At 41.9% G+C, this 262,626-nt stretch overlaps 2 protein-coding genes across 6 annotated transcripts; both read right to left on the bottom strand.

The window, feature by feature from the left end:
* Positions 1-42,494: 42,494 nt before the first annotated feature.
* Positions 42,495-181,181, bottom strand: Ids (iduronate 2-sulfatase). 5 transcript variants are annotated; one of them, XR_007830196.1, is made up of 13 exons: positions 181,049-181,181; positions 180,047-180,183; positions 179,200-179,377; positions 177,415-177,503; positions 176,243-176,443; positions 174,467-174,637; positions 169,830-169,956; positions 168,555-168,728; positions 165,090-165,272; positions 153,458-153,508; positions 100,909-100,989; positions 83,264-83,315; positions 42,495-42,550 (listed from the first exon to the last, which is right to left on the bottom strand). XR_007830196.1 is itself a non-coding variant. In XM_051142044.1 (12 exons), exons 1-11 carry the CDS (start codon positions 181,164-181,166, stop codon positions 100,940-100,942), a joined length of 1,479 nt encoding a protein of 492 aa, XP_050998001.1. In that variant the 5' UTR covers positions 181,167-181,181; the 3' UTR covers positions 83,009-83,315; positions 100,909-100,939. The 5 variants fall into 5 exon arrangements, 4 of the variants coding, with proteins under 4 accessions (XP_050998001.1, XP_050998003.1, XP_050998002.1 ...); XM_051142044.1 differs by lacking the exon at positions 42,495-42,550 and having other exon boundaries at positions 83,009-83,315; XM_051142045.1 differs by lacking the exons at positions 42,495-42,550; positions 153,458-153,508 and having other exon boundaries at positions 83,012-83,315.
* A 69,610-nt stretch (positions 181,182-250,791) lies between these two features.
* On the bottom strand, positions 250,792-251,706 carry LOC127185501 (melanoma-associated antigen 10-like). The gene has a single exon (XM_051141937.1). It carries the CDS (start codon positions 251,704-251,706, stop codon positions 250,792-250,794), a length of 915 nt encoding a protein of 304 aa, XP_050997894.1.
* Positions 251,707-262,626: the final 10,920 nt, after the last annotated feature.

Here is a 262,626-nt window from a genome sequence, read left to right on the forward strand (position 1 = left end):
GGCCTTTTAGGAGACAGAGGAGGCATCTCTACTTTCTTTGATAGTTCTTGCCTAAAGGCTCTTGATTTCAATATCCTTCTGTCTTTGGATTATCAAGGAAGAGGTTAGAAGAAATATAATTCCTGTCACTAAAGCATGGGTGAGTAGAGTTACTAAAGCAGCCAAGGTGAAACAGCACTGACTGCCTCCTGTGGCTCTTAACCCATCATCCCATGCACTCAGAGGCAGGCAGAACTGCATGCATCTGAACCTTCTTCAAAAATGCTGCATTTCCAACATTAAACAAGCCAATTTCCTTCTGATGAATTAGCAGAACATATGGCCCTGAGTTCCCATAGCTTTATGGTTCTCTGCAGAACAATGCAACTTACTCTTAAAAGATTATTGCAAGTCTTTTCAAACCTTTGTGGAGAATGACTTTCTAATGAGTAGGAAATTACCCAACCAAGGACATGCAGTGACCGGAAACAACCAGCATCTGATGAAACTTGTAGATCATTAGAATGTTCAAGTCCACTGTTTTTCCTCCGTTTGAACCTTCCATAAAGCATGCCCACCTGTTGATCTTGCTACAAAGATAGTAGAATGTTTGCTCAGCCTGCATGGTCCCTTGCTACTGTCAACAGGAGCCTCCTAAAAGGCATCGCTTTGATCCAAAGAAGGAACAACCAGTATCAACTTTGTACAAATTGTATATTCCCAACTATAATCATTTGCTATTGTTTGAAAAGTAAAGGAGAGAGGTCTTCAGAGGCCAGTGTACATGCTTAGTTGATTTACCTTGGGTACAGCAGAGTTGCAGAAGTTGTTTGTTACTCAGAAGGGTACTCATATATTTGGCTCCTGCTAATGGTCCCAAGAGATCATGAATTCTCAAAAATCATGTCCTCTATCCTGTCAGAACCAACTGACCCTTGTGCTGAGATGCTTGTCAGTTTTAGCCATTTGCTTAAAGATAACCTTCAAATGTTTCCTCTGAAAAACCTGTGACACACTACTTGTTTGGGGACACTTTCATTTTTCACCTTTCTAACTGCCAACTATTATTAAAGGCATTAGAATAGACATTAAGTAACTACTTCACCATTAGCATAGAGATGGCTTTTAAGTTGTCCTGGAATAAAAGAAATCATGAGACTGTTCAAATGTAAGAGGTCAGATGCCTAAGTGAGTAGCTGTTCCATTTTTTAAAAGCACCTAACAGTTTGTGTGTAAGACCTTCCAGGCAATGAGATGAATTTTAAAGTAAAATTGGAGTAATATTTGTCTTTTCTTTCCAAATGTCATATTAACTCAATGCATTTTATAAGCTACCCATTTTATGCTAGCATTTAAGTAATCCTCCTAAACCCATCAACAGAGATTCCTCAAGTATACCTTCATTTTAGAATCTAACAAAAAATAACATTGAGAACTGTTTTATTAGTATTCTTATCAACGTGCATAAAGCAAGTCACACAGTAGGTAAATAGATGGGACAACTGAACCCAGAAGCACAGCCAAGATTTAACCCTTAATTTTCTTATGTCTGATCACCAGTCAACCATGATAGACCATAGTAGATGTGTGTGTGTGTGTGTGTGTGTGTGAGAGAGAGAGAGAGAGAGAGAGAGAGAGAGAGAGAGAGAGAGATGCTCTAAAGAATCTCTAGGCAAGCATTCTCTCTATATGTATAGAAATTGAAAAACAAGTCCTCATCATTATATAAACCATCAAATACCTTTCATATATTATCTCATACTTGGTAGCACTGAAAAGACAGTCCAATGAAACATGATGGTTGGAAATACTCATTTTTGAGACTAAGTCTACTTTAAGGATACCTTAGTCTTCCAATGGGAGAGTAACATGCCCTGATAACTCTCTAACTTCATGGATTAACAACTCAGGTGTGGCTACACTGTATATATGTAATGAATGAAGAAATACATAAATAAAAAGCTTGGTTGATATTCCCTTGCCTCCTTTTTTTTTTAATTTTCAGAGCTTTCATTCTTCCATCTATAACTAACAACACAGATTTTTATCTTGTGTGCACAAAGAGCTGAGCCAAAGGAATCCTAGAAATAAATATAAGCCAGGAAGAGACAAGAAATAACTTTACAAGACAAGTGTAGCCTTTCAGTATAGACTACAAGCAAGGCATTTGACTAATGCTCTCAGAGTTCATGTTCTTATTTGCCAAGTGACTAATTACATAGTCTGTCCTCTATGTGTACAAAAATCGGCATAAATATTTCCTCAACTTTCATGCAGATAAACATCATTATGGAGGTGGAGGGGGTGCTGCAGTCTCTGTCAGTGAACTGGGTGATACCCAAGTGAGATAAAAAGAGGTTTGGGAATGAATCAGTTTGTTTGGGGAGCATCCAGGGCCCCAAAATCTTTATAGAAACAGACTTATGAAACACAGTTGCTTTGTTGATGAATACAATTATTATGACTTGGGTGACACAGGAAAGACAGCATGTTCTCCTGGCACAAATGCAGATCTTAGATTCTCATCTCTCCCTGTGGGTAGAGAAATGGGAAACATCTGGAGAAAGGCACAAGGCAGCAAGATGAACATCAGATGCCCTTCACCAGATGAGCTCCTCAAATGCATTTCCTAAGGAAGAACAATATAGTCTTAATACAAGTAAATAACAGTATGGGAAGCCAGGCAAAGCTCCCTAAGTTCTAAGTGGCTTTGTGTGCACCAGTTTAGCTTTCAACCAAGATTTTAGGAGTGTGACATTGGAGCCTATGAATTTAGATAGCTCATTGGTTGTGGGACACTAACCATGCACCAGCATAAAGTATGTATTTAGATCCCTCAAACATGAGGAGAATTCAGGTACAGAATCACATGTTACCATACTACCCGCTGCAGCCTCAGACACAGCTCTGAATTTCTATTATGGCTTTATTCATAATTGCAGTCTTCATTAATTCAGGTACGATTATGGTTCAGCTTTGGATTTTTATTAAGGTGGTGTATAACAAAATTTATGCTTTCAATTTATAAAGCCAAATACATACATAGGACCTGTCATGGCCAGACTAAACTGCAGACAGGCACATTGATGGGGTTAATTGCCATTTAAAAATAATTCACTGTCTCCAGATTGATTCTTCAGTTTTTTTTTTCTTTACACAACATTACTGTATCTCATTCTAATTATTCAATGCTAAGTTCATACTTCTGAAGCAGGAGACTGGAGTCAGAGGAAATGGTGTTTGATTTGTTGCCATGGTAACATCATTGCTGTAGATGGACTCTAATCCCATGACAACTCTCTCTCTTAAGAACCATTTTTTTTTCTGACATAATAAAAATCTGATCAAGGTCAGATTTAATAACCATCTCAACTCCCTGATTTTCTCCTGTACTTGTCGTCAGAGTCATTTTTTTGACAAAGCAAAGCTTAAAGGAACTTTTGCTTGATTTCTGTGTAAAATTATTATTTATGCCTCTGAACACATAAACCAGGCTCTATATCATATTAATTCACTGCCATACCTTTTGCTATTGTATAATTTTTACATGAAAAGAAAGTTACTTATAATCGTTTGTACTGTGTCGACAGATGTTAATACTGTGTGGTGCATTGTTCTGCTAATACATACATTTGGGCATCAGTAATGCTTATCATTTGCCAACAAATGATGTTTGTATTATTAACAAATGCCACAACCATTTATCTTTCAGTTTGCACCATAATAATTTCATCAACTGATTATCATGCATGTATATAGTACAGTGAGACAAGGACTATGCAATTCTGCACTGAAATGAAATATTTCATGTTGGAGATAGATAAATAAGCAATTCTCTTGTCTGTGAGCTTAAGCAAAGTCCTTCCTCTTTTTCTGGGTCCTGGTGACCTCTTGATCAATAAGGGCTGAGATCATAAGATCATATGGTCTCTAAGAGCCATTGCTGCTATCAACAGACTCTGAGCTACATCCTCCCTGAATGACTTCTGCTCCTATGCATTTTATGGGATCTTTGGCCTGGAATCATCTCTCCTACATGCCATGCAAACAGAACTTAACCAGCCTCAAAAGATTCCTTTCTTTTCTTTTCTTTTCTTTTTTTTTTTTTTTTTTTTTTTTTTGTAGTCGCATTCATTTTGAGAAGGAGAAGTGCAGGGATTTTGAACACCACTTTGTCAGTTAAAAACAAAAACACAATAACAACTACTGAAGATGCAGACTGCTGGAGACCCAGAGAGGCTAAACCACTTGCCAACATCACACAGCTTCTATTTAGTAGAACTAAGTCTCAAATTTTCATTCCTTGAAATGGTGTAGGAGGTCATATTAGTGAAATGTTGCCAAGATATGCAGATGGACTCAACTCCTTTCATACTGAAGGTTTTGAAGCTCAGTTTCATGTCTTATATATATATGTGTCCTAAGAAATAGTTCATCTCTCTCAACCTAGGCTTCCTTATCCATAAATTGAAACTTATGAGAACACATAGGTGATTTTCAGAATGAATTTATGAAAAGTACTCATGTACAGTGATCACCATGGAACCTAGTATACAGTAGGCACACGTAACAGTACATCATCATTATCTCTACTAGTAAGTCCAGATGGAGCCTGGCACACTGCCAGGGAGTGGACTGCTCTATGCTATATAGCCTCTGATGGCAACCTTTGCATGCTCCCAAGAGGTCCTGAATCTTTCTCTTCATTCCACAGGCTTTTCTGCACTCTTCATTTCCAGAGACTACAAATCTTTAAGAAAACACCAAGCATAAAATAAACCAGATGCCTGTGTGCTTAAATCCTCCCATTCATTCCCTGAGAGCCGTTCAGCAAGCCTGGTTCTGATCTCCATTTAAACAGAAAGGGTCTGTGATTTGTGTGACAAATGTAGCAGATGCAAATATTTTTCTGGTCTATTTTTCTGTTTGCCTTCCACCAGTCATCAAAGCTTGTTATACAGGAATCTGCGAAGGTGACCTTCTCTAGGGTAAAAGCCCTCATGGGGCCAACTAAGATTTGTTTTGGAATTCTACCAGTGTCTGAAAATTCTCGCCTGGTACAAGACATAGAGTTGTGCTAAGAGAAGAAGGTTGTTTTTGTTTTTGTTTTAAAACTGATGAAGATTCAGCTCCCAGGAAGGAAAACCCTGGTTTTGAGGACCTTCAGCTGTTTCTCATCCTTGTCTTTGTTTAGGGGTTACCAAGAGCCAAGCCACATAGGCCACCGTAATTCTGGCTAGTGAGCCCCCAATGAATCATTCATGCAACTCTCCTCTCTTGGTTTTCCATTCAATCTTATCCCCAGCACACAGGGACATGCTTGCGCATAAAGCCATACACATGCTCACATCACACTTCCCTTAAAATGCCTGGACTAAAGGACTGTCAGTGACCTATCCAGTGCCACAACTATAGAAGTAGACCATCTGTCCCATATCTCGTGATGGCAAATTATCTGGCTAGGAGCACTGTGGTCTACTGTTGGCAGGGCTATGGGCTCAAGGAGGAGCAAACATTGAACCACTCACTTTTGGCAACTGGCTTTGTAAAATTCACTGGTTTTCCTTTTAAAAAGAATCTCTCTCCCTTCTTCTCTCCCTCCCTCCCTCCATCCTCTACTCTGTCTCCCTCTCCCCTCTCCCTCTCTATCTTTCTCTCCTCTATTTCCCTTCCCCCTCTCTCTCCATCTCTGTGTATGTGTGCATGTCTGTCCAATGAGTTTAATTAGTTTGTTACAGGAATATGGCTGAGGAGTGAGTGGGGATCAAGGGAGGCTAATGGGGGAGGGTAAATATGAAAATGTCTATAATGAGATCCATTATCATACATAGTTAATTAACATGAATAAAAACTTTTTAAAAGAACCATTGATGAGATATGATTAACAAGGAGTAAAACACGGTATATGTATAGGCTTGGCTGTCTGAATGTGAGCCAAGAGGATAATGAATACAGGCAAGATAGCATGTGGATTGTGCTCTATTAAATGACCATAACAATACCATCCTTGTGGTTTAGAATTGACATGACTGAATGAATGGTATAACAGAAGGTTCAGGTAATAACAGTGCAAAACAGGACTCAAATTAAGAGGCCAGATTTCTATTGCTCTCAAGATGCCTGGCCAATTCTCCCTTGTGGATATGTGAGCTGCTTTGGGGCCAAGAGTCTGGCTATATGGCAAACCTATGTTTCCAAAACCACTTAAAGTAGCATCACTTCTACCTTGCAGATCATCTGCAAAAGTGCTTGCCAGCAAACTTTTCCCTTTCTGAAGGCATTGCTGCTTCTCCTATTGAGTAATACTTTGGGATATAAATCCACTGCCAGGCACAAAGCCAGGAGTTGGCATCAAGGATACATCAATGAATGCTCACAAATTCTCTTCTATGACAGAAATGACAAGGGCTATGATCAAAGTAGGAAATGGACTACAAAAATAGGTCATAGAAGTTATACCATGTACACCGTCTGTGTCACTTTGAACATAATAAACAACATCTTGTACCTCAGGCTCCTTGACTACCCAATGAATATAAAAGGCACAGTTTCATGGAACTGTGAGCTGTAGAAAGTCTCAAGGTGTACAGCAGTCCATGCTTCATGACGTATTACAGATAGATAATCTTTGTGCCTGTTAGCTCAGAAGACGACTGTGTAATCTGAGTAAGACCCCAAGAGATTGTGAAATAGTAGTCAAAGCTGAAGGGGACATCACAAAGTAAGCAGAAGTAATTATGGAGAATCTCTGGCTCGTAAGTTTCCATTATAACAAAAAGAAACAAGCCTATTCCTTGATTGCCAATATATCTATGATATATCTATAATAGATAGTGATGGCACTTTCTTCTTCATTTATACCAAATACCAATACAAAATCAAGAATAGGTTTGCAGACACCCAGTGATAAAATTATTATGAAAACTAATAATCAAATAGGTACATCATCCATTGAACTGTTATTAATGGTTTGGTGAACAGACCTATTGTTTTTCTCCCTCACTAGTCACTTTCCCTATATTCCAGTCTTGTCATTTTATAAGAAAACATGCCAAATAATTTACAGCAGGAGCCAAGAACTGAAAGGAAAGTTGCCACAGGCAAATCAGAGCCATCACTGTCAGAAAACACACACAAATTGGTTTTGAAAAATATTGGAAAATGTCTTCCAAGGTCCCAGTGAGCACTGAGAAATGTCCCAAAGAGACTTTGCTTACAGCAAATGGAAAGAGCAGGATAAGGGGCTCACTTTAATTCCACACAAAGTCCCAAAACTAAAGTTTCCCTTACCCTTAATGATTAATATTCTGTTTCGCCTGGTGAGATATCATGTTCTCTTTGAGGAAAGGATATTGGATCTGGGGATCATGACACTCATCTGGATTCTCTGGTTTGCCTCCTATGACCTGAATAATCCCAAGGCAGGACATTTGACCTGCCTAATTATGTTCACTTGTCTTTGGTGTTGGGTAGATCTCTGTCTACCCAACAATCTTATATAAGAGAAAGGAGAGCAAGGTAATTTGAAGGCTGCAAAGTGCTAGACAAATGGAAGTGACTTTTATCATTAAATCAAGCATTGGAATTTACAATTCACTGCCTGCTCTCCAGGTTGGAAATAGAGCTCAAAGGTCAAGTGCAATTCATTAAAAGCTAATTAGAAGACAAATTGTCTTTCATTTGAACATGTGATGCAGAATAAAGCAGCTTAAGGAATGAGGGTGGTTTATTTTAAAGTCTTTGTTTTAATTCAAAGCTTCCTGGATTTGTCAAGTAGCTGCTCTGTGCCTGTTGTCTGAAGACAATATAAAGAAGCAGAGGACACTACACTGTCCCTACCTTCCCAGAGCTCACTGACCAATGGAGATAAGAAAATGAGAGCTTCAAATGAACAAGAGATAGAACATGTGTGAGGACTTATAAAGATATAGAGACCTAGTGCCCTGGCCTAAGTTCCCTTGGGAGCAGCAGTCTAATATAATTGAGAAGAAGTCAAGATAATTCTCAAAGTAGGGCTTTATAGGTAAAAAAGGAAGCATATTCACTGGAGAAGACATTCAGAAGGCAGAAACAAAGTAGCAGAGGTAGAAGAAAATGGCATACTCTAGAAGCCCCTAAGGTCTGATTCAATTGTAGCAAATGTTCATCAATTGACCAGCCGATAAAATGAGGCTTACCCTGGAAGCTGGAGAGATTAAATCAACAATTGTGTCAATTCTTATTACAGAGTTGGGGAGAGACAGGAAGGAGGGATGGAGGGAGGGAGGGAGGGAAGGGGAGAGAGAGAGAGAGAGAGAGAGAGGAGTTATGAGAAGTGACTCTGTATTATGATTTTCTGCTCGCTCTCATGACTCCATAATATTGCTGTTTCATTGTTCTGTGTCAATGCAAAAGCATTCATACTCATTGCAGCAATAATGAATCTTTTTCTCACAGTTATCCATTTCACACTCCTTGCACCATCATGTATTGAGCACCAGGATGCTTTTTGACAAAACAGGCTTGTAAGGCGCTCCTGCAATACCCATTTACTTAACCAAACGGTAATCTAGGTACCACAGTGAAAGCGATTTTTAAGGTCTCATTAAATTCCCTAATCAGCTGACTTAAATTAACCCAAGAGAGAGTACCTTTGATGGGAATTACCTAGTGAAACGAGCTGTTTAAAATGGATTCTGGGACTTTCCAAGATGGTGTCACCAATTATCTGAGTAGCAGAAAATCAGAGATTGAGAACCAAAGTGACCTGGCTGCTGACTCCAAAATGCTAATTTCTGTGTCCCGGACAAGAGAAGACTTTTGGGAGCTAGGAACACACAGTTCCAGCCCAACCTCACAGCCCACCCCCCCCAGCACCATCCACCTACTCAAATATGACTCCTTAGTTCCAGAAGTACACAGCTCTAGCATCTGAACCCCAGACTCTTCCTGCTTCCCTGAGGGAGCAAAGCTCATGGATACGAAGAAAAAGGTCCCATCCTTTGGCCCATTAGTCCCCTCTGGAGATCAGGTGAGCAATGGGAGCATACAGGGTCCCCATTCCAACTTAGTCTGAGACCCAGGAACACATCATCTACTGAAAAGAATGCTGCTGACTCTGAAACACCATCAATCATTCAGGTTCCCCCGAAGAGAGGAGATAATCCTGGTGCCTGGTACAACCTCAGACCTCCTAGGTACCCCTCTGCCATCCTGAAGACGGCTCTGGATTCCAGATACAGGCAGATCTAGCCTATGGTTCATGGCTCTACTAGTTGTCTTGAGGAGACGTGCAGGACCTCACTGGGTCACATAGGCTATAAACTAACATCCTGGTTCCCTGCTGATTGCTTCAACTGGGTCACAACCAGCAAAGCAGAGCTGTAGGCTATGGGGAGGAGATTCAGTCCCCATCCCACTAACCAGGGCTCCTTCCACAAGATTGAGAAACCCAGAAGGTTCCAGAAACAACCAGCAAATACCAGGGACAACCAGATGGCTAAAGGCCATCATAGGAACACAATGAACAAAACCAAAACAATATTGCAACAAACTCTGGATATCCTAACACAGTTGAAACACAGGAAAACAACCTTAAAACTATGCTTATGAAGATGGTAGAGGCATTGAAAGAAGAAAGGAAGGCATTGAAAGAAGAAAGGAAGAAATTCCTCATATACAGAAAACTACAGTCAAACAAATAGATGCCTGTAAAGAGGAAAGGAATAAATTACTTAAAGAAATACAGGAACATAGAATCAAACAGAGGCTTTTTATATAAATCACTTAAAGTAATATAGGAAAACAAATTCAAACAGGAGAAGGAAATGAATACAATGGGTCAAGACCTGAAAATGAAAACAGAATCAGTAAAGAAAATACAAACCAAGGAATTCCTAAAGATAGAAAACTTAGGGAAGAAAACAGGAACTGCAGACATAAGCATCACCAACAGAAAACAAGAGATGGAGGAGATAGTCTCAGGCACAGAAAATACAACTGAAGAAATTGTTACATCTGTCAAAGAAAATTTTAAATAAAAAAAATCTTGACACAAAACGTCCAAGAAATCTGAAACACTATGAAAAGACCAAACGTAAGAAGAATAGGAATGGAAGAAGGAGAAGATTTCCAGCTCCAATGCCCAGGAAATATTTTTTAACAAAATCATAGAAAAAATTCCCCAGAGTTCGCGTGAACGTTTCCATGAACTCTGGTGCCCCATATTTGGCCATGTCCCCTGGATGGGGAGGCCCAATGGCACTTGGAGGAAGGAGAGCAGACTACCAAGAAGAAACTTGATATCCTAGCATCATATTCAGGGAGAGGAGGTCCCCCTCAGTCACAGTCATAGGGAAGGGGAATGGGGTGAAAGCGGGAGGGAGGGAGGAATGGGAGGATGCATGGGATAGGATAGCAAATGAGATGTAATATGAATGATTTTATTTTCAATAAAAAATGTGTTAAAAAAAAGAAAAGAAAAAAATTCCCCAACCTAAAGAAAGAAATGCCTATAAACATAAAAGAAGCTTACAGAATACCATATAGATTGGACCAGAAAAGAAAATACTCCCACCATATAATAATCAAATCACTAAATGTACAAAGCAAAGAAAGAATGTTAAGAGCTGCAAGGGGAAAAGGCCAAGTAGCATATAAAGCCACACTGATCAAAATAACCTGACTTCTCAATAAAGACTATGAAAGCCTGAAGGGTATTGGCAGATGTCATGAAAATCATAAGAGACCACAGATGTCAGCCAACACTATCACATCAAAGAAAACTTTCAATCACCATAGTGGGAGAATACAAGATATTCCATGACAAAACCAAATTTAAACAATATCTATGCACAAACCCAGCCCTATAAAAGGTACTAGAAGGATATAAATAACTTCACAATACCAAAACCAAAAGAAGACAAGCACACAAACATCCTACCACCACTAACAACATAATAAAATGAATTAACAATCATTGGTCATCTCTGCTCAGGTGTAGTAGCACAGTCCCCTTGTGGGTCCCACAATGTGTAGTGTAGGGATTACTTCAGACATACACTCTGTCCACTGAACTTTGATCACTTCCCCCCTGGCAGGGAGGCCATGCTAGGCTACAGAGGAAGAAGTCTAAGGTAGTAAGGATGAGACTTGATAGCTGAGGTCAGATGTTAGGGGAGGAGGGCTCCCCTTTCTGAGGACTAGGGTATGGAGGGAGATGGGATGAGGGAGGGGGATACAATCAGGATATGAAAAATTTAAACTGCAGAACAAGGAGGTAATTTATATTGCTAATCCCTTTATATGGGAACAGCTCTGAGACTGGCTGAGACATGAATGTCTAGGTATAGACAATGTTTCTTGATGGCTACAGAATCCATATGAATTATTAGGTGCCATTCTTCGTATGGCATGAATGAAGATTTACAGATGTACTTTTTTCTGCTCATACATAGAGCAGAGAACCAGGCTTAATTGTTCTGTGTATCACATACACCTTATACATTTATAATTTTAGGACTGTATAATGCTTGTGAGAAATTATAGGTTTTCAGAACAAAAGAACCAGACACAGACATTGGATCAGACCTGACAGGATTCATTCCTCTCAGCATGCTGGACACCGACATCGTGCATCCTTCATGTTTTAGCACCAAGTGCTTAAGTTGCTGTTTCTCATCATAACAAGACAGTTTCCAGGACACCTTCAAAGAATGCTTCCAATCCCAATTGGTCCAGCATTTCAGTCTGTCATGCACAGCACTCTAATTAAGCCTGGAATCTCTCAACATTTAGAAACTGGACCACAAATGTTATTCCTAGACTGTTTAACCATTTCTCCAATTTTATTTGAGACCACACAAAGGTATTATTCATGCCAAATCATCCAGAAGAAACCTTAAGAGAATGATGCCCCATTTCCTTTAAGAGGGATCGGGTAGGTTTTTGGTTGCGTTCTTGGGATATAGAAGGTTATTTTCAGTGAGAGTTGGTTATAATTATTTATTGGTCTTATTTAGAGAGAAAACAAGGTTGGACTCAGGGCTGTCTCTCTTTTCCTTTATCTTCCATTCTTAGGTTTGGAGATAGGGGTAGAAAGAAAAGAGAATGTAGAAATATATGGGGAAGATAGAACAAAAAGTAGATTAGTGAATCTACTCCTCAACTTAATGCCTTAATTGTCACTCATAAGGTTATTTTTCATACACTGGCATAGAATTTTGTATATAGATACAAAATAAGTTTAATTTTAGATACAGTAGTATAGAATTCAAATGTAAGATTATTCCTCACACACATTCTATATATTTCTATGCTAATATGAGGTATTGTACCCATATAACTCAATATATAGTACAAAGTTTACTTCTAATACTTTGAAAGTGCTATGGCAGGCTGTTCAGGATAAATAAGTTATACAAGTTAATTGTTGATCAAATCATGGTCATATCAATTACTAGTCTATTTTTATCACAAGAATATACATCTTAAGTACAAAAGATAGATATGATCTATAGAAAGATAAAGTCTTCAAAAACTTCAGAGACATACAGAATTTGGCACTTAAAAATGTTTTTATTATTTTAAAGATTCACTGACAATGACACAGGTTAATTCCTGGCATCACCCAGCCTACCTCAAAGAGGACAATGAGAATCAAAGAACCTCCTTATGGAGATGGCTTCAAATGTGGCAAACAAGCTACTGGGCAAAATGTCCTCATTTCTACCACAGACAGAATTCTGTCTTTAAAAAGGGCAAGCTTGGATGCAGGCTGACTTGATGGCCAAGCTCTGCCAAGCTAGGGTAAGTCTCAATAGTTCCTGCCTCACAAATATGTCTGTCAGATATATTGGGCCAGAAGGTTGAAGATGATGCTCCAACATTATAGAGAGTTTTGTGTAACTCTTCAGGAAGCAAACTGTCTCTGTCATCTTCTCATTTGGAAAGCTACTAACCGGCACTCCCAGCATACTCAGGTAATCAAGTTTATTCCTTCTCAAGTCTCTGATGTGGTTGAAGACCAGATAGTTTAGTTTTACAATTAAGCTAAATTGTTTAGGGGTTAAGATGTTTTTAGGTCTGGATAGATGTTTTAAGTTAATAATGACAAGAAATGAGAGATACTGAGTTACATTCAGAATTTTAGATGCACCAAGATAGGAAAGATGTTTTCTTCAAGGCTGCCAAATACAAATAGCCAAAACACTAAGAATGTAACATTTATATAATTCCTGATTGTGACATGGTTCTTCTTGCTGTAGGTACTTTAATGTATATATGTGTGATAATATAAATATATACGTAAAAATAAAAAAATATTTAATAATAAAAGAAAGAAAAAATCATTGGTCATTAATATCTCTCAACATCAATGGACTCAACTACCCAGTAAAAAGGTCTCAACTTTCCAATAAAAAGACAAAGGCTAACAGACTCAATGCAAAAACAGGTCCCAAGATTCTTTTGCATACAAGAAACACACCTCAGTAATAAAAATAAACTTTACCTAAGAGTAAAGAGCTGGAAAAATCAAAGAGACCCAAGAAGCAAGCTGTTGTAGCCATCGTTGTATCTAATAAAATAAACATTCAAACAAAATTAATCAAAAGAAATGAGGAAAGACACTTCATTCTCATCAAAGGAAAAATCTACCAAAAGGACTTCTCAATCCTGAACATCTATGCCCCAAAACAAGGGTGCCCTCATTTGTAATAAAAACATTATTAAAGCTTAAACCACACATGGAACCCCACACAATTGACAGGTTATTGAGAAATAATGAAACTAACAGATGTCATGAATCATATGAGCATAACAGATATCTACAGAACTTTTTACCCAGATACAAAAGAATATATTTTCTTCTCAACACTGCAAGTAAACTTCTCCAAAATTTACCATATAGTATTGTTTTAAAGAAAAGTAAATCCTAAATAATTTGAATTCACTAATGAAGTCCTGGGAGCCAAACACTGGGGTAAAAACCTGTCAGCTCATAGAGGAAGAGAAAGCACCCAGCTGACCTTCCTTCTCAGCTCATATCCCAGAAAGAAAAACCAAAAAGTCCAAAGCCCAAAGCCAAAAGGAAAAAAAGCCAAAAAAAAAAAAACAAAACAAAAAAAAAAACCAAAAAAAAAACCCTAAAAGTCAAAGCACTTGCTAGCTCAAAGATCAAAAGCCCCTTCTTATTCATGCTGTCTTAAATACCCTTCAACCCAAAGTCCTTCCTACTCTTTAATCACGATCATCTGGTTTTTTGCTCCACCTCTTGACCTAGGGTTAACTTTATTAAATCCTGTGTATAGAAAGCTCTTGGATTAAAGGTGTGTGCTAGGACTGGGTGAGCCACACCATAATCACCTGTTTATAATAAAAAGAAAGCTCTTGAATTAAATTGTGTTAGGGCTGAAAATCACCAAACAAGATACAGGGCTCTACAGTTCGCAATCTAAAGTGGGATCAAATATCCTTCAACAATATAGTTTATCACAAAGTACTCCACAAACGATAAAAAATATTGAATTAAGCCATTGCATTTTATCAGATCACCATGGAGGAAAGCTGAACTTCAACAACAACAACACAAATAACAAAATGCCTACACATTCACGGAAACTGAACAACTCCCTAATCAATAGCAACTGGATAAGGGAAGAAATTAATGACTTCCTAAAATTCAATGAAAATGAAGGCATAACATACCCAAACTTATGAGACAAAATGAAAGCAGTGCTAAGAGGAAAGTCTATGACACTAAGTGCCTATATAAAGAAATGAGAGAGATCCCATACTAATTTATCAGCTTACCTGAAAGCTTTAGAAACAAAAGAAGCAAACACACTCAAGAGGAGTAGATGGCAGGAAATAATCAAACTCAGGGCTGAAATCAATAAATTAAAAACAAAGAGAAAAATAAAAGGAACCAATGAAACCAAGAGATTGTTCTTTGAGAAAATAACAAGATAGACAAACCCTTAGCAAAACTAAATAAAAGGAAGAAAGACAGTATTTGAATTTAAAAAATGAGAAATAAAAAGGGAGCTGTAACAAAAGACACTGAAGAAACCCAAAGAATCACAGATCCTTCTTCAAAAGCCAGTATTCCACAAACTAGGAAAATATAAATGAAATGAACAATTTTCTTGACAGATTACACTTACCAAAGTTAAATCAAGATCAAGTAAACAAGTTAAATAGTCCTAAAGCCCCTAAGGAGATAGAACCAGTCATTATAAATTTCCCAACCAAAAACAAAAACAACAACAAAAAAACCCTCAAGGCCAGAAGGTTTCAGTGCAAAATTCTACCAGATATCCAAAGAAGATCTAATACCAGTACTCCTCAAACTTTTCCACAAAATAGAAACAAAAGGAATATTACCAAACTCATTCTATGAGGCCACAGTTAGTCAGATACCTAAACCACATAAAGACCCAGTAAAGAAAGAATTTCAGAGCAATTTCCCCTATAAGTATTGACACAAAAATACTCAATAAAATAAATACTCACAAATGGAATCCAAAAACAATCTCCACCATGATCAAGTAGCATTTATCCCAGACATGTAGGGATGGTTGAACATACAAAAATCCATCAAATAAACTAGCTGAAATTTAAAAAAAATCACAGGATCATCTCATTAGATGCTGAAAAAGCTTTTGACAAAACTCAACACCCATTCATGTTTAAAGCCTTGGAGAAATCAGGAATACAAGGTGAATATCTAAACACAATAAAGACAATATATAGCCAAAGTCAAGTTAAATAGAGAGAAACTTAAAGCAATTCCACTAAAATCAGGGACAAGACGAGGCTGCCCACTCTCTCCACATCTCTTCAATACAGTGTTTTAAGTAATAGCTAGAGCAATAAGACAACTATAGGAGATCAAGGGGATCCACATCAGAAAAGAAGTCAAAGTATTGCAATTCATAGATGATATGATAGTACATATAAGTGACTCCAAATATTCCACCATAGAACTCCTACAGCTGATAAACACCTTCAGTAAGTCACTGGCTATTAGATTAATTGTTAAAATAATCAATAGCCCATCTGTATATAAATGACAAATAGGCTGAGAAGGAAATTAGGGAAACAACATCTTTCACAAATGGCAACAAATACTATAAAGTACCTTGGTGAAACTCAACCAAACAAGTCAAAGACCTGAATGACAAGAACTGCTAGTCTTGGGAGAAAGAAATTGAAGATGTCCCATTTTCATGCATTGGTAAGATTGATAAGAGTAAAAAAAAAAATATTGATAAGAGTAAAAATAGTCACCTTACCAAAAGCAATATACAGATTCAATGAAATCCCGATCAGAATAGCAAAAGAATTATTTACAGGCCTTGAAAGAACAATTCTAAGTTTCATATGGGAAAAAAATCCCGGAATAACTAAAAAAAATCCTATACAGGGAATTTCCGTCCCTGAATTCAAACTAATACTACAGAGCAATAATAGTAGTAAAAACTGCATGGTACTGGCATAGAAATAGACTGGTTGACCATTGGAATCGAATTGAGAGACACAGAAATAACCCCCACACACACATACACATTTCATTTTTTACAAAGATGCCAACACCTTACAATGAAAGAAAGAAAGCATCTTCAACAAATGGTGTTGGTCTAACTGGATGTCTACGTGTATAAAAATGCAAATAGATCCATATTCATCACCTTGCAGAAAACTCATGTCCATGTGGATCAAACACTTCAAAATAAAACCATATACAATAAATCTATTAAAAGAGAAAGCAGGAAAGAACCTTGAACTCATTGTCAGAGGAGATAACTTCCTGAACAGAATACCAACAGCTCAAGCGCTATGACAACAATTAATACAAAGGACTTCTTAAAACTGAAAAGCTTCTATAAGGCAAAAGATACTGTCAACAGAACAAAATGGCACCTACAGTTTAAGAAAAAAATTCACTATCTCTACATCTGACAAAAGGCTAATATCCAAAATATATAAAGAACTCGAAAAATTAAGCACCAACAAACTAAGTAATTCAATTAAAAATGGGGTACAGAGCTAAACAGAGAATTCTCTACAGACGAATCTCGAAAGGCTGAGAAACGCTTAGAGAAATGCTCAACATCCTTAGCCATTGCCTAAATCAAAATCAAAATCTGAGGTGCCAGCCCATACTGGCAAGGAAGTGGAGCGAGGGGAACACTCCTCCATTCCTAGTGGGAGTGCAAACTTGAACAACCACTTTGGAAATCAGTCTGGTGCTTTCTCAGGAAATTGGGAATAACTCTACCTCAAGACACAGTTATACCACTCCAGAGCATATACCTGAAACATGCTCCACCATACAAGAAGGACAATTGCTCAATTATGTTCATATAAGATTTATGCCTAATACCAGAAGCTGGAAACAATCTAGATGGCCCTCAACTTAAGAATGGATAAACTAGTAAATTTACACAATGGAAAACTACTCAGCTAGTAAAAACAAGGAAATCATGAAATTTTCAGGCAAATGGATGGAACTAGAAAAGATCAGCCTAAGTGATGTGACCCAGACCCAGAAAGACACACATGATATGTACTCACTTATAAGATTTTAGATATTGTTGATAAACTGACTACAACTCGCAGACATAAAGATAAGTAACAAGGAGGATCTCAGGGAGGATGCTTAAATCTCACTTAGAAGGGGAAATAGAATAGATAATGGAAGTGGTTGAGGAGAGAGAACAAGGTAGGAGAGGGAATGCAGAGACAAATGAAGGTGGAAACAAGACCTAGGGAAAGTGAGAGTCGGGGGACAGAGGGCCGACAGAGAGAAGAGAAATCAACCATGGACAGAGACATCTCTATGACAAGCTGGAAACATAGGGCAGGGTAGGTTCCTGGGGTGATATGGAAGTGACTCTAGCTGAGATTTCCAGGAGTAAGGATCATGGAGATTGAAGAGGATACCATATAACCATATAAAACTCCTAGTAGAGGGGGAGGAACACCAACCCACCCACAAAATCTTTGACCTAATCTCTACCCTACCTACAAAATGTGCAGAGATAAAGATAGAGCAGAGATTGAATGTCCAACCAGTGCCTGGCCCAAACTGAGACCCACCCAATGTCAGAGAGCCAACCCCTGACACTATTAATGGTACTCAGCTATGCTCACAGACAGGATCCTAACATAGCTATCCTCTGAGAGGCTCCACCCAGCAACAGATCCAAACAGATGCAGAGATTCATAGCCAAACATTGAGTGAAGCATAAGGAATCTTGTGGAAAAGTAGGGGGTGGATAAAAGGACCTGCAGGTGACAGGAGTTCTACAAGAAGACCAAGAGAGCCGAATAACCAGGGCCTGGAAGGGGTTGTGGAGACTGAAGCACCAACTATGGACCATGTACCATGCATAGACTGGACATAAGCCCCCTACACAGATGCAGCAGATGGGCAGCTCAGGCATAATGTGGGTCTCCCAGTAAGAGGAGCAGGGGCTGTCTCTGACATGGACTCAGTTTCCTGCTTTTTGATCACACTGTCCTGGTAGGGCTGCCTCCCGAGGCCACAGAGGAAAAAGATGTGCTCAGTCTTGATGCAATTTTATGATCTGGTGTGGGTGGGTATAGATCCCCTTTACTGAGGAATAATGAAAGAGAGATAGGAGAAGAAGCAGGGAGGGTGGGACCTGGAGGAAATGAGGGAGGGGCTATGATTGAGATGTAAATTAAATAGATAGATATATAGACACATAGATAGAGAGATACATAGATTCACAGATATGTAGATATATAGATAGATAAAATAGATTCTTGGATTTTCTTTAGGAAGAAATCTCAAAGAACTCATACCACAGGGTTCCATATGCTGTTGACTACTTTACTTCTAAGTATTGTCCATGGCTACTAAGTTTCTGTCAGTGTCAGCAGCTTTAGACTGTTTCTGATCTTCCTTTCCAGACTGGTCTAAAGATTTTAGGCACATTTAGCTAATCCTGATACTTATAAAAGCCAATTTCTTGTAGATGAGTGGATGGATAGAAGAATGAATGGGTGGGTGAATGAATGGATGGATGGATTGGTATAGATGGATGTATAAAGAAAATATTTTGACATGTTTAGCTAACCTTGCTACTTACAAAAGCCAATTGAGATGGATAACTAGGCAGATGATTAATAGGCAAATAGATGTTAGTTATAGGATAAATGTCACATACTTTTCTATAGTGTATACAATAGTGACATTTTAGGAGACACAAACATTGTATGTCTGTATTTATACCTATAACTAAGGACCTTGCTTTTACTACTGCTTTTTGTGTAAAATCATATCTGATATAAGAAATCATCCCATAAAAACCTATATGCAGAATACCAAGGACATAGTTAGAAACAAGATAGATCACCTGTACATCAACATATATCTCCAGATATCAGAACAATGTTTTTAAAATGAGAACACAAACAAAGGATATATAGCCTATAATGAGGTGGGGCTAACCTGATGATAAAGTAGAAACCCACAGAATACAAAATTTGACAAGTGAATGGGGAGAAGAATTCCCAGTATTGACAAGATCTTATGTTTCATTCCAAAAACATCTTCATTTACTTAATCTGAGTTCATAGCCTGTAACATACCACAGACCTTGCTATACAATATATCACATGCCCAACAAATGTTTATACAATGAGTTTCCTAAGTGAAAAACAATACATTGCCTAGAAAGGAAGAAAAGCCAGGCCCAAGTATAAATTGTTTGTTGGAGGTTGGTCTGATGAATTTTGATGCTAATTACTGCTTGCTGTCTCTGTGGCCCACCTGTACCTTGCCTAAGGGCCTAATCTGTTTGATCAATAAAAGGCCATCACAGCTAGGCCAGGCAAATGGGATAGGTGTGGCTAAGGTTCCAGGGCTTGGGGAGTTATGGAGAATCTTGGGAAGGAAGAGAGGAGTGGAGAGGAAAAGAAAGCTACGTCATGGGTTAGGTGGAGGAGAAGCACATGGCTGGCATGGACAGAGGCTTTGGCCCAGATGAAGAACATTAGCAAATATTTGGGATTATGGATGGGAAGTAGCTTCATAGAAATTATTAAAGAAGATGGCATGGGATTAGGGCAGGTATCTCATACCTGCTCCACTGTGGGAATAGTTTAGGGGATTAATATCTGCCCTGGCCCAGGTTAACTACGGCTATTTTAAAATATCACACATGTCTGTGTCCTGATTGATTGCTAGCAGGTTGGAAAATACTGTCATAATAATAATTATAGGCCTAATAATAAACATTCTTAGGCCATACTGGTAAATTAACTGCAACAATTGATAATTAAGGAGCTAGGAATGAACAGTAAGCCACATAGTCTGCAGGAATCCTTTACCTAACAGTTATCCTTCAGCACAGTTTGTCCAAACGTCCCCAGGACATCCTACCACATACAAAATTATTTCACTTCAAGTTGTGAGAGACGTGTCTCATTCTGTCCTTCACAGAGATTTTGATGTAGCTATGAAATAAAAAAAAATCGTGAGGAAAAGGAGTGGCAACAAATACAGTCACAGCACTACCAAGATGAGATGGTAGAAAAAACATGTCTGGGAAAGGAGACATTGTCTATGGAGTCAAAATATCTTAAGTATATTTTTTAGATATAGCTGTTTTAAAAGTGCTGTTTGCTATTCAAAGTTTTAAAATCATCATATGCATTAAGTCAAGAATGAAAGAAAACAAATTTAAGAGTGAAAAAGCATGGTCGCCTTAATTTTAAGGGAAAGAATTGCAGCATTATCACACATATAGGGATATATAGACGTGTGTGTGTGTGTGTGTGTGAGAGAGAGAGAGAGAGAGAGAGAGAGAGAGAGAGAGAGAGAGAGAGAAACCTGAAAACATAGATGTGATAACAATGTTGGAAGCTGGGAGCTGTTTTAAAGTACCTGACACTGCTGGACACAGCAAAGTGATGAGCTATTGATCCCCAGAGGAAATTACCAAGTCCACCAAGCAGCAATCCCCAGGAGGTTTCTCTGAAAATAAGGGAAACCAACTAGTCTTTTTCTGGCAGGTCAATCCTGCTGATTCAAGTGACATTTAGCAGTGAGCTTTTTAGACTCTAAGACTACACTTAGCAAAAGAAAATTGCACTGACAAAAACTACTGGCATAATGATGGCAGTACAGCATGTGATGTGTCTTGTTTTCCTCTTAAAATCTCCAGGGTTGTACTTGTCCACTTATCAAGCCCTGTTCCAGGCCCCAGAGCACTGGAGGGGAATCAAGTATGATGTTTGTCCTTAACAAATATTACCATGAGAGACCTCCAATGACAAAAATGGAGGAGAGACCCAAAGAAATATGTATATAGCAATACAAGGTGATCAGTTCTATAGAATAGGAATGACTCTCTGGCAATTGGATAGCATTCCTAAAGAGAAGAGGATGTTTAGGCAGACACATTCAGACTGTTGCAATGTCTTAAACTAGGGCTGTCTTCTACTGGCTGGAACATTAGGTGAGAATGGAATAAAAAGACCACCCACATGTTTGCTCACCTGCCCTTTTCTGACCACTGCATTCACTTCATGCAATAGACACATTCAGGTGAACATTCATACGCATAAATTGTTTTAAAACTCTAAAAGAAAAAATTTAAATGTAGGTAGCAAACTACAAAGGCCCATCTTTGCTGTGGTTGAAAATGATCCTGTAACTAGTAGTTGTCACCTCAGCACAGGATAGGCAACTGGAAACTTGTAGAAAATGAGCACCTTTGACCACAGACCCAGCATCTGTGGCTTTTGATACAGAGAAGGGTAACAAATCAAGGCCGAAGATATTGAGAAAGACTTTTGATAATATATGCTAAGTCTTTCAGACACTGAACAACATTAATGACATTTTGAGTCTTAAAAGGCATTTTCCATTAAAACATTTAGATGTGCTACCTTTTATTAAATTTAAATGTTTAACTTTTCCACAAAACCCCAAAAATGAATCATGTGTAATGCTGACATTATAGGCCTACTCCCCTGTAGTTCATTTTAGCCATGAACTGAATGGGCATGTAATTCATTTCATTGTAAATTCAAAATCCCCTAATTTTCTAATTCACCTATTATTTTTTTGACATGGCACAGTTTTTCCACCTAATCTCCATTTAGAGCCAGCCTCCTCATTCAACATTTAGGGGTGTGGGAGGTGTGGGGAAGTGGGGGTAAAACAAAATTAAAGAGGCCATGAATTTGAAAGATAGCAAGGGGATAGATAATATGGAAGGGTTGGGAAGGAGGAAAGGGAGGGGAATGATACAATTATATAATAATCTCAATTCTTTTGAGTATTTAAATACACGAAGCTGGCCTTCATCACTCCTGGGAGGTATGGGGAAAATATGAGAAGTGAGAGAACATCAATTTCAGGAAGAAAGTGGAAGTGTTTCCATTTCAGACTCCCATTTCATGGGGGAAATGGCCTAATCCTTGCTTATGTACAGCTGAAACCCCCAGATCCCGAGTACTATCTGAAACAAATGTGAGAAGAATCTGAATGTTGAAAGATGAACACACGCTGAGAACTGAGACTGATGCTCTCCTTCCTATACAGTGCTGAGTTACGTATGAAGAAGCCGGCAATACAGCAAAGCCAACTGGTGTAGACATAAGGAAAGCCTTATCAAAGGCCTTCTCTTCTATAATGAAAGAACATAGAATGAGACATCAGGGAAAAGTCCAAAATGTTGAAAAAAAAAGGCATATCTATAATGTGAATTGTGAGTCTGGTTGGGGGCATATATAGTCACAGTTATACTCTATAAACACCAGCCACATGCTAGACATTACTCATGGCATGGGTAACCACAAAGCTCATCTTAGAAAGTGAATAGAATTTTATCTACTTTACAGAAAAAAATGCAGCAACTGAGGAAGTTAATATGTATTCCAACCAATATTACAAGTGAATGTCCTTCACACCAAAACTTCACTCAAAAATTAATAAAGGCTCAGCATAAAATAGACAAAAGACATAAGTAGACAATTACAAAATATATATCATATATGTTCAATAAATACTAAAATGCCACTACAAGTAGTAATAAAAGAAATACAAAGAAAAATAGGCAACATTAGTTAGTCATCAAGTTGGCAAAAATTTAAACATTAAAATACATACAATTGTCAAAAGGGGTAGAAATGAATATTTGTATTGTTATATTCAAGCATCAGCAAGTAAAAGATTTCTAAAATGTAATTTAACAAAATATAAAATATCTTTTAAAATCTATTTTCTTTGATTCAATATTTATATTTATAAAAATTTACCTACATAGCACTTAGAAAAACGCACCTACTTATACATAAGAGCATTCAATAATATTATACTAGAAGACCAGTCAATTAAAATCTGCATTATATATGAGGCAAAATATAACTTAACACTAAATTTATGTATATCAATATACATTGTGATATATTATCAAGAAAGAAAGAAAGAAAGAAAGAAACACTGTATACAGATGAGACTCAATCTTGCTGTCTGTCTGCTTGTCTTTGTCTCTGTCTCTCTTTTTCTGTCTCTGTCTCTCAAACACACACACACACACACACACACACACACACATACCGATAAGGACTACAATTTAAGACTGCTTGGATCATGGTGAACTACAGGTCAATTCTATTTAATGAGCCCATCTTTAACTAAAAATGAAAACAAGGTCTGGCAATATATTTCGGTGTTGTAGTATTTGCCCAGCATGTACAAGGTCATGGGTGCCATCTCAGTAATGAAATTTCTTTTAAAGAAGAAGGAAAAAATAATTAGGAAAAACATAAAAATTATTCTAATGTAGGGTTAGTGGTTTGACATTAGTCATAGAACACTTACCTAGTCTGTGCAAGGTGCTGATTTCAATTCCTGGCCTGAAAAGAAAGAAAAGAGAAGAGAAGGGAGAAACAGCTGAGGGGAGAAGAAGTATTAGTAGTGTACCCTGTAATCCCAGTTCTGGGGAGGTAGAGGCATCAGGTTCAAAAGTTCAAGGTCATCTTCAACCACATAGTAACTTTAAAGCTAACCTGGGAAAAGAATCTGTCTCAAAATACCCATGGATGTTATTAGGTCAACCATCTATGCAAATGTTCTAATAGTTTCTCAGTGTTCAGAGGAACTATAGTCCTCTCTTCTTTCATGTAAGCATTCTGGAAGTCAGCTGGTTTTTATGCCCACTCCCACTCCATGATTCTTCAGCTCAGGTCAAACAGGAATGCACATTCCTTCCCCCTACCCCCTTTCCCCTTTCCCCCACACCTATTTCTGGTTTATGCCTGCCTGGAAAGCCTTCTTGGCATGCCCTTTCCTTGTTACCTTAAACTGGTGTTCACCTCTCCTCACAGCCTAAGCTACCCAACAGAGGTCCAGCTTCTATCCTTGCTTAGGCAGCCAACCAAGAATACCAAACAGCATATGCCCTGCCAGTGAGGTTATAAATCCCTCCACTTTCTTTCCTGCAACTCGGCACAAATCCTGCTCAATAGATGTCTGGCAGGGAGGGCACAGATGTGGCAGTACAGACATGGAGATCTGGGAAGGTCATTATGTAGAATATCCCAAAAGGGTATGTATTCTGCTCTGTTCCCTATTACTCTGGCTGCTTGCACCTTTCAAGTCCTCGACAATTTATGGCACAGCAACAATTCCATTAGACTAGGGAAAAAGGTGTTCAAATGATGTCATTGTGCTAGAATGTGGGTGTTTTGAAGGTTGTTCTAAATGAAAGAACCACTGGTCAGAACTGGCAGTTTCCATTAGAATGGAATTTGCTTTGTAATTTCATTAACAGGAACAAGATTTGCCCAGTCTTCAGGTTGCTGGTAGAATGAAAAGATCAATACCTGCACCAAAATTGTACCTAGAATTTGTAAAGGCTAAATATAGCTTTTCCAGTGTATAATTAGAGTGTGTTTTATATAGTTGTAGGTGATCCGTGAATGGGAATTTGATGCCATAGAATGAAAGAAGCATCATGGCTATTACATGGCATAGCTTGTGATGCTAAGCAATGGATACATATTTGTATGTTGTATATAAATATGATGTCCTCTCTCTTGTTACCCTGAGGAATCTTGGATAACTCATATGTGAAATTAAAGGCATCTTATTCATTCAGTTATTTATTATTCTCTGTAAAATGAGTTAGGAATTTGTCCCCATGAATAATGTTAGCCATAATCGTTAATTTACTCCTATTCATTGGCAGTAATAAAAATGTACAAGGGGAGGCAAAAACATTATTATTTCTTGCTTGAAGTGCAATTTCATGTGGTGAGAAAAACATGTTAATATGCTGCAAAGTGCTACAGGAATTTAGTTCTCAAAGGAATGGCAGTATTAAATGTATTCTGACAAGAAGGAGCCTCAGAAGGGAAACATTTATCCTCATAAAGTCATTCAATTTACTGAGCAGTATCATATTCTTCCTGCAATCTGCTCACTCCATTAAAGGCGAAGCTGTGGCACAGGCTCTGTTGCATGAGAAGTCCCTGCATTTTTGAAATAAGGAAGAATGGGACTCATTCTCCCAAATAATGCCTTTATTTCTCAAAACCCACAGACGCAAACCCAGATGCACATTTTCCGATTCTGTTAACTCTTTCCAAGATAAATAAATGGGGTACTGGAAACTTCTTTCCTTTCCCACCATAAGATCTTGTCTAGTAAATTAGAAGAAAACAGATCTTCAAGCCATTCCATTGTACTGTTTCAGGAAGCTCTTGATTTGAGAGTAGTTGTCTACGATGGAGCCCAGGCAAGCCACAGCGCTCATGGGTATCACAATCTACAGAGAACTTTGGTCTGTGTGAATTTTTTCTTTTTTTTTTTTTTCTTTTTTCTTTTTTTTGGAGGGGTGTTTTTGTTTGTTTTTGTTTTTGTTTTGTTTTGTTTCTCAAGACAGGGTTTCTCTTTGTAGACTTGGCTGTCCTGGACTTGCTCTGTAGACCAGGCTGGCCTCAAACTCACAGAGATCTACCTGCCTCTTCCTCCTGAGTGCGGGGATTACAGGTCTGTGCCACCATGTCAGCTCTGTGGGAATTTCTTAATGAAGGTATTCATATGTAAAACACCATACAATGACTCATTCTTGGAAACTGCAGGCTGAGAGGGGGCTCTGGCTCTATGAAGTTAGGTGTTGTCTTGTGTTTTGCAATATGTAGGTGTTGAAATGAGCTAAAATCATGCAGAGATGCAAACAGATTCCAGAACCAAAGCTTTGATGCCAGCTTGGACACGTGGTGGTGAATAAAAAGAAATCAAATCATTTTCAAATAACACGATAACATGCCCCACTATCTGATTCTTTTCTTTTCAATGGTTTGTAAACAGCTACTATTCTGGGCATGTGGACAAATATCCTATCTGCATTCCTGTTACGAGAGAGAATGTAATTTCAAGTACATTGCAAGAGAAAATGGGATATAGATCATAAAATAAATACTAAATTTAAACAGGGTATTGTGGGTAGTGATTTAAAAATCACAGTGTAAGTTTATTTAGAAAAAAAGTATCATTAAATGATACCAAAAGCCATAGCTGGTGCTATCCAACATTGAGTATAGGAAGAGTAAGACATTTGCTTAATGACATGAAAATTAAATTATTGATGGGGACTGACCGTGAGTTTCAAGGGATCAGAAACAATACCTTCATTGGCCACTATTAAAATGTTATGTCATATAATATATTTGCTTCGTTTTGCTCTGGCAGTTTGCATGGCCAGTTAATGCCATTTCTAATCTTGTCTGTCAAGTTCTATTGACTTGTCAAAAGTGGACTGCGTTCTATTAGCAAGATGTATTTTGAAATATTTGGCCTGGTAGAAAGAGTCTTTAGTGATCAGTTCCCAGAATTCTAATCTCTGCTCTAAATGAAGAGTAATATTTGTTTAAGGTTCTTCAAGTGCTAATCTTTTGACCCATGTTTTCACTGAACCCTTAAAAAGAAAGGTCCATTTTATCAACAAAGATTCTCAGAATGCTAACTGTTAGAATAATATATAGACCTCATTCGTTCATACCAGGCTTTGTTCTAAGTTGTGCTTATTGCCCTGAAAAAGACAGAAGATCTTGCCTCTAGACCCAATGGTGAAAGTCTGGAAGTGTCATTAAATGAATGTCATCCATTGAAATACTATAATGATTATAAGCACTTCAAAGAAGCACACAGTGGTATGAAAATACGATTTTTGAGGAACACTTTCAAGGATCAATAAAAATTAAATAGGGAAGTATATTCCATACAAAAGAACCATATTCAAAGAAAGGCCCAGAGTCCAAAAGAAGCATACATCTTCTGAGAAACTGAAAGCCCGAGTACATGAAGAACAAAGAAAGAGAAAGGGGGGGATGAGTAGCCTCAGATGAGCCTGAGCTAGACTAAAAGGACATGTAGCTATTGTTAAGAATTTAGTCTAAGCCAGATGGTGGTGGTGCACGCCTTTAATCCCAGCACTTTGGAGGCAGAGGCAGGTGGATCTCTGTGAGTTCAAAGCCAGTCTGGTCTACATAGTGAGTTCCAGGACAGCCAGGGCTAACACAGAGAAGAAGCCCTGTCTCAAAAAAAAATATGGTTTTATAGATATATACTTGTTCTGCAGTTTGAATTCTTTACATGCCGATTGTAGTCCCCTGCCTCATCTCCTCCCAGTCCCACCCTCCCTCCCTCATCCCCCATCACTCCCTCTCCTAGTTATCAGAAAGGGGAGCCCTCTTCCCTTAATATCTGAACCTCAGCCTATCAAGTCACATCTGTACTACCTGTATCCTCTTCCTCTGTGGCCTGACAAAGCCACCCTGCCAGGGGCAAGTGATCGATGTTAGAGAGCAGAGTCCATGTCAGAAGTAGTCCCTACTCCCCATATTATGGGACCCACAAGGAGACTGTGCTGCCTATGGACTACATCTGAGCAGAGCATCTAGGTTGTTTAGCACATCAGTCTCTGCAGCACTCCCTCCTCCCCCCAGGTTTTTCAAATGCATATTTTATTATAATTTGCTCACATTGCATCCTCATTGTTATTCCCTCCCTCTTATCCTTCCATTCCCTCCCACTCTTCCTCTATTAGGTTTCATCAGGATAGCCTGCATCCCCTTCCTCTGTGTGCCCTCTAGGCTGCCTTGTCCTGGGGCAGTCAGTGCATGTCAGAGGTTCAGCAGCCATCCTCCTTCCCCCACGTGGAGAATCAGCAGTCCATCAGTTACATCTGAACAGGGGGTCTAGGTTCTCTGCATGCATTGTCCTTGGTTGGTGCATCAGTTTGTGCAGGCTCCTCTGTGCTCAGATCCACAGGCAGACTGGATGAGACATGAATGTCTATGCATAGACAATGTTTCTTGTTTGTTACAGAATCCATGTGACTTATTTTTAGATTCCATTTTTCATGTGGCATGAATGAAGATTTACAGAATGTCTTTCTTCTGCTTATACAAAGAGCAGAACCCAGCCTTAATGTTCTGAGCATCTCATACACTTCATACATATATAATTTTAGGACTGTATGATGCTTATGAGAAATTACATGTTTTCAGAACAAAAGAACCAGACAGTGTTGCTGGATCAGACCTGACAGGATCCATTCCTCTCAGCATGATGGACACTGACACCCTGCATCCTTCCTGTTCCAGCCCTAAGTGATTCAGTTGCTGTTCCTCATCAGAACAGGACAGCTCCCAGGACAGTTTTGAAGAAAGCTTCCCAATTGTTCCAGCATTTCAGACTGTCCCACATAGGACTTCTATTAAGCTTGGAATTTCTCAACATTTAGAAACTGGACCACAAATGATATTCCTAGCTTGTTTATCCATTTTCCCCAATTTTATTTGGACCCCTACAAAGGTATTATCCCATATCACTCAGAAGAAACCTTAAGAAAATGATGTCCCATTTTTCTTAAGGAGGGTTGGGTAGGGATTTTTGTTTTTTTGGGAGTTCTTTTGGTTTTTTACATATGCATTTATATTATTATACATATATACAACAAACTACCAACAGCAAGAAGAACCATGAAACAATTAGATTTTTTAAATGCTTTTTGGGGTCAGGTCACAAGGGTGGGGGCCAGACCTTGGAGGAATGGGAAGTAAGGATGATCAGGGTACATTACATTAAATTTTCACATAACCAATAAAAATATGTTTAAAAAATTGGTGTAAGAACAGTAAAGGCCAGAGACATTTGAAAGAAGAGAATAGGGAGCAGGTAAGATTTGGTTGTTAGAAGTTTCTTTTGTCAACATAATGAACATAGAGGTGACACTGGGAGACAAGGTGGTAAATCCATCTGGGTAGTCATCTAGATAAGAGATTATGGGAGTATAAATTAGCAGGAAGGGTAAGACAAAGATACAAAAGGGGTGCAATCTGCAAGGCTGGTGGTAAATTGGATTAGGTAACAATAGAGGAGGAGGTGACATGAATGAAACACATTAGTTAACTGAGGTATTTTGTATTTAAGTTGTACATGGTGGTGTACACCTTTAAGCCCAGTCCTGGGGAAGCAGAAGCAGTCAGATCTCTATGAGTTTGAGGCCATCATGATCCACATAATGAGTTTCAGTCCAGCCAATGCTACATAGAGTGTGTAAGTATGTCTATCTGTATGTGTATATGTATACATATACATGCATATATATGTATATAGGTATGTATATTTATGTATATATGTAGTGTAGTGGGAATTTAAAATTTCAAATGAGTGACTTGGTCTGCGCAACATGGCTATTGCTGTCTTACCACTTGCTCGACACTACTCCATACTAGGCTACAAGGCTCTGTTACTGTCTGACTCGAGTTGTGAGCTCCCTTCTTGTGGTCATTTTCAAGGAGAAATATGCCCTGTAGGCTCATGTATTTGACCACTTCGTCCCTGTTTAATGGTGTTCTTTTTGGAAACATTAGGAAATCAAATCAAATAATGTTGGGGTGTGTTTTAGGAATTTATAGGCTTGTCCCACTTCATGTGCTAGTTCATTCTATCTATCTATCTATCTATCTATCTATCCATCCATCTATTTCTCTCTCTCTCTCTCTCTCTCTCTCTCTCTCTCTCTCTCTCTCTCTCTCTCTCTCTCTCTCTCTCTCCTTCTCTGCCTTTGTGTGGGTAGAAACATGGCCAGTCAGTTTTTTGTTCCTACTGGTAGGCCATACCTTCCACACCACTATGAAAGAAAGAGTTTAGAGAAAGATAAAAGAAAGACTTAGGGGGGCTAACAGTGGGTACAAAGACGAAGAGAGGCAATTACAGCAAGCCCTAAACATTAGAGCAAACCCAGCAACTCAGTCTTCTATTACGTGTCTTAGCCCCTGGTTCCCAGCTTTCATGCACACTGAAGCTCAATTATGTACCAGGTTTATCAGATTCTGAATGAATGAGACATGGTGGCGGGGTCATCATTCCAAGGAGTTTCAAGACAATAATTTCAATTCCAAAGAGAACTGACTTGTCTGGGATGTCCATTTAAAATGCAATCTTCTCCCTCTCCCCTCCTGAGCTGGAGACCCTTCTCTGTGATTCCAATTCCTACTTCATATCATCTATATGTACCCCACTATTCCTTTCACAAATGTTTCCCTCATCCACATAGTCTTTTTATATTTTTCCTGGTTACTATGGTTATGGCATGTTGTATACTCACATCTGAGGATTTATATCTTGAAACCACAGATGAGGGAGAACATAAGGTATTTGTCATGGGTTTGGCTTACCTCACTCAATACAGTCTTTTCTAGGAACATAGATTTACCTGCAAATTGCATGATTTGATTTTTCTATCCAGCTGAATAGTATTCCATTGTGTATATGTACCATATTTTCATTATCCATTCATCTGTTGAATGACATTTAGGTTGTTTCCATTCTCTGACTATTGTGAACAGAGCAACAATGAACATTGCTGAGCAGACATCTGTGGAGAATAAAGAAAGATGTCAAGTCCTTTGAACATATGCTAAGGAATGGTATAACTGGGTCATATGGTAGATTTCATTTTACTTTTTAAATTATTCTCTATGCTTATTTCTAAAGTGACTGTACCAATTTCCATTCTTACAAAAATGAGTAAGACTTCCTCTGTCTCTACAATTTCATGAGCATTTGTCACTTATGGGTGAGATGAAACCTCATGTTTTTCTAATTTTCATTTTCCTAATTGCTAAGGCTGGTGAACACTTGTTGAGGAATTTCTCAGTCATTTTTATTTCATCTATTGTGAACTCTCTGTTTAGTCCCTGGCTTACTTTTTTAATTGGGTCTCAGAAGAGAAAGAAGAAAGAGAAAAAATGATGTTGTTTCATAATGCCTCAAGGAACCATGTTGCTTTATAGTTATTTAGAAGTATACACAATAACATAAGTGTGTACATGTATGCATGCACATGGACACACACTCACACACACATACATATATGAGAGGAAGTCACATCATTTGGGCGGGAAATACTCATTACAAGAACCATAGACAAATAAAACAACAGTATTAGACATAAAAAAAAAAAACCCTCCTTTTGAATGGCTGGTGAGAATAGTCTAAATGACTCACAAAACAATATAGTTTGTTGATGTAGCCCTTGGTTGCTTCTTAGGTTTTGAGGGTAGGCCTTCCTTGCTGAACACACCTCATAGTTAGGAGAAAGGATTCAGTTGATTCTAGCTGAATCTAGCATCTTCCATGTGATTCAGTGCCCATGGTTCCAGAACATATTATGCAACCTACCAATGGTGGGATGCAATTAAACAGACCTATACAGAAGCAACACCTATGAATCATCATAATTATCAGCATAACAGGATATGCATAAACGTACAATAAGTAGCACTCACATGTCAATGGGAACTAACAACTATCTAATTGTACTTAAACTCCACCCAACAGAAGGAAAAGCATGCCTGGAATTAGAAACCAGCTTCCCATGGCTAGTGAGGTTATGGACCATCAAAAATGACCTACTACCATCACTTTGCTAGACCATCATAATTTTGAACTATATTTCATATCTTATTCTCATACTCAAGATAAGTGAAACTACCTAAATAACAACCACCACAGAAAACTACAACGGGGCTGGAGAGATGGCTCAGTGGATAAGAGCATTGTCTGTTCTTCCAGATGTCCTGAGTTCAGTTCCCAACAACCACATGGTGGCTCAAAACCATCTGTACTAGAATTTGATGGCCTCTTCTGGCCTGCAGGCACATGTGCAGATAAAGCACTCATACTTAAAAATAAAATAAAATAAAATCTTTAAAAAAAAAAAAAGAAAAGGAAACCATAATGGTGAACAACGTAGAGAACAACAGACACATCTACATCGCAGCTCCTACACATACAGCTGAGGAAACATCATCAAAGAGGAGGCTCAAAGATTGTAAGAGCTAGAATACCAAAAAATCAGCTGTGAAAAAGTATCTTCTAGAGATACCTGTACAAACAAGACCAGACAATGGCAGTATCAATGAACATGATAATATGAAATAAGAAAAAATGTGTGGTGTCCCAACCTTAGACAAAGAATTGCAGGCAACTAATGACTTTGGGGAAAAGGAGAATTAGCCCATCCCAGTGATAATCCCCTTATTTGTTGTCCTATGCAGAAAGGTTACCCTTCAAACCATATACATACCAACAAGAAAAATGTAAAGATAAAGTTATATTATATATGCGTGTTCAGATTCACATATATTGGTATTTATCACAAAAATAATCAAAGAAAGATAGGCTGTGAACATATGAATTCAGAGCATGGGAGGGATTCAAGAGAGGATAGCTGGGAATGGCTGGGGAGAGGAAAGGGAGAAAGGAAGGTGATATAATTCTATTCCAATTAAAATAAATTCAAAAAATAAAGTAAAATGCAATGTTCTGTGTTATATAGGCACATTTTTAGTAAGTTAATCTTGAGCAGAGCCCCGGTAATTTTTAGTGTCAGGTAATTTTTAGGAAAGTCCTCCTTTAAACATGGATCTACAGGATGACTGCTGGACTTTTCCCATGTAAGTATGAACTATACCTTACATTTTAAGAGGCTCATCTTAACTGTAATACAGAATATACTTATGGGGGCAGTAGAATGAGGGCACTATCAAGAACTATAGCTTTGATAGGGAAGATGACAGTGGCCTAACAGGAAATAACTGACAGATGCAATAGAGAGAAAAGTGATAGCTATGTTATGGAGGGAAGCCAAGAGAGCTTGCTATTGATTTAAATGTGAGTAACAGAGAAGTGTATTGAGGATGCTATAAGTCATTATTATTATGATGATTATAAAATCACATGCCCATTACAACGGTAAAAATTTCACAGCATGATAATCATTAAAGGGAAAGAACAGGTATATCTAAATCAATTTTCTCATAAAAATAAATTAAGCCGACAATTTTAACTCATTGATTTCTTTAAATCAATGAGTATCCATTATCTTTATGAATCAATTGTTTAAATATCATTTTTCAGATAAAATGTAAAAGTAGCTGCTTGTTTATGAGATATATAACTTCTTCAAGAGATACCTATTTTATTCAGACTGTTTCAAAATGGTCACAAAAATCTTGCAGATAGGGATCATAAAGTTCTCAAATCTGAAAATGTGGATAAGAATTTGTTTTCTATATGGTCATCATAAAAACCTCAAAGAGTTAAACGTATATAACTATTTGTCAGAGAATGATTTCTACGGTGGAGCAGATAGGTTTTGAAAACAAAAACTTCTGTCTTCTCTCTCTCTCTCTCTCTCTCTCTCTCTCTCTCTCTCTCTCTCCCTCCCTCCCTCCCCCCACCTCTTCCCTCCTTCTCCTCCCTGTGTGTAAGGTACAGATAACTTTAGTTCTTACTCTCAACTGAGTATTTTATTTTGTAAAGGTTGGAGAATGTCCATATTTTAAATTAAAGCTCAAACATACAGAATTAGAAATATAAACAACTGATAAAATTTGCAATGATCAACCATCTCAGTAATTTAAAAACTTGAACTTTCAACATAATTTTATAGCTACTGAGTTTTAAAATAAGAATATTTCATCACAGTTTCACGCAATTGGTACATATTTATGAAAACACTCATCCACATCATTGATAAAAGTGGAAACTGATTTAGTCATTCAGAAAAATCAATTGAGAAGCAGCAGTCACCCACAAATGCTCATGTCCTTGAGCTATTGTTCTGAATTCTAAGCATCCAATCTAAAGAAAAGAAATATTCACATACATGAGAATCTATTGCATCACCTTTTCCAGATTAAAGATTGCCTCTGCAGTCTACCTTTCTCACAGCATTATTGTCTTCCAAGATCCTATTAGGGTGACTAATTAAGCACTACTTACAGTGCTCAACTGCTTTCCTAGAGCAAGGACCCAAGATCTTTCACATTCCTCCAAAAAAAACCTACATGGTCAGACCTGTTGCAGTAAAAGCCCACTCCCTGGTACTAATATCTGTCTTAGTTAACTTTCCTACTGCTATGATGAGGCACCATGACAAAACAACTTGTAGACAAAAGAGTTTAGGGACTTAGAGTTTAAGAGGGTGAATCTATGACATCATGGCAGGAAGCACGGCAGCAAGTAGATAGACATGTAATTAGAATAGTAGCTGAAAGCTCACATCTTGATTTAAAAGTAGGAGATAGACCTAGCTTAATGAGAATGGCTCGGATTTGTAAAACCTCAAAGCCCACACTCAGTAGAACATCTCGGCCAATAAAGCCACAGCTCCTAATCCTTTCCAAGTAGTTTCACCAATGGGGGACAAAGTATTCAAATAGAAGAGCCTATGGGTCCATTCTCATACAAACCACTACAAGTATCCTCTGTAGAAATGGCTTAGTGGTCATAAATTCCTCTAATCTGTTCTTCATCATGGGATGTTTTTCTCTTTCATTTTTAGTAACTATCTATACTGAGTATAGCACTCTGGGTTGACAGTTGTGGTCTTTCCGAACTTGACATACCTATTTCGAGGCTCTTCTAGCTTTAAATGTGTCTGCAAAATAATCAGATGTTACTCTGATAGACTTGCCTTTTAAGTGAGTTGACATTTCTCTCTTGTATCTTTTAATTCCCTTTGTTCATATTGTACTTTTAATGTTTTAACTATAATGTGTCAGGAGGAGTTTATTTTCTGGTCCTGTATATTTGGCAAGGTTCTGTGGGCCTCTTGTAACTTTCTCTAGGTTTATAAAATTGTCTTCTACTGACAATATTCATGTACTCATTATGGTATTCTTCTCGTTCTTCTTTCCCTATACTTGAAAGATTAGGCCTTTACACCAGCCAAGGAGAATATAGGCAGTAAACTTCGAACCCCTACCAAGACCTAGCCAACGAACAGGATATTCTCCACCATTGAGTGGAGAGTGAGATCTGACTCTCACACGAACTCTGGTGCCCCTTTTCTGTCCATGTCCCCTGGATGAGGAGGCCCTGGCGGGCACTCAGAGGAAGGATAGCAAGTGTAACAAAAAGAGACCGATATTCTAACAGCATATATAGGGGAGGAGGTCTCCCTCAATCACAGACATAGGGGAGGGGAGAAGGGGAGAAGTGGGAGGGAGGGAGGGAGAAAGGAATGGGAGGAAACAGGGGAAGGGCTAACAATCGAGATGTGATATGAATAAATTAATAAAAACAGCTTAATTAAAAAAAGATTAGGCCTTTAATATTTTCTCAAAGATCTCTCATGTTAATTTCATTTTCAAAAGTTACGCATTGACCTTTTACTGAACGATCCAATTCCTCTACTTTGTCTTCCATCCCTGAGTCAGTTTTCCACACAATGCATTCTATTGGTGAGGCTTTGCATTCAGGTTTTGATTTGGCTTTTTTTTTTTTTTTTTTTTTTTTTTTTTTTTTTTTTTTTCATTTCCAGCATCATTTCACTTTTGGCTTTTATTCAGCAATTCTATTTCTTCATTGAATTCTATTTTTGTATCTTGGATTTGACTTCCTTATTTCATTCAGCTCTTTGTTTTTGTCTGCTTTGAACACAGTTATACTAATTCTTTTTGAATTCTTTGTCTGGAAGCTTTTCCAGGCCATTCTCATTTAGGTCCATTACTTGTAGGACTCTTCACTGTGGAGGGAAGCATGCTGTCTTGCTTTTTCACGTTACTTCTGTTTCTGTGCTTAGAGTTGTGAATATGAAATAGTTTGTTGCTATATCTTTTTAATTTTTGCTCAAATCACCTTTCCCATTGCAGTGTAGTCATGTATAATCTTCAGAAGAGTATTGAGTTAGAGGATTAAGACATTGTTTTCTTTCAGGGAAGTAGTTTTGAGGGATACAGTATCTATCTCTAGTCTTCCTTTGACAGCCCTCTGCTCTCTGAATGAATAGAGACTCTCCAAGAGTTGGCACAATCCTTGTTGGTCCTTTTCTCTGTTATCTTTTTGTATGGATATTCAAGTCTTGCTATACCTTGAGTAAGCTCAAGTAAACTTGGCAATTGGGGACAGGAGATCTTGGTAAAAACAGGTGTGTAGTCAGAAGGCCTGTGGGGTCAGGAGAGACAAGGTCTACCTATAAATCCTAATCATCAAGACACCACAGAAACAAGCCTCTTATAGTATAGGAAGGAATATATATGGTCTGCAGTCTGGGGATGAGATTCCAGAGAATCATGGTAATGAGATCGCACTTGGAAGTGAGATGTTAGAATTTTGGGAAGTCCTATATGGTAATGTAGAGACATACCTACCCAGAGGCTCAGAGAAGGAAGATCATGGAAGAGATAGGATTCCTGCACGCTGGGGGGATCTAAGCATACATGATTAGTAGGAAAGAGGGGTCCTAGAGGTTCTGGTGGGAAGGAACAGACCTAGATGGAGGCAGGAGGAATGCAAGTCTCAGTAGAGTTGAGCAGGTCTTTGTGGTGGGAAGGAACACACATAATTTTGAATTTATAATTTTATGCCTTTTTAAAAAGGATCACATATATTGGTAACTTTAAGGTCATACAAGTTTAAATCTTGTTACAAAATAAAAGATTATAAAAATTTTGTTATAATAATTTTAAGTGCTTTGTTTGTTTAATCACTTTACCACCTTATCCAAGTCCCCCATGCCCCTCTCCCCATACCCACCATTCCTTTCCCCAAGGGTACAAACTCACCCTGGCACTTCAAGTTACAGCAGGACTAAGCACATCCTCTCCCACTGAGGCCTGACAAGGCAGCCCAGCTATGGAAAGGGATCCAAAGGCAGGCAACAGAGTCAGAGACAGCCCCTACTGCCACTGTTAGAGGACATATATGTTAACCAAGCTGCACATCTGCTACATACATGCTCATTGGTTGGTGGTTCAATCTGTGTGTTCTCTTGTGCCCAGGTTAGTTACTCTGTAGATCTTCTGATTAACTCACTTAGGATGATCTTTTCTAGTTGCATCCATGTGCCTGCACATTTCAAGATTTCCTTATTTTTGATAGCTTAATAGTATTCCATTGTGTAGATGTACCACAGTTTCTTTATCCATTCTTCAGTAGAGGGAAATATAGGTTGTTTCCAGATTCTGGCTTTTACAAATAATGCTGCTGTGAACATAGTTGAGCAAATGTTCTTGTGGTTTGGTGAAGGAACTTTTGGCTACATAAATAATTTATAACAAAAATGAATTATGTATTAACTTTCCTTGTCCCAGTAGTCAATATCTGGAAGAGGTCTGGTTGTTGAGATGTCCATGTGAAGACAACAGACCAGGAGATCAAGAACCAAGGGAAAAAACTCTGCTAGGAAGCAGAAAATGTCCTGGAACTCAGATAATTGTTATTTAGCTTACACATAGAAAATCTCAACCACCTACTCATTCTTGTCTCTGCATCCAAATGAAGCTGAGTAGGAGGATGAAAAGAAAAGTGCAGGTGACAAGCAGGGAGAAGATCAAGCCTAGAATAAATGTGTGGTGCAAAAACAAGACAATGGAAAGTAATTGGAATCTGGACTATGCTTAATTACCTCTCTCCAGCTCATCCAACACCATCTCTATAGAGAATGTCTATACTAGGCCCATTCCTGCTAATAGCATAGCATTTGGAGGCAGATAGTCATTCTGGCTGCATCTAGTAAAAATTATTTTAATCTCTCTATGAATCTGTTTTTTTACCTAGACTCTGTTTAATGATAGCATCCACTTCAAAGAGTTCTGACAGTAATAGGTTAAAATAATACTATCTATAACTAACATTTATTCAGTGTATGCTATGTCCTAGGCACAGTGCGCATGCACACGTGCGCGCACACACACACACACACACGCACACACACACACACACACACACACACGTTTAACTTATTGTTTTTGTCATGTTTAATCCTCAGAAGAGGCTGCTTGGGTATTTTAGTAACATCCTCTACTTTACAGTCAGTACACTTCTCACTATCAATGATTCCTATTGGCTTTCAATTGCAGATGAAGACAGAAAACCATAAAAAAAAAATAAATAGAATGTTATCAAGTCTTCTGTGGAGATAGAAAATACAACTCTTCTAATGAAGATTTGACAATATTAGCAAAATAAAACTTTACTTTTTTGCTCTGAAACTATCATCTCTTAGGAACCTATCTCACAGATACAATGTCAAAAACACAGAAATTCATACATATATACATACATACACACTTACATACAGTTATATCATTCTTGATTATGTAGCCCAAGAACTCTAAATTAACATTTGTAGGTATAGTTATAATTTTGTAGGTAATTTATAATATACAGAAATACTTGTTTATGTTTATTACTACCCTGTTCACAATAGCAAGGAAATAGAATCAACCTAGATGTTCATCAATAGACGAATAGATAATGAAAATGTGGTAATTATGACACAATCAAAATTGGGCCTTACTCATCCATTAAAATGAAATTGTCATTTTAAGGAAATTTGATAAAACTCGAGATTACCATGCTGAAATAATCCAGAATCAAGGACAAAAATTGTATATTTTCCCTCAGATACAAAGTATAGATATGTATGTATGTATGACAAAAAAATAGAAAACTATTTGGAGAGAACAAAGGATATAAAGCCAGGAGAAACTGAGAACAAGAATGAGTGATGGGAGAGAAAACATTTATATCACAGAATCTCTCTGACATAGAATCTAGATAAATATTCATATATAAACAATTGGGGGTATTTAAGGTAAAGAAAATTTAGTGTGATTGAGGTAAATATAATCAAATCAAAATCATATACTTTCATTAAGATGTCATAAATACATTATTTTGGACTTAGTAGAATACTAAAATAAATAAAAATAGTTACATAATCACCTATCAAAGAATAATTTGTATAAGTAGTTGGTATCGGGGAGAAATTCTTCCACGTGAATTCAAAGCACAGTAATTTGATAATGCATCTCTGGAGAGATTTACTTTAAGAACAGAAAAAGCTATTCAAATTATGAATTGTTAGCAGTAGTCATTGGTGGTGATAGCATTTGTATTCTTATTCTGAAACAATTGTTATAAGACTAGATAAATTGAATAGGAAATTGTATGATTTATTTTGCCATCCTCTGTAGCTTTGAAAATTGTGATTCATAGTGTGGGAGTAAAGAGTTATAGATGCAAGACAGAAGTTACATAAGCACTCTGTATTCCTGAATTAAAATTGGTACAAAAATAAATTTCCTGGCTCTCCTTTTGAAAATTTCCAGAAATAATGACTAATCCAGTCAATGACCATCTTTAAAATGCAGGTGGTAGTTTTGAAATACTGTGTCTCATCAAGAAACAAAGGCTTCCTAGAGAATGGCTGATTCCTGGCCTAGGGAAGGCAGTGTACAAGCCACTTCTGGAACATGTTGTCCAAACGCATAGTAAGGATACTATCAAAGAAATGTGAACATAGCAAATGACTCAATGACCAACATACTGGCCATACATGAAGCAAGCAACTAGACTATATGAAATTCTATGACAGTAATAGAGGATATGCATCATACATATTTAAATCTATCATTTCATTATTTGAAAAAAAACTGGTCAGTTCCATGATGATGCAGAAACAATTTATTTTTTTTTATTTTATAATTAAAGGGACTCAACCATTGCTCTGACTTTATATATGGATGATAACAATAGAATAATAGAAAGAAATTTATCTTTATTGAAGTTGTAATTAGAATTAGACTATTTCCATATTATAACTATTGAAGAAGTAATAGATTTAATTTTTGAGCAATAATTATTGCTACTGTAAAAATATCTAGACATGATTTGACTCTGAAAGGGTTAATCAAAACCACCTACCACATAATAATCTCGTCTCCAGCCAAATCTAATTTGAACCAGACCCAGGCTGACCATCAACTCATAAATACAAAGGGCAAGTTAACATCTTAGCCTACATCATGGGAATTTGAACACAAAATTCCATATTTTGAGAATGTCTAAAGGAAACACATTTGGTTTCTACAGCAAATAAATTATGAATGGAAAAAGATGGACAGGGTTCTTACAGTTTTTAAAAAAATCTGTAAGAAAAATAATGCACTAAACTCAATTGGAGCAAACTGCAGAGAGTATCTGTGTGTGTTTCTGTGTGCAAGTATGTGTGCAGGGCACATGGTTGAAAAATTTGAATATTAGCCAAATATTTTATAACAATATATTAAGAAATTACTGGTAATTTTATGTTTAATTTAATTCAATATATAGCATTGTGGTTATGCTATGAAATATGTCATGATACTTAGCAATATATATCAAGTACTTAAAGGCCACATGATACAATGTCCCAATGTTTGTTTTAAAGTAACACATGAGAGAAGTATATGTAACCAAAGATACAACAAAATTGTTTGATTATCAAAACAGATTAGTGGATATGTAGGGATTTGTCATACTGTTCTCTCTAGATGTGTGCATCATAAATTGCAAATATTTTTTAAAATAGAGGTCTTCCTAGAACAAGTGGCAGAAAGGTTAGAGGAAGAAACAAGGAAAAGGAAAGCATTCTGCATTATTCTCATCCTATATAATGGAATGTCAAATTAAAAAAAAAAAAAAGGAAAACCAAGAACCTCTCTATAGAGCAGTGGTTCTCAACTCTATTAGTGGGGTCACCTCAGACCACTGGAAAACACAGATATTTACACTGCAATTCATAAAAGTAGCAGAATTACAGTTATGAAGTAATAATGGAAATAATTTTATGGCTGGGGTTACCACAACATGAGGAAATGGATTAAAGGGTTGCACCATTAGGAAGGTTGAGAACCATTGATCTAGAGAATCCTGATTAGCAGGCTGTTCAGCAAGTGTTTGGGTGTACCCACATAAATCTAATAGGACCAGGCAAGGTAAAATGGATCCATGATGCCATGATAATAATTTGGAAGTTTTTAGAATATAGAGACAGATTTGATCTTTTAGAAACTCTACCACCTTGGCTCATTTACTCATAACAGTATTTAGTATCTCCCTTGCCAAAATATATAGTCCCTTTTTACTTTGCTAAGCTAAAAGAAAATCTTTGAAGTGGTGGATATGTTAATTAGTTTCTTTATTCTATTAGTATTTTTAAATCATAACATCACTTTGTATCACATAAATATATGCAGCTCTATAATTTGCCAATTTGTATTCCAAATTAAAAATGAAAAAATAGTTAATAAAAATTAAGCATGATTTCTTCCTTTGCATAGCTTATAATCTAGAAGTAGCAACAAGAACAAATTATAGGTGGAGTTTTAAATTGTCATAAATACTGTGGACCAAACAAATGACTATAGTTATCAAGAATACTAGAAGATAGAAATGGGAACTTCATGGAATACCCATTGGAAGGACATTCCTAGACAAAGAAATAGACTAAATCAGTGGTTCTCAAGCTGTGGGCCATGACTCCTTTGGAGGGATGCCAAATGACCCTTTCATAAGAGTTACTTATCAAATATCCTACATTTCCGATATTTACATTATGATTTATAACAGTAGCAAAATTGTAGTTATTAAGTAACAATGAAATAGTTTTGTAGTTGGAGGTCAGCACAACATGATAAACTTTATTAAAGGTCATACCATGAAAAAGGTTAAGAACCACTGCTGTGGGCTTGAGAGATGACTCAGCCATTAAAAGCACTGGCTGTTCTTCCAGATCCTGAGTTCAATTCCCAGCAACCACATGATGGCTCACAATCATCTATATTGTTACCTGATGCCCTCTTCTGGCATACAGGAGTACATGAAGATAGAGCACTCATACATTAAATAACTAAATAAATCTTTAAAAAAGATAAAGGAGGAGGAGATGGAGGAGAGGGAAGAAGAAGAAGGAGGAGGAGGAGGAGGAGGAGGAGGATGGAAGGAAGGAAGGAAGGAAGGAAGGAAGGAAGGAAGGAAGGAAGGAAGCACTGCTGTAAGGTGTTAGTCTTAGAAGTCCCAGATAACCCATGTCATCATTCTTGATCACCCATGAGAACTTGATGGTAAGACTCTATTGCTAAATACACTACACACTTTGTTCATGAGGCATGAGGAATTGACAAATCATGTTGGAACTAACCTGGAAGATTTCTCCCTTCTGATTGTCCGTAGTACCAGATAGTGCTGTTCATGCTCCTAAAGAAGAAAAGCCATGAATAATCTTACCCAGCTGTGAATTGAAAGGTATAATAATGACTGGTCTGCCAAGATATGACCATGGGTGCAATAGTACCATAACTGCCATGAGGCTAATCAACAGACTTTTGATTGGATTTAAGGCCTGCTCCACAGGCGGAAATTCATTTCTAAAATACTATAAACCCGGCCACAAACCTGTGGCTGTGGAGGCCAAACATCATAGCAAAGAACTTACTACTCTTATTTTAATAAATGGGCATAGCATAAAACTGCCTTCTACATGTTTATTGTTAGATCCATAGATTAATACAGCTTTCACCCTTCATCAAAGGAATGCCTTGTAGTTGGTAGTAGTTAGCTTAGAGAGTCATAACTGGTCCAAGTGCAGAGAATAGTTGGCTGTGGTTTATACAGTCACAAGTGGGACATCTATATCACCCTCTCATCCCAAAGCTCAGGGAATATTTTGTCAGAAGAGGCAGAAAGATTATAAGAAGAGGTCAGGGAAGACTTCTGTGAAATAGGACTTTGGACATGACAGGGCTGTTGCACTCATGAATTCCCAGTAGCTATGGTTGCCTGTACAAGATCAAGCCAGTCAACTCTCCAAAATGATGGTGAAGACCTCTCCACCCCTAACTAAGAGCTATTGGCAGTTGGTAGCTGCTGAGGAAGGAAGAATCACTTTTCTTCAAAGAAGTGACATCTCATACATTGCCTATATTCTAGGGGTAACACCATAATCATGTTCATTTGGGAAGTAATAATTGGATTTGGTAGGTTATAAATAGAAAAAAATCAAAATATAAATTTGGGGAGATACGTCTGAGAGAAACTGAGAAATGACGAATAGGAATAAATATGACCAAAATACACTGTATACACACATGTATGGAATTCTCAATGAATAGATCGATAAAACAAAATTAAAAAAAAAAACAAGAAGACGAAGGTTAAAATGTAACTAATAGAACTACACAATACCAGAATCAGTTGTTACCTATTATTACATAATACACTACAAAAAACCTTGCTTACAAAACCAACATTTATTTTGGTCATCAATCTGGAAGAGGTTTAGACAGGAGATTCTACTTCAGGGTCTCTTGTAAGGGTATGGCAAATTGGTCAGAACCACATTCACCTTAAGGCTTGACTGGTTGTTGAGGATTCACTTGTATAATAATGTAGTTATTTCACATGACTGTTTGTGGAAATCTTAGTCCCTTGAAGACTGTTGACAAAAAAAAAAAAAAAAAAAAAAAAAAAAAAAATCTTAGTTTCTTCTTATATTTGTCTTAGAGTCAAGACCTGACATCTGATTTCCCACAAAGGCTAAAATGAGATATCACAGTGGAATCTAAAGTATATTTAATAAATTAACTTCAGAAGTGGCATAGTGTCACTTAAAGTATATGTTACTAGTACATAGTCCATCCTTGGCATGCTGGTACAACGTGTGGGGCAGGGGAGGAAGGAATTACACAGAAATACGAATCTCAGAAAGCAGGGATAATTAAGGGGTCACCTAGGAAGCTGACTATCCCCAGGGGGGAGAGGTAATATCCGTAATTGTCTTGCTCTTTCATTGTATTGAGTAAATAGACAATGGCTAAAATAGAAAACCATACTACAGTAATTCCTGATGTCTACTTCTAGGGCATCAGGATATTATTGGAATGGCTATGACATAGAAATACTGTATTTTTACTTTAAGACCTTTCATGTTACATGCTTTTGATCATATTTATTACTAAAATGAAATGATAAAAATCAATGTAATTTCAGAAGTACTGTCTTACTAGGAAAGGAGATACATGTGCTTCCATGAGCTGATAGTATCACTCAGCTTTTCATCATTGTGAAAATATCTGAACCAAGTCACTTAAAGAAGCATATTTATTTTGGCTGATTGTTTCAGTGTTTTCATTCCGCAGCCCCACAGTTCCATTATTTTGGGCATAAAGTGAGGTATAAACTCATAGTGGAAGGAGTGTGATATAAAACTATTCACTTTGTGGTATTCAGGTAGTAAAAGGAATGTCAGAAGGGAGTCAGAAATAAGGCATATCTTTCAAGAGTGTTTTTCTTCATACCACCAGGGCCTGCTTTCTATAGTTTTATATCAATAAGCTATTCACATTGTGAATTCATCAATGACTTAATCCACTGAAGAAGACAGGACTCTCATAATACAATCACATCCTCAAATTCCCACCTCCGAATACTGTCTGCATCAGGGACCAAACCTTCAATAAGTGATCCTTTTTAGAGAATATTTCATGTCCAAACAATAACAAGGTTATACTTAAAACTAAATACATGATACAGGAGTCAAAAATCTAGAGTAGGGCTCAACATGAGGTCTCAGACTTTGTGTCAACATCTTCTAGGTGTGAGGCACTCTCAATTACATGCTCAAATTAATAATCTTTCAGAGACCAATGTAACTTGTCAAAAAGTCAACAAGGCCTTGAGTTGCATCTCTCCCTCTCAGTATCCTCTCTAGGATAGAAATGTGTTCTCTTTAGCACCAGTGTGGGACAAGCTATGACTCAGGGAGAAAAGAAATGTTTGAAAGCTTCCCCCATCCTTTTGATACTTACTTGCCTTGCAGCCCTTCAGTGTCTCAAAATCAAAAACATCACTACAAGTAAAGAAGCAATCATCATTAAAATGATTTGTCTCCTGGTACCTCATAATTTTGATCCTCAGGGGAGTGGGAACCCAGCCCTGACAGTCCTTCAACATCCTCCCCACTGCTCTGCCTCCTGTCCTCAATGCTCTACAGCTGTTCAACAGAAATTCTTTTCCTAAAAGAAGGGAGATAATCTTTTCTAAAAGAACCTTGGTACTCATAGTAATCTAAAATGCATCTTAATACAGTTAACAAGTGTTTAATTAGTGCTACTGTTAGTCAATCTAAATATTTTAATGAATTTTTTATTATTATTCTGTTGCAGCATTTTAAGTGTGAACCCGATGCTTTTGTATCAATATTTCTTAGCATTTTAAAGATTCATGGAGAATGCTCCAAACAAGGTTATTTGTTATGGCTCACAATGAGAGATGACAGCAGTGGTGATTTTATAGAGAGAATATTGAAATGAATATTACAGGGCCTAAGTTTAAACTACAAAGTGAAATTTTGCAATGTGAAGATCCAGTATTTTATTTGTCATTTATATATCAAGAACGCTGGGGGAATAAGTAAGCAAATGATTCAATAGAAAACTAACACATTGAAGAGAAATTGTGTTAGTAACTAAAAAATGGGTGAAAGTAAGCTGTGCCACTTTAGGCAAGGTTACCATAGGCAAACATGTTAACCAATGTTTCCCTATCTATAAAAGAAGGAGAATGAGCCTGGACAAAGCAGTAGTGTTGAAATGCCTATGAATGAAATGCAAACACATTGTGTACTGTGAAATGCACGACACATATAACAACTTATTTGCTGTGTGAACACTAAACTACTAGGCATATAATTACAGACAAGAAGAAACCCTGAGCTTGCATCATCTACCTAGGAAAAATGCTCCTCCCATCTTTCTTACAAGCTGTTGATGTCAGCTACGTCTGTAAGCAATCCTTGTGATGGGTCTCATACCCTGCAGTCACACACACAGAAAGGTACACACACACACACACGGAAAGGTACATATGTCAATACACTGGAATGAACTCCACAACACTTTTTCCCATCCAAGTTATGTTAAGCCTCCAGTTACTAGTATCAGAGAATGCTTCTGCATCCCGTAGTCTGAACAGAACACCTGATTTGGAGCCTAGCCTCTTGCAGCTGGCCTCTTTCTAGAATATGAGCATAGGTAAAGTCTTCTGAAGGAAATTCCCTCAGGTTGAACGGTGGTGGGATTACTCACACTTCTTAACCACATCCCCTTCGAGAGTTGAGATTCCTTCTCTTGAAATAAAACTTAACCTTAGCTTACATCATAGTCATTTTCTCCTTTTTTCAGAAAGAACAGTTATTGTATTACAAATTATGGACATTCTACGGTCCTTACCTGTCAGTTTTATCCAGAACTTGGATACTATCATAAAAATAAAAGCCTGTGTATGAGTCATAGCCAGAGACAGTGGCATATAGAACTCTAGGTATATTGAACTGGAATCAGTTTGGGACGACAGGGAAATAAAGTACCCAAAATGTAACAAAGATCATTTAATTGAATCTAGATACCAGAAGCATCAGCTGCAGTCAAAGCAAAAAGTTCTGTTTACCTGTTAAGACAGGACTAGAGGCTCCCCAAGCTCATCCCCAGTGCTACAACAGAACACCTGTGGCACCCTTCCCTGCTGCTGCTACCCTGTTCTCAAATCCAGTGAATATCACAGATTTTCTGCTTCTGACCTCCCTCCATCACTTGCTTTATCCCAGCCCATAAATCCAGTAGTCATGTGCAGGAAAAACAAGAAGGCTACCCACAGACTTTCTTTTCTCTCTGTGTCTTCCCAGTACCAATCCCCTCGTCTCACTCTGAGCTCTGCTGCAAGAAACATCCATAGCAGTCTTCCCTCCTTAACACCACCCCACAGAGCTCCCATTCCCTGGGGATCCCTCAGAACTTACCACTTCTAATATTCCTCCTCTCCCAGCTGTTGCTTTGTCTGAGACCCCCAACCCCAGCAGACACCCCATGTAACCAGGTTTTTTGGCTACTTTATTGGGTTCCTTTATTTACCACCCTTCTCCACCACAATCCCTTCCACCACCCCAATGCTAGGTAGGCTAGAAAGAGTAGCAGGGGAGGGGGGTCTAGGACCTCTTCAGACTTAAACTACTTCCTGCTGAACAGGTATGTCGGTTCCTTGGGAAAAGTTTGACCTTTGTTTTCAGGATAATCAATTACTTCTCTTTGCACAGGACTACTTGACAAACCACAACCAACAACAAACTGCAAACATCCAACTGTAGCAACAGAAATAATAGCCGCCGCCACCCCTTCAGGGCCCTGGCATTTATATATCCTCTGAAAAGTTCTCAGAAATCCAAATGTCACACACTCACAGAAATTATCTGCAGCTGGCCAAACCATACTCCTGCACAAGAGCACAAGTCAAATCATACTCACCTGCAGTGAAGCAGCTGCAAACAACCTGAAGCAGACCATATCCCACACCTGGGATTAAAACAAAAACGTATTCACATAACATAACTGGGTTTCTAAAGAAAACAAAATTCTCATTACAACCCCCTGCTAACTCAACACCACATCTTTCCAGGGCAACAAGTAGGCTGAAGGCAGCCCCACATATCCCCTACTGCTCCATATCCCCTACTGCTGCGGAGATGCAGGCCTCTAGTCTCATTCCCAGATCTATAGCAGGAAACCTGCCATGGTCTCTACTTCCTCACGGACCCCATCCCCAACAGATCACAAAGACCTTCTCCTCCAGCCTTCCTTCCCTACTCAACTCATCCCATTGTCACAGCCCCCATAACCTGTGAATGCAGCAGGTGACGAGGCCAGGGAAACAGGTGATACACAGCAACAACACTTTCTGAAAATCAAGAGAGGAAACAGAAACCAAGAAAAGAAAAAGCATACACCCAACAAAGAGAAATACAGAAATGAGCACCTACAACTATAATCATCCAAAACCCAGATGCCTAGACACAGCTGTAAAACACAGTAATAGCCAGGGCAGTATGTGTTCTCTAGAGCCAAGCTATCCCACTGCAGCAAACCCTGAATATTGCAAGCATAGCTGAAACACAAGAAACAGACTTTAAAATTAACGCTATGAAGATGGTAGGGGTCCTTAAAGATGAAATGAACAAATACCTGAAAGAAATCTAGGAAATCACTGAAAAGCTTTCTCGGCCTAAGCCTGGGAACATGACCCAGACCAGCCTGGGAACGTGACCCAGAAAAGAATTTGTTCCCAGAGTCAGATTGACTAACTTTGGTAAACAATTCTCAGAAAAACCCATCTGGAAATTCCCTAAATTCCCCAACACCCTTCCTTGCCAAGAAAAGCCCGCCCAGACCTCTGGCCCCTGCAGTAACCAATAACATTTAAACAAGCACCCCTAGCAACTGCCAAGAGCCAATCCTCACACGGGGCACTCAGCCCCTCCTCCTAACCTTGCGGTTTTAGCCTTTAAAACTAGCCTGTGACAGTAACTCGGGTTCCTCCGCCTCTCGAGTGCTGACGTTCCCTGACGCGTCAGCAATAAATCTTGTGCTTTTGCATCAATGCTATGGTACTCGAGTGGTCTCTCGCAACGACCACCCACCCGAGTGGACTCTAGGGTCCAACATCACAACCAAAAAATTGGAGGAAATGCATAAATTTATTAAAGTAATCTAAGAAAACAGAAAAGTTGAAAAAAAGAAAACTGTTCAAGACTTGAAAATGGAAATAAAATCAATAAAGAAAACCCAAACTGAGGGAATTTGGGAAAAGACAAAATTAGGAATTTGAACAGGAACTACAGATGCAAGCATTACCAGTAGACTACAGAAGATGGAAAAGAGAATTTTTGGTGTGGAAGACATGATAAAAAAAAATGGCTACATCAATGAAAGAAATGTTCAATCTAAAACAAACAAAACTCCGGACAGAAAACATTGAGAAAATCTGATACACTACGTAAAGCCCAAAACTGAGAATAATAGGAATAAAGGAAAAAGAAGAATCCCAGAAAAAAGAGGCCCAGAAAGTATTTTCAACATATTCATAGAAGATAAATTTCCTAACCTAAAGGAGATGCCTATAAAGATCCAAGAAGCATACAGAATGTTGAGGAATGGTGTTATGCACTGTGTATTCAGATGCTGATTTCTGTGCCTCAAGATCAGGTTGCAGTAGGACATGGGCATTGTCATGATTATTGAAAAATCTCTTGTATTAAATTGTGTAAAGAATGCTCTCCAGTCATCTCTGATTGGTTAATAAAAAAGCTAATCAGACAATAGCTGGGCAGAGAGGACAGGAGGCAAGACTTCTGTTCTTAGTCAGGGGGATTCAGAGGGACAAGAGAAAGAGAGTTGGGGGTGAGAAGAAGAAAGAGGAGGAGCAGGAGGAGGAGGAAGAAGAAGGAGAAGGGGGAGGAAGAGGAGGAGGATGAGGTGGTGGCCATGGAAGACATCAGAAGTTCACCATGAGGACAGAGAGATACAGGGGAAGAAGCCTGGGTGAGACTAGAGGACAGGTAATAGGCACATGGCTGGGAAGTAGCCAGAGTATGATGTTGGTTGCTGTTTGTTTATTAAATAGTTATGGGTAAAGAAGAAAAACAACAAGGAGAAATTAGAAATCCTGATGGTGAAACTCAAACTTACTCCTGAGGAGCTGGACTCCCTTAATCAGAAGGAAGTAGTCTAATAATAACATTACCCTCTTTGAAGCCCCTGACTTTATTCAGGGATCTCGTTCCTTTCCTCTCATCCTTTTTTTTTTCACTCATATCTGGTGTTAGGAGGTTGAAAAGGAAGAAAAAAAGGTGTGGCTAAGGGAGGAAGAGAAAAGAACCCACGAAGTAGCAAAGTCTGGTTACAACTCAGCTGTTTAAAAAAAAGATAATACCATAAAATTCAAGGGCAAATGAGTGGACCTAGAAAAAAATCACCCTGAGTAAGGTAATCCAGACTCAGAAAGATAAATATGGCACATATTCACTTATAAGCAAGTGGGGATATGGATCTTCCTAGGATGAGGAAATAGGTTTTATGGGTGGACTGAGATCTGGAGGGGATGGGAGCATGGGGGCTGCCAGATAGGAGGGAGATGAGGCTGAAGCTAAAAGCGTAGGCCAAGCTGGCTGAAATTGGGGTGGGGGGGTGCTTTGGAAGGTTGCTGTGGAACCCTAGTGTAGAAGAAACTTTCTAACGAGGACTCCTAGTAATTAGAGCTATAGAAGCACAACTGCCCAACTCCTGGAGCCAGGAAAGGCTTCAGTGGCAGGACTAGTTTGCATTCAATTGAGTTGTTGTCTAAGGGGTCTCAAGGAAACTCCCAAACAATCTTGGCTGATACCAATATAAAAGGTTGTTCTCAGCAAACTGGCAATAGTCGCCCCATTGCCAAGGGCATTATCCACAGAACTCGAGCATGGAAAAATCAAGTTGATGCCTACATGGAGTCTTCAAACTTCTGGTCTAGTCTCCTTGGTGCAGGAAGGTACTCTTCAGGACACCAAGCCAGGAACAAAACCTTTCACCTGCAATCTATCCTATCCGCAAAATATGCAAGGGCAATGATGACACAGAACTTGTAGGAGTACCCTACCCCTGTCTGATTTGACTTAAGGCCCACTCCATAAGAAGGAATCCATCCCCAACACTGTTGTGGTAACCAAGAGCCGGAGACTACATAGCTCAAAGGCCTAGGGTAAAACAGAACACCACTAGGCAAAAAATAAATGAATAAAAATAAAATTATTCTTAATGATATTCTACTATACTCCTAGATCATTCATCTGACACCACAACATGCATAAATATGTAATATCTGTTCCTCAACCCTACTTATCAATGAGCATTCACACAGGGTTCCTAACATTTGCTTGATGATCCAATGAAAGCCAATTTTGTCTACTCCTACACAGATGGGAACCAAACATTTCTCTAAGAGACCTATCAAAAGAGAAATTCTCCTTCCTGCCAGCCAGACCTGGAACCTAGATCTTATTTTCATGCTGATTAATATTAGTTAAGAAAAATATACGACCATGAACCTTGTAAGTGAGCTGGCTGCCCCTTGTCAGGGAGGAAAGTTTCAATGTGCAGCAGAAGTGAAATCTTCCAGCGAACTCCACATGTTTTATCCTTAAGGGACAACTGAATGAGGTGCTAGAATTTTGCTAAGATCTTGCTATCAGCAGGAGATTTCCCTTTCAAGGATTAGAAGACTTAGTGAACCCCTAGGTTTTGTTTACAATGCTTTCCAATTTCTAAGGCACTTTCAGAACCATTACTGAGTTCAGTTTTCAATATAATACTGTGAGGTAGATATAAATAAAGTCATGCGGGCACGTGCATGCGTGTGTGTGTGTGTGTGTGTGTGTGTGTGTGTGTGTGTGTGTGTGTGTGTGTGTGTGTTCCTCTCTTGACAAAAAGGTATATAAATTATTTTGTTGTTGTTGGGAGAAGAATGGGGTCTGACTATGCTGCCTAGGCTGGTCTGCAGCTCCTGGGTTCAAACAACCATTCTACCACGTCATATGAATTTAGCTGAGGCTACATGCATGGCCTAGCTTACAAAGCACAGGGGAATGTAGATACAGAACAGTTTGGTGCATAATTTAAAGATACAAAAATAAGCGTACATGCAACATGTGAGTGTATACACACACACCTAAATTTGTAACTCGAATTCAAACATGAGTGTGTAGACTGCCAATATCACACTAACCTCCAACCCAGTGCCTCTTATCTTCTTTCCATCTTTACTACCTATCATGCCCAAAATATCTTTCAAGATGCCTTCTGCTCACCTAGGCGTTTTATAGCTACAGAGTCTAGCCAAGCCTTCAGGCTAGAAAGATGTCTACAAAAAGTGACCCAGCAGCTTCTGTTTTTTAACAGTTTAATTTCAGAGGAAATGAACATCACTTAACTAAATTTCTTTTTCTATTTTTTCTAGCTATTAAAGAACTTGCATATCTAATAAATATTTAATAGGAATTCCCCTCCAGCTGAATTCAGGCCCCTCAGCATCTCATTACAATGTCTTAGAATAGTATCCTCATTGTCACTTGCTTAATTATGCTAAGAAAGAGTTGAATTGTGTGGCTGTTGGGATCAGAAAGTGATTAAATTCACTTGGCAAGACTTTGGATATCTCATTATGATCCTCATTTAGCACTTCTAATGGAGTTATTTTCCCCAATACTGACTTGGGAAAGGCTTGTTCAGGGTAGCTAACTATTTCTCCAGCCTTGTGCAATTCTGCACTGTAACAGAAAAAAATCAGAACCTACTTCACACATCATTTGCACTACCAAAATCAATGATTATGTCTCAGAGAAAAGGCTGGGACAACTGAACTTCTAGACACAGGCAGTCTAGCCTTCTGTGCTGAGAGAACCCACTGCAGCAGCTAGTACAGGACCTGCTTTAATCCTTCCAATGTCAGGTAAGTCCTTCATATACCATTACTTGGGGTGGTTTGCAAGCTATCTGGTAGTGGGTAGATTACGTTAAAGTGCTTTAATCGTAAGAGTACCAACATTGTGTCGTTATTTGAATAGACATTCAGGATATCTATTTGCCTTCTCTGCATGTAATGTTTCTGACAAAATTTTCATCATATGAACTGATAAAATGACTAGCTGGCGAAAAGGCTCAGTGATTAAGAGCACTGGCTGCTCTTCCAAAGGTCCTGAGTTCAATTCCCAGCAACTACATGGTGGCTCACAACTATCTATAATGAGATCTGATGCCCTCTTCTGGCCTGCAGGTATACATGCAGACAAAGAACTCTTACATTTTAAAATATACATAAATAAATACATGTTTTAAAATGGCTTCAATGGGGCTGGAGAAATGGTTCAGAGATTAAGAGCACTGGCTGCTCTTCCAAAGCTCATGAGTTCAATTCTCAGCAACCACATAATGGCTCACAACCATCTATGAGATCTGGTGCCCTTTTCTGGTGTGCAAGCCAGAATACTGTATACTAAATAAATAAATACATACATAAATAAATAAATAAATCTTTAAAACAGCTTCTATTGGTTATGTCTCTTAAAAAAATAACTGACCTATCATCATGATGGCATACACAATACTTCTTATAATGAAGAAAAAAAAATAATAGCAACAAAAGTGTAAAAGTCTGTGTCTCTGGACTGGGTAAGTTTTAGCATGTTATGAGCCATGCAGAAGCACTATCAATAAAATAGTGGAGTGGCCTTTTGAATCTTCAGATATAATGACAGAAAGATGACAATGCTTTGTAGGACTGAGTTAGGTTCTGTAGAAGTATACATACATATAACATATACATATATGCACATACACATACACATATACACATACATAGATGTGTGTATATATGTACTATATAGATATATATACATATGCGTGTGCAAACATTTTACTTTTCTGTTCTTAAAGCTATATTCTGATGGCCTAGAGGTCTTAGTTCCAGAGGAAGAAGGACTCCCCTAGGAGATACAGTTAAAATTCAATTAAACGAGGAGTTATATCACCCCTAGACCACTTTGGGGCCCCATGGGCTTACTGATCCAAAATATGGGATACAGGACTTACTATTACACTTGACAGAGGGAACAAGGGAGTGTGGGTCCTGAGTGCAAAGGATCCCTAAGGACATCTTTAATTATGATCACTGGATAATCACATGGCAAGCCAGACAGGATGACAAATAATCCAGAGCCATAAGACTGAAAATTTGGGTCACTGCACCAGGCAAAACCCACACATGCTAAAATGGTTTCTATAGGCAATGGAAACATAAAATGCATAGAAAGAAAAAATAATATAAATACCAGGTGCACCTACAGTTACAGAATGGGGACTGTGACGGTCATGAGCATTTCTTCTTTAGTTTTCCATGAATGATTCTGAGTGTATGAGTAAATATACTAAAAAAATATCTTTGTTTCATTTATTCATTCTCTTATTCCATTATCAGTTAACATAAGGTGCACTGACTTTATATCACAAATTAAGAATGTTAAGTTTTAAGTCACAATATATTTGTTAAGGGAAAACACTACTTAAGACTCTTCTGGAGAAGAGACTGATGTTTTCAGCTGGATATAAGATAGGTGCATGATGTAGATAGGAACTATCAGCTTGTTATTGTTTAATTGAGGGTCAAGGAAATGCATTTAATGCTTAATTGAAAATTATTGGTAATAGTTGTATGTGTGAATTTGGCTTAGTAAGGGGTGTTCAGATAGTGAATAAAACATTATTTCTAGTGTGTTTAAAAGTCTGTTATTTGGAAGAGTAGGCCATTTGCATTTGTGAACTAAATAAAGTAGATGACCTCTTTCAATCTGGGTGGGTATCAACGAATTCTTTTTAGTTCTAGTAGAAAATAGAAATAATGGGGAAGGTTCTGTAGGGATTGGTTTAATGTCAGTAGAGCTATCCTAAATATCTACTGTTCATAGACATTATAATTCTTGGTTCTCAGGGTTTTGAACTCCAACTGAAACTTAGCAACCTTGGCTGGCCTGGTTCTCAAGCTTTGGGGCCTGAACTTCAGCGATGCTTTCCTGGGCTTTCAGCTTACAGACAAAAGACCATGGCCCTTCTCAGTCTCTATAATCATATGAGCCAGTCCCCTCTTAGTAAATATATTGATTCTTTACTCTATTGAACCCGACAAGCACATAATCTGTAGCTGTAGCATGGTAAGAACTGACAGTAAAAAATAAGAAAACAGTCAAAAATTAACTGCCAAATATTACAGATGATATGCTAAACATTGTCTTAGAGGATGTACAAGCATTAGCTCATTTAATCTTCATCACAAATCTTTCAGTTGGATGTCATTGCTAACTAAGACACAGAGAGAGGATGTGCTGGCTTATCCCGAGTCACATACCTCATAAGCAGCGTAGCTGGAAGGTTGGACCCAACTAATCTATCTCTGGAATCTACACTTGTCTCCAAGATGCTATGATGAGAGTGGAGGCAGTTTTTACCCTCCCTGAGGTATGGATCACTAATCAGACTGGACTCCACATGCAGTGCTCTCTTTCCTAGATTTCCCTGCCTCTCATACACCAGTGTTTTCACTGAAGAGCCAATGCAGAGATAGACTTGGGATAACCCGAAAACCTTCAGAGCCTTGTTCAGAATACAGATCTTGTCTAATTACATATTTGATGTCCCTGTGAGATTTCCAAGAAAGCTTGCTTCTGAGGTCCGTACCATCGATCTTATTCACAGTCATGTTCTTATTCATCATGACTCTAAATCAAGAACTAGTTCATCAACTGAAACTGTGGGACATCAATTTTAAAAGTGTCAATTGGTTCTGGCTAACCTTTTTCAAGAAGCCATGGCAACTCCCTTACCGGGAAGTGGTACAAGACTCCAGTAGTTTCCAATCTCTGAGCAATTTGTTCTTCATGAAACCATGGTTCAGAACTGCCACTCAATCTGCATATAAGGAATCTGTGTTGGGGATGAATGGGTTTCATTTCCTTTTCCTTCATCTTATGTGGTTCACCTGTCTCACAGACAGCTTGAATAGCAAGAAAAGAAGATAGAAACGCCTTGTTGAAAGTAATACAGAGTTTTGTGAGTCCTCTGCAGGATGTTTTTCCAAAGACTCACTTATCCTCCCCTTTCCATTTCAATGATCAGGGTAATAAGAGGCAGAGTGCCTTCTGTCGGAATCTACAGCTTGTAAAATAATTCTCCTGAGAGACACTTCTGCTAAGCATCTAAGTATTATCCTACCACTGAAGCCTTGGTGTATATTTCCAAGCTTTCTCTGAATTATCATATATAAATACTCACAGGTAATAAAACTATAAAATGACATAGTTAAACAAAAAGTAGTCAATGGTTTCATTCTTGCATTATCCTTCATCACTGAGAAGTATTATGCAGACTTACTTCCTCAAAAACAGATGAATTAACATGCTAAAGCTTGCATCTCGTTCCTACATTTCAAGACATGTGATTTTAATCCACAAAATCCTCAAAGCCTCCATCACTTTACCGAGATCACTCCAGGTACAAGGAGTACGAATGAATATTGTGACGTGGCCTTTGCCTGTCTCAACTGAATTCACACATAAGCAGAAGTTCTTCATCATGATAAATGGCAATAAAACAATACCAGAGAAGGCAGAAATGATTACAAATAGGACAGCTGAGAAAAGATGGCTAATACATGATTCAATTTTGAAATGAGCCTCTATGGATAAATAGCTCCGCTCCATCAAGAGCTCTTAAGGAAGCATCTGTATAAGTTCCTTCATGGCATTCAACAAAAGAAAGAACATGCAGAAGACAATCAATTCTCATTTTTCCACAGAGCAGGGGTGTGATTCTATGCACTTTATGTATACCAATTCATTTAAAATGTGCAGTGCCCCTAGGGTACTTTTGTTGCTCTCAGTCACTTGACAGAGGAAAAAACCAAGGATCAAACGATATTTTACCTGATGTCAAATGATGAAGATGCAACATATTTGAGATTGAAACACAATGTCATAACATTTTTCTGAGGAAATTATAGAAAGGCACCAAAAGAATTATAACTCAGTAATTTGACTTGAAAGATCTTTAACCCACTTGGACTTTAGTTTTGTGTACGGTGATAAATAAGGGTCTAATTGCATTTTTCTACAAGTAGACATCCAGTTAAACCAGTACCATTTGTTGAAGGTGCTATCCTCTTTGCATTGTATGGTTTTGGCTTCTTTGTCAAAAGTCAAGTGTCCATAGGTGTGTGGCTTTATTTCTGGGTCTTCAATTCCATTCCATTGATCTACCTGTTTATTTCTATGCCAGTACCATATCCTTTTTATTACTACTGCTCTGTAGTATAGCTTGAAGTCAGGGTTGGAGATTCCTCCAGAAGATCTTTTATTGTATAGGATTGTCTTAGCTATTTGGGTTTTGTTTGCTTGTTTGTTTGTTTTTCTAAATGAAGTTGAGAATTGTTCTTTCAAGGTCTGTAAAGAATTGTGTTGGCATTTTGATGTGAATTTCATTGAATCTGTAGATTGCTTTTGCTAAGATTACTATGTTAATCCTACCAATCCATGAGCATGGAAGATCTTTCCAACTTCTGATATCTTCTTCAATTTCTTTCTTCGGAGATTTGAAGTTTTTTTCATATAGGTCTTTCACTTGCTTGGTTAGAGTTTTATCAAGATATTTTATCGGGTTTTTTGTGACTATTATGACAGGTGTTGGTTCCCTAATTTCTTCCTCAGTCTGTCTTTTGTATAAAAGAAAGCTACTGATTTCTTTAATTGATTTTGTATACAGCCACTTTGTTGAAGGTGTTTATCAGCTGTAGGAGTTCCTTGGTAAAATTCTTGGGGTCACTTATGTATACTGTCATATTATCTGCAGATACAAGGACCTCTTCCTTTCCAATTTGTATCCCTTTGATCTCCTTTAGTTGTCTTATTGCTCTAGCTAAAACTTCAAGTAATATATTGAAGAGATACAGAGAGAGTGGACATTCTTGTCTTGTCCCTGATTTCAATGGAATTGACTTAAGTTTCTCTCCATTTATTTTGATGTTTGCTGTAGGCTTGCTGTATATTGTGTTTAGTATGCTTGTATATGTGCCTTTTATCTCCAACTTCTCCAAGACATTTAACATGAATGGGTGTTGGATTTTGACAAATGTTCAGCATCTAAGGAAATGACAGTTTCTTTCAGTTTGTTTCTATGATGGACTATATTGATGGATTTTCATATATTGAACCACCCCTGCATGCCTTAGATGAAGCCTATTTGGTCATGGTGAAGGATATTTTTGATATGTTCTTGTACTCAGTTTTCAAATATTTTTGCATCAGTATTTATAAGGGAAACTGGTCTGAAATTCTCTTCATTTGTTCAGTTTTTGTGTGGTTTAGGTATCAAGGTCAGTGCATATTGTTAATCCACGTAATGCCTTTACTTAAGTAAAAATAAATTGATGCCCAAAGTTTATGATACTCTGGATCAGTTAGTATTCTTTGTATATATCCGTGGCATTACAGCTATTTAGATACTTTCAAAATTATTTCTTTAGATATTTTTCTAAATGTTCAGAAACAGATGACTGGCTATCAGCTTTATCCAGGAATTATAATTAGGAATTACAGAAACAAAAATTAGCATAGTCTTCAGTTTTCCAAAAATAAATAAATAAATAAATAACAACAGAGCCGGGCATCATGGTGCATACCATAACACTGAAAGTGAAGACGGGCAAAACAGGAGTTCGAGCCCAGAGTTGGCTGCATTAACACCACATTCATGATACCAATAATTTCCTAAAGTAATAACTTATATAAAGAATTTAAGGAGTATTAAAAAAGGACTAAGAAGCTAAAAAGTGACTTCTTATGAAAACCTCGAAATGTCAGAAAAAGAAAGCAAGTACATTAAGGGTAGAGGTATGTCAAGTGAGTATTCACCTCTACAAAAAAATAGGTCATGACTTTTCAAAGTTTCTTTATCTAGTCCAAATAAAAGTAGGCATCAAATTTTTCTTTTTATGTTTGTGTGAGTGCATGTACACACACAAGCATGTATGTGTGCATGCGAGCATGTGCTTGCATTTGAATGCTGCATGTGTCCAGGTGCCTACAGAGGCCAGAAGAAGACGTTGGATTCCTCGGAGCTGGAATTAAAGGTGCGTTCTGGAAACTAAATTCACTCACTCTGGAAGAGAAGTAGTCATCTCGCCAGTCCCCTAAATATTTCTTTAGAATGTCTATAACTAACTTCTACAGGTCACCTTTCAAACTGGAAATTTAACATTAAGACTCATGCATCTCTTCAAACATTTTTCTTTTTCTTTAGAAATCATAAGAGAACCATCGGAATATTCCAGAAAATTAAAACAAATGATGGTTTTCCATTTCTTGTCTATCCCATCATACAAATAATATGTGGTAGATAAGGGCACCCAACTTTAAAATCTTAATAAAGACATTGCCACTAGCAGAAATGTGTGTGGAAAAGTTTGAGTAGACTGATAATTAGAAGTATTCAATTTCTTCCAAAAATTTTGCTGTGGTCAAGTTTTAAAAGATGAAATCAACAACCTGCCTGAATCTTCTTAGTTGCATAAGGCCTATGAATTGACAACTAGCAATTAATTAACAATGAACAGCATCTTCCTGCCAATCACAGTGACTGGCACTCTTGTCTCTGAGAAGAATAAGATGTATTAATGTGGCAAGCTCCCTAATCTTCACAGCTATCATATCTGTTCAGCATCCTGAAATGTTGGCCAGATGTCTTGTCAGGGAAATTTGATGAGTGAGGGTTGGAGGAATAGGTGAAAGCTCCATACAAGTCACGACAGCAAGGTAGAGGTTTAGGATTCAATAGCTCAGGATCATGCACTTTTCATTCAATAATGTCATCATCTTTTTCAAAATGCTCTTTTTGACAACTTGTTTCATCTTCCTACAATTCATGAGCATTAGTTTTACACAAAGTCCCAGGAATTGGGCGCATTATCTACATCAAATATAGCCTTTTATGGAGCTTCTATTTATGAGAGTATAGAAAATTAGTCTTAGGAACCATTACCAAGATATATTTCCCTAGTCTTGGCAGATTTTACCCAAGTTTCTACTCTTAAGATACTACCCACCTATTTCAGAATCTACCAACTTGAATACAGACACATATGATGGCAGACCAAATACACACCCTTCAGGTGATGAAATCCCACAAACACCTCCCTATTTGTCTGTCATGAATTAGTTTTATTCAGAATGAAAATAGGTAAAGTGAAACTACTTCCTGATGACAACTGTAAAAATCTCTCTTCTCAGGGCTTAACATAATCAAAGCTAGAAGTAGAGTTTAGATATTAAAGTTAGCTGTCTAGGTGTCAGGCGTCTGGGCAGAATAGGTTCTAGCAATCCCAATATTGTCTCTGGAGATATTAAAATGCCTATCTTCTTAGAGAGGAAATTGAATTAGATGATGTTTGCTCCATACCATACTCCAAGACTCAGCTAATACTTGGAAACATCTATTGCTTGATTTCCCATGGGCCTTCCACCATGGATGTTCCAGAACTCTGGAATTAATCTCCTTTTGTATTCTGAATCTGTCTTTACATCTAGCCTTTACAATGACAGAATCTTAACTTGAATAGGGATTTTTTTTAAAAAGTCAAGTAATGTACATTTATGCTTATCTTTTATTTTTTAAATCATTCTATAGCTCACAGTTGTTTCCTCCCATCACTAAGAAGACAGAGATATACACCAATTATGTTCCCTCACTGACATACAACATAAACTGATGCTATCCATGAGCATCAGAAAAACACTGGGGAAGAAAAACAAAGCGAGTCCCTCAATCCTCCATCCAGGAAGCACAGCACAATAACATAGAGACCATTAATACAAGGAAACAAGTATGTTAGTATTGTCCATACAAAATTCTGGGTTTAAGGTTAGCAAAGGGAAAATATGTACATAATAACTCAGATATTATCAGTGATCGTTTTGCATGTTTCAGCCAAACACTTAAAATTCTTTGTATCCAAAATGACCACTGTCAAAAATAGTGCTAGATTCAATCTTTAGTAAACCTGAAATACTCAGCAATAAAAGCTCAGTTTAAAACACAAATTTAGTGAGTGATTCTAGATAATTACATTCAGTTATTACCAGAGGATGTGGGATTTCCTGAAAAGTGTGATTGGTTTAAAACAAAGATAGGCAGACAATCTCAAAATCTCTCTCTCTCTCTCTCTCTCTCTCTCTCTCTCTCTCTCTCTCTCTCTCTCTCTCTCTCTGTGTGTGTGTGTGTGTGTGTGTGTGTGTGTGTGTGTGTGTGTGTGTGTGTGTGATGCTAATATATTTGTGAGATTATGAGAACTCTTGAAACCCCTCCACTTCTGTTCTCAAAATCTGTAACAGGAAGCTGGCATAAAACAGCAAGAGAGAAACGGCCTCAGATGGACATCTTCATCCTATGTCCTAATCCTGCTGGGAGAGAAATGAAATGGCTAGAGGAGCCAAAGAAGGCATGAGCAAGGCAGGCAAAAGATTATGCATCATGCTGGGAACTGGTGATGGTGACCAGGGAGTCAGGAAGAAGAGGATATTCTTAGAGTTCATAGGGCCTCTACCTACCATCCCTAATGAAATATTGTTGGATAAAGAAAAGTTTAAATGGAGTCAAAGCACTTATCCTCATCAGTAGTCGAAGCATGGTAGGACGGCTAGGAAGAAAATAATGATACTGGCCATCAGGGAGCTATCACACAAGTACTCACATTCATGAAATCACACAAATACATGTGTCATGTGTTCAGTATGAACATCTAGAACAGAAAAAAAAATGAGATGGCATTGTCTAACCTCTACTATGGACCTGTGACATTTTCCCCAGGGAAAAACACTAGAGTTGCTATACAGATTCAATGTCTTCATTTAGGGGGTTAATGGCAAAATATCTCATAGACATCATCCAGATGAGCAATGCAAAAGACTAAAACCAAGCTCTGCTGCTGGGGAACAGCAGTAAAAGCCAAGAAATGTAGAGTTTAGACACCTGAAGAGAAGTCCCTGAAAGAATCCTACACAGTTGACCTGCAAATGTACCGAGCAGCATATAAACCTAGTCTTGGCTTTAGAAACACTTGACTATTTCTAAGAAAATATTCTTTGAAGAAGTGATCCAAAGAACCTCCTGCATCCATCTTAGCTTTGAGGTCCTACCTGATGCAGGCCAAGTGTTATCCACACAGCCTTACCAGCTTCTCATAATTAGGAGAAGGTGCTTCAGCCATTGGCAGTGGAACTCTCAGTCCTGCTTCTGTTGTACATTTATTTTGCTCTGAGCTAGTACACTATCATTGACATAGCATAGAAAGCCATGTCCACACTGTGAGACTTATAGCCAGAGCCCCTTGGCCACCAGCAACTAGGCCTTGATATGGAAACTGAAGACATAGGAAGGGAATATATATGATCATTCTTTTTAAGATGACAAACATGACTTAAAGAGTCATGACCCTTTTGGCAAGCCTCTATCTCCTAAAATATTTATATTAAGCTTCATAACAGTGACAAAATTACAGTTATGAAGTATCAACAAAATAATTTTATGGCTGGGGGTCACCACAACATAAGGAATTGTTGTAAAGAGCTACAACATTTAAAAGGTTGAAAAACACTGCTTTTAAGGGTTGCTCCTTGCACGTCTCTATGCATAGCCATCTTGAAAAGAACATCCTAACATTATAGGGAGGGCGCTAGAAGCTGTGGATCATCAATGGACCATTCATATGTAAAATTAGATAATCTTCCCCTCAATCATGCACACTTGTACTTATCTCCCTTACAAATACATTCCTTACTAAACACAACTTCTCATAATCAAGAGATGAAAAGGTTTGTGAAACAAAACATTAACTATGCTGATTCTATCCCATAAACCAACAATCCTACCTGGTCCACAATTCAGCCAATCTAAGCTATGTTCATCTAATACCTGACAAGGATCTTCAGACAGAGACAATAGAAACAAAGTCAAGTCAAGGCCCAGGTTTCCTGAGCATATACAGGGGGAGGAAATCCCCCTCAGGAACAGTCATAGGGGAGGGGAATAAGGGGAAAATGGGAGGGAGGGAAGAATGGGAGGATACAAGGGATGGGATAAACATTGAGATGTAACAAGAATAAATTAATTTTAAAAAAGAAAATTAAGACTATAAACAATAAAAAAAATTAAAGTATAGGTAAAGACCTCTGGCATTAGATGTGGGATATTGTGACTCAGTAGATCTGATTAAAGATCCCGTCTAATAATTTATAAAGAATACTCAAGGTCAGTGACAACCTCACATCAATGCACATAAATTAAAATTAAATAAAATACTTAAAAAAAAGATAACTGAGCTTTCTATGTGATTCACCATGCCCATGTTGCTACAACACTAGTGTTTCCACTTTCTGTTATAGTCAGTAAATCTTAGTCACTCCACTTCACTTTATAAAGACCATGTTCTCATTAGTTCTCCATGTACAAAAAACAGTGGACCCAAACAATCATTCATCTACATAACTCAGTCCCAAATTCTACCTGTTGACTTCATTATTCCTTATTTCCAGGAATTCAGAGGGTAATTATTTGCTGGACAGGTTAAAAATGACAGTGAGATTCCGTAGCACCCAAGGCAGAACAGCAATCATTAAGGAAACAAATAACAGTGCTCATCGGGATGTGGACAAAAGGGAACATTTCTACGTTGTTTCTGGGGCTGGAAAATAGTACAGCCACACTGAAAATCAGTGTGGAAGTTCCCAAGGAAAACTAATAATAGACCATTACCATAAGACCTAGTTATGCTACTCTGGGCATTTACCCAAAGGACTCCAAGTAAGCATATCACGAGAGATTCTTGCTGGTGCTTACCACACAACCATTTTCAATAGCTAGTTATAGAATCAATCTAGAGCCCAACAGCAGAGGGATGGATAAAGAAAATGTCCAAATACACAATGGAATCATTTCTTCCATAAAAAAGAACAAAATTTATGTCATTTCACGGAAATTATGTGCAACTAGAGGTAATAACATTAAATAAATTAATCCATGCTCAGAAAGACAAATATCATGTTTCTTTAATATATGGTCCCTATATGTAGATAAATAAATAGCATACATTTTTAAGATGAAAATAAAAGCAAAACTGTCTAAGGAGGCAAAAGAGACTAGTGGTAGAGGGAAGAAAAACAGGAATGATAAGAAAAAGCATACAATATATACATGTATAAAAATGTCCATATGTAACACAATACCATTTACAATGACTACACAATGGAAATTTTTAAAGTAATAACAAAAAGTGCTCTGTTCACACATAAGGTATTTGGCTTAATGATCAGTATCTAACAAGACAAGTCTTGATAATTTCTAGGACAACTGTTTCGTAATATAGCCAATAAAGCAAACTAAGAAAGTAGATATGTCCAGTGGAGAGCAATACTTCCAGAATTACTGCTCTAAACTATTTGTAACATATTATGTTACTTGTAGTATCTAAAATAACCTGTTTAACCAAGAAAAACAGTTCTTACATATCTATATGTACTTTATACACACCAATTCATTGACATGCTAACAATACATGTAGCAATAATCTTAAGGAAAGAGACCCACTATGTTGCTTCAAAATAAGCTGCTAAATAACAATGATGAGGAACGTATAGTCCCCACTGAAGATTACACCTAGAGAGAAAAAAATGTGAATGTTTGGTTTGACTACCTTTTCTCTAAGAAAGGCATGTTAAACAAGCTGACCCAATCGTCTCAGAATCTGTACTTGGTCCCATTGAGCCTTGTAGAGAGAGAACTTAAAATAAGTAGATGCTGTTTTTTAAATTGTTCTGGATCGGGACTCATACTTCATGAAATTGTCAGCATCAAATGATAGGGTCTTTAATAGACTGCTTTGTTCTAAGAATTATCCATTGTATTGTTGATTCTGTGCTGCCAAAGTTGGCTCTATATTAGTTTCGTCTCTGTCTCTGTGATAAAATAACCTGTCAAAAACAACCTACTGGCTAAAAAGTTTCTTTTGGCTCACAGTTCTTGAGAGACAGGATCCATCATGGTGTGAAAGACATGGCACCAAGCAGGGAAATCATGATGGCAGCAGTAGAGAACTGTCTGGTCACACTGTACCTTCAGTCAACAAAAAGAAGAAAAGTAGGGCCAAGCCATAAAACCTCAAAGCCTCTCCACACCCAATGACATATTTCCTTCAGCAACGCCCTAGCTCCCAAAGGTTACATAACTTTCCAAAAATGGTGCCACAAGCTTAGGACCAAGTGTGCAAACACCTCCGTCTACAGGGTACATTTTATATACATACTATAACAGACACCGATTTAGTTAGGGATTTGCAAAACCAAATTCACACAGAGGACTTTTGACACTATATGTTGGGATTTACTATACACATGAAATACAAGTTATGGCTCTTTGCTCTGGAAGATGGTGAGCCCTTTCAACTAACTGATATACTTACGGCAAACATCTGCCCTAATATTAAGTATCCTACTGAATCTTAAAGCAATAAATATCCCACAGGTTTTAGAAATGGCAACATTATGGTAAAAATTACAACTTCAACAAGTCACAGAGATTACATCTCAAATCCTATGTCCTGGCTAGTTTATAGGTAAATTTGACAGAGACCAGAGTCATTTGGAAAGAGGGAACCTCAATTGGAAAAAAAATGGTGCAACCATTTAGTCCTGTGCCCAAGGCAGTGGGGCATTTTCTTTATTGATGACAGATGTCGTCCAAACTAAAAAAAGTATGAAAAGGATACATGGAAGCCCACCTGATTACCAATAGATAGGTCATCTAAACAAAAAGAAAAACAACAATAACAAGACATCAGTCAAACGATCTACAAACCAAAGGGACTTAACAAATATATCCAGAATATGACATCTGAACACCACATATTCTTTTCAGAGGCCATGAAACATCTACAAAACACATCATTCTTAGAACATTCAGCAAGCCTGAAGAACAGTAACTTAAAATAACTTCTTGTAAATTATCAGATTACAATGGACTAAGAGTAGAAATGAACAGCAAAAGAATTTACAGAAAATGCATAAATGTGCAGTGTTTAAACAATAAATATTTTTAAAAGTAGCATGTCATTGACAAAGCTGTGGGGATTCAAAACCATTCTAGAGTTAAATGAAAATGAAGACACAACATGCCAAAACTAGGGAAATACAAATAAAGTAATTCTAAGAAGGAAGCTTCTTAGACTTTTAAAAATCATAGGAATATGACCAGCAATGTCAATGAATGGCAGTAGGCCTAGCATCTAGATGGTAGAAGCAGGGGACCTATGAATTCCAAGCCAGGCTAGGCTACAGAGCAAGATTATGTAAACTAACTTCCCACAAAAACCCTATGTTAAAGATTCTATAAAGCTGATTGATTGTGAAATGTTGGCATTATGTTACAAGTTGGGAGCCAAAAGTACCTTGTAAGCTCCTTTAACGTGTATTATTTTGTTTTATATATAAGTGTGTGTTTCCTGCATGTATGTATGCACCACATGCATGTCTAGTGCCCTCAGAGCTCTAAAGAGAACACTGAATCCCCTAGAACTGAAGTCATGAGTGTTTATGAGTTCATTGGGAAGTTTTAGGAGGGTCAGAGAACCTGCTTAAATCATAAACTGCAAAGCCAGTTGTGACCAAACAAAGTAACATGGTACACAGAAAAGGGAGCTACTAAAATGAAGATAGCTCTGAAGGATGTGGTGTACTTCTCCAATACACATTGAAAAGCAACAACAGCCATAGAAAAGTCGAGTCAAGAAGCACAACAAACCATCCCTCTCAGTTTCGAGAAACAAGAAAGTAAATATTGACGTATAATATCAGCAATTAATAAATGGGACCTCGTGAGGCTGAGAAGCTTCTGTAAGGCAGGAGACACTGTCAAGAGAACAAAGCGACAGCCTACAGACTGGGAAAAGTTCTTCACCAACCCTTCATCTGACAAAGGTTTAATATCCAAAATATATAAAGAACTCAAGAAATTAAACACCACAAAACCAAACAACCCAATTGCGAAATGGGGCTTGGAACTTAACAGAGAATTCTAAGCAGAGGAATATCAAATGGCCGAGAAACACATAAAGAAATGCTCGTCCTCGTTAGTCATCAGAGAAATGCAAATCAAAACGACACTGAGATTCCATCTTACACCCATCAGAATGGCTAAGATCAAAAACTCAAATGACACCACATGTTGGCGAGGATGTGGAGAGAGAAAAACAGTCATTCATTGCTGGTGGGAATGCAAACTAGTACAACCACTTTAGAAAGCTATCTGGCGCTTTCTCAGAAAAATGGGAATAGGGCTTCCTCAAGACCCAGCTATCCCACTCCTTGCAATATAACCAGAAAATGCCCTATCACACAACAGGGACATATGCTCAACCATGTTCATAGCTGCTTTATACATAATAGCCAGAACATGGAAACAGCCTAAGTGTCCCTCAGTAGAAGAATGGACTAAGAAACTGTGGTACATTTACACGATGGAATACTACTCAGCTATTAAAAACAAGGAATTCCCGAAATTTGTGGACAAATGAATTGATCTAGAAATTATTATAATGAGTGAGTTTACCCAGAAGCAAAAAGAGACAAATGGTATATACTCACTTATATCAAAACACTAGTCCAAGTGATACGTACCAGGAAAAACTTTATTTACCAAGAAAGTGGGTCAGAGGAGATGACATCCGATTGAGACTTTAGGCAAGAGTAGCATGGAAGAATGGGGAAATAGTAGGACCCACAGGGTCCTGGAAACCTACAAGAAGAACTTTATGACAGGCAGATCTGGGTCCTGGGGTCCTCCTCAAACTAAGGCACCAGCCAAGGAGAATATAGGCATTAAACTTCGAACCCCTACCAAGACCTAGCCGACGATCATGACATTCTCCACCGTTGAGTGGAGAGTGAGATCTGACTCTCACACGAACTCTGGTGCCCCTTTTCTGACCATGTCCCCTGTATGGGGAGGCCTGGCGGCACTCAGAGGAAGGATAGCAAGTTACCAAGAAGAGACTCGATATTCTAAGAGCATATATAGGGGGAGGAGGTCTCCCTCAATCACAGACATAGGGGAGAGGAGAAGGGGGTAAGTGGGATGGAGGGAAGAATGGGAGGAAACAGGGGAAGGGCTAACAATCGAGATGTAATATGAATAAAATAATAAAATGGAAAAAAAGAATTTAAAAAATGCATGCACCTTAGGGAAGCACTTCAAAAAAAAAAAAAAAAAAGAAAGTAAATATTTCAGAACTTATTTTGTTACTTTTTTCTTTATCTCTCTACGTTTCCCCCTTCAATCTTCTTACAACACTTTGTTAGTATAAACATCGTGGCAGGGAATCTGGACAACAGAGGCCTGAGGCAACTGTCACACTCTATCTTCAGACAGGAAGCAAAGTACAATGAATGACAGTGTTCAGTGCCCTTTTTCCTTTTTTGCCCCCAGTCCATGATATCCAAAGTTAAATTAGGTCTTCTCATTGTAATTAACCTAATTCAGGTATATCTCATAGGCATGCCTAGAAGCTTCTGTCCTAAATGATTCTAAACTGTGTTAAGAATAAAATTAATATTAACCATCATGCCTATTATGCTCATAGATTGGCTGAATTAAAAGTATAAAAACTGGTTCCATTCCTCAGTGGATTTCCCATCAAAATTTATAATGTGTTTTATCAAAGAACTAGAAAAAATCCTGAATTTCATGCATGTGCACGAAATGTCTGAATAGCCACAAAAATCTGAGTCAGAAAGATTTGGAAGTTATCCTAATACCTATTTCAAACTTCACTACATAACTATAGTAACAAAAGCTGCATGCCATTGGGAGAAAAACAGACATATATACTAATGAAATATAATAGAAGCTAAGAAGTAAACCCATAAAGCTACAGTAATCTAATTTTCAATGAAAGTGAAAAACATACATTGGAAAAGAAAAACTGGATATCTACATATAGACAAATAAAACTAGATTCATTTCTCTCACCCTATACAAAGTTCAATTCGAGATAGGTTAGGAACTTTGTTTTTTTTTTTTTTATTAATTTATTCTTGTTACATCTCAATGTTTATCCCATCCCTTGTATCCTCTCATTCTTCCCTCCATCCCATTTTCCCCTTACTCCCTTCCCCTATGACTGGGCCTGAGGGGGACTTCCTCCCCCTTTATATGCTCATAGGGTATCAAGTCTCTTCTTGGTAGCCTGATATCCTTCCTCTGAGTGCCACCAGGTCTCCCACTCCAGGGGACATGGTCAAATATGAGGCACCAGAGTACGTGTGAAAGTCATACCCCACTCTCCACTCAACTGTGGAGAATGTCTTGTCCATTGGCTAGATCTGGGTAGGGGTTTAAAGTTTACTGCCTGTATTGTCCTTGGATGGTGCCATAGTTTGAGCGGGACCCCTAGGCCCAAATCTGCCTATCATAATGTTCTTCTTATAGGTTTCTAGAACCCTCTGGATCCTTCTACTTTGCTATTCTCCCATGCTTTTCTCATCTAGAGTCCCAATAGGATGTCCTCCCCTCTGTCCCAGGTTCCTGGTAAGTGAAGACTTTTATGGGACAATTCCCTTGGGCTAGTATGCAGATATAAGTGAGTATATACCATTTGAGTCTTTCTGCTTCTGGGTTAACCCACTCATTATGATCATTTCTAGCTCAATCCATTTATCCACAAATTTCAGGAATTCCTAGTTTTTAATAGCTGAGTAGTATTCCATAGTGTATATGTACCACAGTTTCTTCATCCATTCTTCTACTGAGGGACACTTAGGCTGTTTCCATGATCTGGCTATTATGAATAAGGCTGCTATGAACATGGTTGAGCAAATTTTCTTGTTGTGTGCTGGAGCATCTTCTGGGTATATTCCAAGGAGTGGAATAGCTGGGTCTTGAGGAAGCCCTATTCTCAGTTTTCTGAAATAGCACTAGATAGATTTCCAAAGTGGCTGTATTAGTTTGCATTCTCACCAGCAATGAAGGAGTGTTCCTCTCCCTCCACATCCTCGCCAGCATGTGGTGTTGCTTGAATTTTTGATCTTAGCCATTCTGATGGGTGTAAGATGGAATCTGAGATGGTTTGGCTTGCATTTCCCTGATGACTAAGGAGGTTAAGCATTTCTTTTAAGTGTTTCTCAGCCATTTGATATTCCTCTGTTGAGAATTCTCTGTTCAGTTCCAAGCCCGATTTCTCAATTGGGTTATTTGGCTTGGTGGCATTTACTTTCTTGAGTTCTTTATATATTTTGGATATTAGACCTTTGTCAGATGTAGAGTTGGTGAAGATCTTTTCCCAGTCTGTAGGCTGCGCTTTGTTCTCTTGACAGTGTCACCTGCCTTACAGAAGCTTCTCAGCCTCATGAGTTCCCATTTATTAATTGTTGACATTAAGGCCTGGGCTGTTGGTGTTCTGTTCATGAAGTTGTCTCCTGTGCCAATATGTTCCAGGCTCTTCCCCACTTTTTCTTCTAAGTGACTTAGTGTCTCTGGTTGTATGCTGAGGTCTTTGATCCACTCGGATTTGAGTTTTGTGCAAGGTGACAAATATGGGTCCAGTTGCATTTTTTCACACATAGATATCCAGTTAGACCAGCACCATTTGTTGAAGATGCTATCCTTTTTCCATTGAATGGATTTGGCTTCTTTGTCAAAAATCAAGTGACCATATGTGTGTGGATTCATATCTGGGTCTTCGATTCGATTCCACTGATCAACCAGCCTGTTGCTGTGCCAGTACCATGCTGTTTTAATTACTATTGCTTTATAGTACAGTTTGAGATCAGGTATGGAGATTCCTCCGGAGGATCTTTTATTGTACAAGATTGTTTTAGTCATTCTGGGTTTTTTGTTTTTCCATATGAAGTTGAGAATTGAACTGTCAATGTCTTTAAAAAATTATGTAGGTATTTTGATAGGGATTGCATTGAATCTAGTTAAGAACTTTGATATCAAACTTGAAACTTTGAAGCAGATAAAAGAAAATGCTTTAAGATATAGGCATTATCAGGTATATCTTTCAAAAAACTACAATAGCAAAGAAAGTAATCCTAAGAACATAAAAATGGGATCCCATGAGGTTTAAAAAAAGTTCTTTACAAAAGAAAACCATTACAAGAATGCAGAGATGGTCTATGGATTGGAAAAATATTTTTACCCACTAAACATCCAACAGAGTATTAATTTTTAGAATATGTAAAGGGCTGAAATTTTTAAAGAGACCATTTAATCAATAAGTGGCATATTGGTCTAAATAGACCATCTTAAAAAGAAGTAAAAATATCCAATAAATACTTTAACATTGTTCAATATCTTGTTTTTCTTCTCTCATACAATTCATGCCAGCTGCAGTTTTACCTCCCTGCACTCCTTCTAATAGGAAAATTCAAATTAAAACTGCATTGAGACTATCTCACTCAAGTTATTGTGGCTATGACCAAGGAAAGATAGGCAATGGTGTGGTGAGTAAAGAGGAAGTCATATATTACTTGTAGGGGTGTAAATTGTATAGCCACTATTGAATCCATTGTGGGGATGTCTGACAAATCTAAACTAGAACTCTCATATGATCCAATTGTACCACTCCTGGGAATGGTATATACCTAAAGGAATCTAAATCAACATACTATAGATATAGCAGCACATTTATTGCTATACTATTCATCATAGTCAGCAAATGGAATCAGCCTATGTATGTCCATCAGCAAAAGACTAGAAAAGGAAATATAGTGCATACATAGTGTCTCTTTCAGGCATAAGTAAAAAATAACACCCTGATATTTTCAGAAAATAGATATAAATGGAAATTATGTGAGAATATGAAAGAGAGGAACACTCCTTCATTGCTGGTGGGAATACAAACTAGTACAGCCACTTTGGAAATCTATCTGGTGCTATCTCAAAAAACTGGGAATAGGGCTTCCTCAAGACCCAGCTATTCCACTCCTTGGAATACACCCAGAAGATGCTCCACCACACAGCAAGGACATATGCTCAACCACATTCATAGCAGCCTTATTCATAATAGCCAGATCATGGAAATAGCCTAAGTGTACCTCAGTAGAAGAATGGATGAAGAAACTGTGGACAAATGGATTGAACTAGAAATGATCATAATGAGTGAATTAACCCAGAAGCAGAAAGATTCAAATATATACTCACTTATATCTGCATACTAGCCCAAGGGGCATGTCCCATGAAAGTCTTCACTTACCAGGAACCTGGGACAGAGGGGAGGACATCCTATTGAGACTCTAGATGAGAAAAGCATGGGAGAATAGCAAAGTAGAAGGACCAGAGGGTCCTAGAAACCTACAAGAAGAACATTATGATAGGCAGATTTGGGCCCAGGGGTCCCGCTCAAACTATGGCACCATCCAAGGACAATACAGGCAGTAAACTTCAAACTCCTACCCAGATCTAGCCAATGGACAAGACATTCTCCACAGTTGAGTGGAGAGTGGGGTATGACTTTCACACGAACTCTGGTGCCCCATGTTTGACCACGTCCCCTGCATGGGGAGGCCTGGTGGCACTCAGAGGAAGGATATCAGGCTACCAAGAAGAGACTTGATACCCTATGACCATATACAGGGGGAGGAGGTCCCTCTCGGTCACAGACATAGGAGAGGGGAGTAGGGGAAAAGCAGGGGGGAGTGAGAAATGGGAGGATACAAGGGATAGGATAACCATTGAGATGTAATATGAATAAATTAATAAAAAATAAAATAAAATATACTAAACATTAAAATTTAAAAATAAAGAAATGGAAATTATTATGTTAACTAAAATAAGCTAGAAAGACACCTACTACATTTTTTCCTTCATGTGCTGAGTCTACACTTATGCATGCGCATGTACACACAATGGTATTGAAAGTTAAAGGACCAAAGAATGAATGGAAAGATATGAAAGGAGAAATGAGAGAAAAGTATGATGATGAAATATATGTGACATTAAAGCAAACAGACAGACTAATTAAAAAACAATTAGAACCCCTAAGAAAGGTCAAACCCTACTGGCATGGACAATGGGACCTTAATGAAAATAATAAATTGTAATAGCATATATGTTTGAAAATGTCATTAAAACCCATGTCTTTGTTTTTTGACATTAAATTTTAATTTAAGAGGACAAAACTGATACTACTGAAATGCAGATGATCACTGAGACATGTTTTGAAAATATGTATTCCCATATATTAGGAAATGTAGACGAAATGTATACGTGTGTGCATATAGGCCCTGTAAATTGAACGAAGAATATATTTTTAAAACCTAAACATATAAAAAACAAGCAAAATGTTTGAAAGGATAAAAACAAATTTCCCAACAGTTCAGAACTGAATGAACCCAACAATCTGAATTCTATCCAATCTTTAAAGACATATTCGACTTCCAAGATGGTGACAGCCAGGATATACTGTATCTGAGTGGTAGAAGATCAGAGACTGCAGTTACGGTGAATAACCTAGCAGCTGACCTCAAAACAGCAACATCAGTGTCTCCTGGATAGGAGAGGACATCCCTAGGAGCTGGGCAAGCACAGTTTCAGCACTTCCATCCCTGTGCAGCCATCTCTAGTGTCCAGGAGTCTTACAAGGCTCCAGACTCTGAGCCTCCACATCATTCTGCCTATAAGAACATGGGTCCCTATTTCCAGGGGTGCTATGCTCTAGTAACCAGACCTCAGAGTCCTCCTGCTCCCCCAAGGACAGTGCCTAGATACCAGGGTCAGGATCCCAACCCCAAACCACAGTTCTGTAGAGGCCATCTGAAAAATATGGCATACATAGCCCAGAGCAAGATGGTAGAGTCCAGCTGAATCTGAGTGCTGGGAGCACAGTAACTGATTGGCTAGCAAGCTTCTGTGTGGCTGAATCCAAATCTGTAAAGCCAGCACCCATTTGCTGTGCCTCTGATTCCATAAAGCCAACACTCACTCTTGATCTACCTGATCTGCCTGACCTACATAGGACACAAGCAACAGAAGGTGAGCTGTAGGCAGGAGCAAATCCCCATTGTCCACCATCCAGAGGAAGCCAGTGGGGGAACCCTGAAATAGGCTTAGAGCTCTCTTTCTGCTGACTCCTGATCTTCCTGACTCATATGGGACAAACCCAGCAGAAGTGAGCTGAACTCAGGCTCCACTCACATTGTCCATCTGCCATCTCAAGGAGGCCTGTGCAGGCAAGAAACATTCGGCTTTGAGCCCTCTCCACCTACCACCAAACTGCCTGACCATTAGGGATCACCAGGCATGCTAACACCAGAGACAACCAGATGGCTACTAGAGGTCACCATAAGCACACAAGCAAGAAAACACAGGGCCATATGACACCACTGGAAACCAGCTATCCTATTACAACAAGCCCTGAAGATACTATCATGCCTGAAGAGCAATAAAGCAATCTTAAATCTGAGGTTACGGAAAAGAGGGAAGCTTTAAGGGGGAAAATTAAATTCCTCAAAGAAATACAGGAAAATGTAATCAAACAGGTGAAGGAATTGAATATATCCTATAAAGAATCACAGGAAAATACAATCAAACTGGAGAAGGTAATGAATAAAACTGTTTGAGACCTAAAAATGGAATTAGAAGCAATAAATAAAATACAATCTGAGGCAATCCTGGAGATAGAAAACCTAGGGAAGAGAACGGGAACTGCAGACACAAGCAACACCAAGAGAACACAAGAGATGGAAGAGAGAATCTCAAGTGTAGAAGATAAAATTGAAGAAAGCTATACATAAGTCAAAGGAAATGTTAAACTTAAAAAATTCCTGTCACAAAACATCCATGAAATCTGAATAAAACCAAACCTAAGAATAATAGTAATAGAAGACTGGAGAAGACTTCCAGCTACAAGGGCCAGAAAATATTTTCAACAAAAGTATGGAAGAAAACTTCCCGAGCTAAAGAACTAAATTCTTATAAACATAAAAGAAGCTTTTAGAACTCCAAATAGATTGGACCAGAAAAGAAAAATCCTCCTGCCAAATAATAATCAAAACATTAAACGTACAGAACAAAGAAAGAATATTAAAAGCTGCAAGGGGCAAAGGTCAAGTGACATATAAATGCAAACCTATCAGAATTACACCCAACTTCTCAACAGAGACTCTAAAATCCAGAAGGACTGGGCAGAAAATAAGAGATCATAGATGTCAGCACTGACTGCAAACCAAAATGACTTTGAGATTCCATCTTACATCGACAAAAATGGCTAATATCAAAAACTCAAGTGTCAGCACATGCTGGCAAGGATATTGAGAAAGGGGAGTACTAGTAAAAATGTAAACTTGTACAACCATTTTGGAAATCAATCTGGAGCTTTCTTTAAAAATGAGAATAGCTCTACGTCAAGATCCAGCTATACCACTCCTGGACATATACCCAAAAAATGCTCTAGCATACAACAAGGACACTTGCTCACTTATGTTCATAGCAGCTTTATTAGTAATACTCAGAATATAGAAACAACCTATATGTCTCTCAATGGAAGAATGGATAAAGAAACTGTGGTACATTTACACAATGGAATACTACTCAGCTATTCAAAACAAAGAAATCATGAAATTCCATGGCCCCTGCTAGAACCCCTCTCAAAACCTCCCAGAAGACTACCCTGACTTAGGTCTCCAGCTTGTCACAGAGATGCCCCCACCAACACTTTCACTTTTCTGTGCAGGCTTTATGTCCTCCTGTCCTCACTCAATTATTTGTGTGATATCCAAGTTAAGAGAGAAACTAAGAAAAACAAATACAGTTTCATTTGAAGGAAAATGGGTGAAATTAATATCTCTTTGTTGTGATTAAACCAGTTAACTGAAACAAAACCACTGCATGTTTTCTCTCATATTTGCAAGCTAGGGAACAAAATCAGACATAAAAATAAACAGAGAGATTGCTAAGAATGTTGAAGAAAAAAGGAGAGAAAGGCATCCGGAAGATAAGAAAGACTAAGATGATATGAATCTAAACTAAATTCACTAAGTGCATGGATGGAAATATCATAATGAAACTCTTTACTTTATACAATCAGTATATGTTCATACTGAAGGAAATAAAATTTTTAAGTAAATGATTACTGATCCATACAATAAAATGAATGAATTGCCAAAACCTTAGCTGCATGTTAAAAGAAAAAAGAAAACATGCCACACCACAATTTCATTGTTATAAAGCTTTACAAAACAAATTCAACATTCTGCCCAGAGTCCAGCTTCAAGTTCCAGTATCTGTCTTGATCAATCCCCCCCCACTGGGTGGAGTCTCTCAAAGGACATGTATGTTGGGCTAATATTCACTTATAAGTGAGTATATACTATGCATGTTTTTCTGGCTCTATGTTAAGTTACTATTATTGAGAGAGAAAACAAGGCTGGACTCAGGGATGTCTCACTTTTCCTTTATCTTTCTTTCTTAGGTTTGTAGATAATGGTTAGAAAGAAAGAAGGGGGAATATAGAAATATATAGGGATGATAGGACAAAAAGTAGATTTAATCCATTCCTCAAAATAAGGCCTTGTAGTTCACAAGTTTTTTTTTAATTCATTGGTATTGAATTTTGTATATTGATACAAAATACATTTAATTTTCATACAGTGGTATAGAAGTCAAAGATTATTCTTCTCACACATTATATATATATATATATATTTCTACTCTAATATAAGGCATTGTACCCATACAATTCAAGTAGAATATAAGGTTCACTTCCAATACTTTGAAACTGTTATTGCAGGCTGTTTAGGATAGTAAGTTATACAAGTAAATTGTTAGTTGATCAAATCATGGTTGTTTCAGTTACTAGTCTATTTTTATCACAAGAATATACATACTAGGTGTAACAAATAGATATGATTCTACAGATAAATAAGGTAAAATAGTTAGATAAGGTCTTTAAAACCTCAGAGTCCTACAGAATATGGCATTTAAAGATGTTTATATTATTTCAAAGAATCATTTACAGTGAGACAAGTTAACTCCTGGCAACACCCAGCCTACCTCAAAGAAGATGATGAGCATCAAAGAACCTCCTTATGGAGATAGATTCAAATGTGGCAAACAAGCCACTGGGCAAAATGTCCTCATTTATGCAACAGACAGAATTCTGCCTAAAAATGGGCAAGCTTGGATGCAGGCAGAGTCGATGGCCAAACTTTGCCAAGGCAGGGTAAGCAACTCCTCAATAGTTCCTGCCTCACAATTATGTCTGTCAGATATATTGGGCCAGAAGGCTGAAGATGATGCTCCAATGTTATAGAGACTTTTGAGTGACTGTTCAGGCAGCAAACTGTCTCTGTCTTTTTTTTTTTAACTTTGAAAAGACTTACTGTTTACTCAGATAATTAATTTTATTCCTTCTCAAGTCTCTGATGTGGTTGAAGACCAAATAGTTTAGTTTTATAATTAAGCTTAGTTGTATAGGTTTTAAGATGTTTTTAGGTCTAGAGAGATGTTTTAAGTTGATAGAGATAAGATATAATAGATATTGGTTTTCATTCATAATTTTAGACTCACCAACATAGGAAAGATGCTTTCTTCAAAGTTGCCAAATACAAATAGCCAAAACATTATGAATGTAACATTAATATAATTCCTGATTTTTTTGTGGTTCTTCTTGCTATATATAGTCTATTTTTATATGTGTAATGTTATAAATATGTATGTAAAAATTAAAAATTAAAAAATAAAGAAAAAATTCAACATATGGTGTTGGAGGACAGAATAAAATGTTTATGTTATCATTGTGGTTACATAGATATATACATAACCTTATTGAAAGTTATTTAATTATACAACAAAATATAAAACCAAACTTCATGAAAATTATATCAAAAGAATTAAGATTTCAAAAAAAAGCACAAGCTTCAGAATGAGTAAAATCAAAACACCAAAAATTTATCACTGACGAGAACTGACATTCAAACTATGAATGTTGGAACACAGTGTATCAGAACACAGGAGGCTGTGGCAGAAAAATCACCATGAGTTTAAGGCCAGGCACAGTGCTATTCTCTCTCAAGGAAAAAAAAAATCCGCCAGTGGTGGTAGAAATTCGAAATGTTACAACCTCTTCAAAGTTTGATAGTTCCCTACAATGCTGTACACAACTTTCCCATAGAATCTGGTAATTGAGCTCCTAGCTACTCATCCAACAGATATGAAAATGCATGCCCAGAGAAAATCTAGTCTGTGAATGTTTACATCAGCTTTATTCCGAATCACCAGAAAACAGCTGACATACCCTTATGTAATTTACTACTCAGTAGTAAATGTAAATGAGCTCTGAAAACATGGGAATATATGTGTGAATATTAAATATATTTTCTAAGAGAAAGAAGTACATCTAAAGGAGTTATCTATTTATTAAATTTAACTATACAAAATTCTGGAAAAGATAAAACTAGAGATAGGAAAATAATGGTTTTCAAATATTTAGGATAAAAAAGGGTGAGTATAAGGGATCCTTTAGGACAGGAAAGCTATCAACAAAAATACTGTAAGGATGGATACATAATGCTAGTTGTTTTCCAAAACCCACAGAACTTTGAGAAAATGAATCTTATGTAAATTTAAAAAATAATTTGAGTTCAAATATATTAAAATGAAATTGCACGTGAAAAATGACTGTATTTCAAATAAGGAAAACAAGCTTCTAAAAGGAGGTCAGGATAAAGTGGTTGACATAAGTAACTTTGGAAAAAGCACTTAGAATATATTGGTAAGACCAAACATAGTGGGAATAGTGTGTATGCACTATACTCTAGTTGATGCATGTGTTTGCCACAGGGACATGGGCTAACAACTCTAATACCATTGTACACATACTGTTATAAGTATGCCGATATGTGGAGGTATGTGGTAGAAGCCAGTTGACTCGTTGCTGATGTGAGGGTATACAATGTAGATGACAAAGAGGAGTTTCATTGTAATGCAGAATTGGAAACATCAGTAGAACTCATGCTCAGCTCAGTACATAAAAAAAAAATGCTTGTGTATATATGTGTTAGATGTGGAGTTATTATATACTCATATGCTTCTTTTTTCTGTCAGCTAAGGTATCTAATCTAGAAGCAATGACACTGTAGCAGATCATGGGTTCAAAGACTATCCTCCAATTGAGAAAACTGGGGCTCCTTGATGAAATTGGTCTGGATATGATCATTTGACGCACCATAATATATTGAAGAATTCAAAATCCCCATATTACATTGATGAGGTATTCATAAAGGATAATCTGTTGAAATAATTCATAACACCCAGAAGTCGAGAATTTGAGTTATAAAAAGTAATTTATTATGAGAATATATTTCAACATGTTAAAACAAATTTCCAATGAGTCTGAATTTACAAATGAAATGGTTTAATAAATGAATGAGATAGGAGACAAGTCTCTCACATAGGAAATTCAAGTTATTTGTGTAGATATTTTCTCCACAAGTAAATTGATAATAATTCTCACTGTTTATCTTCTGAACATAGTGACTTTCTTCCAAGAAGTCAGCATGAGAAGGGAAGAAATACAGTGACTCGAGGTAGAGAATGCTTAAAAAAACTCATTGTTGGATGAACAGAGCTGAGTCATAGTGACTTATGTTCCTTTGAATGATGTGTTTAAGTGGCACTTTGGAGCATTTATCCCAACCCACAACTCCACACTAATCACAAAAATATCCACAGTTGAAGGCCATCCTACAAAATACCATCAGTCCTCAAAACTCTTAAGATTATTAAAAACAAGAAAACTTAGAAACTGTCTTATCTAAGAGAAGCCAAAAGAGGTATGCTGGACAAAGATAGTGAGGTGTCTATCCTAGGAGAGGAAAATCCTAATGGGTAAAAATTAAGAAAATATTGGGTACATATGGTAGTAATAATAAGTTATTGGAATTAGTTTACTAAGTGTGACAATGCGCCAAAATGCCAGATGTTAACAATAAGGGTAAACTGAGGATGGGATTTTTTGGAAATCCCTATTGGGTTTTCAATTATTTTTCTATATAGTTAAGATTATTCTAAACTAAAAGTAAAGTCTTTTCTAAAGCAAATAAAATAAACAAAGGAAAGCCTGATGCCTTGCATCCCAAACCACCAAAATTCTGATTTAATTGCTCAGTTTGCTTACTGGACATTGGAAAATTTAAAAGCTCCCAATGCAGCCAAGTTTGAAAAGTGCTAGGTCCTGGGAGTGCAGTCTGGGCAAGGCCTAGAAGCTACATCCTAATAACAATTTTAGGCCAAATTCAATCCCACAAATGCATATTTTTCATCAAATACAGTTCCCCTGCTTAAAGTATTAAAAGGGTCAAAACCAAAAAACAAAAACAAAAACAAACATTCTTCAGTGTCCAAGGTGAAAGGGCACTGTGCAGAGAAGAGTGAAAGAGCTTGCAGAGCTAACGACACTTTCTGCCCACACTGCTCACAATAACCAAGTCTTCCATCTAGACTATTCATAATGATAGCCACTAAGGTCATGTGGCCACTGAGCACTCTAAATGTGGCTAATGTGACATGGAAAGTAAAGTTTTCATTTTATTTTCTTTTAATGAATTCTCATCTGAAATGCAACATGTGACTACAGGCTAACTCACTGAGCAGCAGAGTTCTAGCAAAACAGCAAGCAGCCCATAAAGGCCCCTTGATTTTCAGATTAGAGTATGTGCTAATTTTCCTCAGGCCAATGTTTTCCTTCCTACCACTAAGTCTTCTATTTCCTAGGAGGGATTTTTACTAGAAAGCAGCAGTACCAGTGATATTCTGCACTCTCTGCACTGACAACAGAAAGGCCTGGCACCTTCTCTGGGCCTCCTGCACCTGCAATGCCTGCTGCTGGCTGGAGAAAGCACCCATTTTGTAATTAAAGAGTACTGCCACTTCACCCCAGCTTCCCTCACCCTTACCTTCTGGAATATTTTGGTTCATTCCAATGTAAATTTTTGAAATGTTCTCTCTGGAGCGAATTCCAAACTCCTAATGAATAAAAGCAAACAGGTTCTCCTGGTAAAAGGCTGCAGATGTTCTGTTATTTGTCTATGCTTAAAAAATAGCTTCTCCCCAGCCTTCTGCCATAAACACAAATTTCAACTATGTTGAATACTTAGTGGCTACAGTAAACATTGTTTTGCAGATAGCTCTGTGACAGAACAAAATTATATTATTGAGCTTTATCACATTACAGCTCCCCAGATTGCAAGATTTCCATACTGAAGACTGGAGAAGTAAAAACCAAAAATGCCATTGAACAGACACTGCTGCCATCCCTTATGTTTTTGCAGTTCAGTTGGTAGAGGGGTTTAATGACACAGAGGTGGGAAGATGGGGGGTTTGTTTAATATATAGCTTTGTCAGTAAAAGGCTCTTGCAAGATTATTTCAGTTATCACGCTGGGTGTCAGGGGGTACAATCTAAGTTATAATGAGAAAACTAGTAGAGAATAAAAACTAGGTATTAGCAGTAAATTTGGGCATTGTAAATTGTGAACTCTCTTGATTTTGCCATATTTCTAGAAACTGGCTCAAGGCCTATAGCTTCAGAATGCTTTTTCTTTGTTTAATAGCTGCATTGAAATGTAATTTGCACACTAAAATTGATCCATTTTATTTTAATCTTTAAAGATCTTACTTAATAGTTATTTGTGGGCTACTCAACATGGGTACTGGGCACCAAACTGGAGTCCTCTGAAAAAGCAGTGCATGCTCATAACCTTAAGTTGTCTCTCTAGCCCCAAGTTCGCCCATTTTATAAATAACTTTACAGATTTTTAGTAAATTCACATTTATTCAAGTATTGCTATAGTTTATATTTTTTCTTTAACCACAACTTTAGAATGTTTCTTTTACCACAAGAAATCCCCAGTGGCCGCTCATAGTTACTATAATCCCCTTAATCTTCTCCCAAGACTATGCAGCCACTAATCTGCTTTCTATTTTGATGAATTTACCTGTTCTGGGGACTAAGTGTCAACAAAATCATACAATAAATAGTCTTTGTGAAGCTTCATCCAAGATATAACATATATTGGTGCTGTGATTCGTCTAGTAAACAAATGATATCCTATTGTTAGTGTAAACCACATTTTGTTTATCCATCACTTGATAAACATTTGGGCTGTTTCTATTCTTTATCCATTTTAAATAGTAATGTTGTAAACATTTGTGATAGAATTTATTTTCGGGATTATGTTGAATAATCAATCAATTTTGAGAGAACTGTTACCTTAACAATACATGGATGAAAATATTAGTTGTGGCCATGTATGGTGATAGCTGTTTGTTACTAGACGTATGCCAAGCACAAGGCTAGGCTAAGCTACATAGCAGGAGCCTGCCTGGAAAAAAGTGCACCACTTACTTCTACATGCTAGTACAAACAATCCAAAAATTAAATTAAATTAACAATTTCATTCATAGTAGAATCAAGGGGTTAGAGATTTAGCTTAGGGGTAGAGCACTTGTCCAGCAGGCACAAAGCCCTGGGTTTGGCCCTCAGCTCTGAGAAGAATTACAACAAAAGAGAAAAAAAGATAAAGAAAAGCAGCATTAAAGCATCAAAAAAATAATCTTTTAGGAATACATTAACAATAGAACAAGAGCTGTATTCTGTAGAATTCAAAATACCCCCAAAAAGTTTTAAAAGAACATGAAACAGATAGAGAAAGATTCTATGTTCACGTATTGTTAAGGTAAGAGTTCTCTCAAAAATTGATGTATAGATTCAACATAATCCCTATCTAAATCCTAGCACAAATTTCTACAGCATTATTATTCATAATAGTAAAAAACCAAATAATGCATTCATGGTTGAAATTATCAAGAAACTAAGAATAGATACATAGCTAGCATGGTATTTAAAGACAAGATTAGAAGTTTTTTTGTTTGTTTTTTGCCTTTTTGTTTTTGTTGGGGGGTTATGCAAGAGTGTCTATTAATTTTTATCATCTTTATGTAACATTGCTTTGGAAGTTCTAGAAAGCCCAACTGGGCAAGAAAAAAGCATAAATAACATTGTAAAGGAAAGAATAAAAATATACTTATTTATAAACAGCATGATTTATTTTTTTAGTTAGAAACCTACCCATATAGAAGGATAGCGGGACAGCATACTGGAAGAAACAACTGAAATCTAGGGTATTTCTGGGATGAGCTAGAAGCCTAGGGCAATGGGAAACTCCCAGGAATCTATGCAGGTGAACCTAGCTAAGACTCCTAGCAAGGGGGAAGCTAAGTATATGGCCATTTCCTATAACCAGACAAGAGTTTCAAAGGAGAGACTAGAACACCAAACCAACCTCAAAACTTTCTATGTACAATTTGTCCTGCTTACAAAATGTGCAGGGGTAAAGGTGGCACAGAAATTGTGGGAATGGCCAACCAATGACTTGTCCAGCTTGAGACCCATTCCAGGAGAGGGAACTCACCCCTAACGCTGCCTGGAGGGCCAGGAACCAAAGGCTGGGTAAATCCAGAGACCTGGGATAGAACCAAAAACAAATGGCAAAAAAAAGTCAGTGAAATGATTCTTAATGATATCCTGCTGTACTAATAGATTGGTGCCTAGCCCAATTGTCATCAGAGAGGTTTCACACATCAGCTAATGGAAACAGATGTGAAGACCCACAGCCAAACATTAGGCAGAGCTTAGGGAATCTTATGGAGAGGGGAGGAAGGATCGTAGGAGCCAGAGGAGTGAAGGACACAAGAAAACACACAGAAACAACTAAGTGGGCTCATAGGGGCTCATAGAGACCAAACCACCAACCAGGGAGCCTGCATGGGATGGACCTAGGCCCTCTGCATGTATGTAACAGTCATTTAGCTTGGTACTCTTGTGGGACTCCTAATAGCAGGAGCAGGGGCTGTCTCTGATTCTGTTGCTTGCCTCTGGGACCCTTTTCCCTTACTGAACTGCCTACTCCAGCCTCAATAGGAGAAGCTGCAACTTGATATGCCAAAACAGATTGATATCCACAGGAGGCCTCCCATATTTTGAGGAAGAGTGGATTGGGAATGGGGAGATCTGGAAGGATAGGAGGGAGGGGAATCTGCAGTGAGGATATTAAATGAATGAATGAATGAATGAAGAATCTATCCATAAAGTCACAAACTGTTGTAACTAATGAGTTCAGAAGATTAAAGACAGACGTCACTATAAATGTTCTGTTTTATTCCTAGTGTGTTGATAATTTCAACCATGAATGAGTATTTCAGCGTGTTTACTTTTGCTGCTAGTAATTATATGAGTTTTAGCCTTAATTCTATTACTATCATGTTGCATTGACTGACTTCCTAGTATATGCTTTTAAAGCTATAAATGGCCTTCTAACAACCACGTTACCCAATCCTGCTACATTTTGCTGTGCTACACTTGATCACAACTGATTCCCTAACCTTCTTTGTGGTCTCTACTTTCAGTTGAGAATTGTTTTTGAAGCATATAGTTTAATATCTAAAGAGCTGAGGTTTTCCAAGCTATCCAAAAAATAGAAAGATCACAGAGGCACCCGGGTTGTCTAGTGAGCCAGAATAGTAGAGACTGATATAAATATCATGCCTTGACTAGTAACAAGCTTTGTTATAGGAAATAAAGATTCTTTATTAATCTTCTCTTCATGATTTCTAACCAACCATGATATATCCAATCTTACCATGATTTACCCAACCTTGCATTCCTGGGAATAATCTCACTTGTTCTTGGTGTTATAATTCTTTTATACATGTTGTGGTATTAATTTCCTAATATCATGTTTAATATTTAGTATTTACATTTATGAGGTATATTGGTTTATACTTGTTCTTTTATTGTTTAGCAAGTATTAACATAGGACAACACAACATTTGGGGAACAAATATTTGGTAAATCTTTCCTCTTCAATTTTTTTTATTGTTTTAGCACTTTATTTTTAAATAAATCACAGGCAATTCAAAGTCACCATCATTGGAGCTTCTGTTAAAGATCTTCTGGGAGAACTGATTTGGTTCTAAAATTAAATAATATTCTACTTTAAGATGAACTAACTTTTAGGTTCTTTATCAAAGGAATGTATTGCTCCATTTGTGCTTTCCTTATACTAAAAGAATATTGCATAAACTCTTCTTTAAAAGTCAACACTACAGAGTATATCATAGTAAAAAAAATACCTGCATATTTCAGAATCTTAAAAGAAATTTCAAGTGTAATTAATTCTTTAATTCACAATTAGCACAAAGTATCTGAAAGAATTTGTTTCAGTGGTACAGATATAAAAATTTCTAGATGTAACCTTGTTCTCTGACACTGGTCTAGGCCAATGCTAATTCTGTCACAATGATTCGCAGTAATGATAACTGTTCACTTTAATGATATTTTTTTCCCAAATGTCACAGATTCTAAAATCATGAGGTGGTACAATTGCAGCATATGTGGTGTAGAGCAGAGGCAGGAGGAGCTGTGTGAATCTGAGGCCAGCCTCTTCTACAAAGTGAGTCCAGGATAGCCTAAAAAAACAAAAACAAACAAACAAAAGCAAAACCAAAAAATAAAAAACAAAAAACGGAAAAAGAAAAGAAAAAAAAGAAATAAATAAATTTTCTTAGGCAATCTTAAAAAAAGAACTTAAAAAAAAAAAAAAAAACTTCCCATTTTAACCAAAAGTAGAATAGGATATTCTCACTTTTCACTCATGGTTAAAGATTTCACACTAAAGCTACAGAGCTTTGACATCACAATCAAAAGAGCTCATGCAGTCTTGACATGCAGAAAACAGCTCCTTGAACCATTAAAACTTAAAGAATTCTCCAAACTTTTATTTTCAGCTCCAATTTAAATTTTAACTGAATTAAATTTGAGCCTCCACCCGAAGTCTTTGGTTTCATAATGATTTCCATGTCAATAGTGTTCTGTTTCTGTAGCCTTTTAACTGTGGTAAAAGAAATCCAGAGAGTATTTGTGACTTTGTGTTAAGACTATAAAGATCAGGTTATAGGTGTTAGACCCAAAAATGTACTCGTTGCCTTTGTCTAAATGGTGTCAAGCAAGCCAGAGTTGTAGACGCTGATACAGACATCACCATGGTTGGAGGGTACCAATCTTAGTTACAGAAGTAAAGATTCTTTATTAATTCTTCAGTACCTGCTTTGATTGAAGGTATAGATTTTCCCATGATAGTGAATGCATTGAATGTAAAATTACCTCATATGAATGTATGTATTTATGTATCTATATCCTCATTCATATTAAGAGAGGTCATTAAAACAAAATAAACATCTGCATTGTAGGTCTTGTTCAAATGTTCTATTTGTTGAACAGCCAAATCAAAAAAAAAAAAAAAAAAAAAAAAAAAAAAAAAAAAAAAAAAAAAAAAGAAGCATTCTCATTTCTTACCTTAGTCAAATATTTAGGGTTTTTGCAGCCTATGCCAATTCCAAAACCACCATTAAGTTTCACCACTGACAGTTTGCTCAACACAGAAGATATATTATCAGGCAAGCACCTGGCCTTTTTCTTTACATAAGACTGAACTGAATCTTCTGAACTCCTCAGGATAAACCCCAGTCCACAGAAGGTCGCTTTTCTTGCAACATCTGTGAAGTAGTTTCTAAAATCCATAAAGATCATTTTTAGTACACTCAAACTCACATGAGAGTGCTATGGTATTTTTTCTAATTCCTTACTCTAGTTCTTGGCAAATGACTTCATAGAACTGAGAAGTGCCATCTTGAGACATACCTTTACTAAAGTCTTTCTCTTCCTTCAATGGCTGTGAAGCTGGAAAACAAAAGCAATGTGGTAACGTAGCTGAGAGGACCTCCTCCCCCTCCCTTCCCCTGGCATTCACAGTTGCTGGATCAACCAGTGGCTGGCTCTGCTAGTAGCCGACCAACTTACTGCCTCCTGATATCCAGAGGCCCAACTTTTTCCCTTTTTAAAAATTTTATCTAAAATATAATTACATCATTTCTTCCCTTCCCTTTTCTCCATCCACCCCCTTCCATGCCTCCCACTCCCTCTCAAGTCTATTTAGTGTTTCTTCTATGTATGTATATGGTTTCAGGATGACCACTAGGTACTGAGACTGAGTAACCCTTTCTCAGCAGTCACTAAGTGCCTGTAGTTCTATGTCTAGGACTGGGGCCCCATGAGATCCCCCCTCTTCCATCTTTAGCATTCCTATTGATACTAACAACAATCAGATCTTCCTTAAATAGCCACAGTTTGACTGTGCATATATTTGGTTTAGAATTATTTTTTGTTTTATATTCAGAAACACTTCATCATTTCCAAATGTTTTGCTATAACTCCACATTCAGTTACACATCACCAAAAACTAATGTTTTTACACATTTTGTATGCTTTATTTTAGTCAGTTTTTATGTATCCCATTCCTCATTTTAATCTGAGTTTTATCATTTTTTTAAAATATTTTTGAAAGTTTTTGTATCTTTTGTTATTTTTAATGTGTTCCCATATTCAAAAGCTTTCCAATAGCATTAATCTTTCAAAGACATTTAGATTTATTGATCTTTAGATTTATTGTCTATTGTTGGTTTACATTCTTATTAAATTATACTTAACCTTTATTGTTTCCTGTGAGTTTTGAATTAATGATTACTCTTTTTTCCAGGTTTGAAAAAATCTTGTACATTTCTTTAGTTATTTAGGGAGTGTATATGTCATGTCACACATGTGAAGGTCAGAGGACAACTTGTAGGAATTGGTTCTCCTTCCATCATGTGAATTCTAGGCTCTAACTCAGGTTGCTAGGCTTGTTAGTAAGTGCCTTTATCTGCCAACCATATTACCACTACCCCTTTTCATTAATTTTAAATTTTTTGAGATGTTCTCTCACTAATGTACTCAGGATAACCCTGAACCCACATGACCCTTAAACTTGAGAACCTCCTGTCCCAGTCTCCCACATAACTGAGACTGCAGGTCTATACGACCCAGCCTAGCTTAACCTAGGCTTCTAACTTCCATCCATACTCCCTACAGAGAAGAGACAACTATATTGTATACACCCCTTGTGAATCCAGGATTCATTACAACTGTGTATGTGTTCCCAGAGAGAAACTTAGGAATGCTCTGGAGACAGGCTTTCCATGTATATACTGTGTGGACTGGAAGGGGTTGGAAGATAACTGTCTCCTCTTCAAGCTAAGGCCTTGCACTTCCAAAGTCTATTCTCCAACCCAGAAAACATAAATGGGAAGTCTTGGTAACTTGAACTAAGAAAAATAACAATTAAAACATTTCCAATCAAATAAAAAAAGTGGAAAAAACTCAGAGGCAATTATTCAATTTGTGGTCTAAATCTGAACTATTAGTTATCCCTCCTTCTTGTCTTTTGATCCCCACTGATATTTTAATCTGTATTCTTATATATTTCATCCCCATCCCTGTAGTTTAGCAGAGATATATAAATATAAGACTCCAAGGCCTTGAGGCTTGGAGAGTAAGAAACCTGTCCTGAGTCAAGTACTTCCTGCTTCAAAGCCCTCCTCACTGTTTACGGCTAATGATAATTCCCAATTAAATAGCTAATGACCATCAAGGTTACTGCTTGGTAACTGCTGCCCTAACTGTATAGATGAATAGAAGGCCTTCCCAGAATAGTACATTGCCATCTTCATAATGAGCTGCCAGGTTTGAGCAGAGCCAACACTGTTTATTCATGTATGGATAGGCAACTAGTAGAGAGCTAGGGCAATGTGTGGAGGCATTCAACTCCAGACCTCCTATGAATGGTTTTACTTATGTGGTGCAATTCCCTTGATGCAGTTGGGACACATGACAGTCATTGACATAGGACCAGAGCTCAGAGTCAGCTCAATAGCAGTACTCTGTCATCTGTCACACATCTTCTTGTGTTGCCAATCTGGAGTTGGCTGAAGCCTTCAGCCATGCCTGAATAAATATTTCCAAGATTGTCATTGACACTAGAAGTCTGTTGCATTGGAAGCTGCAAGAAAACAAATGTCCCTAGGAACAGGATATAAACGTTCTTTGGAGCATGCTTGTACAAAGTAACACAGTATAAACAAACATAAACTATAAAGACTTTGGAAGGATAAAAAAACAAAATTAACTAAGTGTGCAGTGTTGTGGGCAGGCAGTTTCAGAGGCAAATATATATTTTCTAGCATCTCAATTATATCCTTCTTATATTAAAGTATATTATAGAAACAGAGACAGATGGGAAAATGATTGATCCCAAGATTGTAAAAATGAAGGGGTAAAAAAATCTGTGAAACATAATCACAAACACATTTTCTGCTCTTTAATATATTGTTAGGATTTCTACTGGTACTACTTAATAGCATGATAGTTATGCTCTGAGTTGTCTATATGTTCTTCAATTTTCTACTCACTGTCCATCTTCTTTTCCACTGATCCATATTAAAGTGTATGTTTGTGTTTGTGTGTGTGTATGTGTGTGTGTGTGTGTGTAGATTTGTCTCAGTGGGTAAAAAGCTTCTTATGCAGGCATGCGGAACTGAATTCAAATCCCCAGACCTCATATAAAAGCCACAGTTTGTAATCCCAGTGGTCCCAGGAAGTGTAATCCCAGGAAGACATGAGGCAGACAGGATAAATTTGTAAATGGCCTGCCCTGGCACATGCAGCAGTTAACAACAAAGAAACCAGTCTGCTACAAACTAGGTGAAAAATACCAGACACCAAAGGTTACTTTATGACTTCCACATACAGGTCTGCACTTACACACACACACACACACACACACACACACACACACACACACACACACACACACGATGTAGTTATTTCCAGGAAATTGAAGTTTAAAACCTTTATTAACTTAATGAACACTTCCTGAAGTTCTACTTTGTGTTAATCACTAGGCTAGACATTGAAATTGGTCTGAGGGGTTCCTGATCCCATAGATCTCCATTGTATCATTTAGGAGGTTGTAAACACATAAATATAACAGAATTATTGTCCAAATATAATGACAACGAACAAAAGGCAATGCAAATGCCAATCAATTGGGGAAAGAGTAGTAAAAGAAAACGTCTTTCAAGAGATAACCATTGGTCTGAGAATGGAATGGGAAGAAACTACGTAATCTTCACCCCAGAATAAGCTCTCCAGGCAGAAAGGGCAGTAGATCAAAGTACACTGAAATAGAGGTAAGATTGAGATAGTCTAAGGAGCAACAAGGAAAAGGAGGAATGGTGAAAACAAAATAAAGCTGGACAGGTGGTGTTAGCAAGTCAGAAAAGAAATGGTAATGCATATTAATATGCTAGGATTTTATTGCAAGCAAAATTATAAAATTCGCCACAGACGTTTAAACATTCCATGTTCATTTTCAATAATAGCACCCCATCTTCCTTATGAGAAATGTCTACTTTTCCCATTGAAAACAGGTCTGGGCTGAAGAGATGGCTCAGTAGTTAAGAGCACCACCTGCTGTTCCAGAGCTCCTGAGTTCAATTCCCAGCAAACACATGGTGGCTGACAACCATCTATAATGGAATCTGATGCCCTCTTCAGCAGATAAAGCACTCATATACAATAAACAAATCTTTTTTAAAAAAGAAAACAGGTCTATCAATTTAAAAGAACTGGCAGAATATAGGCAAGGCATAATAAACTTAGTCAATAAATCAAAAAGATTTACTATTCCTGAAAATATTTTCCTTTTGGCTTATGATAGCTTTACTGAAATAAATTGCCACAGTATAACAAATTCTTTCAATTAATGTGGACAATTCTGTATGTTTGGACATTCAAAACATGTTCAACAACCATGCCAATTTTAGGACATTTGAATCACCTTAGGAAACTGTGCCCTTTAACTATCACCCCTCTACTCTCTTCTATGCACTTGTCCAAATTCTAATCAACCACCAATATACTTTCTGTCTGTACAGGTTCCCCTTTTCTGGGATGCCATAGGAATGGAATGTTATATTATGTGTTATCTTCTGGCCGCCTTCTTACACATAGAATGTTTTCATGAGCACACATATTTTAGCATGAATCATATCATTGTTTTGATGAATGAGTTATATCTCATTACTTTTAATTGATGGGTTTGAAGGTTATTTCTATCTTTGGGGCATTATGAGTATTAATGCTATGAACATTTTTTGCAAGTCTTTGTTAAACATGTTTTCAATTCTCTTTAGTGAATACGGATACCTGTATTTACTTGTTCCTCAGGCCACCCAAGCTATAACCTTTTGAGGAACTTCCAAACTGCCATTCACAGCACCTATGCCAATTCCATTCCTGACAATACATGAGGGGTCAAAGTGCTCTATATCCTCTCTAACACTTGTGCCATGGTCTGATTGTCTATGCCTCTCCAAATTTCATATGCTCAAATTTCTGAGCAAAGTGAGTATTCCAATCTTTGGTTTTAGTAGAAAGTTCATACCATGAATGGCAAGCATCCCAATACCTCAGTCTAGCTCAACCCTTAGCTACAATGAAATTCCTTTGTCACCCATTGTACTTTATTCTTAACTCAGTCCATATTGAATCTGAGGTCTCCTTTTCCCTGCTCCTTTACTCTTTAATTTTTGACAAATATATCATTTTTCTGCGGCTGTTCCATATTACCATAAAATTGGTAGCTTAAACAAAAGAAATTGATATAGAGAATGTGATACACTTACACAATAGAATATTACTCAGCTTTTTAAAAAATTAATTTGCAGGTAAATCCATATACTTACATAGACTAGGTATAGAGTAAAGTAGTAGGGAGTAAGGATGAATCTCCCCTAGAAAGAGGAACTAAAATATAGTTATGGATAGGAGAGTACAGGAAACTGAAATGGAGGATCAAAAGAAAGGCAGGGAGGAGGGGGACAACAGGGAATACAGGGAGGGACAGCTAAAATTAAGAGCCAGTTGAAGGATCATATAAAAAATTAATACAGTAGAAGGTTACACACACACACACACACACACACACACACACACACACACACACACACACACGAAGGCAATCTAAATGAAATCACCAATCACAGGGTAAATGGAGCCCAAACTAGACTGGACACATGCTCCCATCCCTAATCCACAAGTTATTGCCAAATGATAACCATTTGCAAATAAAAAATTGGTTTTCTCCAAGGGATACTTCCTGGGGAAACAAACGACTCTTAAGGGTAGGCCTCATGCCAAGAAGTAGGTGGCCAACAGAAAACAAATGTGATGGCATCTTTAGAGGTCCTTCTCTCTTAAAATGTTGTGTCAGAACAGTTTTTAGCTTTACAGGTCCTTTGCATATATGTTATGGCTTCCAATTTTGTGTTTTTTAAATGGGATTCCTCTGTGCAAAAGTGTGGGTGTATTATGTCCATATATATTTGTTATGGTTTTTCTTTGGTTCTTTTCCTTCCGTTTATTTTGGTTTTATCTTCTTTTTTTTTTTTTGTTTTTGTTTTTTGTTTTATCTTCTTTTACTTTATTTTATTACTATTCTTTAGGTGCCTGTTTGTTTTCTAAGGAAAGACAGAAAGAGGGTGAATCCAGGTTTGAGTGTAGGTGGTGAGGAATTGAGGACAGTTGGGAGAAGGGAAACTGTAATCAGAATAAATAGTAGGATATATTTCAATTAAAAAAAATAGGGGGAATAAAATATATTTCTTTCCTCACTGTTCTGGATACCAGGAATCCAAAACCAGTTCAACTTTTCTAAAGGACAACATTCAAATCTAGACATTCTAATAGAAAACCCATTCCTTGCTTTTGACAGTCTGTGATAGATACCAATATTCCTTGGCTTTTGGCTAGATCAGTCCTTTGCTCCAAACCAGTTATCTGTTCATCTTTAACGCCCCCCCTCCTCTCTATTCCTTTCCCTCTTGTCTTCCTTTAGGTCACTGTTCCTCAACTTGTGGATCACAACCCCCAAAAGACCATTGGAAAACACAGATATTTACATGATGATTCATAACAGTAACAAAATTACACTTATGAATTAGGAACAAATAATTGTGTTAGGAAAAATAATTTTATGAGGGACTGTATTAAAGGGTTGCAGCATTATGAAAGTTGAGGTCCACTGCTTTAGCCAAATATGCTTATATGTATTGCCTAAGCAGATAATCCAGGATAATCTGCCCATTCCAAGGTTTCAACTTACGTCTTCGTTTTTCAGTAATTAGAGGCTAATGTATATATGTATATGTATATATATGGCTCATATTTCAATCAAACACAGTATTCATTGGTCCATTGGTGGCTATGTGTTCCTTGTCACAGCATGAATACATTTGGGAGGTGGGCTGACTTCAGAGAATTCTAAACACACAAATAAAACAATAATATCATTATCAGCTCATGTAAAATAAAATTCAAGGTCATCGGGGTACAGTGTGTTCACTTTGTTTTCTTTCGACCAGATCACCTCCTCATTACCTGACATATTCCCAGGTCCTTAACAGAAAATGGTAAAGAAGTAAAAAGACTACAGTGTAATGAGCTTGCTTGAAATTCTTGAGAGTGATGTAAATATCAGCATCCAAAAAAGCATGCCAATTCCAAAGTCTAGGATTAGCCGATTATACCACAAAACAGGTAAATGCTCTGAATACACCCAGCTAGCTAGAAAATGGCTACAAAGCTACAGTGGATCTGCAGCTCTGTAAGGTAAGTTAAAGCTATGGCTGTTCTACATCATTTTCATATCAGGAAGCAGCATATATTCACCTCACACCAGAAGTTAGTTGCTCTGAAGTTGTTTTACCTAATTTTTAGGCTTGCTCTGACATTTGTTCTTTATAATTCCTTATCAGTAGCTCCTCCAGTCCCCACTGACAGTTTATCTAGCAGAATTGATTAATCATATCCTTCAACATTTCTCAGTAAGGTTAGCTGAAGTTCAGTTTTCCCACAGCAGTTACAAGACTGGGTTCATGGCCCAGTTCTGCCACTAACATGATGTGTGACTTGGTTTTACCTATTAAAATCAAGAGAGGTGTATCTCCCTGCAAAAGCACAGTCCCCTACAGGGGCTGAAACATGCAAATATACATGTGGGTACAGTATAACATGCAGAAAGGATAACAGGAAAGAGGTGACAATGAAGGATGGAATTCAAGAAAAGGACACACTAGTCTTGAAAAAAGATAAAGGCTACATGTTTCTTTTTCTTTTCTTTTCTTTTTTTTTTTTTCCTAGCATTAACTCTGTTGTGGATTTTTCACCTTTTTTAGTGGTTCAGTACATGAACTACAATTGATAGTGAAAGTATATGTTGAAATTAAAGCGTCACAGCTTCAGAATGGCTATTCTATCTGTTCATCAAAATATGAGGCTTTGGATCTGCACAAGTGTTAGTTTGAGTTGCTATATTTATCTAGTTTCATGTTTTAACTTGAAAATTCCTTAACAGAAAATGATTTGTATAAAAATAAATCTAACTTCGGGGCACAGGTCCACAAGGCAGGATTGTGTTCCAGAGCTACACAGAAATGTTCACCCCCGCCCCCCACCAGAGTGGCCAGATTGGGAGAAAACACTTAGCGTAATGTATTAGAAGAAATACCCAAGCTGAGATTACCCAAGATGGCGTCTATCACACACTGTGTCTGATCTAAGGAACAACAGTGACTGCACAGCCACCAAAGGTCCATACTGAGAGCTCCAAAACACAGTGCTTGTGTTTCCCAGAAAGATGGATGTGTATCATCCATGCCCTCCCACCACAGGACCATGGGATCATGCTCAAGTAAATACCCAGGGACCCAGGGACACAGGGACCCAGGGACCCAGGGACCCAGGGACCCAGGGACCCAGGGACCCAGGGACCCAGGGACCCAGGGACCCAGGGACCCAGGGACCCAGGGTCACTGCCACTGCCACCACTGCTAATCGGGTTGCAGTCCATGGCAGTGCGAGCCAAGGAGATAGCGTTGGAGGAGGGGGTGCTGTTTGAGTTGAGCCAGAGAGAGGACTGCACCACCTACACCACAGGCCTCATGGACCTCCACGCATGGGCCGGGGCCATGCTCAGTGCTGAGAGCTGGATCGTACAGAGGTGGATACTAGGGGCAGCACCGAGGCAGGGGCCCATGGCGGATGGAGCATGCAATGGAAGCAGAGACTCGTGAGGTGTGAATCAACAGAGCCACAAGTTCCCTGGGACAAGAAGTTGAGCTGGGCCAACATCAACGGTTTCTGCGAGCTACTCAATGAAGACTTTGAGGGGCCTCTACTTGCACCTGCTTGATGGCCCACAAGATCCAGTACCCACAGGACTAGGAGGCCATCCAGGCCTTGACAGCCAGCAACAATCTGGCGAATTGAAAGGGAGCAGGAGAGCTGGCCCTGAGGACATGGAAGCAGGAGAGCTGGCCCTGAGGACACAAGAACAGGAGGGCTGGCCCTTAGGACATGGGAGCAGGTGATCTGGCCCTCAGGACACGGAAGCAGGAGAGCTGGCCCTGGAGACATGGGATCCTGAGAGCTGGCCCTGCCCTAAGGACACGGGAGCAATTGAGCTGGCCCTGCCATGATAACACAAGAGTAGGCCCTGGTCCAGGGCTCTGGGTGAACCACACCCCAACATCTAGCCCATGTATGACCTGCTGGAACACATGAAGGGGCTGGACATGCAGATTCAAAGATCAAGAATCTCCTTGACACACAGCAACAACGGGATATCTGACGGCAGTCCCAGTGAGGATCCAGTAACGACAGTGTAGGCCTTCAAGCCAACCCATGACTCCTAACAATGAACATTTGAAAGTAAACATATGTGGACAAAAGGCTATGCTGGGTCATACACTACAGCTTCTGTGACAAGATTATTTGTTTGTCTGTTTTCTTTTACTGGGAGGAGGAGAGAGATTTTGGTGCATGACATGTAAATAATAGACATTCAATAAAAGTAAAAAGAAATTTTTAAAAATAGATCTATCTTCAACAAATTAAAAGCACAAAGATCCCTATGGTGCCTGAGATACCCTAAACTCTCCATGAACATAGACAATTCTAAACCATTATTATGTTCTAAAAGGAAGTCCAAGTATGCCTTTTAAATCCCACATAGGAGGAGAACCACTGACCCACACAGGAGGCTGGAGCCTCTTCAGCATCTCACGTTAGTCTGAATTCTACCGTATGGAATTAGGCAAAGACAGGCAATCATTCCTTGGAATCATTTTAACAGAGCTCATTCTTGGCAGTTAGAGTAAATGGGAATGGAAAATATTCCTTCATGAGGAACAAAGCTCTTTACATATTTTCTTAGTGGCAACTGCCCAGACGGATACACCAAAGCACTCCAATGAAAAAATTTAGAATGTCTAATTTGAAAAACAGGCACATGATAATACAATAACATCTTGGCCACCTCACTTCTCAATTTCCTTTCCTCCACCCTGCTTGCTCGAATACTTTCCCTATAATTTAACAATAATCACTTTTATTGGATTTGAGTATGTACCATATTAATTAAAAAAAAAAAAGGAGCCAACTAAGGAGCTTAGTGCCTTTGTGGTGTGAACAACCTTTAAAGGGGTTTCTTTATTGCACACAGGTGTGCTCACCTCCCTGCAGCATGGGACAGTGGAGACAGCATGGGCTCTGAACCTAATCAAATCCACCTGAAATCTCAGCTCTATTACCTGCCCAAGTGACTTCTGTTAAGTTCTTTGCCTTTTTTGCCCTCTATTTCTTCATGTATAAAATTGGTCTCATAATAGCTATTCACTATGTTAAGTGGCTTATGCAAATTCTTTAAATTAATCCTCAGTGTAGCATCTGAAGTGGGTGTTGTACTGGCTGGTTCTGTGTCAACTTGACATAAGTTAGAGTCATCAGAGAGAAAGGAGTCTCAGTTGAGAAAATGCTTCCATAAGATCCAGCTGTAAGACATTTTCTTAATTAATGATCATTGGGGAAGAGCCCAGGCCATTGTGAATGGGGCCATCCCTGGGCTGGTGGTCCCGGATTCTATAAGAAAGCAGGTTGAGCAAGCCATGAATAACAAACCAACAAACAGCACCCCTCCATGGCCTCTGCATCAGCTGCTGCCTACCTCTCCGAGTTCCTGTCCCAACTTCCTTCAATAACAACCAGCAATGTGGACATGTGAGCCAAATAGACCCTTTTCTCCCCAACTCACATTTTGGTCATGGTCGTTTTGCTAAGACAAGTGTCATTTGCTTTTCCATGAGGATTATAAACTAGGTGATAAAGAAACTGTAGCTGTTTATTATTGTGTGTTCAGTTTTATGAGAGGTACTAAAGAGGACATCATGAAATATTTGCTTATTCTGAGGATTGGGGTCCTAATAAGTAGTAAAAGCTCATATTCAGAACTTGGTCTCCAAAGTATGGAAACTCTAAGAGGCAGGACCAAGTTACAAAAATTAGATTCCTAAAGGCATACCTTTAAATACTCCCCCCCCTTTGACCCTCCCCCTCTCTCTCTTTCTAGCTGCTATGAGACGAACATCTTTGCTGATCAGGTCCTCCCAGCACACGGCCAGAAACAATGGAGCCAGAAAATCATGGATTGAAATCATGAGCCAAAGTAAGTCTCCTTGCTTGAAGTTGTTTTTCTTAGATATGTGCTCATAACAATATTAAACTTGACTAGCATATAAATTAAGTATAAATTATGCAGCTCATATTGGGAAACAGGATCGGCTGCATTATAAGTTCAATGTCAATTAGGAGTGGAATAGCAATTTTGAGGCTAGCCAGACTTTTAGAAGGAGGCCTTTTCTCAACAAAAACAAGAAAAGATATTTTCTAAATAAATAGTGAAAGAGAAATGTTCAAAGGCTGTACATATCTCAGTTTCTTGATCTTGACTGGCTCTCTTCTGTTTGGGTGAGTTTGGAATAAACATTGTTGCTTCAAGGCCAGATGAACCTCCAAGAATTGTCCAGCTTTATATAAATCAAATTAAAAGCAGATAAGATTTGAGAGCGTCAAGCAGTCTCTCTGAGGGAAGGCAAGGGCTTGCATTCTCCTGTTTGACCTTCATAAATCTGCCGATCTCCAAGTTGGCTTTGATCTAGCGATCCCTTCTTCCCAACTCCCTGTCAGTCACACATGCTCCTTGCAGAGTTTACTAAACCCCTGCTCTGTCTTGGCCTTCATCAGGTTATTTCCAAGTTATGTCCTTTGAAATTCAGCTCATTGTACAAGTTGAAATAACCTCTCTGCAGAAGACAGTAGGACCGGAAGGTAAGGCTAATGCTCTACAATAGGTGGTAAAATGAGCAGCTCATGAAGATGATAAGAGCTTATTAATGTAGCTTAGACTCTACCAAGGGTATCGGAAATGTATAATTATTTTAAGAACAAAATAAAGGTATTTGTATAATATGAGTATTCTATTAAAATGTTGGTACTACGTACCAAGTGTCTGGTTTTCTATAATTTCTTGAAATTATAATATAATTATATCATTTCTTTCTTTCCTTTTCTTCCTTCAACCTCACCTATAGAACCCTCCCCTCTCAAACTCATGGCTTCTTTTTTATTAACTGTTACATATACACATACATATTCCTAAATATCTAAATACAATCTGCTCAGATGTTTATTGCCAGATACCAATATTTATGATATACACGGCATAATTAAACGATTACATATGATATAAATGTACATATGGGAAAAGACAATGCCAAAGACAAAATAACAATATTATACTAATACATTTTCTATAGATATAGGAACGTACCTGAAAAATCCCTAAAGAAAATAGTTTACTTAGCTCATGGTTTTGAAAGCTGAAAATCATACATTGAGTGGCCCCATCAATTCAGTAAGGGCCTCCTTGCTTATATAGTACCTAGGTTATTTATTGCCTCAATCATCTTTGTTGATTTTAACTAAATAAAGTAAATGGGGAGAACAAGAAAGATCTCTCAATTAATAAACATACAAAGGAAGATGGCAAAAACATTATTCATCAAATACTTTGCTTATTGTTTTAAAAAACAAAAACCAAAATTTAGTGAATAAAAGAATGATTAAAAAGATGTTTGAGTGCCCTAAAATATATATCTCCATAAAACATTTATAGTTAACAAATAAAAATAGTCCCTTTGCAGTGGAGAAAGCTGGCAACCCTGTGTACTTCATAATATAATGATCTGTGATGGGCTCAGTGTCTCTGAGGTTACTGGAAGAAACATAAACTCAGAATTCCATCAAAATGAAACCTCAAACTCAATTTGAACACTTTACAAAATAAATGGCAAATACACACACATAAACTGAAGCTCAAGAAAAAAAATAATATTCAGGTCATAGCCATCACTCAAAAGAAAAAGATAGAAGAGAATAAAAAGGGAAAGTTATGTACTTATAAACCTCAAAAAAGTGGGCAGACTCAAAAGAAGTAACTGCCTAATTTTTAAAATTACTAAAACTAAAGATTAAATAAACTCTGTCAACTCCCAGATATTTAAGGAGCTATTACATATGAATGCAATGTAAGAACATGGGCTTGAATTACAAGACTAAACAATACACATTCTTAGATAACAAAATCTGTATTACATTTATGTCTTAGTCGCTATTCTGTTGCTGTGAAGAGATACTCTTTTTTTCTTTTCTTTTTTTCTTTCCTTCTTTCTTTCTTTTACATTGCAACAGCCAAATGTATTCACCCAGAAAGTGAATTTGATTCAGTTTAACAAGGAATTGCACAAAATTGTGGTATTTCCTATGTGACCTCTCAAGGTACACTGGGCTAGACTTTTGTATATGTATTTCCCATAATAATGAATTAAACTCTCTATAAAAATAAGTTAGCCCATCTCTGAGTATTGTAAGAATCTATGGATACCCACATTCCATATTCCAAACAACATAGCCAATTCCCAGACATGGGAAGCATAAAACCCTCTGGTTGGTTTGTGGGGGGTAAAGAGCAATGCTTTGGGAAAGCTGAAGGATAATTTCCCCTACCTCAACTACATAGCACACTCATACACGTGCTCTCACACATACATCCATTTATAAAGGAAGGTTTTCCTCCAAATCACTAGGGGATGCAACCTCCATCAGGCTGAAAATCTGCCCATTTAGTGCACGGGAATAAGGAGTAAACATGCTCTGCAAGGCTCCTGTGTTCTCGTAAACAGACAGCGGGGACAAGCAAGTAGACTCTTGCGAGTGGAGGGCCTGCTGCTGCTGCTGCTGCTGCTGCTGCTGCTGCTGCTGCTGCTGCTGCTGCTGCTGCTTCGTCTCCTTCTCTTCCTCCTCCTCCCCTTCCTCCTCTTCTTCCTCCTCCTCCTTCTCCTTCTTCTCCTTCTCCCTCTTCTCTTTCTCTTCTTCTTCTTCTTCTCTTTTCTTTTCTTCTCTCTCTCTCTCTCTCTCTTCTCTCTCTCTCTCTCTCTCTCTCTCTCTCTCTCTCTCTCTCTCCCGAAATCCATTCTACTCCACAGCACACTCAGGTCCAGGGGCTGGGAGAGACCATGGTGTGTGACCTGATGGTCCCACCCAACTGTGGTAACAAAAGAGTGACTGAGTGGAAATCATGTGTCATCTTTCACAGAGTCTCTGTGGGCTTAACCTCTAAACACCTCAGAAAGTCTTTTTTTAATATATTTTATTAATTTATTTGTATTACATCTCAATGGTTATCCCATCCCTTGTATCCTTCCCATTCCTCCCTCCCTCCCATTTTCCCCTTACTCCCCTTTCCTATGACTGTGACTGAGGGGGATTTCCTCGCCCTGTATATGATCATAGGGTATCAAGTCTCTTCTTGGTGGCCTGCTATCCTTCCTCTGAGTGCCACCAGGCCTCCCCATCCAGGGGACGTGGTCAAATATGGGGCACCAGGGTTTGTGTGAAAGCCAGACCCCACTCTCCACTCAACTGTGGAGAATGTCCTGTCCGTTGGCTAGATCTGGGTAGGGGTTCGAAGTTTACTCTATGCATTGTCCTTGGCTGGTGCCATAGTTTGAGCAGGACCCCTGGGCCCAGATCTGCCCATCATAATGTTCTTCTTGTAGGTTTCTAGGATCCTCTGGATCCTTCTATTTCCCCATTCTCCCATGCTTCTCTCACATAGAGTCCCAATAGGATGTCCCCCAAGAGGCATGTCCCATGAAAGTCTTCACTTACCAGCAAAGTGGGACCTCAGAAAGTCTTGAATTCAGCACAGCAAGTGAGCAATCTTCATTGAGAGAGGCCAGGAAGGGAACACTGTATGGAAAGAACACCAGTCTAGTGACATATTTGGAATGTTCCAGCTGAACTGAGGGTACAGCTTGCATTCTTATTGTCCCCAAGGGAGACAGATCCATTCTCGTCACCAAAGACAAAGACTTCAGTCTGCTGAGGATGCCAAGCTAAGGAGCTAAGGAAGTAGCCAGAGGCACTGAAGCCTATTTGTGATGCAGACTTGGGGCAGTAGGTATCCCAGAACAAAATTCAGCTGTCCTCACTGCATGAAAGAAACAGGGTCTTTGTGGGGAGAGGTAGCAACACAGATGACCTGTCCCACACGAGCTTGGTATGAATTCAGTGACATCTGCTGAGACAGCTCCCAAAGTTTGATGCAGACGTCTTTGCTACCACTGACAGCTTGTGTGCCAGAGCTTCTGACACAGTGTGACAGTAGACACATCATGCTCAGACTTGAAGAACTTGCTGACAGTAAGTGCCTCATTCTCATCTAGCTCCCACAATTCAACAGCACATAAATCAGAAGCCACCAGGATATCTTTGTCCCCCACTCAAGTGAGGTCAGCTACTCCAGCCTCGGTCTGGACACCAGCAGAGCAGAAACCTCCATTGGGGACCACACTCAGATCCTTGAAAAACCACTGAGAGCCATCTCAGCAGTGACCACTCAGGCTGGAGGCCCCAAACCAGACCAGGACCATGCAGTCACCAACTGTCATTCCAAGCAGGCTGGCACATTGCGGGGGGAGGCGGCACAGCAGGATCCACTTCATGGATCTAGGTTGCACTTGGAGAGGCAGAGGACACCACCTGCTCATCTCCCTGTTCATGGCCCCACATAGTGCGTCTCTGGGCCTCCGCCCCTCTCCAAGGAAAGATACCAACTCTTACATAAGAAAATACTTAACTGGGGCTAGCTTAGAGTTTCAGGGTTTAGTCCATTAGCATCATGGCAGGAAGTATGGCAGTACGCAGGCAGACATGGTGCTAAAATGTATCTGAGAGCTAGATCCTGATCTACATGCAGAGAGAGGACAGACAGACTCGGCTTGACAGAGATTTCTGAAACCTTAAAGCCCACCTCCAGAGACATGCCTCCTCCAACAAGGCCACACACATCCTAATCCTTCTCAAATAAGGTCATTCCCTGGTGGCTAAGCATTTAAACATATGAGCCTATGGGGGCTATTCTTATTCAAACCACCATAGCTTAAAAAAATAATTAACAGTATTGTATCAATGTAAATTTCCTGATTTTGATACTTACTACAGTTATATAAAATCTTAATATTTAAGTTCAGGTATTATGGCACATACAACTCTTAGGATGGGACAGGAGGATTAGAAATTCAAAGACAGCATGGATTACAAAGCAACACACACACAAATATTAACATTTGGAAAAGATGAATGGCTTCTGAGAACTCTTGGCAATATTTTGTGGATTATTCAAAAGCTGCAATTATTTGAAAATCAGAAGATGTATAGAAAATATAAAGAACACACAAATCACAGATATTTTTAACTATAAACTTTATGCAAGTAAAAAAGTAGGGCTTTCTTAAAGCAATATTGTGCTAAAGAAGAAATTCTTATAATGGTGCATTTTTATACAGTCAATAATATTGTATCTCATATATATTCTATCATATATGAATAAGGGTAAATTATATGTTCTGTATGATCCCAACTTTGTATAATCCATCCATAGTATTTAAAAGTGAAGAAAAATTAGGTAGTAGTAGTAATTTTGGGTTCTTTTTGTTGGAGTATACATATTATAAAATGATGGATGGTTCTATTGTAATATTTCCATGCATGCATATAATGTAGTTTGGTCATATTCACACCTATTACCTTCTTTTGTCTCGCTTCCCTGTTCCCACTAGACCTCTTCTGCTTTCATACTACTTTTTAAATCAAATGTGTACATATAAGAAAAAGGTGTGATAATTGTCTTTCTGACTGTAGCTTTTACTTAACATCATGATGTTCAATTCAAATCATTTTCCTGAAAATTATATGGTTTCACTTTCTCTAGAGATAAATAAGATAGTATTGTATTTGTTTTACATCATATTTTTGTTATCCATTCATTTATTGATGGGAACTAGGCTTATTTGATAACTTGGCTATTATGAATAGTGCCACAGTAAACATATACATTTCTGTTATATTTTAACTTAAGTTCCTTGGGAACAAGTGACATAGTAGTAATATATGTTAGATTCTATTTTTGGTTTTTTAAAGTGTTCCTATACATATTTCCATAGTGACTACATTGAATTTACATTCCTCCTATCAATGTATTTCTCCTATGATGGACAAGTATGTTGAACACTTTTCCTGTATTTGCTGGTTATTTGTTTTTCTTTTGAAAGCTGTCTGATCTTTCCATTTCTTGATTGGCTGATTTGTTTTTGTGTGGGTGTGTGTTTGTTTTTCTGAATCAATAATAATTTTGAAAAGTTTCAGTATTATCATATTTGGGATCATCATCATGTTCTGCTTTCACATTGGCTAGAGACTCTCCCTTTGCCTATCAGACTACTAAAAAGATAGACAACAGGAAAAGGTAATTTTCCTAGGAATCTCATAATGAGAAAAGAGAACACCTACAGTTTGGTGCCAGTCAGAGGGAAATACGTCTCCTAGAAACAGTGCTGACAACCTTATAAGACCACCTTGCCGGAAAGACTTAGAGTCCAGACAATGACTAGGATCATACCTTGACCTGGAGACTGTCTAGATATGGATAACTTTTACACACTTCTTCACTTCCAAATCCTGAAGTTGGACTGGGGGCATGAGAGGAGTGTTCCTTGGATCTCTTTGTCTCTTCCCAATGTAGCCACATTGAATAAATGTGGTTTTCTGCTTTTCACTATTAATTTTTTTTTTTTTGTTTTAAGTGGTTTATGGAGAACATCTTGCCAAACTTGTTATCTTAGGGCACAGATTGTGACCCCAAGTCTAGTAACAAAACAAATACAAGAACTGCTAAGATAATTCAATTAAGTGGTTGTAAAATAAATGTATTGTTCATTTAGTTAGAATTGCATTTTAAGACTCACAAACAAAATCTATAGAATAGTATAACTGAACTTTTATTTTATTGAGAAAGATCTGAAATTAGAGCTATTTGAAGGAGTTTGTATGGATATAATTAGGATTGGCTAATTATGGAATCAATATGTACCACCATATTCCAGTATAAACAGCCTATAGAGTCAACAACTAAATATGAAATATTTGTATGAAAGTCAGACCTTCCTCTCCACTCAATGGTGGAGAATGTCCTGTCCATCAGCTAGGCCTGGTAGGGGTTCGAAGTTTACTGCTTATATTTTCCTTAGCTGGTGCCACAGTTTGAGCAGGAAGGACACTAGGACCCAGATCCGCCCATCATAACGTTCTTCTTGCAGGTTTCCTGGACCCTCTGGATCCTTCTATTTCCCCATTCTCCCATGCTTCATACAAACTCTGACCACGTCCCCTTGATGGGGAGGCCTGGTGGCACTCAGAGGAAGGATAGCAGGTCACCAAGAAGAGACTTGATACCCTATGGGCATACACAGGGGAAGGAGGTCCCCCTCAGTCAAAGTCATAGGGGAGGGGAGTAAGGGGGAAGCGGGAGGGCGGATACAAGGGATGGGCTAACAATTTAGATGTAATATGAATAAATTAATAAATTTAAATTAAAAAAGAAATATTTACAACTTTACTAAAATAAGCTATAACTCATATTGATTAATAGTCTATCTACTAAAAGGTAATTTTTTCTTCACAAAAGCTATTCTCTAAGGTTTTTTAAAAATGTGTGTGTATTTGTGTGAGAGAAGAAGGGGGAAGCGCAAGCATTCCACCTGTGCACTGTTGCTACAGAGGCCAAAAGAAGGTGAAGTGTCCAACTTAGGTCTTAGGAACCAAACTCAGTTAGAACAGCAGAGAATTATCTTCCCCTCTGAGCCACCCTAATCATTCTTGATTAGTTACATCCAGTCATCTGAAGGACACAGCAGAGTACTTCCTAAGAAAGTATGCAGTGTACAAACACTCAACAGAACTTCATGAATAAACTACTGAAAGTATCATAAACAGACAATGTCAACAAAATGGCTAAGTTCAGCTATTTTTAAGTTACTAATAAAAATTTATGACATGACATAGTTGTTGCATTCACAAACTCATAACAGCAAAGGTGAACAAGATCTGCACAAGACTGAACCCAAGGAGAGAGAGAATCATGAGGCCCTAACCCTCACAGGGGAGATAAGGGCTGTTAATGATTACTAAGGATTGCTAATGATTGTGGTACCCACTAGTAAGTTGCCCTTTCTCATGAAAATAAGTTCCAAAAACTATGTTGGGTCCTTCTATCCCCCTACTCTTCCATAAGACTCCCTGAGCTCTGCCTAAAGTTTGGCTGTGAGACTCATCTTCTGCCTCAGTCCCCTGCTGGGTGGAATCTTTCAGAGGACAACTATGGTAGGCTCCTTTCCTGTTCCCCCTCTGCAAGAGCCACCAGTGACTATTCTATTTGCCCTTCTGAATGAAAATTAAGCATCCTCCCTAGGGACCCAGACTGGACTGGAGCACCACAAGAATACCAACAGAGGCAACAAATCTGGGCTGGGGGCAAGGGGCAGCAGAAACTGATGCACCAACCAAGGACCATCCATTGAGAGGACCTAGGTACCCTGCTTAGTTGTAATGCATAGGCAGTTCAGTCTCCATAGGGGTCCCCTAGTAAGGGGAGCAGGGGCTGTCCCTGTTACAGACTCTGTTGCCTGCTCTTTGATCACTTTCCCCTGGTAGGGTGCCCTACCAGGCCACAGAGGAAGAGGATGCAGGCAGTTCTGATGCGACTCAGTAGACTGGGGTCAGTTGATAAGGGAGAAGGTCTCCCCCTCTCCAGAGGCCTGGGGGAGGAGCATAGGGGGAAGAGGAAGGGAGGGTGGGACTAGGAGGATATGAAGGAGAGGGCAATGTTTGGTATGCAAAGTGAATAAAATTTTTAAAAGATATTTAAATGTAAAAGAGATATGTTTGGAAGAAGAAGGGGTTCAGTGGAATGAGGAACAGAAGAAGAGAAGATGATCGGTAGAATGTCAAAGAATAAAACATTTAAAACTTATGTCAGACTCAACAACAAAGTACAGCAAAATAGTAAAATACATTATACTGTAATATAGTAAAATCTTGCTATTAAGTACAATTACAGTTCTTACTTTTGAAAAGACACACATGTGCTCAACTTATTTCAAATGCACCAAGGAAATCTATTTGGAAAGGGGAGTTGAGATAGGGTCTCATGTAGCCCAGCTGAACTTAAACGTGCTATAATCTTGAATTTTGATTGTTCTCCTATCTCTGCCTCCCATGTGTTGGAATGTTAGGCGTGTGCTACTACAACTAGGAAAGAAAGTCTGTTTTAGTGTGCTGGGAACTTGCTAAAATAAAATATTAAAACCATTTAAACTGAAATACTGTAGTATTTTAAGAAAAGAAAATCAAGTTGAGTGATTTGAAACTCTCTCTCTCTCTCTCTCTCTCTCTCTCTCTCTCTCTCTCTCTCTCTGTGTGTGTGTGTGTGTGTGTGTGTGTGTGTGTGTGTGTGTGTTTCATTCAATTATTAAATAAACATTTATGGGGGATTCATTATGTCAAGCAATAGGTTCTAGGGATACAACTGTGAACAAGAACCCAAACCTCTTTTCATGCTGTTTACACTCCTGGGTGGCATATGTATTAAGTATTAACTAGACAAATATATTATAGATTTTAATAAGTACCTTGTAGAAACTATTACTGGTTGCCACTGTAGCATATAATGGCCCACTGATTGGATGAATGAAATGTGCAAAACACAGAAGAATTAAAAGTTGTTTACAATATGTTGTATGTTATTGTTATTTTTAAAAAGCTCACTGATTATTATTAGTAATTTTTTCTTTTGATTGATTTTGCTATATTTACCAAATTCTCAGCAATAATTATATGCTATGGTTTAAATGCATCTCTCCACTCTCTGAAAGAAATAATGTGTTGGATAATGACTCTCCAGTGCAAGTGTTAAAATATGAAGCACGGTGGGAAGTACCTGAGCCATGAGAACTCTGCCATTGTGAGCATATTAACGCTAGTGAAGAGGACGAGGTTGGCTTTCTTTTACTTCTTTGCCCTCCTGCTATTTGAGGGCAAATTGTTCTTCCCCTCTTAAGAACACAAGATGCTGGTGTCATGCATGTATGAGTGTGTGAGTGGTTTGAATGTGTTCATGCATATGTGGGATGTGTTTTCCTGAATATGCAAACATAGAGGCCAAAAGTCACCTTCAGGTGTCTTCTATCATTTTCTACCATTTAATATAACTCACTGAACCTAGAGTATCTGTTTTACCTAGAATGGTGGGCCAGCAAGGCCCAGCATCCTCTTGTCCCTGTGCTCCCCATTGCTGGAGTCATACACAGGCACTGCCACACCCAGCTTTTATGTGGGTGCTTGGGATCCAAACTCAGATCCTCATGCTTCCACTGCAGCACTTGACCTACTGAGTCACATCCCCCCCAGTAAGATGCTGACATCTTGATCATGGATTTCCTAACTCCCTAACTGTTAGAAAATAAATGCCTACTTTTTTTTTTTTTTTTTTTTTTAATGTAAACTTGATTTATTTTCTCATATTAATAGAGGATAGAAGAATCCAATTGTCGGACAATAGCTATGTGCTGTTTAAGCCATGCTGTTTAATGCTGTTTTTTAAATGACATCTTTTTTCTTTTTTTATTATTAATTTATTCATATTACATCTCAGTTGTTATCCCATCGCTTGTATCCTCCTGTTCCTCCCTCCCTCCCATTTTCCCCCTACTCCCCTCCCCTATGACTGTGGCTGAGGGGGACCTCCTCCCCCTGTATATGCTCATAGGGTATCAAGTCTCTTCTTGGTAGCCTGCTATCCTTCCTCTGAGTGCCACCAGGCGTCCCCATCCAAGGGACATGGTCAAATATGGGGCACCAGAGTTCGTGTGAAAGTCAGATCTCCTTCTCCACTTAACGGTGGAGAATGTCCTGCCCATTGGCTAGGTCTGGGTAGGGGTTCGAAGTTTACTGCCTATATTTTCCTTGGCTGGTGCCACAGTTTGAGGAGGACCCCAGGGCCCCGCCCCGCCTGTAGTTTTCCAGGACCATCTGGATCCTTCTATTTCCTCATTCTCCCAGGCTTCTCACACCTAAAGTCTCAATAGGATGTCCTCCCCTCTGACCCACTTTCCTGGTAGGTAAAGTTTTTCATGGGGACGTACCCGTTGGACTAGTGTCTCGATATAAGTGAGTATATACCATTTAACTCTTTTTGCTTCTGGGTGGACTCACTCATTATGATAATTTCTAGTTCAATTCATTTGTCCACAAATTTCAGGAATTCCTTGTTTTTAATAGCTGAGTAGTATTCCATAGTGTAAATGTACCACAGTTTCTTTTTTTAAATAATTTTATTAATTTATTCATATTACATCTCGATTGTTAGCCCTTCCCCTATTTCCTCCCATTCTTCCCTCCCTCCCATTTCTCTCCTTCTCCCCTCCCCTATGTCTGTGACTGAGGGAGATCTCCTCCCCCTATATATGCTCTTAGAATATCAAGTCTCTTCTTGGTAACTTGCTATCCTTCCTCTGAGTGCCGCCAGGTCTCCCCATCCAGAGGACATGGACAGAAAAGGGGCACCAGAGTTCGTGTGAGAGTCAGATCTCACTCTCCACTCAACGGTGGAGAATATCCTGTTCGTTGGCTAGGTTTTTGTAGGGGTTCAAAGCTTACTGCCTATATTCTCCTTGGCTGGTGCCTTAGTTTGAGGAGGACCCCAGGACCCAGATCTGCCTGTCATAAAGTTCTTCTTGTAGGTTTCCAGGACTCTGTGGGTCCTACTATTTCCCCTTTCTTCCATGCTACTCTTGCCTAAAGTCTCAATCGGATGTCCTCTCCTCTGACCCATTTTCTTGGTAAGTAAAGTTTTTCATGGTACGTATCCCTTGGACTAGTGTTTTGATATAAGTGAGTATATACCATTTGTCTCTTTTTGCTTCTGGGTGAAGTCACTCATTATGATAATTTCTAGATCAATCCATTTGTCCACAAATTTTGGGAATTCCTCGTTTTTAATAGCTGAGTAGTATTCCATCGTGTAAATATACCACAGTTCCTTAGTCCATTCTTCTACTGAGGGACACTTAGGCTGTTTCCATGTTCTGGCTATTATGTATAAAGCAGCTATGAACATGGTTGAGCATATGTCCCTGTTGTGTGGTAGTGCATTTTCTGGGTATATTCCAAGGAGTGGGAGAGCTGGGTCTTGAGGAAGCCCTATTCCCATTTTTCTGAGAAAGCACCAGAGAGCTTTCCAAAGTGGTTGTACTAGTTTGCATTCCCACCAGCAATGAAGGAGTGTTCCTCTCTCTCCACATCCTCGCCAACATGTACCACAGTTTCTTTATCCATTCTTCTACTGAGGGACACTTAGGCTGTTTCCATGTTCTGGTTATTATGAATAAGGCTGCTATGAACATGGTTGAGCATATGTCCCTGTTGTGTGGTAGTGCATCTTCTGGGTATATTTCAAGGAGTGGAATAGCTGGGTCTACCTTGTTTGTGGATTGGGAGAATTAACATAGTAAAAATGCCTACTTTTCATAAATTATACAGCATATAGTATTCTGTTAGAAAAGCACATACATAGTAAGACAATATGTATTATTTTAACAGGTAATCATAGAAACAGTAAATGTAAAAGAAAACAAATAAAAATAATGTAAAGAAAAATAAACACATATTGCTTAGTTTACTGACCCTCCAACACTCATACGGTTTGTCAAGAATGTTGTGTATAGATCGGAGAGTACTGAAGAGGCAGGCAGATCTCTGTGAGTTCGAGGCCAGCCTTGTCTACAAAGTGAGTCCAGGACAGCCAAGGCTACACAGAGAGACCCTGTCTCAAAAAACCAAAAAAGAGGAAGAGGAGGAGGAGGAGGAGGAGGAGGAGGAGGAGGAGGAAGAAGAAGAAGAAGAAGAAGAAGAAGAAGAAGAAGAAGAAGAAGAAGAAGAGTACTCTGTGATAGCCACATTTTTTTAAAAAAATTCCAAATGAGTGAGTTTATTAAGTATGCATTGAGCAAAAGAACAATTACTAAGTATCAGACGGATGGAAGTAGAAATAAATAGTAAATATCATCAAATCAGAAATTATAACACCCAGCATAGATGAGGGTACAAAAGTGACATCATCAAATCAGGACTTAAAATATGCAGCACAAAATGACTATAGAAGCAGGGTTCCAAACTAAGAGTTTTTCATCAATGAGCTTGTGGCTCCAAGTTCCAGTTCCAGGCACCTTTATAGCATGAGATAAACAATAGCAATGTCTTATGGAAATAAACGATTTTCTAGCGATTCTCAATAATGCAATGTTTTTTAATATGCCTGTATGTGTGTTACTTTTCTTTCTCTCTCATGGGGTTAGTGGACCAACTAATTCCCAACCTAGACTACTGTACTCATCAAAATTATCTGTCATAGTTGAAAGAAAGAAAACCAACCTCTCTATAATATAAACAGTCTAAAAGAACTCATGTCCACCAAAGCAGCTGTAAAGAAAACAATGAAAGCAATACTTTAAATTGAAGAGAGGACTATGCACAGCCACAAGACAATAAAAATAAAGCAAACTAAGCTATAATAAAATACAAAAAAGGAGTAAGAAAACAAACAGCAATTAACAGCAGTCAACACACACCTGTCAATAATGTTCAATATTAATGTCCTCATCTCCTCAATCAAAAGGCACAGGTTAGCTGAATAGATTTTTTAAAAATCTGTCTGTTTTCTAATAGAAAATCATGTGCTGTACAGAAAATGGATGGAAAATATCATTCCAAGTGACTGCAACCAGCAAACAAGCAAATGTTGCAATCCTAACGTGAGAAAATAAGGCTTCAAATTAAAATAATAGGAGATAAAGAAGGAAAATCCATTCTAATCAAAGTAACAATTAACCAAGAAGAAGAAGGTGTCTGGTGCTTGCTATTTGTTCTTTTGCTCACTGCATGCTTAATAAACTCACTCATTTGAAATTTTTAAAAATGACAATCATCAAGCACTCTCCTGTCCATACAGAAGACCTTTTAAACAGTATGACTGCTGTGCATTTTACATTACCAAACTCTGGTACATAAAAAGTAGACTACCGACTTGAAAGACAGATATTAACAGTAATCCATTAATAGTAGGTGAATTCAACACCCCGCTTTTTCCAATAGACAGGTCATCTGGGCAAAAGATATACAGAAAAACTTCAGAATTAAATTACATCATATACCAAATGGGCTTAACAGATATCTAGAAAATATTCCACCCAAACACCAAAGGGTATACTCAGCAGCCCATGAAAGACAGATGTCTGAAACTGAAATCAAAGAAATACAGACTGTATTTTATCTAACTTTTAAATTATAATTTATTCATCTACATCCTGATTGTTATCCCTTGCTTCTATCTTCCCATTCCCACCCTCCTTCCCTCGTCCGCCATATTCCCCTTCCCTAGACCTCTGACAAGGAGGGGGCTCCTCCCACACAGCCTGTCGGGTCTCATAAGAGAATACTGTAAAAACCTGTACTACACTAAGTTGGAAAATATAAAAGAAATGGACAAATTTCTAGATTCATCCAAACCACCAAAATTAAATAAAAAAGAGATTAACAATTTTTAAAGTCCAATAACAAAGAAGAAGACAGGAAAAAGTAATAAAAGTCCTTCTGACCAAACAAAACAAAACAAAGCAAAAAGGCTCAGGCACAAATGGATTGACAGAATTCTACCATACCTTTTCCTAGTTATTGACCTAAAATCATTATTTCTTTTTATTTTTCTTCTTTTTTGAGATTATAATTTAATTACAACATTCTTCCTTCTCTTTGCTCCCTTTAAACCCTCTCCTATAACTCTCCCTGCTCTCCTTCAAATTTATAGCCTTTTTTTTTTTTACTAATTGTTATCATAGCCAATTCTTCTTAAATTATTCAAAAAGAAAGAAAGAAAGAAACAGAAGATGCATGGTGAAACTCCTTCTAGAAAGCCAGCATTACTCTAATCTCAAAAGCAGGAAAAGACACAACAACAAAAAAAGGGATGAGGATAGTTGACAGCTCTGTGTAATAATAAAAAAATATAAATACAAAAATCCCCATAAAATATTTACAAACCAAATACAGGTATATACCATGATCAAGTTAATTTTATTCCATTAATTCAGGGTTGGTTTAATATAAGTAACCCAAAAAAATATACATTTATATTATTGCACATATATACACATAAAATACCTATAGCAAGAAGAACCATGATGCTATCAGGAATTATATAAATATTACATTCTTAGTGTTTCCCCATTCCTTTTCAATAGAGTGCTTGAAGTATTATCTAGAGGCATAAGATAAGGAAATTAAAGGGAAACAAACAGGAAAAGAAGTCAAAATATCTCTATTTACAGATGATATTATACATAAACGATGCTAAAATTCCCACTAGAAACCTTCTAGAAATGATCAATACTTTGAGCAAAGTGACAAGATACAAAAATTAACTTACAAAGTCAGTAGCCTTTCTATACACCGATAACAAACCTGCTGTGAAAGAGATCAGAGAAACACTTCCATTCACAGTGTCCTAAAAAAAAAAAAATTAAACACAAAATATATAGGAATATCCTCTCAAATAGGTTAAAGACGTCTACAATGTAATCACTGTTTTACCAAAACCTGCCACTGAATCTGAGGGTTGTGAAGGGTGTAGGCTTGTCCCAACAGTAAAAGCTGCTTGGTTTGAGCTTTCACCGTGCAAAAAGATATGCACACGTGAACACAGATGACACTGTGCCTGTGTTCTGAGAAATGGAGTGACCAGGTGCCCTGCATCTCTGCCTCTGTGCCTTCCACTCCACCATTAGCTGTACCCTAGAACTGTAAGTGAAAACAAACCCTTCCTCGAGTTGCTCCTTTTGCAGATATTTGGTCACCGTAACAAAAAGTGAACTAATATACTTCCTTTATTTCAGTCATTTACAATTTCTGTACTTTCTATGGTAGTTTTGCTATTTATTTACAATGGTATGTTCATCTATGGTATATTAATAATATAGATGCCATTTTAAATGCATATTATTTTTTCTTTTTCTTAATATATATATATATTTTATTAATTTATTTGTATTACATCTCAATTGTTAGCCCATCCCTTGTATCCTCCCATTCCTCCCTCCCTCCCATTTTCCCCTACTCCCCTCCCCTATGACTGTGACTGAGGAGGACCTCCTCCCCCTGTATATGCTCATAGGGTATCAAGTCTCTTCTTGAATAAAAGCAAAGACTAATGCTGGATATGAAGTACACTGAGAAACAATAAGTAATAGACTCAACCAAACAGAAGAAAAATATCATGGATGGAGAACAAAGCAGCTCAGATATAATATTTGAACATCAATAAAGAAAACAAATAAATTAACATAACCACAGCGTACAAGAACTCTGCAACCAAACTCCAAGAACCTGCTGACCCAAATACTAAATAATCTATTTGATGAAATATAGCAGAAAATTTCCCAAATCTAAAGAAAGAAATAGCCATCAAAGATGAAACATTTAGAATCTCAAATACATATGACCAGAGAGGAACCTCGCCATGATATATTATTGTCCAAATGCCAAAAATACAAAGAAGCAATATTAAAAGCTATAAGGAAAAATTGTTATCCTCCAAAACTTGATGTTAACCTCACTGCTGAAAAAATTACATACTTGAGTCATAGAATATGGAGAAAGGAAGCTGGTACTGGCCTAGGAGCTCCATCCCTACTATGCAAATTTCATGGTGCTAGAAGGTGCGACATAGATTGCCAGAGGAGCCAAGTAATGATCAATCTTACCCATCTGTCGACTCTGAAAACTAATGACTTACCTGGCAGGACCTGCCCACAGGTACAATAATCGCATGCACATCATGGGAGTAACCAACTACATTTTTAGTTAGATGTAAGGCTCACTACACAAGATTAAATCCATATATAGCACCAATATTTGAGACAAGAACCTTTTGGAGACAAATCATAGGCCCTAAAGAAGAAAGTACTACTATCATTCTGCTAAATGGACATATAGTATTAAACCAAGGCCTAACATTCATTACACATATAGATTAGTGCATCTTTTTATGTAATATTTTTAATGAGGAATAATCAGGAAGAGTGATTTTTCACATTTTAAGTGATTAGGTATAAAAATAATCTTGTCCATAAAAATCCACATGATGAATATAGTACCTATATTTATTTTTACTGTATTTAGGATTCACTTTGCCTTATATAATTGACATTTAAAAATATGCAATGATTAGTTACACACAATGTCTTCAGTACTGTTAATCCAAAGTAGCATTTGCTAAAAGTATAGTCTTAATGGTTTTTTCTTTTATTGATTAATCACTTTACATCGTGCTCATAGCCCCCTCCTTCCTCTCCTCCCGATCCCATCCTCCCTCTTAGTTTCCCCTATTCCCTTCCCCTACTCCTCAGAGAAGGGGAGTGGCCCCCTGCTACCCACCCACCCCAGCATATCAAGTCTAATCAGGACTGAGTTCATCCTCTTCCTCTGTAGCATGGCGAGGTAGCCCTGCAAGGAGAAAGTGATTGAAAAGCAGGCAACGGAGTCCAGCATCTTTCAAACCTAATCAGGTAAGCTTCTTTTTACAGTAAATGGCAATTACCACAACTGTCAACGTGCAGAGAATAATACACTAAAGAAAATTTAGCCCTAAGTGTAATATCAATATTACACCCTCTCCTCCCAAGGATCAAGGATCTTTGTGGAAGAAGTGGAAAGAGGGTATATCTAAAGGGAAATGAAGAAGGAGTGTATTGGGGGGGAGGGAGATGGGGGGCTTAGAGGAGTGGAGGAGGTAGAAACTGTGGACAGGATGTAATGCATACACACACACACACACACACACACACACACACACACACAAAGAAACAAATAAATAAAAGAGTGTGTAAGAGCCAGTAGTAGTGGGTGACTAGTAGGAAATAGAATTTTGGGAAACAACAGGACAGTTGCACACATGCACTCATGGTGTTTGTAACAGCATGCAAAAGACCTATGAAACCTTAAGCCAGTCTAAATCTCAGCACAGAGGGGAAAGGTGAGCACTAAATCCAATTACTAGCTGAAAAGCTACTAAAAATTGATAATTGCTAGGAGAGGGAAAATTGGTTTTCTTTAAACGTATATTCCCTGGCAGCCTGACCAGTCTCCAATGAAAGGCCACATACCCAAGATTATGTGAGCACCATAAATTGGAGTCAGTGGGTCTAGGAAGCTAATGAAGTCCTGAGTAAGTGTACATTGATTGACAAGACCTCAATGCTTCAGACCCATAGGAGTGGTAAAGCCTTCCCTGGGTGAGGCTCAGAGGAGTGGCAAAGCCTTTCTCTGGTCTGAGTGCAAATGTTAATAGTTTATACAGAAAATGTGGACCAAAGCTTTCTCTCTCCCAGATATTTGTAACATAAAGACTACTCCCCTATGCAGACTGCTGCTACTGAAATTAGCTAAACCCATTCAGCTGTTTATGATAACCCTGCTTCCTTGTTTGCCCGTATGTAATAACCCCACCTCCTTGTTCAGCTATATGCAATAACTCCACCCCCCTTCTCAATTACTGCGAATTTCTCAGCTCCAGCTGACCAGCATGCCGTATCCCAGTAAAGTAAAGGCTTCCCTTCAGTAGTCCCGGTCTCTTGTTAATTGTAGCTGACTCTTCAGCCCCAGCTGACCAGAACCACAGTCTCTTAATTCAAAATGACAAATAGCCCCAATAGAGTCTTTAAACTTCCTTCTAAAACTTCACAAACCAGGCCTCCATCATTGTCCTGAACATTATCCAAGCTCCCACTGAACAGCTCACCAAGCATTGAACACTCAATGGCTTTATTTGCACAAAGCTTCAAAGTCTGCCCACAATCCTCCCCAAAACAACACTGTCAGGTCTCTCACAGCAATTCCCCATACCCTGGCAACAACTTGTCTTAGTTAGGGTTGCTATCACGGTGGTGAAAGACTATGACCAAAGAACCTTGGGGAAGAAAGTGTTTCTTCAGCTTCATCAAAGGAAGTCAGGAGAAGAACTCAAGCAAGGCAGAAACCTGGAGGCAGGAGCTGATGACGAGGTCATGGAGGAGTGCTGCTTACTGCCTTGCTCTCTATAACTTGCTCAGCCTGCTTTCTTATAGAAGTCAGAACCACCAGGCCAGGGAAGGCCTCACCCACAATAGGTTGGGCCCTCCCCCATCAATCACTAAGAAAATGATTTTACAGGCTTGCCTACAACCTGATCTTATGAAGGCACTTTCTGCCCACCCCCAGAATTTATGTATTTATTTAATCACTTTATAGCCTGATCCCAGTTCTCTCCCTCCTCTACTCCTAGTTCCATTTTCATGCCTCCTTCCTCCATTTCCCTGATCTTTCTTCCCACAGAAGGGGAGGCTTCTAAGGAGTACCAACTCACCTGGCACCTGAAGTCACAGCAGGACTTAGTACATACCCTCCCACTGAGGCCAGACAAGGCAGCCCAGTATGGGAAAGGTATCCAAAGGCAGGCAACAGAGTAAGAGACAGCCTCTACTCCCATTGTTAGGGGACTCACATGCTGACTACATTGCACATCTGCTACATACATGTAGGGGGTCTAGGTAAAATGTATGCATGTTCTTTGGTTGGTGGTTCAGTCTGTGACCCACTCCCCGACATGGGCCTAGGCTAGTTGACTCTGTAGGTCTTCTGTGGTGTCCTTGATCCCTCTGGCTCCCTCAATCCTTCTTCCCACGATTCCTCAAAACTCCATGAGCTCAGCCTATTGTTTGGCTATGGTCTCTGCATTTGTTTGCATCAGCTGTTGGATGAAGCCCCTCAAGGACAGTTATAATAGGCTTCTGCCTGCGTGCAAAGCAGAGTATCATTAATAGTGTCAAGGATTGGCTCTCTCCCATGGGGTGGGTCTCAAGGAGGCATTTTCTTAGTTGAGGTTCCCTCCTCTCAAATGACTTTAGCTTATGTCAAAATGGCATAAAGCTATCCAACATATTGCAAAAATATCTATATTACTAAAAGTGATTAACATATTCAATGTAATTCCCATCAAAATCCCAATGACAGGACAACAAGATGATTAATCAGGGAAAGGGACTTGCCACCAAGCCTGATGACTTGAGTCCCATCTCCGGGACTTACATGATGAAGAGACTCAAGTCCCATGAGTAGTCCTTCAACCTCTATATTCACTGCATGGCATACTCCCCACGTCCCACTCCCAACACACAAAATAAATAAATGTTAACTTCTTTCTAAAATGCCAATGGTAGTCTTCATAGAGCTAACAGTCTTAAATACAAAATACTCCAATTAGCCAAAGCAATCCTCAGAAGAAAGAACAATGCTGGAGGTATCACAGTACTTGATCTCAAACTATATTACAGAATCATATTAACAAAACAGCATAGTACTGATAAAATGAAGACCTGTAGACCAACAAAGTAAAATAAAGATCCTAGATATAGTCTCACACACCTGCAGCTACCTTGGTTAAAACGTACAATGAAGTAAAGATAGCCTCTTTAACAAATAGTTCTGGGAAAATTATATTTCCATATGTTGAATAATGGAACTAGATCCTTATCACTCACCTCATACAAAAATCAACTCAAAATGGATCAACAATCCCAATGTAAATCTGGGTGGTGACAGGAAACACACTTTGAGACTCATAGTTTGCTACATTGGTTTCAGTAGTACAGGAAATAATCCCAAGAGCTGACCAATAGGATTACATTAACTTTTCATCTATTGTATGTATATATTTGTGTATATATACATGTGTGTCTTGAAACTAGAAAATGGATCATAGAAGTGAGGAAGAGATTTTAGGGAAGGAAGGAGACAAAGAAATAATGTAGTACACGGACTAACTGAGAGAAGACAGAATCAGCAGGAGAGGGCCACAGAAGAGGATAATGTAGGATGGGAAAAACGAGAAAAAAGTGATGTATAAATGAAGATGCCGTGATGAAAGTGATTACTCTATTCTAACCTTAAAACATCTGCAAGTAACTTTTAACATAGAGGATGTCATGTATATTCTGGGTCTTCCCCTTTATGAGCATACATTGGGTACTGTTGAAATCTCCCAAACAATACAAAGTTAACTTTAACTTTCCCTCTTAGTGGGCCGATTCTTTGCTTTGGCTAATGAGACATGTGAGGAAGTGGGGAGGAGACACTGACATTGTGGTGATGGTAGTGTGAGAAAGGACAAAGGACCCAACATTATGAGGGATCACTGGGAACAGAATTCTTGTGACTTGACTCAAGCATGCAGGAGGCTTGATAAATGGGCTTTTCTGCTAAGCCACTGGGATTTAGGGGTTATTTCTAACCTAGCCCATATTAACCCAACCTCTGTGTGTGTCTTTATTTTTATATGTGTGTTGTAGGCCATAAAAGTAGAAAGGGGATCATAATAGGGAGGAAAGTTTCACAAGGAAGGTGAGAAATGAACAGGTAATAGAATGAGTGTAATCAAAACCATCCTCTGTCCTTGATCAAATTTCTCTGAACTGTTACATTTGGCAATAGAATGTCTCATTGTTTATATCTAGCCAAATTCAAAAGGGTAACTGTTCTTTTTCTTAAGAAAGTGAGAGTAGCATGAGCTTGGGAGTCAGAAACAAAATTTTTTAAAAGTCAAATTGTTGAAGTGATGGCTACTACTTGCTATGTCATAAGCAAGTTATTAACCTGCCTGAGCCCTATTTTGTTTTTCTTTTCTAGCTCATAAATTGTATAATATCAGCATCTATTTATAAGTATTAGTGGAAGGGGAAATAACACAGTGCATATAAGGCATTAGGCATTGAAGTTGAAAGGCAGTAAATATTCCATGACTGTCAATATTATCATAATTATTTCTCAGTGTGTGTTTACAATTTTTTTAAAAAATACCATGAGGCCCAAAACTTAATGGCTGTTCACATGTTAGAGAGGAGCTTTTGTGCATAGAAATATTTCTTGATTCCTCTATCCCTTCAATGGAAAAACATTATGTATATAGAAATAAAATACTAGCCTCGACTTGTATGTATATCCAAGATCATGTAAGTCGTTACAATGTGTTTTTGAGAGTTGCCACTTCACTGAACTATAAAAAGCTTCCTGGAAAAAGTATTAACAGATGGCCTCTTACTCTCTGAGACTGTTAGTAGCACACCAGATGGCAATCCAAATGAGAAGATTCAACTTCAATTCTCTAAACGGAAGGAAATGTGACACTGGATATTTAATAGGCGTGCAACATTAGAGGTAGCGAAGAAATAATCAGTTAAGATAAAACCTCATCACCATGCCTTATTTCAATGTGAATTTCAGTCTTCATTGTCTTAACGCTTGCCAAATAGCTCATACCAAATGCTGCAAATGGTTTGCCCAATACAAACAGAAATTTTATTTGAAATGACTGACAGATTTATGAGGTGTAAGGCCAGTCTAAGGAATAAATGTACAAGTCAGTGCCCCAGGGACTATGCTCTGTGCCATGGACACTCCTTTCTCTCCAAGACCACTCATTAGTTTGCAACATTTGCTCTTATTGTTGGAAATATTCGACCTCAGATCAACTGTCAAACTTTTGACAGGAAAATAATAACTGTTCTAAGATCCTTATCATCTTTCCAGATGTCCCACTCACCTACTGGTCAATGAAAGCATGAGTACAGTTCCCTTCCCAGACATTGCTGGGGTACAGATTTTGCCAGGTGCCCCTGCATTCCAAAACAACCTTTTCCCATTAGGGTTTAGAAGAGGCTACTTGTGTTTTTATATCCTGGTAGAAAGGTGTCCTTTTACCAGCTTCAGTTATGTGAGTGAATGATAACAGTTGAAGACATCAGATAACCTTCACATCCCAATGTTTGAAAATATTTTTAAACTATCTGTGAAATAGGTAGTTAGCTATCCCATTGTGTAAGCCACCTTAAATCTTCAAATATGGACCCCCTATGGCACACTGTACACATGAGTTTTTAGTAAGTAGCTAGAAACATGGTCTGAAATACAAACACACACTTTTAAAAAATATTTGTATTACTCATTTGGGAGAACTGGTGAATCACATCCTCCTTGACTGTAAGACTTGAACAGGGACTTATACCTGATTTGTTAACCTTGACTACTTTTCCTACTCTTTTCCACATACGGTTCTAGTACAGGGGTAGGAGACACATAAAAACAAACATGACTTCTACATAGTAAATCAAATGTGGCTGGGGAGATGGCTCAGTTGGCAAATGAATCATCATGCAAGCATGAGGCCCTAAGTTCAGATTCCTTACACCCATGTAAAAAGCTGGGTGTGGAAGCATGAGTTTGTAGATCCAATGCTGGGGAAACAGAATGAGAAGACTCCCTGAAATTTACTAGCCAGAAAATCTAGCTAAAAAGAAAAGAAGAATATGTTGATGGGATGGGAAGCTAATCAGAATAGAATAAAGTTCAAAGATGTCTAAGTTACTGTGTATGTCCAGTACTCTCTAGGTCTAGGGGAAAGAGACATTGAGCTAGGAAAGACAAAATATTTGCTGAGGGACAAGGACAGGCACTAATCTTCCTCAGTATTGAAATAAAATATGGCCATGAACTAATCAGAGTGACATTTGGAAATGATGCGATTTCCCCAGAGCTTGAGATAGTGAGAATTAGTACATGTATATTCTGCTCCTAGAAAGAAGGAAGCCCTTCAGTAAATATTGCCTTGTACATCACTGTCTGGTGTCTCCATTAGCTTGAATATACCCCTAATTCTGGCATCTTCAAACAAGTAAATGCTATGAACATGACCCTATAAATGGAGTTCTTAACATGGCAGCCATTTTCTTTTAAGGATAAGGCCTTTATAAATTGTGAATCCCTGAAACTATATGTATAAAAGTACATACAATATTTGTGAGTACATAACATTGTAAAGTTAAACACGGGATCCCTTAGATTCCACCCCCCCAAAAAAAAAACATGGCTCAAAAACAGTTAAAATTGTTTCTTAGCTTGATATTGTATTGATTATCCTAACATTTGTGACGCAGAAAACCTGACATAAGTTTAATGATGTCCTGAGCCACAAAACAAGTATCAGGCAAGCTAAATTTATTGAATGAGAGATTGCCTTAAAACAATAGTTTTTTTAATCACTTCTTTAAAATGTGGTAACCTAACCAAGAAACTGTCTCTGATAAATACTACCTGCTAATGGTCATCACCCCTAGATGGTACTTAGTGACTTTGGTTGACATCATTTCACCTCCCTCCATTTGCAACAAAGCTTACATCATGCTAACTAGCATCACTTCTGAAGTCTCTCAAAATCCTCAGAAGAGCTTCTACTACTTATCAAAGCCAAATAATCACTTTTTTTGTCAGCTACCAATCCCTCATCCCACAGACAGCTTTGTGGGTTTTGTACTGGTAATTCTTACTGAATTTATTTCATCATTCTGATATCAAAGGATTTCTGGTGTAAAGCTAGCCCTGCACAACACAAAAATACCTGAATTTCTTTCTTCTACCTTAGCACCCAAAAAGAAGTCACACAAATCTCATAATAATTAAATGAAAACATGATTGACTATTAAGAGCATAGGACAACTATGATTTTGAAAACAACACTACCATACCCTCAAAGAAAGCATTTTTGTAAAGGAGAATAGGCTGATAAAACATTGCATATTTATCATGGTGCTGTTTGCAGGAGAAAGCCCACTGAGAAAGCATTCCTCTTGGCTACAGCATTGGCTGTCATCCAAAATTCACAGACTATAAACAATGAAAACCTTTCCATGTAGAAAACTTAGGGATAGAACTCACTTGGGTCCCTGGCTTTCTGAGGAAGTGCTCAAGCCATAATTCAAAGTAACATTTTCATCAGCCCAAGGTGGCAGGCAGGATAAATGACCTGGCCATGAATGCACATGTTGAGAGGGGCTTGAGAGAGAGGCCCTCAGGAAATACTTGTGGAATGCTGCCTCCTAACCCAACATGCCTGTGCTAGAGAGAAAGGCCTCATGGAAGGTGTTAGACCACAGTGGGAAGCTAAGATTCTGGCCAGTGAAACAGTGAAACACTGTTGACTGTCTGTTGAAACAAGTTTCTACCTTTACCAGCCCCCTAATTCAGGGTATGAACTGCCAGGATTTTATAATATAGAGAGTTAGGAAGACTCAAGATGCCCTAAGTTGGACCTGAACCCTGAAGCCTGATGCTGAGCTATACCACAGATGACAATTTTCTCTGACAACTACTCTAGGCAGGCAGATGTCGATAGATTTTTCTCAAGTGTGGATGTTTTCCAGCTTTTGAAGATACAAATTTGTGATGTGTGAAATGAAAAGTATAGTACCAACTTCTTTGAAAAAAATGAAAGAAAAAATCCATTAAAAAATTATTTCCACCTAGGGTCACTGGGTTGAATCTACCTTGAGCTGGCAGTTACTTAAGCACATCACTAAGGCTTAATTTCTAAGTATCCAACTTTGTGGTTGTTAGAGAAAAAGGAGGAGAGAATTGCCGAATCGAGACAATGAGAAAGGTTAGCTAAACAGGACTTGAAACAACTGGTCAGCTGGGGTCCATGCCCCTAAAAAGAAGGAACATTCTCATTAGGAGGCCATGAAAATGGTTTTAAATCCCCTATCTCTAAGAAGGAATCTTCCTTACTCCTTTCTCAAGATATGAAATACTGTAGGTTTTTTTTTTTATAAAGAAGTGGAAACAGAGTTAAGGGAGAAATGTCAGTCAGTAAAAGTTCTTGTTACACAAGCAAAAGGACCTTAGTTTAATCTCCGGTACCTACAGTTTGTAAAATGCCAGGCCTGGTGGTATATCATCGGAATCCCATCATTGTGAAGGCAGGGCTAAGCAGATCTCTGAGCTTGCTGAAAAGCATGTTTAATATACTTGGTAAGCTCCAGGACAGTGAGAGACTGTCTCAAACTCCTGTAAGCAACTCCTGAGGAATTCTAACACTCTTTTATGGCTTCTGCACACACATGTATACATGCATGCATACACATGCAAGTGCAAATATATACACATGTATGGAAAAATAGGAAAGGAAAGAGAGCACTTTCTTGTGCCCAAGGAATCATGACAATGGCCTGAACAAGTGATTTTTCAGGAATCTGGAGTCTGATTCCAAAAGAAATCATGGGACTGTGGGGGTGATGATTAAAAAAAAAAACAATGAGGTTCAATATATCTGTAATGGTATAGTTAGGATCAAAGAGGACTCTAACACGTAGATCACTGCATGCAAGAAATATCACTGAGATATTTCATGGGAACTTTGGAATTTTATTTTGAGATTGTCTATGGGTACAAGAGAACTGAATTATATGGACGTGCAATTGTCCAGCAGTGATCTAGGCTCCTTACCACACAATAATATCCCAGTGCCTCCATCAGAGTTACACATGGCTACATTCTATGAAACAATTAATGAAGCTACTTGTTCAACAAATATATATAAAAAGTCCAAAGAGCTCTTAAATATATGAAGTGAGTCCAGGACAGCCAAGGATACACAGAGAAATCTTGCCTCAAAAAGAAAAGAAAGAAAAATCACACCCCCAAATTAACCATAACCAAATTCTATACATCATAACTCAAAGTGTAAAATCGAATGTAAAGCACACCAATTCTCTTCAAAATGGGTATTCTAACTGTATAGAAGTTCACAAAACCACATTGATTCAGAATCCATGTTATTTTTCACAAATAGATGCTCAGTAACAATTAGTTGGTTACTTTTGTTGCATTGATGAATTATAGATGAGCGATGCTGTTCTTAGAGAACAGAAGAACAAGTATCAATAGTAATGATCTAATCTAAGCAAAGCTGCCTATAGGTGTCCCATAGGAGCTAACCAGCCTTTTCAAGTACACAGCACTCTGCAGTTTATATGCCGCTGTCCCATCCATTACTTCATTTCACTTGATTTAGCCTCACTGGATTTCTTATCTTCCAGATAAAAATAATACAAGTTACCTAAGAGATAAGCATAATGATCTAAAACTGGTATAAGAATAAAGTAACATGATGCAAATTAACATGGTTTCTCAGACACCTCAAAGCCAGTGTCTAAAATATTATCTTTTAATGCACAGAATCCTCGTGTGTGTGTGTGTGTGTGTGTGTGTGTGTGTGTGTGTGTATTGGCCCTATCATGTTACCCAATAACTATAAAATATGCTACTGAATTTCCCTCTTCCCTCTTCTCCCTCTCTCTCTCCCTTCTCCTTTCCTTCTCTCCTTCTCCTTGCTCCTCTGTTGACTCTGTTTCTTAGCAATTAAACTTTATTATGCAACCCAACTAGCTTATAAAAGAAGGAAAAAGGTTAAAGGGACGAAAGAGTGAACCTTCCGGTAGCCGTTCCACGGGACGGATCCTTAGGTGTCTCTCTGGCCGGCGTGCTGATCCAGCTTGTCCGCTGCTCCTGCACCCTCTCACTGCACCCGACTTTGTTTTTCTCTCTTCCCCAACTCCCTCAGTCACGTGGGGAGGACCGGCTCCTTCTCCCAGTGAGGGTCCATTAGAAAGACAATAGACCAGGTGGGGTTCCCAGGTCTGCTTCCAGAATTCCAAACCCAGGATGGCTCCACTCAGTCTGTCACAAGGTATTCATGGGGTGCCCAAGGGTAAAGCCCACCAAGACTGCTCCCACCTGTGACAAAGCTTACTCCTTCCCACACATCCCCCTTCTCTTTAAAAAAATTAAGAACTATAAACACACATATACATATATACAAAATCATCAGGTATCAAGTACATAACCAAGTCCTTTATACTAGTTACCTGAGAAAAATATTCCACTATTCTACCAAAGAGAGTCCCTTTTTTTTTTTTTTTTTTCATGAGAAATTTCAATTATCCATCTATAAAGGTGTTTTTAATTCTTAAACTAAAGCTTCTAGTAACACTGTGGCTATCTAGTCTTCAATCCCATCAGAGATCCAAGAAGGAAAATCTATCTAATAAAGATGTGCTGGCAGGCAACTTTCAAGTTGCATAGGACAGAGAAGAGCAGACTGCCCCTGGATATTCACTGAAGTCTCTCCTTCATTGGGGCAATCAGTCTTCAGCCTTATCGGCCCAAAACATCAACAAACGGCTTTTTGAAGCAGGAAATCCGACGGTCCGGTCCATCTAGTCTCTTCAAGCTGGACAGTCAAACTTTCCAGCATCACTGTTGATCATTGCAGCCAGTCAGCCTGTCATCAGCAGTAGAGATAAGAGCATTTTCTCTGTCCAGTGACCATTCTGTCACCTGCGTCTCTTGAAGCCCCCATCTTCAGTGATGCAAATGGAGAAGCGGCCAGGAGTGGATGTCCCTCTCTGTCAGGAAAGCCCTCATCTTTAAATGCCATATTCTGTGGATCTCTGAAGAGTTTGAAAACCAACTCTATCTATTCCTACAGTTAGCTACTATTCCTATGGAGACATATACAAGAAATTAAACAAACCTGCTCTATGACAAAGTAAGTTAGTATCTAGTAGGATTTCTTCGTAACTAAATATCAACTCTTATCCCAATCTTCCTGAACATTTTTTCCTAAGACATTAGTGGTACATGAATAATACATTAAATAAACATTGAATAAAATGAACTTAAGTTTCTAACATACAATATATAATATTTTGTCAACATATAACATACAATACATAAGGCAAAAATGAAAGACAATATACAATTTAAATTTTTATCAATGAAGCAAAAGTTGAAGTCTTAAATTTCCATCAATCAAAAGTCTTAAATTTTCTTCAATCTACAATATCAATGTAAGATTTTTGAAGTTAGTAGATTCAATAATCTACTTTAGTCTACAAACATGTGTCCTCCCTTCCTTCCCCCTTCCCTTAATATTAAAAGGGATAGAAAGTAAGAGAGAAAGAAAGATAGAAGAAAGAAACCCCCAAATGAACGTTTATTAATTGTAACTAACCCCGTTAGGCAAAGATGAGCATTGGTAACCCACCAAAAACACCCACTCCACTTACTGGGAATGGGGGCGTCGTGTTCTCAAAATTACTTATGCTGTTTCGGAGAAAAATCTTTTTCGGGTACCCTAGAAAAATAATATATTGGCCAAGTGCTGGAAAAGCTAGCTGTTTTTGTCCAGTCCTTTGGGATCGATCCTTTGGCTAGCCGATTTATTGTTAATATGCATGCAAATTCGGGAAGAAGCAGTAGTGCCAGTGGCAGAAGTTCGATCTTTCATAATTGTCCTGTTTTTTGCTCTGAAAGTAAACAGACTTTTGAAATCATTAATATGGATGTTAGTACATGTATAATTTTTCAAGGAAACATCAGTTGAGGCACCTTGCTCAGGATGCCAGAGGCATGCTTTTGAGGTTAAATCACCCATGCTGCCTGCTTTGCCTACAGGCTTGTCCTGCTTTTTGCAAATACAGGGCTCTACCTGCATATACACCAACAGGACAGAAGAGGGCATTAGTTCTCCAAACTGTAAGAAACAATGTCAAGTTGTTAAGGACCAGGTAGCTCTTAAGACTCACTTGCTATATGGTCAGATCTAATCTTTATAAGTTTAGTGGTAGCCATATTTTTTCATTTCCTGTGGAAACATATGCATACCCACGACCCCATCTCAAAACTACCGCAGGTTTCCATTTCATACTTGACAAGTCCTTGTAGAATATTGGTTGACCCAATTCCTCAGTTCTTTCTATCACCCAATGTCTCTCCGCAGCTGACGTCCCTTCATCATTCACATTAAGAAAATTTAGAGTCAACAAAGCATTATTTAATCGGTCCCGGGGTGTCTTTACCCTTCCCTTTTGTTTAATAAGCATTTCTTTAAGGTACGATTAGCTCTTTCCACAACTGCTTGTCCTGTGGGGTTGTGAGGTATACCAGAGTAACATGTTTTATATTATAATACATAAAGAAGTTTTTCATCTTAAGGGACACATATGCAGGAGCATTGTCAGTCTTAATTTGTGCAGGTATTCCCATAAATGCCATTATTTCCAGCAAATGAGTAATCACACAGTCAGCCCTTTCAGAACTTAAGGCAGTTGCCCATTGAAAACCTGAATATGTATCGATGGTATGATGCACATACCTCATTTTCCCAAATTCTGCAAAATGAAACACATCCATCTGCCAAATTTCGTTCCTTTTGTTACCTCTAGGGTTAATTCCCACAGGTAATGGTAGTTGACTATATAAGGAACATGTAGGACACTTATTAATTATTTCTCTGGCTTGTTGCCAAGTGATAGAGAATCTTTTCTTCAACCCCTTACCATGACATGATGTTTTTCATGAAATTTTGAGGCTTCGAATACATTACCTATTAATAATTTGTCGATCTCTTCATTTCCTTGTGCCAATGGGCCTGGTAAACCTGTATGGGATCGAATATGAGTAATATACAAGGGATAATTTCTGCTTCTGATGACCTGTTGTAGTTCTATAAATAAGGTAGTCAATTCTGTGTTATCAGGGGTAAATTCAGCAGTTTCTATATGCCAAAACAACTCTTTCAGCATATTGAGAGTCAGTAATTATATTAAGAGATCAGGAAAATCTAACAATACCATAAGGATTGCATATAATTCTGATTTTTGAACTGAGGTAAATGGGCTTTTAATCACCTTGGTCATTTTCTCAGACTTATAACCAACCATACCTGATTTATTTGCGTCAGTGAAAAAGGTGGGTGCCCCTGAGATTGGTGACCTCTTTACAATACGTGAAGGATCCAATTAGTTCTTTTATAAACTGTATACGTTTGCTTTTGGGTATCTATTGTTAATGTCTCCCAAATAGTTACTACAAGCTCTTTGCCAATCTTCATTAATTACCCATAAAGACATAATCTCAGAATCAGTAAGAGGCACTACAATTTCCGTCGGGTCCATCCCTGACAGTTGGCGCAATCTTATTCTTCCCTTTGTAATCAATTCAGAAATTTTCTCTATGTATGTTTTCAATTTTTTGCTCTGTTTATTTGCCAGAAATATCATTCTATGATCCTGTCTTCCCTTTGCATAAGAAGCCCAGTGGGAGAATGTTTCGAAGGCAAAATAACCAGAATGCAACCAAGTTCAGGATCGATTCTATCCACATATGCCTTTTGAAGTTTTTGCTCCACCAGAATTAACTCCTTTTCTGCCTCAGCGGTCAGACATCTAGGACTGTTTAAATCGAATCCCCTTGTAAAGTTTGGAACAGTTACTTAGCTCATAGGTAGCTAACCCAATTGTAGGCCTTAACCAGTTAATATCTCCCAATAATCTTTGAAAGTCATTAAGAGTTTGCAATTGATCTCTACGGATCTGTACCTTTTGTGGTCGAATTTTTTGTTCACTTATTTTATAGCCTAATAGGTAATTGAAATCTCCTCTTTGTATTTTTTTCACAGCAATCTGTAATCCCCAGCATGGTAGAATTTTTTGTGCTTCCTGAAACATTTTTTCTACAACACTAGGATCAGAATCAGCTAGCAGAATATCATCCATGTAATGGTATATGATAGATTGAGGAAATTGCTTACGAATTATTTCTAAAGGTTGTTGCACAAAATACTGGCATAAAGTTGGGCTATTCAACATTCCCTGTGGAAGTACCTTCCAATGATATCTCTTCATTGGAGAATTACTGTTCAGAGTAGGTACTGAGAAAGCAAACCTTTCCCTGTCCTTCTCATGTAAAGGTATGGTGAAAAAACAATCTTTTAAATCAATTGTAATTATATGCCAAGACCTAGGTAGCAAGGAAGGCAAAGGAATTCCAGGTTGAAGTGAGCCCATGGGTTGAATCACCTTGTTTATGGCCCTCAAATCTGTTATCATTCTCCATCCACCTGATTTCTTTCTTACCACAAACACAGGGGAATTCCAGGGACTGGATGATTCTTCGATGTGTTGAGCCTCCAGCTGCTCTTTCACTAACCCGTGAAGCGCCTGTAACTTTTCTTTTGTTAAGGGCCACTGCTCCTGCCATACAGGTCTGTTTGAAATCCATTTTAGAGGCAAGGCGGTTGGTATCTCAGCAGTGGCCCCTCTTGAAAATTTTGACACTCTAAACCTGAAGAGTTCTGAGGTTGGACAATGGGCATAGCTTGTGGTCGCCCCTGATCACTTACATGAATCTCTTCCCCAGAAGCATGTGCCAGTTCACCCATAGTTTCAACCTTGTTTATCTCAGTATTTGCAGGAATAATAATCTGAGTACCCCATTGCTGTAAGAGGTCTCTTCCCCATAGATTTATGGGAATGTCAGCCACATAGGGTTTCAGCCTCCCTATCTGCCCATCGGGTCCCACACACTCAAGCCACTGTACACTTTGTTTTATTTGAGATAGCTTACCAATTCCTACAATTTCTGTACAAACCTTCTTAAGTGGCCAATTTTGGTTCCAAGACTTCTGGCAAATGATGGAGACATCGGCTCCGCTGTCCACCAAGCCTTCTATTTTAACACCATTCAATTGTACAATTAACTTAGGTCTCTGATCATTAATTATTGTTTGCCAGAACACCCGGGTCCCTGTGCTTCCGAATGCACCAGTCCTTTCCACTGGAGCGGCTTTGCCCTTAATGTAAGGAAACAGTAGGAGTTGAGCAATTCTATCCCCGGCATTGATTTTCATCTCCTTTTTCACACATGCCATGATTTTTATTTCCTCTTTAGAATCTCCGTCTATAATACCGGGATGCACAATAAAACCATGAGAAGTCAGCCCACTTCTTCCCAGAACCATTCCTACTGTGCCTGAAGGCAAAGGTCCGAAAACACCAGTATTAATTTGTAACATTCAACCTGGGGAGATAGGGTAAGAGACATATTTGAAGCCAGATCCAAGGCTGCACTGCCTTCAGTAGCATGCATTAGATCACTAACACTCAGTTCCCGTTTTCCTGTGGGTTTGTCACTTCCTGACTGGCCAAAGGAATTCGGCTGGCATTGTTTATGGGGGCCCGAGCCGATGGCCCCCTCCTGCCGTTTCCCGTCGGCAAGATATTGCCTTGCACATCTCTCTTAGACTGACAATCCCGAGACCAATGTTTCCCTTTCCCACAGCGACTACAGTACCCTGGGAGTCTTGGCACCTCATTACCATCATAACCAGAACCTCCTTGTTCTCTCCTACGAGTTACGTTTTCTCCTGGGTTATTGCGCCTTCTATCTCTACAGTTTCTTTGCACATGACCAATTTTACCACAATTGAAGCACCGAGTATTAGGATATCTGGGCTCTCTGGCTAAAGCTTGTCCCACAATATTATTTGATACTCCTGAGAGTTGATATTAACTGTCTCCTTTACCCAGTCATCTAGTGGAGCGCCTCTTTCCTTTAATGGTCTAAGCACCCTCTTACAGTCAGCATTTGCATTCTCATAAGCCATGATAAGTTTTAATGCCTGTTTGTTGTCAGAATCTGGCATCACCTTATCCATTGCAGATCCTAACCTCTGCAAGAATTCTGTAAAGGGCTCCAAGGGTCCTTGGAACACTTTAGTAAAGGGAATAGTGGTTTTCCCAGGTTCCTCTACCAGCTCCCAAGCTCTCAAGGCTGCCTTACGACATTGTTCAATCACCCTATCTTCAGCTTGAATTTGTTCTCTAATATTAGTATATTGTCCTTCACCAAGCAATTGATCTCTATTAATATTTATTCCCTGTGTCGTATTTTCCTGTTCTATTTTTATAGCCTCTGTTCGCCACCATGATAACCACTGTAACTGTTGTGCTGCTTCCAATACCGCTGAAACTAAATTTTTCCAATCTTGGGGAACAAGTCTATTTTGTGTGGCCCAGCTATTTAACATTTGTTTAACAAATGTAGAGTGCATACCATATTTGACGACGGATTCCTTAAAATGTTTTAAATCCATCATGTCTACAGGACGCCAGGCCATTTCATAACCCTCAGCACCATTTTGCTCAGGCACATGTCTTACAGTGACTGGAAAAGCTGAAGGTGTCTGGGCGACTGTGGAGGTATCCTCCACTGGGACATTTACTTCCAAAGACCTTTTGGTCGGTCTAGCTTCCTTTGCCTCTGGTTTCTGACCTTCTCCATCCTTTTTAACCACAGGTGCCTTCTGCTTTTCCAGCCCTTCCAGTTTTTTCTGCATTTTGCCCATTTGTTCAGTCAAGTCAGTAATTCTTTCCAAAAGGATAGAGCTTATTGACTCTTCTGGTTTTTTCTGGCTTTCCGGTCTCTCTATTTCCTGTCCTTCATCACTACCAATTACCAAAAATTCTTTCTGCTTTCCCATCCCTTCATTTTCTTTCCTCAGCCTTTCCATCTGTCCAGTCAAATCTGCAATCTTTTCCAAAAGGATAGAACTTACTGCCCCTTCCGGCTTTTCTATGTCATTAGCCTTTCTTTTAATCCTTCTAAACATGAAATATTGTAATAAAAGGACAATGAAAAAACAGAGAATTCCCTCTAAGTATAATGCAGGAAAAAGTTTTGCAACAGCAGTTGCAACTTTGCTGATACCCTGAAACAGCATTTCTATACCTTCGAATACTGACTCTTCCTCCGTACCCTTAGGGACTGTGGAACCCATCGGGCCCCACGTCGTGCGCCAGATGTTGACTCTGTTTCTTAGCAATTAAACTTTATTATGCAACCCAACTAGCTTATAAAAGAAGGAAAAAGGTTAAAGGGACGAAAGAGTGAACCTTCCGGTAGCCGTTCCACGGGACGGATCCTTAGGTGTCTCTCTGGCCGGCGTGCTGATCCAGCTTGTCCGCTGCTCCTGCACCCTCTCACTGCACCCGACTTTGTTTTTCTCTCTTCCCCAACTCCCTCAGTCACGTGGGGAGGACCGGCTCCTTCTCCCAGTGAGGGTCCATTAGAAAGACAATAGACCAGGTGGGGTTCCCAGGTCTGCTTCCAGAATTCCAAACCCAGGATGGCTCCACTCAGTCTGTCACAAGGTATTCATGGGGTGCCCAAGGGTAAAGCCCACCAAGACTGCTCCCACCTGTGACAAAGCTTACTCCTTCCCACACTCCTCTCTCTCTCTCTCTCTCTCTCTCTCTCTCTCTCTCTCTCTCTCTCTCTCTCTCTCTCTCCCTCTCTGCCTCCATGCAAACATCTTATCTAAGACTGATAGCTTTATTGTGTTAGACACTTAAAGAAAATTGACTATAGAGATTCATACAGTTTAAAGTCTTCCAGACCAAGATTTTTTTCTATCTCTTGAGAAAATTCTAGCTAGCAAGTGGTCCTTACTGAAGACTCAGGAATTATCAACCCTCAATATTATGCCTATGAAGACTTTATAAGATTAGCTAGTGTAGCTCTTTCTCTGCTTTATACATGGTAACTAAAAGCCACACCATAACTTAAAAGTCAGTGGTTTCCAATCAAATGACTTTCTTCCCATGGTCCTAATATTAAGATGGTTGTATTTAACTATCATGTTAACTGCGTAAAATTGGGTCTAGCCAAAAAAGAAAAGAAAAACATGCAACTAACTCAAACAGGATAAAAACAAAGCAATCAAAGGATACGAGGGGTAATCTGAAATGTTATTATGTAATCTCTTGCACTTTAAAAGAGGACTAGGTGTTCATCTATGCTGTGGAGACACTGGCCTGAATCCTGAAGCATACTAAATCAGCACTGCCCTCTCTTCTAGCTCTGTGGTTTTAATGACGGCTTACTATGCTTCAAGATGGGCACAGGCATATATTTCCTTTATTAGATGACTAATGACTAATATGTACAAATGCAAAGCCATTCTAGATAAGTTCATCATATTCTATGTCCATATTTGGATACAAAAAAATATTAGAAAGTAAAATCACTCAGTGCATTATTTGCTACTGTGGTGAAGGATTCACCAGTAGAACTGATGTTTCTGGCCAGGTCATGTGTTCAATGCTAGGGCCAGTCAATATATAATATGAGATGAGAGGTATATACTGCACATGATGACAAAGTCACTGAACCTAGAGGAGAGAACAATAACCACTGTAGACAGCAACAGCCTGAAGGCTGTCTCCACCCAGTTACAAAAGAGAGAGTAACTTCTGAAGAATAATACCTACTAGAAGAGGAGAGAGAAAACCTGATAATCAAGAGCAGAGAACCATCCTCCTTAATACATGCATCTCTGTCCTTGTACCGTGAGCACATGATGGCCTTGCTTCTTGTTTTTGAGGCGCTGAGTCATTATATTTAATGCATTCAAAATACTAAACTCCTATTGAAGAGAAAGGGAGGATCCTGTGTATAGCAGGAAGTAGGTGGATACTAGGAGGACATTGGTAACCAAATTAGACTATTGATCTACATTAACGGGAATTCCTTGCTGTTCTCATGAATTCGAATATCAAACTTTATTCTCATGCGTCACTGTGCACTGATACAACCACTTTGTCGCTTGTAAATTTCTGGTTTCTCTCAAAAGCTGATGAAAGAACAGTTCAAATTAGTGTTTGACTGGCCAGTTTCAGTAGCACTGTCTTTTTTGTCTTAACATGTTTGTGAAATTATTTAGATGTTTTATTGCTTTATATCATTATTGTGGAAAACAACCTCAAAAAACCTAAAGTGCTGATTCATGTGCTAAGAAACATAGGTCTCACCAGAACACATTGGCACAGGAGACAACTTCCAGAACGGAACACCAACAGCCCAGGCCTTAAGGTCAACAATTAATAAATGGGACCTCATGAGGCTGAGAAGCTTCTGTAAGGCAGGAAACACTGTCAACAGAACAAAGCGACAGCCTGCAGATGGGAGAAGATCTTCACCAGCCCTACATCTGGCAAAAATCTAATATCCAAATATATAAAGAACTCAAGAAATTAAACACCACCAAACCAAATAACCCAATTGAGAAATGGGGCTCAGAACTAAACAGAGAATTCTCAACAGAGGAATATCAAATGGCTGAGACACACTTAAAGAAATGCTCAACCTCCTTAGTCATCAGAGAAATGCAAATCAAAACAACTCTGAGATTCCATCTTACACCCATCAGAATGGCTAAGATCAAAAACTCAAGCGACACCACATGCTGGCGAGGATGTGGGGAGAGAGGAACACTCCTTCATTGCTGGTGGGAATGCAAACTAGTACAGCCTCTTTGGAAATCTATCTGGTGCTATCTCAGAAAAATGGGAATAGGGCTTCCTAAAGACCCAGCTATTCCACTCCTTGGAACATAACCAGAAGATGCACTACCACACAGCAAGGACATATGCTCAGCCATGTTCATAGCAGCCTTATTCATAATAGCCAGAACCTAGAAACAGCCTAAGTGTCCCTCAGTGGAAGAATGGATAAAGAAACTGTGGTACATTTACACCATGGAATACTACTCAGCTATTAAAAACAAGGAATTCCCGAAATGTGTGGACAAATGGATGGAACTAGAAATGATCATACTGAGTGAGTTAGCCCAGAAGCAGAAAGACTCACATGGTATATACTCACTTATAATTGGGCACTAGCCCAAAAGGCATGTCCAATGAAAGTCTTCACATACCAGGAGATTGGGATGGATGTGAGAACATCCTATTGTGACTCTAAATAAGAGAAATATAGGAGATAGGGAAATAGAAGGAATCAGAGGGTCCTAGAAAACTACAAGAAGAACATCGTGATGGATTTATTGGGGCCCAGGGGGTCTGCTCAAACTACTGCACTAACCAAGGACAATACAAGTAGTTAACACCGAACCCCTACTCTGACCTAGCCAATGGACAGGACATTCTCCACAGTTATGTGGAGAGCAGGGACTGACTCTGACATGAACTCTGGTGCCCCATATTTGACCACCTCCCCTTGGTGGGGAGGCCTGGTGGCACTCAAAGAAAGAATAAGCAGGGTACCAAGATGAGACTTGATAGCCTGTTACCCATAAAGTGGGGAACAAGGTCCCCCTCGGTCACGGAATAGGGTGAAAGAGGGAGAGAGGAAGGAATGGGAGGATACAAGGGATAGGATAACAATTTAGTTGATGGGAGGGAGGGAGGAATGGGAAGATAGAAAGGATGGGATAACAATTTAGATATAATATAAATAAATTAATAAAATATATTAAAAACAATTTAATTGAAACCTGAATAAGTTAATTACATTTAAAAAACTTTAAAAAAGAAACATAAGTCTCACAATCTCAGGAAATTTGAGATATAAATGGAAATCATTAGCCATTGAAAGCAGCAAGTATTTGTCTTTAATTGGACACTCACTGGACTCATGTAAATGGATTGTACAATTATAAAAAAAAGGAATCTTTTAAATTATGTTTGAAATATTCAACATTATAACCTAACAATACATCGCAATTACATAAAAGAAATAGAAATGTTTTCATACTTTTCAGATGATTACAAAAGTACATTATAATGCAACAAAAAGGTAGCCATCATATTTTATTAAATCTTCACAATCAACTGCAACCAACCTTGGCCAGGGACTATGAATTTAGAGATGAATCATATGGACTCTCTTCTAATTCTCAGGTTAATTAGAAAAGCCTGCACAGGAGTATAACAATATAATACCTAGGGGAATGTGAACTCTTAAGATGGAAAAGAAAAGACTGAGAGATGCAAAGATAGGTTGGTTGCAGAGGGCTAGATGGGCCTTATACAAATGATAGGGAGCCCCTGATATGATTAGAGAGCTCCTCAGTTTCAAAAGCACCAGTAAAGTGCTTCTAAGAATATTACTTGTCTTAGTCCCTATTCTACTGCTGTGAAGAGACATTCTGACCAAGCCAAGGCAACTCTTATTTTAAAAAAAAAAACATTTAATTGGGGGCTTGCTTATAGTGTCATAGTCTAGTTCATTATCATCATGGCAGGGAGCATGGTGGCATGCATGGTGATGGAGAAGCAAGGAACTGAGAGCTTCATTCTGATACACAGGCTGAGACAGAGATAACTAGGCATAGCATGAGCTTCTGAAACCTCAAAGCCCACCCTCAGTGACACACTTCCTCCGACGAGGCCACACCTCCTACTCATTCTAATCCTTTTAAATAGTGCTACACCCTGGTGACTAAGCATTCAAATATATGAGCCCATAGGAATCATTCTTATTTAAACCACCACAGTACTGCTACCTTTTAGAGATGAAAGGTTGAGATTGTCAAGTAAAATGCTAGTGTAAGAACTGGATGGATATAAAAATATGTTAGTAATAAAATTTATCAAGACTTGGTGCCTGAAGTCTATGGTCAAGGAACTAGAATGTGTGTTAGATGTTCAGGCAGGTCACAGACTAGAAACAGAGAGGTGTCCATCGCACGGAATAACAGAGACACTGAATTTAGAGTGGAGTACAATAATGAGAGCGAATAGCAACAACTCAAGGGCTGGGTCCAGCCTCTGGGGCATGGGAGGGACTGACTTCTGAAGAATAACAAGACCTCTGTGAGAGGAAGAGACCCAGCCATCAGCCGCCAAAGCACAATTTCACAAGTCTTGTGACTAAGGCTGAGGAGAATAAGGAACCAGAATTAACGTTCGGTTTAACTTTTTTTGAATTTAAGGAATCTATGCTTTGGACTTATAAGGAGATAAGGTTTCAATTTTGGACCTTAACTTCTTTAGGCCTTACCTTCTAAAATCAAAAGGATTCAATCTTTCACTTTTATTTCTCACCATAAATTATACCACAGAGGAATGTTACATTCAAAATCAAGGCATCTTAATGGTGCCAGTATCATATTGTTAAAGAGTCTTTAATTTGTCATTCAATTTGACTACAGAATCCCTGAAGATCTCTACTAAACAAGATGGGGGGCATTAGCCTTGAATATAGAGCAGTCTTCAAATAAAGCTAATTAGGCCTTTGTTTTGACCATTCTAGCACCTTCTGGAAGGCAGATTATATATCCTCAAAGGAACACTGGAGTATAAGCTAGGGATGGCTAGGGTAGTTACTCCCCAATAGCCTCCATCACAAGGCACACATTCAGAGAAAACCAGTAATTGAACTACAGTGAGGGTCAGGCTTCAGTTTCCAAGATGACTTTCTCAGGAATGACTGTAACTTTTTAAGCTTTACTTTTTCCCTCTCACATATGCATACCTTGCATAATGACCACCCTTTCCTGTTCCCCACCCCCACCCCCCCCACCCCTCCACATCACAAATCTCTGTCACATTTGTGTCAAATCACCTTTTGTTTTGTAACCCTCCAAGATTTCCCGGGGTCACCATCTGTGTGACCATGGATTTGAAGCTATGTGTTCAGCAGAGGATCCACAACTAAACACAGTGACTCCCCTCTCCCATAATCTACTAGCCAACATTTGAGAGGGAAAATGGAGAGCCCCATGATCCCTCCCCGTTCCTTGACCAGTTGCTGATAGGGCTGCTGCTCTTGTGTGGACCCACTGCTGGTAACTACAGCTGACTTAACAATTGCAGTGGTTGTTTTGAGATTAGGGAACGGAGTTTCATAGCTCTTTACTCTATCTTCTGTTTCTTACGTATTTCCTGCCCTTTCCTCCTCAGTGTTCCCTGTGCCTTAGAGGAGATGGTATAATTGGCTTAGGCTCACATCCATCACTTATTTTCTGAATCTTCAGCAACCAATATGATGATATTTTAACTCCATCAGCCTCATTCCTCTATCTGTTTCCCATGTGGACTGGGACTGAGACACTAAGAGAAAACAAAAATAATGGGATCAATTTATCCCTAAGGCTCCAACACATTCTAATATTATACAAATGATTACAAGTCATAACAGCTTCTGGATTCATAATTTCTTCAGAAGTCTAAAACGATTCAAGTTCACGTTCTATACAGTGAAACATACAGATTCATCTGCGATGGTTAATCATGACTGGTAATTTGGTGGAATTTAGAATCACCATGGGCATTGTCAGCAAGGGATTTCTAGGCTAGGTTAGATAAGGTTGAGTAGATTTACCCTAAATGTGAGTGACGTTAGAACTGCACAAAAAGGAGAAAGAGAACAGAGGGCCAGCACCTGTCCTAGGTTATGCCTGTGGACATAGTAACCATGCAGCTTCGGGGTCTTGCCACCATATCCCTCCCCATCACAATGGTCTATATGCCCTGGACCTGGAAGCCAAATGAAAGTTTCTTTCCTTAAGTTGCTTTTGTCAGGTATTTGTTTCAGCAATGAGACAGGTAACTAATAAAGCATCTTCATAGTTTTCAGGATTTTTAGTAAAGGGCTTCTAATTCCTGACACCTTCCTCTCCAAATTTCTTGTTCCCACAGATTACCTTCTCCTTTCCTGTTTCATTGTATTTACAATAGAACCTCTCTTCTCGATTTCTCCAAGCACTCATGAACTAGGTTATTCTGTATAGCAAACTTTCGCTTAAGCCTGGAAATACCAGGAAGGAACACAGAGCAGGATGAAAGTCGCAACTGGAGATTAGACAATTAAAATCCTGTGGTTGCCATGCCGCAGGGTCTGTCTTCAGAGGCCTTTCTTCTTACCCCTCACTCTTCACTCACTGCTGGTGTTGATCCCTATAGAAACCCTTATTCTCCCTCCCACTTCCACAAATCCTGTGCACCCTCTAGGATGGAAGTTGGCAAATATTTGATAAAGGACAGAAATGAGTAAATGCTTTATGATTTTAAAGCCATATAATTTCTAAGATCATTGTTCAGGTCTGCCTCTATAGAGCAAAAGGAGCTACAGACAGCATATAAATGGGTTGGTAGAGCCACATTCCAACCAAATATTACAAAAGCAGACAAGGGGGGCATGTTTGGCTCCTGGGTCACAGTCTATCAATTCCTGCTCTAGAAAAAAATGCTGGAAATTTTCCTCCAAGTCTTTTCATTCCTTTGGGGTATGGGACCATTGAAGTTTTCCTTACCACAATTCTCCCACTACAAATTTCATTCTGAAGCCTCCACTGACTTGGATTCCTGAGTGATTTATGAGGTATGATTCTACCTGCTGCTCTTCAATTGGGGAAGTCCTCTTTAGAATGGCAAGCTATGCTTTGTCATGCCATATCATTAAGCTATGGTGGCAAAGAAAAGGGTACCACAGCATATGTTTATTAAAACATTATCTTCTCTTTATTTAGACAGGATCCTAAGGATATTTCTAATACTTATTTGAGTTCTTATACAGTTATTTTACAGTATTTACTAATTTGTAATAGGTTCCAAGAAAGGTTTTCTGTCACATTTTGTTAACTTTAAGATTACATATTTAGTAAGTATACACTCCAATGACACTGCTTGGCTGGAAAGTCAGAAATAAACAGAAACAACTGGCTCCTTTCCTAGGGAGAAGTATTAACAAGGAAAAGAGCAGGATGCTTTGAGAGGGTGTAACATGGGACCCAAGCAGAAGGAACAGAGACAGAAAGGTTCCAGGGAAATGCCACATCTTCACCAATGCTAAGAAGATGAATAGTAATGCGCCTGGCATGACATCTATCAGCATTGATTAAATTGAATTCAAGAAAGATTGTATTTATTTTAATGTAAAATTCTTGGTTCTTAGCTAAATAATTAACACCTCATTTATAAGGACTAGAATCCCAATCCCTTCACATCTATTTCCTCATATTATGTTACAACTTCTCAGTACAGAAGATTTGGGATAGCTCTGTTTCTTTGTTGTATACATACTCTGTCACTCACTCATATCCCATAGCCCTCGTAACATGTGTGCATCTTCCACAAGGCTGCGAGTACCTTTGCCTGGGTGTTATCTCTAACCACTAAGTCCATGACTCACACAGCAGCCTCAAAGAATGATGAGGTTACCTACATACAGAGAGAAGCTTTGAATCCACAACTAATCAACACTATTAGTGGATGAATGACCCAAGTCTTCACCCCTGAGTGATGTGCTCTACTGGGATAGCCAGAGATCTCCAGAAGGATGCAACTCCAGTCACCCACAGCACTCATTTACTTGGCAGCATACATTTCATTGATTACATTACCTTTCCTGTATCATATTTCATATAAGCCCTGGCTGTCCTGGAACTTACTATGTAATCCAGGCTGACCTTAAACTCACAGAGATCTACTTCCTTCTGTCTCCTGAGTGCTGAGATGAAGAGTGTTATGCCACCACACCCAGCCTCTACTTGTATTTTAGAGCCCAGTTCTGTAATAACCCATCATGTGTGTCATCTTGGCTAGTTGATAGACTCTTGAACTTTTGCTCAAATATCTACTTATATGTTTGTGAAGGCACATTGCATATTTACATAACTATTTAAATCATTCTATTTTTGAGTAAAGCAGAGCACTATTCATAGTGTGATTGGGAAGCAATCATCCAATGAGTTCAAAATCTTAAGACAAAAGACTGAGATATCTGAAGGAGGAGGTCCTGCCTCCAAGATGCCTTTGGACTGAAACTGCAATAACAACTCTTCCTGGTGATCTCCCCTAAAGAGGGAGGGATTGTCAGCCCAGGCATTACATAAGTAAATCCCTTAATATACATGAATTTTGATGGACAGAAATGTATGCCTAGCTAAGGTCATAGTATTATTTATATCTAAGCTCAGACTACTCATTTTAACACATATATTCATTCAATCTTACTGCGTTTCCTCATCTAATATATGCAACATTCCATCTCCCTCCATCAAAGTAGCCAAGTGACCAGAACCGAAAATGAGTGTCACTCCAAGGGCCCAGATATTATGATAGTCGATCCACAGCTCAGCCATCTTTCCCCAGGTTACTCTTAAACTTCTAGGCCTATCATGGCCATGGCAAGTGGAGGTGGTACCCTACACTGACAGATTTTTTAAAGGAGTGAATGAATACCTCTAGGCAAGACAAAATACCTAAACATCTCTTAGTCAGTTGGCTCTGGGGATAACTGACAAAAAATAGTCACAAAGCTGATCCTCTTACTCCTGAGACCCCACACATCAGCTCATTCAAATATTTGCTAAAGTGCTTACAGATGCTGCAACCTCTCTAGTTACAATTTAATAGAGGCTATTGATTTGGGGAGGTGGATTTACAAGATAAACTTGACTGTGATGGGAAGCTGGTTAATAGCAGCCAAAGGAGCTGCTGCAGCTCCTCAGCCCAACGACTTCTTCAGAGTATCTCTGTGGACAACGTAATCTGCACTGTTCTGGGCAGCTCTTAATAGATGGTGCCTTGGACAGGGTCTGCCTTCAGCCTTAGCAAATTCAATCCAACCCCATGCAAGGCACAGTCTTACATGGGAAAAGCTATAGCCTAGAAAGAAAGGAAGACATAGAAAACTGCCTAGGTGGCAGGCTCAGTGGGAAACAATGACAGACCTTTGTTCTGGCTTTATTTCTCTGGCTGTGGTAAAATACCCTGATGAAAACAACTTAGGAGAGAAAGGGTGTGTTCTAGCTGACACTTCCATGCTGCAGCGCATCACTGCAGTAAAGCCAAGGTAAAAATGTAAAGCATAGAGTCACATCACACCCAGGAGTGAAGAAAATAAATGTGTGCATGTTTAATCCTCAGCGCCTTTCTCTGCTTTGACAGAGAGGTGACACGCCACCCACTTTCAGTCAGAGTCTCCCATAGCAATTAAAGTAACCAAGGCAATGACACACAGAGGCACACTGACAGGCCAACCTGATCCAGACAATCCCCTAGAGAGACTCACATCACCAGAGATCCCAGGTTGTGTCAAGTTGACAGATAAAACGAAGAAGCCCTCCTGCTCCATCATGCCCATCTTCAGTCGGCCACCCTTTTAGAAGGGTACCGTTGGTCCACGTAGGCAAGCAAAGAAGCCTCAGACTAGTACTCCAAGTTGAGTCTTTCTCCAACAAAGTACAAACTCTTCACCACGGTTTCTTTGATAAGGCATGAATACCAAAAATCATCTAGGGATGAGGAGAACAAACTCCTAACGCCAGCATCACTACTCATTGCCAAAGGCAGGGTGATAATACAGCAGTATAGTCATTCTGACGTTCAGGTTAGCGCCAGTCTGACAGTTCCCATACTCTGATATACCCTAAGGACACGCTGAGATAGACAGAACTATTATACTCTTTACACATAAGGACATTGGCTAGAACTCAGAGAGACTAATGTGCTTGTCTACAGCTACACTGCTAGTCAAGAACAGAGTCCAAATTCACACTCCAAATTCTAGGTGTTTCCAGGTTTTCTCTTACAAGTTCATAGACACAGGCCCACAAAGGATCCGAGAATGATCATGCCCGGGTCAGCCTTGTGCATGTGTATACACAAAGTCTCAGAGCCAATGCATCATGGTCACTGCTTAAACTTGAACCCTGCCTTTCAATGGGACTTACCAATAAAGTCACCTGAAGTTGGCATACCTATGTAAAGATTAATGCAAGAGCATAACTAAAAAGAAAGAAAAAAGTGGCAAGATGGTTCAGTGGGCAAAGGTGCTTGCTACCAAGCCTAACAACCTGAATTTGATCTCCAGACCCTGTAGTAGAAGAAGAAAACAGACTCCAAACTCCTCTGACCTCCACACATGCACCATACACCAACACATATACGCATACACAGATACATAAACACACACACCACAGACACACATACACCACAGACACACACACCACAGACACACACATACACACACACAAATGCACACACACATACACACACACCACAGACACACAAACACACCAGACCCACACACACAGACACACTCACACATATACCACAGACACACAAAACACCAGACACACACACACACGCACAGACACATACACACCACACACACACATACACACACACCACAGACACACAAACACACCAGACCCACACACACAGACACACTCACACATATACCACAGACACACAAAACACCAGACACACACACACACACGCACAGACACATACACACCACACACACACATACACACACACCACAGACACACAAACACACCAGACACACACACACAGACACACTCACACATATACCACAGACACACAAAACACCAGACACACACACACACACGCACAGACACATACACACCACACACACATACACACACACCACAGACACACAAACACACCAGACCCACACACACAGACACACTCACACATATACCACAGACACACAAAACACCAGACACACACACACACGCAAAGACACATACACACCACACACACACATACACACACACCACAGACACACAAACACACCAGACACACACACACAGACACACTCACACATACACCACAGACACACACACATACCACAGACACACATATACACACACACCACAGACAGAAACACACCAGACACACACACAGACACACTCACACATACACCACAGACACACACATACACCACAGACACACACACACCACAGACTCACACAGACACACACACACCACAGACACACACACACCAGACATACACACAACACAGACACACACACACCAGATACACACACACACGTGCACAAATAAGTAAGTGGGAAAAAAGGGGAAAGTGGAACATTACTCATTTGACTACTGGCAGCAAATCCCTTGCCCTGAACAGCCTTCACATAATGTAGGTGTGAGCCTGTTTGCTCTTGCTGCTGAACATGTGGCACTTCTTCCCACATATGTTAGAACAGAACTCTTAAAGCCCAACTTAAGCTCTAATGGTCCTGACTCCAAGTTCCCCCAGGACAACTTTCAATAGCCACATCTGAGTTAATTACTCTCCCTGTGTAAAAAGAGCAGGTTTTGCCAATAAGAACACTAGCCATCTAGACAAATTTGAATCAGGGATAAATAACTGTACAGTGTATGACTCATTCAACATTTAGGATGTATTATATCAATAAAATCTTCGTTGTTTGTCTGAAATACATATAAACAAGTTCTCTAACACTTAATCAGGCTATCTTGTTTCTTTGCTCCACATGATGGCTGGTACTTGTTGCCAATAACGCCTAATGGAGATGACAGCATAATATCCTTTTTTGTAAAAATATTTGAGGATAAATACTACAGGCTGCAGCAGCAACCTTTGTGTCATTTTGGGAGGACGTTTTTTGGCATAGATAAAGCTTATGCCTCTGGCTGTAAAAAGGACCCAGTCCCAGAGAGGTAAAATGAGTTAGAAAGCAGTTAGAAAACAACCCCAGGGAGCCAGCTTCATCTACAGAATATTTTGTTCACATTAATTCATAACAGTGTTTTTGAAATCCTGGACTAGAATTCAAGAACAGTCAGTATGTGTCAGTCATTACTCTTTCTAGATACCCTGCTTTACCAGCTGGGCAGCCTTCCTGCGTTCTTGGAGCCACAGCGGCCTCCAGTGGTTTCTTTGAGAAACCACATGCTGTCTCTGCCTCTGGACTGGAGCTAAGCCCAGAAAGCCAGGGTGGAAGGCAGTGGAGCTCCTTGGCTGCGTTGGAACCTGGGTTGTGTGGCAGGTCAGAGGCAGCAGAGCCAAAAGGCACCAATCCAAGTGCGCGCCCTGGAAACAAAGCTCGTCCCTGTTGCTGTGAAACACAGACCAGACAGGGTTGTATTTCATCTTTCATTCCATCATGTAACATATCTGCTGACCCAATTTTACAGATGTTCTCTTCAAAACAGACTGGGCTGTATGAATATTTTTCTAGCTATCAAGCTGTGGCAATAGAAATGTCGAAAAAAAAAATAAGCCCTTTAAATAGGGCATGTTTGGTCCTGTTTGGTCCAAAATTGATTCGTAATCAACCAATTGGTTGTACATAAATGAATCGTGGGAAGGGGGTAAATTCACTAGAATTAGTAGCCCTTCTACCCCACCCCACCCCAGTTCCTCAGCTTCAGCTTAACACCAGCTTCACTTCATTTCTTATGAAAGGCCATTATTGAAAACATTCCCGTCCCATAACCTCCTTCATTTTCATATATGTAGCTAAGGGCAAGAGGTTCTCTGCCATGGCTTCCCTTTGATTTAAAAGCAATACAAAGGAAAAAAGGAAATGAAAAATCTAGGCACAGAAAGGAGAGTGGCTTGAGCCTTACGCACATGTGCATGCCCTCCAGTTACATACAAAGGCAATTTTCCAAACGGGTGGTCGCCAGCCTGCCTCCTTTCCCAGGCTGATTTTCTGGCAGCTCCACAGCTTTGAGCCAATTGTTCTGCACATCATTCCAGCTAAAATCTACCCTTGGTTATAAAGCCTAGGACAAAAACCTTGTGAAAGCTGTAGCAGTCCTTACAAGCTCCCACACACAGCACTTGGAGGTGGGCTCCTAACAGATCTGGCAAAAACTAGTCTGATAGCTGCTTCAACCTGGCCAACTATAAATTCTTAGTCTAGTCACTTATCTCCACTGGGTACTGGCTCCCACTTCAGAATACGGAGTTGAGTAGACATCCTCCCAACTCCCAGTCACTAATTCTGACTATACTGCCTTTGGTCTGCCTCAAGCACTTTAAAGACAATTCCTTTCATTCGTTAATTTAGCAGACATAAATGACTTCATGTGTCAGGCTCTTAATAAAGGAAAACGGGGTAAGAAATGCCTCCTAGATCACTGCAAGGCAACATAAGTTGTACTAGAGGAAAGACACAAAAATCTGAGTTTGTAGACCCTGCTGGCTGGAATGGGCATCTGGACTGCCTTTTTGAAGGTCAATTTGGCACTGAAGTCCACATTTTTAAAGGCATATGCTCTATTGGTCAGGAGCTCCAATGGCTTGATGGCTCTAATTAGTTTAAAAGGAAAAGCTGTTTTGTTGTTGCTGTTATTGTTTGGGGCTCTTTGCTTTGCTTTATTTTATTTTTACTCAATGCCTTACAAAATCCCAGGGAAGGCCACAGTTTTAGACCTCAATAATTGGAAAGAACAAAAGTGGACAGGAAGCTGCCAACAACTACCCTCAAAGTCACAGATACACATACCCAAAAAAGTATTTAGCAGCAATGCTCACTTATTTTACTGCTGCTAAACAACGGTAACCTCCATTACTACAGAGCCACGCCACCACTGCTTCCTCAAGGAGAGCTGAGGCTACAAGTCACATGCCTGTCTTCTGGTCACAAAATACCTCCTTCACTGTCGTGTCCAACCTGTGGTCCCAGGATAACTATGAATGTGGTCCAACACAAAATCATAACTTGAGTTGAAACATAAGCTTTTTGTGCTATTCAAAAAACTGGATTGCATGGTTCTCTAGCATGAACTTTGTAGATAGCATAGTCTCATTACAATGTCAAAGGAACATGAGCATCTGGCATTTTGTGTCTCCACTCTGGAAAACAGGTTCTGCCTCCTGCCCAAAATGACAGTGCCAGGAGTTTCCCAAGTAGAGGAAAGCATTTACAACGTTAGTTGCCAAAATACTGACTCATGTCTCAACACATGCCTTGGACCATTGAATTACACTCTATAATTTTATCCTTTAGAGATATGTTAATATAAAGGCATGCATAGATGAACACACAATGAAACTCTCCGTGTCATAATTTACAGTAGAAATGGCACTGCAAGGAACCTAAAGAGTCAGCAACAGGAGCTTAGGGAACTTACGGAAAATAAGGCCTGCATTATAAATATGGGCCTGGAAGTCAACAGCACACAGACAGGTTGGGCCCCCACCACACTAGCCAGGGAAACAGATGCAAATGAAGTCACTGAACAAATGAATATAAAAGTACAGTTGCCTGAGACCTAACAAGTGGCATGCAAATGCTGCCAGTTGTAGTGCAGTTTAGTCAAAAAGTGCCCTCTGAGAAGATAAAGCTGGCCCCAATCGAGGTCTTTAAGAATATGTGATTGAGGGAGACCTTCTCCCCCTATATATGCTCTTAGAATATCGAGTCTCTTCTTGGTAACTAGCTATCCTTCCTCTGAGTGCCGCCAGGTCTCCCCATCCACGGGACGTGGTCAGAAAAGGGGCACCAGAGTTCGTGTGAGAGTCAGATCTCACTCTCCACTCAACGGTGGAGAATATCATGATCGTCGGCTACATAGGGGAGGGGAGAAGGGGGAAGTGGGAGGGAGGGAAGAATGGGAGGAAACAGGGGAAGGGCTAACAATCAAGATGTAATATGAATAAAATAATAAAATGGAAAAAAAAGAATATTTGGGAAGTGCAAAAAAAAAAAATATGTGGCAGGTTGGTACAGGCCAAAAAAAGGTCTGCCGCAAGGACAGATTAAAGAACTTTCTATTTGTCCTCACAGAAATAAAAAGTCATTGAACTATCCAGGGATGGCAAGAAGAAAGTACAAGTACAGCAACAGAAAGTACAGCAACAGGGGCTGGAGAGATGGCTCGGAGACCTCTGCTCTTCCAGAGGTCCTGAGTTCAATTCCCAGCAACCACATGGTGGCTCACGACCATCTATAATGACATCTGGTGACCTCTTCTGGCCTGTTGGCTCATATGCAGGCAGAGCACTGTATAAATAATAAATAATTTCATATTTTTTTTTAAAAAAAGAAGGTACAGCAACAGATAATGTTGCTGCAAGAGTGGGAGACCAGTAAGGAAGTAGTTCTCTGTTCAAATGCTCAAGTATGGTAACACAGAATGGAAGTGGGCCAATATGGAAACTTGAATGAAATACCTAGAGGCAAAAATCAACATGGCTCCTTGATGGATATCTATGCCTCACAGAATTTTCTGGGCTACTCACCTATTCCCCACTAGGAACAAACATCCATGAAGCTCAAAGATGTGAAAAACAGTAGCCTCCATGTTAAGCCCTGCAAATATAGTCACATGAAACAGATGTCATGGGATAGGAAGGAGAGTCAGCAACTCCTGGTTTTGTTCTCCAGGTAAGGAGCCACAGGGAAATTTTCTTGATTGGTGTGCCTTAGAAACTGTAATTGGGGAAGTCCTTATAAGAATGTATCATGAATTAGTCACTCTCTACAAACTGACCGTATGATGGCCCTATTGGTGACAAACTTATGTATCTCATTGAACATGGAGAGGCTGAGCTGGTGCCTAGCAATAGCCTTTACCTCTACTGACTAGTGTTCAAGGTACTAAAAGGTACTCAGTACGCTACCAGAAGAGAAAGCCAAATACCAATACAGCTACAAATCCTGTGACCTACAATGGTGGCCCGCCTATGAGATATGAGGGTATGATAGTGGTACAAATATTGCAGGAGTAACCAACCACTATGATTGAACTTAAGGCCTACTCAATCAGATGGAATGCGAGCCGGACACTACTGGGGTGGACAATAACCTGAGAGTGAAAATGCCATGGGCTTAGGAAACAGCCAAATACCATTGTTGTGCTAAAGGAACATAGTAATAAAGCTCATCCTAATGACATTTTGCTCTACCCATAGATCAGTGCCTCACTTAGTCATTGTCAGAGATGCTTTCTCTTGCAGTAGATGGGAACTACCACAGAGACCCATACCTGGACAACATACAGAGTGAGAGACTTTGGAACAGTCATTCTTAAATGGGACATCCTCACAAAGTCCTCCCCTCAGGGCTCAGGAATCTATGAGGAAAAGGAGGCAGAGAGAATATAAAAGCCAGAAGGGAAACAGTACTTTCCGGCCACACCAGGCGTGACACACCAATGAACTCAGGAATGTGGCAGCATGCCCAGGGGCTGCACACACCCAAGTCTGATAGGATCCCAGTGCTGAGTGGTTAGTGGACATAGGCTCCCGCCTTTAACCGAGAGGCTATTTGCAATTGATACCTGCTTGCAAAAGGAAAAACTAGTTTCCTCCAGCGGCATTTCGTTGGATATATTAACCACACTTAATAGTAGGCATGCCGAGAAGTAGCTGGCCAATACAAAACAAGCTCAGTGATATTTTTGTAGACTTTTTATCTTTTATTGTTTTGTTTGGGCATTTTTGCCTCACTGGTCTTTTGCCTGTATATTATGGTTTCAGATTTTGTGTTTTTGTGGTGTGTGCATGAATGTGTGTGTGTGTGTGTGTGTGTGTGTGTGTGTGTGTGTGTGTGTGTGTGTGTTGTGGTTTTTCTTTAATTCTAATGTTTTTGGTTTTGTTTGTTTGTTTGCCTGTTTGCTCTCTAAAGAGAGAAAGGGCATGGAGTTGGGTGGGTGGGAAGGTGAGAAAGATCTGGGAGGAGTCAGAGAAGGGGAAAGCATAATCAGAATGTATTTATGAAAAAGGTTTTGATAAAATATGTATGAGAAAGTCTGCAGCATGAGAAAGCAAGGGAGGAGTAAGGAAAGGGAATTTTCTTTGCCCTTGTAAATTTTCCCAAACTTTCTATGATAGCTGAGTAATATTTTCTCATAAATAAGGAATGTATTATTGTTTATTTAAAGGAAATAACCTGCTATAACTTATCTTTTATGAGAAAGGAAACCTGATGGGAGAGGGTACCTGTAAAATAGAAAGAAATTCAACTGACTACCAATAGAGGAAAAACTTTAAATTTGTATTTGTATTTGAACTCTTTTGCCTTCTTTAAAGATATTTTCAAAGCATTATGAGAAGTTCCCCTCACTTTCTATAGTTAAACATATTATTTTAATAATTGCCCAATCAAAATTCTAAAAGACAGAAGTCTTAGGAGTTAATTCTTGGTGCAATAACAGCCTGGAATAGGGTTACTTGATGCAAAACTGTACTTTAGTGGGCCAGATAGTCTTATGTTGTCTGGATCTGATTAATGCATTCCTCCTATAATCCCTGACCTTTTTTCATTAGGTACCAGCCATGACAAAAATATATCCAGTTATGGAAAAATGTCCCCTGACAATACCACTTGTTCTTCTATTTGTGAATACTATCTTAAAAATTTAACCTGGAGCAACTGCAGAAACAAGAGAGGTAAAGGGGCAGGGCATAGGGAAGGGGCTCAAGAAGGGAATTACAAAATACTGGTGCTATGATGGGGAGATGGGGGAGGGGAGTGGAAGACTTTTCTGACAAGGGAGGAATGGCAGCTTAGAGGAAGAGGAAAGAAAAGAGGATATCTGAAAAAGCCATAGGGAAGCCATATCATCTTTTGTTTACTTGCTATGTTATATATACTACATATGTGCATAAATTTATCACATATATTTTAAATAAAGTTACATCACTTAGGATGACAATGCTCCCCTTTCAAAGCTATACACTATCTAACAAATTCCAGTGTGAGGCACTGGAAAACTCCTTTTGAATTGCTGAGCAGAGGAGTTCAAACAATTCCCAAAAAAATACCATTAATTAAATGTAAGACATTATATTGTTGAAGACACCACATACTTCAGACAGAACTTGGAAGAATTGAGCTGTAACTGAGCTAGAAACCTAAAAGAGACAACGCAAGCTTCCAATGGCGAAAAGCAATCAGCACTCCTACAAATTTATGTAACCTAGGAATCACATTAACCAGAATGGCAAGAGGTTCTGAAAGGTGCAATAGTGGCATATATATCCTAAAGGTAACCAATAGTCAGCTAGTAGGATTTGCAGCCCACTCAATAGGTGAAATTAGTGGCTAATGAGTTTTCAACAGGAGGGAATTCATGGCTAATGTGGGAAGTCCAGTCTACTCTCTGTGGCTGGTGAGGCAAGGACCCTAGAGAAAACCCTGCTATTGTCACTTTCCTAAACCAGTATAATAACTACCAGTGTTCTAAAACGTATCCTTATACCCAGCAATAAGTGTAGCTCTCACTCCTCATTAAATAAGCTTCTTTCTTGCAACATATGGAGACCATTACAGAAGCCATTAAATGGTCATAGTGCAGAAAACAACTGATTGTGGGTTGCCAACACTAGTGCTACATACATAACACAACCCACACACTTAAGGTTCAGGGAACATCGCAAAAGAGGAGGAAAGAGTGTAAGAGCTATGATGCCAGGACATCTGCTATGAGTTAGTGTCTTCTATATATGACAGGGAAGCTGAACCCATGAAATCTCAACAGTATGATTGCGTAAACAAGACACGAAATTGGAAATACCATTGGCCTGCCAGCATGGATGAAAGATCATAAGGCTTAATTTTTTAATGAAGAGCTACAGGCCATTAATGACTGCTGAGAAAGAATCAGTCTGCTCCTGAGAAGTGATCCAACCCTAAAGATATAAGCAACACTAAAGGAAACCCACAAGTTATAGTGTGTGTGTGTGTGTGTGTGTGTGTGTGTGTGTGTAACAATAAGAATAAAGAATAATAAGCCATTAACTTAAGGAGTATGTTGGGGTTTAAGGAAGGAGAGGAAGTGGAAAAATTATGCAAATATAGTACACATATATGAAATTCTCAAAAGGAAATTAAATATATTTTTAAAAGAAAGAGAAATGTCCCAATGTTGGAATATGGTCTGAGTGCTTGTGAAGAAGTCAAGATAATGAGACCTCAATTTCTTAACCACAGAACTGTTCTTGGATTTTGCTTTTGTGCCTCTCCCAAGTATAGCAATAGAGGTGAGTTTACTTCAGATTATTCAGTGTAACTGGATACTGTTATTTGTTTATACCCCTCTATAGAAAAGCATGTTTTTTGCCATATGTGGCTTGCTCACCATGTGTCGTTGGCTCTTGTGAATGGACACTTTAATCATGAGACTCTTTTTAACCCTCAGAGTATAATTGTCTGATTAGCTGTTGCATGAGACTTTAGTCTACTATATTCATCAGCTCCATTCTCCCATGTCTCGCTGCCTCTAGAGTGGTGATACCCTAAGAAACACAGGCCTAGGAAATGTTTTCATGCCTCAGGAGACAAGAGTATACCACACCTAGGAAGAGTCTCTTCCAAAGTTGAACCGTAATGTTTTTCCCTTTAACTAGTTGCAATTTCATAGCTAGATTTCCAAGAGAAGTCTACTAAATGAGCCTGTTTCCTCTGTGTAATGTAACTGCAAAGCAAACTGAGAAGCATGCCATTGTCCCAGAGGTATTCAAATGCAATCACTACCAATCCTCAAGAAGTGCATTCTTGTAGGTTTTTAGGACCTTCTGGATCCTTCTATTTCCCCATCTCCTATATTTCTGTTACCTAGAGTCCCAGCAGGATGTCCTCACATCTGTCCCAGTTTCCTGGTAAGTGAAGGCTTTCATGGGACATGCCCCTTGGGCTAGTATGCAGATATAAGTGAGTATATACCATTTGATTCTTTCTGCTTCTGGGTTAACTCACTCATTATGATCATTTCTAGCTCAATCCATTCATCCACAAATTTCGGGAATTCCTTGTTTTTAATAGCTGAGTAGTATTCCATAGTGTATATGTACCACAGTTTCTTTATCCACTCTTCTACTGAGGGACACTTAGGCTGTTTCCAGGTTCTGGCTATTATGAATAAGGCTGCTATGAACATGGTTGAGCATATGTCCTTGCTGTGTGGTGGAGCATCTTCTGGGTATATTCCAAGGAGTGGAATAGCTGGGTCTTGAGGAAGCCCTATTCCCAGTTTCCTGAGATAGCACCAGATAGATTTCCAAAGTGGCTGTACTAGTTTGCATTCCCAGCAGCAATGAAGGAGTGTTCCTCTCTCTCCACATCCTCGCCAGCATGTGGTGTCACTTGAATTTTTGATCTTAGCCATTCTGATGGGTGGAAGATGGAATCTTACAGTCGTTTTGATTTGCATTTCTCTGATGACTAAAGACGCTGAGCATTTCTTTAAGTGTTTCCCAGCCATTCATATTCCTCTGTTGAGAATTCTCTTTTTAGTTCTGAGCCCCATTTCTCAATTGGGTTATTTGGTTTGCTGGTGTTTAATTTCTTGAGTTCTCCAGGGGGGTCTGCTCAAACTATTACACTAACCAAGGACAATACAAGTAGTGAACATTGAACCCCTACTCTGATCTAGCCAATGGACAGGACATTCTCCACAGTTATGTAGAGAGTGGGGACTGACTCTGACATGAACTCCCCATATTTGACCATCTCCCCTTGGTGGGGAGGGCTGGTGGCACTCAAAGAAAGAATAAGCAGGCTACCAAGATGAGACTTGATAGCCTGTTACCATAAAGTGGGTGAGGAGGTCCCCCTTGGTCATAGACCTAGGGGAGGGGAATAGGGTGAAAGTGGGAGGGAGGGAGGAACGGGAGGATACAAGTGATGGTATAACAATTGAGTTGTAATCTGAATAAATTAATTAAAAATTTAAAATCCTTGTATGAGGGGAGAAAGAAGATCAAAGGAAGAAGAAAAGGAAGACAAGAGGTAATTGAGGGAGACAACTATCATGTTTTCTGTCATATACGAAATCTATAAAACACACACACACACACACACACACACATAAGAAGGGGGAGGGTGGAAGGGAGGGGGGGAGAGAGAGAGAGAGAGAGAGAGAGAGAGAGAGAGAGAGAGAGAGAGAGAGAGAGAATTTGTTTCTCTGCTGATGTGATGAACACTGATCAAAAACAACTTGTGGAGGACAGAATGTATGTAACTTACAGCTCACAGTCCACCAGCAGCGGAAGCCAGGGCAAGAACTCAAGGCAGGTACTAAAACAGAAACCATAGAGAAGCAGAGCTTACTGGCCTGTTCTCCATGGCTTTCTCAGCTATCTTCCTATAAAATATAGGCCCACATGCTGCCCACACTTCCCTCCATCCATTAGCCATCAAGAAAATGCCAGCACAGATATGGTCACTGGCCAATCTGATGGAGACAATGCCTCAAATGAGAGTCATTCTTCCAAAGTATGTCTTGTTTTGTATCAAGTTCACAAAAATTGTGGCAGTGGGTATTTGGCTGGAGGAAGGAGACCAACAAAGGGGCAAAAGACAAAAGAAGACAATAGGGGAACAAATGAGCAAAACACAAATACATATAGATATAAAATATCAAATAAAACACACATTTATACCCCCCAAAAATTAAGTGACAAAAGCAGTCTTAGCCTCGCACAGTGAGAGGACAATCATGGACAGTGGTATGAAGATCTGGCCGATGGTGCCATTCATTTTAAGGAAGCCCTGAGAAGCCCTGAGACAGCAAGAGCTGAACACATAATAACGATGGCAAATTTATCTTGATTTATTCATATGAAATCTCAGGCTGCTCTTAACAAAATACGAGAGCATGCTTTTCAATAGTGTGAAAAGGATGAATTCATAAAATGTGTTAAGTAAATAATGAGCTTTGAATAAAAATAACCTGCAAAATGTTTCTTCCAAAACATACCACAAAGAGTAGTAAATTAGGGTAAGAGTTTTATATATGCCAGCATAGCCTTCTCCAAAACCTCTTACCCACACAAATCACAGGCTCTGGATTTTTGAAAATGAAAACTCAAAGTGAGTAATCCCAGACTTGTCTTAACTCTTGTTTCCTTAGCATGTGATGATATTCCACTTAGGCCTTCTTAGCAGCGAGACTCCTGAGTGGGCCCTACCACACAGTCCAGTACCTGATTGCTGAGGTTAGCCTCAATGATCCCCTATCTGGAGCCAAGCTTAAGTATCTTCATTTCCTCTAACTGGGACTTTTCTCCTACCAGAGAATAAGAACCTGTACCTAGAGTCCAAAATATAAAATCAGCATCTTTGTCAGGCATGGTAATCACAGCACTCAGGATGCTGAGCCATGAAGATTATCATGAATGTGAGGCCAGCCTGAGCTACATAGTAAAACTTATCTCACGAAAAGCAAGATCATCTTTTTCTTATATTATGAATAAGAGTGGTCTCAGGCAAGATTTGAAGTTATATCTGGAAACTCAGAACCCCTAAGAAAACTCTTTAGAGTGGACTCCTTGCCACATCATACTGATACGCACTTTACCAAAAACTCAAGTAATACATGGCATCTGCTACATCTAGTGCATGACAGAACAAGGAAGGTATTTGGAGCTTTCAGTGGCATGTGGAAAGGCAAGACCCAAGAGCAGTGAGAGCTCTGACCCATAGTACTCACACAGGTGACCTAAAGGTACCAACTGATGCTATCGCTCTGTTTCCATACACATATGGAGCAGAGAAAAACTTCCCGGGAAAATCAAGGGGTTCTCACAGACTGCTGAGTGAGCTATGTTGATAGGAGTTTCTACTACAATAGGCAAAAAGAGGCAAAGGACAGACGACCAAGGGTAATCTTAGTTACACTCTGATCCCAGAACTCAGGAGACGCTCCTCCCAAGAACTGGAGCCCAAATGATGGACTTTGGGGAAAGGACCCAAACTCCTCAAACTATTCCACAAAATAGAAACAGAAGGAACATTACCAAACTCATTCTATGAGGCCAGTCACCCTGAAAGCTAAACCACACAAAGACACAACAAAAAAATAAGAATTTCAGACCAATTTCCCTTATGAACATTGATGTGAAAATACTCAGTAAGATACTCATAAGCGGAATCCAAGAATACATAAAAAACATCATCCCAGGGATGCAAGGGTGGTTCAATATATGAAAATCTATCAATGTAATCCATCATATAAACAAACTGAAAGAAAAAGATCACATGATCATCTCATTAGATGCCAAAAAAAAAAAAAAAAAGCCTTTGACAAAATCCAACACCCCTCCATGTTAAAAGTTTTGGAGAGATCAGGGATACAAGGCACATACCTAAACACAATAAAGGGCAATATATAACAATCTAATAGCTAACACCAAATTAAATGGAAAGAAACTTAAAGCAATGCCACCAAAATCAGAGACCAGACAAGGCTGTCCACTCTCTCCGTATCTATTCAATATATTCCTTAAAATTCTAGCTAGAGCAATAAGACAACTAAGGGACACCAAGGGGTACAAAAGGAAGAAGTCAAAGTATCCCTATTAGCATATGAGATGATAGTGTACATAAGTGACCCTCAAAATTCCACCAGAGAACTCCTACAGCTGATAAACTCCTTCAGCAAATGGCTGGATACAAAATTAACTCAAAATAAATCAGTAGCCCTACTGTATACCAAAGGCAAACTGGTTGAGAAATTAGGGAAATAACACCCTTCACAATAGCCACAAATAATATAAAATATCTTGGTGTAATTCTAACCAAGCAACCTATATGACAAGAACTGCAAGTTTCTAAAGAAGATATCAGAAGACAGAAAGATTCCCCATGCTCATGGATCAGTAAGATTAACAGAATAAAAATGGCCATCTTACCAAAAGCAATGCAATTACCATCAAAATTCTCACACAATTCTCTACAGTCCTTGAAACAACAATTCTAAACTTCATATGGTAAAAACAAACCAAACAAATTAACAAAAACCCTGAATAGCTAAAACAATCCTGTACAATAAAAGAAATTCTGGAAGTATCACCGTCCCTGATTTCAAGCTGTACTATAGAGCAATAGTAATTAAAAACTGCATGGTACTGGCATAAAAACAGGCAGGTTGATCAATAGAATCGAATTTAAGACCCAGAAATAAACCCACACACTTATGACACTTGATTTTTGACAAAGGAGCCAAAACCATACAATGCGAAAAAAAATATCCTCTTCAACAAATGGTGCTGGCCTAACTGGAGGTCTATGTGTAAAATAATACAAATAGATTCATATTTCTCACCCTGCACAAAGCTGAAGTTCAAATGGATTAAAGACCTCAATATAAACCCAGGCACACTAAATCCTTTAGAAGAAAATGTAGGGAAGAGCCTTGAACACATTGGCACAGGAGTCAACTTCCTGAACAGAACTCCAACAGCTCAAGCACTAAGATCAACAATTAATACATGGAACGTCAGAAAACTGAAAAGCAAAAGACACTGTCAATATGACAAAACAGCAGCCAACAGAATGGGAAGAGATATTCACCAACCTTGCATCCCACAGACGGATATAAAGAACTCAAAAAATTAGACACCAAGAAAACAAATAGCCAAATGTAAAAATAGGGTACAGAGACAAAGAATTCTCAACAGAGGAATCTCAGATGGCAGAGGAACACTTAAAGAAATGCACAAAGTCCTTAGTCATCAAGGAAAGGCAAATCAAAACAACCCTGAGATTCCATCCTACACGTGTCAGGACGGCTAAGATCAAAAATTCAAGCACATGCTGGAGAGAATATAGAGCAAAGGGAACACTCCTCCATTGCTCCATTGCACTCATCCAAGTGCAAACTTGCACAACCACTTTGGAAATCAATGGAGGTTTCTCAGAAAATTGGGAATAGTTCTACCTCAAGACCCAGCTATACTACTCCTCTGCATATAACCAAAAGAAGCTCCACCATACGACACGGACACACGCTCAACTATGTTTATAGCAGCTTAATTCATAATAGCCAGAAACTGGAAAAGACCTAGCTGTCCCTCAACTGAAGAATGGATAAAGAAAATACGGTACATTTACACATTGAATAGTACTCAGCTATTAAAAACAAGGACATCTTGAAATTTGCATGGAAGTGGATGTAACTTTCCTGAAACTTTAGGAAAAAAATCATGCTGAATGAGGTAACCCAAATTCAAAAAGACACACATAATAGGTATTATAAGTGGACAATAAATATATAGTACAGGAGAACCATGCTAGAATGCACAGACCCAAAGAAGCTAAGTTATAAGGAGGACCCAAGGAAGGATGCTTGAATCTCACTCTGAAAGGGAAATAAAATAGGCATTGGAGATGGATGGAAGGAGGGATTTGGGTAAGATAGAGGATGGAGAGGGGAGCAGGAGTGGGGATTAGGAGTAGGGAGAGCTAGTTAGAGAGGGCCCGGTGAGAGAATGGAAATCAGAGGTAGGGAAAATCTCTGGGACTTATCCAGAAACCTGTGATAGGGGAGGCCCCAGGGGGACTTATGGGGGTAACCCTAGATGATCCTCCTAGAAACAGAGGATATGAACCCAAAGCGGCCACCTTCTGTAGTCAGGCAGAACTTCCTGTGCAAGGATAAGGACACCAACTCATCCACAAAACCTTTGACCCGAATTTGTCCTGCCTACAAGATGTGCAGGGACACAAAGATTGAGAGAATGACCAACTGAAGACTGTCCCAACTTGAGATCTACCCCATGGGAGAGAACCAATCTCTGGCACTATTAATGACACTCTGCTATGCTATGCATATAGATAGGAGCCTAGCATAACTCCTCTGAGAGGCTTCACCCAGCAGCTGATGGAAACAGATGCAAAGACCCACAGGCAAACATTGGACAGAGCTCAGGGAGTCCTATGGAAGAGTTGGGGGAATGATTGAGAAAGCCAGAAGGGCCAAGGACTCCACAAGAAGACCTACAGACTCAACTAAGCTGGGCCCATGGGAGGGGGGGTCACAGAGACTGAACCACCAACCAAACAGCATGCATGGACTGGTTCTAGGCCCCCTGCACATATATAGCAGATGCCCAGCTTGGTTTTCATGTAGGTCCCCAACAACTGGAGTAGGGGCCCCCTCTGACTCTGAGGCCTCTCTTTGTATCCCATCCACTTAACTGGGCTGCCTTGTCTGGCCTCATTGGGAGACGATATACCTAGTCCTGCAGTGACTTAATGTGCGAAGGTGGGTTGGTACCCATGGGGAACCTCCCTCTTCTCTGAGGAAAACGAAAGGGGAGAATGGGAGAGGGATGTTTGGAGAGGAGGACTGGGGGACTGCAATCAGGATGTAAAGTGAATAAATAAATGTTAAAAATCAGAGCTAAAAAAAAAAGACAAGAGACTATGTGGTAGACTCTGGCTATGAGAAGATAAAATGTCCTTATCTACACATATGTATGTGGACACAAAACGGAGTAGAAATATATAAAGATGTCAAAATTAGCTATATTCTGAAGGGTTGGTATGGCTTTTGGTGTTGCCACATTGATAAACTACAGAATCACCTGGGAGATGGAGTTGTGGGCATGCTTGTGAGGGGTTATCTTCATTACATTAACTGACATGGAGAAGATCCATCTTAACTGTGAGCAGAACCATTCTTTCAGGATCCTGGACTACACACAGCAAGCAGAGCACTAGCACACATGTATTCACTGCTCTCCTCTGACTGCCAGTGGAATGTGACCAGGGCTCCATGATCTTTGTCTTAGTTGGGGATTCATTGCTCTGAAGGAAGAACATGACTGAGGCAATTATTATGAAAGAAAACATGTAAGTGCAACTTGCTTACAGTTCAGAGATTTAGTCCATCATCATCATGGCGGGCATGGCAGCACACAGGTAGACATGGCACTGGGGAGGTAGTTGAAAGTTCTACCTTGGGTTGGCAGGTAGCAAGAAGAGTGACACTGGGTCTGGCTTGAGAATCTGAAACCTCAAAGCCCCGTCCCCAGTGACATATTTCTTCCAACAAGGCCATACCTATTCCAACACAGCAATGCCTCCACTATGAGCCTACAGAGGCCATTTTCATTCAAACCACCACACACCACTCACTGATCTCCATAGCCAGGTAGCCATATCATAATGCAGAAATACATTCAGTCTAACTTCAAAAGTCCCCATAGTCTCTAATAGTCTCAACAATGTTAAGTCTCCATAGGCTATTAGTCTCAACATTGCTTAGATGTCTAAAGTCCAAAGTCTCTTCTGATATTCACTGCAATCTCTTTACTGTAACTCCCATAAAATCATAACCAAAAAGCAGATAACATACTTCCAACGTACAATGACACAGGATAGACATTATCATTCCAAAAGGGAGGAAAGGGAGCATGGTGAGGAAATACTGTACCACAGCAAGACCAAAACCAGCTAGGCAAATTCCAAACTCTGCATCTCCATGTCAAATGTCAAAACGCTCTTCAGACCTCCAAATCCTTTCAGCTCTGTTGACTGCAACACGCTTCTCTCTCCTGGACTGGCTCCACACCCTGTTAGCAGCTTTCCTTGGCAGGTATCGCATCGCTCTGGCATCCCCAGCATTTTGGGGTATCCAACACAATCCAGACTTCACCTTCACAGCTTCACACAATGGCCTCTCTAGGCCTCCATGCAGGGACACCCCTGATACACAGCCGGCCTCAGCAGCTTTCCATAACCCCTTTCTTGTATCCTTGCCTCGAAAGCCAGAACCATGTGGCAGAAGCTGCCAAATTCTGCTGCTTGCTGGGGATGGAACATGGCCCCCTTGTTCAATTACATCTTTACCAGCTTTGGTTTTGATAGTTTCCTTCATGCCTAAGCTTGGCAGTCCTGAAACTCAATCTGTAGACCAGGCTGACCTCAAACTCAAAGGCCTGCCTGCCTTTGCCTCTGGAGTGCCTGGCCCTAAACTTCTATTTAATTCCTTTTCACAAGTTGGAAGATTAGCTGGGTAAGATCTTGTCACCACTCCCTTTATCCCATTTAATATCAGGCTTTGCTTTAATTTATTTATCTTCATAAACATAGGACTTCACTTCATTCCATTTCCTGATGCCCCCTTTCTCCTCAAATTGTGCACTTTGTATTTTCCTTGCTCAGCTTGCTCCTTTTAGTTATAGATCTGCATTAGAATGGACACTAATAACTACACAGCAGAGTCAATACTAGGCTGTTTTGAGATTCCCTCAGCCAACACAAGTAATCCAAAGCTTTTCAATTTAGTCTCAGGCAGATTTTTTTTTCACAAAGGCAAAAGAAGCCACATTTAGTCAAAATATCACAAGAATTTTTAGGCTACATACAAATATTCTTCTCCGAAACCTCTTGAGCCAGGCACCCACAGTTCAAATCACCCTCAGTACCACTGTGTTCCATGTTCCTACTAGTATGGCCCAGTAAAGCATTCTGCTGGGTTTTTTTTTTTAATCAAAAGTCCCAAAGCTGACATTACTCCAAATAAAAGCATAGGACAGCCACAACAATACCCCACTCCCTGGTAACAACTTCTGTCTCAGTAAGAGTTTTATTGCTGCCGGGCGGTGGTGGTGCACGCCTTTAATCTCAGCACTCAGGAGGCAGAGGCAGGTGGATTGCTGTGAGTTCGAGGCCAGCCTGGTCTACATAAGCGAGTCCAGGACAGTCAAGGCTACATAGAGAAACCCTGTCTCGAAAAAAAAAAAACAAAGAGTTTTATTGCTCTGAATAGACACTGTGACCATGGCAACTCCTATAAAGGAAAGCATTTGATTGTGACTGGCTTACATAGTCCATTATTGTCACAGTGGGAAACAGAACATACAGGCAGACATGGTGCTAGAGGTAGCTAAAAATTCTACAGCCGGATTGACAGGAAGCAGGAAGAGAGGGTGACACTGGGCCTGGATTGAGCACTCAAAACCTCAAAGCCCACCCCCAATAACACACTTCCTCCAACAAGGCCACACCTCCCTATAGTGCCACTTCCTGTGTCTATGAGGACCATTTTCACTCAAACCCTGTTACCTCTGCTTGCACCTCATGATGGACTGGGAACTAAAATAAGCATTCCTCCCTTTCATTGTTTTGTCTGTGTATGTTGTCACAACTGAAAAAAACAACTCAGGGAGCTAAAGAGATGGCTCATCAGTTAAGAGCAATAACTGCTCTTCTGGAGGAGCTGGGCTCAATTCCCAGAACACACATCACAACTAATGACAGTGTGTAACTGCAGTTCCAGGGGATCCAACTCTGTTCTGGCTTTTGAGGGCATCATGCACATACATGGTATACAGATATATACACAGGCAAAACACTCATACACATAAAATAAAAATAATTTCAAAAAAGTAAGAAAGTGAGTTTCTTTCTAGCTTTGTCTTTTTTTTTTTTTTCACTTTTTTTAAAAAACATTTCATACAATTAGGTGGAAAGACAATTAACACCAAGGCCCCAAAAAAATTTTTTTTCAAAGGAAACCACGTATTTATTCACTTCCCAAATGCAGTTGCTCTATGCTTAGTACAAATATACAGGGAAAACTATCACATCAGATAAGAGCAATTTATTTTATTACATTAAAAGGTAAGACCCATACCATGACCACACAAAGTCACACAACTGCAAACTGCAAATGCAAATACCCAACTATTATACAGAGAGAATAATGGTTCATGTCAGTAATAATCAAAGAATCCGAAGTCAAAGCAGGATATAACCTTCACCAATTACTGTAGGACTACAGGCTTTCCTTCTTGGTATTGTGGTTTTTATTTATAGGCTTATTTTGTTCTCTAACTTTAATATGCTATAGTAGCAAGAGTGAAGAGAAAACAGAGCTGGCTTTGATGATTTGGCACTGCGAGACTATCCTAAGGGAATATTTTGAAATACATAAAAACATTGTATTCACAAGATTGATCACGGCATTATTTATAATACTGAAAATTTGGAAATAAACTAAATTTCTAACAATTGAAGAAGATTGAGAAAATTACAATAAAACTATGCTATAATATATATTATCAGCAATATAACATATCTGCAAAATTCACGAGTAATCATATATAACATTTAGGGGGGAAAAGTAAGAGCCGAAATTGTATTATAAAGAACATAGAGGATCAAGAAATGTAAAACATTCATACCCCCAAAAGGACAAGCTATTAAGTGACAATCTCAGTATAAAGCACTCAGATATTTTCTTGCCTTTTTATTGCATTTCACTTTCCAAGGTTTCAAATTCATAATGAGAAGAAATGCCTTTCTAAAAGTGGAGTAAGTAGCAGACCGTTTCCCCCAATAACACAGTCTAGAGCATCCTGACAGCCTCAGCCTCTGAGCAGGGGGCAGGGGGGCAGGGGGGCTAGGCTATGGATAATGGACATGAGGGGTTGGAGCTCAGAAGAGAGGGCACAGGTTAAGAGGGCCAGGGAGGCAGGGGTTGGCCAGGGAGAGTCAGCCAAGGGAAAGGGTATGTGGAGCCAGGGAAGACTCTGACTGCTCAGCGAGGTCTTTGTAGACCCTTAGTAGGCACTGACGGTGTTCTCAAAGGGCAGGGGCCAAGAGGGACTTTAGGAAGACACATGGATTCCTTAAGGATCAGGGGAGGCAAGAGGAGGGGAGGTAAACTACTTCGGAAAGAGAGGGAGAAGGACAGAAGCAATGGCGATGAGTGGAAGGAAGAGGCTGATGGCCACAGCAAACTCTCTATGCCTAAACCAAAGATAGTTTGTTCATTGTGGGCAAATACAGGACAGACGAAGCCTGCCATCAGGGCCAGCACACAGCTCAAATCCAGGGCGGCTCTGGCAGGCTGCTATGATGGAAAGGTTCTAAGTTTGTGTACTAAGTACTTGAATTATGATATACCAGAAATCTTTATGTTATTTCATGTCAGTTAATTTATATTTAGATAGCCACATACGCCTTCTGGCTACCACCGGGTTTATGACTTCTTTGGAAACAGAATTCAGAAGAGTTTAACACTAAAACGCTTTAAGAGGTAATTTTTTTAAAAAGCGTATATACTGTGGTCAAACAGGTACAATAAATGGATTTAAAATAAAAAACTATGTCAAAATATGTCCCTATAACTGTGAAGTACATGAAGCTAAGCAAAAAAAAAAATTAATGCTGTGAAAGATTTCTAAACTAACATGCAAACTGAAACTGAGTTAATATAATTAGAGCAATAAAGATAAAGAATAACAAAAGACTGAAGCAAGCCATCTACCAAAGACAGTTTACAGACGAGAGACAAATTTGGGATCAGGAGTGATGCATGGGACTATCAATCCCAAGCTAGCAATACAAATTGCTGTTGCCAATACAGTCACTTAATTGCTCAGGAAACCATTGTTCTATCAGCTACCCCTCTACTATAGGCCAATTAGTACAAAATGATCTGTCTTTGACATTTTACAGACTTAAAATTAATATCATGGCTTTTTGGTTATAATTTAATACATGACAGTAATTTAATCTAATTAGCTATTTGACATATTTTGTTTTACAAACATTTACCTTGAGACATTGAGGCATTTTTAAGAAAATTACTGAAATTACTCATTTTAATACAAAACCAAGTACATGGTATATTTATTTAGAAAGCTGCTGACCACTGATAATTGAGCAGTTTTCATAACATTATAGACATGACTTTTCCTTGATGACAGTAATGAAATAACCTTATTTTATTACATGCCTTTCTAGTTATTTTCATAGGAAATACAGACCTCCATTCTGAAAATCACTCATACTCCATTAATGAAAAATTTCCACAAGCCTCAAGAAAATTTACACTTCATAAATCCATGTTTTCTTTACCAAAAAAGTAGCAGGAGAATATCTCCTGCCTCCAAGATAAATGGATGTCTGCAACTCTCCACATACAAATATGAATATGATTTTGAATGATTCAAATCATGGCAGTAGTTCCATTTTAAATGCTTTTCACTGTGAATAACAGAGTTCAAGAGTATTTACTAAGAAATTATTATTTGGGCCAGAGACTGTTGAAATAATTAGCTGAATTTCTTACCTTTACTATACTTGACTAAGTACTATTTATTATTTAGTGAAGAAATACCACATCAGTCATCCCATGTATATTTTACCTTTGATTTTTGAAATCTGTAGTCTTAGAAATAAAAATTAAACATGGACCACATAGTAGTTGATTCTAGAATTATCACTTAATTTCACATTTGAGAAAGAAAGTACTCCCATGCTAACATGTCTTGACTACACTAGGCTACCTAAAATATATATGGTTACTTTTTGAAATGCACTAAATTCAACATGTAAATTATTTCTTGTGTACAGTATTATATTTGGCTAGCCCAATTCCAATAAGGACTATAATCAAAGGTTCATCTGCCACCTAGTCCTCGGCCGGATTGCTGATACATGTTTAGATTGTTTCCCAGTAAGATTATGTCTAATACAATGGTAGTGAAAGATAACCACCTCTAACACCTCCTTTCACCAGACAGAAGCAGGGAAGGGGACACATATGTGCCCTCTGAGGCTGGTAGAACTCAAGGTTTCAACGAGTGGGGAAGAGCTCCATGTTGGGAGTCATTATATACATTGTGATCCTGCAGTGGGTCAGAATCCACAAAATATAGTTCCCCTGCATGGATGTCAGAAAAGTTAGCCTGAAATTCTCCAGGATTGAAGCCAACCCACACAGTATACCTATAGTCTATGGTGCGTATGGAGTAGCCCATGATCTTTATATCTTTTAAACTTGGCTTGTCAGAATTCCACTGAGGGGAATCTGCAGGCCTAGGGTACTGGCTATAGGCAATCGACTCCCGGGGATTACCAAGGAAGTATGGGTCCTCTTCCAAGCCGTGGAGCTGCAAATGCCTCTGGAGATTCTGGCCTTCTCTGCACAGCTCAACATGAAAAGAAGGGATGGGGCAGCGAGGAGGAACTTGCAGTCCTGCAAGTCCAGTAAGCGTGGGGAAGAGAGATACAAGTTCCACGAGATCCGTGACGTGCCTGCCTGAAACAGGAAGCAGCAAGGTTGGATCTAGTACACTGCAGCAGCCAGTCAAAGCAGAAGCTTCTCTGAGCACTGCCTGGTCCCCATTTCATCTTCATATATTTTCATTTTCATCCATTTTTAGCAAAAGCTTAGAATACTATTTCAGGACTTCATTCTTTAATTACATCCATCCGATGGAATAGCAGGAGGGAAAATTAAGGTGCTGCCAGCTGGTTAGAAGTACCTTTAAACTCCTTCAATTTTGGAGCCAAACGATTGAGTCAGACAACTTTAATCAATTAAAGCTATGTAAAATCTGTTGAAGATTACTCATTTCTAAATATTTGCATTTTATCTATATTTTCCTTTTCATATGGTAAAATACACAAAACATGAAATTCAGAACCTTACCTACTTTTTAATAGCATACATGTATTCACCCGTGTCAGCATCACCATCACTTCGACAATTCCTTTTACAGCTCTGTCCCCACTACCTCAGCACTCCACCCTTCACTAAAACCAAATTGGTTTCCATTTTTTTCTACCACCATCAGGTAGTAACATTGATTCTACTTTCTAATACTATGTATGAATTTGACTACTAAAGATAACTCTTATGAGTGCTCTAAGATGGCATTTGATCCTTTGTGTGTGGCTTATTTCAGTTAACATAATACCCTCAAGGCTCATCCACTCTAGAGCATACACTAGAACTTCCTTCTTTTTTAAGGATAAATAATATTCTACTGTATGTATACAGTACACTGTGTCTATCTACTCTATGTACATACCATATTGTATATCTCTCCATGGATTGACAACAATAAACAACCGCTGAAGAAGGGGACCCTGGCCAGCACAGCTGTTCACAGGCCATCTCTTAGAACTGTCGAGCTCCCTGCAACGTGTGTACAGGACTCTAGGGACACAGCTTTTATGAGTCATCGCCCATGCTGATGCGGTGCTTCTGAGTCATCAGTGCTCCTGTGAATAGCCTCACTCCTACACCTGTTAGGAGCTCTAAGAAAATTCATTGATTTACCAAGTTGGACTTTGGTGTAATTATGACTTTGGTCTGTCATGGGTTCCTTTTCTTGGGGTGAGTAGATGTATGTGCAGCTCCCTAGGAAAAGTCTCTCACATAGAAAACACCACTATGAAAGTAGAAGGTAATATGACCACATGTGTGCATCATAGAAAAAAAAAGTGTTTGCCGTCAACCTAGTCTAGAAGAACTAAGACTGGGGGACACTGCACAGAAAGACTAGTCTGGATACTGGCCGAGAAGAATTCCAAGACATGAGGAGGCAATGGGCATACATAAGACCTTGGTGGCCATTACGAAGGCATCTACTCAGTGGGAGCACAGGAGGCTTCTGAGTAGGAGTGTAATTTGGAGGTTTTGGTTTTGGTTTTGGCTTTCATCTTTTCAGTGTTAGGGATATAAGTCAGGGCTTCAGTATATCCCAGACATGGACTCTACCACTGAGCTTTATCCCTACCTCTGCTTTAAGTTTAAAAATGGTTATTTGCAATACTATGAGAAGGAAACACTCTAGAGAACCAAGGGTGAAGCAAAGGGACTTCTAAAAGCTGCTCCAGCAGAAGGCTGGTGGCAGTGGACTTGATGAGAATGGGCAGAGACAGATTCTGAATGGAGAAGAGCATGCTTGCTGGTGGACTGCATAGCACATATAGAATAAAGAAAAGACAGGGTAAAAAGGCTCTGACCCTCAGTACGGGGAACTGAGCCCAGGCATTGAATTTGCATACTATGCAAACACTCTACCTAGGAATCGAAACTGCATGATAGGCAAAGGCGCTACAATTGCGTTAGATCCTGGGCATGAGTGTTGCGTTCATGAGATGAGTTCTCGGTAAATTGCAGAGGCTGGCCTCACTGTGGAGCTCAACTTGGGAGTAGCCATCATTCTGGCTGCTTGAGGTTTTGGTTTGCGGCCATTACTAAGGAGAAGAGTGCCAAAGGCAAGGGTGAAGGTGAAGCAGTGTAAGTTCAGCTCTAGAGAAGTGGGACAACCTGTCGGAAATACAAATTGATGTTCAGGGAAAAGATAAAAACTAGAGCATACACTTGGATAAAAGTGGATGACACTACAATATAGGGATCTCTAATTCTCTTCCAACAAGTCTCAAAAAGGACTCTTACCTACCAGATTTATCTCAGCAATAAATAACTAAAATCATGTCTTGAAACTGCTTAACTTTTCTCTTGTTGTTTGGAAAGAAACAGAGCATGCAACATACAAAATTAAATGTGCAAAAAGAAAACTGAGTGATATAAGCAAACTCAAAAATCCAGGAAGGCCAGAATGATTTTCTAAAACCAAGATCAATTTACCCAGCAATGAATATAAAGTGCAAGACTTAAGTGTAAAAGATGGAGTCAGGGTCAAGCTGGTTTAGCACAGCTCACAGAAAAGCACTCTGAAAGAGGAATGTCAGGGCTGGAGAGCTGACTCAGAGGTTAAGAACACTGTCTACTCTTCCAGAGGTCCTGAGTTCAATTGCCAGCAACCACTTGGTGGTTCATGACCATCTATAATGTGATCTGATGCCCTCTTCTGGCCTGGAAGTGCACATGCAGGCAGAACACTGTATACATCATAATAAATAAATAATCTTTTTTTAAAAAAAGGAATGTCATTGGAAGTATACAATTGGTGTCTGAAAGGACACTAGTCAGATAAATTCAGGGAACAACTCTGAGAACCTACACTGGCCACACAAGCAGGAATAACACCTGTGTTTTAAAGCTCTGAATGAGGAACAAATAGAAGTCAAAGTGAATGCCTTTCACTGCTGGGGAGCGGAGAGCACCTTAACCTGGCATCTTTCAGTAGCTCAATGAGCTCCAAAGTGAAAAACACCTCCCCAAAATGGAAAAGTCCCCCTAAAAAGGGGGGCATGTGAAACATTCCACTCATCTGTTGGGGAGACTTTGTTCCTGCAGTCTAGAGCCATGTCCTCTAAGGTATGACATGCTGTTGTCCTCTCCAATCAGGCTCCCTCACAACCTTGGGAATGTCACATGCTCCGTTGGCCCTCAAGACTTCCTAAGAGCCCTCATGTACAATGGCCATTCTCATCAGCTCTGGTTCTGCCATATATTCCCAACCTAGAGTATGGGAGATGCTAAGAAATATATGCATATGAAACAGTACTGAGAATGAATTTCAACACACAACAAAGAGTGGTAGCTTGTTGTCTGAGGAGGCAATTCACATAAAAACCAAAGGGACTCTCATTGCTAGGCATGATCACTTCTATGCATTTATACCTGGCTCCATCAATTGCAAGGTGGGATCAAAAGGGTCCCGGTAAGGGAAGAGCTTCTCGCCTGCTCCAGGAAGTGGGGCTGTCCTTCCAGGAACATAGAACATCAGGGGTACACGGGTAGTGACATCAAAGTTGCTGTATTTGGCCCACTCTCCATGTTCACCTAAGGCCCATCCTGGGCCACCGCAAGCACACAACAAAAGAAAATGAATAATTATATTATGCTTTGTCTACTTTAGGCACCACTTCATTTCTCAGTGCAAAGACCAGAGGACACCAGGCTCATAACTTAAGGAAATCCCTCTAGAATTATAAAAGGTGATTATAAAAGCACATAAATGCTGCTTTATTCAAAGGCAGACATCTGTCCACAAAAAAAAAAAAAAAAACCTTCAGCAGAAACAACTTTAAATTCCCAAACCATAGTATCTTCTTTTTAACAGTAATGAGAAATTCACACACACATTGAATTTTATGTTTCAAGAGGCTCCAAATAAACATGCCTCTGCTACCAAGACAGGAATCTGTCCAGACTTTAGTGCCTATTAAATACATACTCTACCACTCAGCTGCACAGAGGGTAGGGTGTAGAATGGCTAGCTTTCAAGTCCTTATCATCCAGGAAGAGCTGCTCAGTGCAGCTGAGTGGTACCCTATGATGCTCTTCCAGAGGACTAGAGTTCGGTTCCCAGTACCTATATGAGGTGAATCCCAACTGCCTGCAATTCCAGCTGGTTGCCAAGGGTACTTGCATACAGAGCATACACTTATACAGACATTCACACAGAAATAAAGATAAAATAAATTGGGGCTTGGAGAGACAGCTCAGCAGTTCAGACCACATCCTGCTCTTCCAGAGAAGCCAAGTTAAATTCCTAGCAACATGTCAGGCAATTTACAACAGTCTATGGCTCCAGCAGCAGAGGCTCTGGAGCCTCTACTGTCATTGGTAGGCACTGTACTCACATGCACACACAAACACACAAATATATACATGATTTAAAAATAATAAAACCTTTTAAAAATATTAAGAAACATTAAAAACAAATCCTTTCTCACAAACAACTAAGATAAAAGATGTATCACTTGCCTCCATTCTCACATAGCAAAGATGGAGGCCCAAGAACAACTATGTTGCCCTTAACTCTCTTGATCCTAGACTCAGAGCACTGCTGTTTTACACAAGAGTGCACCCCTATGTACATGGAAATATTTCAAAGTGTGCTTCACAGGAAACTGAGATGCTCGATTCATCAGTGCACTGCAAAATGCTTACCATGATCAGATGTGAAAGCAATAATTGTGCTGTTGGCTAGATAAAGATCATCCAAAGCACTCAAAAGACGCCCAACCTGAGTATCCAAATAGGACACAGAAGCAAAGTAGCTCTGGCGAATTTTCCGCTGAAAATGAAACAAATTACAATGAAAGCATTTTTACTCTCCTTGGCATACAAAGAGACTAGCTACCTGAATGAGCTTCTTCCCCCATCCTCTCGCCCCCCCCCCCAACCTCTCCATTGACTGATGATGTTCTTAGCCTAACCCTACCATTCCCCTTCCTAGCCTCTGCAGCCCTTTCCTATAGAGGCCAGACTAACAATCTGCAGGACCAAACTGCCATGCTTGAAGTTTAGTCAGCTTTTATTTAGGATACAGACCATGACAAATGGATGCCACTTACTGTTCCTTTCTGTCTACTCTGCATATTCTGGACAGTCCCTAGAAATGAAAATGATCTTTTAATCCTTGTATGCCCAGAGCCACTCATTCTCTGATGAGGGGTATGCCAAAGAAACCACTCAGCTCAATTCAAGCCACCAGGTGACTTGAAAAACTAGAAATGGAGTGTCTCCCAGCCATAGATACCAGAAATCCAAAATCAGGGCTTGGGGATGGCCATCTCTGAAAGTTGTGGAGCTACTGCATTCCTTGGCTTGTGGCAGTCATTAAACTGTCTCAGTCTTCACATGCGGCTCTTCCTGCATTTGTTTCTGTCACTATCCTCCCTACTTGACTCCTTTCTTATCAAGACAAAAGTCTACATTCTGAGGTATGAAGAGGTAAACAGTTCAATATCTTTTGCAGGGGACACAAACTGACCCCAATAATGATGCTGAGTGGGCCTTTCCTCTGAATACTTTCTTACCTACCAAGAAGTGGGAATTGATTAGCTTCATGAACCAAGCTGTAAAGTATAGCTCATTTCTAACAAATTCTCATTGGACAAAAGGACAATGAAGGGCAAGAGTGGTCAAAGTCCCTAAACCCAAGAGGGACCATTGGGACGAGGTCTATGCCCACAAGTAAGGATCCAAAAGTCGTTCCTGGACTGACTCCTCTATTTTCATTCATAAGTCTTAAGGCTAAAGATTATTCTCCCTCTCCCACTAGCCCCTCCAAGTAGTAGTAAGCAAGATAACCACTGAACATCAGCCCCATCTTCTGCCATCTTCAGGGCCACTGCCTTATCAGATGGACCTGTCAGCTGCAACTTGTCACTGCTAGGGTAAGGACAGTCATGAGACTTGTCCCTTCATCTGCGCACAGTGACAAACATCTATGCTTATAGAACATTCACATTATCAGAATGAGAAAGGAAGGCAAACAGGAAACAGCAGGTTAGGGCCAGATACCATAGACTTGGGAGTTCTTCAAGTGAGTGAAAGTCTAAGGCGGTAGGCAAGGAAGCTTTTTCAAGTCATAGAGGTAATACAATATAGGTTGCAGGTTAGCAAACGTCCTGTGGCAACAGCAGGGCAGAGTCTAGAGGCTTTAGATCAAATAGCAGCAGACCACTACCGGCACCTAAGAAGAATTCAGCACACTCACTGAAAGAAAAACAGAAAGGCATAGCATCTTTCCAAGGCACTTGGAAAGCTGGAGCAGAAGGATCACCATGTATTTTTGTTTATCTGGGGCTACAGAGTGAGACCCTGTCTCAAAAAAAAATGGAAAAAAATTAAAAAGCAAAATATGCTCCAGTGTTCCAGATGAAGTGTTTAAAGAACAGAGCAAACCTAGGAGGAACTGGGGGGAGAGGATCAATCAGATGTGGAGCTAGGCAAGGAAGCTGGTGCCGGACGAAGAAGAGAAAGGCATGGGTGATTAAATTTCACATTCAGCAAGAACATTACTTGCTACCATGTGACAGGAAGGGACATAGTGGAGGAGGAAGGAGAAAAGGCAGTGGTGACGGCCTAACCACATGGAACAAGAGAATCAGGGTCTCCACAATCATCTGCCTGGGAGTAGCTCACAGGAAGGTAGTAGTGTGTGTCTGGAGGAGTAGTTTTTAGAGGAATCTAACAACAGGACTCAGATGAGGCTAACTAGGGAGAGTGGGAAGAGAGGCCAAGATGGGGGACTGAAATTGAGCAGGGAACAGTACCTCAGTGGGAGACAGGAGGACCCTGTTATGTATACTGCAATAGAGGGAGGGCAGAAAGGTTGGCAAAGCAGCCCAGGAGTCAGACATCTTTGATGACATTGGTGAAGAATAAAAAAGTAGCAGCAAGCTTGGGGAAGGTAGAGGCTTACAAGATAGATTTTGCTAACAAGGTCAGTGTCTGCCACAGTGAGAACTCTTAGTGATTGAGGGAGGCAGAAGCCCATTCAGAGAAAGATCTAGAACAGACCAGGAAGATCATGGATGCAGCCAGAATGGGCCACTATTCACTGCCCTCCAACAGTAGCTGAGGGAGCAGAGCAGCAAAGAAAAGAGAATTGGGCGTAGGTGAGAGACATGGTCCAGAGCGACATGAGCTGACAAAGAAGCTACAGAGAACATCAGTAGGAACAGACCTCACAAAACAAGCAAAGAGCTCACGTGGGCAGCTGAGGACCTCTGCTTAGTAGCAATAGAGGTTGTCTCATGGCTGGACTGTCTCATGATTAGGATACTGCAAATGGGACAATTGTGCTGAGGAGAATACAGGAATAAGGAGAGCCATGCCACAGGGCCTCCCGCCCCAAGACAGAGTGGGAATAGGGGCAAAAAGACTGTCAGGCACGGGAGCTGCAAGGGGAAGGCGTGACAGCCAGGCTTGTGAGCAAGCAGCTGTAGGCCTAAGCCTAAAACTGGGAGGCTGAAGGAAGGAGAGCTAAGTTTAGAGATGACATCCAAAGCTACAACAGGCCACCAGAGAGCATGGCTCAAGTCCACAGATCATGAGAGGCGTGGTACCACACACAAGATCATTCAAGTGACAGTATGAGCCATGCTATCTGCTGTGTACAATAGCTAGGAGTAAAAGGAAGGCGAACAGAACTTGCAGGGGGTCCTCTCCATGCAGCTGGCACTGACCCTATGTACTTCCACAGATTTTCTACACTCTTTTGTAAAAACCACAGCTCAATGCTCTCACACCAACCTTTTACCCATCCTGCTTCTGTGTGATTAAGGAAGTAAGGCCCAGCAACTTGGCAGGGGTCATGCTGTTGGCATCGGGTGGAGAATGAATTCAAAACTAAAGTTTTATGAAGGGATAAAAGCAACCAGGGGATTTAAAGTTATATGTCCATGAGGCTGAAGCAGCTACACTTGGGACTGCCTCCGTTTCCTCGGCTGATAACAGTGAGGTTATCATCCAGCCCCAACACTCACGTGCTTGGGGCCCTTCCTGGACATTTTAACTGACTCTCTAATAAAACATTCAGGTACAGACCTAAAGCTATCCAAACCATCTTGTCATCAGACTTGACAATGCAGAACTAAGAAACTAGTGGCAAGTTGACACATGTGTTGATTTCCAAACTCTCTCTACTTGCCATTTGTAACTCAGGAATCACAGCTGGGAGGAATGCACACACCTCACCTCTGAACTCTGGCTGTGCAAACTCAGGGCCCAAATAGCTCTGGACAACAAAAGATACCTTTATGTGTTGGGCTTGCTTCATTTTAAAATCTATTCTCCTGCAGTGGTTTTCAAACCACTGAGTGCATCGCAGCCACCTGATACACTTTCTGGGGAACTGTGGTTTCTTTGGCCCCATCTTGAGCTCTAGGGCTGGGAATATAGTTTAGTACTATGGTACTCGCCTAGCACATATGAAGGCCTCAGTTCAATCACTAGTACTGCAAAAACTAAAAAAGGAAAATAGGAAAAGAGAGAGAGACAGAGGATGTGCATATACACAGGTGGGCCAGAACTCTGTACTTTTAACAAGTCTGCAGAGCAAATTTGATACATACAGTTCAAGGAACATACTTTGAAAATGCTATCCTCTTTTATCCACTACCACCTGGTTCAGCATTTCTGTCCTAAGACTTCAAAAAGAATATGTCTCTGCATGTCTTTTTCACTCACAGTAGGGAGAGGCTGAGGGATGATGAGGGGATGACTCAACATCATTAAATGACTAACGTGGAGGCTGCTCAACCTCCATACCAGAGCAAAGAGAGACCACACATTACAGCTGACAGCACTGGCCATGATCCCCCACCTACGTCTGTACCAAGGCTCAGCTTAGTCAGTCACCCCAAGAGTGGCAGGCACCAGTTTAGGCTTTCCCACAGAGGAACACAGCTGACAACCTATAATTAATGAATTGTGACCTATTAATTAATCTCCCATGGCTAGGGAAGTTCACCCAAACTCCATCTGTTCCCTGTACCTGCCTCCAGCAAGTCTGGACGCTACCTTCTTTGGAAGCGAACGTAGTTATAAGGAGCTTTGATCTGCACAGCACTGCTCGTGTTGATACCAACAGAAATCCACTGCCCCCGCACGCCCCCCCCCCAATGATAAGGAAGGGTTTTGTTTGGGATTTCTGAAATAAGATCTTAGTATTTATCCCAGGCTGACCTTGAAGTCATTATGTAAACAGGTTGGCCTTGAACTCAAAAGTAGCCTCACCAATGGTAATACACCATTATTAGTGCCTGGTACATCCCCAAATACACCACTGGTACCTGAAAATCCACAGGAATTGGGCCATAGGGCACACTGATATTTAAGGCTTGGACATCTTCCCGCTCCCTGATGTCCATCCAGGGGTTGTAGGCTACAGGTGGTAGGCTATCAGGGACATGGGGATCAGGAGCCAAGGTGATGTTTTCCAAGGGATACAGCTTCTTAAACTCCTAGGAGAAAAACATGCAAAGCCACAAGTTTGCTACTCATTTGGCAAAAGCACACGAGTGTATTTTCTGAAAGCCTCTGATACACTCACTCAGTGCTAATGCTCCCCAGGTACTCACCCGCCCTCACCCGCTCTCATAAGATCTAAACAGCAACAAAATCCTAAAACATGTCTCCAACAATGACAGCAGCAACTATTCTGTCCTTTCATTGACAGGTGCCTCCCTGCTCCTGTCCCCACCTTACTCCTACCATATAAAGGTGTGGTGAAGCACAGTGGGTTTCCAAAACCTCCCTCAGCTTCGGTGAGTCATGACGAGAGCTCACAGAAGGTCCCATTTACAGAGTGAGAAGATTTCAAACCCAATCAGCAAAGGAAAAACAAACAGGAAGGTCTATCTGGAGGAAACCAATGCTGAGCTTCAGAGTCCTTTCTCAGCAATTTCACATAGGAGGCATATATACTACCCCAGCTGGGTAAAATGCTGCCAACCAGTGAGGCTCATTAAAACTGCAGCACCCAGTTCTGACATGGTGCTCATCACGGAGACACTCTGCCTGGACCATAAAATCTCAGGCAGAAGGAGAGCAGTGATTCAGCATATACCATGTCTGCCAAAACCACTTAGGCGCTGCCAAATCAAAGGTCCCAGTTGCCAGACAAGGGCCAGCCTTATAAGCACACCTCTGAAAGGCTTGCAGCGAGGTAGCTTCGAGAACTCTTTTCTGCAGTGAAGCAGAACAGGCTCAATGGCACAAATGTCTTCGCAAGGGCCTGCGAGCTCCTGCTATGAGAGGCAGATCCTCAAGGCTCATCAAACAAGCTGCCCAGAACAAAGAACATACTTCTCAGTCTATACTCTCATGTATAACTAAGGTACATTCTTTGTAAACTGAAAAGGCTGGGCTGCTCAAGCCCAGGGGAAAAAAAGCAGAGAAAACCTGGGAAAATTATTTAAAAGGACTACACATTCTAAATGACATAAAGAAGCACAGGGTTTGAAGTGCCAATGAAAATTCTATCTTCTGTGCCCACAGAGTGTGATGTGGACTGAGGAAGCAGACTTCATGTTTCCTGGGATTATCACCCAAAGACAATCCCTTTTACTTTCTCATAGCTTTGCCTCACCTCTGTACAACATCATTCTACAATCCCACCCACATAATGAGTTCAAAAAGAAGAAATCAAACCTCAAGTGGAAGAAAGTAGAAAGCTAAGCATATTTTACAAGGTTCTTTTCTGTTTGTTTTGCTTTGTTGTTTTTTGTTGTTGTTGTTGTTGTTTGGTTTTGTTTTATTTTTGTTTTTGTTTTTTGAGATAGGGTTTCTCTCTGTGTAGCACTGGTTGTCTTGGAACTCTCTAAGTAGACCAGGCTGGCCTTAAACTCACAGAGATCTGCTGCCACCACCCAGCTTTTTACAAGATTCATACATGTTCTAAGATGATTTCTTGTCCTTGAACTTTCACTACCATCATTCCAGTACACCTAGTACCCATTAAGAACCCTGGTAGGTTATGACACCTTCAATGCACAAATGCTTCTTTGTAAGTAACACAGATATCACAGATACAATGGTGTTGGATCGGCCCTCAGGCAGCTCTTCACCTTGGGGTATCTGAAGGGGATGTGTGGCTTGTGATATCCAACTGCCAGAAAGAATGGACTGACTGATGTTTTCAACTTTTTCAACAATCGAATGGCTTCCTCTGTGCTCTGTTTGTCAGGCAAGGTACCCTCAGGCACATCTGCCACATCCACAGGACAAAGCAGGTTGGCGTGGAGTTTTCCATCTTGTCCCCTACATGTCTTTCGAAACAAAATATGTAACATCAGCCTATTAAATTCAATATATAGAAATCCTGACAGTTATACGTCACCTTCACCAGCCCTCAAGTTGTTAGGCCTCTGAGAGTGAACAGGAACATTAAGAGCAGAACTGACCCAACAAAGTATTTGTCCTTTCTCTAGACAGGGACAAAAACCACATAACATTCAGTTTATTGCTGTGAATCTTGTCTCCAGATCATAACTAATTAAAGGGTACCCAAGTAAACCATCAAAAGGATACCATCCTCAGCTCAAAACTTCATCCAGAGCATCAAAAACCCATTAAACGAACTGATCACACTATTGCTTGAAGTTAAGGATTTAATTTATTATTTGTATTATGTGGACACATGTGTTTGTATATGTGCCAGTGCATATTTGGAGGAATACACTGAAAAGTAGGCGTCAACCTCAATTTTTCCTCAGAAGCTATTCACACCTTGTTTTTTGAGACAGGGTCTCTCACTGAGACATTAGGCTTGGCTAGCTGGGCAGGAAGCTCCAGGGACCTGCTTATGTCCCCAATACTGGCTTCTTGATGGGTGCTAGGGATTGAGCTTGGGTCCTCATGTATCCAGAGCAAGTACTTTACTGAGCTGTGACCTTGACCCAACTTAAGGTTTTAGAATGAGAAAAAAAAATAGTCCAAACAGCCAGGTGTGGTATAACATGGCTCTAATTCCAGCAGCATGAGGGAAGATGAGGCAGGAGGATTCCAAGTCTGAGGCCAGCCTGGGCTTCAGAGCAAGTTCCAAACCAGCCTCCCTGGACTATATAGTAATATACTGTAGAAAAAAAATTTTAATCCCACAAAAAAGCCCAATTGCTAATGATCCTAATGCTTGTTTCTATAAGACATTACAACAAGCAAATGTTACAAACAACATAGTATAACAGCTTAATAGAAAAAGCAAGAGGACAGTGCTTCCTCGGCCCACACACAGACTTACCTTAGTGTTTTCATACTTCTCTGTGGATGGATGATAAGGTGGAAAAGACCAGCTGTATGGAGAATCATCACTGTGATTTGAAGATATGCCTTAAATGGGGGGAAAGAATGTTGTTGAATAAAATGCGAAAGGTCTTTCAATACCCCACTGCCAAATTAAAACTGAACAATTATGCAAGTAGCTCCTCCCCTCTTTGGTCCTCAGTTTCCTCACCTATAAAATCAGGGGCTCAAGATAGATGATATGTTCCTATTAAGAGCAACTGTCCAGGTAATCATTTTAGTAATGAGCATTGAACCTCCCAATTCCCAAGCCTTGTGAATTTATACTATTCTCTGTCTATGAAAGAAACTCAAAATGACAAGCTCAGTCAGCCTATCAGTGCAGTTCCTTAGCGCCCGAGCTAGAGAATCTTGCCCACCCTAAGGAAGCAACAAGCCCCTAAGGAGAAAGCAAAAGAGACAGATGAACATAGGAGGTTCAGAGAGGGCCCATGCCTTGCACAGTACCAATCCCATCGATAAATCAGCCAAGACTCAAACCCATGCTTTCAGCTCCAAGATCACAGGTACTCAGCCCAAAGCTTAGTAGTTTATTGTCTACCAAGCAAAAGAAATAGCATATGAAGCCAAGAAAGAACTGCCAGCTGTCAAGAGTATGGAAGTGCCTTGGAACTGGGAGGTCTGTACCTTACCCCTAGATCTCCTCACCAGAAAGGAGAACAAGGAACCACACATAGGCTTTGTTTGGTTTCCCTTCCTAAAGTATAATCTCCTCTAGAAAATACTTCCCTCCAGGTGTCCTCAGGCAAGCAACGTAAATACCAAACTAGGAAGTTCAATTGATACTCAGCTCCGGCGCACACAATATGATTTCTGATACACTGTTTTCAAATCTGAGCCTGTTATTTCCAACCTGTGCTGAAAGCTACGTTCCAGAGGAAAGCTCCTGAGCCTGTCAGGAATAATACTATGCTAAGGGCTCTTGGAGACACTCAAGCTGTCTCCTTTGGTCCTAAGTAGTATCATCTAGATGGATCTAGCACTTTGAACACAGCTCACATTCACAGATGCCCACTCTGGCATGCTCCCTTGGTTGGGTAGCAAGACACCTGCAGCAGCTTTCCTCTGTGTGGTGCAATTACACATTTATATTCTTTGGTTTCTTTTCACTCTTGAAATCGAGTAATCATGTGATCCTCCTATCTGCTTTAAAGTGTTGTTTATGCTTCATTTTAGAAGTAAATAACCAGTTTATCAGGCAGTATTCAAAGTCAAAACCTGACGCCTGACTGACTTCCTCTTTCTGACATGACCCACAGAAAAAGCAGTAGCTTCCAACTGCAGCCCATACCTAGTCATCAAGTACACACAGTACCCCTGGACATTAACGGTCTTCAGATGAGGTTGCCTCACCCCCAAATTTACAGACAGACACCCTGTAAGGCACAGGGTCAGGTCCAGAGCTGAACTGACCCCAGAACTGCCTCTCCAACAGCCAGTGTACCTCCACAACCCAGGCAGCTGCATGATTCCGGTAGCATCACCTCCAACTTGTAAAAGGAAACCAATTTCTTTCTTCATTTCCATTTAGAATATGAATAAGAAACTAGGTTAAAGAAGTATTTTGTTTTGTTTTGTTTTGTTTTTTTAATAGAAGGGCTGCAATGAACAAGTCACCCAGTCTGCAGGGGAAAGACCACTACAAGGCTAGTCTCAACCCAGCAAGGGAGTCTAGGATTCAGGCACAGAAAGAGAACCCAGACTTTGGTAAACTGAACAGTACCAGGGTGAAAGACTTTCCCAACCGACATGGTCACGTAGCCATTCTCCTTGAAGTATTGAGGGATGGTGGAAAAATTTCCAGAGTGTACCCTCCAGTAGGAATTGAAGTCATACAGGCGGGTGGTATCAGGCCTCCTCCCGGTGAGGAAAGACACTCGACTTGGTGCGCACACTGCTTGCTGTTAGGGAGCAGAAGCAAATGTCAACATCATCCCAGGCAAATGTGTCTGCAGGGTTCAAGGTAACTAAGCAACCTCTCTGGATCCTCAGCAACAGCCTGGCAGCTGAGTCATGCAGATCTCAAAGCCATCCAGTGGGATTTGAGCATTGCTCAGATACCAGCAAAGGAAGAGAGCAACCAGGCTCTCAAAGCAGAGTGAGTGTGTGTGTGTGTGTGTGTGTGTGTGTGTGTGTGTGTGTGTGTTTTCCTGTGCAATGGCACCCCTAGGTACCCAGAAAGGGTAATGCTCTCAGAGGGCAGCCCTGAAAGGGGATTCAGGGGAGGCCAACTGCCAGGAATAGATGACTGACTCTTAGCCATCCAAAAATCAGCTGGCAAACCGGCATGTTGGATTTTTCAACCCCGAGCAGTTCCTGTTTCTAGCTGAAAGCTGGCCAAGCCTGTCCTAAGCATGTTAGGGCCAGGACACAGTCTCCACCCAAGGAGGAGGGCAAAGAAGCCTTGTAAGTTCAAGCTTCCTCATCAGTGGAGAACAGGTTTACCTAGACCTCCATTTTCTAAGCTCTGTTTACCCCTTTCAAGGAGGTCTCTAGAACAACAACACACAACTCTCTATTGTATAAACACAAAAAGGCATATACCCACACGTCAAGGTCCCTGAACATACCTGGGCAAAGGCATTCTGAAAGAGAACGCTATGGGATGCCAGCTGGTCAATGTTCGGGGACCTCACTAGCTTATCTCCATAACAGCCCAGGGAGGGGCGAAGATCATCCACGATGATCAGAAGAACATTCGGAGCATCTGCACAGAAGGGAGGGACTCTGGTTACATCACATGCACTAACACTGAAAGGCCCCCTCCCTGGGGTAGTGAGAGGGGCAAGACTAGCCCCTGCTCTTTAACAGGTCATATAGAAAAGGGGCAAGCAGGGCTCTGCTTTAGCAAGGCTGGGAGCGGGAGTGCCCAGCAGCCCTAATCCAGGGTGAGAGTGTCACATCAGTCATGGCCTCACACCTAGGTGAAGAAGAGACAAAGGTGGGAGAGGGGGAAGGGGGATGAAAGAATGAAGAGCAGGAAGGACTAGAGAAGATAGATGAAACGATGTAAAGATGATAAACTGAAGGAAGGACGGATAGAAGGCAGGAAAAAGGAAGGGAGGGAGGGTGGAAGGAGGAAGAAAGGAAAGAAAATGGATAGATGGAAAGGATGGGCCGTTGAGACGTAATGTGTGCCAATGGATGGCGCCACACTAATATGTATATGGGCAGCACAAATTGGACTCAGTGGATTATAAGAACAAAAAGAGGGACTGGAGTTGGGATTGCGGTAGATAAGGAGCGGGGGGGGGGGGTGGTGAGTGTTATAAAAATACGTTGTATGCAGTTACGAATTTCTCAAAAATAATGAAAAACAAAGATGAGGTGGTGATGGAGGAAAAACATGAAGGGTTGGAAAGTAGGGGGAGAGGGAAGAAGGAAGGATGGCTACATGCATAGAGGCTGAAGAGATGGAAGGAACGATGGATAGAGGGTGGGGGAATGAAAATGTGGAAGGAAACTGAAGTAAGAGAAAAAGAGAAGGGCGGATGGATGAAAAAAAAAAAAGAAAGAAACATTAGCAGGGACAGACGCAAGGTTGAATAGAGCAGGGAATGAGGAATTGGCACCTGTAGCCGAGTTGCCTTGCGCTGCGGACTCCAGGGAGATGCAGAAGAACCCTAGTAACAAACTGAAGCTAAGCAGGCGCCGGCCAGGCGGCGGTGGCAGCGGCGGCGGCGGCGACATTCCCGCTTCGGTGCAGCCCTGAGGAAAGCTATCTTCAGACTACAGTGAGACCATGGGGTAGCCTTAGCTGCCGCCACCGCCACTGCCTCCACCGCCACCGCCACTGCCTCCACCGCCACCGCCTCCACCGCCACCGCCGCCACCGCCACCACAGTTAAAACGGAGAAAGCTATGCGACGCAGCCGCCTAGGGCCCAAAGGCCCGGGCGCTGGCCTGAGCGCGAGTGCGCCTGCGCAACTTCCACCCACCACCACCACCACCACCCCTACTCCCCGCCCCTCCTTGTAAGGAGAGGAGCTTGTTGGCCCAGGAGGTCCGTGCTTGATCCGTCACAGTGGGCGGAGCCTTAGCCGGAAACACTGCTGCTGTGGCTTTCCCTGAGTCAGTGGGAAAAGCAGTCTAGAAGTTCCTAAGGTTTTCCAATTGAGCTAGTTTCTTGCCTCTTTGCCTTTGCTAGTTCTGTCTTTTACCAGGAACTCCATCTCTGCCCTTATCTCTCTATACATGTTAACTTTCCTTCAGCCCATTCTCCAAAGAAGCCCTTTGCAAACTTGAATTTTATACCTAAAAGAACCTATTTTTCCTTTTTATTGGTTCAATAAATCCTTATTTAGCACTGCACACACACACACACACACACACACACACACACACACATCGGGGAGTGTTAGCAGTGTCGGAGTTCTCAGTTCTTGCTCTGATTGAGCTTAAAATAAACTTGTAGACTGTGCCTGGGATGTAACTGGTCTGAACCAAATAATACTGAGTGGGAAGGTCTTATTATTTTCTATGAGGTGATTTAGTCAGAACCTCACTGGTAAAGCAATAGATGAACGAATGTGGGAAGGATAGGAACAAGTCAACGGATGTCTGTAAAAAGAGGGCCCAGCAATTATGGAGCAGATAGTTGAGGATGATGATGGCTAGAGCCAGGCAGGAAGACAACTCTGGAAAGGGGAGAAGAGAGAGGCACAGTGAGTGGGAGTCAGACTCCTGTGGCAACCATTATTTCTTGCTCAATTTGGACCGAAGACCAAGAAGGATTCCATGTCCTCTTTCTACCAAATGGAGCTCTGAAAAACTAGACCTCTATCTATGAGTCACGCCTAATCCTCTGTCCATAAAATAATCTAGCACAAGGTCAGGAATAATGATGAAATTTTTGCATTTACTTTTGCAAAAAACGTTGAGACTGTGGCCTGTTATCCTACAGGCAGCATGCTAAACTAAACATGAGTTAAACTCATATCAAAACTATGTAGTATAAGCTACTAATATTTCCATTACAATTCAAAAATCACATTTTTGAGGGAGTAAATCTCTTGAACAAAGCCATTTATCCAGAAAATGTAGGATAGTGTGGCTCTTGCTGAGGGTAATGTCTCTTCACGGGGTAAATAGAGCATGGCAATCAGATGACATACAGTCTGAGTGACCCTATGGTCAAGTAAAGAAGGAGAAGAGGCAAAGTCAAATGTGGTTCCTACTTCTAAAATGTCTGGAGTTCTTTGGTAGACTCTTTTCAAGTTCACAAAGAAGGGTTGTGAACACCCTTATATTCAGGGTTAAGAAATTTGAACAGTAAAGGGTCTTCAGCCTTTTCCCTGATTATGGCCATGGTTCGTTCCAAACAGAAGCATAGCCAAGGCTGACCGTGCATTGCAACCAGAGAAACTTGGAAGCCAAAGTACAGAAATGGATGGCAATGATGACACAAAAGGAATGATCATCAAAGCTAAGGGATGACACATAGTCCAGTTTAAGGAAAACAGAGTGCCTCCCTTTGTTGTAGACTCTCTAGCCTTGAAAAGTCAAAGTTTATGTTTTCTAAGTCCTGAAATACTCATTTCAACAGACAAGGTGGCCCAGCTACGGGAAAGGGAGCCAAAGGCAGGCTCCAATTGTTAGGGGACCCACATGAAGAGCAAGCTGCACATCTGTTACATATGTGTAGGGGCCTATGGTCCAGCCCACACATGCTCTTTGCTTGGTGGTTCAGTCTCTGTGAGCCGCCATGGGTCCAGGTTAGTTTATTCTATAGGTCTTCTTGTGGTGTCCTTGACCCTTCCAGCTCCCTCTATCCTTCCTCATACTCTTCCATAGCACTCTTTGAGCTTGGCCAACTGCTTGGCTGTAGGTCTCTGCATCAACTGCTGGATGAAGCATCTTAGAAAATAGTTATATGAAGCTCTTGTCTGCAAGCATAGCAGAGTATCATTAATAGTGTCAGGGGTTGTCTCTCTCCCGTGGGATGGGTCTCAAGTTGGTCCAGTCATTGGTTTGCCATTCCCTCATTCTCTGTTCCATCTTTATCATTATACTTCTTGTAGTCAAGACAAATTTGGGGTGGAATGTTTTGTGGGTGGGTTTGTGTCCCCTTATTTCCAGTGGAAGTCCCACCTGCCTACAGGAGGTGGCTGCTTCGGGATCCACAGGCTAGAGTCACCCTCATAGACTCTCTGGACCCTCTGCTATCCCAGAGATGCCCCCCACTGATTTCCATTCCCTCTCCCAGTCCTTGTCCCACCCTGCTTTTTCCACACCTGAGCCCCACCCCTGCTCCCCTTCCTACCCCCTGCCACACTCACTTCCCTTACTTTACCTACTTCAGATGTCTATTGAATTTCCCCTTCTGAGTGAGATCCAAGCATCATCCCTTGGGCCCTCTTTGTAACTTAGCTTTTTTGGGTCTGTGGATTGTACATACCACAGGAGGTCTTTCTGGGTCTGGGTTACCTCATTCACAATGTTCCTTTCTAGTTCCATCCATTTGTCTGCAAATTTCATCATGTCCTTGTTTTTAATAGCTGAGTAGTATTCCATTGTGTAAATTAATCACACTTTCTTTGTCCCTTCTTCAGTTGACAGATATCTAGATTGTTTCTAGCTTCCAGATATTATGAATAAAACTCCTATGAACATGGTTGAGCAAGTGTCCTTGTGGTATGAAAAAACTACCTTGCTGACACCTCTTGAGAGGGAGAGTGCCATCTGAACTCATAGTTCAGAGAATACAGTTCATCATGAAAGGAAGACGTGGCAGATGGCACAGTACCACATGTGCCAATCGGATCTGGTGATGCGTTCTCATTCCTATCTTAGCAAAAGAGGAAGTAGAGATTTTAGACCAGATCGAGAAGAGGATGGTATCTTCAAGGCTCCCATGGTGTTCTATAGTCAGTCATCTAGGACCCATTTCCTATGGTTCCACTGTTTCCTAAAGCAATGCCAACATCTATGCACCAAATTTTTAAACACATAAGTATGCAGGGGATGCTTTATTTTCACACCATGACTCTAGTTTATGAATTTCCATAAAATAAGCAATGATGGTTTTTTAACTTAAAGACAAAATATTATGAAGAAATTTTAGTCATCATTTTCTAGATATTACTATTCTATTTCACTTCTCTGAACAGAAAATTCCATAAGCTTAATTCCCTGTTGTATCCTGCATTATAGAACTCTTCATCTACATGTATATTTACTAGAAGTCTAGTCAAAGATAGGTTATTTTTTTATTAATTAACTTAGAGAGCGGGCAGAGACAGTAGCATCATTGGGGATTGCTGGCTTCCAGCCTAGCTGAAAAAAAAAAAAAAGGAGCTCCACTTTCAGTGAGAGACTTCATATCAAAGAAACACGGACACATAAGACCTCTGGCCTCAGTACAGGCACACATGCATGAATATTCACATGTGCATACACTTCTCTCTCTCTCTCTCTCTCTCTCACACACACACACACACACACACCCACCCACACACACACACACACACACACACACACACACAAATGAGAAACAAAAGACTCTAAAGTTGAACATGCAAGATGTTTGTCATGGAGTGCCTTCAGAAGAAGCATTTGTGGAAAGAAAGGAGAACAGCAAAAGTTGATATCAAGATCAGTTAAGCTGTGATAAAGGATCAGTATAACTCTGATCATTTTCCATAATCAAGGGTTTAAAATACGCACAAAGACATAAATGAACTGTGATCTTATCTGTCACAACAGAAAGTCAGCAGACAATGCCTAGAGTTGAATAAAACACAAGACAACATATAAATATGGACATAGGATTAACATAGAAATAAAATCTCAATAATGATGTGAGAAACATTTAAAATATAGACAGGAAGACCTTCATTTTCTACTATGTGCCAAATGTTTTACCTTTGATTATGTGTTAAATTATTGACCCTGAAAAAATACACTGAAGTCCCAACACTCAACATCTCAAAGCATATTATTTGGAAACAAGAGCTTTACAGAGGTAGCCTTTCTACAGTGGGTCCTGATCCAGTGCAATTACTGTCCTTATAAAATAGAAAAAATTAGGAAGTTACAGAGATAGCTCAGTCATGAAAGTGCTTGCTGAACAACTGGACCTGAGTTCAACCCCCAGCACCCATGTAAATGATCAGGCACAGCGGAGCACACCTGTGGTCCCAGTGCTGGGGAGGTAGAGACAGGAGGATTCCTGAGATTCTCTGGCCAGTTATTTGTGGCCAGCTGGTGTGCTCCAGTCAACCCTAACCCAGAAAATAAGATGGAGAGATACAAGATGTCAATCCATTGGCTCCACGTGCACACATGCAGGCACATCCACACAAAAACATACAATATACACATAAACATACACATATATGTGATATATACATTAAGTATGTATTTATGTGTGTACACAAAAATATAGGAGGGGAATGAAACACAAATACACATAAACAGATGTACATGTAAAGAGAGAAAAACGAATGGATATACCAAAGAACATCAGAGACTGTTGGAGAACACAAGAAGCTAGGAGCATGCAAGGAATGGTCCCTCCACCAAGAGTTTCAGAGAGTGTATGGTGTGCTGACAGCTTCATTTCAGATTTCTCCCCTCCAGAACTGTGAGACACAATAGTCTAAGCCACATAATTTGTAACACAAGAGCCCTAAAAAACAAACACAGTTTTAAAATAATTTGAACTTAAAACAATCGATGGTAGCTAGGCCTAGAGTTAGGGGCCTGTGATCCTAGTTACTCAGATGGGTGAGGCAGGAGAAGTGCAAGTACAAGGCAGCTGAGTGGTTGATCATTGGCCTAGCATGTACAAGGCCCAGGGTTCAATCAGTAATACTAAAAAGCAAACAAACAAAACCCACATAGTAGAATTTCAGCCAGCCCTTAAAGACATGTATATGCTACCTTCCAAACAAATTACCTTACCTGGATCCGAGCTTCAGGGGCCATGCTATATTATCTTATACTAACATGTTCACACAATTCTTGGAGGTATAGAAAAATGTAGCAGCCTTCATGTGCTTTAGTATTGTCAAGGATGCTCAGGCCCTCTCCATGGAACAGATGCATCAGAGCTATGCTCACCTACTGCAGAAGTCAGTTCTGGGGCTCTGACCAGACAGGGAAGCACAAATCCTCTTGCCCTTAGACTACACCTCTCTCTCTCTCTCTCTCTCTCTCTCTCTCTCTCTCTCTCTCTCTCTCTCTCTCTCTCTCTCTCCCTATGACACTGTCTCAAGGGGAAATCAGAAACAGAACACAACCGCAAATTGATTAATGTTCTGCCACCCTTCCACTGTGGCAGGATGAGGACTTGAAAAGAATTTATGTCTTCCATTTATTTGTGTTCCAGGGCTCCTTGGGTGGGCTCTTCTTTGTGGTAGGCACTGTTCTTTCCACTCACTGCTGTGTCCCCATGGCTGGAATTGCATTTTAGACTTCAAGGGCTCATTGGACCAAGAGAATGGCCACAGTGTATGCAGACTGATGCCTGTGAGCACACTCACCGTGTAATAAGAAGGACAGGTTTGGACTCTGTGGCACATGAAGTTCTGTTCCCTACTAGACTACAGCGTGCACTGCACCTGCTGCCAAATGTGCCAAACACACAGATCGGTGTTCTCAGGAGCAGCTGTGCCCAGATGCACCAGGCAGCCATGGGACTCTGCTCTCTGGCTGTCTGGAAACTGTGGGTGGACACAGCCAGGCCTGAGTGGCCACAAACTCACGCTGCCCTTTGCTTCAGAAGATGAAAGTGAATCGCACCTCAACCAGAGTCTGACTGCCTTGCTTCCTTAGAGGTGCATGTGGAACCCCAATGGCACACTAGGAGGCAGGCTGGGGGCTGTGCCTCTCACCACTCCTGACCTTTGCAGAGCTAGTGCTCTGGCTGACACATGGGGTCACATAGAGTGTGAGATGAGCAGCTCATGGAAAAGGCCACACACACCCTTGCCTGCTTCTAGTGTCCCACATCACCTTCTCAACGGTCCTGGTTTTCACTCCCCTCGCGTTCTGTCCAGGTCTCCCCAGTTTCTTCTCTGCTACTTTCTGAGCTCAGACCTTTCTTTCCCCCAGGCTATTCACTGGTGATCCAACTCAGCAAAAGGTTTGGCGCAGGCAAACCCAGGGCTGCTAACTAGCAGTGCACTAAAGCAGAGATTCCCAAAGTAACCACCAGGGGACGCCAACGCGCCAATGTTCGAGTCAACAGATTTCCCCACTTCTTAAAACATAAGCTTAAAACCAAATGTTTAAAACGCAAATGCCTAATCAGATCTTTTGAAGTACATCACTGTCGCTAAGTGAGCAGGCTCCCTCCCTCTGTCACCCTTAAACTCTATTTGTCGGGGGCGAGGGACAGGGAAGGGAGGGCTGGGCACCTCCCTTTGCTCTCTACCACTAACCCAGGAAGGGTTTCTGTTTCCAACCTGACCTATCCCTATAAAGCCTGTCAGGGAAGAGCAAGGATGGAGAGGGCTCTCGTGAATGCTGTGCTCTGGCCACCATAGCAGGGCTGTTAGCACCTTGGCCAGCACAGCTGTGCTTGTTTGTCTGAAGCACACTCTCCAAATGCTGGCCTCATTAGCATTCATTCACAGGGCTGGGGTCACCTGATCCTCACCTCAGACTAGAGCCACTCACCCCCTCTTGTCACCAGCTGCATGTGGTCTCAGGAGGTACTGGAGCATGGAGAAGGGGAGCAGACTCCATCCTTAAAGCTTTGGGGGGAAGTGGCCATCTTGTTGGGGTGGGACTCTTACTGGTGAGGCTGTTTGAAGTCACCCACACTCCTGTAAGGAGATCTTTCTCCTCAAGGCAACTGCAAACTGGTGAAGTGCCCAGATCCCAATCGCCAGGTGTGCCAGAATCTAGACTCCCAGAATACCTTTTCCCAGGTGTATCTAGGGGTTGCTAGGCCTGGATGTGTGCCTCCTCCAGCAAATAAGAATCTGGGGCTCCGGCTAATTGGAGGTGGTGCTCACTGCTCTAGACACCTCTATGAACAGGGAACAAGGCGAGCATAATACACAGGGAACTGTAGCCTGGGAAAGCCTCTTGTCCACTCACAAGAAAGCTTGGACCTAGAGCTCTCCATGTGGCGCAACTGTTGAGAGCTTCCTGCTCTTCCAAAGGACCTGGGTTCAGTCCTCAGCGCCCACATCTGACAGCTCACAACTACCTGCACATCCAACTGCAGGCAGTCTCCACCCCTCTGCTGGCCCCCAGGGCTCCAGCACACGGGTGACATACACTCACAAAACCACATACGCTCAGGTAGAATAAACCTTTAAAAAAGAAAGAACGCTTGTGTCTGTGAGCTTTCTGCTCTTCCTCCAGTGGAGGCTGTGCCCAGGCCCCAAGGACATGCTCAAGATGGGCCTGCTCCCTCAGGTTTCTCTCAGAAACAGGAACTGCCTTGAGCTTCTGAAGGCCACCTGTGGCTCTGCTGACTGACCTGTGGAGGGATGGGAGTGAGTCAGTGGCCATGGTCGCTTCCCTCGCTGAGCCTCCGCCCAGGGCTGTGTCCCTGAACACACCTTGGCATGGCAACACTTAAGAGGGTTCGGCAGGTGCTGGTTCGAGGGGCTGATTTCTGCCTCCCTTTGCAATATCCGGCACGTGCAGGAAGCCCATGTCCCTCTGTTTGGCTTTACTGTCTGTGTGGCTCGGCTGCCAGGCTGTTGCTAAGGACCTGTGAAGGTTGCTTGGTTGCGCTCCAGGCTGCAGGTGTATTTATCTGTGGTGACCTTCACCTCTGCTTCTGTTCCTTAACAACAAGCCTGTGTACACTAAGCCATGTTTTCCCTCCTTGCCCAGAGGCAGCCTGATGCCACCTGCCTGGAACTCCATCACCTCCTCCCAGAGGGGCAAGCAGGAAACTTCTCTACCAGCAGTTCAGGCTGAATTGCTCAGGGACCGTGTGGGTTGAAAAATCCTACCTGGTACTGACTGCTCCATGCCCAGAGCCTCCATTTCTTCTGCTTTCTGTGCCTGAGCACTGGAGTCCCTCGCTGGTTGGAACTGTTTTCAGCAACCTCTTCTGGCCAGCTCAGAGCCTTCCTGTTCACTGATGACTTTCTATGAAAACATTTTTCAACCTGGCTCTGTATTCACACTCAAAGTGCCAGCAGGGAGGAAGGGCTTCTTTTCCTTTAGAAGCTACTGGTAGCTGTTTAGGGTCCTTTGGCTCCTGGCTTGGAAGGGAGGAGACTAGCTGTGGGAAGCAATGCTGGGTATAAGTCCAGTTTGGGGGCCTGGCTCTTTGCCGTGTTGATGCCCTCTCTGGCAAGAATGGGTGGCCTGGACACGTCTGACCTCACGTGGGGGCCAGAGATGTTGTGTGGACTTGGTGTCCAGTGAAAGGCCTCAGTTTGGAGTGCAACTGTCCACTCTGTGAACAAGATCAGAAAGTGGAGTGTGTGTGTGTGTGTGTGTGTGTGTGTGTGTGTGTGTGTGTGTGTGTACACGCGCATGCACACTCAGGTGGTCACGAATCGAGGAACAAGGTGTGTGCCCTTTAGCTACTGCCTCTGGTGGCTCTAACTCCCTCCTCTCCAGCTCTCTGGCTTATACTTCCTCGGCCATCCCGGGCTGCCTGGTCCTTATTCCAGGCCTCTCAAGCAGGGGCTGTCAAACTCGTGAGCCTCCTGCCAAGGGCTTCCAGCTCCCTTGCCTCCTGCTGTCAAGACAGCCCCCTCAGGATCTCAGAGGCCTGGGGTCTTCCTCTCGAGTCTGCTCCTAGCTCCAGCAGCCTACAGCGGTGAATGGGTGAATGTGTCTCTGCAGCCGGAAGCCATGAAAACCAGCTCTCTTCTAAACATTTCTTCCGTGCCAGAATTGGTGCTGGGCCCAGGATTTTGCTGTGCATGGTGCCAGGCAGCCCAGCAGGACTGGCCAAGTCATGCAGGCTCAGAACAGAGAGGAAGAGAAAGCTTGGCTGCTGCACTTTATGGACCTGTCCGTGAACCTCACTCATGCATTCCAGTACTGACTCCCTTGGGCCCGGTGCTGGGTCCCATTGCGTTCCTGTTCCCTGGGTTTCTCTACCCACAACCTCTTAGCTTCCTGCTAAGTGGGGGTAAATGAATCTGCTGCTAATGCCCCAGGAGATCACTCACAGGCCTCCCCAACTTTTCAGTGCTGCCTTGTTCTCCTGGATAGGGCTACAGGTTCAGGACTGCCCTCAGCTAGCCCACTAGATCTGTAGAAACTGCCTGCACTGCTCAACGCTCTTTCCAAACACAGCTCACAAGAACTCTCAAAGATCCACGATGTCATGAACTCCATTCTGACCACTGGCTGTTCAGAAGGTCATTTCCGTTTGGTGTCTGCAGAGGAGAGCTGTGTCAACCGTGATGCAGTTCTAGCCCTGTTTTGAGATCATCATGCTTTGCCCCTGACCCATCTCTACAGTGCCTAGAAGCCTTAGCAGACAGCTGGCATTTGACCAGTCCGCCAAGATGTTGTAGCAGGCTACGTGGGAGAGGGTAGCAATGAGGCATCACCAACTTTCCTAGGCCAGAAGGCAACAATGAAGTCCTGCTCAGGACCCCAAATACCATCCTTGACCAAAAATCACACAAAGTTTCCCTGGAGACTGAGGGATTCACGGAAGCCAAGTAGGAAGAGGGCTGAAGATACAGACCCACCATCCACTCATGTAGTAATGCCTCTCCTCCTTCCTCTGATGTGGTGATACCACAGGGTTCCAGCTACAACAAAGTTCAAGTCTGATCCTGAGACAAGCAACATGAGCATGTGCAGATTTCAGCAGAAAGTCACCTTCACCACCCAAAATACTGCAGTGTCTGTGCTGAAGATGCTTATTGGCATTACCTGTCATAAATGGCTTCACTAAACAATTAAAAAAAACTTGCTGTAAAGAAAGTAAGACTTGGGCAGGAGAGATGGCTCCATGGTTAACAGTGTCCCCTGCTCTTCCAGAGGGCCCACGCTTGCTTCCCAGCAGCCACCTGGCTGCTCACAACAGCCTGTAGCTCCAGTTACAAGGAATCTGACACCCTCTTTCTTGCTCTTGTGGGTACTGCATGCATGTAGTGAGTATACATATATGCAAGCAAAACATTCATACACAAAAAGATAAAATCTTTTTTGTAGAAAAAATAAGCTAAATTTACAATGTCTCATGAAGTAATAGGATATGCAAAGAACCCAATGAAAAAAATTTAAATTAAAGGTCTGATTGCTGAAATGCAAAGAAGTCATCGAAGTCATCAGTAGCAGAAGTAGATGAGCAGAGTAAAAAGCCAGAGATAATATACAGTGAAAACAAGTAGTAGTTTGTATTTGTATATTATGCATTTTTGTACATTTGTGTATTATGCATATTATGCATATGACAATATATGCATAATAACAATGACAATCAAGGAGAAAGAGGCCACAAACTTGAGAGGAAACAATGAGATTACATAGAAGAGGTTGGAGGACATAAAGGCAATGGAGAAATTATGTTATTTCATAAAAATAAAAATTATTGTCATGGCCTATGAGATTGGTTTTTATAGGGAAGAAATTGACATGAGTGGCAAATCTGTTTTGGTCCACAGAACAAAGAGATATGGTAGCAAGGTAAAGTGTACATGGAAATTCAAAGCACCACTGAAGATGTGACCATTTCATCATAAAACAGTGCTTAAAGTAAATCTGCCATCAAGTAACCAGAGAATTGTATCCATCTCATCCTAATGGGCACAGTACTCCTCAGTGGCCAACCTGATTATATGGAAACATATTCCTTATTAGCATCTATATGAGGAGACACAGTCATCCAGAGGAGCAATTGGAAGAAACCAATGCAAGACTGAGATAGGGGTAGGGGGATAAGGAGAAGGTAAATGTAAGGGTAGACTGCTATGCCTAAGAAGTCCTATGATCTAGCAATCTAAATATCTAGAGGACTCATGCTATTATCCAAGCTTGCACTAAGATAGGGCTGGTCCTTGAGCTCAGGATTAGGAGAGAGTAGCAATAGCCACCCCTCCATCTTGTGGAGTGAGAGAGGCAAAAGTGCCTGTATGTCTCAACTTATACAGGACTTCTGTATAATAAGACATGAGACTTTTCTGAGAATTTTCTGCATATCTTTGCATAGTAAAGAGAAGAGTTGGGGCCTTCCCACCTACCTATCCACTGACCACATATGCTGGGCCTGTTCTCCCTCTTCAAACTAGCTGTACGCCATCTTCGTGACATCACACGACAAACAAAGAGAATGATGACTTCAACAGATGGATACAGGGAATCTAGAACTTTATAGTCACTATCCATTGGATATTCCTACTGGAACCGAGGCACTTTGACCTGCTAGGACAGTGGTCTGCTGTCCTAACACTCCTGATGCTAGCATAGTATCATGGCTACTCAGAACGAGAATGAGAGTTCTGAAGCCAACATGAGGCCAGGTGCTGATCAAGACCCTGAAAGTAAGGTCCTCCCTAGTTTTTTACCTTATTCAAAGGAGGATTCAAGAGAGGGTCTGGTGAGGCAAGATGGCCAAGATATAGTACAAATTCCACTCTTCGAAGAGAGCCCTGCAGCTGAGGACCAAAGGCAACCTACAGGCAATGAAGAAAGTTACACGGATCTCTTCAATCTACCCTTTCCCAGGAAACTCTGGGCCATTGTGCAGAGTGAAGAATTCAAGTCTGTGAATTGGACCGAGAAAGGTGACACCATCAAGATTGAAGTAGACCTTTTCCAGAAAGAGGTCCTTCACCACAAGGGAGCAAAGAAGATTTTCGAAACAGACAGCTTGAAGAGCTTTATTCGCCAGCTCAACTTGTATGGATTCAGGAAGATATGCCCTGAGACCTCTGTGGTTTCCTCTGAAGAAAACAGAAGAATAATGGTAAAGTACAAAGTATTTTTGCATCCACTTTTTTGTCTGTTTTTTTTGAGAGAGGGTCTGTCTGGGTTAGCCTTGGCTGTCCTGGAATCACTTTGTAGATCAGGCTGGCCTCGAACTCACAGCAATCCACCTACCTCTGCCTCCTGAGTGCTGGGATTAAAGGCGTGTGCTACCACATCCAGCCAGAAGCATATGTATACCTCCCCACCCCATGACACAAATGATGTAAATTCTTTACTTCCAAGAATACTATTTAGCAGGTGATGTTAACTGAAGGGTCAAAATGTAGACTTTGAGTGTAATGACTTTGTTCTTAAATTACATAGGGCCCAAGTCTGCAGACAAGAAGAATGGCTGAGAGGCTTGTTAATAGTGTGTGTCCCCGTGTGTGTGTGTGTGTGTGTGTGTGTGTGTGTGTGTGTGTGTGTGATAACTTTAACTTAAAATTTTTAATGAAGTCATGCCACAAGACACAAGACTCCTTGCCAACTCAAATTATTTTCTTCATCACAACTTAAGACAGTGATTGGTGTGGGGGAAAGATGTTGGGCATCAATGCATGTTTCATCTCAGGATAGCTAAAATATTCATTTTGTTTCAGATGTACTGCAATTTCAACTTTCAGAGGGATAATCCTGCACTCCTTGACTATATCTGGGGGAAAAAAGACCTGGGAAGTCTTGCCCACCAAGGGATCTGTGTACCCATTCCACTTAAGTCTTATCAACCAGCTTCAAAAAGAAAGAAGTTACCTACCAGATTTTCTCCACGATTCTATCGTAAGCCGGAGGGAGAAGACAGTGAAGAGGCCAAGAATGTTTCTTCCAATGATCAGGGACCCACAGAAAATCCGCGTTTTGTGTTTTCTTCTGTATGGGCTATGAAAAGTGTGCCTAGGTGTTTCCTAGAAAAACCATCTCCTGGGGAGTCTCCTGGGGAGTCTCCTGGGAGTAGCCTAGCTGGGGAAGGCACCTCAGGCAATACTAAATGTGTGCCTCCAGCTGCTCCTAGAATCCAGGGCACAGAAGAAATGCCCAGTTCTAGCTCATCAGGGTACCCTATTTTGGGCTCTATGATGTCTCTGTATAACACCTGCTGTTCTGTCACATTGTCTTCCCTTTCAGAAAGGCACACAAATGAATCCCCTGATGAAGAAGAGCAGGAAGGCTCCTCAGAGTATAAATATGTACTTCATGAATCCGTAAAGGATAGTCCTCCTCATGAATTTGCAGACGTTTAAGGATCAGTTAATATTCTTGCTAATGATAAATCTATTTTGGTATTAAAATAAATAAGCTCCACAATGGTGAATAAATTATCTAAACTAGAATCTAGACTCTCTGTCTTATCCTACCCTCTATACCACTCTGTGTCCTTGGCTTCTACAATCTTGTATTCGCTTTGCCCTTTCAAAGAAGGAACAGAATTATCACACCTTCAGCAAAGGATTCTGGCTAGTAAAGTGGAAAGCAAGCCTGACAATATCTGCTCTCCTGACACTTGCCTATTGGCTACAACCTAGTGGTGTCACCTCACACTAGTCAGGTACCTGGAAGTAGGAGATTCCATTCTCCTGGGTCCCTGCCCTCCGCAGATGTGGCCAGGAAGTTTCTGAGCAGCAGCCAAGAGAGGGTCACAGCCAAGCATCCCTTAGCCCTGTATAAGTAGACCTGAAACTACTGCCTGTCTGCTAAGATATGGACACTACTGTGCCCTGCCCTGGGAGATGCAGGCCTTTCCTCTCAGTGCCATGGGGTAGGAAATTGCCTGACACATGAGGAAGACAGACACTAGAAACTTGGCAAAAGAACCTGCAAAGGCTTGCTACAAAATATCCTCCACTTAACACTTTTTTTTTTTTTTTTTTTTTTTTTTTTGCTTTTTGAGACAGGTTTCTCTGTGTATCCTTGGCTGTCCTGGACTCTCTTTGTAGACCAGGCTGGCCTGGAACTCACAAAGATCTGCTTTCCTTTGTCTCCCAGGAGCTGGGATGCAGCCGTGAGCCACCTCACCTGGTCACCTAATACTTGTTCATCAACCTCAAGGAATTAGAACTATATTTAGGATTTGTAGGATAAGAAATAGCTGGGTGGGAGCCAGCCTTCCTTGCTGGGGAAATCTCTCCACAGAGCTCTTGCACTGCAGAAGGACTGGGGGCTTTCCCTGTTCATCACACAATTGCCAGGGCATCAGTGTCTACTCAGTGCCTGGCCCTGGACTTGGCACCTGGTCTCCTGGATGCTGTTCATACACTACATGGGTCTGGGCTGAAATAACGTCATGAGGAAGCACATATGATGTGGGGGGGCACATACACTAAGTGTTGTTTATCTGTGCAATCCACACTGCAGCAGGAGATCCTTAGCACAGAGGGCAATGCCTCGCAGTTCTCCATTTCCCTAAACACTGAGATAATTGGGGCCATGTCAGGAAGGTCAGGGGTGGCACAGCAAGAGGGAGGTCCTATTTGCCATCCCCTTCATGAGGGCATGGAAGTCTGGATGGGTCTGGGAACAGCGAGGAGTGGGCCATGTTCTGCAAGCCGATGGTGGCTCAATGTTGCCTTACCTTTAGAGTCTGCACTGTGAGAGTGAGCTGACAGGGCCTTTACTTAGCTGCCTTCACAGCACCATTGCACCCCGGCTCCTCTGAGCCCACAGTGGTCCCACCGTCCTCCCCAAGGGAGCAACTCTAAAAGCCACTCTAGTCACTCAGTGTTCATGCTGCCTGTCACAGGCATTACAGTTTGCACACAATCGAGCACACACAGTCCAATGCAATAAAACAGACTCTTTCCTGACACTCGCTCTCAGACCACAAACAGGAAAAGAGGCCCAGAATGGAGCAGTAACTACTCAAGTCTGAGAAACCCTGGCCTGTGCACCCTAGCCCAGCTCCTCTGGTGGGCCTTAGAAGGATAACTGCTGTTTCCGGAAGATTCAGCACACATTCTACAGCTCATAGCAAAACAGAAACACCAACTTGCTGAGCAGCATCCTAAGAACTCCCCCCCCCCCTAAGCTGTCAGCACTATGTTCTGCACACCCTCATGGAGTACCTGTCACTGCTTTGTCAAACCTACACCTTGGCCAGGGCAAGGCCTCAGTTTCCTTGGGGATCATTCAGAGCACGTCCTCCTATACCGTTTCTCATAGTGTGCCCATCTTTTTGAACATTATGATTGCTGATGGTACTGTTCTGGTAGGTATTCAGCAGAGAACACCAACACAACTCACAGTTTGACCTGTTTTAGTACAAAACCAACATAAGGCTCTTGGGAGGGGAGGCAAGCAAACCTTTTCTTCCTCCGACTTCCTGGGCCCAGCCAGAAGCACACCACAGCCTACCCCTTCAGTCTCAAAGCTACTTTCCATGTGACCAGAAACTCCATTGAACTTGACAATCCCCTGCCTCACCTTGTCACAGGTCAGTGGGTACCTGCTTGGGGACAGATCCAACGCAAATAAAGGGCTGAGATAACTGCTGTCTGTGGAACTTGGGAGACCTAGCAGGATAGGATACCAAAAGGACAGTGTATAGTCAGCTCTGACAGAAGCCACCGTTCCCTAGGGGAACACACAGGAGGAACAGCCCCCTTGGCCTAGGAGGGGCTTTATGGCTGAGTGAGCTGACATTAGCACAGAGTGATATTCTTGGAGCCTCTCTTTTTTATGCTTGCCTATGTCACTGCCACTGATCTTCTTAGCTCACCAGAAAAGAAGTGAACAGATTCTTTGAAGAAAAGAATGATTGCCTCACTCATTACTTGGTTCTGGACCACAGGAGGCACCCACCAGCAGGTCAGAAAAAAATGTTCAGTTAGTGGGCCGAGCTATTATACCAAGAAGGCGGGATCTAACAGGAGAAAAGCTGTATCTCTCCAGATTAAAGACATCTCTTCAGATACAGCTGCGGGCAGGGATTTGCTGCATTAAATCCCATTGCCCTTAATGCAATTGGCAAAACATACACGGCATTAGATCACAGACCACAGACCTTCACTCCTCAAAATCTCGTCTTGATGACTTCACAACCTAAGGGCAAAGAGGACCTGGTTCATGTGGAGAAGCACCCGGGCTTCCCACTTGTGTGCACCCACACTTAGAAGGAGAGAGGATGTGATGGGCTCGTAGGAGGCTTGGACTGACAAGGCCTGCCTGGACACTGAGTCACACAATACAAACAACTGCAGATAAGGGTACGTTTATGGAGGTTACAGCTCACAGGCTCTGGGCCAAAGGTTCCTTCTTCTTTCCCTTGCAGTGTGTCCCAGAAACTTCCCACTCAGGATCACTCAGTCTTCGGTGATGGGAAAGCACAGTTTTCCACCTCCAGAAATCCCAATAATATTTCCAGTACAAGGATGGATGACTCCCACACCCAGGTGAGGGAGTGTCCAGGGCTATGAATGAGAACATGCAGTCCAGTTCAGGCCCACATGGTACCACCACTGATGTAGATTCCTGAGGCTGCCCCCACCTGACTGGGATTCCAATGTATAAGCTCTAATGCTTTTGCCCAAACTCTGGTATCTCTTATACAAGAAGTATAAACTGACACACAGCCGCACATCTACTTGCACCCACACCTAATTATATATCCACTGCCCCGACGTGTAAAGCCAGCACATACTCAACCAATGAGGCCCAAAGCCACCACCATTCTGCATCAAGGACTGGAAAGCCTTTCACTTAATCATGCACGAATCTGAATTGGCCGCTAGGGGACTCTTTTGGACTCAATAGACTCTGGGAAGCTCTGACTAATCAGTGCTGGGGACCAGGTCTGTAGTACTCAGCCAGGAAGAAAAGAGAACTGAGGGGAAAAAAAAATCAGAAGATTAAAAAAGTCAGGATGAAGCCATGCAAGGGTGAGACTGAGAGTGGTAAGGCCTTGGTGAGAAAGGCCTGGAAAAGATGCAGAGGAGAGCTGCTGTGAGCCTGATGTAATGAGTTGGGAGGCTGGGCTGTGGAAGGAGCAAGGCAGGTTAATGGGTGCTCAGAACAACTGGGGTCTAACAGGAGCTGTGGACTGTTTGTTGAGGTAAAGTAGAGGTGGAGCTCCGAGCGGTGACATAATAAGTCACCTAATAGGTGGGGAACTGACTACTGACATTGGTAGGAACGATATGGGAATAGCAGAGCTAGGATGTGCTCAGGGGTAAGAGCGATGATGTAGAACTGGAAGGACTGAGGAAGGAAGAAAGTTGGGCTATGAATTTTGAGGCAGGAATTGGAGGTACGGCTGTGAACCCTGACATATGTAGGCAGACACATGGAGTACTAAACAGAGGTTTGGGCTGGAGTGGTGAGCTAGGAGTTGAAGATAGGACAGTGAACGCTGACCAAGTGGGCAAAATCTAGCGAGTACAAGGACGGAACCTAGAAAGTTTGAGTGAATTTTGCATTGAATCCTGACATAATGTGGAGAGAGGCTACTGGAGGGGTTGGGCCTGGCTGAGATTTCTGACGTAGAGTTGAAGTGTCCATAGGAGGATTTGGGTAGACCTGTAAGTCTGAGGTAGGAGTTGGAAAAGTTATCGGGGCTTCCAGATGAGCAAAGGCAAAGCTGTTAGTGGTAGAGTTGGGCGGGCCTTGGAGAAGGACAAGGCAGGGCTGCAGGATGAGGAACATATGTGGCATGTTTGGGCTGAGGTAGGATTGTGAGTAGTCCAGGTATGTCATTCTATAGGTGGGGACAGGGCTGTGGGACCCATGATAGAACAGTATTTTTTAGATATACTTAAAGAGGCTTGGGGAGTAGCTGAGTCCAATTCAGGAAAACCTCATAAATGCTGGATTCAGAAGGGGCTCTTCTCTCCTCTTTAGTAAGATGCACTTCTCATTGTGTAAACAAGGCATACGGATGGGCAGAGAGTCCCTTCATCATGGGAGAATCCATGAATGTTGCCAGGCCCTTCAAGGTCCCTAGTTCCTCTTTCTACCTTTGCCAGTCTCGACCAAGGCTCCTTCTTCCTCTGATGGCTCCTTACTTCTGCCTAACACTTGAGTGCCATTAGTCATCTAATGAGGAAGTACAAGGCCAGTCCTCTTCTGCAGTTGTGGGACAGCCTTGGAAGAATCACTACACCATGTTGCAGGCTGGACATAGCAGCATCTGTGTGCCCTTGAGCAAAGACCAGAATAACCCCTCTATCTTGATTTGTATCTTAAATAAGAAGTCTACAGCAACGCTGGAAATGATCTGCTTTGTAAGGCACAAGTCATATTCTCTTCAGTGCCTTCTTCCTCCAATTCACTGGGAGGGTTCTGGAAGGGACTCCTCCCATCCCCTCCAAACATGCTGCGGGAGGAGAGGATTTATTTGGCTTAGATTTCTAGATCACAGGGTTAGGATATAACAACAGATCTGATGTGGAGAGATTTACGTAGGGAGAAAGGAAGTAGAGAGGAGTTAGGACCTCAGTGGGCCATGAGGGAAGGGAGAGAGAGAGTGGGAGAGAGAGAAAGAGAAAAGGGGGTACTCTTAAAGAAAGTACAAGAGAGGAGTACAAGAGTAAGAGAGTGGCAAGTGGTGGGTTTGTCCTTTTATATCCTGGACCCCTAGCACAGACCTGGTGGCGGGCAGCTTATGATGATGTCAGAGGTTGCTAAACAACCTGGAGTCAGATCAGACTAACAGACTAGCAGATCTGCTTGTGAGCTAACATTTCTCCCTTTTCCTATAATTAAAAAAATGAGAATGCTGAACTATTTTTCATGTGAGATATCTAAATGCTACCTCATTGGAAGCAGCTCTTGGCTGCCATGCAAGGGAGGAAGAGAGAGAGGGGAAAAAAGAAAGAGTAACAAAATTACTCTTACGGATTATATGGTGAAGGGGAAGGAAAAGCCCCTGCCCAGGAAGGTACAGAGTAGGGGACAGGGAATGCCAGACCTGTCCTGCAGCAGATAGGGACCGAGGAGTGCTGGGAGAGCCTGGAGCTGTTTGTCCTGGGACTGAAGCACGTCATTCTAGCCCTTTGTTGATAATAGATGGATAAGGGGTGAAAATAGCAATCATCTTTGGCTGCTTCCTGCTGACACTGGGGAGGGGATAGGGGGTCTGGGAAGAGCCAGATGTGGTATTTGCCGTGTAGGGTCTGAAAACATCTGTTGCTGGGAGGGGCAATGCACTTCCAGATGCCATGTTCTGTGAGGATGGCCAGGAGCAGCTGTGGGTAGCTACTTTGGCAATGTTTTGGATGTAGGAAATCTGGCAGGATACTAGAACATTATTATGGGCAGAAGACAAAGTTAGTAGGTTAGGGAGAAAGTTCCCATTTGAGAAGTTTTGGAGCAAAGAAAAGCTTGAACATGGGAAACTTCCACTTACCCAATTGCTGGCAGTAATTAAAAAGGTCTTCTTTTGTATCTGTCCAAGTTTGGTTGCAGAGGCATGTAAGCTTAGCTGCCCTTAAAGTGGGCATAGAGATTTAAATTCTCCAGAAGGCATCCCAGAGGAGCTTGAAGGGATGATGACTGGATTGTTCCCATGGGAAAGTGGCATCAGTGATCCATTTGGGCATCCCCAGGAGTGGATTTTGACTAAAAAATTTGGTGAAATCTGCTCCAGCCTCCTGTTAGTGCTGGTCAGAGACCAAGAGCACTCCTGAATAGGAATGAGCTTAGCAAGAAAGCATAGTTCACCTAGTGCTAGGGTTTTAGCAGCTAAAAAACAAAACAAAACTGTGCCAGAGAGGAAGCTTACCCAAAAGGAAAAGTCATAACTAAAGGTCAGTGAGAAGGACTGGTGGCCGTTGTAAGGACTATGGTTGGGCCACCTCTGCTCCCCTGTGAATGAGACAGGTACCAGCAGTCTCTCAGACAAAGGGAAGTGTTTAAGCCAACTAGGAAGGGGGAACTCACCAATCATCTGGTGTTGGGTGCAGAAAGACAACAATTGGGTAGTTAGGGAGGGCGTCCCAAAACCAGGGAAGCGGGGGACACCACACCCATTGAAATAGGCGATAGGGTGAAATTTAGACTGTTGATTGGTAGTACTTATATGGGTTCCATTTGACCTGAGAGGTGGATTCCCTGTAGCTTCCAAGAATCCTTTTAAGTTTACAAAATGAGATAAGTTTTAGACATGTTAGCATCATCATTGTTTGCAATCTGCAGTGAAATACACATTGCAGAAAAAGGCAGCAGACATAACATTTCGTATTATAGTATATCAGAGGCTTAGGAAAAGACTTTGAGTTAAAGTCTTTGAGTGATCATAGGAAAGACAGAAGCTGTACAGCTCTTTCTGACAGAGCTCCGCTGATGAATGCCAAAACTCCGAACAGTTAGTGAATATAACAATAAAACAGCAACAGGAAGAAATCTAAAGCATTTTTACCTATCTTGGATACCTAAGAACATTCTTTAGACCCTCCAAACTTCATACCTTGCATTTACCAACCATAAAACACCCTCGAGAAGGAAAAACAGGGCAGTAACTTTGAAACCATGGAGAAGCTAGCTCGTGTGCAGGCTCTTGCTTGGCTAGCTTTTCTTGTCCAGCCCAGAAACACCTTTAAATGGATAGACCCACCCACATAGGGCTGGGCCTTCCTATGGATTAATCATCAGACAATCTCCCATCCTCATGGCTACTGGCCAATCTGCTCTAGACAATTCATGATCAAAGGCTTCCCTCTCCGGTAACCTTAGGCTCTGTCAAGTCCACAATTAAAGCTAACTCAAGACAGCCCTTGTTATGATGATTTTAAGTGTGTTTCCAAAGCCTTCATTCAGGACTCTGTTTCTTCCTCATTCTCTGCACTCGGAGCTTAAAGAAATGAGGTTGGGGCCACAGGAGTGTCTCTGAATATGTCTTGTAGGTTTTTTCACTCAGACAGCCTTTGTCCTTCACTTAACAGGATAATTTCATTTTTCTTAGGCAAATTCTTAAAACTATGAGTTCTATGCTACTGTGACATTTACTATTGGTGTCAGGCAGCTTCATAATACTGGGATGAAGTACCTGAGCTTATATTTAAAAGGAAAACTTTGGTTTGGCTCTGGGCTCTGGAGGTCCAAAGCTGGTTGTCGCATCTCTAGCAGTCTCTGCTGAGGGGACCACGTCCTCACATGGATGCATGGAGAGAAAGCTGCTGATATGCAAGCCAAGAAGCACAACAAAGCATATGGTGGGCTGCGAACCCACAGTCTCTGTCCTAGCCATTCCACAAGGCCTCCCACCGTATCCCACCTCCTAATAGTCCCACCCTATAGGCCAAGCCCTTAACACAGGAAACTTGGAGGACGCTCTATATCCAACTTACAGCGCTGATGTATGAATCCGGCTTACTGCTCTTATTAGACACATGGGTCCTTTTTGGTGGGAGAGGAAGGGGACCATGAAAACCGCAGCTCCGAAGTATGTCAGAGTACCACTGTGGCAGGAGTGTAGGCGTGTGGAGACAGACACAGCCAGATTAACATATAAGACACAACGGACCACAGGCCGACTGACTAATAAGCAGTGCCCATCCACAGGACTGGCCTAGGCCCCACACACCTAGACTTTCCTGCAATGGCAGCATCCACTTACTCGCATCCAGTCTTTCATTTTTCCTTCCTAGAAATGTGCTGCTAAGATGGGCAGGTTCAGTTGCCTGTCTCCTGCTGAGAAACCTGACACTGAGGCTGGAGACTCTGTCACTCACAGGGAGGGCCCTAACACCTGCCATCTTCCCATGCTGAGTCAGCCAGGCAATGCCTGGGTGGCTTTGCTGCCTACTTTTCCTTCACTGTGATTTATTTATGTCTGCTTTATTGTGCCATAACTGCTCTCAGCTTCACTTCTGGCTATTTACTATAGACAGTCTTATTCTTGCGAGTATGGAGACACTTTCCCCAGGTAACAAGGCATTCAGCTAAGCATTTCTTCCAAAAAGAGAATACCTGCTTACTTAACCTGAATGGAAAATCAGTGCAGTGACAAAGGGCCTAGAGGGTGCCCAGGAGCCCATGTATACAGCCATCTTCTCTGAGCCTAACAGCCCAACGGCTGAGCACTTTTGTTTCAGGAAGATAGACTTAGTATCGGGAGGGAAACAACATGGGCAAATGATTGAAGTCCCAGCCTGGAAAAGGTTAAGCCCAGAGTAACTTGAGACAATAAACCAAGTTTCTGGTTCCTCTGAGCCTACCCTCCCGGGAGCCCAAGCACACTTGGGAGCTGGAAGATAGGAAGAAAAGACAGTTTAACTGGCCTGGTCTCTTGGAGGGCTCAGAGTAGGCAAAACAGATGCCCCTTTCCACTCCACAGGCCCTGTACTAGTGTCTCCACTTAGTGGCTTTGAACTCAACGTATTTCAGCTTTTTCAAGGAATTTCCATGTTTGTTCATAATTGTTATTAGTTTAATTGTTTGTAGGATGTATTGGAGGTGTTCTGGGTGACACCAGACATAAACCAGAAAAGAAAGGGGAGCCACTGGGGGGGGGGGGGGCTGAAGGCAGGCTTCTCAGCAGCAAGGGGATTGGCCTGGGACCCTGACTACTTCCCAGCTCTTTTTTACTGTGACACAAAGGGTATCTTTAGCAAGCCAGTTTCTGCATTTCAAAGCCTCTTAGGTGACCTAGGGGCTATCTTGGAAGACCCACCATCTAAGCGACCCTCAGCCATGGGAGATTTCAGGCATATCTTGAGACTAAATTATGCAGAGGCTCTGAGAGATCTAAAAAGGAATAGCTGCATAAACCCTCAGAGCGCAAAAACTGACAGAAGGCCACTTCAAAGCTTAGGTGCCATCCCTCCTAGCTCCTTCCAGATGCAACAGTTCTACGAATTCTGTAACAGTGACATCATCATTCTATTTTAAGACAGCAGGGATCAAACTCACTCTGCCCCTAGAATCCGCCTCCGCCCCACCCCCCCCCCCCAAAAAAAAACACTGTGGCCAACTTCGAAAATTTTAAATTCATTTTGTTATGTCTTGAGATTGTTTTTTACCCATGCATGTCCGGCTTAAAATATGTGTAAAGGTAAATGCAAGTGTTTTCAAACATTTTATATATTATGTATACCTGTGTATAAAATATATTCATGCACATATATAGGCCTAACAAGTAGTTACAAACCAAGATATTCTGAAATTTCTTTAAACCTATTAAAATGGTATTAAAGCTTTTATTAAATGTTTTGTAAAACCTTAAAATTCTACTTATGGATATTTTTTAAAGTATTTTTAGAGTCATAGGACAAAAGTTTCATTAATCCACAAGATTTAACATTGGATACACAGATTTTCAAAAAAAATTTCCTTCTACGATAACTTGATTTTATTTTATTTTATTTTTTATTTAATTAATTTATTCAGATTAAACCTCTATTTTATTTTTAATAACAAGAATGCTTAGCCTTCATTAAAATATCCTATGAGATTAAATACAATGGATTATTTTCAACAATACTAATATTCAAATGTTAAATGTAAAAATAATTAGTTCCATGACACACTTGAAATGATGAGTATATATGTTTGTCAAATATCCTTATGTTAAATTTCCTTTCCATTTACAAAAGTACAGGAAATATCATCTCAAAAAATCATAAGGTTCAGAATCAAGGTAAACTCCCTGTGTGTAATAAAACGGGCTATGTCATTAAGTCTTTAATAATAATAGCTTTCAGCTTACATTTTAACACAGAGTCTACTTTATATTTGTAACATTAAAACAAAAGGCTATGGTTTATATAGCAGTGATCTCTTCAAAAAAAACAGTTTTTTCAAAGTTCTTATCAAATCTAACTTAAACTAACAAAAAGTAATTTTAAAGCCCTAAACTCTCATCAAAAATCACTTAAGGCTTTAGTCTTTGAGACATGAAGTCAATTATTCGTATTGAAGGCTGTACCTTTAAGCACACAGTATTTGAGTGCTTGGGAGATGGCTCAGCAGTTAAGAGCACTAGCAGTTCTTTAAAAAAAAAAAAATTCCAAGTACGGAGCACAAGGCTTTTTAGAGACTTTTCCATTTTTATTTTAAGTGTATGGGTGTTTTGTCTGCATGTATATCTGTGTATTCCATGTGTGTAGTATCTAAAGAGGCCAGAACAAGTAATATCCCCTTCAACTGGATTTACAAACAGTTGCGAGCCACCATGTGGATGCTGGGAATTGTATCTCAGTCCTCTGGAAGAAGTGCTTAACCAATGACACACCCCTTCAGTCCCAGAGAAAGGATTTCTTAATGCCATAGAAAAAATAATCAGATATACAGCCTAACTTTAAAACTGATAATTAGGTGCCAGGTAATGAGAGCACTCAGGAGGCAGAGGCAGGAGTATCTCTGTGAGTTTGAGGCCAGCCTGCTCTACAAAGCCTGTCCGTGAGAGCCAGGGCTACACAGAGAGAAACACCGTCTTAAACAAAGAAACAAAAACTAGAGACTCAAACAACTGATGATTGATTTAAATGAAAGCTATAAATTTTTGATACACACACACGCACTTTTTCTATATATGTCTATGATTTTCTTGGAGAAAGAGGAGGAGGAGGAGGAGGTGGAGGAGGAGGATTTGGTTTTTTGAGACAGGGTTTTTCTGTGTAGCCTTGGCTGTTCTGGAACTTGCTTCGTAGACCAGCCTGGCCCTGAACTCAAGGCTGTCACATCCATGAGACCACCTATCCACTGTCCTGAGGCAGAAAAATAAGCCAGCCACAGTAACCACCTTTCCAGGGCTTCCCCGGCATTAGAGCGAGGGCACGAGGGCTTTGTGTGGTCCCTTGTGTGAGGCGATGTTAGGCCCCTCCACACATTCTCTTCTTCCCGTGCTAGGCCACCTGGATTGCTAGCAGACACTGGACACCTCCTCTGGGTAACAGTAACACAACGCCCAGTGTTCTGTGGATAGCAACTCCTACCATGACTCACCTTCCTGAGAGAAGAGACAAGAGTAAGGATAGAGCACACCTGCACACACCAGGGCTGTATCTCTGTATCTCAAAGCTGGCAGAGGGAGCAGGGGACCATGGGGATTCTGCAGAGTTTTGTATTAACTCCTCACAGGCACTGGCTGAATCCTAGACAAATCTTTCAGGCAGGGGCCACCTCTGATCCCCACCTGTTCCCTTGAACAGGAAGTCCAAGGTGACAGCTTTGGTCCACAGACTTCCCCAGGACCAGGGCTGACAGCAGAAACAGCTTCCAAGTGTCTTCTATCAGGGGTCTCCTGGATTCTCCTTGAGGGCCTCGGCAGACCCCTGGTCTTACTCAGCAGGGAAATACCTAGGACTCCCTGAAGCACTCACTACAGGATGATTCAAAATTGCAGTGAGTCTGGCTATTCTGCCTTAAGGTCTCCCAGGGCTCACAGGAGTACAGAGGTCCTGGTGCGATCTGATCACAAGTCCGAGGATGGGATTCCTACGTGGGCCCCACTCAGTACCCGTGGTCAGCCAAGAACCAAGTGGGGCCCGCAATGATAAACAGGAACCACATGGACAAACAGGCCCCATATGCTCCTTGACTAGGGCCTTTGCAAAGGCGCCACATTGAAGCATTCCCCACGGGAAAGGGGACTGCTTAAATGGCAGGATAAAACTAGGTCCCTAGAGGGGGCTGTGGAAGGTTGGCTGCACTTAGGGTGACCCCAGCAGTATAGTTCAGTGGCTGTGGTGTGTGCTGCCCCAGAGAGAGACTACTTGTGAGAACAAGCCCCTTCCCTTCCCTCTAGTCCTTCCTGGTAGAAACCAGCCCATGGGGTCTACTTCAGAGTTTTCCAGAGAGGAGAGGACATGTGACTTTCTTGGTCATTGTGAAAGTCAGGGAGGGCTTCAGAGGCCAAACGCACAGGCCTAAAGAGTCAAGCAAGTGTGCATCTTGTTCTGGGTCCTAAAGCAAAGTTCACTGTGACTGTGGTCATAAGCCCCCTCAAACCTCTGCATCCCCATCTACATCCATGGAGATATCTGGATACAGGACCTGGGGCATCAGGAGCGATTTTACGAGATTCCTGAAGGGAAGGAGCCAGGTGGTTTTTCCAGCGTTCCAGGGATTTGTGTTGGGCCTCAGAGCCATTTTGTGACACAAGTATTCCAGCATCCTGGGACTTGAAGGGGAAGTCATTTTGTTCCATGCCCAACAGGGAGAGGGTGAGGGAAATAGGCAGGTGGTTTGTTTCAGCATCCAGGGACTTCCAGATATGAGCTCAGAACCATTTTGTGATGCAGGCATTCCAGCATCCGGGGACTTGAAGCGGGAGCCATTTTGTGCCACGCCCAACAGGCAGACTGTGATGCCGCCCTTTCCGAGTCAAGGTGAGCAATTTATGGCTGGCAAAGGCCCTTTTCAGGATAGAGACCTTTTAAGAGAACGCAGTGTTGACACTGGTTAGTGTGTCTCCAAGGACCTCGTGAGAGTTGGCATGAAAGCCTTGCCTGGGGCCAATCTCAGAGGTCCCAAAGGCGGCCTGAGAGTGGGGGTAGGGGGCTGGGAGGCCAAGCACCGGAGAGAGGGGCCCACAATGTTTCAGCTCTTCCCCTGTGTGATCACTGCAACAAACAGGGTCCCATTAGCCAGAATCAGCCTTTAACCCAGCCACTCCCTGTGGACACAAAGCTAAAGGGATGATTTTTGGAGGAGGGTTACTCTCTACAGTGTCTTAGCGCTCACTGTGTGTGGGGGACCCAAGAGGACAGCAGAAGCCGCACTCCACCTCACAGGAACCTCTGGACTCGGAGATGAGGTTCATCCCACACTCTCACCTGGTTCTCAGGCATGGGGCCAATTTTGGGTTTCAGAAGCAGGCAGGGCACCAAGACAGACCCCAGACAGACAGGGAGACAGGGAAATTGAAGCTACATTGTATTCTTTTGAGGCTCTAGGAAACCAGCCTAGGCTGACTTGAGGTATTTTCCCTGCTCTGCCTTCCATGTCTGTGTCTTAGGACTCGAGAGTATGAGAGCTGTGTTTTTAGGTTCCTGCTGCTTAGAGGTTGCCTGAGGGCCAGCTGACAGCGAAGATCCCCTTCTCTGCCATTTCCCACGCAAAAGAATTTCCTGGAGGGCAAGGAAGGCTCTCAGAGGCAAGGTGACAGCACCAGCTGAGCTGAAGAGACAGTTTTCACCTGGTGGGCCCCCAATTAACGCAGCCTGGGACCTAGTGAGGAAAAGGTAAAAAAAAAAAAAAAAACAAAAAAACATAATCTGTCATCCACACCATTCAGGGCACAGGTGGGCCTCTGCACACTCTCCAGTCCTGAGAGGCCTTGAGGAGGCTACACTGACCCACTGTGCCTTTGCTTCAGACTGCGGATTGAGGAGGAGGAGGAGGAGGCAGATTTACCCTAGGGATAAGGCCTCAGATTGACACAAGTAAGGAAGAAGGGACAGCGAGGAGGCAGAATTGGACCTCTGACAGAAGACATGCAAAGGCTGCCCTGCTGCAACACAGATCTAGGACGTGGTTCACTCTAGACCAAAGATGCCACCTCTGATTTGTGCTTGAGGAGCTGAGGTGGGGCTCAGAGGTGGCTTGGAACCTGGAAGCTGGAGCTGAGAGTCCTGAAGGGCATTGTGGGATAGGAAAGGGAGGGAAGACTTCAGAGTCTGCAGGACAATGCAGGGGCATGGCTTTTTGGCTCTTGAGTCGGCCCTTGCAAGACATTTCCAGAGCTGATTCATCTTGACTTTTGTCTCCTCTCTCAGGAAGATGAGCCTTTGGAGCATGGGCTACCATTGGAGGCCAGAGGAAGCCAGGCGTGTTTGACAGAGGAGGTGGGTATTGGCAACCAGGTAAGCTGTCCTGGTCATTATTGAACATGTGAAAAGGCCCCGTCCCCCAGAGAGAGGACTGCATAAAGCATGCATGACTCTGTGCTGATGCCTAGGGAACCCTGAGGGGGAGCTGCCACTCCTGTCGTGGAAAACGGGGGTTCCTAGAAGGAGAGATAAGATGCATTTCAGGTGGACTTTGGAAACCCCTAAAAGAGCAGAGAGGAGGCCAGGACAGGTGGCCATCACTGCAGATTCCTACACAGGGCATGATGGTCCGTGCCCCAGGCTCAGACATCATGTCAGGGTACAGTATTGCCAGGTGTGGGAGTGTGCCACAGTGAGAATCCTGGCACTCAGAGGCACATGCAGGACCAGGGAGGGTCCTTGGGGCATAGGGCACCCCGCAGGCAAAATACCTGCAACAGGTTTTGAGAGCTGCCCAAGCTACAGGTGTCAGATCCAACTCACCCTTTCTCCCCCCAGCCCCCTTCCGCAGGCCTGTGAGTCTTCATCCCTCTGAGCTGCAACAAGTCCATTCCTGTGTTCCCAAGGAAATCAGCATGGATCCAACTGACAGCAGACACACAGGCAACCTCCCAGAGAGCAGCACTCAGTCCCAAAGCAGGGCAAGGGGCCTGGAGCGTGCCCACATCCCAGGAGCTGAGGCAGGCGAGGTGGAGGCCACCGCCACCCACTCAGGGCATCCATCTGTGGGTGATACGCTGGGCTCTCCCGAGTGGCCTCAGAGAGCCTCCTCTCCTGACTATGCCAGTAGGGCATCATCTTTTGAGTCTTTTGGCAGCCAAGCTACAGAACTGGATGACCCACACTCTCCCTCACAAGGTGTCCTCAACAGAAAGATGATTGATGTGGTTCGCTTCCTTCTCATCAAGTACACTAGGAAGCAGCTGACTTCTAAGGCTCAGATTCTGTACACAGTCCTCCGCGGTTACGAGGAATACTACCCGGTCATCTTTTCTAAGGCCTCTGATTGTTTGAGGCTGCTCTTTGGCCTGGAGATAGTGGAAAGAAACGCCCCTGACCACATCTACTCTGTTGCCCTTGCCCTTGGGATCACCTACCATGGGACTCAGCATGGTTTTCCAGGCGTACCCAAGACAGGCCTGCTACTAATCGTGCTGTGCATCATCTTCATAGAGGACAACTGTGCTAGTGAGCAGGCCTTGTGGCGCGTACTGAACAACATGGGGGTGTATGCGGACAGTGAGCATTTCATGTACGGAGAGCCCAGACGTCTCATCACGGAGCATTTTGTGCAGGAAGGGTACCTGGAATACAGGCAGGTGCCTGACAGCGATCCTCCTTCCTATGAGTTCCTGTGGGGCCCAAGGGCCCACGCGGAAACCACCAAGATGAAATTACTCAAGTTTTTTGCCAGCATCTTTAAGCAGGATCCCAGAGCCTACCCCTTTAGATATGCAGAGGCTCTGAGAGAGGAGATAGACAGGGTCTAGGCCAGGAGGGCCGGGCAGATGGCCCTTCTGGCTCTGCCCTGCACAAGTTCTACTTCCCACACAGGCAGTTCCCATCCAACCCCAGTGCAGGCAGAGTCAGTCATCTAAGTACCACGCCATCATGTGACACGTGGTGGGAGGAGCTGTGGGAACCACTCTCTTCGTTCTTCCCTCTACTCTGTCCTGTCTGCGTGGCTTGAGGTTGTCTAGTTGCTATAGACTGTTGTGACCTTTACTACAAGGCTCATGGACCTGGGATGTCTTAAGTGTGCAAATGGATTTAGCAATGCCCATGCTGTTGTTCATCCACTTCAGGAGAAGGGTATCATTGTGTAAACCAACGAGAATGACTTCCGTCTAAGTTGTACTATTTCTCAAGCTCCCATGGCATTCTAAGTGGACGTTGCCAGGCAGTGGGGAAGGCCTTGGCCTTTTCCTGACAAAGAGAATAAAATGATCTCCATTGCTTCCTCAGTTTTAGTCTCCTGTTCTGGTTAACTGCAGTGAAGGTGAAGGGAAGGTGAAAGCAATTTCTTCTGCATGCTCTCGCTGAGCACCAGCTGCTCTGTGAGAGGTGCTGGGTTAGCAGGCAGCCTTAAGGCTGGTCCACCCTCTTCTAGGAAATGGTGTCGCTCAAGTGCCCCTACCCTGTCAGGAGGACAGGTGAGAATTCCCTTCACAGCACAAGGACAGCAATGTTGCCGAGGGGTCACCTTCGGCTAGTGGCCCCAAGTCGGTGGAGTAATTATTCACCAGGAACAGGGCCTGGAGCGCTGTGAATGTCTTAGGGCTGAGAAAAGGGAAAACTGCTCCAAGCTGCTGTGCTGCTGGACTTGGCATGGAGGACTCGGGCTGGGGTCTCATTGGGGACTGAACACTAGGATAACACATACAGTCAGAAAGGGTGTATCCCCATCACCCCCAAACAGGAAAGGAAAAGTGTGCAGACAGGAAGCCTGCCCTGGTGTTAGAGTTACAGAGGACACAGCACGTGTAGGGCATGGTTCACCTCTGCCGTCTGCACGTGTTCCTCCTCACACACAGGGTAGAATCATGGGAAGATGAGGCCTAGAGCTCCTAGGCAGGGCCTCTTCCACCTGTCTTGTCAGGAGAGACAGAGATGACTACTAAGGGTGTATTAGTGTGTTGCCTACATGTGAAGTGTTCTGCACGTGTCCCTGGTATCCCCAGAAGACAGAAGAGGGTGCCACACTTCATGGAAACAGAGTTACACATGCTTGTGGTCTGCATGTCAGTGATGGAAACTTAACCTTCCTCCTGCAATATCAGCAAGTGCTCAGCAAAGCTCTAGCACCGGGCCAATTTGTTTAAAAAAAAAAAAAAACATTTGTGTCTCTGTATAGGAGAGTGTGATGGAGGACTCATGCATGCCTCAGTGCTGGTGGGGAGCCAGAGGATATATCTCAAGTTGGCTCTTCCTTCCACCTTGTGGTGTTGGTGCCTCACTGGCTTCTGCTGCTGCTGCTGCAGTATGCAGTCCAAGCTGGCTGCCTGGGAGATTCTGGCCCATTCTCCTGCCTCTCCTGCCATCTTGCCAAAGGAGGGCTAGGATTCCTCCATCAGGTGCTGGCTGCTGCATCCCACTGTCTATGCAGGTTCCAGGGAGGTGATCAGACAGATCCTCAGGCTTGAGCGGTTACCACTGTTTTCCTGTGATCTGTCCCCACAACCATAAGATAGCATTGTAGCTCAGTTCTCTAGTGCAGTGATGGCAGAGATCTTAACATGTGTCCAACAAGCAGGAGGATTTAGTAAAGTTTGTTCAGGAAATTTCACCGTGGCTACTTGGCTGTCCCCTGCCCCTTTTTTCTCTGTGGTTCTCTCCCCTCAAGGAACTGCACCTGGAGGTTCACAGTCAGGACCCCACTTCCCAGATGAGGAACTGTCAGGCATCCTAGCATTGGGAATGTCCCCTCTTCAAACCATTTTGTGAGGTTTCTCAAACGGAGAAAGCCAGTCTGAGTTTTGTGAATTCAGGTAGGCGCTTTGCAAGAACCCTAAATGTCTCTCTTTGAGGACCAGGGGTCTGGAAGTCGCACAGCTTCGCCCCTGTGGTCAGCCTAGCTCCAGCTGCCCCACACTTGTATGGATGAACTCCCTTTCCTGCCGTTCTGGGGAACCCAGCAGAGACACCATTTTTAGGCACTCCCAGAGGAAAAGATGAGTGAGTAGCGTGTAGGGTAGGCACAGGTCCTGAGAGGGCACTGTGGGAGCTCCGGTCTGGTTACAACAACTTCAGATAATCTGGGTCAGATGGTCTGGTGAGCTGCACCCAGCAGGTACCAACGTGGGGCAGTGAGCCCACTCCCTTCACACTCTGGGGCCTCTGTGGATAGAAGGCATTTGAGAGGTTCCCAGAAAGAAAGGGGCCCCAGGACTTAGTCAAGACTGAAGTTCACACTAGGACTCAGAAGCTGCAACACATGTCCATGGGCACTGACAGTCAAGTGCAGTGTATCCTGCTGTGGGTCTGGCAACAAATCTCATGTGACTTAGAGGAAGAAAGGGCAGCTCCCCAAGCTTCTGCATCCCCATCTGCATCAGGGACCTTGGGGCTTGGGGTGTCTCAGAGCCATTTTGTGAGATTCCTGGAAGGAGAAAGCCTCGATTCACTTTTGAAGCATATGGGCGAGAGCTTAGGGTGGACTGAAGGGGCCTCTCTCAGGATAGGTGGGACACAAATAGTGCTGCTTCATGCTGTGGTTAGCATGCCAGCCAGGAGGGCTGTGCCCAGGGGCTCCTCCTTGGGGATTTAGCACAGCAGCCTGAGAGCAGACTGTGATGGCTCTGGTCCAGAAACAAGCACTTCAGATCATCTGGGTCACATGGTCTGGTTTCCCTGAAAGAGGATCCCATCATCCCCAGGGTGAGAGTCAGACCTGAGAGTGGATGGCAGAAGACACAGTGCAGAGAGAGGGCCCCACAGCTGTACCCTTGTGGTGAGGGAGCACTGTGCCAAACAGGTTCCCAGTTGCTGGAGTCAGCCCTTTGCCCAGTAGGGCACTGTAGACAAACACACAGGAGCTATTTTTAGAGGTCCAGATATCCCTGACAGTGGCTTTGCATTCAGTATGTATGTAGGACCTGAGAGAGGACTGCAGAAGCCCCACCCCATCTAGAAGGCACCCAAATGGTATTTCCACCGATGTGTACTTGGAAGAGCAGGCCGATCCCACTCCCTCTCCAAGCATTCAGTGCATGATGCCATTTGGGGACTTCAGAAAGAGGAGGGGACCAAGTGTCTGTCAGTCAAGTTCTGAGCTCTGAGTCCTTACCTGAAACTGTACCACAAACAGACAGGCAGACAAGCAGACAGGCAGACAGGCAGACAGGCAGACAGGCAGACAGGCAGACAGGCAGACAGACTGGGATAATCAAGCTACTGTGTATAGGTTTAACAGTGGTGAAGGAAACTAAGGCTGACTGGTATGAGTGATCCCCTCACCAAGCTTCCTCATCTGCCTGCTGGGACCTCAGGGTGAGGGCATGCTGGGAGGGGTAAGGGTAATGCTTTGTGGTTCTGAGTGCTTAGAAGATGCTTCAGTACTGACTTACAGGAATGAGATCCTCGTCCACCCTTGCGGGTGCACCAGGGCAGGGGTGGTGGGATGGCCAGGCTATCACGGCCAACTGACAGCACAGGTTGGACCTGAGAATCACTTTCTAGATAGAGGCTCTAGATAGCCATAGTGCAGCCTGCCACTGAGCAGGCCCAATGCTCTTGGTCTACACAGCACAGGAGGGCTTCCACACTCCCTCAGTCCCGGGGGTCCTTGGTGTTGTTACCATGGGCATCTTCACTTCTGCTTGCAATACTTGAGGTGACAGAAGAGCCGGACTTGTCCCAGGGAGAAAGGCCTAAGATATGTAGAAGTAAGGGAGCAGGGCCTGAAGGAGGAGCAAGGAGACTTCTGACATGAATAAGCTCTCCCTCCTCTCAGCTGGGCCGGGTGGTGGGGGAAGACTGTGGACCAGAGATGCCACCTCTGACTTCCTGCTCGGGGGACCACTGAGGCGGGGATCATCGCTGATCTTGACCTGAAGCATGGATGTCACTGATGGAGGTCAGCAGGGGACTTGTGAGGAGTCAATAGGACATTCTTCAGATTCCCCAAGACAAGAGTGGCCCCCTGCTCCACTTGCCAGTCTCGAGAAACATGCTAGGGGTGCTCAGATGGGCTCTGTCTTCACCCTTGTCTCCTCCCCAGGAGGATGAACCTGCCTGGTGAGGGATGGGTATATATACCAGGCCAGTAGAGGGAGCCATGTGAGGTTACCAGAGAAGGTGTCCATGATCAGCCATCCATCCAGGTGAGCAAGCACAGTAAGACTCTTGTGCCCCATATTTGACCACCTCCCCTTAGTGGGGAGGCCTGATGGCACTCAAAGAAAGAATAAGCAGGCTACCAAGATGAGACTTGATAGCCTATGACCATATAGTGGGGGAGGAGGTCTTGCTGGGTCTCAGACCTAAGGGAGGGAATAGAGTGAAAGCAGGAGGGTGGAATGGGAGGATACAAGTGACAGGATAGCAATTGAGTTGTAATCTGAATAAATTAATAAAATTAAATTTAAAAACAAGAAATTAACCATTCATGGGGACAGAACCAACTCCAAAAGTCAGGGACCACATAGAGCCTGTTATGTTGGGGGTCTGATGGTCTGAATTATTTTGATGCTAATTACTGCTTGCTGTCTCTGTGACCCACCTTTTGCTTAATAAAAAGCCATCCCACCTGGGCAGGGCAGAGGAGATAGGTGGGGCTAGGAGAGAGAGAGGAATCCTGGGAAGAAAAAGGCAGGATTGCCAAGAGGAGGAAGGAAAGAGACCTGAGGAGAGGAGAAGAAGGCCAGGCCATGGGTTAGATCGAGGAGAAGCACATGGCCAGAGTGGATGGAGACTTCGGCCCAGATGAAGATCATTAGGAGGAATTTGGTGTGTTGTTATGGATGCGAGGTAGCTTGATAGAAGTTATTGGAAGCAGATGGCATGGGATGGAGGCAGGAAATCCCATGCCTGCCCCACCATGGGAGGGAGTTTAGAGGATTGATATCTGCTCTGCCCCAGGTTTACAAGGCTATTTAAAAATATAACACTGTCTGTGTGTTGGTTGCTTGCTAGCACAGGGCCTGCAGGCAATAGAGATAACTTTAAAAAAAAAAAAAAACTGTTATAGCCATATTCTGTTTCCTGTCGAGCTCTAAGGGGAAGCTGCTGTGGGTGGCCTCTCTTAGGCATCTTGAGTTAGGGTGAGTGAGGTATCTGTGGGTGAAGATGACTTGTACCTAGCATTTGAATCATATCAGCAGTTGGGGCCATCTTTGTAGGGTAAAAGGGATTCAAAATTTGGACCTTCCCCCCAAGGACTGTGGCTATCTGAAGCTAAGAACAATGAAGTGGCACAGTTTGGCTATGTCCCTGTGTCCACCCCGCAAGGCAGCAAGTGTCTTTCTTACATAAAGTACCTCAGGACGAAAGGTGGGGCGGGGGAGTCTTTGGCCAGTCTCATTCTGGTGGAAAGGGAAGACGTCAAGAAGACGAGGGTAGGATGAACGCACATCCAGGTGTACTTCAGGAAACGCTATTTTACATAGGCTTTGCTAGGTCATGTGGACGCCACACAAGATCGGTCCCCACTGTTGTCGATGGGTTACAGCACCAGCTCACCATGAGAAGGTTTAGGATCTCATGGAGGGGAGGAACTTGACCTGAGCTGGGGACATTTGTGAGGCTTGTGCGTTCCCAGTCTGGACACATCCAGGTGAGAAGGTCCAGGGACTATTTAAGGAAACTCCAGGCCAGCACACGGCAGGGACTCACAAAAGCCTTCCCAGGACTGCTATTACACAGACAGCCTTGGGCAGGGCTCTCAGTCTGAGCCCCCTGGCCTCTTTCCTGGATGAAGTTGAGCAACTTGACCCAGCTCATCTGAGGAGAGGTCACGTGTGTCAAGATTCAAACTGAGAACTGACAATTTCATTGTCCATGCGCAGGATTCCAGGACCTTCCCTGCCCTCCTGCAGCCAGACTACTTCTTCTACCTCAGCTGGTCAGATATGCCTTATCATGCCTGGTCTCCCCTTTAGGCCTATTTCCTAACCTTTGTCCCGGTGACCCTGAAATCCAATTTTAGTTCTTCTGGTCTCTCATTCCCCCCGCACCCCCTCTGACAGTTCCCTTGAAGGCCCAATCACGGGTCTCTCTGAAACTTATTCGCTGAGTTGGCCTGCTGTAGGGCCAGGTATTCCTCTGACTTGGCCTGTTGTAGGGCCAGGTACTGTGCTCTCATGACCAGTATCCGGATGGCACCCACTTTTTGCTTGATATGAGGTGGGCACAAAGCACGACTGGGTTAAACAGAACTAAGAGCTTTTTTCCTTGTGGCCATGTGTCCCTCCTGCCAGAGAGTTGCCCTTGACTCAGCATTTCAGCCTATTAAAGTGAGACATGTGGAAAGTCATTCTCTTATGTCACTTTTTGTTCCTGGTGACATTAGGGGCGCTGTTATTGGGCTTAGAAGGCTGAAACGCTAGTCAAAGGCTAGGTAATGGGGCACTATCGGCAATATCAAAGCATCTGTTTTAGCTGATCCAGTTGAAGAGACAGGGAGTAGCCACATCTGCGAGACTGGTTTACATCAACTTCCAGCAGGTCCAGCTCTCAGCAGCTCTGGATGGAGTCTGTTAGCCAGGTAAAAACCTGCCGAGACAAATACAGACTAGGGACAAAAGTTAAAGTTGTGTCTATAAGACAGCTGGGGTAGGCTTATGCCTTTGATACCCAGTAAAAGCATGGACATTCTTTTCTCAGTCCAGAAGACTTGGTATACAGATTGGACAGACTTGTTTCTAGCATGATGAGAGGCACCCTCAAGCCTATATTCAGAATACCACCAAAGGGAAATTAAAATCTTGGGCTTGGGACTGATCAGTAAGTAATCAGTACTCCAGCTTATCAGAACTTTTATCCCTGATCTCTCCAAGGCCTTTATCATGAAGTGGTGTTAGATTTTGTCACATGGTTTTTAGCATCTAATGAGATGATCATGTTTTGTTTTTCTTTACATATGTTTATATGATGGATTACGTTGATGGATTTTTATATGTTGAACCTTCTCTGCATTCCCAGGATGGAGCCTACTTGGTCATGGTGAATGATATCTTTGATGTGTTCTTGGATTCGGTTTGCGAGTATTTTTTTCATCAGTGTTCATAAGGGAAATTGGCCTGAAATTGTTTTTCTTTGATGGGTCTTTGTATGTTCTAGTGACCAGAATGACTGTGGCCCCATAGAGTGAGGTTGGCAATGTTCTTTCTGTTTCTATTTTGTGCAATAGTTTGAAGAGTATTGGTATTAGCTCTTCTTTGAAAGTCTGGTAGAATTCTGAGCTAAGATCATATGGCCATGAGGCATTTCCCACAACCCCCACCCCCCCAGGTTGGGAGACATTCAATGACTGCTTCTTTTCCTTAAGGGTTACAGAGGTATTTAACTTGTTTTCCTGATCTTGATTTAGATTTGGAAATGGAATCTACCAAAAAAATTGTCCATTTCATGGCCATGTTCTGCAAGCCAATGGTGGCTCAATGTTGCCTTGCCTTTAGAGTCTGCACTGTGAGAGTGAGCTGACAGGGCCTTTACTTAGCTACCTTCTCTGCACCATTCCACCCCAGCTCCTCTGAGCCCACAGTGGCCACACCGTCCTCCCCAAGTGAGGAGAAGTCCATTTTGGAATATATCCTCCTCCTCTCTCCTAGGTATGGGCTTCTAGTATGGCCTTTGGGGTGTGAAACTTGGTTCTGGTGCCTCAGCTGCAGCCTGGTGAGTACCGATTGAGCCTCTAGCTCCACACAACATCGTACGATGCTGAGAATTCTGGGCACAGCAAACACGGCCTGATGATGAGAAGCTGCGGACCCAACGACAGAGACCCACAAAGGTTTGTATTCCATTCCATCCATGCCTTACACCAAGCCCACTGCTTGTATGAGAACAGGGCACTGGGATTCACCTGCTGGGATCCATGGTCAGGACTGTCACCAGGTTGACAGGAAACCTGGATCTATCTCATTGAGCACCTGGGACCTGACAGACAGACTGCACTCTGAGGATCCTACATCAGTCCAATAGGCAGGGGTTCAGTTTCCCCAAGGCTTTATGTGCAATGGTATCTTGGGTACACTTACGCATTTTCTTCTGTTGCATCCTGCATACATGTCCTAAGGACAAGGCCACTTGTGCAAACTGATTATCTGCCTAGATGCATGCTGCTTCCTGTGGTCCTTGACCCAGAGAGAAGGAACCTCCCATTGCCCTGGTTAGCAGCCCCAAGGTGGACCAGCATGAGATACTTATTTCTGTTCCTCGTGAGACCTGCCCTCCTCGCTCTTCTAGACAGGTAAGAGGAGCCAGAATGCAGTTAGTCACATCATAACAATTAGATGGGGCGAGGCTGTACATTTCTGGCCATGTGTCTCTGAGTCAGGGCTCCTGCGGACCTACCTTCTAGGAATTGGGGTCAGAACAAAAGGGCTAGTGCACCGCAGAAGTTTAGCAGACCCATTGTATCTAGCCTGAATCTGGAGTGACAGCAGCTAAGCTGTGAAGCTGCCTTTGGTCAGTGATCATTATCTCAGAGTCTTGTGTTATTGTCTTGAAGGTTTCTCAGAGCCTTTGCATAAACCCAGTGCTCTGACCTGTCTGGCAACCCAGGAAGTCTCATATGCCTGAGGTGATGGCTCTTTCCAGATAGCCCCTAGATCAGATAGGAACTTTGGGTGTGTCGAAATTGACTCTCAAAAAATACCTTTTCTTATTTCAAGACAGGGTTTCTCTGTTTTAGGCCTGGTTGTCCTGGAATTCAGTCTGTATACCAGGCAGGCCTTGACCTCACAGTGCTCCACCTGCTTTGGCATTCCCTGAGTGAATGCTGCCATTAAAGGCAGTGACACCTTTTTTGTGTAACAATAAAAAGAGATTTTAGGGCCAGGTGTGATGGTGCAAGCCTGTGATCTCAGAACTAAGGGAGACAGAAGCAGGCAGAGCTACATGAGTTCAAGGCCAGCCAGGTATAAAATGTGAGTCTAGGACATTCAAGGCTACACACAGGAACCTTATCTTGGGAAAAAAGGAAGGAAGAAAGAAAGAGAGATAGAAGAGAGATAGAAAGGGAGACACACACACACACACAGAGAGAGAGAGAGAGAGAGAGAGAGAGAGAGAGAAGAAAGAGAAGAAAGAAAGAAACCCTAACTATAAAAGAAAATAAAGTTTGCTTTACCCAAGTAAAATTTGATAATCACAAAGTAAGTCATTCAATGAGATCCCAGCAACCATGCTTAGTAATCCTTCCTGTGTGTTTTTGAAACTCACTGATTTTTAAACAGACATTTGTTATACTGAAGTAGCCAGGAAGCCAGCATGAGTCTTGTTGTGCTCATAGGCATCAGAAACAGTTATCTGCCCATTTTGCCTGACAGAAGGTGAAGGGGAACTAGATGTCTTTGGACCTAACAGTCCAGGATTTGTTGACCAAAAGGGGCAGCATGGCCTCTTCTGTAAGTGCTTCTCAGCTGAAGTTAGGGTTGGTACTGGAGGCAGTGACCTCAGAGTGAGTCAGCAGGCAGGAAAATCAGAGGACTGACTGTGTCTAGGCTGATGTCCACTCACACAGTTGTGACACCTGAATAGGGCAAGTGGACACTCCCTCCTCTGTGTTCCCTCAGGCATGGCCATTCCTGTTGGCACCACCTTGTGGGGGCCTTTCTCTAGAAGCCTCCATCCTATCCAGTGAGTGCCACTTCCCCTCCCTGACCCCAGACTCTCAAACTGCACAGACAGGCACAGGAGCACCAAACCCCAGGTTTGCATGGCCTGTCCTTAAGCAAAACCCCACTGCCGGGCATGTTGTTGAGAAGCAGCAGAGCATCAATGTCAGTGGAGTTTCAGGGCACACAGGGCATGTGTCCTGGGCCTCCTCACTGAGCTCACAGCCTAATGGCAAGAAGGAGTGGGCCCAGGAGGAGCAGCAGAGAGCTTGCCACCTGCCTGCCTCCACACTCAGGAGGAAGGAGGAAGAGTGGGTGGCAGGAGGAGGGGCAGGCCCAGCACTGCTTGAGACCCTCCAGGAGGGAGACCACAGCCACAAGAGGGCAAAGGGCACAAACTCTGCTCCAGAGTTTCCTTGTTTCCTTCCCTTAGAGTGGATTCCAAGGCTTTTAGTCTTAGGGTCCCTGGGTAGGCTCAGCCTTGTGGTCACCAGGCAGCACATGCCTCCAGCTCACAGTGTCCTGGCCATGTATCCAGGTTCAGGCTGAAAGACCCCCACCCCAGGTGAGGAGATGCACAGTACCACAGAGTACCATTGGTCAGGCCTGCCACAGCTGCTCCTGTAAAACTGTTGAGGGAGGTTTACAAACATCCACTCAGGTGCCTTTGCCCAGCCCCTGACACATACTTTCTTTTCTTTTTCTTTTTTCTTTCATCCTTTTATTTTTTTTCTTTCTTTTTTTTCTGAGACAGGGTTTCTCTGTGTAGCCTTGGCTGTCCTGGACTTGCTCTGTAGACCAGGCTGGCCTGGAATTCACAGTTCTCAGCCTGCCTCTGTCTCCTGAATGCTGGGACTAAAGGCTTGGTCTTCTGCATACATGCAGTCTGTGAGATCACTGCAGCAGGATGCTCTAACCATTAGGGAAACCATTGGATCAGGCTCATCCTGAGGACCTCTAAAGATGGCTGGCAAGGGTCCATAACAGCAGGCCCAGAAAGAAGTCAAAAAGGAGTGTGAGGGGATGGGCCAGGGCTGAGTGGAGAAGGAGTCTATGAGAAACCTTGGAAGTAAGGATAGGGTGCCCTGCAGCAGGAGGACAGGTGCTGGTCTTGTGGGTGGGGCTGTGGCTGCTGAGGTCAATAGTGGTGGGCGGGGCTTGTATGCTAGGGTGAAGGGTGGGTAGATCTGGACCTAGTAAGACTTAGAGCAGGAAACTTTGTGCCCTTGGGGACAGGTACTCTCAGGGGGACCAGGGGTGGGGGAGGGGCGGTGTTCTGGAGTGCTTAGAGCTGAAGCAGGGAGGTAGACAGACTCAGGCAGGGGTGTGAGGGACAACCTGGATTTGTGGGGCCCACCTGATTACTAGAAAGCAGGAAGTGGTGAGGTGTTGGGGGCGTGGCTATGAATCCTGTAGTGTGGGGGTAAGGGGCTGCCAGGCTGGGAAGCTAGGTGATCACTTACAAAATATGGCTGGGCTCTGGATGTTGACCTGAGAGGAGGCAGGGTCACCCTAAGAGCAGGACAGGGCTGTGTAGGTGTATACTAGTGTTGGGTCGTGAGAGCTGACTGAAGAGTGGTGGGCTGAGCTCTCTTGCTGATGCAGGGCTTGATTGAGGTCTGGCCTTTCTCTGAGTGCTGGATTGTGTCAGTATAACTTTTGATCCCTACTTAATGTTGCGCAGAACCGCTGAAGGAGAAGGGGGCCCAGGGCTGTTTCTGCTGTGGCAGTTGTTGTGGGCTGGGCTGTGTGAGTGGTGAGATAAGTGAGCAGGGAATGCAGAGCACCAGGCCAAGGCCATGATGTGAGTGGTCACTTTCTGAGGAGGGGGCAGAAGGCTGAATCCTCACTTGAACTTCATTTGGCAGAGAACACCTGTACCAGGGGGGCACTGTGACCTGCTGAGGTCTAGTAGTGGGTGGGGGCTGTGGTTGCAAAGGTCAGGGAAGGGCAGTGGGTTTCAACCTTCCTAATGCTGTGACTCTTTAACACAGTCCCTCATGTGTTTGTTGCTATTTCATAACTGGAATTTTGCCACTGTTACAACTGGAATCACAACATACATAGCTGGTGTGGGGGTCGTGACCCACGGGTGGAGAACCCTGTCTGCAGGGAGGTGGTGAAGTATTGTATATTCTCAGGGAGAAGGTGAGTGCCGAGCTAAGGGGGCTGTAGATGTGTGGGGGGGGGGCCGGGACAGAAGCTGTCTCTGCTGGGGTAGCTTGTGCTGGAGGTGTTGTGAGTGTTGGCAGTGATGACTTAGGTAGTAGTGGTAGGTAAAGCCTGATGCTATGGTGCAGCTGAGGCCTATTATGTAGGCATAGTGGGCAGAGCTTGCAAGCCAAGGTAGGAGCTTTGAGCAGTGACAGGTCTGCCTCCTGTCTTGCCAGTTGATGGACACGTTGAGGGGCTGGGTGAAGTGTAAAGTGTTGGCCAAACTACTGAATGCAGTGGAGAAGAGGGAGCCTGTTAGTGTGTGCTGCAGCAACTCTTGTGGGTGGGGCGCTGTGAGTGCTTTCCTAGGTGGGCTTGCATTGGACTGATATTCCCAGGAAGGGCCAATCGTCTTACCTGTCTACTTTTTGGAAGGAATATTAAGTGTTCACGAGTCCAGCTCTGGTTATCTTAAGTAGGCATATTTGGAGTCATTAACAATATTATGTCCAAATTTTGAGAGACTCCTGAGCAGACCACCCAAGAGCCGAGTCCAAATGCAGTGGCAAGGATGTCTTTATATTGCAGGTTTGAACCCAGGACACAGCTCCAATGTGCTGACACAGCAGGTGCAGGGAAGTGGCCTGGAGTCTCAATTGAGAGAGTTTTTTAAAGATAGGTTTTAGACAAATAAATGGGTTCTACAGTATATGATTGGATGACACCTGGGCAGAAAAGCTGCAAGCAGAGAGTTACAAGACTTAGAGTTTCGTAGTTGGGTAGTAGGTGTAGGGCAAGTTGGCCTATAGAAAAGATTGGCTGAGGCAGTCGTCTGGACATTAGGAACTTTGACCTGGCCTCTCCTAATTGGTTGTTGCTATGTGCCAGACCACCTGCTGCTCAGCTTGACCAGCAGAGAGTATTTGGACTTTCCCAAGGTGAGCTGTTGTGTTCCACTAATTTTTCTGATTAGGCTAGTTTGTGCTTAGTCTGGAATCTGGGTTCAGCCCTTGGCTAGGTTTAACACAAAATGGAGTTTCCTTTACAAAATGGAGTTTCTCTTTCCAAAGGGAGTTCGTTTGGTCCTTACAAACAGGATACTTCAGATTGAGGGTTTTATTTTATATTTTAACCCATTTGTGTGTGTCTGCAGATGTAGGCAGATTCCCTGAAAAGCTTATTCAGTATTTGTCATGAAGGCCATTCAGTTGTAGAATAATATAATTTTCCTTATCCTAGATGGCATTAAACAGGAAACGATAAAAACCCAACACTAACAGGAACTCAGAAAATGCTAACATCAGGTTGTTTCAATTTTCTTTAGGGAATTTTAACGATATTCAGTAAGACTACAAATCCTGGCTCAGAGACTCTGAGTTCAATTTCCAGCAACTAACCATGTGGTTCACAACCATCTATAGTGAGATATGGTGTCCTCTTCTGGCATGCAGGCACACGTGATGTCTAAATAATAAATACATCTTGAAAATTTTTTTCTTTAAGATACTAACATACCGCTTATATTTTAGCCCTTTGAAGTCACATAGTGTCTTCTCTTGAGCTCTTTTGCTTTGTTTACTATCTTTGTCCTAGTGTCAGAAGGTCTCCTGACCCAGGACAGGTATGTTGGAGGAAATTTGAAAACAAGCATGCTTTGATTGGGAGACAGGGTGTGTAATCCAACTCCTGAGCTAGCTCTTTAATAGAGTAGTACAGCATGAAGCAATAGAATTTCAACCAAAATTAATGAAAAGAGATGGGGAAGAATACGCCATTCTCATCAAAGGAAAAGCCCACCAAGAGGGCATTCCAATTCAGAACATCTTTGAACAATATACAAATATTAAAAACGAAACAAAACAAAAAACAAAAATACCAAAAACGAAAACAAAACCAGAACAAACTTGCTATTAAAGCTAAAAGCATTGAATGATGCAGATACCTCAGTTATGGGAAAATTCAGTGTCCTACTCTAAGCAATGGACAGATCACTGAGGCAGAAACAAAATACAGAAATAATGAAACCAACAGATGGAATGAATCCAATGGACCCAATGGTTATCTACAGAACTTTTCACTCAATGAAAAAAGAATAATCTCTCTTCTTTGCCCACATGGAACCTTCTAGAAAATTGGCAGTATATAGTCGGCCACAAAGTAAACTGTAACATATACAAAAAATTTTATTTACCCATTGTGCTTTCTCAGATCACCATGGGTTAAAATGGATCTCAACAACAGAAATAACAAAAACCCTACACAATCATGGAAAATGAGCAACTCCTTACTCAGTGACAACTGGGCCAGGGAAGAAATGAAAAAGAAATTAAAGACTTTCTAAAATTCAATAAAAATGAAGGCACGACATACCCAAGCTTATAAGACACAATGAAAGCAGTACTAAGAGGAAAGTTCTTAGTACTAAGCGCCATCATACACAAATTGGGGAGATTCCATACTAGCCACTTAACAGCTCCTCTGGAAGCTTCCACAACAAAAGAGGCTCACACAACCCAAGAGGAGTAGATGGCTGCAAAATCAAGCTCAAGGAAGTCAACAATTAGAAACAGGGACAAGAGGAAGAATAAAGAATCAAGGGGTCTTTAAGAAAGTCAACAAGATAGACAAAAGACACAAACTTAGCCAAACTAACTAAAAGGCAGAGAGAAAATATCCAAATCAACAAAATCAGAAAGGAAAAACAGAACATAACAACACACATTGGGGGGTAAAAAAACAAAGAAATATTAGGTCTTACTTCAAATAACCATAGTCTACAAAGTTAGAAAATCTAAATGAAATGGACAAATTTTTTGGTAGATTCCATTTACCAAATCTAAATCAAGATCAGGAAAACAAGTTAAATACCTCTATTACCCTTAAAGAAAAGAAGTAGTCATTGAATGTCTACCAACCAGGGGGGGGAGGGGGAAAGCCTCGGCCAGATGATTTTAGCTCAGAATTGTACCTCACTTTCAAAGAAGAGCTAATACCAATACTCTTCAAACTATTGCACAAAATTAAAACAGAAAGAACATTGCCAAACTCACTCTATGGGGCCACAGTCATTCTGGTCTCTAGAACACACAAAGACCCATCAAAGAAAAACAATTTCAGGCCAATTTCCCTTATGAACACTGATGAAAAATATACTCACAAACCGAATGCAAGAACACATCAAAGATATCGTTCGCCATGACCAAGAAGGCTCCATACCATATAAAAATCCATCAACGTAATCCATCATATAAACATATGTAAAGAAAAACAAAACATGATCATCTCATTAGATGCTAAAAACCATGTGACAAAATCCAACACTGCTTTACGACAAAGGCCTTGGAGAGATCAGGGATAAAAGTTCTGATAAGCTGGAGCACTGACTACTTACTAATCAGTCGCAAGCCCAAGATTTTAATTTCCCTTTGGTGGTATTCTGAATATAGACCTGAGGGTGCCTCACATCATGCTGAAAACAAGTCTGTCGAATCTGTGTACCAAGTCTTCTGGACTGAGAAAAGATTGTCCGTGCTTTTACTGGGTCTCAAAGGCATAAGCCTACCTCAGCTGTCTTATAGACACAACTTTAACTTTTGTCCCTAGTCTGTATTTGTCTCAGCAGGTTTTTACCTGGCTAACAGACTCCATCCAGAGCTGCTGAGAGCTGGACCTGCTGGAAGTTGATGTAAACCAGTCCCGCAATTGTGACTACTCCCTGTCTCTTCAACTGGATCAGCTAAACAGATGCTTTTGATAAGTGCCCCATTACCTAGCCTTTGACTAGCTTTTCAGCCTTTCTAGGCCCCAATAACAGCAGCCCTAATGTCACCAGGAAAAAAAGTGACAGAAGAGAATGACATTGCCCATTGTCCCTCTTTATAGGCTGAAATGCTGAGTCAAGGGCAACTCTCTGGCAGGAGGCACACATGGCCACAAGGGAAAAAAGCTCTTTGTTCTGTTTAAACCAGTTGTGCTTTGTGCCCACCTCATATCAAGCAAAAAGTGGATGCCATCCGGATAATGGTCATGAGAACACAGTACCTGGTCCTACAACAGGCCAAGTCAGAGGAATACCTGGCCCTACAGCAGGCCAACTCAGCGAATAAGTTTCAGGGAGACCCATGATTGGGTCTTCTGTGGACCTGTCAATGGGAGGGAATGAGAGACCAGAAGAACTAAAATTGGATTTCAGGGTCACCGGGACAAAGGTTAAGAAATAGGCCTAAAGGGGAGACCAGGCATATCTGACCAGCTGAGGTAGAAAGAACCAGTCTGGCTGCAGGAGGGCAGGGAGGATCCTCGAACCCTGTGTTTGGACAATGAAACTCTGTCAGTTCTCAGTTTGAATCTTGACACAGGTGACCTTTCCTCAGATGAGCTGGGTCAAGTTGCTCAACTTCATCAAGGAAAGAGGGCCTGGGGCTCAGACTGAGAGCCTTGCCCAAGGCTGTTTGTGTAATAGCAGTCATGGGAAGGCTTTTGTGAGTCTCTTCCTGTGTGCTGGCCCGGACTTTCCTTAAATAGTCCCTGGACTTCTCACCTGGATGTGTTCAGACTGGGAACTCACAAGCCTCACAGATGTCTCCAGCTCAGGTCAAGTTCCTCCCCTCCATGAGATCCTAAACCCTCTCAGGAGAAGTGAGCTGGGGCTGTCATCTGTCGACCATGGGGGGGGGGGGGACCGATTCTGTGTGACGTGCACATGACCCACCTAAGCCTATCTAAAATAGGGTTTCTTGAAGTACACCTGATGTACGTTAATCTTAACTGTTCCTATTGACGTTATCATGTGACTAACTGCATTCTGGCTCCTACCAGCTGTCCAGAAGTGAGAGGAGGGCAGTTCTCATGGGGAACAGAAATGAGTACCTCACTCTGGTCCAGCTTGTGCCTGCCAACCAGGGCAATGGGAGGTTCCTTCTCTCTGGGTCAAGGACCACAGGAAGCAGCATGCATCTAGGCAGATAATCAGTTTGTACAAGTGGCCTTGTCCTTAGGACAAGCATGCAGGGTGCAACAGAAGAAAATGCATAAGTGTGCCCACAGATACCGTTGCACGTAAAACCTTGGAGAAGCTGAACCCCACTGGCCTTCTTATCTGAGCTGCCTATTGGACGGGTGTAGGATATTCAGAGTGCAGTCTGTCTGTCAGGTCCCAGGTGCGCAATGAGGAGGATCCAGGTTTCCTGTCAACCTGGTGACAGTCCTGACCATGGATCCCAGCAGGTGAATCCCAGTGGCCCTGTTCTCACACAAGCAGCAGGCTTGGTGTACAGCATGGATGGAATGGAATACAAGCCTTTGTGGCTCTCTGTCATTGGGTCCGCAGCTTCTCATCATCAGGCCATGTTTGCTGTGCCCAGAACTCTCAGCATCCTACGAGGTTGTGTGGGGCTGGAAGCTCAATCGGTACTCACCTGGCTGCAGCTGAGGCACCAGAACCAAGTTTCAGACCCCAAATCCCATACTAGAAGCCCATACCTAGGAGAGAGGAGGAGGATATATTCCAAAATGGACTTCTCCTGACTTGGGGAGGATGATGTGACCACTGTGGGCTCAGAGGAGCCGGGGTGGAATGGTGCTGAGAAGGTAGCTAAGTAAAGGCCCTGTCAGCTCACTCTCACAATGAGACTCTAAGGGCAAGGCAACATTGAGCCACCATTGGCTTGCAGAACATGGCCCACTTCAAGTTGTTCCCAGACCCATCCAGACTGCCATGCCCTCATGAAGGGGATGGCAGAGAGGACCTCCCTCATGCTGTGTGCACCCGGACCTTGCTGACATGGCCCCAAGTATCTCAGTGCTTAGGAAATGGAGAACTCTGCCAAGGAAATGCCCTCTGTGGTAAGGAGCTCTGCTGCAGTGTGGATTGCACAGATAAACAGCACTTAGGTCTGGCCCCCCCCACATCATATGTGCTTCCTCATGTTGTTATTTCAGCCCAGACCCATGTAGTGTTGAACAGCATCCAGGAGACCAGGTGCCAAGTCCAGGGCCAGGCACTGAGTCGAACACCTGATTGCCCTGGCAAATGTGTGGATGAACAGGGAAAGCCCCAGTCCTTCTGCAGTGCAAGAGCTCTGTGGAGAGGTTTCCCCAGCAATGAAGGCTGGATTCCCACCCAGCTATTTCTTTTTTTGTTTTTGTTTTTGTTTTTTGTTTGATAAAACCTCAAAAAGTCATATAGTTTAATTACCTAAAATTATAAAAACATATTAAATATACACAGTGCATGTTGAGGGATGGAGGAAAGAGGAGGAGAGATGGTGCATTTGGGTCTGACAATGAAAAATTATGTTATTCATGTTGACAGTGCTTCCCACAAGAGCCATATATAGAGCTCTGATTCCTTGAGGTTGATGAACAAGTATTAGGTGGCCAGGTGAGGTGGCTCACGGCTGCAAGCCCAGCACCTGGGAGACAAAGACAGGCAGATCTTTGTGGCTTCCATGTCAGCCAAGGTTACACAGAGAAACCCCATCTCAAAAAGCCAAAAAAAAAAAAAAAAAAAAAAAATGTTAAGTGGAGGACATTTGTAGCAAATGTTGGTTTTTCAAGACAGATTTCTTCATGCAGCCTTGGCTGTCCTGGGCTCCCTCAAATTCACAGAGTTCTGCTTGTCTCTGCACGCCCAAGTGCTTGGATTACAGGCCTGCACCACAGCCCCTGGCTGCCAAATCTACTTATCACCTCTTTTCTCATGACCACTTGACAAACCAGCAACAGTAGCAGCAGGAGCAGGAACCAGCAGGAGAAAGAGTGCCTGTTGTCTGAGCTATGGGAGTTTGTGTGTGAGTGTGTGTGTGAGTGTGTGTGTGTGTGTGTGTGTGTGTCCCTGAAAAAGGGCGTCATTCTGTATTTACTGAAGAGCATAGAAAGCCTCACATGGGGAGGAAATGGGATCCTTTACAGAATTCTGTCCTAGAGTTAGCTGTGCAAAGGATTAAAGTCACTGAGCCCAACTGATTGATTCCAAATGACCCACACAGCAAACATTGTTTATCATCCAATAACCATAAGCTGGTATTGTTTCTGCCTCTCCGAGCTAGGCAGGTTTTTCACAACAATATCTGGCTCCTGAGTCTGTATTGGTAAATTAGAATTATCTGGGATTTTCCATGAGAACAGCAGAAATGGGAAGCAGTTAAAGTATAGGTGAAAAAGGTGAAGGCTGCCCTAGAGATAGGCAGCCTTAAGACCCTCTGAGAGCATGATTGCCCTCTACAAAGAAGCCTACTGGGTTGTGCATAGTACTGCAACAAGCTTTTGTCTGTGGACCACTGGAGTGTAAGTGAGATACTTTTTTTTGTTGCTGGGTTAAACACCATGACCCAAAGCAAACTTAAGGAAAGATCAGATTTTCATTTTGGCCCTACATTCCAGAGGGAAGGTCCGTAATGGCAGGAGATGCAACATCAGTAAAAAGCCAGAGAACTAAGCTGAGAGATGAAGTTTTCAACCACACAACCGAAGAGAGATTTAGCTGGAACTAGGATGAGGCTGTGAGCACTCAGAGTCTATTTCTAATGACCATCCTTCCTCCAGCAAGGCTGCACTACTTCCCCAAACAGTCTGGGGTTTCTGCAGCAATGACAAAACACCATGGCCAATGTAACTAGGGCATCAAAGGGTTTATTTCACTTTGCAGATTATAAATCTGTGGTGGTTTGAATAAAATGGCCCCCATAGGCCCAAGGGCATGCCATTATTAGGAGGCGTGGCCTTGCTGGCATAGATGTGGCTTTGTTGGAGAAAGTGTGTCCTTGGCAGGGGTGGGTTGTGAGGTTTCAGATGCTCAAGCCAGGCCTAGTGCTCACTGTCTCTCTCACCTGTGGATCCAGAGATAGAGCTCTCAGCTGCGTCTCCAGCACCAAGTGTGCCCACATGTCACCATGCTCCCTGCCATGATGACAATGGACTGACCTTCTGAAACTGTGAGCCATCCCCAATTAAATGTTTCTTCTACAAGAGTTGCCTTTGTCATAGTGTATCTGTGCAGCAATAAAACCACAAGACACAAGTCTGGCATACAAATGGAATTTCTTTAGCTATTATACTGATTTCTGGTCCACCTCAGTGACACAGAAGCTTGTTCTGAGATTTTTACCCCAGGCAAGAAGAGGCAAGCACAGGGAGAACCATGTGTGTTCTCCCTTGAGGCCATCAGAGGAGCAGGCAGGAACAGAGTCCTGTGGCCTTAGGCCACCCTACCCCATCCCCAAGTAAACTCCTTGAGAACTTCCCAGGCTACAGCTGCCAGAGACACCTGACCTTTGCCCTTACTCCCTCAGACCTGTGAGTCTTCATTCTTTCCACAGCACAGGCTAGTGCAAGGCCTTCACTCACCCTGACTGGAAAGTGGGATGGGACCTTTGACCTCCAGGTCATTTTGTTCTGGTCCAGAATGAAGCAGGGCCTGGACAGGCCCTCTGGAAGTGGAAAGCAGGCCAACTGCCAGATGCCGAATGACACAGAAGGGGAAAGAAATCTGAAACACTCCCCATTTTTCATATACCTTAAGTCATTTCCTTCTGATTTTATAACTTGAAGTTACACATCTCACATCATTTCCTTAGACCCTCAGAATGCAGTCTTTCATATTCTCAGACCTTTATGTTCCTGACAACACCTTTTTAGACCCTTAGGCTTTTATTGTTGTGAACAGACAACCATGAACGTGGAAAGTTTTATAGAGTAAAACGTTTTATTGGGGCTGGCTGACAGTTTTCTGGGGTTCAGTCCATTATTCATTATGGTGGGAAACATGGCGGGCCTGCAGCAGACATGGTGCTGGAGAAAGAGCTGGGCGTTTCTACATCTTGATCTGAATAGGCAGGAGGAGACTGTGTGCCACACTGGGCATAGCTTGAGCATAAATGACCTCAAAGCTGCCTTCCACAGTGACACACTCCTTCCAACAATGCTACAGGGACTCCAACAAGCCACACCTCCTAGCGGTACCACTCCCTATGGGCCAAGCATTCAAACACAGGAATGGCCCCAAAGGGGACAAACCTATTGCAGCCAGCACAACCAGCCTGCTGTTTTTGATGGGTTCCTTCACTGCCTAAGCTTGGCTGTGCTGGAACTTTCTCCGAGTGCCTGAGGGCACCATTCCCTGTATTCCATTTAGTATCTTTAATCTATTTATCTCCTTGACCACAGGATTTACCTCCATTGCACTTCCTCCTTTCTCCTTGAACACTACATTTTGTGTGTTTCCTTGCTCATCTTGCTCCTATTAACCAAACACTCTTCATACAAGTGAAGAGTAGCTGATGTGGTGGCCCACTCCATTAATCAGTGGTCTCTGACTGAGAGAGCATAAAGGTCAACAGGCCACAAAGTACATGTGATATCTATCTTATGGATGGTTTCAGTGTGTGGAGCACTGGTGTATCCACCCCATGGCCACACAGTTAACCCAAAAGGAAAACAAATCCTGGGGAGAGCCGACATTAGGTGCCATCTTGGGAAAGACCATGGGATTTCCCTTCAGCTTCTGACTCTAACCCCCTGTCTGCTGCCTGTGGGATCCAGGACAGAAGGGCTGTGGGATATAGTCTGTTGCTTGACAGATCAGTGGACGGGGATCTCATTCCTGTATGTCAGTTCTGAGTCATCTTCTCAGCACTCAGAACCACAAAGCATCACCTATAACCCTCCACGCATGCCCTCACCCTGAGGTCCCAGCAGGCAGATGAAGAAGCTTGGTGAGGGGAGCACTCAGAAAAGTCAGCCTTAGTTTCCTTCACCACTGTTAAACCTATGCACAGTAGCTTGATTATCCCAGTCTGTCTGCCTGTGTGCCTGCATGGCCTGTCTGCCTGTCTGCTAGTCTGCCTGTCTGTTTGTGGTACAGTTTCAGGTAAGGACTCAGAGCTCAGAACTTGACTGACAGACACTTGGTCCCCTCCTCTTTCTGAAGTCCCCAAATGGCATCATGCACTGAATGCTTGGAGAGGGAGTGAGATTGGCCTGCTATTCCAAGTACACATTGGTGGAAATATCATTTGGGTGCCTTCTAGATGGGGTGGGGCTTCTGCAGTCCTCTCTCAGGTCCTACATACATGCCAAATGCAAAGCCACTGTCAGGGATAACTGGACCTCTAAAAATAGCTCCTGTGTGTTTGTCTACAGTGCCCTACTGGGCAAAGGGCTGACTCCAGCAACTGGGAACCTGTTGGGCACAGTGCTCCCTCACCACAAGTGTACAGCTGTGGGGCCCTCTCTCTGCACTGTGTATTCTGCCAACCACTCTCAGGTCTGACTCTCACCCTAGGGATGATGGGATCCTCTTTCAGGGAAACCAGACCATCTGACCCAGATGACCTGAAGTGCTTGTTTCCAGACCAGAGCTATCACACTTCTGATCTCAGGCTCCTGTACTAATCCCCAAAGAGGAGCCCCTGGGCACAGCCCTCCTGGCTAGCATGCTAACCACGGCATGAAACAGCACTATTTGTGGCCCACCTAATCCTGAGAGAGGCCCCTTCAGCCCACCCTAAGCTCTTGCCATATACTTCAAAGGGAATCCAGGCTTTCTCCTTCCAGGAATCCCACAAAATGGCTCTGAGACACCCCAACCCCCAAGGTCCCTGATGCAGATGGGGATGCAGAAGCTTGAGGAGCTGCCCTGCGGTGGAATCTTCAGTGATGCCACCTGTCCTGGCCTCCTCTCTGCTCTCTTATGAGTTTCCAAAGTCCACCCAAAATGCATCTTAGCTTCCCTTCCTGGAAACCCAGTTTTTCAAGGCAGGAGTGGCAGCTCCCACTCAGGGTTCCCTAGGCATTAGCACAGAGCCATGCATGCTTTATGCAGTCCTCTCTCTGGGGGACAGGGCCTTCTCAGGTGTTCATTAATGACCAGGACAGCTTACCTGGTTTGCTATACCCACCTCCTCTGTCAAAACACGTCTGGCTCCCTCTTGCCCTCAAGTGGTACCCCACCCTCCAAAGGCTCATCTTCCTGAGAGAGGAGACAAAGGTCAAGATAAATCAGCTCTGGAAATGCCTGGCAGGGGTGACTCAAGAGCCAAAAGGGTTTCTGCCTTGGTGGCACATGCCATTAGACCCAGCATTCAGGAGTAAAAGGCTGGTGGATTGTTTTTAGTTCAAGGTCATTCTGGTCCACAAAGTGAGTCAAGGACAGCGCTGGCTATACAGAGAGACTGTGTCTCAAAAAATGAGAAAATAAAAAAGTGAAAACGGCTGGCCACTGCATTTTTCTGCAGATTCTGAAGACTAGTCTATCCATTCCCAGGAGCTCATCCCCAAAACCCTTGCAGGAATTTAGAATGCTGTCTATCTGTGACTCTTCCAGGAATTTAACTACTGTTTTGAAAGCTACAAGGCCGTGTATGCAAACAGCATAGTATGGCAACAATTCTTAAGGCACCTCAGAAAATGGCTCTGAGTGGCCCCTCCCACCCAGTTCACCAATAATTGAAACCCAGCTTTAGTAACAGGCTTCCCCTGAAGGGCCTGAATTCAGAAACACCTGATTGACACTCCATTCCAGAGACCTGACAAAATGACTTCAACCACCGGGAACCAAGAGAAGATCTGTCCCCAGATAGAAGTTTGGCCTTTCCCCCAAGGACTGTGGCTATCTGAAGCTAAGAACAATGAGGTGGCACAGTTTTGCTATGTCCAGATGTCCACCCCGAAAGGCAGGAAGTGTCTTTCTTACTTAAAGGACCTCAGGATGAAAGGTAGGGCAGGGGAGTCTTTGGCCAGATTCATTCTGGTCGAAAGGGAAGACATAAAGAGGAACAGGTAGGATGAACGCACATCAGGTGTAGTTCAGGAAACCCTATTTTAGATAGGCATAACTAGATCATGTGCATGTCACACGAGATCGGTACCACACAGTGGTCAAAGGGTTACAGCCCCAGCTCACTTCCACTGAGACGGTTTAGGATCTCATGGAGGGGAGGAACTTGACCTGAGAAGGAGATATCTGTGAGGCATGTGAACTCTCCGTCTGGACACATCCAGGTGAGAAGTCCAGGGACTATTTAAGGAAACTCCAGGCCAGCACACAGGCAGAGATTCACAAAAGTCTTGCCAGGACTGCTATTACACAAACAGCCTTGGGCAGGGCTCTCAGTCTGAGCCCCCTGGACTCTTTCCTGGATGAAGTTGAGCAACTTGATCCAGCTCATCTGAGGAAAGGTCAGTGTGTCAAGATTCAAACTGAGAACTGACAGAGTTTCATTGTCCAAACACAAGATTCCAGGACCCTCCTTGCCCTCCCTGCAGCTAGACTGCGTCTTTGCCCCTCAGCTGCTCAGATATGCCTTATCATGCCTGGTTTTTCCTTTAGGCCTATTTCTTAACCTTTGTAACAGTGACCCTGAAATCCAATTTTGGTTCTTCTGGTCTCTCATTCCGCCCCCCCCCCCCCCCCGACAGGTCCCCTGATGGCCCAATCACGGGTCTTCCTGAAACTTATTCGCTGAGTTGGCCTGCTATAGGGCAAGGTATTCCTCTGACTTGGCCTGTTGTAGGGCCAGGTACTGTGCTCTCATGACCAGTATCCGGATGGCACCCACTTTTTGCTTGATATGAGGTGAGCACAAAGCACGACTGGGTTAAACAGAACTAAGAGCTTTTTTTCCTTGTGGCCATGTGTCCCTCCTGCCAGAGAGTTGCCCTTGACTCAGCATTTCAGCCTATAAAGTGAGACAATGGGGAAAGTCATTCTCTTATGTCACTTTTGTTCCTGGTGACATTAGGGGCGCTGTTATTGGGGCCTAGAAAGGCTGAAAAGCTAGTCAAAGGCTAGGTAATGGGGCACTTATCAAAAGCATCTGTTTAGCTGATCCAGTTGAAGAGACAGGGAGTAGTCACATCTGCGAGACTGGTTTACATCAACTTCCAGCAGGTCCAGCTCTCAGCAGCTCTGGATGGAGTCTGTTAGCCAGGTAAAAACCTGCTGAGACAAATACAGACTAGGGACAAAAGTTAAAGTTGTGTCTATAATACAGCTGGGGTAGGCTTACGCCTTGAGACCCAGTAAAAGCATGGACATTCTTTTCTCAGTCCAGAAGATTTGGTATACAGATTGGACAGACTTGTTTCTAGCATGATGAGAGGCACCCTCAAGTCTATATTCAGAATACCACCAAAAGGAAATTAAAATCTTGGGCTTGGGACTGAGTAGTAAGGAGTCAGTGCTCCAGCTGTTCAGAACTTTCGCTCCTGATCTCTCCAAGGCCTTTATCATAAAGTGGTGTTGGATTTTGTCACATGATTTTTAGCATCTAATGAAATGATCATGTTTTGTTTTTCCTTTCATTTGTTTATATGATGGATTACGTTGATGGATTTTTATATGTTGAACCCCCTCTGTATTCCCGGGATGGAGCCTGCTTGGTCATGGTAAATATTATCTTTGATGTGTTCGTCAATTCGGTTTGTGACTATTTTTTTTCATCAATGTTCATAAGGGAAATTGGCCTGAAATTCTTTTTCTTTGATGGGTCTTTGTGTCTTTTAGGTACCAGAATGACTATGGCCCCATAGAGTGAGTTTGGCAATGTTCCTTCTGTTTCCATTTTGTGCAATAGTTTGAAGAGTATTGGTATTAGCTCTTCTTTGAAAGTGTGGTAGAATTCTGAGCTAAAATCATCTGGCCATGAGGCTTTCACCACCTCTCCCCTGGTTGGGAGACATTCAATGACTGCTTCTTTTCCTTAGGGGTTATAGAGGTATTTAACTTGTTTTCCTGATCTTGATTTAGATTGGTAAATGGAATCTACCAAAAAGATTGTCCATTCATTTAGACTTTATAATTTTGTAGACTATGGTTTTTTGAAGTAAGACCTAATATTTTTTGTTTTTTTTCCTCCAGTGTGTGTTGTTATGTTCTGATTTTCCTTTCTGATTTTGTTGGTTTGCATATTTTCTCTCTGCCTTTTAGTTAGTTTGGCTCAGTGTATGTCTTTTGTCTATCTTGTTCACTTTTTTAAAGGACTGCCCCTTGATTCCGTTCATTCTTCCTCTTGTTCTGTTTCTAATTTGTTGACTTCACCTTTAGCTTGATTATGTGGAGCCATCTACTCCTCTTGGGTGTGTTAGCCTCTTTTGCTGTGAAAGCTTCCAGAGGAGCTGTTAAGTGGCTGGTATGGAATCTCAGTAGTTTCTGTATGAAGGCGCTTAGTGCTAAGAACTTTCCTCTTAGTACTATTTTCATTGTGTCCCATAAGCTTGGGTGTGTTGTGCCTTCATTTTCATTGAATTTTAGAAAGTCTTTAATTTCTTTTTCATTTCTTCCCAGGCCCAGTTTTCACTGAGTAGGGAGTTGGTCATTTTCCATGATTCTGTAGGGTTTTTCTTATTTCTGTTGTTGAGATCCATTTTAACCCATGGTGATCTGAGAAAGCACAATGGGTAAATTCAATTTTTTGTATAAGTTATGGTTTGCTTTGTTACCGACTATATATTGCCAGTTTTTGAGAAGGCTCTGTGTGGCACTAAGAAGAGAGACTATTCGTTTTCACTTGTGTGAAACATTCTGTAGATAACCATTGGGTCCATTGGATTCATTCCATCTGTTGGTTTCATTATTTGTCTATTTTGTTTCTGCCTCAGTGATCTGTCCATTGCTTAGAGTAGGACACTGAATTCTCCCACAATTGACATGTCTTCATTGTTGTGTGATTTTAGCTTTAATATCAACTTGTTCTGGTTTTGTTTTCATTTTTTGTTTTGTTTTTTGGTGTTTTTTTTTCTTTTAATAAATCTGGGTTCCCTTGTATATTGTTCAAAAATGTTCTGAATTGGAATGTCCTCTTCATAGACTTTTCCTTTGGTGAGAATGGTATATTCTTCCCCATGTCTTTTCACTAATATTGGTTGAAATTCTATTGCTTCATGCTGTACTAGTCTATTAAAGAGCTGGCTCTGGAGTTGGATTAGACACCCTGTCTCCCAACCCAAGCTTGCTTGTTTTATATTTGACTCCAACATACCTGTCCTGGGTCAGGAGACCATCTGACACTACGACAAAGGTAGAAAACAAACCTAAACAGCCCAAGGAAAGACACTATGTGAATTCAAAGGACTAAAATATAAGCTGTATTTTAGAATCTTAAACAAAAAAAAATTTTCTATTTAAAGATGTATTTATTATTTAGACATCATGTGTGCCCGCACGCCAGCAGAGGGCACCAGATCTCACTATAAATGGTTGTGAACCACATGGTTGGTTGCTGGAAATTGAACTCAGAGTCTCTGAGAAAGGACTTGTAGTCTTATTGAATATCGTTAAAAATCCCTAAAGAAAACTGAAAGAACCTGATGTTAGCATTTTCTGAGTTCCTGTTAATGTTGGGTTTTTATAGTTTTCTTTTTAATGCCATCTAGGATAAGGAAAATTATATTATTCTACAACTGAATGGCCTTCATGACAAATACTGAATAAGCTTTTCAGGGAATCTGCCTACATCTGCAGACACACACAAATGGGTTAAAATATAAAATAAAACCCTCAATCTAAAGTATCCTGTTTGTAAGGACCAAACAAACTCCCTTTTGAAAAAGAAACTCCATTTTGTAAAGGAAACTCCATTTTGTGTTAAACCTAGCCAAGGGCTGAACCCAGATTCCAGACTAAGCACAAACTAGCCTGAACAGAAGAAATATTCAGTGGAAACACAACCAGCTCACCTCAGGGAAAGTCCAAATATTCTCTCTGCTGGTCAAGCTGAGCAGCAGGTGGTCTGGCACATAGCAACAACCAATTAGGAGAGGCCAGGTCAAAGTTCCTAATGTCCAGACGACTGCCTCAGCCAATCTTTTCTATAGGCCAACTTGCCCTACACCTACTACCCAACTACGAAACTCTAAGTCTTGTAACTCTTTGCTTGCAGCTTTTCTGCCCAGGTGTCATCCAATCATATACTGTAGAACCCATTTATTTGTCTAAAACCTATCTTTAAAAAACTCTCTCAATTGAGACTCCAGGCCACTTCCCTGCACCTGCTGTGTCAGCACATTGGAGCTGTGTCCTGGGTTCAAACCTGCAATATAAAGACATCCTTGCCACTGCATTTGGACTCGGCTCTTGGGTGGTCTGCTCAGGAGTCTCTCAAAATTTGGACATAATATTGTTAATGACTCCAAATATGCCTACTTAAGATAACCAGAGCTGGACTCGTGAACACTTAATATTCCTTCCAAAAAGGAGATAGGTAAGACGATTGGCCCTTCCTGGGAATATCCAGTCCAAATGCAGCCCACCTAGGAAAGCACTCACAGCCCCACCCACAAGAGTTGCTACAGTACACACTAACAGGCTCCCTCTTCTCCACTGCACTCAGTAGTTTTGCCAACACTTTACACTTCACCCAGCCCTCAACGTGTCCATCAACTGGCAAGACAGGAGGCAGACCTGTCACTGCTCAAAGCTCCTACCTTGGCTTGCAAGCTCTGCCCACTATGCCTACATCATCAGCCTCAGCTGCACCTCAGCATCAAGCCCCGCCTACCACTACTACCTAAGTCATCACAGCCCCACTCACAACACCTCCAGCACAAGCTACCCCAGCAGAGACAGCTTCTGTCCCGGCCCCCCTCCCCACACATCTACAGCCCCTTAGCTCGGCACTCACCTTCTCCCTGAGAATATACAATACTTCACCACCTCCCTGCAGACAGGGTTCTCCACCCGTGGGTCATGACCCCCACACCAGCTATGTATGTTGTGATTCCAGTTGTAACAGTGGCAAAATTCCAGTTATGAAATAGCAACGAAACACATGAGGGGCTGTGTTAAAGAGTCACAGCATTAGGAAGGTTGAAACCCACTGCCCTTCCCTGACCTTTGCAACCACAGCCCCCACCCACTACTAGACCTCAGCAGGTCACAGTGCCCCCCTGCTACAGGTGTTCTCTGCCAAATGAAGTTCAAGTGAGGATTCAGCCTTCTGCCCCCTCCTCAGAAAGTGACCACTCACATCATGGCCTTGGCCTGGTGCTCTGCATTCCCTGCTCACTCATCTCACCACTCACACAGCCCAGCCCACAACAACTGCCACAGCAGAAACAGCCCTGGGCCCCCTTCTCCTTCAGCGGTTCTGCGCAACATTAAGTAGGGATCAAAAGTTATGCTGACACAATCCAGCACTCAGAGAAAGGCCAGACCTCAATCAAGCCCTGCATCAGCAAGAGAGCTCAGCCCACCACTCTTCAGTCAGCTCTCACGACCCAACACTAGTATACACCTACACAGCCCTGTCCTGCTCTTAGGGTGACCCTGCCTCCTCTCAGGTCAACATCCAGAGCCCAGCCATATTTTGTAAGTGATCACCTAGCTTCCCAGCCTGGCAGCCCCTTACCCCCACACTACAGGATTCATAGCCACGCCCCCAACACCTCACCACTTCCTGCTTCCCTAGTAATCAGGTGGGCCCCACAAATCCAGGTTGTCCCTCACACCCCTGCCTGAGTCTGTCTACCTCCCTGCTTCAGCTCTAAGCACTCCAGAACACCGCCCCTCCCCCACCCCTGCCCCTGAGAGTACCTGTCCCCAAGGGCACAAAGTTTCCTGCTCTAAGTCTTACTAGGTCCAGATCTACCCACCCTTCACCCTAGCATACAAGCCCCGCCCACCACTATTGACCTCAGCAGTCACAGCCCCACCCACAAGACCAGCACCTGTCCTCCTGCTGCAGGGCACCCTATCCTTACTTCCAAGGTTTCTCATAGACTCCTTCTCCACTCAGCCCTGGCCCATCCCCTCACACTCCTTTTTGACTTCTTTCTGGGCCTGCTGTTATGGACCCTTGCCAGCCATCTTTAGAGGTCCTCAGGATGAGCCTGATCCAATGGTTTCCCTAATGGTTAGAGCACCTGCTGCATGATCTCACAGACTGCCTGTTGCAGAAGACCAAGCCTTTATCCCAGCATTCAGGAGACAGAGGCAGGCTGAGAACTGTGAATTCCAGGCCAGCCTGGTCTACAGAGCAAGTCCAGGACAGCCAAGGCTACACAGAGAAACCCTGTCTCAGAAAAAAAAGAAAGAAAAAAAATAAAAGGATGAAAGAAAAAAGAAAAAGAAAAGAAAGTATGTGTCAGGGGCTGGGCAAAGGCACCTGAGTGGATGTTTGTAAACCTCCCTCAACAGTTTTACAGGAGCAGCTGTGGCAGGCCTGACCAATGGTACTCTGTGGTACTGTGCATCTCCTCACCGGGGGTGGGGGTCTCTCAGCCTGAACCTGGATACATGGCGAGGACACTGTGAGCTGGAGACATGTGCTGCCTGGTGACCACAAGGCTGAGCCTACCCAGGGACCCTAAGACTAAAAGCCTTGGAATCCACTCTAAGGGAAGGAAACAAGGAAACTCTGGAGCAGAGTTTGTGCCCTTTGCCCTCTTGTGGCTGTGGTCTCCCTCCTGGAGGGTCTCAAGCAGTGCTGGGCCTGCCCCTCCTCCTGCCACCCACTCTTCCTCCTTCCTCCTGAGTGTGGAGGCAGGCAGGTGGCAAGCTCTCTGCTGCTCCTCCTGGGCCCACTCCTTCTTGCCATTAGGCTGTGAGCTCAGTGAGGAGGCCCAGGACACATGCCCTGTGTGCCCTGAAACTCCACTGACATTGATGCTCTGCTGCTTCTCAACAACATGCCCGGCAGTGGGGTTTTGCTTAAGGACAGGCCATGCAAACCTGGGGTTTGGTGCTCCTGTGCCTGTCTGTGCAGTTTGAGAGTCTGGGGTCAGGGAGGGGAAGTGGCACTCACTGGATAGGATGGAGGCTTCTAGAGAAAGGCCCCACAAGGTGGTGCCAACAGGAATGGCCATGCCTGAGGGAACACAGAGGAGGGAGTGTCCCCTTGCCCTATTCAGGTGTCCACTGTGTGAGTGACATCAGCCTAGACAGTCAGTCCTCTGATTTCCTGCCTGCTGACTCACTCTGAGGTCACTGCCTCCAGTACCAACCCTAACTTCAGCTGAGAAGCACTTACAGAAGAGGCCATGCTGCCCCTTTTGGTCAACAAATCCTGGACTGTTAGGTCCAAAGACATCTAGTTCCCCTTCACCTTCTGTCAGGCAAAATGGGCAGATAACTGTTTCTGATGCCTATGAGCACAACAAGACTCATGCTGGCTTCCTGGCTACTTCAGTATAACAAATGTCTGTTTAAAAATCAGTGAGTTTCAAAAACACACAGGAAGGATTACTAAGCATGGTTGCTGGGATCTCATTGAATGACTTACTTTGTGATTATCAAATTTTACTTGGGTAAAGCAAACTTTATTTTCTTTATAGATAGGGTTTTTTCTTTCTTCTCTTCTTCTCTCTCTTCTTCTCTCTCTCTCTTCTCTTGTGTGTGTGTGTGTCTCCCTTTCTTTCTTCTATCTCTCTTTCTTTCTTCCTTCCTTTTTTCCCAAGATAAGGTTCCTGTGTGTAGCCTTGAATGTCCTAGACTCACATTTTATACCTGGCTGGCCTTGAACTCATGTAGCTCTGCCTGCTTCTGTCTCCCTTAGTTCTGAGATCACAGGCTTGCACCATCACACCTGGCCCTAAAATCTCTTTTTATTGTTACACAAAAAAGGTGTCACTGCCTTTAATGGCAGCATTCACTCAGGGAATGCCAAAGCAGGTGGAGCACTGTGAGGTCAAGGCCTGCCTGGTATACAGACTGAATTCCAGGACAACCAGGCCTAAAACAGAGAAACCCTGTCTTGAAATAAGAAAAGGTATTTTTTGAGAGTCAATTTCGACACACCCAAAGTTCCTATCTGATCTAGGGGCTATCTGGAAAGAGCCATCACCTCAGGCATATGAGACTTCCTGGGTTGCCAGACAGGTCAGAGCACTGGGTTTATGCAAAGGCTCTGAGAAACCTTCAAGACAATAACACAAGACTCTGAGATAATGATCACTGACCAAAGGCAGCTTCACAGCTTAGCTGCTGTCACTCCAGATTCAGGCTAGATACAATGGGTCTGCTAAACTTCTGCGGTGCACTAGCCCTTTTGTTCTGACCCCAATTCCTAGAAGGTAGGTCCTCAGGAGCCCTGACTCAGAGACACATGGCCAGAAATGTACAGCCTCGCCCCATCTAATTGTTATGATGTGACTAACTGCATTCTGGCTCCTCTTACCTGTCTAGAAGAGCGAGGAGGGCAGGTCTCACGAGGAACAGAAATAAGTATCTCATGCTGGTCCACCTTGGGGCTGCTAACCAGGGCAATGGGAGGTTCCTTCTCTCTGGGTCAAGGACCACAGGAAGCAGCATGCATCTAGGCAGATAATCAGTTTGCACAAGTGGCCTTGTCCTTAGGACATGTATGCAGGATGCAACAGAAGAAAATGCGTAAGTGTACCCAAGATACCATTGCACATAAAGCCTTGGGGAAACTGAACCCCTGCCTATTGGACTGATGTAGGATCCTCAGAGTGCAGTCTGTCTGTCAGGTCCCAGGTGCTCATTGAGACAGATCCAGGTTTCCTGTCAACCTGGTGACAGTCCTGACCATGGATCCCAGCAGGTGAATCCCAGTGCCCTGTTCTCATACAAGCAGTGGGCTTGGTGTAAGGCATGGATGGAATGGAATACAAACCTTTGTGGGTCTCTGTCGTTGGGTCCGCAGCTTCTCATCATCAGGCCGTGTTTGCTGTGCCCAGAATTCTCAGCATCGTACGACGTTGTGTGGAGCTAGAGGCTCAATCGGTACTCACCAGGCTGCAGTTGAGGCACCAGAACCAAGTTTCAGACCCCAAAGGCCATACTAGAAGCCCATACCTAGGAGAGAGGAGGAGGATATATTCCAAAATGGACTTCTCCTCACTTGGGGAGGACGGTGTGGCCACTGTGGGCTCAGAGGAGCTGGGGTGGAATGGTGCAGAGAAGGCAGCTAAGTAAAGGCCCTGTCAGCTCACTCTCACAGTGCAGACTCTAAAGGCAAGGCAACATTGAGCCACCATTGGCTTGCAGAACATGGCCATGAAATGGACAATTTTTTTGGTAGATTCCATTTCCAAATCTAAATCAAGATCAGGAAAACAAGTTAAATACCTCTGTAACCCTTAAGGAAAAGAAGCAGTCATTGAATGTCTCCCAACCTGGGGGGTGGGGGGTGTGGGAAATGCCTCATGGCCAGATGATTTTAGCTCAGAATTCTACCAGACTTTCAAAGAAGAGCTAATACCAATACTCTTCAAACTACTGCACAAAATGGAAACAGAAGGAACATTGCCAACCTCACTCTATGGGGCCACAGCCATTCTGGTCCCTAGAACACACAAAGACCCATCAAAGAAAAAGAATTTCAGGCCAATTTCCGGTATGAACATTGATGAAAAAAATACTCACAAACCGAATCCAAGAACACATCAAAGATATCATTCGCCATGACCAAGTAGGCTCCATCCTGGGAATGCAGAGAAGGTTCAACATATAAAAATCCATCAACGTAATCCATCATATAAACATATGTAAAGAAAAACAAAACATGATCATCTCATTAGATGCTAAAAACCATGTGACAAAATCTAACACCACTTCATGATAAAGGCCTTGGAGAGATCAGGGATAAAAGTTCTGATAAGCTGGAGTACTGATTACTTACTGATCAGTCCCAAGCCCAAGATTTTAATTTCCCTTTGGTGGTATTCTGAATATAGGCTTGAGGGTGCCTCTCATCATGCTAGAAACAAGTCTGTCCAATCTGTATACCAAGTCTTCTGGACTGAGAAAAGAATGTCCATGCTTTTACTGGGTCTCAAAGGCATAAGCCTACCCCAGCTGTCTTATAGACAGGCTACTCCCTGTCTCTTCAACTGGATCAGCTAAACAGATGCTTTTGATAAGTGCCCCATTACCTAGCCTTTGACTAGCTTTTCAGCCTTTCTAAGCCCCAATAACAGCGCCCCTAATGTCACCAGGAACAAAAGTGACATAAGAGAATGACTTTCCACATTGTCCCACTTTGTAGGCTGAAATGCTGAGTCAAGGGCAACTCTCTGGCAGGAGGGACACATGGCCACAAGGAAAAAAAGCTCTTAGTTCTGTTTAACCCAGTCGTGCTTTGTGCCCACCTCATATCAAGCAAAAAGTGGGTGCCATCCGGATACTGGTCATGAGAGCACAGTACCTGGCCCTACAACAGGCCAAGTCAGAGGAATACCTGGCCCTACAGCAGGCCAACTCAGCGAATAAGTTTCAGAGAGACCCGTGATTGGGCCTTCAAGGGAACTGTCAGAGGGGGGAGGGGGGGGATGAGAGACCAGAAGAACTAAAATTGGATTTCAGGGTCACCGGGACAAAGGTTAGGAAATAGGCCTAAAGGGGAGACCAGGCATGATAAGGCATATCTGACCAGCTGAGGTAGAAAGAAGTAGTCTGGCTGCAGGAGGGCAGGGAAGGTCCTGGAATCCTGCGCATGGACAATGAAATTGTCAGTTCTCAGTTTGAATCTTGACACACGTGACCTCTCCTCAGATGAGCTGGGTCAAGTTGCTCAACTTCATCCAGGAAAGAGAGAGCAGGGGGCTCAGACTGAGAGCCCTGCCCAAGGCTGTCTGTGTAATAGCAGTCCTGGGAAGGCTTTTGTGAGTCCCTGCCTGTGTGCTGGCCTGGAGTTTCCTTAAATAGTCCCTGGACTTCTCACCTGGATGTGTCCAGACTGGGAACGCACAAGCCTCACAAATGTCCCCAGCTCAGGTCAAGTTCCTCCCCTCCATGAGATCCTAAACCTTCTCATGGTGAGCTGGTGCTGTAACCAGTGGGGACCGATCTTGTGTGGCGTCCACATGACCTAGCAAAGCCTATGTAAAATAGCGTTTCCTGAAGTACACCTGATGTGCGTTCATCCTACCTCGTCTTCTTGACGTCTTCCCTTTCCACCAGAATGAGACTGGCCAAAGACTCCCCCGCCCCACCTTTCGTCCTGAGGTACTTTATGTAAGAAAGACACTTGCTGCCTTGCGGGGTGGACACAGGGACATAGCCGAACTGTGCCACCTCATTGTTCTTAGCTTCAGATAGCCACAGTCCTTGGGGGGAAGGTCCAAATTTTTAATCCCTTTTACCCTACAAAGATGGCCCCAACTGCTGATATGATTCAAATGCTAGGTACAAGTCATCTTCACCCACAGATACCTCACTCACCCTAACTCAAGATGCCTAAGAGAGGCCACCCACAGCAGCTTCCCCTTAGAGCTCGACAGGAAACAGAATATGGCTATAACAGTTTTTTTTTTTTAAAGTTATCTCTATTGCCTGCAGGCCCTGCTAGCAATCAACCAACACACAGACATGTGTTATATTTTAAAATAGCCTTAGTAAACCTGGGGCAGAGCAGATATCAATCCTCTAAACTCCCTCCCATGGTGGGGCAGGCATGGGATTCCTGCCTCCATCCCATGCCATCTGCTTCCAATAACTTCTATCAAGCTACCTCGCATCCATAACACCAAATTCCTCCTAATGATCTTCATCTGGGCCGAATTCTCCATCCACTCTGGCCATGTGCTTCTCCTCGATCTAACCCATGGCTGCCTTCTTCTCCTCTCCTCAGGTCTCTTTCCTTCCTCCTCTTGGCAATCCTGCCTTTTTCTTCCCAGGATTCCTCTCTCTCTCCTAGCCCCACCTATCTCCTCTGCCCTGCCCAGGTGGGATGGCTTTTTATTAAGCAAAAGGTGGGTCACAGAGACAGCAAGCAGTAATTAGCATCAAAATAATTCAGACCATCCCCCAACATAACAGGCTCTATGTGGTCCCTGACTTTTGGAGTTGGTTCTGTCCCCATGAATGGTTAATTTCTTGTTTTTAAATTTAATTTTATTAATTTATTCAGATTACAACTCAATTGCTATCCTGTCACTTGTATCCTCCCATTCCACCCTCCTGCTTTCACTCTATTCCCCTCCCCTAGGTCTGAGACCCAGCAAGACCTCCTCCCCCACTATATGGTCATAGGCTATCAAGTCTCATCTTGGTAGCCTGCTTATTCTTTCTTTGAGTGCCATCAGGCCTCCCCACTAAGGGGAGGTGGTCAAATATGGGGCACAAGAGTCTTACTGTGCTTGCTCACCTGGATGGATGGCTGATCATGGACACCTTCTCTGGTAACCTCACATGGCTCCCTCTACTGGCCTGGTATATATACCCATCCCTCACCAGGCAGGTTCATCCTCCTGGGGAGGAGACAAGGGTGAAGACAGAGCCCATCTGAGCACCCCTAGCATGTTTCTCGAGACTGGCAAGTGGAGCAGGGGGCCACTCTTGTCTTGGGGAATCTGAAGAATGTCCTATTGACTCCTCACAAGTCCCCTGCTGACCTCCATCAGTGACATCCATGCTTCAGGTCAAGATCAGCGATGATCCCCGCCTCAGTGGTCCCCCGAGCAGGAAGTCAGAGGTGGCATCTCTGGTCCACAGTCTTCCCCCACCACCCGGCCCAGCTGAGAGGAGGGAGAGCTTATTCATGTCAGAAGTCTCCTTGCTCCTCCTTACTTCTACATATCTTAGGCCTTTCTCCCTGGGACAAGTCCGGCTCTTCTGTCACCTCAAGTATTGCAAGCAGAAGTGAAGATGCCCATGGTAACAACACCAAGGACCCCCGGGACTGAGGGAGTGTGGAAGCCCTCCTGTGCTGTGTAGACCAAGAGCATGGGCCCTGCTCAGTGGCAGGCTGCACTATGGCTATCTAGAGCCTCTATCTAGAAAGTGATTCTCAGGTCCAACCTGTGCTGTCAGTTGGCCGTGATAGCCTGGCCATCCCACCACCCCTGCCCTGGTGCACCCGCAAGGGTGGACGAGGATCTCATTCCTGTAAGTCAGTACTGAAGCATCTTTCTAAGCATTCACAACCACAAATCATCACATATAACCTCCCAGCATGCCCTCACCCTGAGGTCCCAGAAGGCAGATGAGGAAGCTTGGTGAGGGGATCACTCATACAAGTCAGCCTTAGTTTCCTTCACCACTGTTAAACCTATACACAGTAGCTTGATTATCCCAGTCTGTTGGGCTGTCTGCCTGTCTGCCTGTCTGCCTGCAATGCCTGTCTGTCTGTGGTACAGTTTCAGGTAAGGACTCAGAGCTCAGAACTTGACTGATAGACACTTGGTCCCCTCCTCTTTCTGAAGTCCCCAAATGGCATCATGCACTGAATGCTTGGAGAGGGAGTGGGATCGGCCTGCTCTTCCAAGTACACATCGGTGGAAATACCATTTGGGTGCCTTCTAGATGGGGTGGGGCTTCTGCAGTCCTCTCTCAGGTCTTACATACATACTGAATGCAAAGCCACTGTCAGGGATATCTGGACCTCTAAAAATAGCTCCTGTGTGTTTGTCTACAGTGCCCTACTGGGCAAAGGGCTGACTCCAGCAACTGGGAACCTGTTTGGCACAGTGCTCCCTCACCACAAGGGTACAGCTGTGGGGCCCTCTCTCTGCACTGTGTCTTCTGCCATCCACTCTCAGGTCTGACTCTCACCCTGGGGATGATGGGATCCTCTTTCAGGGAAACCAGACCATGTGACCCAGATGATCTGAAGTGCTTGTTTCTGGACCAGAGCCATCACAGTCTGCTCTCAGGCTGCTGTGCTAAATCCCCAAGGAGGAGCCTTGGGCACAGCCCTCCTGGCTAGCATGCTAACCACAGCATGAAGCAGCACTATTTGTGTCCCACCTATCCTGAGAGAGGCCCCTTCAGTCCACCCTAAGCTCTCGCCCATATGCTTCAAAAGTGAATCGAGGCTTTCTCCTTCCAGGAATCTCACAAAATGGCTCTGAGACACCCCAAGCCCCAAGGTCCCTGATGCAGATGGGGATGCAGAAGCTTGGGGAGCTGCCCTTTCTTCCTCTAAGTCACATGAGATTTGTTGCCAGACCCACAGCAGGATACACTGCCCTTGACTGTCAGTGCCCATGGACATGTGTTGCAGCTTCTGAGACCCAGTCTGAACTTCAGTCTTGACTAAGTCCCGGGGCCCCTTTCTTTCTGGGAACCTCTCAAATGCCTTCTATCCACAGAGGCCCCAGAGTGTGAAGGGAGTGGGCTCACTGCCCCACGTTGGTACCTGCTGGGTGCAGCTCACCAGACCATCTGACCCAGATTATCTGAAGTTGTTGTAACCAGACCGGAGCTCCCACAGTGCCCTCTCAGGACCTGTGCCTACCCTACACGCTACTCACTCATCTTTTCCTCTGGGAGTGCCTAAAAATGGTGTCTCTGCTGGGTTCCCCAGAACGGCAGGAAAGGGAGTTCATCCATACAAGTGTGGGGCAGCTGGAGCTAGGCTGACCACAGGGGCGAAGCTGTGCGACTTCCAGACCCCTGGTCCTCAAAGAGAGACATTTAGGGTTCTTGCAAAGCGCCTACCTGAATTCACAAAACTCAGACTGGCTTTCTCCATTTGAGAAACCTCACAAAATGGTTTGAAGAGGGGACATTCCCAATGCTAGGATGCCTGACAGTTCCTCATCTGGGAAGTGGGGTCCTGACTGTGAACCTCCAGGTGCAGTTCCTTGAGGGGAGAGAACCACAGAGAAAAAAGGGGCAGGGGACAGCCAAGTAGCCACGGTGAAATTTCCTGAACAAACTTTACTAAATCCTCCTGCTTGTTGGACACATGTTAAGATCTCTGCCATCACTGCACTAGAGAACTGAGCTACAATGCTATCTTATGGTTGTGGGGACAGATCACAGGAAAACAGTGGTAACCGCTCATGCCTGAGGATCTGTCTGATCACCTCCCTGGAACCTGCATAAACAGTGGGATGCAGCAGCTAGCACCTGATGCAGGAATCCTAGCCCTCCTTTGGCAAGATGGCAGGAGAGGCAGGAGAATGGGCCAGAATCTCCCAGGCAGCCAGCTTGGACTGCATACTGCAGCAGCAGCAGCAGAAGCCAGTGAGGTACCAACAACACAAGGTGGAAGGAAGAGCCAACTTGAGATATATCCTCTGGCTCCCCACCAGCACTGAGGCATGCATGAGTCCACCCTCACACTCTCCTATACAGAGACACAAATGTTTTTTTAAAAAAAACAAATTGGCCCGGTGCTAGAGCTTTGCTGAGCACTTCCTGATATTGCAGGAGGAAGGTTCAGTTTCCATCACTGACATGCAGACTCACAAGCATGTGTAACTCTGTTTCCATGAAGTGTGGCACCCTCTTCTGTCCTCTGGGGATACCAGGGACACGTGCAGAACACTTCACATGTAGGCAACACACTAATACACCCTTAGTAGTCATCTCTGTCTCTCCTGACAGGAGAAGTGGAAGAGGCCCTGTCTAGGAGTTCTAGGCCTCACCTTCCCATGATTCTACCCTGTGTGAGAGGAGGAACACATGCAGAGGGTAAAGCTTGCCCTACACGTGCTGTGTCCTCTGTAACTCTAACACCAGGGCAGGCTTCCTGTCTGCACACTTTTCCTTTTCTTTTTGGGGGTGATGGGGATACACCCTTTCTGACTGTATGTGTTATCCTAGTGTTCAGTCCCCAATGAGACCCCAGCCCGAGTCCTCCATGCCAAGTCCAGCAGCACAGCAGCTTGGAGCAGTTTTCCCTTTTCTCAGCCCTAAGACATTCACAGCGCTCCAGGCCCTGTTCCTGGTGAATAATTACTCCACCGACTTGGGGCCACTAGCCGAAGGTGACCCCTCGGCAACATTGCTGTCCTTGTGCTGTGAAGGGAATTCTCACCTGTCCTCCTGACAGGGTAGGGGCACTTGAGCGACACCATTTCCTAGAAGAGGGTGGACCAGCCTTAAGGCTGCCTGCTAACCCAGCACCTCTCACAGAGCAGCTGGTGCTCAGCGAGAGCATGCAGAAGAAATTGCTTTCACCTTCCCTTCACCTTCACTGCAGTTAACCAGAACAGGAGACTAAAACTGAGGAAGCAATCGAGATCATTTTATTCTGTTTGTCAGGAAAAGGCCAAGGCCTTCCCCACTGCCTGGGAACGTCCACTTAGAATGCCATGGGAGCTTGAGAAATAGTACAACTTAGATGGAAGTCATTCTCGTTGGATTACACAATGATACCCTTCTCCTGAAGTGGATGAACAGCAGCATGGGCATTGCTAAATCCATTTGCACACTTAAGACATCCCAGGTCCATGAGCCTTGTAGTAAAGGTCGCAACATTCTATAGCAACTAGACAACCTCAAGCCACCCAGACAGGACAGAGTAGAGGGAAGAACAGGAGAGAGTGGTTCCCACAGCTCCTCCCACCATGTGTCACATGATGGCGTGGTACTTAGATGACTGACTCTGCCTGTCCTGGGGTTGGATGGGAACTGCCTGTGAGGGAAGTAGAACTTGTGCAGGGCAGAGCCAGAAGGGCCATCTGCCCGGCCCTCCTGGCCTAGACTCTGTCTATCTCCTTTCTCAGAACCTCTGCATATCTAAAGGGGTAGGCTCTGGCACCTTGCTTAACTATGTTGGCAAAAGACTTCAATAATTTCATTTTGGTGGTTTCGGCGCAGGCCCTAGGGCCCCACAGGAACTCATAGGAAGGAGGATCGCTGTCAGGCACCTGCCTGTATTCCAGGTACCCTTCCTGCACAAAATGCTCCGTGATGAGACGTCTGGGCTCCCCGTACATGAAATGCTCACTGCCTGCATACAGCCCCATGTTGTTCAGTACGCGCCACAAGGCCTGCTCACTAGCGCAGTTGTCCTCTATGAAGATGATGCACAGCACGATTAGTAGCAGGCCTGTCTTGGGTACGCCTGCAAAACCATGCTGAGTCCCATGGTAGGTGATCCCAAGGGCAAGGGCAACAGAGTAGATGTGGTCAGGGGCGTTTCTTTCCACTATCTCCAGGCCAAAGAGCAGCCTCAAACAATCAGAGGCCTTAGAAAAGATGACCGGGTAGTATTCCTCATAACAGCGGAGGACTGTGTACAGAATCTGAGCCTTAGATGTCAGCTGCTTCCTAGTGTACTTGAGGAGAAGGAAGCGAACCACATCAATCATCTTTCTGTTGAGGACACCTTGTGAGGGAGAGTGTGGGTCAGCCAGTTCTGTAGCTTGGCTGCCAAAAGACTCAAAAGATGATGCCCTACTGGCATAGTCAGGAGAGGAGGCTCTCTGAGGCCACTCGGGAGAGGCCAGCGTATCACCCACAGATGGATGCCCTGAGTGGGTGGCGGTGGCCTCCACCTTGCCTGCCTCAGCTCCTGGGATGTGGGCACGCTCCAGGCCCCTTGCCCTGCTTTGGGACTGAGTGCTGCTCTCTGGGAGGTTGCCTGTGTGTCTGCTGTCAGTTGGATCCATGCTGATTTCCTTGGGAACACAGGAATGGACTTGTTGCAGCTCAGAGGGATGAAGACTCACAGGCCTGCGGAAGGGGGCTGGGGGGAGAAAGGGTGAGTTGGATCTGACACCTGTAGCTTGGGCAGTTCTCAAAACCTGTTGCAGGGATTTTGCCTGCGGGGTGCCCTATGCCCCAAGGACCCTCCCTGGTCCTGCATGTGCCTCTGAGTGCCAGGATTCTCACTGTGGCACACTCCCACACCTGGCTATACTGTACCCTGACATGATGGCTTAGCCTGGGGCACGGACCATCATGCCCTGTGTAGGAATCTGCAGTGATGGCCACCTGTCCTGGCCTCCTCTGTGCTCTTTTAGGGGTTTCCAAAGTCCACCTGAAATGCATCTTATCTCCCCTTCTAGGAACCCCCGTTTTCCACGACAGGAGTGGCAGCTCCCCCTCAGGGTTCCCTAGGCATCAGCACAGAGCCATGCATGCTTTATGCAGTCCTCTCTCTGGGGGACGGGGCCTTTTCACATGTTCAATAATGACCAGGACAGCTTACCTGGTTGCCAATACCCACCTCCTCTGTCAAACACGCCTGGCTCCCTCTGGCCTCCAATGGTAGCCCATGCTCCAAAGGCTCATCTTCCTGAGAGAGGAGACAAAAGTCAAGATGAATCAGCTCTGGAAATGTCTTGCAAGGGCCGACTCAAGAGCCAAAAAGCCATGCCCCTGCATTGTCCTGCAGACTCTGAAGTCTTCCCTCCCTTTCCTATCCCACAATGCCCTTCAGGACTCTCAGCTCCAGCTTCCAGGTTCCAAGCCACCTCTGAGCCCCACCTCAGCTCCTCAAGCACAAATCAGAGGTGGCATCTTTGGTCTAGAGTGAACCACGTCCTAGATCTGTGTTGCAGCAGGGCAGCCTTTGCATGTCTTCTGTCAGAGGTCCAATTCTGCCTCCTCGCTGTCCCTTCTTCCTTACTTGTGTCAATCTGAGGCCTTATCCCTAGGGTAAATCTGCCTCCTCCTCCTCCTCCTCAATCCGCAGTCTGAAGCAAAGGCACAGTGGGTCAGTGTAGCCTCCTCAAGGCCTCTCAGGACTGGAGAGTGTGCAGAGGCCCACCTGTGCCCTGAATGGTGTGGATGACAGATTATGTTTTTTTTTTTTTTTTTTTTTTTTACCTTTTCCTCACTAGGTCCCAGGCTGCGTTAATTGGGGGCCCACCAGGTGAAAACTGTCTCTTCAGCTCAGCTGGTGCTGTCACCTTGCCTCTGAGAGCCTTCCTTGCCCTCCAGGAAATTCTTTTGCGTGGGAAATGGCAGAGAAGGGGATCTTCGCTGTCAGCTGGCCCTCAGGCAACCTCTAAGCAGCAGGAACCTAAAAACACAGCTCTCATACTCTCGAGTCCTAAGACACAGACATGGAAGGCAGAGCAGGGAAAATACCTCAAGTCAGCCTAGGCTGGTTTCCTAGAGCCTCAAAAGAATACAATGTAGCTTCAATTTCCCTGTCTCCCTGTCTGTCTGGGGTCTGTCTTGGTGCCCTGCCTGCTTCTGAAACCCAAAATTGGCCCCATGCCTGAGAACCAGGTGAGAGTGTGGGATGAACCTCATCTCCGAGTCCAGAGGTTCCTGTGAGGTGGAGTGCGGCTTCTGCTGTCCTCTTGGGTCCCCCACACACAGTGAGCGCTAAGACACTGTAGAGAGTAACCCTCCTCCAAAAATCATCCCTTTAGCTTTGTGTCCACAGGGAGTGGCTGGGTTAAAGGCTGATTCTGGCTAATGGGACCCTGTTTGTTGCAGTGATCACACAGGGGAAGAGCTGAAACATTGTGGGCCCCTCTCTCTGGTGCTTGGCCTCCCAGCCCCCTACCCGCACTCTCAGGCCGCCTTTGGGACCTCTGAGATTGGCCCCAGGCAAGGCTTTCATGCCAACTCTCACGAGGTCCTTGGAGACACACTAACCAGTGTCAACACTGCGTTCTCTTAAAAGGTCTCTATCCTGAAAAGGGCCTTTGCCAGCCATAAATTGCTCACCTTGACTCGGAAAGGGCGGCATCACAGTCTGCCTGTTGGGCGTGGCACAAAATGGCTCCCGCTTCAAGTCCCCGGATGCTGGAATGCTTGCATCACAAAATGGTTCTGAGCTCATATCTGGAAGTCCCTGGATGCTGAAACAAACCACCTGCCTATTTCCCTCACCCTCTCCCTGTTGGGCATGGAACAAAATGACTTCCCCTTCAAGTCCCAGGATGCTGGAATACTTGTGTCACAAAATGGCTCTGAGGCCCAACACAAATCCCTGGAACGCTGGAAAAACCACCTGGCTCCTTCCCTTCAGGAATCTCGTAAAATCGCTCCTGATGCCCCAGGTCCTGTATCCAGATATCTCCATGGATGTAGATGGGGATGCAGAGGTTTGAGGGGGCTTATGACCACAGTCACTGTAAGTTTGCTTTAGGACCCAGAACAAGATGCACACTTGCTTGACCCTTTAGGCCTGTGCGCTTGGCCTCTGAAGCCCTCCCTGACTTGCACAATGACCAAGAAAGTCACATGTCCTCTCCTCTCTGGAAAACTCTGAAGTAGACCCCATGGGCTGGTTTCTACCAGGAAGGACTAGAGGGAAGGGAAGGGGCTCGTTCTCACAAGTAGTCTCTCTCTGGGGCAGCACACACCACAGCCACTGAACTATACTGCTGGGGTCACCCTAAGCGCAGCCAACCTTCCACAGCCCCCTCTAGGGACCTAGTTTTATCCTGCCATTTAAGCAGTCCCCTTTCCCGTGGGGAATGCCTCAATGTGGCGCCTTTGCAAAGGCCCTAGTCAAGGAGCATATGGGGCCTGTTTGTCCATGTGGTTCCTGTTTATCATTGCGGGCCCCACTTGGTTCTTGGCTGACCACGGGTACTGAGTGGGGCCCACGTAGGAATCCCATCCTCGGACTTGTGATCAGATCGCACCAGGACCTCTGTACTCCTGTGAGCCCTGGGAGACCTTAAGGCAGAATAGCCAGACTCACTGCAATTTTGAATCATCCTGTAGTGTGAGTGCTTCAGGGAGTCCTAGGTATTTCCCTGCTGAGTAAGACCAGGGGTCTGCCGAGGCCCTCAAGGAGAATCCAGGAGACCCCTGATAGAAGACACTTGGAAGCTGTTTCTGCTGTCAGTACTGGTCCTGGAGAAGTCTGTGGACCAAAGCTGTCACCTTGGACTTCCTGTTCAAGGGAACAGGTGGGGATCAGAGGTGGCCCCTGCCTGAAAGATTTGTCTAGGATTCAGCCAGTGCCTGTGAGGAGTTAATACAAAACTCTTCAGAATCCCCATGGTCCCCTGCTCCCTCTGCCAGCTTTGAGATACAGAGATACAGCCCAGGTGTGTGCAGGTGTGCTCTATCCTTACTCTTGTCTCTTCTCTCAGGAAGGTGAGTCATGGTAGGAGTTGCTATCCACAGAACACTGGGCGTTGTGTTACTGTTACCCAGAGGAGGTGTCCAGTGTCTGCTAGCAATCCAGGTGGCCTAGCACGGGAAGAAGAGAATGTGTGGAGGGGCCTAACATCGCCTCACACAAGGGACCACACAAAGCCCTCGTGCCCTCGCTCTAATGCCGGGGAAGCCCTGGAAAGGTGGTTACTGTGGCTGGCTTATTTTTCTGCCTCAGGACAGTGGATAGGTGGTCTCATGGATGTGACAGCCTTGAGTTCAGGGCCAGGCTGGTCTACGAAGCAAGTTCCAGAACAGCCAAGGCTACACAGAAAAACCCTGTCTCAAAAAACCAAATCGTCCTCCTCCACCTCCTCCTCCTCCTCCTCTTTCTCCAAGAAAATCATAGACATATATAGAAAAAGTGTGTGTGTGTGTGTATCAAAAATTTATAGCTTTCATTTAAATCAATCATCAGTTGTTTGAGTCTCTAGTTTTTGTTTCTTTGTTTAAGACGGTGTTTCTCTCTGTGTAGCCCTGGCTCTCAGGGACACGCTTTGTAGACCAGGCTGGCCTCAAACTCACAGAGATACTCCTGCCTCTGCCTCCTGAGTGCTCTCATTACCTGGCACCTAATTATCAGTTTTAAAGTTAGGCTGTATATCTGATTATTTTTTCTATGGCATTAAGAAATCCTTTCTCTGGGACTGAAGGGGTGTGTCATTGGTTAAGCACTTCTTCCAGAGGACTGAGATACAATTCTCAGCATCCACATGGTGGCTCGCAACTGTTTGTAAATCCAGTTGAAGGGGATATTACTTGTTCTGGCCTCTTTAGATACTACACACATGGAATACACAGATATACATGCAGACAAAACACCCATACACATAAAATAAAAATGGAAAAGTCTCTAAAAAGCCTTGTGCTCCGTACTTGGAATTTTTTTTTTTTAAAAGAACTGCTAGTGCTCTTAACTGCTGAGCCATCTCCCAAGCACTCAAATACTGTGTGCTTAAAGGTACAGCCTTCAATACGAATAATTGACTTCATGTCTCAAAGACTAAAGCCTTAAGTGATTTTTGATGAGAGTTTAGGGCTTTAAAATTACTTTTTGTTAGTTTAAGTTAGATTTGATAAGAACTTTGAAAAAACTGTTTTTTTTGAAGAGATCACTGCTATATAAACCATAGCCTTTTGTTTTAATGTTACAAATATAAAGTAGACTCTGTGTTAAAATGTAAGCTGAAAGCTATTATTATTAAAGACTTAATGACATAGCCCGTTTTATTACACACAGGGAGTTTACCTTGATTCTGAACCTTATGATTTTTTGAGATGATATTTCCTGTACTTTTGTAAATGGAAAGGAAATTTAACATAAGGATATTTGACAAACATATATGCTCATCATTTCAAGTGTGTCATGGAACTAATTATTTTTACATTTAACATTTGAATATTAGTATTGTTGAAAATAATCCATTGTATTTAATCTCATAGGATATTTTAATGAAGGCTAAGCATTCTTGTTATTAAAAATAAAATAGAGGTTTAATCTGAATAAATTAATTAAATAAAAAATAAAATAAAATAAAATCAAGTTATCGTAGAAGGAAATTTTTTTTGAAAATCTGTGTATCCAATGTTAAATCTTGTGGATTAATGAAACTTTTGTCCTATGACTCTAAAAATACTTTAAAAAATATCCATAAGTAGAATTTAAAGGTTTTACAAAACATTTAGTAGAAGCTTTAATACCATTTTAATAGGTTTAAAGAAATTTCAGAATATCTTGGTTTGTAACTACTTGTTAGGCCTATATATGTGCATGAATATATTTTATACACAGGTATACATAATATATAAAATGTTTGAAAACACTTGCATTTACCTTTACACATATTTTAAGCCGGACATGCATGGGTAAAAAACAATCTCAAGACATAACAAAATGAATTTAAAATTTTCGAAGTTGGCCACAGTGTTTTTTTTTGGGGGGTGGGGTGGGGCGGAGGCGGATTCTAGGGACAGGGTGAGTTTGATCCCTGCTGTCTTAAAATAGAATGATGATGTCACTGTTACAGAATTCGTAGAACTGTTGCATCTGGAAGGAGCTAGGAGGGATGGCACCTAAGCTTTGAAGTGGCCTTCTGTCAGTTTTTGCTGTCTGAGGGCTTATGCAGCTATTCCTTTTTAGATCTCTCAGAGCCTCTGCATAATTTAGTCTCAAGATATGCCTGAAATCTCCCATGGCTGAGGGTCGCTTAGATGGTGGGTCTTCCAAGATAGCCCCTAGGTCACCTAAGAGGCTTTGAAATGCAGAAACTGGCTTGCTAAAGATACCCTTTGTGTCACAGTAAAAAAGAGCTGGGAAGTAGTCAGGGTCCCAGGCCAATCCCCTTGCTGCTGAGAAGCCTGCCTTCAGCCCCCCCCCCCCCCCAGTGGCTCCCCTTTCTTTTCTGGTTTATGTCTGGTGTCACCCAGAACACCTCCAATACATCCTACAAACAATTAAACTAATAACAATTATGAACAAACATGGAAATTCCTTGAAAAAGCTGAAATACGTTGAGTTCAAAGCCACTAAGTGGAGACACTAGTACAGGGCCTGTGGAGTGGAAAGGGGCATCTGTTTTGCCTACTCTGAGCCCTCCAAGAGACCAGGCCAGTTAAACTGTCTTTTCTTCCTATCTTCCAGCTCCCAAGTGTGCTTGGGCTCCCGGGAGGGTAGGCTCAGAGGAACCAGAAACTTGGTTTATTGTCTCAAGTTACTCTGGGCTTAACCTTTTCCAGGCTGGGACTTCAATCATTTGCCCATGTTGTTTCCCTCCCGATACTAAGTCTATCTTCCTGAAACAAAAGTGCTCAGCCGTTGGGCTGTTAGGCTCAGAGAAGATGGCTGTATACATGGGCTCCTGGGCACCCTCTAGGCCCTTTGTCACTGCACTGATTTTCCATTCAGGTTAAGTAAGCAGGTATTCTCTTTTTGGAAGAAATGCTTAGCTGAATGCCTTGTTACCTGGGGAAAGTGTCTCCATACTCGCAAGAATAAGACTGTCTATAGTAAATAGCGAGAAGTGAAGCTGAGAGCAGTTATGGCACAATAAAGCAGACATAAATAAATCACAGTGAAGGAAAAGTAGGCAGCAAAGCCACCCAGGCATTGCCTGGCTGACTCAGCATGGGAAGATGGCAGGTGTTAGGGCCCTCCCTGTGAGTGACAGAGTCTCCAGCCTCAGTGTCAGGTTTCTCAGCAGGAGACAGGCAACTGAACCTGCCCATCTTAGCAGCACATTTCTAGGAAGGAAAAATGAAAGACTGGATGCGAGTAAGTGGATGCTGCCATTGCAGGAAAGTCTAGGTGTGTGGGGCCTAGGCCAGTCCTGTGGATGGGCACTGCTTATTAGTCAGTCGGCCTGTGGTCCGTTGTGTCTTATATGTTAATCTGGCTGTGTCTGTCTCCACACGCCTACACTCCTGCCACAGTGGTACTCTGACATACTTCGGAGCTGCGGTTTTCATGGTCCCCTTCCTCTCCCACCAAAAAGGACCCATGTGTCTAATAAGAGCAGTAAGCCGGATTCATACATCAGCGCTGTAAGTTGGATATAGAGCGTCCTCCAAGTTTCCTGTGTTAAGGGCTTGGCCTATAGGGTGGGACTATTAGGAGGTGGGATACGGTGGGAGGCCTTGTGGAATGGCTAGGACAGAGACTGTGGGTTCGCAGCCCACCATATGCTTTGTTGTGCTTCTTGGCTTGCATATCAGCAGCTTTCTCTCCATGCATCCATGTGAGGACGTGGTCCCCTCAGCAGAGACTGCTAGAGATGCGACAACCAGCTTTGGACCTCCAGAGCCCAGAGCCAAACCAAAGTTTTCCTTTTAAATATAAGCTCAGGTACTTCATCCCAGTATTATGAAGCTGCCTGACACCAATAGTAAATGTCACAGTAGCATAGAACTCATAGTTTTAAGAATTTGCCTAAGAAAAATGAAATTATCCTGTTAAGTGAAGGACAAAGGCTGTCTGAGTGAAAAAACCTACAAGACATATTCAGAGACACTCCTGTGGCCCCAACCTCATTTCTTTAAGCTCCGAGTGCAGAGAATGTGGAAGAAACAGAGTCCTGAATGAAGGCTTTGGAAACACACTTAAAATCATCATAACAATGGCTGTCTTGAGTTAGCTTTAATTGTGGACTTGACAGAGCCTAAGGTTACCAGAGAGGGAAGCCTTTGATCATGAATTGTCTAGATCAGATTGGCCAGTAGCCATGAGGATGGGAGATTGTCTGATGATTAATCCATAGGAAGGCCCAGCCCTATGTGGGTGGGTCTATCCATTTAAAGGTGTTTCTGGGCTGGACAAGAAAAGCTAGCCAAGCAAGAGCCTGCACACGAGCTAGCTTCTCCATGGTTTCAAAGTTACTGCCCTGTTTTTCCTTCTCGAGGGTGTTTTATGGTTGGTAAATGCAAGGTATGAAGTTTGGAGGGTCTAAAGAATGTTCTTAGGTATCCAAGATAGGTAAAAATGCTTTAGATTTCTTCCTTTTGCTGTTTTATTGTTATATTCACTAACTGTTCAGAGTTTTGGCATTCATCAGCGGAGCTCTGTCAGAAAGAGCTGTACAGCTTCTGTCTTTCCTATGATCACTCAAAGACTTTAACTCAAAGTCTTTTCCTAAGCCTCTGATATACTATAATACAAAATGTTATGTCTGCTGCCTTTTTCTGCAATGTGTATTTCACTGCAGATTGCAAACAATGATGATGCTAACATGTCTAAAACTTATCTCATTTTGTAAACTTAAAAGGATTCTTGGAAGCTACAGGGAATCCACCTCTCAGGTCAAATGGAACCCATATAAGTACTACCAATCAACAGTCTAAATTTCACCCTATCGCCTATTTCAATGGGTGTGGTGTCCCCCGCTTCCCTGGTTTTGGGACGCCCTCCCTAACTACCCAATTGTTGTCTTTCTGCACCCAACACCAGATGATTGGTGAGTTCCCCCTTCCTAGTTGGCTTAAACACTTCCCTTTGTCTGAGAGACTGCTGGTACCTGTCTCATTCACAGGGGAGCAGAGGTGGCCCAACCATAGTCCTTACAACGGCCACCTGTCCTTCTCACTGACCTTTAGTTATGACTTTTCCTTTTGGGTAAGCTTCCTCTCTGGCACAGTTTTGTTTTGTTTTTTAGCTGCTAAAACCCTAGCACTAGGTGAACTATGCTTTCTTGCTAAGCTCATTCCTATTCAGGAGTGCTCTTGGTCTCTGACCAGCACTAACAGGAGGCTGGAGCAGATTTCACCAAATTTTTTAGTCAAAATCCACTCCTGGGGATGCCCAAATGGATCACTGATGCCACTTTCCCATGGGAACAATCCAGTCATCATCCCTTCAAGCTCCTCTGGGATGCCTTCTGGAGAATTTAAATCTCTATGCCCACTTTAAGGGCAGCTAAGCTTACATGCCTCTGCAACCAAACTTGGACAGATACAAAAGAAGACCTTTTTAATTACTGCCAGCAATTGGGTAAATGGAAGTTTCCCATGTTCAAGCTTTCCTTTGCTCCAAAACTTCTCAAATGGGAACTTTCTCCCTAACCTACTAACTTTGTCTTCTGCCCATAATAATGTTCTAGTATCCTGCCAGATTTCCTACATCCAAAACATTGCCAAAGTAGCTACCCACAGGTGCTCCTGGCCATCCTCACAGAACATGGCATCTGGAACTGCATTGCCCCTCCCAGCAACAGATGTTTTCAGACCCTACACGGCAAATACCACATCTGGCTCTTCCCAGACCCCCTATCCCTTCCCCAGTGTCAGCAGGAAGCAGCCAAAGATGATTGCTATTTTCACCCCTTATCCATCTATTATCAACAAAGGGCTAGAATGACGTGCTTCAGTCCCAGGACAAACAGCTCCAGGCTCTCCCAGCACTCCTCGGTCCCTATCTGCTGCAGGACAGGTCTGGCATTCCCTGTCCCCTACTCTGTACCTTCCTGGGCAGGGGCTTTTCCTTCCCCTTCACCATATAATCCGTAAGAGTAATTTTGTTACTCTTTCTTTTTTCCCCTCTCTCTCTTCCTCCCTTGCATGGCAGCCAAGAGCTGCTTCCAATGAGGTAGCATTTAGATACCTCACATGAAAAATAGTTCAGCATTCTCATTTTTTTAATTATAGGAAAAGGGAGAAATGTTAGCTCACAAGCAGATCTGCTAGTCTGTTAGTCTGATCTGACTCCAGGTTGTTTAGCAACCTCTGACATCATCATAAGCTGCCCGCCACCAGTTGTGTCCTAGGGTTCCAGGATATAAAAGGACAAACCCACCACTTGCCACTCTCTTACTCTTGTACTCCTCTCTTGTACTTTCTTTAAGAGTACCCCCTTTTCTCTTTCTCTCTCTCCCACTCTCTCTCTCTCCCTTCCCTCATGGCCCACTGAGGTCCTAACTCCTCTCTACTTCCTTTCTCCCTACGTAAATCTCTCCACATCAGATCTGTTGTTATATCCTAACCCTGTGATCTAGAAATCTAAGCCAAATAAATCCTCTCCTCCCGCAGCATGTTTGGAGGGAATGGGAGGAGTCCCTTCCAGAACCCTCCCAGTGAATTGGAGGAAGAAGGCACTGAAGAGAATATGACTTGTGCCTTACAAAGCAGATCATTTCCAGCGTTGCTGTAGACTTCTTATTTAAGATACAAATCAAGATAGAGGGGTTATTCTGGTCTTTGCTCAAGGGCACACAGATGCTGCTATGTCCAGCCTGCAACATGGTGTAGTGATTCTTCCAAGGCTGTCCCACAACTGCAGAAGAGGACTGGCCTTGTAATTCCTCATTAGATGACTAATGGCACTCAAGTGTTAGGCAGAAGTAAGGAGCCATCAGAGGAAGAAGGAGCCTTGGTCGAGACTGGCAAAGGTAGAAAGAGGAACTAGGGACCTTGAAGGGCCTGGCAACATTCATGGATTCTCCCATGATGAAGGGACTCTCTGCCCATCCGTATGCCTTGTTTACACAATGAGAAGTGCATCTTACTAAAGAGGAGAGAAGAGCCCCTTCTGAATCCAGCATTTATGAGGTTTTCCTGAATTGGACTCAGCTACTCCCCAAGCCTCTTTAAGTATATCTAAAAAATACTGTTCTATCATGGGTCCCACAGCCCTGTCCCCACCTATAGAATGACATACCTGGACTACTCACAATCCTACCTCAGCCCAAACATGCCACATATGTTCCTCATCCTGCAGCCCTGCCTTGTCCTTCTCCAAGGCCCGCCCAACTCTACCACTAACAGCTTTGCCTTTGCTCATCTGGAAGCCCCGATAACTTTTCCAACTCCTACCTCAGACTTACAGGTCTACCCAAATCCTCCTATGGACACTTCAACTCTACGTCAGAAATCTCAGCCAGGCCCAACTCCTCCAGTAGCCTCTCTCCACATTATGTCAGGATTCAACGCAAAATTCACTCAAACTTTCTAGGTTCCGTCCTTGTACTCGCTAG

This window comes from Acomys russatus, chromosome X (genome assembly GCF_903995435.1).
Source record: "Acomys russatus chromosome X, mAcoRus1.1, whole genome shotgun sequence".
In the NCBI taxonomy this organism is placed as follows: domain Eukaryota; kingdom Metazoa; phylum Chordata; class Mammalia; order Rodentia; family Muridae; genus Acomys; species Acomys russatus.

Coding starts and splice junctions, on each gene's coding strand:
- LOC127185501 (XM_051141937.1), bottom strand. CDS start 251,706: ATGGATCCAACTGACAGCAGACACACAGGCAACCTCCCAGAGAGCAGC.
- Ids (XM_051142043.1), bottom strand. CDS start 181,166: ATGTCGCCGCCGCCGCCGCTGCCACCGCCGCCTGGCCGGCGCCTGCTT. Junction 176,444..177,414: donor AGAAGTATGAAAACACTAAG/GTAAGTCTGTGT, acceptor TTGTTTCGAAAG/ACATGTAGGGGACAAGATGG. Junction 165,273..168,554: donor CTTGCAATTGATGGAGCCAG/GTATAAATGCAT, acceptor TTCCTGTTTCAG/GCAGGCACGTCACGGATCTC.